The sequence below is a fragment of the Penicillium lagena genome, assembly GCF_028827675.1.
Source record: "Penicillium lagena strain IBT 129212 chromosome Unknown utg000006l_segment0_segment0, whole genome shotgun sequence".
Taxonomy (NCBI): Eukaryota; Fungi; Ascomycota; class Eurotiomycetes; order Eurotiales; family Aspergillaceae; genus Penicillium; species Penicillium lagena.
Window position 1 is genome coordinate 90,824 of NW_026623227.1, and position 234,349 is coordinate 325,172.

Here is a 234,349-nt window from a genome sequence, read left to right on the forward strand (position 1 = left end):
ATCACATTGAGCAGAGTTTTCCCGCTTCTCTGCTCCTATAAATATGGACATGATAGCTAGACCTGAATATTATCGTTTTCAATCATTATCACATGACACTATCTAGTAAATTTACTAGTGGATACGCGAATTCCAGACTCCGACATATTAGTCCACAATTTGATTATTATTTTGTGGGGGGTTTATGACGGCAAAACAAGGTGGCAGAAAATAGCGGTGTAGGGGTGGTCACAGACTTTGCGGTGCCACCGTACACGGGACTCGACACCAGAGTTCCCTGGAGGAAGCTCGTATGGAGACCACGTGGAGCGCATATGGGTGCAACAGTCCCGAAACAATATGGAGAATAAGAGCAATAGTAATACTGTAGCAATAATAATAAGCAATGTTATAGGGGAGAGCATGGTCCAGCTACACTCAGTGACATCTCACATCTCTCTGCGCCATAGCCAGCCCTAAGGCTGCCTCAATCTGACCACGAATCTATGTGGTTGCAAGGCCGGTCGAATCCCTCTGGAATAGAGACATAGTCTATCAGACTGATTCATATTGATTCAATCGCCAAAAGAGGGTCACTACAAGGTTACACTGATCGCAGCCAAAGTGACATCTACTTAGGTCTAGGCGGGTGTAACACTCACGGCTGAGGGAGCCCAAGGAAAGGCTGGGTAATCCTCGAATCATGTCTCACCAATCAGCCAATAATATGTTGCATGGCGTTTGCTCTGCGACCCGGTTCGCCCCAGATAACGCTAGGACGACAGTAACCCCGCACGCTAATCCCACAATCTCGGGCAGTTAGGGCGAATCGACTTGGACTAGCTGAGGCTTACTAGGAGAGTAACCATAACAGCCACTGGCCAGCAGGGAAGAAACTGTAGCAATATCACCCGCTGGCAAGGTGGCTACCTAATCTCAACTTGGCCTAGTTTGATTTCTGCTGATACACTCCCTAGCCGTTGATAAATAGGTCGTCTTCTCCTAAGAACCTTTGCCCAAGACTTGTGCCTGTCTGTAATCCACAAGCGCTCCACCTTGACCCAAGTCTCCGTCCGGCCCATCATGGCTGATGCTACGACTGACACTGGCCCGACGTCCGACAAACAGCCCGAGCCTGTTCATACCGTCGACGAGTCGGTTGGTGACGAGCCGGTTGGTGATCTCCAGCTTCCTCGAGGATGGATGTACAAGTCGTGGGGGATAGGGCGCTGGCGCACGCCCTGGTATGCGTCCCCGAGGTTCCAGCTGGGTACGGTCGCGTTCGTATGCTTCATGTGTCCCGGCATGTTCAATGCTCTCGGCGGTCTGGGCGGTGGTGGACAAGCCAGTCCGCATTTGGCAGATGAAATGGTATTGTTCACCTTCTCGGTAGGGAGGAGAAATTCGGAAGATGGGCTGATCGATCCTGCCAGAACCTCACCCTTTACAGTGTTTTCGCCTTTGTTGGTTTCTTCGCTGGCTCGATCGTCAATTGGGTCGGGATCCGACTGTCCCTCTCATTCGGCGGAATCGGATATTGCATTTATGCGATCAGTCTTCTCGTCTCTGAGCACAAATATGTTCCGGGGTTCAACATCTTCGCTGGTGCCTTATTGGGTTGCTGTGCAGGTATCCTGTGGTCGGCCCAGGGAGCGATCATGATGTCCTACCCTCACGAACACCAGAAAGGCCGGTATTTCGCGTGGTTCTGGGGTATCTTTAACATTGGCGCCTGTCTGGGCAGTCTTGTACGTATGGCGACTGCCAGTCATTGTCTCATCTAATCGACAGTTCTTAGATCGCTCTCGGCACGAATATCAACGTCAAAGTCGCTGCCAGTGTCTCCGACGGAACGTACATCGCCTTCATCGTCCTGATGTTCTTTGGCGCCTGCCTGGCTCTCATGCTCTGCGATGCGAAGAACGTCATTCGCCGCGACGGATCCCGGATTATCGTTAAGAAAAACCCAACATGGAAAACCGAGTTGTACGGGCTCTACGACACGCTTAAGAACGAACCTTTCGTCATCCTTCTTTTCCCTATGTTCTTTTCTTCCAACTGGTTTTACACATACCAAGGAAACGCAATTAACGTCGCCTACTTCAACACCCGCACGAGGGCCTTGAATTCCTTCCTATACTGGTTCGCTCAAATCTTGGCTGCGAGTGTCATCGGCCCGCTCCTCGATATGACGTACTTCCGTCGTTCAGTGCGTGCTCGCGGCGCGTGGGCCATCCTCTTCATCCTGACTATGGTTATCTGGGGTGGTGGCTGGGCCTGGCAGAAGCATTATACTCGCGCGACTGTAAACACCAAGCCCCCAACCGACTTCAAGGTTTGGGATTGGACGCATCCAGGATACGTCGGGCCCATGTTCTTGTACTTCTTCTATGGATTCTACGATGCGGTCTGGCAGGGTGTTATCTACTGGTCAGTCTTCTCTCATCTCTTGCCCCTTCCCCCGCCAGCTCCCCCATCCGTCCATTACCCCTCGTATCAAGCCGACTAAATCTAACCCCACACTTCCAGGTTAATGGGAGCTCTTTCCAACTCAGGCCGCAAAAGCGCCAACTTCGCCGGATTTTACAAAGGTATCCAATCCGCCGGTGCGGCCGTGGTGTGGAGTGTAGACTTCCACAATACGTCCTACGCGGCCGAGTTTGCCAGCAACTGGGGTCTACTTGGAGGATCACTGCTCATCGCGGCGCCAGTGATCTTCCTACGCATCAAGGACCATGTGGATATCACGGATGATCTGCAGAATACTGACGAGACGGTTGAGGATGTTCTTCCTCTCGGACATCCGGAGAAGTAGCTGAGATTCCCTAATCCTAGCCAGCTTAGACCGTTACTGTTGGTGATTAGCGTCCCTACAAGGGTTGTTAGGCAACTGCACCTTATCACTACCTAACTGACTTCCACGTTCGTGCTATCTCGCAGTCAAGCCCGATACATCAGTTTCAGTAAGGGGGCCTAGTCTCCGGTGGCGCAAATTTGTTAGTCTCGGCCTGTAACTGAGCTACGGCGGTCTCTCGTGTTTGTAAGGGGGTATTTAAGTTGATAATACTTAACGAGATTAATTAGCGTTTATTGTTGACCGTATCCCGCAATATACGTAACTGAAGACGTACTATGCTTTAGCGCCTAAGTTCTTACGCAGTTCTTAATTCGTTGTGTATTGGCCTAGGAAGAAATGGTTGGTTTCCCTAGGTTATTTAGCAATGGTGGAATGCCGTTCTAAAGATTTGTGGTTATATAAAGTCTCCTGTTCTTGATACACACCGTAAAGCTATAGTAAATTAGATTCTTTGTGATTTCATAGGTACTACCATAATGTTAGATATTGTGATAAATGGTAGATTGAATTGAATCCTCCCTTTTCAAAGTTGCCTATATGTTCCGTAGTATCCTTTATAGATGTATAGATTGCTATGACCGGGCGACTAGGAATGCATGAATGTCAGGATATTTTGCATAACTAGATTGTCTGCGATATAATTAGATCAATAAAGCGATATTCGAAATCAAATATACCTCCACACCCTCACGAAGTAATTCCCGAACCTTAATCTGTCGTTTGGAATGCTGATGCCGCGCTCACATGCTCCATCCCGATTGCGCACCCATTTGGCTAGTCGCCAGTAGGTTGGGTAGGATCCAGAAATCCGCAATTCGTGGATGCGTGCGGACGATAAACATTATATGGGTACCGTCAGTACTATCTAGAGCAATTTCTGAAGGAATTTCGCGATTTGGACTAGACGGTGACCGGAATCGGGTCACGTTGTGTCAAACAATCGCTGAGCCGAAACCATCTGCATTACTTGCGCCTATCAGCTATATAAATAAAGCGGGGTGGATAGGGATCAAGCAACCTGTAACAATAGCTGCTCGTAGGGACTCCATGCTGGCTATCATGATAATTCGGCAGCAACGTGAGTTGAACTAAGCGGTACCAGATGGTCAATATAAACAAGTTAGCAATAAAGCCGCGAACCTCAGCTGTCTGACGTTCGCAAACGGAAAAAGCCGGATGTCAAATTAATTCGCCGTCCCTGCACAGACGACTAAATTTGTCGGCCGGAAGTTAAAATATGAGGCATGAAATGGATCCCGTAATTTATTAGAGCTACCCGGAGGGGGGAACTCAGTGGCAAGCCAGATGCTGATATATGCATGACTACCCTGTGTTCTCATCCGTGGGTCATGTTCTGATATTGCACTATTGTCGAGGAACAGCAAATGGAGTATTAGGATGCCAATTCAATCGCTTCGAGGAAGATAGCAGCGTGTTGGGGTCTGACTTTAGGGGGTGCGATTAGTTATCTAGGTTACCACTTGCTAATAAGTCACATGACTGATGGTAGCTAAACCTAATCGGGTTAGGCAGTGTCAACCCTGTCTGCACACTAATACCCCCGTGGGGTTGGTGCGTAGTGAGAATATTATTCAATACCCATGAAGTGGAGTCAAGAAAGTAGCGACTTTACACGGTCTTTGGGTGTGGCTGTCATTGATTCTTGGGAATTTCGCTGTTGATTTGGTCTATTTGCCACCTATTACCTGCAATTTCCTCGCCCCACAACTCTATCACTATACGCCGTGCAGATTGATTCGCGGACGCCGTGCCAGCGGAAGAATCAATAGCCACATCTTCAGCGTCCATCTTTTCGCAACGAATTCTTGTAATCGTTCCATGGTCTAATTCGCGTTCATCTGGAATACGTAGGTGTTGTCCGTAGGCGGAGCCAATTGTATCTCTCTTCCCCTCATGATGTCCGAGGAAAGCACGGAATCTAGACTACACGCGCTGATGAGATTCAGACGCGCAGGTGGTCCAGAGGCGGGGTGTCGTGCCATAAGAAGACAAGAGACAGAATATAGGATACACATTCCGTGCTCATTCTTCAACCTTTTTCCTTCCCCCTTTAATTCTTTCCAGTATGGAGAAAACAGAGGGTCGTCACCAGCACGTTGAAGGGTCGTCAGCTCCCAGTCCACGCAGGATGGAGGCTGGCACGAACGAGGATTTCTACGCAGGAGATTCGGTGACGCATCTCTCTGAGGAGCATCGCCAGTATCTTCTCGCTCGGCATGGCACGCTAGATCTCGATCCCATCCCTGACATGAACGATGCCGACCCGTACAATTGGCCGCGATGGAGAGTAAGCCAGTTCCTTATCTGTTCCTGCATGTTTATTGTGTTCTGATGAAATTTCGCTTCAGAAAATAATTAATCTGGCCCTGGTCGCTTTCCATGCCATGATGAGTACCTTTACTGCTGCCGCAATCCTATCAGCCTTTGTCAACATCTCTACGGATCTGCACGTTAGCTTGCAGCGCACCAGTTATTTGGTCTCGCTATTCATCGCTGTTCTCGGTGGAGCGCCCTTATTCTGGCGTCCGCTGTGCAACCGATTTGGACGTCGTCCAATCTTCCTGATTTCGCTCATCTGCAGTCTGGCCGGTAACGTGGGTTGCGCGAAGAGCCCCTCATATGCCACAATGGGCCTTTGTCGTGCTATTACTGCCTTCTTCATCAGCCCTGCTGCGGCCATGGGGAGCGCTGTGGTCGCTGAGACCTTCTTCAAAAAGAATCGTGCGCATTGCATGGGTATCTGGACACTGATGGTGACCTTGGGTGTGCCGGCTGCGCCCTTCATCTTCGGATTTGTGGCGTTTCGTGTTGGATACCGTTGGATCTACTGGATCCTAGCCATTGTGAATTTTTTCTTTTCTTCTTTTGTTCAGACTCAGATGAGGGCTAACAGATATTGCCTATGATAGGTCAACGCTGTGCAGTTCATCCTCTACTTCTTCCTTGGGTCGGAGTCGCTCTACATGCGCAAAGACGATAGCGGTCAGCAGATCACTAATGTGAAACAGAGTATATTCAGATTCAGACGGATTAACCAGACTCCTTTCAAACTCTGGGACTTTTTCCAGCCCCTTAGCTACGTGATAAAGCCCTGCGTGCTAATTCCAGCGGCCGCATACGCAATGATCTTCCTCTGGGGGAGCGTGATGCTCACTATTGAGATCCCCCAGATCTATCCTAAAAAATTCGGATTAAACACGCAGGAAGTCGGCCTGAACTTTTTGGGACTGATCATCGGATCCGTCATTGGCGAACAGGTCGGGGGCTTCATATCCGATCGGTGGATGTTGCTACGCGCCAAACATACCAGCCAAACTCCGGCGCCGGAATACCGTCTGTGGCTAAGCTACATCGGCCATGCGTTAACCATTTGTGGTATTGTTGTTTTCGCGATCCAGCTACGCGATTCCGGTGATAAATGGAATGTCACCCCTATAGTGGGGTCGGCCATCGCTGCCGCAGGCAATCAAATTGTCACCACCATCAATATCACCTATGCCGTGGATTGTTACCGTGAGGATGCCGCGAGTGTTGGCGTTTTTATTACCTTCGTTCGTCAACTGTGGGGATTCATTGGTCCTTTCTGGTATGACAGCTTCCAAAGTCCTGTTTCATCGATAAAAGATAGTCACTGACCATAGTAGGTTTCCGCAGATGTTTAAGAACTGCGGCTGGGCCGGTGGTGCAGGCATTGCCGTAGCGCTGATGGTTGGTGTTAGCATCGTCCCAACCATGCTGGTGCAGTGGCACGGCGCGGCGTGGCGTTGACCCTTTCGGGAAGGACACTTGGATTAGGGGTGGTTAAACATTTTACCTTTATCTACAAATACTGATGTTTTTTTTCGTCATCAATTTACTGGTGGAAATTGTAGAGAGGATTTGTTGGTTCTTCGATCGTCGGCATTAGTGAGAATGGATTCTGAATATACTTCACACATGGCAGATTCTACTTTTCATGCAACTTTACAGAGAATTGGGGCGATGAATGACTTATCCAAAGCTAGCACTTCTCCTAGGATGTATAATCTAGTGGATTTCATGAAAAAGATACACACTCTGTACCTCTTGTGTGCCATTGCGTATCACCTTGAGTCAAGGTTATGAGAATTTGGAAGCAGTCTCAAAATTGGGTTCATTGCTTCGAGGCATTGCTGTTAATTGTCTTTTCTGGCTAATTTTGTTATTATAGTTTTTTTTTTTTTTTTTTTTTTTTCAATCTCCTCAGCTTACTATCATTCAATTCATTTGAAACATGGGTTCTCTCCAAGTCAAAGAGCGCAAATTTTGAAGGTGGCAAACTCTCAGCCTCGGTCCATCCAGCGCAGTCAGCTCCACCACCGGTAAGGAATGCGTCCACTACTTGCCTGCGCTTGAATATTATTATTACTATTAAACTAACTTTACTGCCCATCCCGAGCTCTATATTATACTTTAGAGGTAAAGCGAAGCATCTCCGTTCGAATTGAGATAATGAGCTGTAGGCATGATACTCTGTTACATCTAGCAATTCTGTTGGTCAAGTAGTAGAATTATATACAATAATGTTCGGGGTATACTATCTGGCTGATATGACAGTAGGCAGTTCGGTTTCTTCTGAGTCATCCAGAGGAATATGTTGATAAATATGCCGGTATGTCTTTATGCGCCGTTTTGTGACCATCCAATAGCCCCCGACTAGAATTGCACCGGATGAGCCCAATACCAGTATCAGAAGTAAAAGGCCACCGAGGGTATGGAAAGTGTCAATTGATTCACCCAAGACTTCCACAACCTGGTCATTGTTTTCTGTCGTGGGATCTGCCACAATGCTTGAAAGGGGACCCGATGGGTCCGCCGGGACTCCCTGGTTGGATTTATTGAATTGGAATGCCATCCAATCGGTGGGTACAGTAGTACGACCAACTGCGGAACTGCCCAAGATGTTGCCGTCGCGGTCGGTTGCGTCGGCTGATATCCAGTCTAAATAACCCTGAATGGTATGCATCGTCTCAAAGCCAGTCTTGTTCGTGGTTCCAACGAAACGACGGGGCTCTCTCTCCCCCGCCTGTGCGTAAAAGTTCCACGAAGCAACCTCTGTGGCGCCGTTCCAACTAATGTGAATGACAGTTGTCAGATTGTCTTCCGTGATTTCGGCAACAGAGACCACCAAATCCGGCGGTGCCGTCGGCCGACCAACGAATTCGAACTTATATGCTCGGTAGGTCGATAGTTGAGAGTTCACGAATTTGGCCTCCATCAAGTTGGCACCTTCGGGTGAAAATTCAGAATGATAGCCACTGTCGCTCCACCCAACAAATACATTGCCATTCGGAAGTGGCTGCACGTTGCCACGAAGTCGAGTCAGTTGGCCATCAGGGCGGTCATAACGCCGGATCACCTTCGCTGTCATCGGAGTACTGCCGGTGTTGAGCTCGACAATCAAAGCTGAAGAGACATCCTCTTCATTTTCTTCGTGATCGGCTGCATTGTTCAGGAAGGAGATGACGTGGCGGGTTCCCCCAGACTCGATAAATTTTGCATCATGCTGTTTAGAGAAGGTAAAGTCTTGATCGAAGTCGCTCTCCCGTCCCCCTAGTCGCCACAGGATTGAGCCATCCGCGCCGGAGATCAAGTAAATGGTGTTGGTGAAGCGGATGGAGATCAGATAGTTGCCGTCTGCATTCTTGTCAACCGAGTTAATATGCAGATAATCATTCCCTGGCGCCTCTTCTGGTTCTGTGTTGGCCAAAAGCTTGACCGATTCGTGCATCGCAACATTTCCGGGCGCAGAGGCATTCCACCGCATCACGACTTCGCCCGTGGCAATTTCCACCTCGTAAAACCCAACTGAGAGAAAAAATGACTGTTCCTGCGAGCGTCCGAGGTCCGCCAGGCTCAGTTGCGCGGGCTGATAACCGCAGGTGAGGGCCGTCTTGCCCCCTGGGAGGATATTGAATTCATGGAGATCGAATTGTGCCAAGTCTTCCAGTGCCTGCACCTCCGACTCGACTTCGTAGCTGTGGTTCATGACGATCCCACGTCCTTTTGAATGGCCGTCATTCTCATGTACAATGAACGAAAGGTAGGGATTGTCGTCGATGTGATGAACCGCCTTGAAATCATACACGTTGGCGTTGTTGAACAGGCGTGAGCCGACCCAGATCAGAACCTACTTTGGCATATTTGGTCAGACCATCCTGTCTCGCTGCGGGTGATAAGGAGAACGTACGCCATCTTCATCGTAGATATACGGCCCCACTTGAAACGGCTGGGGACCCGATTTCAGGTATTCGATTTTTCCATATGGTGCCACGAACCAATACCCTGGGCTCACGCGCGTGCGATCATGATATATCACCTCAAAATTCACTACCCAGACATCTGGAAGCTAGGAGCACGTTAGGAAGTGGCTTCGGAAGTTCTGGGGTCAAGGATTTTGTTACGGTGACCAAGGACATGAAGTCATCCAGATCGGATCGCGCAATAGCACCGCCGACGAATAACAGTAGGAACGGCGAGAGGGCGAGCATAACGGAGGTCATGTAGGATCGATGAAGCCATGGGAGGTGTTGAGAGGGTGTGTCGGCGCTGAAGCCTTGGAGACCAGGTGCCGCCGGGGAAAAATCAGTCTTCGACACCACACCTACGACTTCCACGTTTCACTATGAATCGTTGTTTCCAGCGATGTTCCGAGGGGCTAGGGGAGGCCAGGAGAAAGACACGGACTGAACGATGTCTGCGACGATGAGGAAGGACACAAGCCAAGCTGTGGATGCATCCCTCAGCTGAAACCAATGTCAGGCTCCCAGGCCACGATTGACCACGTGGGGCGATCAGTCTGGTTAGTTAGGTCTTTGGGTAGAATCACAGCCATACTTCTTTCCCGGTCACTACTATTAAACTACTGCGAGTTAGCACTCCGACTACTTCTATTACGAACGACGACGTCCATCTCGTCCGGCGAATGCAATGATCGACATGCCCGAGACGCAGTGCCGACACCCCCGCAGAGGCCCAGCCGAGGCAGCCTCGGAAGTATTTACTATTCGGATGACGCCTCTCCCTTCGCTGCTGCTTGCTGCCATCCTCCCTTCGTCGTAACTATGTCCTACCAAGGCCGTCCGATTCGCATCGCAGGTTGGTCCGCCGAGCTCGCGTGATGCGCCGCTGCTGACTCTCCAGGTGCTTCGGGCTCTGCCTCCGATCGCCGCCATGCCATCGCCGACTTTGCTCAACATCACCCCACCGATCCGGTCGATGTGATCATTGCCGATTTCATGAGCGAATTTAACATGGCCACCGCCGCGGGTCGGCGAGTGGACCAAGCACCTGATGCGGCGCCCGCATACGATCTGTCCTTCCTCGAGGCCCTGGCACCCGCCTTGAATGATCTCGCAACACATGGCATCAAGTTGGCCGTGAATGCCGGGGTGACAGATACAGAGGGACTCTATCACGCCGTAACCAGGTTGGTGCAATCGAAAGGGTTAGATCTGAAGGTCGGTGAGAGATCGCTCCCGCAGACCATCTCGGCTGCTGACGTCTCCCTAGGTCGCATGGGTCTCGGGTGACGAGGTCCTCCCGGCGGTCCAGGAAGCGCTGTCATCGGGACAATCCGAATTCCGAAACGTATATACGGGGGAGCGGTTAGCGGACTGGGCCTTCCAGCCCATCTACGCCCAATGCTACCTGGGGGGACTGGGGATTGCCGCTGCCCTGGCGGACGGCGCCGACATTGTCCTATGTGGCCGGGTGTCAGACGCATCGCCCGTCATTGGGGCCGCCTACTGGTACCATGGCTGGCGGCGGGACGAACTCGATAAGCTGGCCAAGGCCTTTGTAGCCGGCCATCTGATCGAGTGCAGCAACTACGTCTGTGGTGGCAACTTCACGGGATTCCAAGCGCTCGAGCATGCCGGCGGCGACGGCTGGGCCAATATCGGCTACCCCATCGCGGAGATTTCCGCCGAGGGCGACGTGGTGATCACGAAACAGGCGCACGCCACGGGAGGGGCGGTCTCGGTCGATACCTGCACCTCGCAATTGCTGTACGAAATCCAAGGCCCCTGGTATTATAACTCCGACGTCACCGCTGTGCTGGATGGTATCTCCTTCGAGCAGCGCGGCATCAACCGCGTTGCCGTGCACGGCGTCCGGTCGGGCCCGGCTCCGCCCACCACGAAAATCGGCATCACCGCGCGGGGCGGCTTCCAGGCAGAGGTATGGTGGTTTTTGACCGGGCTTGATCTCGAGGCCAAGGCCCGCATGCTGGAGGCGCAAGTACGCCGCCTGTTGGCCCCCTTTGCGGATCGCTTTACTGCGCTCAACTTTGACCTGCTGGGTGCTAGTGAACCAGATCCGCACAACCAGAACCGCGCCACGGTCCCCCTTCGCATCGTGGTGCAAGCACGGCGAGCGGAGGATCTCGCTCCCACGCGGTTCCTGAAGCCCATAACGGACAACATCATGCAAGGCTATCCCGGCGCTACCTTCCACCTTGACCTGCGGCAAGGGTTTCCGCGCCCCATCTTTGAGTACTATGTGAGTCTGCTGCCCCAGAGTGCGATCCGACACCGCGTCCATCTACCCTGGAAGCCCACGACTGCGACGCAGACGCTCGAGATTTCCCCTCCACCGCTCACGCAGAGCTACCCGGCCCGGCAGCCGTCACAAGCGCGCACCGATGTGGCCTTGAATCCGGCACGCGACTTTGGTCCCACGACCCGCGGTCCCCTGGGCTGGATCGTGCACGCACGTTCTGGGGACAAGGGCGCCGACGCGAACTGCGGCTTCTGGGTCCGGCGCCGCGACGAGTATCAGTGGCTTCGAGCCTTGCTCTCGACTGAGATGGCAAGTGACCTTCTGGGCGAGACGGGCCGGACCAATCCGCAATTGGTCATTGAGCGTTTCGAGTTGCCCGGCCTCCATGCCGTACATTTCCTGTTTCGAAACCTGCTCGACCGCGGCGTGGGCGTCACTACCACGGTTGATTTTCTGGGGAAGAATGTCGCGGAGTACCTACGGGCACGCCATGTCGACCTGCCGGTGCGATTCCTGAACCGCGGGAGGCTGTAGCGTCGGGGTGGTGAATGACGTAACTATGCTGTAGGTAGTGCGTTCGGATCGCGTTCGATCATCATAATAATCCATCACATTTTGTGTTTCAACTTGCCCACGCGGCGCTTGCTCAGATGTATATAGGTTCCAATAGTGCAAGCGCTCCGGCCTCTACCAGGGGAATCGGTGGTTGGTTGGACCAAAGAATAATGAGAGGGGACGTGGGGATGCCGAGGACGCACACCGCCAGATGTAGCTAACGTACAAGCTCACCACCAACAAACAAACCGGATCTACCAGCCCGTATTTTTATTCGTCTCGTCCCCCTTCGCTCCCTCTTCTCCCACTCACGCACTATTTATATATGGATTTAATCTTCCTTCCTATATCAGTTTATTCCATTCCTCACCATGGCTGATAGGGCTCGTGGACGTGGTTCGGGGCCGGGGCGACCGAGGCAGCGGAGCTGGCGGTCGCGGCAGAGGCCAGACGGCCTTGCCCTTGCGCTCAGGCCGGGGCGACTTTCGTGGTCGAGGAGACCGTAGCCAGGGTGACTTGCGGGGACGGGGACACTTTCGTGGTCGAGACTTTCAGGGCCGAGGCCGTGGTGGCTTTCGCTCTGGCCGGGACCAAGGCCCGCGCATTTTCGTGTATGTAGGAGCTTCGTCCCGAGGCAGACAGCGACTGACCCCCTTTCTAGCCAAGGAAACACGGTCTCCGTGCCCGATGCGAGTGTCACCAAAACCGAGGACACGCTGGCCAAGGCACTGGTCGGACAGAAGACGGCCCGCCAACGATATCCCGAACGTCCAGGGTACGGTACTTTGGGCGAGCCGGTGACTCTCTACGCCAATTACCTCCCACTCAGTCTCACGAGCAAGCCGCTGTTCCGCTATCACATCAGCATTTCGCCTGACGCCACCGGTCGTCAGCCAACAGGCAAGAAGGCACGGCAGATTGTGCATCTCCTGCTGGACGAGCATTTCTTACAGTTTCAGAACGACATTGCGACTGACTATCGATCGACCCTCATCTCTCGCGAGGAACTTCCCTATACCGAGAAATTTGACGTGCGGTACCGCGATGAGTACGAGGATGAGTACCCAGAAAACCCGCGTGTGTATCACGTTACATGCCAGTACACCGGCCAGCTCAATGCGGGTGATCTGGTAAACTATCTCACATCGACCGATGCAGATGCCATGCTAGAATCCAAGGCCGAGATTTTGCAAGCCTTGAACATCATCCTGGGGCATCGATCCAAGAGGGACCGCTCGGTGGTCTCTGTCGGTGCCAACAGGCATTATAGTCTGCGTCCAGATTCGGTCGAGAGATGTGATCTTGGCGCCGGCCTCGAAGTCGTGCGCGGTTTCTTTGTCAGTGTGCGCGCTGCGACAGCCCGTGTGCTACTCAATGTGCAGGTCAAATACCTGGCCTGCTACCAGGAAGGGCCGTTGAGCATGGTGATCAGCGAGTACCAGCGTTCCAACTCTCGGAATATTTACCGGCTGGAGGTCTTCTTGAAGCGTCTACGTGTCCGCATCACACATATTACCAGAAAAAATAGTCGCGGCCAGCTCAAACCTCGGATCAAGACGATCGCCGGTCTAGCCGCCCGCGGTGATGGAACGTCATCCCCGAACCCGCCGAAGATCCTTCGCCATGGTGCGGGCCCGAGGGATGTGCAATTCTTCCTGTCTGCTCCTGGATCGCAGCCTAGTAAACGGAGCTCCGAATCAAAGGGAAAGAAAGGCAAGAAAGCACCCAAGGAGGGACCAGCCCAGGCAGGACGTTATATTACTGTGGAAGAATACTTCAAACAAGGTCAATTCCAAATCTACTTTCAGAGTACAGGGTATTAACCGCTTGCGCAGAGTATGATCAACACCTGGATCCTGGCATGCCTGTGGTGAATGTTGGAAATCGCGAAAATCCCGTCTACCTCCCCGTGGAGGTGTGCGAAGTCGAGCCTGGTCAGCCCACCACCACCAAGCTCAGTCCCAACCAGACACAGAATATGCTTGGATTTGCGGTCATGGGCCGGAAGCCGGCGCAGAACGCTCAGTCCATCGTCACCAAAGGTGTGAGCATGCTTGGACTGGGAGAGCCATTGAATGCCACTTTGGTAGGAATTCTGTTGATATTGCGTTGTGTTCATCCTCTTAACTCTGGCACCTAGACTGCATTCGGCGTCCATCCGTCGACAAATCTGATCACCGTCCCAGGACGAGTTCTACCGGCTCCACGCATCTACTACAAAGATGTCAAATCCGGGAAGAAGGCCGTCGACACGATGGGCGGTAGTTGGAACATGCGCGCCATCAGGTTCTCCCAGCCAGTCGCTATGAGATCCTGGACCTGGCTATTCATTGACGCCGTCAAAGCCCGTCCTGTTTTCAAGTCGCCCGATGCCTTGAATAACTCTCTGCAGAGTTTTACGAATGTTCTGTGCCAAATGGGTATCGCTGCTGACACAGCCAAACCGGGAATGCGCATTGAGCTGAATGGCTCCAATGACGCAAATGAAGTCGAGTCCGCCGTGCGCGCCTTGCAAGAGAAACACCAACCGTCATTGATTCTGACGATCCTGCACTCCAAAGACACGGAGCTCTACAACTGCGTCAAACAGGTCTGCGATGTTCGATGTGGTGTTCGGAATGTCAATGTGCTCGCGGAGAAGTTCCAAGGTGCCAATGACCAATACAGCGCCAACGTGGGGCTCAAGGTCAACCTCAAGCTCGGTGGCTGCAACCAGTCGCTGCAGAAGTCAGACCTCGGCTTTTTCGCAGAAGGACGCACCATGCTCGTGGGCATCGACGTGACGCATCCATCTCCAGGCTCAGCACGATCTGCTCCCAGCATCGCCGGCATCGTGGCATCCGTTGATGCCGCGTTGGCCCAATGGCCCGCTGAAATCCGAATTCAGGCCGCGCGCCAGGAGATGGTGGCCGACCTGGATGTGCTCCTCCAGTCGCGACTCCGGCACTGGGCTCACTGCAACCGGAACGCTCTACCAGAGAATATTGTCATCTACCGCGACGGGGTCTCGGAGGGCCAGTATGACACGGTGATCGAGCAGGAACTCCCGCTGCTCAAGCGCGCCTGCGAGGCCGTCTACCCGGCTGATCAGACGAAGCAGGGCCGGCCACGGCTTGCGGTCATCGTGGTTGGGAAGCGGCACAACACCCGCTTCTATCCAACGCGCGATGCTGATGCCGACCGCGCGGCCAACCCCCTGCCTGGCACCGTGGTGGACCGCGCTGTCTCAGATCCCAGGCACTGGGACTTTTACCTGCAAGCCCACGCGGCGCTGCAGGGCACCGCTCGCCCCGCCCACTACTTCACCGTGTGGGATGAGATCTTCCACCCGCGCCACCCGGCGTCCGCAGCCGCGGCCGACGAACTGCAGACCCTCACCCACAAGATGTGCTATCTCTTCGGCCGCGCCACCAAGGCCGTGAGCGTGTGCCCGCCGGCCTACTACGCCGATCTGGTCTGCACCCGTGCCCGCTGCTACCTGAGCGACTTCTTTGATCCCGCCACTTCGGCGTCGGTCGCCAGCGTGGTTGGTAAGGAGGGTTGGCGGTGCGGTTGCTGAGGAAAGTGATATCGAGATTCATGCGAATGTGCGTGACTCGATGTTTTACATCTAAAACGTGCGATCCGGTTTCTTTTATCCTGATCGCATTGAGCTCCTTACTTTTCGGTCTCGTTAGTATTATGATCTACTTAGCTCGTAGTGTTTGTTAGCTAGTTAGTGGGAACTGTCGAGATCTAGATGTACGAGGGTCCCAATATGGAATTGCAATTCACAAAGGAATAAATCTCTGTCCAAATTCAACCTAGGGATGCCCAACAATATACAGTAGTAGGGGCGAACTAACTAATAAACTAGTACAAAATAGGAGATAGCGGTGAGAGTCCCATTCTTGATTGGAACATTTGAACCTGGAACCGAATCTATCAAGTCGTCACAGCTGTGGATGCTGAGTCAGCTCCTACACCCCGGAAGGCGCCGAAGGGCATGTCCATCCGACAGACACATCACACTCGGCCTTTCCCCTCAATCCAAGGAAGCAAATGCAAATATTTTTTCTCTCGTGCGCCATGTCGCACCTGGAATATCGTATATAGCATCCTTGAATCATGACGATCGTGTCGCGGCTCCTCCTATCTTGGCCCCGGATTCCCCGCCGATCCTGGGGTCTGCCCCCCCCGAGCCGACTGCACAGTACCACCGCAGCAGCAACATCGTCTGCCACAAATCTCCCACCCGCCCGGTCTGACAGGCTCTCTGCCCTCAAGTCTTCAAAGCCCTTCTCGGACTTCCTCACCGATACCTTTAACCGACAGCACGATTACCTTCGCATCAGCCTCACCGAGCGGTGCAACCTGCGATGTATATATTGCATGCCTGAGGAAGGCGTGGAGCTCTCACCGTCGGAGCAACTCCTGACGTCCCCAGAAATTATTTACCTGTCGTCTCTGTTCGTGTCGCAGGGTGTGACGAAGATCCGGCTGACGGGCGGGGAGCCCACCGTACGGAAAGACATTGTGCCGCTGATGCAGGAGATAGGCCGGTTGCGGCAGAATGGGCTCCAGGAACTATGCTTGACGACCAACGGCATCTCGTTACATCGCAAACTGGACCCTATGGTCGAGGCCGGGTTGACCGGGGTCAATCTGAGTCTCGACACATTGGATCCGTTCCAGTTCCAGATCATGACCCGTCGCAAGGGATTTGAGACCGTGATGAAAAGCATCGACCGCATTTTGGAAATGAACAAGGTCGGGGCGGGAATCAAGCTGAAAGTCAACTGTGTTATCATGCGGGGCCTGAACGATCGAGAGATCCTGCCTTTTGTTGAACTCGGCCGCGAGAAAAATATCGAGGTCCGCTTCATTGAGTACATGCCCTTTGGTGGGAACAAATGGAACAAGGGCAAGATGTTTTCATACCAGGAGATGCTGGCCGTGATCCAGGAGAAATACCCGTCTCTTGAGAAAGTGGCCGATCACAAGAACGACACGAGCAAGACATACCAGGTCCCCGGCTTTCAAGGCCGGGTTGGGTTTATCACGAGCATGACGCACAATTTCTGTGGCTCGTGCAATCGACTGCGGATCACCAGCGACGGCAATTTGAAAGTGTGTCTTTTTGGCAACGCCGAAGTCTCGCTCCGAGATATCATTCGCCAGGAGAATCACGGGCAGCCTATCGACGAGGATGCGATGCAGAAATTGCAGCTGCTTGAGACGGTGCAAACGGCCGCTAGAATCAGCGATGAGGGCGGGGTAGTTAATGAGCGAGAACGAGAGATTCTAGACATCATCGGGAAGGCCGTGAAGCGCAAGAAGGCGAAACATGCCGGCATGGGACAGCTGGAGAATATGAAGAACCGGCCGATGATTCTGATTGGTGGGTGATTCTTCCCATCTACGATTTCACGACGCTTTACGACTTGCTTTTATGTGTATATATCTGTGGATGGAGGTGTTGTTCGCCGCGCTTGCTCCGCTGTGTATGTGGCCTTACGTTGTTCCCTATCTCTCACTCTTCCTTTCTCTGTTCTGCCTTCTTCAGACATTCCCGAAAGACTGCTCAATACCATGCACTACAGATTTCGTATATTCATTGAAATCCGTCGAGGAAATCACGCTAATAGTGGCCCTAGATAATACATCAGGCATGACCCCGAGACCGATGACCCGAGGCCCGTCCTGGCTGCGCATACCTTCACACATTCTTCCCCGGTCACTGGGGACCTTGCACGCTCGCCTCTATCATAGCGGACGTTCGTCTCCAGCACCTGAGTTCTCACTGGTCTCTGATAAAGTCATCAATCGCAAGACTCTCTCACTCCCTACGGCGTCCGACCCAGACCTTCCGCATTTGACGCCATCCCAAACCGTACACATGACGCAGATAACAGAGAAGCCAGAAACAAAGCGACTAGCCACTTCCGCGTGCCATATCCTTTTCTCCAATTCCCGGCCTTGGGAACTTCTCCGGAAAGGCCAGGGCACGCATAAGGGTGATGTGTTCAGCGTTGCACGGATCGCAGGTATCATGGCCGCTAAACGAACTCCGGACCTCATTCCCCTCTGCCATCCCAGCATCGGCATTACAGGGATTGAAGTCTCTGTTGAGCTTGTGGGGCCGGAACAATCAGCCGATGATCATGGCATGATGCAGATTGTCGCGACAGTCAGCTGTCTCGGTCGAACTGGAGTCGAGATGGAGGCTATGACGGCGACCATGGGTGCTGCATTGACAGTCTACGATATGCTTAAGGCTGTAGATAAAGGTATGGTGATCAGCGGGGTACGCTTGCTAGAGAAGCAAGGCGGCAAGAGTGGACACTGGGTGCGACAAGAAGAGTCACAGAAGTAATTGCAGAGGCAAATGAATTAACGTGTCAACCCTTTGTTGTTGAACATATGTTGGGGCAGAAACAATGGACCGATAGTATGGTGCAGAATGACGACATGGGGGCGCCGCACGAGTTTATCAATACATAATCTTTTATGATTTGTTGGCTAATAGTAAATCATTGTTTGACATTAATAGGTCCGGAGCTTTGTGTGATTAGTCGGCTGTAAAGGCGAGACGCCTCAGCTACGTGGTAATCGTTGCAAATAGTAACTAAACCAAAAAGGGACGTGGACAGGTATCCACTGGACAGGGAACTTTCACTCTGGTAAGCGGTGAGATTTGTTTCCAGTGGCTGCAGGACAGGCTGCTCGCTTGTCACCAAGGCCTCAGCTTTCCCGCCTACCCACAATTTGAACGAACGTTCACGACCAGCTGCTCCGGTATTCTCTCAAAAGGATTTTCCAACACTATTTTCAGGAGAAGGAGAACCTAACCGCCTTAAGCTTTCTACTGTGACACACAACGTCATTACACCTGAAGATAACATATCTATATTTGTACTCGACTGGAGGAGCATGGATGATCATGGTAGAGGCTTGCGGTGAGAACAGAATAAGCTGTACCGAACAGGAGAGTGGGCTTTTGGGCGAAGGTGTCAGCGATCACCAGAGCTATGAGCCTCGAGTGCAGTCTGACGAGTGCTGAGACCTTCGCTAAGATATCTTATTCGTCAATAAGGCTGACATGAAATTCTAGTGCTTCCCTGACATCCGATGAAGCAATAAAATACCTGCATCATTTTTGTATAACACATCGTGGAAAACCTGGAGCCGGAAATGAGCCAGCCTATTCCTTTAAAAAAGATCCGAGTGGTCTTCTCAAGGGCACCATTCTTCTGCCGAATTGGGTGCCTTCCGAGGTCCGCAGAATCCAAGGGGCCGGCTGGTGGCGCACAGAACAGGCAGCCAAGCAGGAATTAGCTGTACTAGCATACAATTCTCTGTGGCAATTGGGAATGATGCGTGATATTCCTCAATCACCGACCAAAAAACTAGCGCTAAAATTTACTAGAGAAGGTGGATTTCCTTCTCTGGTGGAATCTTCAGAACAATATGATCCATGGGTAGACTTAGCAGAAGCCTGGTCATCGCTAGATCTCCACTGCTCTTACATCACAATTTCCAGGGACGGGAATCCTATTGAAGATCTGACCATGATGATGATCTTGCCAAAGTCAATTGTCATTCCAGAATCAATGCCGCTTTACTGGGACAGTGACCACGCACTTCACCTCAGTTTGACTTCCCCACAACCACTTTCAGGGGTCACAGCGGAAACGATCGATCACCTGAGGGAGATCACGGCTCTATATCTTCAGGCCCCATCCTCACGTCAACGTGGACCAGAAAGAGACTTTATTGCCCTCTTTGCTCCAGATATTCCACTGGAAATGCTGCCGGGTTGGTTTGATCGCTATAGCGGCAATGAACAGGCAGTAAACGTCTATTGCCGGAAGGACTCTCCGCTCTCGATGGGTATCATTCGCGATCACTCAAAGTATAGCGAGCCACGCTTGTTCAAGAAATGGATCACCCCAGATGAGACACGAACCGAAATCGAAATAGAATGCCAGGCATTACCCCGGCGGCGCAACCTCCTCCAACCCCGAAGCTTGATTAATGCCGCCGAGGAGGGGGAATTAGGCAGCCCCAAGGTGCATAGAATACCTGCAGCGGCCTGCACCATTGAAAAACTCCCAGCCACGAAAGCAATATTTGGACTTTTTATCTCAGCGATCCTTGACCGAGTAGAAGCCAGATATGTGGCCCAGAAGCTCAACGAGACCATCCTCAAGTCGATCGGGATCAACGATTTGAACCATGTTCTTACCGCCATCACCACACCAATCGCCCAGGCTAGCACAGATTACCAAAAATATGAATTCTTTGGGGATTCTGTCTTAAAATTCACCGTCTCTTGCCAGCTATTCTATCAAAATCCAGATTGGAATGAAGGATGCCTCTCCACCAACCGCGACAGCTTTATCGAGAATAACCGCCTTGCCCAGGCTGCGCTCTGCACGGGACTAGATCGTTTCATCTTGACTCGCAGATTTACTCCTCGCAAGTGGAACGCACCGCTGATATCTCAACACTCGAATGCGTTAGGCTCGACTGCCAAACGACCACTATCCGCAAAAGTTCTCGCAGATGTGGTGGAGGCTCTTATTGGCGCTGCATACAAAGACGGTGGGATCCCGAAAGCACAAGCTTGTCTCCACCATTTTCTCCCCGAAGTCGATCTCCTATCGCACAACGATTCATCTGTTCGCAATTCTACTTGTGGCAAAAGTGTCAGCAAGCCGGTGGATCATCACTGTTTGTCCCGTTTAACCGGTTACAACTTCAACAATCCGGCTATCCTGACTGAAGCTCTCGTTCATCCCTCTTGCGAACATGACACCGTAACCCAGTCCTACCAGCGAATCGAATTCCTCGGCGATGCAGTTCTAGATATGATTGTCGTGTCAACTATGTCTGCACACCCGACCCAGATCTCCGAGGGTCGAATGACGCTCATCAAACATGCTGTTGTTAATTCGAATCTCCTTGCTTTTCTTTGCATGGATTTCGCTATTCCCAATGAGGCCGATAAGATCAACACTGCGCTCGATGACAACCAGATTTCTCTCTGGCGTTTCCTCCGATTCAATGGTCCTACTATCAAGGTCTCCATGGAAGCTTGTCTAGGACGACACCAGCCTCTACGCGAAGAAATATGGAGAGCGTTGCAGGCAGCACCGGACTACCCATGGGAACTTTTCACCCGTCTACATGCCGACAAGTTCTTCTCCGACATCTTCGAGAGTGTCCTGGGTGCAATCTTCATTGACTCTGGGGGAAATATTGACATATGCCAAGCCTTTGTCGAACGCATCGGCCTGCTGCCTTACTTGCGTCGGCTCATCGCAGACAAAGTCAATGTCATCCATCCACGCAATCTCGCCCAGAATATGGTCAAGGGTGCTGGAAGCCTTGTCTTCAAGAAAAAAAGGATAGCGGCTTCAAACGGTGCCACGTATACTTGCATGTCCATCCTCAATGGGCAAGAGATTGCTGCTGTCCAAGGATGCGCTTCAGGCGAGGAGGCTGAGCTAAGGGTGGCCAAAGCCACAATTGAGTATTTGCAGGCACAATCTGATTGAGCTTTATGGTTCTAGTTTACTTGTACGAGCTCGCTGACAATTTCCTCTTGCTTGGCATCGAACAGCAGCGCGTTAAACCTACTCGTGACTTGACACATATTACCTGCCTCATGCTTTTATAAATAAGGGAGGTGATTATACAGTGGTGGTTGGGTTAGTCATTACATGCTCTTTATGGGGGGCAAGTTCTGATGGTATACAGTAGTTTGGGTATGATATGATACATTTGCATCAATGCTTTGATATATATCTTAGCAAGGCGGAGACGGAGAGAGCACAGGCCCGTCCTATATCTCTCCAACCTGTCATATTATTAAAGAAAAGGAGTTACAGCTTTGGCTTCTCGTTGAAGCGTGGAGCCTCCAGTGGATCGTAGGCACCTAGGCCAAGCGTATCGACGGGGGGGCGCCAGCATGGCCACCCGACAGGCTACGAGTATCGAGCAGACTCGGGCTCAGGTCTTCGATGCAAGTGGCGCCAATCAGACGCATGTTCATCTCCATCTCATCCTTGAGCAGCTGCATGGCGCGATCGACGCCGTCTAGGCCGTAGGCAGACATGGCGTACAGGAAAGGGCGACCGATGCCGACACCCGTGGCGCCCAAGCATAGTGCCTTGAGAATATCAGTCGCACGGCGCACGCCACCATCGACAAAAACCTCCAGCCGTTTCTCCCAGCCGCGCTCACGCAGTGCTGGCATCACCTCTGCCAGCACCTCAATGCCTGACCGTGCAGTGTCGAGCTGCCGGCCGCCATGGTTCGAGAGCACTACACCGTCCACACCGGCCTCAACGGCGCGCAGCACATCCTCGACACACTGCACCCCCTTGAGCACGATTGGCATGCGCGTGATACTCCGGAACCAGGGGATATCCTTCCACGACAGGGAAGGGTCAATGAACGATGAGATGGCGCGCGCCGCCCCCTGCGACCGGTCGACCCCGCTCTCGCCGCTTTGTACGTTGGACCCGGGGTCGGAAAATTTGGACCGCATGTCCTTTTCCCGACGACCGAGCTGCGGCGCATCTACCGTGATAAACAAGCCCTTGCACCCGCGCTTCTCGGCGTGCTGCACAATTCGTTGCGTGATCTCACGGTCTTTGTTCACGTAGAGTTGCAGCCACTGCACCTGGTCGCCCTGCCGGGCATCGACAATCTCGTCGAAGGAGCAGGATGCAAGTGTTGGGATCATCTGCACCACTTGGTGCTGCTTCGCAGCTTTCGTCAGAACCACTTCTCCCTCCGGGTGGCCAAGCTTGCCCAGCGCAGTCGCGGTGACGTAGAATGGAATCGAGACTTTACTGCCCAGCATCGTTGTTGTCATGTCCACATTCTCGACATCCACCAGCACCCGCGGTCGAAACCAGATCTTGTGGAACGCTGCGTGGTTTTCCCGCATGGTCTGAGAAACGTCTGTTAGCTCTATCTACCCCTCGGAAAAACACGAACACGCACAAGCTCATCGTCCGCTCCGCTGGAGTAATACGCCCACGCCGTATTCTTCATGACCTGGCGCGCCACCGCCTCAAAATCCATCAGGTTGTAGCATGCCGCGAGAGGTGGCATCCGCTTGATGCGTTCCAGCCGCGCTGCCTCATCAGGGTCAAAGGCTTTCTCTTCCCGTTCCACGGTCGTCATATCCACTTCACCCAGATGCTTTGACTGGTCTAGATATTTGTCCAGTGTGTCCGGTGGGTGGATGGGTTCGAATTCTTCGGTCGCATCCTTGCCGGCGTACTTGAGAATGATCTTCTGGCCGCCGGGATGCTCTGGATGTCGTTATAAGATGAAGAACGGGGGTATAGAGGAAGAGAGAGAGAAGGGGATCATACCGGGGAGGAACTCGGTGACGTCGTAGGCTTTGCCATGTACAATCACCCAGCACGAATCCTTGGAGTTGTGCTGAGCGACAGCGGCCCCCGTGAGCTTGTCTTGGCCCATGGTGGTATGTAAAGGAAAGGGATGCAGCTGGCTATCGCATTCAGGATGGGATGAGAGAGACAGGAAGAATAATGAAGGAATGGGTGGAAAGAAAGAAAAAGGGACCTCGGGCTAATGGGCAGCGAAACTGGAATTTTGCGGGGAGAGATTCTCGGCCGACTGGGGGCCAAACGATCACGTCATCCAAACCGGGATGTATGCACGACGAGATTTTGAGATATATACAAACTTCTAGACAGATTAGAATTAGGGTGAACTCTTAAGAAAGATTCAGCACCCTCGGTGGGACTGTTGCACAGTTCGGTGTGGCTAAGACGTTCTTACCCTGCCGAGACTCAACCATAACGTAGAGAGCTTTTACATCATCAAGGTCCATATATATCTCAAAGCCATAGCTGGGAGTATTAGCGAAGAATGTGACCTCCTCGATAGTGGGTTGATATCGCGGGCGCTATACATCTGCCAGTAGTCGTGCTCCATCGCCCAGTTCCAATTCATATATGTCGAGCTGCCCGTCGTGAATTCGGAGACCATTTGGATCACGATGGTGTTTTTCCACTTCGAGATTGCCTTCCAAGGATATTTGAAGAGATGGTATTATCGAGAGTGGCAAATATAACCAAATTGGTCGGTCTGTACCACCTTCCCATCTCCATCGTACTCTTTGAACTTACACATTGACCCTTACCCCATGAACATATGACCGGTCGTGTTATAGTCAAGGAGTTGGAAGCTTCCCTGTGTCCGTGCCTGGCTCGGGTCTGATGCAGCCATATTCACGCGACGAGACGTCTTGCCCTTCATATTAATGAGACCTACGTAGATAGCTATCCCCGTGGACTCGCTCTCGGACTGGCCGCCTAAGGCTCTCGCATAGTTGTCAATGTCATTACTAAACTATCGTCGGTTTCATTGTAGATGAGGGTATCCCGCGGCTCAGCGAAATTTGCGTCGTTATCAATGATGCTTCTCTGGGACCTCCGCCGAAGATTAGCGTGGTATCTCACAGGGCTGGGGACGGCAAACAATAGCTATAAGCTTGGCAGATAGCTGACCGACCGTCGTGGACATCAATCATACGAGAAGCGTTGTCTTCTTATTGGTCCCGAGTAAACGAGGCTCATGAGAACCGTTTCCCGGTATAGAACCACTATGATCAATGTCTAGGGCTTCATGCCTTACCTCTAACCAGGTACCCACTACGGAGGTCTCATATAGGTCGTTTAACCCGAACGAAGAATTCTGGTTAATTCAGGGACGTGGCGAATGACGGCCATCCATTACTATTTGGCTCCTGGATGTTCCCCGGGATGTCTCAGATCGGGCTGCCGTTGGCGTTGGGAGGCGTAGTGTACGAGTACAAGTGGGAGAGCGGTGAGGGCCTGACAATTGGAGGCGGATCTGTCCCTGTAGTCACGGTATGTCAGAGCTCAAGGTGTTGCTGCCTGAGGCCCAAGGTTACATCAGCGGATGTTGGTCACCTGATCCAGCGGATCGCCCGGGTTAATTGGCCCCCCCGGCCATCCTTTTTCAGACCTTGAACCTCATCTGTCCTTCCTCCCATCTGTCTCTTCCTAGACTGCTCCTCCATCATGGGGCTCTCAAACCGTTTCTTCCGCATCCCGCGGCCAGAGGCGAGTCCACACTTTTCTCCCCACGCTCCCTCCCCCGAAGCTAACGCGTGATCCGCAGACCTTCCTCTACGTGATGAGCCTGGAGACTGGCGCCTCTCTCATCACCCTGTCGCTACTGCTCAACAAGATCAGCGGTCTCTACGGCCTGCTCGCCCTGCTGACGGGCTACCACCTGTCGCCGGTGCAGCTGTCCATGTATCTTTACTCCCTCATCGCCCTCGGTCTCGCAACCCTGCTCTTCCCGCACATCCGCAAACAGTCGCCTCTTCAATGTCTCGCTCTGGCATGGCTCTACCTGATTGACAGCCTCATCAACGCTGCTTACACAGCTGCCTTTGGCGTGACGTGGTTTCTGGTGGTGTCTCAGCATTACGATAACGGCAAGGCTTCTGGCCCTGGGAGCGAGACGATCGCCCAGACTGCCGGTTTCACGAGCCCCAAATATGATGCGGCCTACGTTGAAATCCAGCACACCGAGGAGGGTAATCAGTTCGTGGCCCATCCCCCGCGCAGTGCCGAGCGTATCAGCAATGCCGTCCTTCAGCCCGAGAGTTTCCAAAGTATCATCTTCATTTCTCTTCTGTGGGCTGTTCGCCTCTATTTCGTCTTTGTGATGCTTGCTTTTGCGCGCCAGACCTTGCGCCTTTGGGTTGCTATCCCCCGTCATACTCAACTTCCGACGCACAGCCGCAATGTCTCGGTCGCAAGCGTGGCTGATATCGACCGCGAGCCCTTTTCGCCGTATAGCCCAGATGGCCAGGGTTGGAAAGGCAGGCTGGGGCGGGTCATGATTGGCATCGGTCATAACTACTGGCTGGGGGAAGAAGAGGATGGTAATTGGCTGAGTGGTATCAATCTTAAATTCCGCACCCGAGGCAACAACCCAAACGAGTTGCCAGGCCCCCTGGAGCGAGAGCGCAGACGTCGTTCCGGGACCGGTCCCCCTCAGCCGTCTCAATCGGTAGTGCGATCTGCTGCTCTTCAGCAACCGATCCACGAACACCCCGGAATGAACGTCAAGATGCAGGACTGGGCGGAGTCATAAGGGACAATTCTGGAATTGTTTATTGCATGCGGCAGTCACAGACTAGACTGTGTTTGATCCTCACATGGCTTGCATGGCTCAAGTGTCATTAGTGGTCATTTTCTACACTTCAAGCCTACTGAACAGACCTTGATCTGCCATGTCGCCGCTCGGGTGTCCACTGCTTGCTCCACGGATCACATGTTTAGGCTAGAAGTTGGAGGCATAAGGCCGCGCTGATTGAGCGTAGTCTTTGGTTGTTGCCGGTGTGTGTGGAGAGCATTGTTGTATTCGTATCATTGTGGGCTGGGCTCCTGGATATTGATCAACTTTTCTTCATATCTGGGTCGCCTGTTCATACCCACGGCACGCATACCGTCTCGGGTTCCGGCGTCGAGGCAATTATGGGTTTGAGCACTTACCGGCGCATTTGGAGGAAGGTCAATTATTCTACCATGGCATCTCTACCTGATTCACTTGGCAGGTATCTGGTGTCTTTGTACATCAACTCTCGCTATATACTGCCAATGCATTCTACTGGGTATCATGATAGCGGCCATTCTAGAGACCATTTGTCTTTCCTTTCGCAACCTTGCTTCAAAATGTCTTGCCCATCATCTTGGATGGTATCCATGGGCAATTATTGGGCGTCATCTAGTCATTGAGCTTTGATCTCCAATGAAGACTCCAGAATGTAGATTCTCATCTTTGCGGATTTCAAACAGGACTAGCTCTCTGAAATTCCACCAAAGTCTCTTAAGGCCCCTTTGATACGATATGTCGATTTCAGAATGTGTCCAAAATAAATCACTACAGTTCTTGGTCTGAGATCTAGTCAAGTGTGGAATGTTAGAGCATCGAGAGATTCAGCAGATGCTGTTATAGATTTATAATGCGAATTAACCCTAACCCAGCTAGCCATCGATCATTTTCAAGAGTCCATGAACCTTCCTTTGCCCTCTCTCCTTGAATTCAAGTGTGATATTCACTTCATATCAACTGCGATTCTTTAAGGTTTTCTGGGAGCACCTCCTAGCTCAGCAGCTCGGTGGGTTGCAGCTTGAACGGACTTGTCCACTATTTGTTTGAAGTCTAGCGATTCAAATGTCTGTAGCGCAGCATAGGTAGTCCCATTCGGACTGGTTACATTCTTGCGCAGCTGGGCGGGGTCATCCGACGACTCAACGAGCATCTTGCCCGCTCCAAGGCATGTTTGTGTAGCCAGTCGAGTAGCCTGCTCTTTCGGGAGTCCTAGGGCTTCGGCACTAGCGACTAGATGCTCAACCATAGCAAAAAGTATGCGGGTCCGGATCCTACTTTCTGTTAATTTTGACATGCCAACAACCATCGAGGATATTCGGACCCGGACACTCACCTGACAGACCAGTCACTACATCCAACAATTCTTCTCTGTCCACCCACTCAGTGGCTTTGCTAACACTGCCAAGAAGTTCATCCACCAGTTTCTTTTCAGCTTCTGTCACATCCGGGCTTGCAAAGAGTCCAGAAGCACCTTCGCCAACCAGCGCCGGGGTGTTCGGCATAACGCGAACGGTGTGGGCAGTTCTTCTATCGCTCGTCGTGGTCCATTCTTGCAAGCTCTTCAGGGTAATACCCGCGGCAATGCTGACAACAATAGGTAATGTCGATCTCTGTGACCAAGCAGTGGCCAGCTCTTCGCACACACTCTGCGTCACTTGAGGCTTGACTGCAAGGATCACAATATCCGCTTCTCCTCCAGCTTCAACATTCGAAGTCGTCGTGCGAACTCCCAGGGCCGCGATCTTTTCGCGATTGACATCCCACGGCTCCGAGACAGTGACGTTTCCACCCGTGATTCCCTGCTTCAGAAGGCCTTGGATGATGGCAGAAGCCATATTTCCACCGCCAATGAAGGCTAGCTTGCTGTGTTGAAGGGTTGGCATTGTAAGACTGGCGGCGTTGTTGTTCGGATGCAAGAAATCGTGCTAGTAAGCTAGATGCGTTCGGTGTCGAAAACCCTTGGAGCGGACCGGGTGGTGACCGGGAAGGAATTCCGGTTGGGTGGATGTGGCCGGATGTGGGGTAGTGAACGGGAAGCGAAAGTGGGATGAAAGATCCGCCGATGTCGGGGTAGCATAGAAATAAGATCATTATCAGGAATAATACCAGGGTTTTATCATAATCCCCAAGGCGTTGTACACGAGATGCTAAAATTGAATAACAAAAAGTCCTTTTATTGCCCCATCGGTGTCTTGTCCAATGTAGGGTTGTCAACGCAGGCTTCATACTAGAACGTCCGCGAAGCATAAATGCAAATCATCCAAAGAGTTTAAAATAAATGTTCCTCATCACGATTCATGTGTTATTTCAAATTGAAATGTAGTGATACCTCACTCATATCCAAACATATATCTTTTGTGAAACGCTGGGGTTTTACGCCGATATATAATTGCATCTCCAAGTGAGACTGGAGCCTAAGTGAGAATAATTCCACGCCAAGAAGATTGGGACTTCTTCTTGGAATAACCCGCCTTGAAATGCTTCTTCGATCGGCCCCCTACTTCCTGCTCGCTGATTTGGGACGTCTGTTGAATACATGACCCGTGTCCCGTGAATCAATGTCCAGTCACTGTTGAAAATCCAGGAATTGATAGCAGGATTGCCACTTCACTGACAGAACGCTTCACGGCTCTCCCCAGATTTCATCTGCAATTTGCCTAATCAGGCCCAGCTTCTGTTTCTCATCCTCCACACTCAGCGGATACCCCGTTTCGTGTGTACTGAATCCACATTGGGGACTGAGGCAGACCCTTTTGAGGGCCTCCTCGCGTGTCTCTCCGCTCCCTGCCGCAACAAATTCTGCAGCCTTGTAGATCCGTTCCTTGATCGCCTCCTTGTTCTCCAGCTCCCGGAGCTTCGTGCTGATCGCGCCAACAACGACGTTCTTATTCTTCGGCAGGAATTTGAGAGGCTCAAATCCGCCAGCCCGCTCTGTGTCGTACTCCAGGTAGAACGTGTTGACGTCGAGGTTCTCAAATAGCTTCTTCGCAATGATATCGTACGAGCCTTCGGCAAAATGTCTCCCACCAATGAAGTTGCCTCGGCACAGGTGAATGCCGGTGTGCATGTCCTCCGGAAGGCCACTGAGGCAGTCGTTGTACAGCTGAATGTACGCATCCAGCAAGTCCTCCACCGTGCCAATATTGTCCTTGTCCTCCTCCCAGCCCTGGCGGAATGATTTGGAGCAAAAGTACGCCATTCCTGGATCGTCAAACTGGACGTTTCTCAAACCGGCTTTGTACAGGGACTCCAGCTCCGCCTTGTACACCTTGGCAACGTCCTTGAAGTATTCCGCATCGTTGGCATACGCTTCTGGCGTGTATGCCTTTCCTTGCTTGTAACGCATGTGGAACCAAGCCGGGGTGATCATGGTCAGTTTGATGTTGCCCCATTCACTCTCGGGCAGCGACTGCTGGACCAACTGGAGCTCGTGCAGATTCGAAAGCGACTTGCTTGTGCTGTGCGATAGTTTGGACCCGGCAATCACCGAGTCTCCGGGCATCACTTTCCGGTCCGTCTCAATCAGACTCACGACATCCGGGTGGTACAGTCTGAACATCGAGGCCTCTGCGTCTTGCAAACGGATGGTTCCTGCATTGTCGGGTCAGTCGATGTCTTGGACCGGGACCTCCCCGAAACACCTACCCTGGAACTCGTCCCACATCAGCCCCCAGAAACGCGTGCGGTTGTACTCTCCGGAGGAAACCGCCTTGAACCCAAGGTCCCGCTGCAGCTTGACCACGTCCCCAACTGCCTGTTTCTCAACTGCCGGCAGCCCGGCCGCCTCGGCTGACACGCCCGTATCGCGGATCTTGGCGCGCACGTCGAGTAAACTCTCCGGACGCAACAACGAACCCATATGTTCCGCCCGGAAGGGCGGTGCGCTGTGCAGCTTGGAAACCATTTTGGATCGGGAGACTCAGTAGGGTGGAAAAAGTAACGATGGATCGAGTCGTAGCCGCAGATTTTGGAGGCCGGCGTGGGGTTGTCTGTATGTATAGTCCTTTCTTGCGGGGACCGGTGGGTTCGGATGTGGGGTTTTTTTTTCAACTAGAATGTGGTGCTACGTCCAGCGGGAGAGGAAGCATTCGAAGGACAGGCATTCCATATGATTGAAATCAGAACGTCGGGAGTAGGCTCCCTCGCGGTGGCGAAGTTCCATAGTTCGACGGGCTTCGTGACGTGAGGGGTTCGATGCTTGACTCGTTCGGTATTCACGCGGAGGGCAGCGACCGGTGGCCCCACTGGTGAGGTGTTGCCCACGTGGGGCAAGAAGAATCTGAGGTATTAGCCGTGGAGGGTGGTTAGTAGACACGGAGTATATGATTGTATGGAGCCCTGCTGCACTGTGCGATATGCAAACCACCCAAACCGGACCCTGCATCCTGATGCTTGAAGAGAATCGATCGTGGCGTTGATCCACCGGAGAATTGCCACTTTAGGGGGGATGGAAGGAGTCTAGAAGATGATTCTGATCGGTCCATCATCATCATCACCATCACCACTATCATCACCACCATCAATCAGATTATCAGCCTGATGTTCGTATTCTTCGCTTTATCTGGTGGTGGTCCGTCCGGATGATCGAACAGGAATTTAACCGAGAGCCGACCGTGTCGGACTCGGCCCGGCGGACACGCCTTCCCTGTTGGGCGCCGCGCGGGCAGTTTCAACCCGGATAAATCTGGGGATCGGGTGACTGGCTTCCTGGGACACTGTTGCTCGAGTTGTGGTTAAAACCCGCCGGTCTCTCTTCCTTCTTCTTCCTCTCTTTCTTTCCCCTTCCTTCCCTCCCTCCCTTCCTTCTCTCCCTCTCTCAGCAATGTCCTCCGCAACCACCGTCACCAAGACCAACATTGGTGTTTACACCAACCCCAACCATGACCTGTGGATCGCCGAGTCGACCCCCAAGGTCGAGGATGTGCAGGCCGGCCGCGGGCTGAAGCCCGGCGAGGTCACGGTGGAGGTGCGCAGCACGGGCATCTGCGGGTAAGCATGCCTCCTCCAGAAAGGACCCCGCCAACCAAACTGACGTCGCACCACCTAGCTCCGATGTGCATTTCTGGCATGCGGGCTGCATTGGCCCTATGATTGTCACGGGCGACCATGTTCTCGGCCACGAATCCGCCGGTCAGGTTATTGCGGTCGCGGACGACGTCAAGACGCTCCAGGTGGGCGACCGCGTCGCTATCGAGCCCAATATCATCTGCAATGCCTGCGAACCCTGCCTAACGGGCCGCTACAATGGATGTGAGAACGTGGCCTTCCTGTCCACCCCGCCCGTCGATGGCCTGTTGCGCCGCTACGTCAACCACCCGGCCATCTGGTGCCATAAGATCGGCGACATGAGCTACGAGGACGGTGCTCTCCTGGAGCCGCTCAGCGTGACCCTGGCGGCCGTGGAGCGCAGTGGACTCCGCCTCGGGGACCCGTTGCTGATCACCGGCGCTGGTCCGATTGGTCTGATCAGTCTGCTCAGCGCCCGGGCGGCCGGCGCATGCCCCATCGTGATCACAGATATTGACGAGGGTCGGTTGGCGTTCGCCAAGTCGCTCGTGCCGGACGTGCGCACGTACAAGGTGACGATCGGACAGTCGGCCGAGGATTGTGCGGCAGGCATCATCGACGCCATGAACGACGGCAAGGGCTCTGGGTCGGACGCGCTGCGCCCGAAGCTCGCCATCGAGTGCACTGGTGTGGAGAGCAGCGTCAACGCCGCCATCTGGAGTGTCAAGTTCGGCGGCAAGGTGTTTGTGATTGGCGTGGGCAAGAACGAGATGACCATTCCTTTCATGCGGCTGAGCACCCAGGAGATCGACCTGCAGTACCAGTACCGCTACTCCAACACCTGGCCGCGCGCCATCCGCCTCGTGCAGAACGGTGTCATCGAGCTGCGCAAGCTCGTCACCCACCGCTACACCCTGGAAGATGCGCTGAAGGCCTTCGAGACGGCTGCCAACCCGCGCACGGGCGCCATCAAGGTGCAGATTATGAGCTCGGAGGAGGATGTCCGGGCTGCCTCGGCGGGTCAGTCGATCTGATCATGTTCACCGTGTGGGAGGCAGAGGGCTTTCCGGAGACGTATGGACAACTTTTTGATGATGAATGACATCTAGAAATGCTTCTTAGGCACCATAGAAACTATGAAATGACGTTTGACTTCCTTTGTTGGACTGCGGATTAGATTCTAATTCTTTTGTTCTCTTTCCAAGACCTGATGGCCCGGGCGTTCCCCCGGGTACGTGAGGATGACATCGAGATGCAATGCTCGGGATCGTCCTCCACCGTTTCACCATCAAGTACTGCCTACATTTTTCTGCAAATGACACCGAAAAGAAATTGCAGTTTCATTTTGCGACGTTTACCAAGTCAGTAATTGTAGAGTTTCTAACGCCATGTGACTAGTCCGGATTCATGCGGATCCTCCTCGAGCCAGAACTCACGCCCAAGAAAGCCGCCGGATCCCTTCAGGAACCCGCCAACCGTGTCTCAAGCACGCTCTTTGGTAGGCCTCAATAGCTTCACCGACCTTGTAATCCTGCTGCGGACTTGGAGCTAAACGTGCCGGGAAGGGCTCCAGATTGGTCATCGCCATTCGTACCTGCAGTAGTACGCTTTCAATGGACGCCGTTGGCAGCCAGCCAGAATCAGTTAGTAGCTCCATACACATGGCTCCCCCGGCCGTAACATGGCCCCCGCCTCCCGCAGCAAATCCTCGAAAGCGTGGGCGGATCACCCGGGCAAATGGAGGGGCCATGGGGAATTGGGGAGGGAATCGAAGTTCCAGGACAATGCTTTTTAAGCCCAGGGCCTTCAGGTCCTCTGCCAGGGGAAGGGCGGGATCAAATGAGTGTAGTTCCACTATCCATTGATACACCGTGGAGATCAGATTGGGATCGACGTACCATCCGAGCTCGTGGAGAGGCTCTCGCTGTTGGACCTTCAAAGTGGCCTGGAAGTGCTGTTGCAGGACCTTGGTAGCGGAGGAAGTGGCATATTCGGGCATTGAAAGAAGCGACAAAGATTCGCCCTTGAGCGTGCCTGGAACAAAGTCTGTCTTGAGAGATTGATCCTGTGCAGGGTGAACATCCAGATTCGAGCCAGTCCTCGGATCGCTTTCAGTTGTGCAGTCCTCGATCTCGGAAAGGAAAATGCGCTCGTCATCAGATGCGGTTGCGACGCTAGTATCATCGTCCAATCTACCGTCCACGTTCAGCGTAGAGGACTGGTTTGACGAAGAGGGTTTACGCCTTTTTCTTCCTGTACGATCCGGTGAGCTTCTTTTTGTCTTTGCATTCTTTGCAAGACTCGCAAGATGGCTTGGCTGGCCTCGTTTTCCCAGAATGGAAAGAGGGATAACAACTGCCCGGCGGGCGGGATCCATCGCCTGGTACTTTGGGTCCTGCTTATACACCTGGGTGGGTGCAGCTTGAAGGCCCGATTCGGCTCTACATTTGACAAAGAGGTATCTGGGTTGGATCCAGTCCAGAAAATTCACCACGTAATGGGGGTTGGTACACCTGAATTTCTGAGGAGCGTTGACCACTTCGTTAAGTGAGATGGCCGCATGGATCTTCAGTTTGCTCCCAGGCCACATGCCGCCCGGGCCATGCCGCTGACAGTAACCTATCGAGGTATTGAAATCTCGGGATAGGTAAACGCCATCGCCACAAGCCCGACCGTTCGCAACGGTGTCAAAATTCAGTCCCTCACGCAAGATGCTGTGCCAGTTGAACAGAGGACTGCCATGCCACGCGAAAAGGGTAGGGTATTGGGGGTTAGCAGTTAGAGAAACCGTGTCGACAGCATCGATGAAGCGTTGCTCCTTGTCTGGGGCACCTTGGGCAAGTCGAAACTGAACAAACCCATCCATGCCCGACACGAGATGCTCAGGACGGTCATTGTCTTGCATGATGTATGACCGGTTGGATGCGACGATCCAACGCAAGAGCCCCAATGCGGCCGGGGATATCACTCCTGTCCATGACGAGAGCAGCCGACCATTGCTGTATGGACCCAGGAAGGCTTTCATCTGGTCGACATCAGGAAGGGTGTCAAGAACGATCTGCATTGTCTTTTGCTTTTCACAAGGGTTCAAGTCATCAAAGTTCTGGTCGTAGACGAAGAAGAACACCGACTCTCCAGCTGATCGGTGCGAGAGTTCCTTGGGCGACAGTTGTACTCCGGGCGAACTGGGGGATGATAGATAGATGTGAGGGGAAGATTCACCAAGGCGTTCAACCCGACCATGCCAAATGGCTGCGGCATCGCCTTCGGTTTTCGCTGCCGGAAATATCACAGCAATCCAATCGCCGATTCTGAGAGGGACCTTTTTATCCGGAAGAAGCTCCATTTGAGCGGCGTGAAAGCGAGCGGTGTATTGGCCGGCTGGAGGCGATTGGTTTTCCAAGGTGGCAATAAGATTCGAAAACTGGATTCTGATGCAGTCTGACACGGGCACACGAAGCCCAAGACCAGTTGGGAAATCTCTAAGCCTGCCCGACGATGCTCTAGCGTAGGTCAAACTGACAAGCATATCAACGACGTACGGTTGGGAGCGAACCTCGTGCTCTAGGTTTGGTCCCATGCCCAGCGTCATGTACTGGTAGAGACAGAGACCATTTGAGCAGACATAGGGCTTGAGGGCTTCAAAGTTATCTCTTGTCTTGCAGTGGCAAACAAGGCAGAACTCTGTGCACTTGACAAAGTGACGAAGTGCAAACTGCATTGCGAGCAGTGGTAATGAGAGTCTTGAGCCATCAGGATCGGCATCGACCATATGGTCAGCGGCAAGAAAGGTGGGAGCGGAAGCTGCCCACGTTTCTTCCTCATAGTCTTCGTCTGATGCCGTGTTGGTGTCGTCGAGGATCTTGCCTTGACTCCGTTGGAAGGATACTTCGGCTCCGGTCCAAGAATAGCCATACTTCAAACGAAGCCGTACGATATCCAGAAATCGATCATTGAGAAGACTATTGAGTGCTCCGCCAATGAAAAGGCTCCGGATGCCATGGCTCACCTTTTTGCTGTTTGTTTGCGGCCCTTCGTGACCAGTAGTTGTCGTGGCCTGACAGGCCTTCCTCGCATGCTCGAGAGATGGTTTGTAGGAGTTGCAAAGCCCGACATGGATTTGAACAACATAGCTCTTGGCATTGGCTCCATCATCGAGGATTCTTTTCAGATTCATGTATCGCGATGGATAACGGATGAGCATGACCAAATACTCGGAGGGGTGGACATCCCAGGTCTGCATGACCTCCTCCGAGAGGCCGAGATGAGCAATGCGGCAAGACACGGAGACGATCACGCAGCCGGTGATATCATCGAGGCATCCGACCCTGAATCCAGCGGCTTTTGCGGCCTGAAGATCTCGGCGCAGCGTGGTTCGCAGTTCCGTCTTGTCATGGACCGGAAGAGAAAAGCTCGGGTCGAAATCAGCGTCGGACTCATATTCGTCGGACTCATATTCGTCGTCCTCCTCGAACGCTTCCTCAGCACTATCCTGGCGGTCGGGATCATCTGGCATCGCCGTGGCCGGCGGATCACGATCGTGGATCACATGGTTAACAATGTCATCGATACGGCGCAGCATATGGTGGACCGACGAGCCCGTAAAGTTAGTGCGAGCCAAGGAGTCCATCACCGCTTCACTGACATTATCGGATGTCGAGAAGATGAAATAGCTGTGGTCGCGCGGATAATCGTGGGAGTCTGTTAGTCCTGGTCAGATATACGTGGCGCTCAGCCCCGGGGATTGGCTTACCGGATATGATGACTTGAAAATCGACTTGCATGTGGGAAGAAGTGAAAGTGAAAAGGATGGACTCATCATCATCGCCGGCTCTAACACGGCTCAAGTGAGGGAAAAGTTGAGGAGGCGTGGCTTGGTTGAGGTCATTTCGGAAATCTTTTCGAGGCATGGTGGTGATATTCTCGATATCAGTCGCTGGGTGTGACAAGACAAGCAGTGAAATGGGCGGCCTGACGAGGAAGAGATAAGATGCTGATGGGGGAACGATTGATGAAGCAAGCCGGGAAGTCGAGGATGTCAACAAGACGACAGCGGTCAGGTAGACACCAACGCGACGGTATCTACCGTCCAACCCGCTGCCTCATTTAGCGCTCGCCAGATTTCAGCACGGGGGAAGTACCGGCGGAAGTTGGAGCTGTTGTGTTCTTGATGGACGACGGAGAAAGGTCGCCCGTTCAGGTCCAGCATCGTGGGGAGAAAGCCTTGGGGGTCCACGTGATGAGGCTCTTTCCCAGGCATGGCAGTACCTATGCAGGATGGACGATGCTTCATATAGGTCGGTACCTATAAGATTAAATACATTTAATTATGGCAGTGATTATCATCGACATCTGGTCGTCTCCCTACAGTGGATCCGGACTCCCGCCGTGGAGTAAACCCTAAGCTGATAGAGAGAGCCAATCTGCCTCGCGTACCTGGAGACTAAGTTACGGACTTGCGTACTCTTAATAATAACACGGAGCCTCACTTGATCCCACCCACCACTGGCACCCCACATTTTCTTGTCCGCTCCAGCGATTCCGTCATCCGGTCCACAGATCCCGCCATTGACCAGCCCAGGCCGACCGCCCGCTCAGTGCTGCCGACCACCCGGGTCTACACGCCTCCCTCATCCATGCTTCCAAGATTGCACCATCTCAACGAATTAATAACAGAATATCTGATCCCCATGGGCCTGGATAATCCAAAGCCATCCCGCTCACGATTTGGTGAGTGGCTCACTGGGTCGCGATCGGCCATCTCCAGGCTAACATGTGTTGATAGGCTGTCGCACCTGTCGTGCCCGTAAAGTAAGATTCCAGCACCTCCTCCTGCCCAGATCTGGGGTCCTAAGGCATGGAATTTGTTACCGCAGGTTAAATGTGATGAGCGACCGGGCGAATGTGGGAATTGTGTCAGACTGCGCTTGGTCTGCTCGGGCTACCCGACCTCGCTGCCGACGGCGCGAGTACTGGGGGAGATGACGGACCGAATCGACAAGTCGAAACGAAAACGAACCTATCGTTCTTGTACGGCTTGTCGCTCGTCAAAAACAAAATGTTCCGGCGAACGGCCAATGTGCCGTCGCTGTCAGGACAAGGAGCTACAGTGCAACTACGCCGAGTCCTCGCAGCCCACCTGGGTCCAGCGGATAGAGGAAATTGAAAAGGCCAATAACGAGTCTCCCCCTATACCCACTTCAGTCCACGGGGTTTCGCCGGGAAACCCAGTCTCGATTGCTGCATCGCAGCCGGTTGACCAACACCCTCACGATTCGCGCAATCCGCCTTCACGCGAATCCATCGCGGTGAAAAGCGTTCAACCATCATTGTCGTCCCTCGAATGGTACGGCTCATGGAGTTGTCGATATGACATTCTGCTGATACAGAACAGGCTGACCGCTCGACATCTGCCCACTTCATGGAAAATAGGCCTTTTGGTAGAGGAATATTTTAACAATATCCACCCTCTACGCTGTTTTGCTTTTATTCATAAACCATCCTTCCTTCGGCGCTTAGACGGGGAGCTCTCCATCAACTATCAGACCCACGCCTTGTTGCACATCATCTGTGCCCTGGGTGCTCAGTAAGACCATGAGTGACTTGGTTGGAAGGGTACAGTCGCTGACAATATTTGCAACAGGTTCTATGCACTTGCCTACAGTGAAACGGTGGCACATCTCCCGTCAAAGTTCGTCCTGCTTGCAGGCGGCGAATGGGCTAGGATCTCACAGCGACTGATCCTGGAGGCTATAGACACGGTCACTATCGAGAACCTAATGGTCAGTACATTTCAGAACATTTTATCCCGGGGTGTTGTCTAAATAATTGCTAGGCTGCGGTTCTGGTTCATGACTATGCAATCCGGATGGGCAACTTTGCCAACGCATTCATGCTGAGTGGGCTCATCACTCGCATGACGCAAGCCCTTCAAATCAACCTGGAATATAATACAGACCTGCTTTGTCAGGATGCTGAAACCGGTCTATCGGTTACAGACAAAGAGTCTCGTCGACGATTGATGTGGAGTTGCTACGTGATGGACGCTCTCGTGGGGAGTGGGGTTGACCAGCTTACGCTGGTGGAAGAACGAGATATGAAAATCCAGCTGCCCTGCAACGAACGAAATTTTCTCCAGCAACGGCCATGTCTTACGGAAACATTAGAGCCTGGAAATTGGTTGAAATTCATTCCTGGGGAATTGGACACGGACACCATTCTGCCTAACATGGGCATTATGGCCTATTTTATTCGGCACATATCCATTCGCAAAAGAGTTTTGAGGTATGTCATGCTCCTTTCAAGTTACTTGATGATCTGCAATATTCATAACTGTTATTTAGGTACATCAAACACCTCGGCGACGCCAAGGTTCCGTGGGACCCGGACTCGGAATTCGCGATGCTAGATGCGGATTGCCGCGCATGGTACGAGTCTCTTCCAGCCAGTCTACGATTTATGCCAGATGCAATCTATATTAGAAAAGACTCCTCTCAGCTGGGGGCTCTCTGCGTTCTACATTGTGCCCATTACCAAACAATGTGCGATCTGTATCGCCTAGGAGCTCCCGCCCTTTACAAACTTCGGGCTGCTTTTGATTTCCCACCAGAGCAACGGGAATTCCTCCGTCATTTGCAGCAAGTTCTTTTTGACGCAGCAAGGACGCTGGCGTCAATCATTGGCGAGACCATGCGTCACGACTCCCGGATGCTGGCGGATTCGTGGCTGCCAACTATTGCTTACGACAGTTGTCGGATCATGGTCTACCACTTGACTCAAATCCTGGATCCTCGAATCGAGAGTACCAGAGTAATGATGAGAGAAACAGTCCCATTACTGCAAAGCAACATAACAGCTCTGAAAGTGATGGGAAACGTGAGCGGTATCGCGGACTCGCTGGTATGTTCTCACGTTGCATTTGCAATCTCTACTTTGTTTAAGCTTGGGGTTGTGGGAGATATAATTTAACATCAGATTATCTGTCACGATAGTGTTCAGCAGCAGAAATGATGCTCAACAGATCCAGGATTGAATCCGAAGCGATCACACAGAATATCGTTCCCGATGACCCATACCCGGCCCAAGAGGGAGATGAACCAAGGTACGAGGACATATGACATGTTGAGAAATATCTGAGCACTTGCTGAGTGTTGAATCTAGCGAAAGCCTCCCCGGCACTCCAGTTCAAAGTGCTCCAGACTACGTGCTCAATCCGTTATCAATATTTCGGATGGCACGCAAGTCTATCCCGGAGCGACATGCGCCTGAAAAGGCAGCCACTTCATCCGCACCCAACAGTGCGCTCCCGGAGTCTAATGCTGATCCGGATCATCCACTCGAAGGTTCCATCGCAGGCGGATGTCGGCGAAGCATCTCGAATGAGCCTGAATTTGGTCAAGCAAGTCTTGAAGAGCTCCAGACTCTCTTCATGTCGGATCTGGGATGGGCATGGCAGCCTGCTGAAACTGCAGTTGGATCGGGCATCGAGGCAGCTGGTCTGCTTCCGTGGGCGGGAGGATATCAGGTCACCCAGGGGGAGCCATGGCTACCGGTATTCCCATTTGCACAGCAGGACTAAATATATTGCAGTTTGCGAAGCCCAACCATGGTGTTCGATGGAGTCCAGGCATGGCCATGACCGTTTGGATGCGGGAACTTTTCGAGCTACTGGTGTGGATTCTACATTATATTGAAGTTTTATGATGGTATTATTTGTTTAATAAAATTTGCCCGGCAGATTGGCCATATTCAACTCGTACATTTGTCATGCCATTATTGGAGGCCTTACTCGGCATCCAAAGGACACACAGGCGGCGTGTCATTGACCTGGATGCCACCACGCTTCTTCTCCAGGCTGTCGCTGTATGGCAGCTTCCAGCCACCTTCGGACTCTGGCGCAGACAGCCAGAGTCTCATCAGATGTCGGCGTCGGGCCGGTCGGCCATTCTCATCTACGGCACCCGGGGGTGATCTGTGTACGCCGTTCGGGCATGAAATACCTGAGAGTTGCTCAAGAATTGGATGTCGCCAGGTGCAAGGATCATGTGGAGGGCCAATTCACCACAGGTCTTCTCAAAAACCTCCATAGCATACTTCTGCTTCTCGGACAAGGGCGGGATGCATGCATTAGGCCCAGAGTTGAAGCGGGCAAGTGATGTCACGTTCATAGGGTCAAAACGTGCATAGACACGAGGGTTCGAGCTTCGATCATTCTCGAGATAGAAGATACTGCCTCGAATCCAGCCTTCTTCGCCCTCGCTCACCTCGCCCTTGCGATCGAAGTACCAGTTGGGCTCACACAATGTTTGAACGACGTCAGGATGTCTTTCCTGCAGCACGTTGAAAAGGTGGTGCGTGGACGCAATATCTGATTCGCCTCCCGACATGGATTTCGCAATGCAGAGAAGGCCAACAATGTCCGACCCGTCTGTGTGGAAGTATTGCCTGGTTGCTGTTCAGCATCAAGGTTTCTGTTAAACTCAAGTCTTTACATACCGAGCATTTGTACGGTAGATGCGCACTCTGTCCGACTTGGTCGGATCCTCTCCCAAATCTTTGACATGGCCAAGAACATGGCCCTTCCCATTTTGGCTCACAAAGTACCCGAGATAGGTACCCAGGCCCATGTATGCAGTGGCGCTTTTTTGAAGGTCCCATTCCACGACGGGAAGACCACGGAACAACCAGAAGCCTTTTCCGTCTAGCAGATCCTTTCGCAGCTCTTCTAGCCGGTTCGAGAATTTGGGAAGCGGAAAGTTACTCTGCGGGATTCTCATTTAGTGTTTCAATCCCAAATCACAAGGCGCAAGAGGGCCCAGGAATCATACCTTGGTGATCCCAGTCAGAGGCGTGCCATTATTGATGAAAGTATCAGCCGCTACACTGATTTCTGCAATTTCGTCGGCGCTGAATTCATGAGTCCAGAGCTCGGGGTTGTTGCGATAGTCTTCGGCTTTCCACACCGTAGGTCCCGTCTGCACCTTGGGAAATTCGGAGTACGGGCGAACTTGAGAATACACGGGGGCTGTTGTCCTGTGGTCTTGAGACCATCTGGGAAGATGGACCGCTTGACACCAGTCGAGGAAGGCTGCGGGGCATCCGTATCGATTAGTCCGGGCGCCATATTTGCAGTATGCGCAATGAGCAACTTGAAATAACCCTGGGTGTCTTTATATAAAGGCGTTAAGATCGCTTGTAGAATGAACTGGAAAGCAAACACACGAGGGGCTATGGCCTTGATATAGGTGTCTTAATTCTCGATCAAGAGTGTTTTGCCCCGCATCGGGTTGTCGGATCGATCGGGTGCGGACTGTCGGGCCATGAGGGGATCAACATGACACGCAACTGGGAGCTAAAATGATGAATTCTGGGGCCAAGTTCAAGGCTTAGCGCTATATGGCTGGTCGAAATGGATGACAGACCGAACCTAGCTATGCCATGTCGCCTACTGGACGCGCACTTAGCTGCTCAGGTCCGTTGGCTTGTTCTCGGTCCCTTGTGAAAAATACGCCTGAGCTCAGGAGTGGAAAGGGCACTCATCACACAGATAGTGTGATACTGTCACCAACAACGGTAACTCGCAGCGTGTTCTCTTACTGGAATCTCTGGTATAACTACAACGCGGTGCCCTGGTCTTCGGTTGTCAGCCGCGCGCCTCCGATTGCCACGAGAGGGTAATCCAGATGCCGACAAGATCAGTTCTAGGCAGTTGATTGGTCTCTAAGTAGATTGGTAGATGAATTGCTATCCCAGCTCTGGCTGAGAGATCACCAGGGAAATAAATGACGTCAGGCCCAAAACGGGCACCACAATCGATCGGTTCTTGCCAGTACTCCTGAAGGTCAACACGCGCTGTGGAATCCGATCATCGCAGAAGACAAAGACACGGTCATCCGGCGCGTTTCATGGGATTTGATTTAAACAGGACATCGACTAATCAAGACCAGGGAGTTCAATTATCCCGTTAAAATGACCCCGGTCAGCGGTTTCTGGGTTTCGATATATATCTTCAAGGTCACCCTGGGCTAATCAACCCACCACTGGCACTAGAAGGCCCCAACTACTTATGATATGCCCTGGATTATAGGCTCGTTTTGTTTTTGGTCGGAGATACTGTCAACCGTGACCACGAATAGTACAACCCCTTTTTACAGAAACCTTCATTGCGACTTAGTCACGAACCTCTAGCTTCCAACCTTAATTCCTTCCCCCACGCCCATGATCAGTCTCGGTTTCCCTCGGCGGTTGCCTCTGACGATGATGGACACTGCAATTACGCGATCAGGAATGAGACCCGGGGGTGCACCAAACCCGGTCCGGCTAGATTCGTGGGGGAAATGCGGAGGCGGAAGCCGTGGGGGAGGGGCGTCGTGGGGGTCGTCTGTGATGCCTACATTAAAGCTGCTGTGCTTCCCGCGGCTCCCTTCTTCTTCCAACCGGACGCCCGCCATGTTCAAACCAGACGTTGTTCACGACGAAACCCCGAATCTGCCCAAAGATGTGCCCGTCGAGCCGGGCGTCCAGCGGGTCCCCTTGACGGACGAGGACAGCAAGCGCATTCGGCGCAAGACGGATCAGACCATTCTGGTCGTGTTGATTTGGGTCTATTTCCTGCAAATTTTGGACAAGTCCGTGCTGGGCTACGGTGCGACCTTTGGCTTGCAGGAGGACACGGGGCTCACGGGCAACCAATACTCGTTAGTCGGGTCTATCGCCCCCATCGCCCAGTTGGCCTGGCAGCCCTTCTCCTCGTTTCTGATCGTCAAGGTACCGCACAAGATCTTGATGCCCGTGCTATGCCTTGGATGGGGTATTGCTCAGACGTGCATGGCCGTGTGCCACAACTTTGGCTCTCTGATGGCTACACGTTTCTTCCTAGGGCTGTTCGAGGCAGGATGCTTGCCTTTATTTAGCATCATCACCAGCCAGTGGTACCGCCGTGCAGAACAACCTTTGCGAATTGCCGCCTGGTACAGCACTAATGGACTGGCAACGATCATCGCGGCCGCTCTATCCTACGGCCTGGGACACATCCATTCCGACCTGTTGAGGCCCTGGCAAATGTACGTGCTGCATTCTGGAAAGGTGGAAGATTATCTCACGCGACTATAGCATCTTTCTTTTTGTGGGCTTGGTGACCGTTGTGTCCGCCCCATTTGTCTACTGGCGCCTGGATAATGATATCATGTCGGCCCGGTTCTTCACGGAAGAGGAGAAAAGCCAGGCCAGGGAGCGTCTGCGAGCCAACCAGACCGGAACCGGAAACCGCGAGTTCAAACCCAGCCATATCTTGGAGGCGGTATTGGAACCCAAGACCTATCTCTGGATTGGGATGGCGATGCTCCTTAACATCGGTGCCAGCGTCACGAATACCTTCGGCCCGCTTATCCTGGACGGGTTGGGATACGATGCGTACACCACCAGTTTATTGAACATGCCATTTGGGGCATTACAGTTCATCATCATCTTGCTGGCGAGTTATCTGGCACAGGCTGCCCGGCTGAAGGGGGTCATTCTGGCCGCTTTTATGCTGCCTGTAGTGGCCGGCCTGGCCATCTTGTACGCGATTTCCCGGACCAAGTCGGTGCAGGGCGCCTTGCTGGCGGGTTACTACCTGCTGGCGTTCCTCTTCGGAGGTAACCCGCTGATCGTGACGTGGATCGTCGGAAACACGGCTGGAAGCACGAAGACATCCGTTGCCATGAGTTTGTACAATGCTGCTTCTTCGGCAGGAAATATCGTTGGCCCGCTACTGTTCAGCAAGAAGGACGCGCCTACGTACCACCCGGGCCTGCGTGCCTGCCTGGGCATTTTCTGCGCGCTGGCCGCCATCGTCCTCATCCAATGGGCTAACCTGGTCTTTTTGAATCAACAGCAGGCCCGCCGCCGCGTCCGGAATGGCAAGAAAGCAGTGATGGTGGACCATTCCATGCAAAACCATTATCACGAAATCGAGGAGGGTAATATGGAGGACGACGAGACTGGGCACGAGACCGCCAATGTAGGCAATAACGCGTTCCTGGATCTTACCGACCGACAGAATGATGAATTTGTGTATATCTATTGAGCAGCTACTTACCAGAAATGAACTTAACGACGAGCGTGGCATTGACACGGCAAGTGGTGCATTTTTTTTTTTTCCATCTTAGTCTCTCGAGTCCCACTGCCCTACCGTTTTCTTTTTTGGGCTGTGCAACATTCGACCAAGTGGCATATGTTTATGAGATCTCGTGGACTCCTGCAACCATGGGAGAACAACCATCACACTATGCACCTTATCTCGGAGACAATCCGTGGCTTTTGCCTTTCGAAACTCGAAAATAAGAAACCAGAACAAAACACGTCTCCAACAACAACATCCTTGTCCGCGCAAATAGTCCTGTAGGGCCGTCTGAACCAAAACCTGCAGACGGACCGGAGGCCAGGATCAAGGATTATTGCCAAGCGAGGGTGCTGAAGCGAACACCCCCATAAACGCCGCTAGACGCCTCTTCGTGATTGGCATGCCCATCTTCAGCGGCGCATGTTTTTTATTTTGCTGGCTGACGCACATCGCGGGCCGTGCGCCACCCCCGAGCAGCCAGCCGCCATAGGGGCCTGAGGGTAAAGTGATCATGTCAAGCTCTATGAACCTTCTAGGAAAGGAGAATGGAGCGATATAGCCATGGTAACTGAGCCGCGAACTAATGGTGAACAGAGATATTTTTGATTCAAATTGGCATGTCAAGACCGTATTCCCAAACGTCCTAGAGCTGGGACTTCATACTCTCGACACGACTTGCGTTCGGAGTCGGACTCCGTCGTCTGGGACTGGTCTAGTTCTAACAGAAACCGTCTCAGCCTATGACCCTTAGATGGGTCTCGTGGCGATCGATCTGGACCGCAAAAAAACGGCAGATGTTGTGGCAAGTAAAGCAGGAACCGTCTTGACTCACATGGCGGGTTTCTGGTTTGACTGAGTGCTTAAATTGTGATTCGTCTGGTTTCGCATCATCTGTCAGGGGAAATCCGTCGGAGTCGGATTAAACTGAGCGCAATGGCTAGCTGACAAGAAACTCAATGTCCGAACGACTGCAAACAGAGAACTTAATCGGTATCTTGATAAGTACCTCGCAACCTCGCACCGAAAATTGCAGAGCGGTTTCTCGTGCTTTTATCTAGAATTGATACCCTTAAGATTTCATTTACGTACTCAAACTTTTTTGTTGATTGCACCGAGCCGCGTGAAACTTCAAAAGTCTCTATGATGGTTGTAACCGAGCCCATCGCCATCGTGGGAAGCGCCTGCCGGTTTCCTGGCGAGGCGACCTCACCCTCCAAGCTGTGGGATTTGCTCAAGAACCCGCGAGATGTCCTGACTGAAATTCCCGAAAGTCGCTTCAATACGAAAGCCTTCTACCACCCCGACGGCCTTCACCATGGCACCACCAATGTCCGGCACTCCTATGTGTTGACTGAGGATCACCGCTTGTTCGACGCGCGTTTCTTTGGGACCAAACCAGTTGAGGCACATTCGATTGATCCTCAGCAGCGTCTGCTACTGGAGACTGTCTATGAATGCTTAGAATCGGCTGGCATCCCAATGGAGCACTTACAAGGCTCCGACACGGGAGTTTATGTTGGCTTGATGACGAACGACTATGCGGATCTTCTGGGACGAGACGTCCAAAATCTTCCTACGTACTTCGCATCAGGAACAGCGCGGAGTATTCTCTCGAATCGGATCTCCTATTTCTTTGACTGGCATGGGCCCTCGATGACCATCGACACAGCCTGCTCATCCAGCTTGGTTGCACTACACCAAGCAGTCCAGAGCCTACGGAGTGGTGAAAGCAGCGTGGCAGTTGCAGCAGGTACAAACCTCCTATTAGGCCCCGAGCAGTACGTTGCGGAGAGCAAATTGAAGATGCTTTCGCCCAATGGCCGCTCCCGCATGTGGGACAAGGACGCGGATGGCTATGCACGTGGTGACGGGATTGCGGCCGTGATTGTCAAGACATTGAGTGCAGCGCTAGCAGATGGCGATCACATCGAGTGTATCATCCGAGAGACCGGCACAAACCAGGACGGAAGAACAAAAGGAATCACTATGCCCAATCCTGTGGCCCAAGCAGACCTTATTCGAACGACATATGCCAGAGCGGGCCTCGATCTGTCGAAGCCCAGCGACCGTCCACAGTATTTTGAAGCTCATGGAACCGGTGAGTGACAAGGGAACACAATAGTGCCCTAAATATCAGGTTTAAATTTGCTGACAGTAACAGGAACGCCGGCGGGCGATCCCGTTGAGGCAGAAGCGATCAGCACTGCATTTTTTGGTCCATCTGCAAAGTACTACCGACGGCCAGGAGAGGAACACCCATTATATGTTGGCTCAGTTAAGACCGTTATCGGGCATACTGAAGGCACGGCTGGCCTCGCGGCTGTTCTGAAGGCATCGCTGGCCTTGCAATGCGGAATCATCCCACCGAATCTCCTGTTGAACGAGCTGAGCTCGACTGTCCGGCCGTTTTATACCGACCTTGAAATCCTCAAATCCGCCCAAGATTGGCCTCAACTTCCAATCGGAGTACCTCGGCGTGCCAGTGTGAACAGCTTTGGATTTGGTGGAGCCAATGCTCACGCGATTCTTGAGACATTCGAATCCCATATGTCAATGGATGTGCTACCACGCCGTGAGACTGTGAATATGTTGCCGTTTAACTTCTCTGCAGCCTCGGAAAAATCGCTTCTAACAATCATGGCATCCTACTCAGAATACCTTAAGATGGATCAGGATGTGAATCTGCGAGATCTGTCATGGACACTGAACTGTCGCCGGTCAACACTGCCTGTCCGCTTTTCTGTCTCAGCATCGAGCGTGGAGGATTTGGCCGCAAAGCTTCACAAAGCTACGCAATCATCGTCTGAAACCTCGACTATTACTCAAAACCCAAGTGTTCGCAAGCAGAAGCTACTAGGCATTTTTACCGGACAGGGTGCACAATGGGTTCGAATGGGTGCAGAGCTGCTGGCCAGCTCTCCTTTGGCTATTGATTGTGTCTCGCGGTTGGAAAAGTCCTTGCAAAAGCTCCCAGAAGAGCATCGCCCCTCTTGGTCCCTGAAAGAAGAGCTTCTCAAGGATGCCGCCTCATCTCAAATTGGAAAAGGTGAATTTTCTCAGCCCTTATGCACTGCGATTCAAATTGTGCTAGTGGAACTTCTTCGCGCAGCGCATGTTCAATTTCACACTGTTGTGGGCCATTCGTCGGGAGAGATTGCCGCAGCTTTTGCAGCAAAGTACATCAGTGCCGAGGATGCTATTCGAATTGCATACTATCGTGGCTGGTCATTACAGTATTCCGGTGCCCATAATGGCGTCCAGGGTGCTATGATGGTTGCTGGAACTTCTTTCGAGGATGCCAAAGAGCTCTGCGAAATGCCGACACTCGATAAACGGATCTGCGTTGCTTGCAGCAACTCTTCTACCAATGTCACGCTTTCCGGGGATGCAGACGCTATCGATGAGGCGATAGAGATCTTCCAAGACGAGAAGAAGTTCAATCGTCGGCTCAAAGTGGACAAGGCATACCACTCTCCCCATATGATGCCTTGTAGTGACCCTTATATCGAGGCCATTCGGAAGTGCGGCGTGCGTATTCAATCTCGTCCAAGTGGCAGCGCCACTTGGATATCCAGCGTCTACGTCGATGACGTTGAAAACGTCAGGGAGAACCTCATTGACACATACTGGATCAGCAACATGCTGAGCCCAGTGCTGTTCTCCGAGGCAATTTCTTACGCGGTTGGCGCAGCTGGTCCTTTTGATATGGCGTTGGAGATCGGGCCTCATCCAGCGCTACAGGGACCTGTAAAGGAAACAGTTCAAGAGATCTCTGGCAACACAATACCTTACTCAGGTACGTTGAGTCGGAATAAGAACGACTGTGAGATGTTTGCCTCTTCTCTTGGATCCTTGTGGGTGTCACTTGGAGAGAGTGCAGTGGATTTTTCAAGCTTTGACCGCAAAGCGGGTGACACTGGTGATGCCCCTAAGCTGATCAAGGGGCTTCCTTCTTATTGCTGGGACCACGACCGCGTCTACTGGCACGAATCTCGCCTATCAACCACGTTTCGAGCGGGGCAAGAGGAATTCCATCACCTGCTAGGCATGAGATGTCCTGATGGGACGATTGATCAACTGCGTTGGCGCAACTATCTCAATCCTCGAGAGATTCAATGGCTCGCAGACCATCAAGTTCAGGGACAGATGGTCTTCCCCGCGGCAGGCTATATATCTGCGGCGATTGAATGTATTCTCCGGCAATATGCCCTGGAATCGGTCCAGTTGATCGATTTCCACGACGTGATTATTGGCCAAGCTTTGGTGCTCGAGGAGAACACCGGGGTTGAGACTGTTTTTGATCTCAAGATCACCGAGCGCAGAAGCGACCGCGTCAAAGCAATATTCTCATGTCATTCCGCTGTGAACAGGGCATCTTCTTCTCTGGCACTTCATGCGTCTGCACAAGTACAGATTGTCCTTGGCAACCCAAAGCAAGATGTGCTCCCTCCTCGAAAGGGCACATATGATGGCTTTCTGGACCTAGAATCCAACCGATTCTACCAGTCAGTATCAAAACTGGGGTTCGGTTATACAGGTCCTTTCCAATCTCTCTCTGACTTGAGCAGAAAAATGGATGAAGCGACCGGGTTGGTCGCTGTCCCGACAGACCAAAACGAACGTCCTTTGCTCGTTCACCCGGCATCACTGGATGGTGCCATTCAGTCCATTATGCTAGCCTATTGCTTTCCTGGTGACGGAAGATTGCGCACTATTTACCTGCCCACCAAGATTGACTGTGTGCGCATTAATCCCTCTGGTTGGGTGGAACTTGGGGGCCCCGGAGCAAGTCTTCCATTCCACTCCTTGGTAGGATCTGCAAAATTCTCTGAGTTGTCGGGTGATGTAAACCTATTTTCTGCGGATGGAGACACCATTCTTCAGCTTCAAGGTCTTCATACCACGCCACTCAGCCCTCTCACGGCTGCCAGTGATGTTCAGCTTTTCACAGAGATCACCTGGGGATATGAAATCCCGAGGACAAGTGCTTTTGATCCGGGCAGGGACTGGTTAGAAGAAAGCCACACACTGGCCCTGGACTTGGAGCGATTGGCACACTTCTATTTGAAGAATCTTGCCCTCTCTACCACACCAACAGAACGTGCTGGAGCCACATGGCATAATACTCATATGCTTTCAAATGCTGAGCATTGTCTGTCCTTGGTTAAATCAGGAAAGCATCCTTTTGCTAAATCGCAGTGGGCGGATGATACAAAGGAGGAAGCCTATCGGATTCTGAGCCGGTAAGAATTGCCCGCTCCTCAAAACATTGCGCTCTGAGTTCTGACCATAGCAGATATCCCGACTCTATTGATGTCAAAATTATTCACGCAGTTGGCGAAAACTTTCCTTCAGTTATTCGCGGAGAGAAGAATATTTTGGACGTACTAACAGAGGAGAACAGGCTGAAAGAATTCTACGCCAACACACTTGGGGTCCAACATTGTCGCAAGGAAATGGCTCAAATGGCTGGTCAAATCAGCTATCGCTACCCGCATATGAACGTCCTAGAAATAAGTCAGTAAACCGATACACTAAATGCGCATCTATACTGACCGAAATTTTAGGAGCTGGCGCTGGCGAAACAGCCAATCTCATTCTGCACGAAATGAACACTGCTTTCGCTTCCTACACATATACTGATATTTCAACTGGATTCTTCGATGACGCCAAGGAGAGATTCAGTGACCGTTTGTCGAAAATGACTTTCAAAGTGCTTAACATTGAGAACGATATCATCGATCAGGGCTATGCAGAGAAATCATTCGATCTGATAATAGCTTCCCTGGCGCTTTATGCCACCAAACGGCTTGAAGCCGCTTTTTCCAACATTCGCCGCCTTCTTAAACCCGGCGGATATTTGCTCCTACTAGAGCCGACTAACCCGGATGTTATGCATTTTGGTCTCGTCCTCGGGGGCCTCCCTGACTGGTGGTTGGGCTATGACGAAGGTCGTAAGAAGTCACCATTAGTTTCAGTTGAAACATGGGAGGAATTGATGAGAAAATCCAATTTCTCTGGAATTGATGCGATATATCCACATCACCCAAAATTTCCGCTACCATTTTCGGTGATGGCTACTCAAGCCGTCGACAATCGGGTCCATTTTTTGCGAGAACCATTGGCGCTGGAACACCAGGCTCTGGGTTTGGAAACATTGACCATTATCGGGGGCAAGTCCAGCCAAACCTCTGTCATCGTCAAGGACATCTCAGCAGCAGTAGCTCGGCACTATAACCACATCCACAATGTTCCCTCAGTCATTGAATTGATTCCTTCCGATCTGCCTTTCATGGGAACTGTGGTTAGTTTGGTCGAACTAGATGAACCAATGTTCAAGGACATGTCATCGGAGAAGGTGAAGTCCTTCCAAGAGCTGTTCAAGCAGAGCAAGAACATCGTTTGGGTCACATATGGCGCACAGGGCGACAATCCGTATGCCAACATGTTTACTGGTGTCCAGAGAACGCTGGTCTCAGAAATGGATCACCTCCACATCCAACGCATCAACTTTCATACGCTGATGGAGGCTAATGGACGGCTCATAGCTCAGAAACTTTTGCTGCTTGAGATTGCGGACATCTGGAACCAGAATGGTGAGCGAGGTAGGCTTTTGTGGTATGATGAACCGGAGCTTTCCTTCAAAAATGGAAACTTCCTTGTTCCACGATTCCGCTTGGACCAGAGAAGGAACGACAGGTATAATTCCTCCAGGCGTTCTATGGTCAAGCAGATTGATCGTGACGCCTCGTCCGTCTCTATTGGATGGTCCAGACTAGGATACCGAATTGATGAAAACAACATCCGGAGTACAGTTTCGCACCCAGACCGCACAGATATAACTGTGACACACTCCCTTCTACGTGCTGTCAAGATTGCGGACGGCACCAGTCTATTTCTTGTCTGTGGGACAAATTCTCAAACAGGCGAGCATGTTATAGGAGCATCGGAATCTCTGAGTTCTCGCGTACATACCCCACGTACCTGGGTTGTTCTTTGCGGGGAATCTGTGGAACATGGAATTCAGTCGACAATTAACCTGTATATCTATTTCCTGGCTACAGCCATGCTTGACCAAGTCCTCCCAGGAAAGTCGCTGGTGGTTTTGGATCCGGACTTCTCATTTGCATCCATTTTGACTCAACGGGCCTCCGAGAAAGGCGTCCAGCTCGTATTGCTAACAACAGCAGACGATGCCTGCGTATGGCCATGGGTTCACATTCATCCATGTGCCACAAAACGCGAGATACTGGAGAATTTACCTCACAATATTGCTCGTTTTGTCAATATTGGTGGCGACCAGGAGTCAACGTCCATCATTAAGCAGTGTTTACCGGCCAATTGTGACGTGCAAACTGAGCAGTCGCTCACAAGTGAAGTGTCGCACTCAGAATCTTACGATGCCACTAGCAAAGTTGCTACCCAGATCCAGGCGGCTTGGATGAGAATACAAAACGAACAGGCACCGGTCAATCCTCTCCGATTTGGAAGGCTTTGTTTGAAAGAGCTCATACAGAATGTTAACCCACGAACTTCACAATTTGTCATCGAATGGGGTAAGAGCAAACTTCTAGCCCAACTTCAGCCCGCCAGTGTGCAGGTCCAGTTTGCAAAAGACAAGACATATTGGCTTGTTGGATTAACCGGTGGACTTGGTCTGTCGCTGTGCCAATGGATGGCAGGCCAAGGTGCACGATACATTGCACTCTCAAGCCGAAACCCCAAGGTTGACGAAGTGTGGCTGCGTCAAATGGCTGCTAGTGGTTGCACAATCCGAGTTTTCTCCAGGTATGTGTGACCATTCTCACTGACCCATACGCAATTACTGACCGACGATTTTGAAAAAGTGATATTACAGATCGCGAGTCTGTACGTGCTACACACCGCCATATTTGTAGGACAATGCCTCCAATTGCAGGTGTCGCCCAAGGTGCTATGGTACTCCAAGACACAATGTTCCCAGACCTTGATCTCGCCCGGCTTGAGGGAGTGCTTCGACCCAAAGTTGATGGCAGCATTATACTTGATGAACTCTTCTCGGATAACACACTCGAATTTATGATATTCTTCTCGTCCATGGCTGCGGTGACGGGTAACCCTGGCCAAGCCGCATACAACGCAGGTAACATGTTCATGACCAGTCTTGCTGCTCACCGGATAAAGCGCGGATTGGCAACTTATGCGATCAATATTGGTGCTGTTGTAGGCAATGGATACGTAACTAGGGAGCTCAACATGAGCCAGCAGAATTACCTTTACCGGGTCGGCCATTCCTGGATGTCTGAACAAGACTTCCATGAAGTTTTCGCCGAAGGAGTCCTGTCTTGCATGGACCAATCCGGCATCGCAGAACTGTTCAGTGGACTGAGAATTGATGACGATGAGTCCAAAAGCTGGGTATCCAACCCTATGTTCCAACATCTGGTATTCAGATCAAGCAATTTGCTTGCCGGAGGCAACAAGGGTAAGGCTGGCGGCATCATCAAGGCCCAGCTATTGGAAGCTATTTCTCGTCAGGAAGTTATCGAAATTCTAGAAGGTGATACTGATATCAACCAGATTAAATGAGACTGTCAGCTGACTATTGCAGGTGGCTTTGTGCTAAAGCTCCAATCTGCGTTGCAAGCCGATCCCGACAAGCCAATGTTGGATATGAGCCCTGACGAGCTAGGCATCGACTCTTTGGTCGCAGTTGATCTTCGTTCGTGGTTTTTGAAGGAACTGGGAGTGGACATGCCCGTGTTGAAAATCTTCAACGTTGTGTCAATCCGGGAATTACTTGCTTCGGCTGCAGAGCTTCTCTCTTATGCCTTGATTCCCAACGTTAACGATGATGCGAGGCTCTCAGAAAATTCTCAATTGGACAATTCACACGCTTTGAATGTCCAGAATAAAGGTTCAGGCGCCTCAAATGAAACGTCAGCAGATGAAACAGGCTCCTTCACCGTTGATATGATAGAGTCTCTGAAGTCACGGCACCTGGACTTGGCAAACGCCCACAGCAGTAGCTCCACTGCTTCTCTGCGGGCAGAGGACTCCAATTCAGAGGATACCGAGGACCCGGCATCGTCTATATACACAGATGATTATGGTCCGGTAGTCCCCAATCGTACTGTTCAAAAGATTCTTCCTATGTCATTTGGTCAGTCGCGCTTCTGGTTCCTAAAGTTCTTCGTGGAAGACAAATCTGCATTTAACAGCACAACGACAATTGGCTTATATGGGCGTCTTCAGATTGATGCCTTCGCTAAAGCCATTGAATTGGTGGGCGAGCACCACGAGGCGCTGAGAACATTCTTTTTCACTGATGGCGAGAAGCGGCATATGCAGGGTATTTGGACCACCCCAATTTTGCGTCTGGAACACATCAAAATCATCGACGTAAACGAGGTCGACAAAGCTGCAAAAAAAATGAAGGCCCATGTTTTCCACCTTGAACAGGGAGAAATTCTTCGCGTCCAACTCCTTTCCTTGTCACTAGAGCAGCATTGGATAATCTTCGGATGTCATCATATTAATATGGACGGAATTAGTTTTGAGAATTTCTGGTCTGATGTTGAAAAGGCCTACCAAGGTGTCCCTCTATCCTCAACTGTGTTACAATACCCCGACTTTACTCTTCGGCAGTTGCGCGAGTATGAGTCTGGCGCATGGACATCTGATTTGGACTTTTGGCGCCAAGAATTTGTTGAACTGCCGCTTCCAATCCCTCTTCTCCCATTTTCTCAGCTTAATGTTCGTCCCAGCGTCTCGCAGTTCGGGTCCCATACTGCCCTGATCAGGCTGGAGATAGGCCTTTGCGCAAAGGTTGAACAGTGTTGTCGGGTGTTCAAAACGACACCATTCCATTTTTACCTTGTCATTTGGGAGATTCTGGTTCTCAGATATTTTGATATAGACAGTGTCTGTATTGGAGTCGGCGATGGTAACCGGACTGACAGCGACGTGCTCAACAGTGTTGGACTTTTCCTCAATCTTCTTCCGATCCGGTTTATGCGAAAGCCAGATCAGTCCTTTGGGGAAGCCCTGAAGGAAATCCGGTACGTGACACAAAACGCATTCGCACACTCACGCGTGCCATTCGACGTCATTTTAAAGGAGTTATATGTCACGCGCTCCGCCTCCTACACTCCATTATTCCAAATATTTTTCAACTATCGACGAAAGATTCAAGAATCCAGAACATTCTGTGGATGTCGTGCTGAGGGCGAACTGTTAGGCGCTGGCGAGACAGCGTATGACCTCAGCTTAGACGTTGTTGACATCAGCAACGGGGAGACCATGTTATGTCTTTCTGTACAGAAGGATCTGTACAAAATGGAGCATGCAGATATTCTTGTCCAGAGTTATTGCACCCTTTTACGGTCTTTTGTTTGCAATCCAGCAACCCGAGTGAACTGGCCTTCTTTGTATTCAAAAAAGGATGTGGAATTGGCAGTGTCGCTTGGGAGAGGCAAGTCAACCGTGCTTTTTCTTGCGGGAGGTAGTTTGCGCTAAACTTGGACAGGTGTGGAAATGAGAAATCGATGGCCAGCAACTATCGTGCACCGTGTTGATGAAATTGCTCGTCTTTATGGAAGCCGCGTGGCCTTGAAAGATCAACAGAACCATGTCCTCACGTACTCTCAGATGCAAAATCGGGTGACCTGTATTGCAAATGAACTTCTCATCAATGGGGTCAGGCCAGGAACGGCAGTGGGAATCTTCCAATCTCCAAGTATAGACTGGATTTGCTCCTTGATGGCCATTCTTCGGGTTGGCGGGGCCTATGTTCCACTGGACAAAAAGGTGGGTATGAATCGATTGAGAGTGATCACCAACGACTCACGCCTACCGGTGATCCTGATTGATTCCTCTACACACTCAGAATTTTCACTTCTCAAATCTGATGCAGACACAATTGATGTCTCCAACCTGCGTGATGCGACCACAAGTCCTGTGTCTGTCAGAGCTGAGCCCAAGGGAACCGCTGTCATCATGTACACCAGTGGGTCCACGAGCACTGCAAAGGCAATCAAGATCCATCACTTGGCCTGGGTACATAAAATTCAAGGTGCAATCGGTGAATGGAGGCTTGCCGAAGGAGAGGAAATAATACTGCAACAGTCGTCCTATTCTTTTGATATGTCTCTTGCCCAAATATTCCTTTCACTGTGTACAGCAGGGACCCTTGTTATTGCATCAAGCTTGACTCGCAGTGATCCGATTGCTATTTCCGCTTTGATCGCAGCTGAAAATGTGACTCTTACGGTTGGGACACCAGCAGAATACCTCGGGTGGCTTCAACATGAACGCTTGGCGTTGAGACACTCTCAGCTGCGAACAACCATATCTGGGGGGAGGCTTTGTCGAATGGGCTGATTCAACAATTTAAGCTGCTGGACAAATCGAACTTGCGGCTAATCAATGCCTACGGGCCTACGGAAGCCACGTTGGCCTGCAGCAGCACTGAGGTTCCATATGCCCAGCTCGACGCAACCTCGGCCATAAACAACTTGCCTCTCTCCACATCGCCCAATTACTCCACCTACATTGTTGACAGTAGTCTTAACCCTGTTCCCATTGGAATACCTGGCGAAGTGGTAATTGGAGGTGCTTGTGTCAGCCAGGGTTACCTCAACGAAATCGACACAAAAGCTCGCTTCTTGCAAGATCAACATGCCAGTACATTCTTCCATGAACATGGGTGGACAACAATTCATCGAACTGGGGACCGGGGGAGACTTTGCAAAGATGGGACCTTGGTTCTCATGGGTCGCATTGAAGGTGACACTCAAGTCAAGCTCGGTGGCATTCGAATGGATCTGGAGGATATCGAGGCCACGATTGTGCGCGCCGCCGGTGGGAAGATTGTTCAGGCTGTTGTTTCAGTTCGCACTCAACAAGACGTGGAGCAGAGCAAGATGTTTCAGGTCGCATTTGTGGTCCTCCGCGATGACAACCCACCTTCTCAACCGACTCAGTTCCTGCAAAATCTTGTGGCAGAACTACCGGTGCCTCAATACATGCGACCAGCAGCACTCATTCAAGTTGACTACATACCGCTAACGCCTTCTGGAAAGATCAATCGACCTGCAATCGATGAGCTTCCTATCCCTCGGGCTGCACAACACCAAACGCATGATATAGATCTTACGGCGTCAGAGCTTTCCCTGCGTCACCTGTGGCACGAAGCGCTACCACAAGGGCTTGCTGAGCACTATTCTATCAGCGCGACATCAGATTTCTTTCATGTCGGAGGATCATCATTAGCATTGGTTAATTTACAAAGCTTGCTCAAACACCGACTAGGAGTTTCTGTGCCTTTGTACCAATTGTTTGAGGCAAGCACCCTCCACGCCATGGCCTTGCGAATAGGAAATCTGTCGTCCTCCATCTCTAATCCGACGGTGGACTGGGAACATGAGTTACAGATTGCACCTGACCTAGATCAAACCACGCTGAGCTTTGGGGCTACGATTTTTCCTCCGCAGGGTGTTAATGTCGTGGTACTCACTGGTTCCACGGGCTTCCTCGGCAAGGAAATTCTTCAGCAACTTATCAGCGATGACCGAGTTATGCAGATACACTGCATTGCTGTTCGAAAGGAGCAGTCTCAATTACCCGAGATGTTCTCTCATGGCAAAGTGATTTTGCATCGAGGAGATCTGGGTGCATCACAGCTTGGTCTTACCAATCCTGAAGCAATATCCATTTTTTCTCACGCCGACATAATCATTCACAACGGTGCCGATGTCTCTTTCATGAAAAGCTATCATACACTCAAACTCATCAATGTTGCCTCAACCAAGAAGCTCGTCAAGCTGGCCTTGCCGCGACGTGTCCCATTCCACTTCATATCATCAGCAAGCGTCGCACGCCTTGCACACAAGGACAGTTTTGGTGAAATATCGGTTGCTCAGTATCCTCCACCTCAAGTGCCCGATGACGGATATGTCGCTGCCAAATGGGTCAGTGAGGTGTATCTAGAACGCGTCAGCCACCAGTTCAACCTTCCAGTTTGGATCCATCGCCCATCTAGCGTGACAGGTCCAGATGCTCCGGAACTCGACCTGATGAGCAATCTCATGCGATACATCCAGGAGACAAAGGCTATACCGGACACGGGATCTTGGTCTGGCATGTTCGACTTCATATCCGTACAGTCGGCGGCGAGTCAGATAATAAAGTCGGCGGAATCATCTACAGCCATTCAGCCATTTTTCGGGAACGTCAAGTATATCTACGAGTCTGGGGAGATCCAAATCAGTCAGGAAGACGTGCAGTCGTTAATGGAGCTCGGGAAAGGTGCTTCATCTGAAGTGATACCTGTTGACAGCTGGGCTGAACGCGCGGAGAAAGCGGGAATGAATGTGCTACTCGGGGTATATTTACGTAGAATCTCGGGCGGACAGGTCTTGCTGCCGCGGTTGATCAAATACAGGGAGGAGACCGGATGAAGAAGTCGAGTGTACTCTCCGCAAATGCCATGGAATCAAGTACGTGTGATTACTTTGTCAATGAAATTTAAGATTAATCCATACTCTGCCGTATCTACCAACACTTTAATTATTACTCACTGCATATCACAAGTGAAGCAGATATAATATGATCAGTGTTCGTTAATGTTAGTATGTTCAGCCAGGATTGTGAGCTTCACTTCGTCAATTCAAGCCAGATTCGCTTACACGGAATATTCTGATCGCTTCCAACGTCGTTGTCCTGGGATTCACGAAACTAAATTAGTTTCAAACCCTCTATATACACCACAGGATGGTCCTAGCCCTGAATAGGAGAGCCCGTCTAGGCTGAAACGGGCAGCATCGAGTTTATCTCCGCTTCTGCAACTTTGACGTATGGGATCTTTAGGGTTCAGTAGGTCGTCAAATTCTGCTACATATTTCAAAAGTGACTGTGAATGGAGTATACTGTGAAATTTCCAGGGGACGACCTTACACATGGCTTCACGCCCGGACCGAAGACCTGTGGCAGAGTCCTGTTTTAGCCATGTTGTCTATTCGTTCTGGACGGAATATTCCACTGATATGCCTCTATCGAGACATTTTTGGCCGTGGCTGGTCAGACATACTAATTTCTTACTTGAATCGTTCAATGTTTGATTTCTTCAAGACTTGATTGAGTTGTAAACTGTCCAAGTGGACAGCGCATTGTCATCTATGCTGATTTCTATCCCGCCTTTTTGTAAACTGGTAACTTTTCAAATCGGACGGGATTGGTATCTCATCTTATTCAAGTTTGAAATAAGTCACATCGGTTGAAATGAGTTGAAATCGCTAATAGCGCGGCGCCACATGCCGTTTCTTAAGAAGTCCGCTTCGCAAGGAACAACAAAACCTAACCAATTCATTTCCCTGCACCTCGGGTTCCTATTGTCGCATTAAATTCTATCGACATCTCACAATGAAGCCTCACTCCAAGCTTCCTGAACATCAAATCGCAATTATCCAATATGAAGGCGGTAACATCCGAGCCACTCCCGGACTGAAGATTCCCGATATTGAAACACATCAGATGTTAGTGAAAACTGTCGCTGTGGGTTTGAATCCCTGTGATTATAAAATGCCGGCTCGCTTCCCCACGCCTGGTCTCTGGGATGGTTGCGACTTCGCCGGGATAGTTGTCGCTCTAGGTAGTGAAGCCGTAAAACAGGGACGATTCCGTCTCGGTGACCACGTTTTCGGTGCTGTTCAAGGCTCAAATCAGGCAAACCCAGAGTCAGGCGCCTACTGTGAATATATAAAGGCGGAACCCGACTTTTTATTTCACGTTCCAAAGGGGATGTCCATCACCACAGCCGCTGCCATTTCGGGTACGGCCATCGCAACACTTGGAGTAGCGTTGTTCTGGTCTCTTGAGCTCCCGGGAAATTTAGACCAGCCCGTGGCTAAAGGGGAAGATGTTTTGATCTACGGGGGCAGCAGTACTCTTGGACTTCTCGCCATTCAAATGGTAAAGCTGTAAGCCATATTTGACTTTCGATCGCTGGAAACTAAACTGACTGGCCACTAAGATGCGGACACCGGGTCATCACTACCTGCTCACCTCACAACATTGATCTGGTTAGATCCTATGGTGCAGACTTGGTTTTTGACTACAATTCGCCAAAGTGCGCCGATGACATCCGCGCGGCTACCAAAAATACTCTACGCTTCGCTCTGGACCCTTTTGCTGAGGCCAAGACCTTGAGACTTTGCTACTCTGCAATTTCTAGAACCGGTGGCCGATACTGTGCATTGGAGCAGTATCAGGAACAGCTTTGCACCCGCCGAAGGGTTAAACATGAGCTCGTTATGGGAGGCGCCATCGCTGGCCGCGGTGTCAATCTCCCGGAACCTTACGGTATTCCACCAAATCCCAAGATTGGGAAATGGGCTCAGACATGGTACCTTACTGTGCAGCAGTTGGTGGAAGATGGAAAACTAAGACCTTGTCCATTTCAAATAATCCCCGGCCGCTTCGATGGGATTATGACCGGACTGGAGCTCCTTCGGAAAGGAAAGGTCTCCGGGCGGAAGCTCATTGTAAAGCTGGCAGAAGACGAAAATTGCGACATTTAGACCAGTAACAAGCTACATACATGAGAATTAACGCATCCAAGCCATAACATATGAATCAATTGATGGCTGCTCTCATAGTCTTCACCATTAAATCAGAAAGAGAAGATGCGACGCTCAAATTGGTTTACGCCTCTAGTGAGCGAAGATAGAGTTACCTTTGCTGCGTCAGGTAATCATAAACAAATCTAGCATCAACAGTATCCCCACCCTTGGTCGTTCTAGTGTTTCTAGTGAGACGACGTTTGCCATCGATCAGCTCGAAGCCCCAAATTACCCGAGCCTCCCAACCTTTGACAGCATTGATTGCAAATTCATCAATTATCCGTGAGTCTCCGGACTCTTTATAGCTTCCACGAAAGGTGTTATCTGCAACTTCCGCGACGTCGCTATATTGGAATTGCATGCTGACATCTCCGAAAATTGGAAGCGAGGCATCATGGGGTTTGCCGTCGACGGGATAATCACCCTCGCTATCGAAGCCTCCTGGATGAACGGTTTGCTTGACATGTATAACCGTCGTTTTTTCTCCAGATACCCCATCCGTAGCTTCGCTTGTAGTCTCTGACTGGGTCATTGTCAAGGATAGGCTGCCGTATCGGAGGGCGTGACGAACAAGCCAGGGAACTCCTTGCTGTTTGTGCTCAGTATTGTATTGGCCTAAAGCAAAAATTGTTGCATACCAAGGCAAATACTTTGTCAGGATCATCCGACAACTTTTTGTTCTAGTTTGGTTTTAGTGTGACTACATGGTGGGTGGAGGATGAGACATACCAGAGCCCAAGTCCCTGTCAAATCATGTACGTATGCCGAATCCGGGGCAGCCATTGAGGTTCAGTTTTGACTTGAAACAAGTATGTACGGAAAGTAGGTGTGCATTTCTATCTTTCTGAAGGCTCTGAGTCCTTTTTAGACCGCGTAAGCCGCGAACAGCTTAGGTGACGAGAAGGCCAAGCTGTCACTATTTTTCGGACTCGGAGTCCGATCAGAGTAAGTGAGTCTGGTTCAAGTTACAATTATGGGCATATTTCAGTTGCGGAATTTGTAAACCACATGAGCTTGCCAGCCCAGTTGAAACGGGCTTTCCTGTACGAATGCATAATCAACAAATAAAATCATTCTCGGGTATTTCTGCATGGGTGTCGTTTTCTTCTTCCAAGGCAACCGAATTGTCTTCATACAGTCTAGAATGCCGAAAGAACTTTTGGAAAAGTGTTAGAATTATGTTTACTACCAGAAAGTCTGGGTAGCTTTAGATCCGTATCACTAAAAAAATGGGCCCACGTGGAAGTTTTGTAGATATTAATGTAAATATACAAACAACGGAAGATAACAATCAAGCACATTATTGTGTTTTCAAAGAGGTGAACCCTTTTCCTGGATAAGAAAGTTGGTTAATGATAGGTTCAAACCCCAGCAGGCTCCTTCACTAGTTGACCTAGACGGCTCATTGTGTCTCTCAACGACATATTGTAGGACGAACTTTCCTGATCCAAAATAAAATCACGTATCGAAATCCAGAAGCTATCCCCCAAGATGGGTACTGTGTGAACAAAGTCTCCATCCTTCTCTCGAGCTGAATCTGAAACCAGTCCAAGAGAACGTTCGATCTTATCCAACTTGTTTGAACTGAGCTCAGTGATAACTTGAATTTGGACAGACAAGTTTGGATCCATGTGAAATTGTCCAAGTTGTAGGCTCGGGAGCATGAGAAAGTCTCCGACATTTGACGGAGGAATGATGAGGATCAGTTGGTACAGTCGGGTAAACACAGCACGATAAACTCGAACAAGATATACATAACAGGTCATAATGCTTAAAGAACTTGTTATGTCCCACGTGGAAGTGGTCTTAGTTGGCTCCTGCGGTGATCGTGTCGCTGTCCGGTATCCCGAGTCATACGACGATGCCGTTGTCACCGCTTCTTCAGTTCTATCCTCAGATGGTCCTTGTATTCTTATCGACTGATCAATTATTTTGGGTGTCTGATTGAGTAAATCAGAGGAGTCATGGCTTGATTCTGGAGGTGTCTGGCAGAGAGAGATGTCCGACGCGCCAATTAAGCATGAAAGCAAATCCAAAAATCGTGTAGAGTGGCTGAGCATTCGAAAGATAGGCAAGTTTAAGTTTCCCGCAGAAGATTTCAGCTGCTTTTTCACGAGTGATGATGAATCGAGAAGCACCGACCCACTTTCCAAAATATTCAAGTCTTCTGTAAGCTCCACGCTTAACTTCATCATTTCGTTGCGAACATCCAAAGTAGAGTCAGCACTACCACCCATTCCTGTTGTGGAGGATAATATTTCTGATTCTGACTTGAGACCAATTTCACTGTCCCATGAGGAATACAGAGCACCGTCTCCAAGTGTAAAGTTTTCACCCATGCCTTGAGCACGTAGCATAGACGTTGAGTTAGCAATAAGCGTGTTATCTTCAAGGCTTAGATGAGTATCAATCTCATGGATTGTGGAAAGCCCTGACTGCTCTTCCTGTCGATATGGAATTTCTTCAAGACAATAATTTGCGGATTGCTAGAATAATCACCGTTAGCGAATGCCTAATTAACATTTCAATGTACAATGGAAGTAACACACTAGATTATGGTATTTCTCAGAAGGCCATATGGCCTGTTGCTCTCCATAATGCTCATAAGAGAACGGCAAAGGACAGTCTGGAGGCATTTGCTGGAAAAAAAACTTTTCTTCAGTTGTAGGCAAAGATACCACAGGAGAGAAATTCGGTTCATTTAGTTCTTTCCAGCAATCCGACGGTTGTCTTTCTGGTCGTCGATGTGCCGCGACGTATGCAGGTTTTGTTATCTTCAAGCTTGATGACCGGTGCAGAAGAGGGAAAGTAGCTTGGTCGTTGTCCATGCAGTGGCCCTCTCTGACGTGATGTATAGAGTCGGTAGTATGTACAGAGCGCGGGAAGACTTGCAACGGCTGGTTGACATTTGTCGTGCATCTCACTTGAGCCTTTATGCAACGTTCGCATGACATGCCATTCAAGTGATCCCGTTCGCAGCGCAACTTGAACCCACGGCAGCGATCGCAAGCTGATCGTCGTGAATGGCGGTAGTTGGCAGCCGGATGCATTGCTGGTTCCAGAATGAGTATCAGGTCTGTGGATCAAAAGGGTTAGCTGGAACGTATGTTTCTAAAAGAGAAATATTTACCTCCATGTCACTGTTGACATATCATTTGTAGAAATCTGCGTCCCCGCGCAACAAAAAACTGACTTGATGGAGGATTTAAATGTCAGCTATCATCATAGTGGACCGAGTCCAAGTTTCAAAAACAAAGCAGGCCCATTGAAAACGGGTGCCCAAGACAGCGGTCTAAGGCTACCCATCTGCTCGGAACAAGTATTGTTATCTGCCACTCTATGCAAAAATATGCGAGCAATTAAAAATAATCAGTGCTGTATTGTTTCCGATTTGAAACGGGCGCCTTAGTCGACACTTGTATTCAAAGTCAATGTACGGTGTTCAATGCAAAGCATATCGCTGCATTGCTTGTGGCCCAAATGCCATAGTATCTATTTCAAAGACTAGTTTTGAGGACCCTGGACTGACATGCGTCAAACTTAGTAGGAACGTTACACTGCTGAGCCGACTGGGTGGGAGTGGGCGCAGCTCAACAACAAGCCCTTGTTATACGACGTGTGTTGCATTGCTCCCCAGTCTGCAACTATGACAGAAGCAATAGAAAATTTGGAAACCATGGTCTTCAGATCGAAGAATCAAGGTTAGTGGAGACAGAGGTCAAAAAATCAGAGCAAATCAGGGTTTCGTCTTTGTCGGTTGAGACATCAAGCTTTGCAATTAATTTACTTGTACACTTCACCAGCCAACTTCCGCAAGTCTAAAACCTTAAACAACAGACTGCATTGAGCATGGTTTCGCTTCTGCCCACATATCAGCTACATGGAGAAAAGGGATCAACACACAGAGCCCAAATAGGGGTCTGCTAGGTACAGGCCCGGCTGTTTGGGATGGACACAGGGATCTGGGTGTGTTTTTACCGGCTTGGTTGTAGGTTTCGGGGAATTTAGTTCCATTACCTGCAGTGGGTCCCGGCTCTAAATTCTCCGGGGTCGTTGCGTTGGGTGAAGCCCACCACTTTGTTAGCCTCGATTGCGAATAAAGCTGACTCTGGCTGGCCAACGGCCTGATTTAGAACAAGCCAGGAGCTTAATCCAGAAGTGCCATTATCGGAAGCTGGCTATCTCACCCTCGGCATTTCAGTCCACGACATTGCCAGTGTTAGAGAAAGACTGGTGAAGTGGTTGTTGCATAAACTTGAGAAATAATTAGATCTACCAGTCTTCAACCTACTCTGACGGTTAACAACATAGTGAATACGAAAACGTCTTCACTTATTTTCCGAATGTCCATTATTTTGTATCGGTACATAGTCATATAACAGAGAATAGTAATATCGTAAGTATTTTTCTGATGTTGTAAACTACAGCTATGGGTTTTTGTCTATACTCATCAGTGAACTAAATAAGCTCCCAGGATCGTGCCAGGGACAAGCGTTGAGGAAGCGACCATGAAAAATCCCTAATCTTTTGGCACTCTATTCCTTATTCGCACTCACTTATATTGAGTCGCTCTCTTGTATTTTGTTGAAGCTGTTGCATATATGCTTCAGACTGCGCAGCATACTTGCAGCGTTCTCGGATCGACTTTCCGTACCGATAAAACAGAAAGGGGAACGGCATACACACCAGTGCCAAGAACGCAGGGATAGACGAAGCCCAATGGATACCTAACCCCTTGTACATATATGTTGTAAACAATGGGAAAGCTGCTCCAAATAGCGATCGAAGCACTGAATTGGCAGCTAAGACAGACGCAGCAAAGATGGTATAGGAATCGATCAGATAGCTAGTTGTCCCAAGATATATGAGGATAATTCCGAACCCGAACGGCACGCCAGCAGCAATGCTCGCCATCCAGTGAATAGATGGATCGTTTGTCCAGGCAAACCAAAACAGGCCCACGGGGATACAGATTGCTGCCAGCATTACCGGGGGCAAGCGCGCTTCTGGAGGAGCAAAGCCTGCGTGTCGATCCGTGGATTTCAGATATCGCTTGTTGTCTGGAATAGTGTAAATGATAGCAATGATCATACCAACCATAATCCCCATGAATGAAAGTCCCCCTAGACCCTCGTTCCAGCCTCGGTTCTGTTGATAGACAATAGGGAAAGCACCGAACATCATAAACAAGGCTCCATAGATGATAGCGATGTAGATAGAAAGGATAAGCACGATCGGTTCTTGGAATAACAGGATCCACGGCCGAGATAGGAACCTAGATACCATATCCCTCAGTGAGGTCCTTCCTTCTTGTTCAACGTCGAGTTTTGTTCGATAAACTTGCCCAGTCATCAATGATAACCTTTCAGCTCGTCGACGGAGTAGAACAGGTGCATAGGTCTCGGGCACAAGAACAGCCATGATAACCCATAGTAACCCAGCGAAAGCAGACAGGAGTCCTTCTACCCAGCGCCAGCCAGCATTAATTGCCAGAAACCCACCGATTACAGGACCAAGCGCAGGTCCCATAAACGGAGCGGCTGCAAACAGACTAAGGGCCAAGCCACGGTGTCGGGCAGTAAACATGTCACTGATCACACCACCAGCGTTTGTCAAGGGAGAAGACCCAAACGCCCCCGCAAGGAATCGAAGGATTAAGAGCGTCCAGATGTTCTGTGCAGCAGCACATCCAGCGAGTAGGGCTGCCATAGCGCCGAAAGAGATAAAAAATGGTATCTGCCGCCCCAAGAGCTCGCTCAGAGGAGCCCAGATCAGTGGCCCGAGAGCAAACCCCAGAACGAAAAGGGAAAGACCCAGAGTAGCCACCTCTGTTCCAATGCGGAAATATTCCATCACTTGCTGGGTGGACCCAGTATATCCTGACGAGCCAACCGCCACAGCTAAGGTAGCGGTAGAAACAACGAGGGTGATTCCAATCTTCCTTCGCAACGAGAATTCCATCGGATTCCGGGGGTCGTCGGGGATCCAGGAGATGACAAAGGGATCCTGTTCAGTACCCTGTCCAGGGTACGGATGGTCTAAGACATCCTGTGTGATTACACCTTGATCTGTGATCAAACGCCAGAAGGGTATTGATCGTGCAAACATAGCCTTATTCACTCGACTGTTCCCTATACGCTTGTCTGCCATCCTGGGGAGCTAATTAGCAACCGCATTAGATGTTTAATCACGGTAGACATACCCGAAAGCAAAGCACAAGCCTCCAACATCAAGAAGCTACTTTGGATACGAAGTGTTAAATACCATCTGCCGGAAAAAACATGTGTGGTCTGCAAAATATTAACCTTGGCGGGATTAGAAGATCCGATTAACAAACAGGTAACCAGGTTTCCTCCCCCCAAGTCCCGGTTCGGACGGCATAATCAACCACGGCTGGCCCGGGCTTTACACTAAAACCCGCGATGACTGACCAATGAGGTTCACCAGAGGACAGGTCTGTGCGTCCACTGGAGTCTCATAGATAGAAGGGGGAGAAGTGATTTAAGACTTGAAGGAAATGCGTACACGGGAAACCAAACGGCTTACAAACTGGCTGGGATAATTTCACATTTACCGGCTAGCCCCAGTTGACCGCGGCCGCTTCATGAGCGTTGAGACAATCTGCCAACCCCTTTTACTCTTTAACATTCCCCGCTCCCGATAAGCGGAGAACACGGTATGCCATGCTCGATCGGCCGACAGACACGGGAGGCCGTACACAGAGTTCGGTCAGAACAAAGATCAATATATACCGCCGGGTTGCCCTCTGTCGAAAATATCATGTCGACTTTGCCGTAAAGGCTTGCGTTAGCGTGAGGAACATAGCGCAGGTATTCCATAATCTGGCTTGGGGCGTAGCAGATAATAAAAGGGATTTCTGTAGCCGTCAACTGTGAGGTTGGAGAGGAAGTACTTTGGTTCTGAGGGAATAATGTCTTGGTAAATGTTAGTCTCAATCGCCGAGTGTTAAGGAACATTGACTTGCTATTTCGGTGAAAACTTGCCTCACCTGCTGCAGATGTAGGCTTTCTCCTCTTCCCTGAGTAGTTAATTATACGAGCGTATCGCACCGCCACAGCTGTGGCAGTTGAAGCTGTGATTTGATCCCCAACTTTTATTGAATATTGTTCTTTGCTTCGGTCGAGTTCACATGAGCAAAGACCGTCTAAAATTTCTCCTCTACGTGCAGAAACATTCTCTGTGCCCTCTTATTCCAACGCCGAGTGATTTATTCTACTCCCGTCCAGCCGAGGTCCGAACGCGGGGAAATGATGTACAAAAACTCGCAAGCAGCACAACGCATCTCCAGAGAGACCAGGTTTCATCATGAACTTTGATCTGCCTCTGGAGCTCACGTCGCATTTAGAGTCACTTGACTCCTTCATCCAATCGACTATCTTGCCGCTCCAACATTCCGGTGACAATAATCGATTCTTCGACCATCGCCGAGAACATGCCCGCACTGACTGGGATCATGATGGGAACCCACGTCAGGAGTGGGAAGAGCTGCTAAGTTCGTCTCCATCGGAGGGACGTTAGAGGTAAGACTGACAATATCGCAGAACAGGGCCGCAATCTCGCCGATGCAGCCGGATTCTACCGTTTCGCTCTTCCCAGAAAGTATGGTGGACAAGAGCATCCAGACACAAATGTGTGGATGGCCGCGATTCGCTATCACTTGTCGTCCCATCCGGTATATGGAGGCGGGCTGGGTCTCGCAAATGACCTGCAGAATGAGCACAGTGTCGTCGGCAATTTTCCAGATCTCCTGATGCTCCATCATTTTGGCAGCGAAGAGCAGCGACGGACTCTGATTCCCGCACGACTGCGCGGGGAGTTCCGAACAACCTTCGGCCTGACTGAGCCCGATCATGGGAGTGATGCTACATTCATGTCTACTATGGCCCGTCCTGAACGCGGTGGCTTCGAGATTAGCGGAGCGAAGAAGTGGCAAACGGGCGCGCATAATTGCACCCACTTTCTCGTCTTTGCACGGACATCTGGCCACCCTGGCTCAACGCGTGGTATCACGGCCTTTTTCGTGCCCCGGGACACCCCAGGGGTGCAAATCGCCAGCTATGAGTGGACATTGAACATGCCAACAGATCACGCCACGGTGAATCTGGATCGCGTCTGGGTACCAGAATCCGCCATCTTGGGCTCTTTAGATCAAGGACTTGCCATCGCACAAACATTTGTCCACGAAAATCGAATTCGGCAAGCAGCAAGCTCCTGTGGCGCCGCCCGATACTGTCTGGATCGCAGCATCGAACGAGCACGGACACGAAAGATCTGGGGTGAGGGCCGAACGCTGGCCGATAACCAGGCCATCCAATTCCCTGTCGTGGAACTGATGACCCAGGTCGAGATGCTGCGACTACTAATTCTGAGAACCAGTTGGGAAATGGATCGGATTGTTGCGGAATGTCGTTCGACCGACGTGAAATACCCGCCATGGGTGGAGATTGAAAGGCGCCTAAGTGACAAGGTTGCCATGTGCAATTTTTGGGCTAATCGATTGTGCTGCCAGGCAGCAGACCGTGCCATTCAGGTTCGTGCCCTGTATGAGTACACTCTTTCTCCTAGACTGACAATAATCAACGGAATAGATCCACGGGGGAGATGGATACTCTCGTCATTATCCTTTCGAACACATGTAAGATTGGACTGGGCAGTTAAGCGTATTTCATGATACATTCGCTAACTGGCAAATCAGCTACCGACACTTCCGGCGATATCGCATTACCGAGGGCGCAGAAGAGATCCAAATGCGCAAAATAGCAGCGTATATATTCGGATTTGCGGGTCCAAAGAAGGAGGTGAAGGCTGCGGAGCGGGCTAAAGCCAAATTTTAATAGCTATATCTCATGTGTGATGTGCGTTTACACACATCGACAGTCTTCCTAATGCCAATTCGATTTCTCCGATACCCTGGAAATCAGTGCCTTGTGCCTTGTAGCATTCCTGCATAGTATAGCACCTTACTAACAAGATAACAACAATAATAACTAGTCGCAGAATAACGTGCCATATCTAGTAGTCATTGAACTCTCTTAAGCAGAATTATCTACCAACTCCGCATCGTCGATCTCTTAAATCGGCAGGTCCATGAGCGCTTTGCCTGATTAGCCACCTCTAGGCGGATACCATCTTCCCACAACTAATTAACTAGGTATGTGGACCGAGATCCCGCAAGCGACGAACCAGGCCCATGGCATTTGTCAAGGTCAGTCGCGATGAGCTGCCAGTTTTCCGAAAACTCACGTGGTGGGATCGGCGGGTGCGTGGCCTACGGTAGCATTACTTACTTTTTGGCACAAGGGCCCAGTTTTGTCTTCCCATTTGGTTAATATACTGTCGGGCTAGTCCGAATCATCGCTTGATCCACCTAGCCCAGTTTTCTAGGCGGCAGCCTTAAGTCCAGCTTTTGGGGGCGGGGAACTCCATCTCTAAACGCGAGGTTTTCGGAACTTCAATAATAATAATGCTCGCGTGAGGTATTGCTATTCTAAGTTTTGGCTGAGGTCCGCGGCTCTTCCCCAACGTCCCGATGACGGCATGTGTGGAAGTCAATCAGGGACAGGGGAGAGTAAGAACGCCAATCACAGCCTCGCGACCGCTGGAAGTTCAGACCTCCACCCCTAGAGCAGTTAATGATCGACAGGGCTCGATCTTCACGAGGCAGATTTACGTAGTAATAATGTTCCGATTGCGCAGATGCTGTGGATGCGACTCCACGCACGATGTGACCCCGACGGCGGAGACAGACTATCATATAAGGGTTAAAGATAATGATGCCCATCGTTCGACACATCCACCATTTGCACATACCAGCCATCATGGCACTCCCGCTCACCTTGCTTGCCTTCGGGCTCGGCGCCGCTGCGCACTCCGGCATGAGCAACATCAAGAATGTGGTCGTGTTGGTGCAAGAGAACCGCTCCTTCGACACCCTTGCCGGTGGCTTAACCTACAACCCCAACATTGACGGTCTGGTTAACAGATCATACTGCAATCCGGCCAATGTGTCCGTGGCGAATTCCCACCCGGTTTGCGCGGCTGGCACCGCCAAGAATATCGCCAAAGATGACCCCGATCACAGCATCACGGGCGGGAACATGCAGGTTTTTGGTAACTACCATCCTGCTCCTAATGCCGAGTCCTCCATGAACGGCTTTGTCACCGAACAGAGTGCCTACTACGACCTGGAGGGCAAAATGATGGAGGCTGCCGAGGTGATCAACTACTACCAGCCCGACATGGTGCCCGTCACCAATGCAATGGCGGAGAACTTTGTGCTGTTCGACCGCTGGTTCGCCTCGATTCCCGGACCGACAGACCCCAACCGTGCGTATTTGACGTCAGGTACTTCACATGGACACGGCACCAACGACGAGGATTTCTATGATTCCAAGCTACCCCAGAAGTCAATCTTCCAGCAGTTGTCTGAGAACAACATCAGCTGGATCAACTACCAAAACACCACAAACTTGGGGAGCTCGAGTTTCCTACCCGATTCATTGTTCTATGAATGGACCCATAAGTCTGGCAAGGGAAAGACGAATGTCTTGCCTATTGACCGTTTCTATGAGGATGCCAAAGCAGGAAAGCTACCGCAGTTTACTTGGATCAACCCGGAGTGCTGTGACTACATGTCTATGCACCCCAAATCCCCGATCAACATGGGCGAGAACTTCATGAAGGGGATCTATGAGGCCATTCGCAACTCGCCGCAGTGGAAAGATACTCTGTTCATTGTGAGCAGTGGACCCAACCTCAGCATAAACCTTTTTCCTCCATACTAACTCCAGTATAGGTGACGTGGGACGAACACGGAGGCTTTGCAGACCATGTTCCTCCGCCGACTGGAGTGCCTCCTGGCGACAACCTGCCTTACGTCGAACAAGCCCCCGATGGCAAGAATTACACCTTCCACTTTGATCGCCTGGGCATTCGCGTGCCCACTATGTTGATTTCTCCATGGGTCGAGAAGGGCGTAGTTCAGAACAAGCCCAGCTCAGGGGAGAACGAGTTCACCCACACCTCCATTCTCAAGTTTGTTTCCGAGCTTTGGGGTCTGGAGACCCTGACTCCACGCGTGGATTGGTCGCCCTCCTTCAGCAATTTGATCACCAACACTTTCCGTCATGATGCGCCGGAAAAGCTCCCCAATGCGGCCGGCTATTAGACATTAGTTGACTGGGACCCCCTGTGAACTTAGCATATCTTCTGGCAATCTTTCCAATGATTCTTGCAGATATTGCAGCCGGGCTGGCGCTCGGCGATCACGTGATATGTTTTGGCCTTACAGATAGGGAATCGACATGGAGGACGGAACTACTGTATCCTAGATTCTACCATCATACACATGCTCAATATACAGAAGAGAATACAACGTTTGATTACTTCACCATTCTACTCAGTTGGCGCGTTCGGCTCTACGCTGACCGAATTCCACCCTGGTTCTCTGTCGGCCGGTCAGTTCTGACCTGACATGCCATTGTGCGCCCTACTCCCCCGCTCCAATATATAGTCGGTTTGTAGTGATATTTCATTACTTCTTCTCGGTCTACTGCAGACCGCACTTGAAAGTGTTGACTATAAATTGTAACAAATCTAGGAAATCTGACGGCGCATCCTCAACATGACAAGATCTTATTATCACTTGTGTGATAAACAATTCAAATTCACTTCCGCCCAAAGCCAAAAGGCCCATGCCGACGACCTTGGTTTAATCGCGACCGCTGTGTGATGGCCGAGTTGCGCGTGTTGACGTGATCAATATCGTAAGGATTGGCATCGTAGGCTGTCTCAATGCGTTCCAGGGACGAATGAGAGCTAAATGAGTCCTCATATGCAGAGTTGTAAGTCTCTGGGACGGCGCCTTGATTGGCAGCCACCTCAGCTTCAACTTCAGCCTCATTGTCGTCATCAACCTTAGGGTCACTGGCGTTCTGGGCCAGCGAGCGTATGAAGTCTTCTGCTTCGGCAGCGTACTTGCATTTACGGCGTACAACATGGCCGTATCGATAAAAGAAGAAGGGAAATGGGACACACGCGACGGCAAGGAATGCTGGAATGCATGATGCCCAATGTATCCCAAGATTCTGGAACATGTAGGTCGTGAAAAGTGGGAATACAGCCCCGAAGCATGATCGAATAATCGAATTGGCCGCGAGAACTGATGCTGCATAGATAGTGTAAGCGTCGATCAAATAGTTCATGATTCCTAAGAACACTAGAACCATGCCAAATCCAAAGGGCGCTGTCGCCAGGACGCTGACAATCCATGGGATAGACGGATAGTTGGTCCATGCAAACCAGAATAGTCCAATTGGGATCGCGAGTCCACCCCACATAGTTGGCGGAAGACGAGCTTCTGGTGGTGCGAACCCATTATGCTTCTTGTGGATACGCACATAACGCTCGTTATCATACATGTTGACTCCGACAGCTATCATCATTCCGATCATCACGGCTAGGAAAGGCAAGCTGCCAATTCCCTCGCTCCAGCCACGAATCTCCTGGAAGACAATAGGGAACGCATCAAAGAGCATATAGAGCGTTCCGTAGATAATAGCCATGTAAAGTGAAAGCAATAGGACGATGGGCTCGGCAAATAACAAAATCCATGGTCGACCAAGCGCGGCACTAAACATGTCACTAACGGGCACCTTGCCACGCTCGGCTTCTAGCTTACTGCGGTAGATTTTGCCTGTGATGGCCGAGAGGCGCTCAGCACGCTTTCTTAACAGCAGTGGTGCATAAGTTTCAGGAATAATGAGCCCTTCGACCATCCAGATTAGTCCTGTGAATACAGCGAGAAAGCCCTGCACCCATCGCCAGCCAGCATTCTCACCGAGGAAGCCACCAATAACAGGACCAAGGGATGGACCAAGAAAAGGTGCACCGGCGAAAAGGCTGGTTGCCAGACCGCGCTGGTCCGCAGGAAAGATATCGGCGATGACACCGCCAGCATTCGTAAGAGGCGACGAGCCAAAGGATGCTGCAAGGAATCGGAGAATAACCAAAGTCCAGATATTGTGTGACCCCGCTGCTCCCGCGCAGAATACAGAGAGCGAAAAGAATGTAACCAGAAACACAATCTGACGGCCGATGAGCTCGCTGAGCGGTGCCCATAGCAAGGGACCGACCGCAAATCCAAGCACGAACAGAGACACACCCAACGTTGCAACCTCCTGCCTCACATTCAGATCCGTCAGCACCTCACTAATTCCCCCTGCGTATGCGGAGGACGCCAGTGAGACAGCCAAGGTGGAGAAAGCAACTGTCACAGTATACACCCATTTCCGGTGCGTTGGGAAGTTCATCGGGTTGCGCGGATCATGGGGAATCCATTCCACTATGTAGGGGCTTTCTTCTGTGCCAGAGCCCGCGTACGGGTAGTCAATGATTTCTGGGGTGACCTTGAGAAGATATTAGCATCATTGCGGATTTCACCTGTCCAATTCAAATAATTACCACACACTGGTCAGTCATAATTTGCCAATAAGGTATGCGCGGCGGGCGCGATGCTTCCACATCTTTTTCCATCGTCATACTGGGCCACGATATTACCAAGCTGCTGCAATCTTTTTAGATGCCGACTATGGCTGAAGCGACGCTGCCGGTTTAAGGAAATGAAAATAGACTCTTCCTCGGAGGATTAAACTATAAATGCTTTGTATATGATATTTCAGCAGCTTGCCATAGGAGACGCAGCTCGATGATTGCTGGACGAAGACATCGCTGGTCCACAGAGTGGAGCATCTATATCCGTTTTTTCCGGATCCACCTCCGACAGTCGGTTGTTCGATCGGCAAGCCGAGTACTCAGGGCATGTATAATAATAGTGCCGCACTGCAAGGCTGCCTCGGACCTCGGTTTAGTTAGAAGATGAAAGACAACCCGTCTGAAGGACCTGAGATAGAATGTACATTCTCCTGGGGATCTCCTGCGCAGGTACGCCAGTGGTATTCGTCACTGGCGCATGTAAGTCTATGTACAGCAGGCTTTCAGGGATCTGGCTGCCTTTGCAGAGAACAACGAAGATTGAACCGGAAACATAAACCAGATCATTGTCGGCACTTAGGTTGAGCCATTATTGCCGGATTCGAGGCGGAACGATCCTGGCGTGGCGGTGGGGGGACTAGAGCGGCTCGATTTCAGCCCACATTCAAAGGGTTGCAACAAAAAGGGCGTTCATATAGACGAATATTGTAACTCCTCAATTATGTTAAATTAACTTGTTCGGTTTGTTACAGGATTTTATAAAGAATTTACAATATTCGGTGGGTACTGTAGCTCCAAGAAAATGATTTGTTGGACCTGGAAAAAATCCTCAAAGTTAACTTAACACTGTAAACTACAGGGTTTAAATGACAATCGTAGCAATATGTTTCTGGATTACAACCCAAACGGGCTGTGAGAAGAGGTTAAGTTGGATTTACTCAAGAAAAAGCTTTGGATGAATCTTCGCAAGATCCACTAATGGTGTCCCAAGCAATGTGTATATTTATATTTAGTGTATGTATGCTATTGAAACCTCATCACCCTATGGTAAATAGCGCCAACACGCAGAACGTAAACTGACATTGACAATATGCCATATTCTTGGATATAGACTATATCACACTATGTTTAAATCAAGAAAATTGAGCTTGAGGCTATTGGGGAGAAGCTGATGTCCCAGGCGAACAATCTAGGCTTCGAGAGGCAATTCCTTGCGCTTAGTGCATCGCCGCGTAAATGAATCAAGTAATAGATGGGATTAGATCTAAACGGAAGGAATACGGAGCCTGTCTTTCGATATGACTGCTGCATTTTGTCTCTTGGTGCTTCGTTACATCTATTCACCTGCACATCAACCTCACCAGATCTTCCGGGGAGCTTCATGGTTCTTGCACCTAAATCCTAAATAAATTCCAAATTAATAATCTCTCTGAGTTATGCTCTCCTGTGATGTGATATAGGAATAGTGCTATAATTATTGCAACAGGAAGAGGTTGTTTAAGGCTTCGCATCGGATGGCCGTTCCTACGGCGGGGACTTGAACTACCAAGAATTGTTGATTGAAGGAGTTTGGACAAAGCTCGATGGGCGATGTGGAAGCAACTCCGCCTCCAGGAATGCTAGTACATAATACATACAGGTAGCTCCCCGGCTTGACCAAGTTACCGAAGCGAAAATATATTTTTACCTCATTTGCAAATAGAAACATCAAAATACTACAATGCCAAGAAATTCAAGTAGAGCTTTGATTTTTTGCTTTCTGGGAAGTGATGGGACTTTTGTGTCGTGGGAGCCCCCACCTAAGTTGGTGTGCCTCGGACATTTGCCAGCTCCCGGTCGATCAACATACATAACGCCCGAGCTCCCCACGCAAGGGAATCCTCTTTTCACAGATCAATAACCTCTTGTCGTATCTCCTGCCAATAGGGTCCGCTGGGATGCCCCTTATCAGGCGGGGAACTCTCCGAAACCACCAGTTCGGAAATGCAGTGACTATGATCAACATTCCATTGCCCCCTTGAGTCCAGAGAGTCAAGCGTGTTGCGCGGCTGCTTGGCTGGCCAGAGACCAAATTGGCCTCGAAATTTGTCACTCGTCTCTGCCAACGCAGGCCGGCCATACCAAAATATCCATTTCTGTTCCCTACCTTCAGGCAGGTCAAGCAATGCGAGTTATAGATGCACTATCTGTTTCTACATTGACCACGCGGCTAAGAGCACGGGCCGCGGAGTAGACCATGCCGATGAATGTAGCACTACATACAGCTTCCCGACTCGTGACGGGATAAATGGCTTGATAGCAGATCTAGGGGTGAGTATCACATTACTGGGGACGAACCCACTAGGATGCCAAGTCTGTGCCCTTGTGACGGCTCAGTGGACCGCCCATAGTGATTGACATTTCATGCAGGAAAATTTATTTCGTCATCCTGTTAGCTCCTAGACAAGTACATGCTGTTTCCCTTTCCGATTCGACTTCTTTGCCAGTCCAAGCAAAGCCACTTTCTCACCCTTGTGATGGTTGCTTTATCTAAGGTTTCCTACAATACTCTATTTGCCTCGTTTCTGTTACACACTTCTTGAAATTGCTTGAGTCTCAGGCTGGGTATCATGGATCACAAAGAATATCCCACCAGCGTTACTAGTCGCAGCCTCGAGGCACAGTGCTCTGAACCCTCCGACCAACAGTCCGACAGGAAAATCAACCCTGAGCAGACAGGGTTACCTCCTATAGATGGAGGTATTCACGCATGGCTCTTTCTAACGGCCTCAGCAGTGCTTGAGGCCATTGTGTGGGGTATGCTGATGACAAAAACCACCAGATAGGAGATAGCAGAGACTAATGTTACTATAGGGTATGCTTTTGCGTTTGGAATTTTCCAAGATTACTATAGCACGCATGAACCATTTCAAGGATCAGAAAATATTGCTGTCATTGGGACCTGTGCGATGGTGAGTTTGAGTGCTCCTAAACTCAACTCGGTCGCCGACTTACGAACCTGATAGGGAATTGCGTATTTGATTGCTCCACTAGCAATAGTGATAATGATTCTCGTTCCCTGGATAGCACGATGGGTATCGACAATGGGCGTGGTTATAATGTGTCTCTCGCTAGCCCTAAGCTCGTACTCCACAAACGTCACCCATCTCATCTTGTCACAAGGCATTGCGTTTGGAACTGGTGGCTGTTTATGCTATACACCATCAATCCTATTCATGGCAGAGTGGTTTGACAAGCGAAAAGGCCTTGCGTTTGGACTTGTTTGGGTAGGCAGATTGAAGATACCCCCAGATGACTCAATTGAGAAGCTAACAAATGTTATCAGGCTGGATCTGGGTTGTCGGGTATTATTTTCCCGCTGGCCTTACAATGGCTTTTGGATCAATATGGCATCGAAACAACACTTCGTGCGTCAGCGGTAGCACTGTTTGTTCTTGCCTTGCCTTTCCTCTATTTCCACAGACCACGCCTGCCGATTACCGAGTCGGCATGTCACCATCGACTCAATTTTCATTTCCTCTACAACAAAGTCTACTTAATATACCAGCTTGGGAACACTCTAGAGGCTCTGGGCTTCTTCTTGCCTACACTCTATCTTCCTACATACGCTCGCAGTTTGGGTGCAAATGACTTCTTGTCCTCATTGACGGTGACCCTTGTCAATCTCGCTTCGGTCTTCGGCTGTGTCTTCGTGGGTTTCCTCTCCGATCGATATCATGTTACCACCTGCCTCATGCTTTCAACTTTCGGTACTGTCGTGTCTGTCTTCTTTGTCTGGGGGTTCGCCACTTCTATCCCGCCATTGTATGTGTTCTGCGTTGCCTACGGCTTACTCGCCGGCGGCTTCTCTTCCACATGGTCGGGTATTTCACAGGAGATCCAGCGCGCGAACCCGTCTGCGGATGCGACCGTCATTTTCCCATTCATGGAAACCGGTCGGGGGATAGGCAATGTGGCTAGTGGCCCACTGAGTGAGGCCCTTCTCAAGGCTGATGTTTGGAAGGGTCGCGCATGGGGAGCATATGGGAGCGGATATGGCACACTTGTGGTGTGTACAGGTGTGACGGCACTCATGGGCGGAATATGTGTTGTCGCACGACAGTTTAAATGGGTGTAAATGTGCGTCTTTTGACGGGAGATTGATAAGATGTGGAATAATCGCGGCCCTTGACATATTGGCATTGGAGTACAGAGCATTTTTTTGTGCCAAACGGTTAAAAATACATATATCAGGTCATATCTATTCATTTATACTGCAGAATGCTCATATACTGACATTTATTGAAAGGCCACTGTGGTTTGGCTACTCTTGAGAATTATTGACAGCAAAAATGTACCTGCCTCATAGAATATACACAGCATTGATTACTGTTATTTTGCCACCCAACCCCAAATTCTCAGATACCACACTTTGGGGGGCGTAAGATCCTTCTCGTAATGCAAGCGACCAGTTTGAAGATCCGCCTCGGAGGCGGAAACAAAATGGGTCCTCATGATCACCTTATGCGCGATGTAGAGAGCAACAAACACGATCGGACAGATATAGGCAAAGAAAAAATCAGAAACACGGAAGCTAGGGATGAAAGAAGTAAATCCCTGCGTCAAGGCAATGAGGATGTTGAAAAAGAGCCCATACCAAGCCAGGTATGGCTGGAACCAGGCTTTGTAGGGAAGCGTATCGCGAGAGATCCCCTGTTTGGCCAAGGCGCGCATGAATGCGATATGACAAGCGTTTATCGAAGACCATGTCACAAATCCCGCCACACTGGAAAGATTCACTAGCCAATTGAAAACCTGGCCCGCCGAGGTGGAGACGTTCATGAACCCAAGGAGACCAAAGGCTGCAGTGAGCGAGACACTCCAGTAAGGCACGCCTTTCTGCGTCACAGATGCGAAGCATCGTGGGGCAAATCCTTCACGTGCCAGTCCAGTCAAGATTCGGCTGCCACTGTACACATTGGAGTTAGCTGCCGACAGAACTACTGTCAGAAGGACTGCGTTGATCAGGCCTGGCAGTACTTTCACCCCCGCTAGGTTGGCTGCAATGACCATTGGCGAAGACGAGGCATTGGAGGTGTCGGTTGTTAGGTGTTTGTTGTCATATGGGACAACAAGTCCAATGAAGAAGATGGTCAACACAAAGAAAAGAAGAATGCGGACGAAGGTCTTGCGAATGGCGGATGGGACAGTGCGTTGGGGGTCCTCAGTTTCACCTGCCGCCACGCCGACTAGCTCGGTGCCTTGGTAGCTAAACCCGGCCTGGACAAGTACGGCCCAGAATCCCACGAATTTGCCCACCGATTCCGGGCTGGAAATTATATGCGTATTAAACGCGCCAGGGTTTTCCCATGTGCTGAACCCTAGATATCCCTGTTTGCCAACTCCACAGTCCACCGCAATGGCGAAAAGCATGAATCCAATGACAGTCGCCACTTTGATGGTTGAGAACCAAAATTCCAGCTCACCATACCATGAGACAGGCAGAAAGTTCAGAGCGGTAATAAAAACCCAAAAGACTCCAATAAAGATGGCAATATTCAGACTCGGGTCCCAATACTGGATAATAGCTCCCGATGCGGTCAGCTCCACTGCAAATGTGGATGCCCAGTTAAACCAGTAGATCCAGCCCATGGAAAATCCGAGGCTTGGGTCAATTAATCGAGCGGCGTATGATGTGAAGGCACCGGGGACTGGGATATAGGTTGCGACTTCGCCAAGGGAGGTCATGACGGAGTATACGATGGAACCCACGAAAATGTAGGCTATCAAAGCTCCTGCCGGCCCTGAGTAGGCGATTGCCGTGCCACTGGAGATGAAAAGACCTGAATTTGTTAGTACCATCGGACCGCAGCATGCGTTTGCTGAGCTTACCGGTGCCAATAGTTCCGCCTGAACAGGTTGTTAGTAGCTATTGGGAGTATTTCTTTGAAAAGCATACGAACCAATCGCGATCATTTGCAGATGTCGACTTTTCAGCTTGCGCTTCAGCTCCCCCGGAGCAGCAGAGTTGGGGGCATGATGCTGCTCCGCGTCAGTCGATTTGGTGTCCGGACAAGGATTTTTGACATCCTCGGAGACCGCTTTCACGGTATGGGCCGCAGGAGCATTCTCTTGAGTTGCCATGCCTGGCCGCGGCGTGAGATTCAGACCAACTGAGCGCTGGACTAGATCAGCAGGAGGCCAACTTTTTGTGGAGGTAAATTTGGTAAAGGTTTTTTTTTTCTTATGGCCGTTTTCGTTATTTTTTTTTTTTTTTTTTTTTTTTGGGTGGTGACCGGACATCCATCAGGCAAGGTACCCACTTGTCTGCCGCAATCGAGCCATTCTCATTAGCTAAAGCAACGACCAGAACCCTGAAAGTAAAGAGAACGCGGCTGGTGGCGACACACGAGAAACCAACGAACCGTTAGTAGGTAAGAGCAACATTTCGATTATTGATCCGTTGGCAGCAACACAAAATTAAGATTGCATCTGTTAAAAAGTCCCGTTGTCTTCATAGCTAATTTTGCCGGAAAAAAAAAGGTTAGTCAGCAAACGGGTCCTTGGCCAAATAAGCAAGCGCCAAGCCTTCATTAGGGCTGGGTTTGGAGCTACATGCTTGTACATCGTAGGTACTAAGATCTCAAAGACATTATTGTTAACTGATGGCCTTGAAGTATTGTGCGAGTTAGATGTATGGCATGGCATTCTTAGACTCGCTATGCATGCAAGAAGGTGAGGACGGTGCTGCCCTATCAGAGAAATAGACCAATCAAAACAGCGGAAACAGTGACTATTCCATGGCTAGTTTGCTTATGAAGGTCCCAAACGTGGCTCAAGAAAGCCCTAATTTCCATTGCAAATACATATATAGAGGGGCTCTAGGAGAAAGCGACGCCTGGCATTCACTCTATTCTATTGCCAAATCCCGCGTTTCCAACTGCCGAATTGGGGAGCGGGTTGCCCCCACTCAGCCACCAAGAGGGGATAATTTCCATTGGATAGAAGACATCATACATACATACTAACTACCCCACTAAAAAACGGACTTGGAAAAAAAACAATGAAAGCAGTGGTCTATTTTGTTCATAGTATGCCAGATCCCTTTCCAGGCTATGATATCGTAAGAAGATCTTCTATGAACACCTCAAGCTCATCACCCCCAATTGAATCAAAACTAGAGCTCGACAAACTCCCCGCGCAGCAACTCGTCCCCTTGCAACCTCTCCAGGTAGCCCTCTACCTTGGTCGTCAACACGTCAACTTCGTATCCGAAGAACTTGTAGGCCGCCTTGCCCGGCAGACTGTGGCCGAACCGCTTGACACAGATCCCTGCATCAGCATATCGCTCCCACCCGTTAGGTGCATAAGGCTCAATCACCACTGCAGGGATACCGCGATGGCGTCTCAAGGTGTCACGCTTGTACTCGAGCGACTGTTGCTCGAAAAGACGCTGACATGGGAAGCTAATCACGCGGGCAGTAATACCATTCTGCTCCTTCAATTGTCGGGCCACGTCGACTGCAAAGGAGAGCTCGGCCCCAACGCCGATCAAGGTCACTGCTGCCGAGTCTTCTTCTGTCAGGACGTAAGCACCGTGTGCCACACCATCCCGACGGGTTTGTGAAAGCTGAGGTAACGCATGCCGCGAAGTCGAGATGATGCTGGGGGTCTTCTTTGCACCGATCGCAGCCAGCCATGCACCGGCCGTTTCCTCGCTGTCACCAGGGCGGATATATAACAGATTTGGCATGGCCCGGTACAGGGCAGCCAGTTCAATAGGCTGGTGAGTTGGGCCGTCCTCACCCATACCGATTGAGTCGTGGGTAGCGCAGTGAATAATCTGAAGATGCTGGAGGGCTCCCATACGCACTGCGGGAGCTGCATACAGGTAAAACATAAAGAACGATGAAGTAACGGGGATAATGGTGTTGGGCGCGTAGGCGGCCAACCCATTGGAGATGGCGCACATCGCGTGTTCTCGAACACCATAATGGATATATCTGCCAGAGTAGTTCCCGTTGAGGTTGCAAGTCGTGCGCAAGTCGGGCTATAGTTCATGTTAGGAAATCGGCCCACCATAATGGTCTGCAAAAAATGGAGAGACTTACATGCTGGAAATCCACTTTGTCTGGCCAGACCATGTTCACAGAAGGTGACAAATCAGCTGTTCCGACCATAAAAGACTTGACTTCTTTTGCGATCGGGTTAAAAATGAGGCCCGACGACGCGCGTGAAGCTGTTGGTTTATTCGGGAAGCTGCTTGGGATGAGCTGCTGCCAGTTTACCGGCAATTCTCCACGAACCCGGGTCTGAAACTCGGCCCCAAGGTCAGGATACTGAGTGACATAATCGCTTAGCAGCTGGTTCCATGTCTGCACCCATTGCTCGCCCCGAGCAGGGAGGTTCTCAAAGAACTGACGCACGGTATCGCCGATCACGAAGTGCTCTTCCTGGTTGAAATCGTAGGCAATTTTCATATCGGCGACACACTTGGGACCGAAAGCAGCACCGTGCGCGGCAGCTGTGCCCTCCACATTGCTGTGCAGACCGATGACTGTTCTAACATTGATGAAGGTCGGCTTGTCGGTCGAAGCGAGGGCCTGCTCCAGAGCCCGGACAAGCCCCTCGATGTCAAAGCATCCATCCTCCACGTCGATCACATTCCAGCCGCATGCGCGCATTTTGGCATTGACATCCTCCGTGTTGGTGAGATCGACAGACCCGTCGCAAGTGATCTGGTTATTGTCGTAAATCACGGTGAGGTTGTTGAGGCGCAGGTGACCTGCCAGCGAAATGGCCTCAAGACCTACGCCTTCCTGCAAACAAGCATCTCCAATCATGCACCAAGTGTGGTTGGACACCATGTCGTATCCGGGCCGATTGTAGGTGGCGGCCAGGTTCTTGGTCGCCATCGCCAACCCTACGGCGTTGGCAACCCCCTGTCCCAGCGGTCCAGTCGTCACCTCAATCCCTTCATGTTCGATCTCTGGGTGTCCAGGGCACAGTGCGTCCACGCGGTCCGAGTGATATGACTTGAGCTGGTCGAATGTCATGGCCTTGTAGCCCGTGAGATGAAGGAAGGTATACTGGAAGAGGCAGGTATGGCCTGTGTAGTCTGTGTCAATTCCGGATCTCTCTTTTCCTCCCCATCAGTACTGACCATTGGACAGAATGAAGCGGTCCCGGTTGAAAAAGTCTGGGGTATGGGGTGCATAGCGCATCACATACTTCCACAGCGCAACGCCGATAGCGGCCATGCCAATCGCACCGCTAATACTCGATCAGCGACCCATCAAAAGGTCTTCGTGACAGACACTCACCCGGGATGACCACCATTGAACTGCTGGCACAGATCCGCGATCAGGAGGCGAACCGTCTTGAGCACCAGGTCATGGTCCTTGGACACCTGCTGGACCAGAGGCAGGGCCGACGTCGAAGGGCCGTTGCCGCGAGGCTGTTGCACGGTCATAATGTCGGTCGGGAGAAAGAAGGAAAGAAAGACGGAAGGAAGCCATTAAGTACGCCAGGTGCGACAAACACAACAGCATCAGATCAGGCAGGCACCCGATCGGGTAGGCGCAACCGCTGGGTACCCGAACGGGCAGGTGAGACCGCTCCGGGCCCGGTTGGCTACAATCAGGAACGCAGACGGAGACAAGCCATAAAGATAGAACAATCCCCCATGGTCGCAAACAATTTCCTCTACACATCGGCATGGCACCCTCTGTCCTGGTAGACCCAGTCAGCGGCCAGCAGGACATCGCGAAGTCGAGGGCCGGCGACCGCACCGTGATCCCGACCGCGTTCCCGAATCCGTGTCTCCAGGTGACAGCCGATCATAAATTGAAATCCGTGGAGGCGCCTGTCTACGCTCCACGACGGGGGAGGCTTTGGTGCACATCAAAGCCACAGGGATCTGTGGATCCGACATTCATTTCTGGAAAACCGGGCGCATCGGGTCACTCATGTTTGAAGGCGACTGCATTATCGGCCACGAGGCAGCCGGAGTGGTTCTCCAATGCGGCGAGGGCGTCACTCGTTTGAAACCGGGTGAGTGTGCTTCCATCGAGGGCTGACAGGACCATCACTAACAGGCGTAAGCTAGGCGACCGAGTAGCAGTCGAGCCCGGCGTTCCGTGCGAGCACTGCTTTCTCTGCAATGAAGGCCGCTACAATTTGTGTGAGGATGTCCAATTTGCCGGCGTCTACCCCTACGATGGTACCATTCAGCGCTACAAACTGCACCCGGCCAAGTGGCTGCACAAACTGCCGGATAATGTCAGCTTTGCCGAGGGCGCTCTCCTGGAGCCACTCTCGGTGGTGATGCATGGGATCAAGACAGCAGGGCTATCTCTGGGCCGTGGTGTGGTGGTTTGTGGTGCTGGACCCATTGGGTTGATCGCGCTGGCCGCGGCGCGGGCTTCGGGAGCTCACCCCATTGTCGTGACGGATGTAGAGCCCGGCCGGTTAGCCTTTGCTAAGGACTTGGTGCCGTCCTGTGTCACTTACCGAGTTGATGTCGCAAAAGATGCGCAGGAGAATGCCCGCGCGATCCGAGCCCTGTTTGGGGAGGATGAGTATGTTGCGCCGGAGACGGTCCTGGAGTGCACAGGGGTAGAGAGCAGCGTGTGTACGGCGGCATACACGGCACGGCGAGGCGGTACGGTGATGGTGATAGGGGTGGGCAAGACCATCATGAATAATCTGCCCTTTATGCATATTTCCCTTGCCGAGGTGAGCTCCTCCTCCGGACCATGCGTGCGGAGGATTCGTTGCTGACTCTACTAGATTGACTTGCGTTTTATCAATCGGTACCGGGACACCTGGCCGCCCGCGATTGCTTGCCTCAGCGGAGGCATTCTCGACTTGAAGAAGCTCGTCTCGCATGTTTTCCCGTTGGAGAAAGCGCAGTATGCGTTGCATCTCTGTGCCGACCCTCGCAACGGGAGTATCAAGGTGCTGGTGGTGGATGACACGGAAGTTTCTTTGTGAAGATAAGACTATAAGACACGGAGATAATAAGAACAATCTAAATCCAGTACCTGATAGAAACTACATACTCCTCCGGATCCGATGTGGGTCTCGCACGGTCCCCCGAGCCTTTTATTTCTGGGGCAAAAAACGAGGGGAAACTTCGCGGCTGCAACTCCCGGCTCGAGAATTCTCATGGCGTCAATTTCCAGTGCCTACGCTAGCCGACGCTCCAGGCGAGCCCGTGTCGCATGCGAAGTATGCCACGAGCGCAAAGTCCGTTGCGATGGCGTTGCAAATGGTTTCCCATGTACCAACTGCCGCCTCGATTCCAAAGCGTGCACGTTCCGCCCGTCGCGGAGAAAACGCCGTCCGGCGCCAACGGAGCCGGCTATCCAAGAAAGCCCACCGGATGCAGAGAGCAATCCCAGCCCGTCACCGAATGCCATGGATCCATTCTCTCTCCACGAGTTTCTGAGTGCCGGGGACATTTACCAGCTGACACCGGCAACCCTTGGCCAACTCGAAGCACAAGGATGTCTGCATGTCCCGGGTAGGGTAGCACTAGATAGTTTTGTGCGGCATTATTTTCTCTATGTTCAACCTTGCTCCCCAGTCGTGGACGAAGCCTTATTCTGGGAGATATACCAGCGCCGAAACGACACTCAAGGCCGATGGTCCCTGTTGCTCTTTCAGGCGATGCTCTTCACCAGTGCCAGCGTAAGACGATCTTCTGTATGCCAGGGTTGGAAGCTTACTGTTAGCAGTATGTTCCTGTCGAAACTGCTCGTCAGTGTGGTTATGAGTCCCTGCTTGAGGCTCGCAATGCCTTTTATCAAAAAGCCAAGGTTGGCACTAGAAGTTGCCTGAACAATTCCCAGCCGCTAACAACAGATAGGCCTTGTACGATGCCGGGGTTGAAAAAGACTCTTATGTGATTGCACAGGCATCCTTGCTGCTAACATACTACTCGTCGCCATCGACTGCCGATACAAGATGGATGACCACTGCCATCCAGAACGCAAAGGCAGAAATGGCACATCAGTATTATTACGAAGATATACAGACTCGGCGGGACAAAAATGCTTTAAAAAGGCTCTGGTGGAGCTGCTTAATGAGAGATCGCACTCTGGCGCTAGCCGTGCGACGCCCACTACAAATCCTTCCCGATGAATTTGACCTCCGCCAGCCATGCTTGGGGGAAAGTGATCTGGAAGATGAGATCCAACAGTCAGAAGTCTATCCACCGCATGTCAAGGCTGCACTCTGCCGAGTTATGGCCTCCCTGTGCCAGCTAGCCGTCGTCGTGACCGACGTGCTGTCGATCGTCTACCCAAGCACCCGGTACCAGCACAGAGATCAAGGAGACACTAATGAAACGCTTGGTGCCATCGAACAAGCCAAATTGCGTCTACTGATGTGGGAGCAAAGCTGCTCTATGGCCATGAATGTAAAAGACCGACCGCTTCATTCCTCACTGGTTCTATATGGACACTTGCTGACGATGTACTACCGGTGAGGTCCCTTCATTCGCAGTGATAAATCATCGCTAACCATTCCAAGGTCTGCTCGTATGGCACTCTGTAACCACGTCTGTCGCCTGACTGGAACTTTGAGTTTTGTGTCTCCCTCAGTGTATAGGCAATTGGAAAGATGCAAATTCGAGTTGACAGAAGCTTTGTCAAATGTTGCCGACAGCATTCGGTGCTTGATCATGAACGGGATGGCTGATCATCTCCCCATCACTGCGTATGAGTATCCTCACAACCTTTTGATATCGAGTAATGCTGACTTTCTCAGGGTTGCTCATATCGTACTCCCTTTCGTTCTGTTGAGCATAAACGCTCGGCGATCTAGTTCGATTGCCGATAGACAGAGACATGAAGGATCTCTTATTTACTTTGCCCGTATAATTCGGGTATATAGCGTTCGATACGACACCAAACATGTCTCCGCCATGGTCCAGCGTGCAGTGCGACTATCCGAACACGCCTCCAATGACCCTTGGTCTATAACCAAGCTCTGTCCTCATGAGGACCGAGGTCAGCGTCGGAAACCTTCGGCTGACATCTTCGACCTGCGCCTAAGCGATTATATCCAGGTACTACAGTATCTGGACAATTCCATGGCCACGGGGCGGTACACCGATCAATACTATCCTGAAACGAGCTCACTTTGTTCGGCATTTTCGGATTCGGAACTTGTCACTAGAGACATGACCATTGTTCCTTGGGAGCGCCCACCCACTCCCACTCCAGCGTGGATTGCATCGATGGAAAGCTTCTTTTTCGGATCACCGGGGTTGTCGGTATCGCCCAGTCCACTTCTAACACCATCACCGTTGGCCATTGAAGCGCCACCTGACCGTCAGGATGGCGGCATATTTGTGGAGCCGCCATATTCGGATATTGACGCAGAACATTTAGATCCATTTGGACAATATGGGCAGAGTGCCCGATTCTTGGAGAATAGGTAATTGTTTTAAACTTGAATGTGTACAGTGAGGGAAACATCCCACAAGAAGGAATTAGAGTTATCAATTGTATTATCTGGGTACAGGCTTTCAGACTCAATTATATATGGCTCTTCATAAAGACTTCACTCTGGTTTTGCTCACGACGAGTGGCAGTAAATGGCCTCAATAGGGACGGGATCCTTGGACGTATGGTCTCCCGGGGTGAGCAACATGTTTCGGCCGGTGCAATCTGGCCCACTGAATAGCAGAAGTTAGCAACAACACATTGAGGATAAATGTTAGGTCAACGTACGTGAAGACGCGACATCTCTTGTGGACGGATACTGTGAAGACCTCACTGGATACCGTCAGTTACGTTGTCAAGGACGAGGCAAAGAAAACGTACTCCTCCCCCACATCAGTACACTCATCCAGCACTACATTCAGTGCTCGGCTCTTTTGTTCTGTCTCAATGCCGACCTGCGACAAACGTTAGACTCGAGAGGCAAGATAAAGTTTCGCCAGGCATCGCACTTACAGTGGTTCTCTTGTCATCCTTGCTCCCGGAGACAGCCAAGAGCATGAAGCTCAAAAGATACAGCTGCTTGAGGCCGTACATGGTAAAACTAGCGTAAAACAAAACAAATAGAGCGAAGGTGCAGGAAAAGCGCTCGTCGATGTTTATTTCCCTCTGACATTTACCTGGATTAGCTAACTATCCCTGCGTGAAAATGTTTACTTGTCCTTCTTTCGGCTCCGCGGATACATCCCTTGCGTCTAGACTAGGAGGGTTTTAGACTGCTAGGGTTGGCGGCCAATGGTATTCCAGGGTGAGACAGCTCCAAGGAGTGATCGACGTTTGAAAAGTCATTGGAATGCTTACAGTATCAATCTGGCCAGGGGGCAGGGATGCATCCAGCTTGCTTTTATATTGGGTTATCAGTATCAGTGAATAGTCAATCGACGGAAAACCATTCTCATACTATGAAGTTTGAATATTCTTAGGATGATCAAATAATAAAAAGCGCTTGCTATTAAAACAGAAGGCAGATCGTACTAGTATCATATTGATAGTCTTGAAGCAGGTAAGAAAGCTGACCTTGTTTTTGTCGATCCATCTGGTAGGGAACTCACCCACCTCACTCCCATGGCACTATATGTAGTAGCATCAAGTGAATCGAGTTTTTCTCTCAGATCCCAATCTTTTGGTGAGCTTGTTCGTCATAAATGTTGATAATTGGTACTTCTTCGTCGAATATATATCTGGGGACTTGCAATCTCTGGACTCAGACTTCCTCCATATATTACACGAGGCAAGATAATCAGACTTTACGAAAGAACCCCCCCAAAACTCGAATATCACTATTTTTGGAGATGAATGCCACATCGATTGGGAAGGACTCGTCGATCACGTGAGGCTCTTCAATGTTGCGATGGCCCCACCAGAACAATATTAAGAGAGCAAGAAGCAAAGGTCAAAGAAACGGCTTTGATGATGGGCGGTGAATACGGGTTTGCGCATAATTTTCTACTATAATAATCTATATAAATATGGAATCTTCCAAGTCTGCAATCTCTACTTCTACAGCCATCCGTCTATATGGACCGAGTTGTGATCGTCGGGGCCGGTAAGCACTTTTTCCCAACTAACACGGTCAAGACTGACTTTCCAAGGGCTCTACGGCCTCATTGCCGGAAAGACCTACTTACAGGTAATGGGTGCCTATGATGGAGAAAAAACGAAAAATCAAGCGAACGAAATTGTAGATGAACTGCCCGTCTGTTTCACGACTCCGAGGCAGTCACCCATTAGAGACGCCTCAAATTGCAACCTTTTAATGATCGATGCCGCATCGGATCTTGGGGGAACATGGGCAGAAGAGCGTCTGTACCCAAATCTTCTCAGTCAGAATTCCTACGGGTTGTACGAATTCAGTGATTTACCACTCGCGGACGTGGTCCCACAAGAGGAAAACGACGATGGCCCGCGGTTCATCGCAGGCTGGAAGATAAATCACTATCTACACGCATGGGTGACGAAATGGGACTTGCAGAAACATATACGGCTGAACTGGAAGGTACAATCACCCAGATAAGTGTTTAATGGCTCCAAATTCATGTCCTCGCTAGGTAGAGAAGATTGCCCGCCTCGAAAGCAAAGAATGGACACTCGAAATCAGCATCACCACTTCATCCCCCCGACTCATCACCGTCATCTGCGACAAGCTCCTCTTGGCGACCGGGTTGACATCGATTCCAAATCTGCCAGCAACCCAGATGCATGGCGAATTCGTTGAAACGACCGCACCTGCCATCCACGCTAAGCAAGTAGGAGACTGGGCTCGCGAGAAATTGGGGTACCAACCATTACCAGATACAGCCGGAAAACCAGAGAGAACCGACAGTCAAGCACCAAGATTGAGGGCGGTTGCGATCTACGGCGGGGCAAAGTCGTCTTTTGATCTGGTGCATTTCTTCGCAACCTTGCATCACAATTCACCAGACTTGCATCTGAAATGCACACCCAAGAATCCAGTGCAAGTGCACTGGATCATTCGTGATGGGGCAACAGGACCGGCATGGATGGCCCCTCCGACATCGACTCTTCCTAATGGGGATACTGTAGCAAGCGACAAGGCGGCGAGCACGCGGCTTCTGAGCCATCTCAGCCCATGCTGTTACGAAATCCCGAAACGACTATCCATTTTACGCTCACCACAGGGATGGGGAATAAGCTTGCGAATGGAAGGTTCGTGGCTAGCCCGTATTTTCCATGGAAATCCGCTGGGACGGTGGTGGATTCGGTCTTTCTGGCGCTCGGTTGACCGGAATCTTGAAGAGCTAGCGCGGTATAGCTCCGATCCCAAAATGAGCAAGCTTCGACCAGAAAATAGGTAAGTATTGTCTGGTGCTCTGACTAGCCGGTCACTAATCTCCAAAGTGTTGTTTCGTGCGCATCAAGTGTCGGGATCGCTAACCAACCCGATCTCTGGGACACCATCCTATTGCCCCAAGTGCATATCCATCGTTCAGTCGTAACTAGCATCTCGGGAACAACAGATGAAAGTGAAGCAGGTCCAACAAAAGATGCAATCGTACACTTGGCAGATGGGACTCAGATCGATCCAGTTGACTTGGTTGTGCATGCCACAGGATATAAACCCATCGTGTCTATCGCATTCGAACCGTCCAGTTTTCGTCTCAAATTGGGCCTCTCGGGCCTGATAAACTCTAGAACGTCTGAATATGATGGGCATCTGTCGCCGGAGAGACTTTTCGATCCACTGGACTCGATCACAAAGGGTCGCGTGAAACTTTGGCAGGAGCTGGACCAGCGATCGGAGGCCGTAGTCCGAAAAACATTGGCTGAAACTGGCTGCACCATAATCAACCGCGCAGATCCATCTTGGACGGGAAGCCATAAATACCTTCCGTATCGCCTATTCCGGCAAATGGTAGCACCCGAGCTCGTTGCTGAAGGAGATCGCTCATTCGCCGCCCTCGGTATTGTTTTGACATCTACTATTGCCGTTGTCGCAGAGGTCCAGGCACTCTGGGTAGCTGCGTTCCTGACGGAAGGACTAGACTGGCTGGTCAATGTCTCACGCGAGGAAATGAACGAATCTATTTCTGAAGATGTCGTGCTTGGATCTTTGACCGGGACAAGTCTCGCGGTGGATGCTATTCAGGCAAGTCGGCTAGGAACGAGAATCAAGAAACATGCATGACTAATATAAAAGGCAGTACAATGATCTCCTGATTCGCGACCTCGGTTTGAACCCATACCGCCTTGGCGGAGGGTATCTGACGGAGTTGACTGGAGTGTATGGGCCATCTGCATATGCGGGGATTGTGGATGAATACCGAGCAATGCGGGCATTGAGTTCAAGATAGGAAGAAGATGTTGACAGGCAGAGATGGTAAAATTGACCTTCGTCTTTGTCCAAATCAAAGAATAAACACTTGCACGTTTTGTATAGTTCTAGTGCCACGTGATGGCGGTTATGCCTTCCTGTTTCGGATCGGGGTTTCTCCGCCCGGTTGCACCTGCGCCTCGACCTAGCGTTGGTAAACACTCAACAGCACACCTACCTAGGTAGGTCGTGATGGCAGGCCAGCCGACACCGAACACTTCATCGCGCCGGCTCACTCGATGTCGGACCGGGTGCATGCGTTGTCGTATTCGTCGCCGAAAATGTATCTAGCCCCCACGCTGCGAAGCTTCCTTGCTAACATACTCTGGACACAGGCGATGAAGGCAAACCGCGATGTCGCAACTGTATTGCTCGCAATTTTCAATGCCAGTATGGTCCGCAGCTCACATTTCTGACAAAAAATGCCCACACAGTCGCGCCCACGGAGGTGGGGAGTGAGGCGACCGCGAGTTACGATGCAATTCGCGTAAGAGTCGCATGGTTGGCTTCATGGAGTATGCTAACACGATACCTCAACATAGTTCATCAACGAGGGGCCGTTGAAAGAAGCTCAAGATCCTGACCAGTCGGAGCAGACATCGACTCCCGCACAAGTGAGCTCCAGTGCTAGTGCGCACACCTCAATCGTCGCAGTGCAGCCAGAGAACCTGCCTCAGAGCAATGTGATACCTGAATCGAGGAGTCTCGAGGCCTCTTCGCAGATCAGCGACTCTGGGTTCACATTTTGGTCTCCAGAAAACACATACTCGCAAACCAGGACCACCCAAACTGCTGTGCAGTACAGCGCCAAGGACGAATCCGCAGTCGCGGGCTTATTAGCACTGGGCACAGGCATGGGTGATGCCCATATAATGGGGTCCGACTTGGGTCTCTCGGAATTTGTTGCCTCACCGACCCCACAGGAAGCAATTCGTGCTACGGCGATGACGCAGTCTACGTTTTCCGGTCCACGCTCGTCGACCTTCTCACCGAGAGAAGTAGGCAACACAACCGATTCCAAGTCAACGGAAGCTTTGGAGCTACTTCGCCACTACCGCTACGAAGTAGCGCCATGGGTAAGAGTGTTGCCCCTGGATGCTCAGAGTAGAGACTGACTGCATCAGTTGGATTTGTGCGACTTGGGACAGTCGTTCGGGATCAATGCTCTGCAGTTGGCGAAGGAGTTACAGCCTGTATGGGTATCAGTTCTCTGTCTGTCCAAAACGTCATTCAGCCAACTACACCCCGAGCAAGGAAGTTTAAGAGCATTGGCAGCAGACAAACAGGGTAGCCCCAATGCCCACCTTGATTTTACCGCCCGTGCACTTCTCAATGCTTTGGATGGGGCGAAAAACTGTATCAAGAGCATCTGCAATGCGTGGACCCATCACAGAGAGGATGATAAGGAGCTTCTCGATGCCATTTGCCTACGTGCAGTAGGTAGGGATCTAGCATCCGCGATCTACTGGCTGCTTGCAAGATTAGGTATGTGCCGGAGCAACTGAATGTTGCCATGCCTCTGACTGTTATCCAGATATCGGAGCCGCTCTAGTTAATGACACGGATATCCACATTCCGCTCCCTCCTTCACTCCCATACCTGGCCGATGTCGACTCGATGGCCGATCCATTTGGGACTGTCTTCCATTTTGCCCACCGCCCGCTCTGGTTGTGTGCGCGCGCGCTCCGGTTCATCCACGACGAAGAACCCCCACTGGGTTGTTCGCCATTGCAGACGTGGATGCAGCTCGTGGATGAGCTCGAACACTGGTACCACGAGCGACCGCAGGAATTCCAGCCGATGTTGGAGTTGGAGATGCATGACCAGTTAGCCGGGCCAGAGCGCAGTTTTCCGGTTATTTTGTTCTCCAATGGAGCAGGTGCATTCGGCAGCCAGCTCTATCATACAGCCATGCTGGTGCTGCTGCAAAGTCGGCCGCGCACTGCACCCATCACCGATTTCAAACCTACTGCGATGTCATCGCTTTGGCATGCGCAGCGCATCTGCGGCATCGCCTTGAATAACGATCGGCAGGAATGCTGGGATCCGTGCCTGTTGGCATCATTTCTGATGGCCGCGCGCCGGATGACGCATGAATCGCAGCAGCAGGAAATACTGCGCGCATTTGAGCGCATTCGGGAGATGACGGGGTTTGATATTAGCGAGCGCTTGCAGGAATTGCGGCAAATATGGTGTCTTCTCGATGAAACGTAAGAAGCCCAGTTTCTATCTCCGACTCTGGACAACCCTCCACCAGATGATGATTGTGGAGAGGGACAGCACGAGAATCGACAGATCAACGAGATACCTGGTACCCCCAAGCCAGCTCTAGGTCACGAATCCGCCAGCAAGCGCCCCATCCGGTATCGGCCTCGATGTTTCGGATGATATCGACAATAATGGTATGCTCTGAGACATGGCTGAAGAGACGCCCGGCTATCCATAACGGCTGAATGGCATTGTTCAAACAGCCGTGGTGGGAATTAGCCAGCGAAATCCCACAGATACGGCGTGCGTGCCAGAGCGCCGACACAGAAGGTGCAGGTTGCAACTTGACCGACTTGGGCATGAGATTCAGAAGCAAGATGCTGGCAGTATGGTACAGCTGATTTGAGGAAATAGCTGCCCAATGAATAAAAAGGATGTATGGGAATGGTTTATTCGGGGCCGTGTACACTGGAAGTAGCTCGCGTGGCCGCTTGTCCACCCACTGCTGTAAATCGTCCCAGAGCTGGATCCAACGACGGTTGAAGACTTCACCAGTGCAGCCGTTCTTAGAACCAAGTTCGATGCACTGCGTCCGGTCAGAGACTAGCTCACAGGTCTTTGCACAGAGATAAACGGCATAATTGGCGTGCATATCAGGGGATTGGGTGGCCTGAAATAGCCGCGACGCATCATCCTCGTGGCAGCCGGGTGCTAGCCACTTGCTCGGTCGAAGAAGAGTGCTCTGGGTCCCATCCGAAATAAGAGCACCACATACATCTAGGTCTAATCGTCAGCGTAGTCTTTTGGTTTTCACCAGGGCAATCTTTACCCATGCGCGCGTAGCACCAGAACAAAGCCTGAAGCAGGCCACCACTGAAACCATGCATCCCAAAAGCATCAAACAACGCAGCACATCCCTCTAGATGACGGCGCCAATCCTGGGCACGAGCCGACATCATCTCAAGACAACATAGCAGCACGCAGGCGGCGACGACCTTGGGGTCACGCACCTGCAATAATGGGCTTAGCAAGCGAATAGCCTCCTGGTAGAGCTCAATGCTATCGAAGGAGTCTTGGATGCCTTCCCTCCTCTCCATTTGCCGGGCAGAGATAGCCAGAACAGCATTGAGAAGCGCGGGGAATGTGCGGGCGAGAGCAGGGATCTGAACACGGAAAGCACATTGCGAGTCGAACATATCAAGCTAAACAGAATCAGAGACCTTTTGCAACCAATTCCGGAGATACATCATCCCACAGGTACCCGAGTGTACCTACCCATGGAGCCACTTGTCCAACGTAGTTCTTCAAATACTCGATGCGGCGCGTATCCGACAGTACCGGGCGCATCAGCGCGCGCTCCCGCTCCCGAGACTGAACACCGGCATCGGCTCGGCCCTCTGGGCTGGGCACGCGAGTCGGTGCTGCCGACTGCGCGATGGTAAAAAGCATGCATCGCAGTTCCTCCTGCGAGGCCAGAAATCCCGGGTCATGCGAGAACCCATCCGGGCCCCAGCTGGCGGTGCCGAGGGGAGAGGCGAACGCCGGGCCATCAGGCGAGTCGGACGCGGTGTGGGAATGCAAGTGTGGCTCAGTTGTCCAGTCGGTCATGGTGGCTATGTGAGCAGACAGGACCAAGTCTCCTTCCAGCTCGTTTACGTGCAGGCGATATCCATTCTTAGGGCGGTTGCGGGAAAGACGAAGTTGGGAGGAGAGAACATGGCGGGGAAGAAGCTCCGTGGGGCTGATCTAAAAACTATGAGTTAATACCTCAATAACCAGGACTCGCATTGCATATACATTAGTATTAGATAATGAAGTTGATGCTTGATGAGACTGGCATTTAATTTACGCATTGGGTAGCTACTTTAGAGTCGAGAGACTTGATAAAAACATCGTGTCGAGTATACTTGATTAACTAGCCAATGTCATTGACTGCGGGGTTGTATAAAATATCAGCTAAATGTGCAGAATCGATGAAGAAAATAGAATCAAGTAACAACACCGAAGCATGCAAGGTGGTGGGCACCTAGTCTCGGTGCACGTGGATAACGGGCGCCTGATACGTCTTCCGGCCATGGACCAAGTAAGTCCCAATCGCGAAAAGCATTGTAAACCCAAACACCAAGATCGACCAATTCATTGTCACAGGGGTCGGCCCGTATGCGGTCGGAAAGAAGGTGAAGGTGATGGCGAAGATGAGATACCCGACAGACAACACATTGAGTGGCAGTCCAAATTTCCCGAGAGAGAAGCGGGATGGCGGAATACCACCGGGCTGGAAACGTGCTCGGATCAGGGCACCGATGGAGAGAATATACGTGGTGAAAAGAGCAGCTACCATCACCGAGGCAATGGCATTAAAGGCAGCAGTGGATCCGATGTTGATCAAGCTCAGCAGCATGGTGACGACCGTCGTAACCAGCACGGCTAGTACGGGGATCCTACTTCCGGCCAGCCGATTGACGCGAGATAGCGCTTTTGAAAAAGGAAGGGCGTTGTCGCGTGCGAAAGCAAATGTCTGCCGTGAAGAGGTGGCTAAAATGCTGATGGCACTGCAGACCTCCATCACGAGGATAATGGCAGCCACGCCGTTTGTGGCGGCAATAGAGCCAGTGGCGTGATGAACAGCTGGGATGAAGGAGAAGCCGCTGGCGGGACTGAGGACAGCCTGAATTGGGCCCATGTTGTATAGCAATGAGACCAAAATCACAAATCCCAGGGCACCGTTGATGATCGCCGTCGACACCATACACCATGGAACAACCAAAGCGGCATTTTGAACCTCCTCGGCTGGAAACTTGTCAGTCGCAAAAATATCCAATTCTTGGAGCATAGACTTACACATATGCGTTGCAGCATCAGGACCTGTCAAGACGGTGGTCGTCAGCTCGCTAAACCATACTCTGCAGAGCACAACATACCTGTCCATGAGAAGATGGGAGTCAGCTGGCCTACCAGACATGCCAGACCCACGCTCGACCAATTTCCCCCATTCGTAAACTGCGTCCAAACCTCATGGGAAGAGACCGTCGACGGAGACATCGCCCAGATCGGAACCAGGACGGCGACAAATCCGCCCAAGTGGAGGAACAAAATGACACCTTCCAATGGTGGCAAGAACTTGGCGCCGAAGGTGTTGACCAATGTGCCTACGACGGCGATGGCCATGGTCAAGAGTGTGCCATGCCAGCGCTCAAAGCCATAAACCCAGCCCGACGGGTCCGAATAGTTGAAGACGAGCAGACCCTGGATCAATGTGCCGCAGAGGAAGCAAATGCTGGCGAATGCGGTCTGCCAGCCGACCACCGACAGCCATCCTAGTTGCGATCAGCTGGCTGATGCTAAAAGATTTCCGGAATAATAACATCTTACCGGTAATGTAGCTCAGGAAGCGTTGGAACCGCGGACCGGCAAATTCACTGACCCAGTGATACTGCCCAGCCGAGGTCGGGGCGCTTCGTCTCCCGGTTAGCTTCGGACGGGATGCGCGGCAGGAGGAACGTACATGGATGCAATCTCAGCCATGGAGATGACTGCCGCAAAAAACCCGATGAAGGAGGCCAGGTACACATAGAGCATGCCGGCCCGGCCGCCATCGGTCAAGCCGTAGGTACTTGTGCTACACGAGGTTAGCGAACCTCTCCACGTACGAGAGAAAGAGCGACACACAGCAAAATCGACTCCCATGTGGCCATCAGCGTGGTGGTGAAGCCCAAGATAGAGTAGAAACGGAAGTTCCTCTGGTTCCGGTCAGCGCCACCCGTCCCTCTCCACACGGTTGCCGCCGCACCTTAAACTGCTGGGCCTGACCCAGACGCTGCATGTCCAGATCATCCTGCGCGATCACCTCCGTCTCCTTGTCGAACATGGCGGATCAAGCTCCAGAGCTTCTTCAGGATCTCGAGAGGTGTGGAGAAAGATCGAAGAAGCGGGGACCGACCGAGGGATGAAGGAGGGCCAGGGGTCGCTGGGAACCCCCAGCAACCGCCCGTGGAGAGCGTGGTGTATTCTTCATCAGCAGCTACGTGTGTTCCACGGGCTGTTATTGGCGGGTGGTGTTGGTACCTGCCCGAATGGGTCTGGTGTTCCCGAACTAGCAGGACGATCTCTTCCCCGCCGGGCCTGATTATTCATGGCCTCGTGGTGGATTCGTCGGAGCGAATTGGAGGAGGAAGGGAATGACGCGACATGGAGGCCCAGATGGAGAGCGCAGTGGGTGAATTCACGGACGCACTGGGACTGCCCAGCTCACCAACGGGGGGTCGGACGACGCCCACGCAGAGCTATATCCTGGTCCGCGAGGACTCGGCATCGTACAGTCCATGTCGCCGTCTGCGATCGAGTATGTGCCCTGTCCATCATCGCCGTGCACGAACCCTAATGCATCACGTGCCCTTATGCGGCCATCTTATCTCGGGTGGATTCATACCGGATGCCAAGAACAGCTTGAATCCTGTTTAGGCCCGTGTCAGGGCGCCACCCCATCATGCAGCCGGATGGTATCACATTGCGCGTTCTATCTGCCTGTCTTAGGTCGTGCGGACGTATTCCACCACGCATGGGGCAAGGGGGAGAGCAATGGTTCTGCCACCGCCGCCCTGAAACCCGCCCCTCGTTCTCGTTTCGCATTCCCATTGTGGTTGACGATCGCGCTCTCTTCGCATTGGGCGATGCTTATTCCTCCACGCCACCAAAAGAGGTGCAACGGATATCGGCACCTGGCCTGCGGCGCCGCCTATGCAGTGATTGGGCCAAGTGGGAAACCAAGTCCCACTTCGAGGTATCGACGCCACGCCCGCCACACTAGCGCAGGACGCGCGGACGGTGTTAGCGAGATTGTGCCGCAGCTGCCCCCCGAACCAGGGCGCGGAAGGAGTCAAAGCGATGAAACGCACAGCTGTTAGGGAAAGCCGTCGCATCGCATGCCATTTCCGTTGGGCTTGACGCGCATCCTCCTGATCCACTTGGACCTTGGCAGATGTGGCGAACCTTGTCTGGAATGCCGGCTGGCGGCCGAATCAACGTCCAGCCAAGAGTCCCCGCCGGTAAGGAGTGACGCGAGCGGAGACTCAGAGATTATTAGATATTGCACTCGCGGGGGATGGATGGGGCCAGTTTATAATTGTGGCATTGGCACTTCCTCCCTTTTTCTTCTTTCGTCCCTTCCACTCTGCCTTCCGCCACATTCCCTTCCCCCACGCTACTACCCCGACCCCCTTCTCCATTCCGCAATGCGCCCATGTCCTGGCGGACTTCTTCCGGCCTTGCTCGCCTAAGCTCCTGGCGTTGGCCGCAGCATCGCGCCGGTCGCCCCCAGAAGCGCGCTCTATACCGCTGGGTTCTCGCAATCCTCGCGGCCCTGGGCGGGCTCATTCTGTTATATCTTTTCGTGGTCCCGCAGATCCTCCGCTTTCGCTTTCGGACGGATCTGAGCTGGTACGATCTGGGGGTTCACGGGTTTGGTCCGTCCCAAAGCTACGCCTCGTTTGATGAAGACTCGCCGGTCGTCCAGATCTCACCTCCAGGCGCACAATGTGATGGCCGGTATACGTTCATGGCGCCCCGAGGCGATTCCGTCGCGTACCCGGGCCCGATGATCTTGGATGCTCGGGGAGAATTGGTGTGGACCAGACATCAATGGGGGACCACTCAGGACTTTCGGGTCCAACGGTATCGAGGCGAGGACTTTTTGACATATTGGCAAGGAGACGAAGAGGATGCTCATGGTCGTGGTTCATGGTATATGGTAAGGTGCCCAGTCGGCGGCCGGAGTTCTGGAGCGGTTGGCTAACTTCTGTACAGCTGGACTCGACCTACACACAACGATACGTCGTGTCTCCTGTCGGTAACTTGGACGGTGACTTGCACGAGTTCCAAATCACGCCGGACGGGACTGCTCTGATCATCATCTACGAACCGATTCCGGCCGACCTGACCTCCGTTGGAGGACCCGAGCTCGGGTGGCTCTACGACGGAATCCTTCAGGAACTTGACATTGCAACCGGAGAGCTACTCTTTGAGTGGCGTTCATCCAGTTTCTTCCCGCCAAACAGCAGCTACGAGCCACTCGGAGACCGCGGGCACGAACACACGGCTGGCTACGACTATATCCACTTCAACAGCGTAGACAAAGATGACCAGGGCCGCTACCTGGTTTCGGGTCGGCATACCCATTCCATTACCTGCATCGATGGAAACACAGGAGACGTTCTTTGGAACCTCGGTGGGAGACAAAATGAATTCTCTGATGCATCCCAAGACGCGAAAGTCGAATTCCACTGGCAACATGACGCTCGCTGGCGAGGTCCCAACACGATATCTCTGTTTGACAATGAGGTTAAGGACGACTCTGACCCGACTCCAGTCAGTCGTGGCATGATGATTGAGGTCGATGCCCCAGCACGGCAAGTCCAGTTGCTCAGGACATACGACCACCCGCAGGCCTTGATGACGCCGTCGCAAGGCAACCTTCAGGTACTGGATACTGGGAATGTGCTTGTCGGATGGGGTCACAGCGCCGCCTACACCGAGTTTACCAGCACGGGAGATGTTGTCTGTGACGTTCACTTCGGTGCATCGGCATTCTTCTCCTTTGGCCGCATCGTCTCCTACCGGGTGACCAAGAGCGACTGGGTTGGCATGCCAAATACCATCCCAGACGTTGCGGTTGCCGGCGACAGCGTCTTTGTGAGCTGGAACGGTGCGACGGAGGTGGCCACCTGGCGTCTTGAAGCATGGGATGGCCTGGATCTATCCAATATGACATTCCAAACCGCTAACCAAGTCCCTCGCACCACCTTTGAGACCGAGATCCCCCTGGTGACCCCAGAACTCGACACATACTTGCGCGTGTGCGCTGTCAATAGCAACGGCGAAGTGATTGGCATGACGGATGTGGTTTCACGCGCCTCGGCCAAACCGCGCGGGATCTTCGCCTCAGTTCGGAACTGGGGCGCGGTTCTAATCGGCATCTTCGCGCTGTGTTGTCTTCTCTTTGGTGTCTACTGCGCCGTCTCCCGCCGTCTGCGACGCCGTCTATCCAACTCTGGCGGCTCTTATCAGCCTGTCAGGCCGCAGGACGACGACGACAGTGAATCTGAGCTTGATCGACTCCCAATATAGGGCAGACGCTGGCGTCTCTGGGTGGGGATGTGAATATCCCCTTTTGTGGCTCGTATAGAATTATGCGCCTCGCAGGCTATGAGTTGACGACCTTGTACATATGTATATCTTGCGGGCGTTTTGGAATAGGTTTCGTGGAGTTTTTATTTTACTTGGGTGCATATGAAATTTACTTGTTGGAAATTATAAACAACGTCACTTGGGTGTTTCCCGAAACGGCAACTCTCCTTCTCGCTCGCTTCTCTGCCTACCAAACACCTTTCCTTCTTTCCTTCTTCCTCTTGTTTCTGTTTCCCTTTCCACCTTCCTTTTCTACCGCCACTCACCCTCTCCTTCCCACTCTTCTTCACCTTCATATTCTGTGTTTCTGTAGCTCTTTCCTGTCCTTCATCACATGATGGCTAAGGAGAAGATAGTGAAGGATGAGTCTTCCTCGCCCTCGCTCCCCAAGAACGGAGCAACGGACGGCGAGGAGCATGGTAAGTCTGCTTTGTTGTTCCCAAAGTTCCTCGCTTATATATTTGCCATAAGTCGTAGACGCGCCGTCCATCTCGGATACTCTCCTGGCCCAGCTTAAATCCAAGATCGCCTCCGGTACGCTCAGGCTGCCGGACAAAGGCTGGGTCCGTCCTTTGGAGTACCGAAAGTCTGACCTCAAAGGCAAACCGCATGAGCTGAAAGCCTCCTATATGACTCGCGCTGCTTGGGGCCAGGCCACTGGTGTTGAAGTCCCCAAGGCGTCGTGGTGCCGTACTTGTGCATCGGGCGCCGGACCTTTCATTTCCTGCGTGATTGCAGACGATGGCAAGAAGCTGTTGAGCCGGGGCGCCTGCATGAGCTGCGCCTACTACGGACACATGGACAAGTGTTCGTTCGGTACGTAATCTCTTTGCGATATTCTGGCTCTTATGCCTCAGCTAATGTCGGCCAGTCGATGAAAATGGCAGCACCCCGCGCTTTATCCTCAACCACGCCATGCAGCTCGGCGGAAACAACAGCGCAGCCACTCCGAAGGATGCTACTGAGTCCTCCCCGTCCCAGAAGCGCAAGGTTGCATCGGTAACGTATCCTCTTGGCCAGGTGAACATATCCATTTGCTAACGCCTGTGTCTTCTAGGTTCCTGCGACCCCCAGCAAGGCTCACAAGTCGTCCAAGACCACCACCCCCAAGTCAGCTAGCAAGGCTGCTGTTGTGAGCAAGGACATGGACAACTACGACGATATTGATGACCTCGCTGTTTTGCTTTCGGCTCTGGGTGAGCTGGAAGATGATATGGCTGCCCTCAAGCTGCGTATCAAGAAGCTCCAGCTGGAGAAGAATGTAGAGGAGGTGTGAAGCCCTGCTTGGTCCCCCTCAAGGCACCTGAGCCTACAGAGGTGTGTGGTTGGTTTTGAATGCTTCTTGATATGTGATGGACTTGGTTTTGTCATGGTGTTTCATAGTTTTGATATGCAGATGCAATATCCACAGAGTTGATGCCCTTTCAGCCAGTGTAGTCATATCTTATAGCAATATCCTGTAGGAGAAGATGTGGACGTTGGTCTTATTCTCTGTACCAACGTCAGTCTGCTTTGTGTATAGATCCCGAGCGATATCGCTCCCTCTGTTTCGGTTATTCCGTTTCCCCTCTTCATCTTCCCAGCCTCCTTGACCATCACAACCCACGCCATTCACTCATCCACTATGTCGCAGGACAACCAAGGTAACTCTTACTCCTGCAAGGGCTCCGGCACCAATAGCCAGGTACGTGATAATTGACTCCCCTACTCGGAGTAGAACTTAAGCCCCTCCGTTATGGCAACCACTAGTGCGCTCGGGGCCGCGGTTTCAATGCGTCGAACTCGAACTCATACCACTTCCCTAACTCGCTCGTTTCTCTAGGCTGCTAATTTGGCTGACTGCGCTGACATGACTGGACTAGGAATGGCTCGTACTACTACTCCAATCTAACGGAAGCACATACTCCAACAACGGCCAGGGCGGCACTACATACACCGCCCCTTCCTCGAAGAAGTGAATCACGCGGTCTGTACATGGACCGCCGCCAACCTGTGTAGAAATGCCTTCTTGAAGATGGATTGGATTGGGTGGAGCTGAACATTCCGTTGTATCCAGGGTAGATAGTGTCTAGGGACAATGAACTTTCGAGCTTGACTTCCTTATATTGTGCGAGTACACAATGAGGAAAGGTCCATCTGGACCTGTGGAATCCTGCCGATTAACATGCAGGACGAGGACAAAAGGGTGTAAAAGTGAAATTCAATAAAGCAGAGGCATGGCTGCGCGTACAAATAAAGAGCACATAAACCCCTAAACCCTCCTGTAAAGCCGCGAAAGCTTCAGTTCAAGCAGACTGTCAGGGCCTATTCAAGGCTGGATCGACAAACAGTCGCACTGTCAATCATTTGATCTTAGGGCTCGGGTTGAGGATCATTGTGTATTATCCGACCTGCAGCCGTGAAAAACCAGTGAAATTCAAATTCACAGGCTTTTTCCGAAGCAGGGTCCGGTTCCTGCAAATCGTAATTTGGCAGACGAAACATGATTGGATAAAGGCATACGTAGCGCAGCGATTAGCCAAATCAGTCTAGCGGCACGCTGAGCGAATCATCCGAGCACCCCAATCATGTACTGTTTTTGCAAATCAGATGAGAAGCCAACCGACTTAAGCTGCACGCTAGGTGATTCAGGCCCCCCGGCACGGGTTTAGCGAGCTCCGACACGCCAAAGCTTCGTGACATTAAAAGAAAACTTGTTCCCCCTGCCCCGGACTTGACAACAAGCAACGGAGTTTTTTTTTGGCTCCACATTTAACATCTCATGGGGTGCCGAAATCGCCAGCTACAATGTCGCCTGCAAATGCCCGCGATTTCTAGGTTCGGGGTTTATCTACTTGTCGGCGTTTTGAACTTCGTCTCCGTCTCCGCTTCTTGCTTCTATCGCGATGGATCAAGAGCCAGCGGCGACGTCTCATGCCCAAATTCGAATTTCTGCTGTCCGTCAGCGGACACATGCATGGATAATGGGTTGTGTCGCGACAAAAACAATCATGCAAACGGCTCACTGACTACCTTCTCCGACGGGGCGACATATAACTACACGGGCCTTTATTACACCTCCTCGTGCCAGGATTCAAGCTACCAGGATTGTTTTACCCATTGTAGTACCAGTATGTGTCAATGCGCTCCCTGCGAGTCAATCTCTGAAAACTAAATAAATGTCTGTGAAAGGCACATCCTCGAGCGCTGACTATATTTGGTCCTGCGATCTCGGCTTAACCACGTTTTGCTGCCACGATTCTGCCGAGAGCTTGGGCCAGTTTGACTGTTGTTCGGATGGTACATTTTCGCTCCCGTCACCGAGAATCCTGGGTGGTCAAGTCAGTCAAACCGCTGGCTCGAGTATACCTACCTCTACGCCATCCGATTCAAGTACAAGCACAAGCACAAGCACAAGCACAAGCACAAGCACTAGCACTGGCACAGGCGTAAGCACTACTTCCCAATCTACAACATCCACGGCTCCATCAAGCCAAGAGAGCTCACCATTACCACCATCCGCCGGTTCCGCAGCCTCGAAATCTAGTGGCCTATCGACTGGTGCAAAAGCAGGAATCGGTGTCGGAGTAGCCGTCGGCGCGATTCTTATAATTATTTTTGGGATCTTCTTTTTACGGGCGCGTTCTAAGAAACAGCCAAGAGCTGAATTGAGCGCTGCAACTCCGTCAGAACAGCCAACGTCGGAGATTGATGGTAGAAGTGTTCTCGCCCGGCAGACGATTCCTCAGCAGATAGCCGGCAAGCCTATGTCTGAACTGAGCTCTGGGAGGACCGAGACTACGAGACCTGCGTATGAATTGGGGTCATAAGGCGAATTTGGGGAGAGGGATCGAATTGTTCAAAAGAATTACGTTAATACATATTGGGTAAAGTCCCGGGAACTTGTGCATGGACTACTAGTAACTAGTATCGAGGAGTTAACAAGCATTTGAGCAGTTGCGTGTCGTTTATCTCTGTTGTACTCAAGAATCCGCTTTCTATCACTTTAACAAGGGGCGGCAAAATTGCTCCAAGGGTACCACAAGCACCTTTCGTTGCATTTGAGACTGGTATATAAATGTTATATCTCTTTAATTTCAAGATTGTTTGGCAAAGACTCCGGGGTGTCCCACGGGTTTACTGCAATCTAATGTACAAAATTCGGTTGGATAGTATATCTCGAATCCGAGGGGTATATGCCAGTATGTTCCCAGATCACATGCTCAAAAGACGATATCAACCGCCAAAGAGTAAATCATGAATAAAACGCCATTCCAAACTCCAATGATATGCCGGCCGCCGAGAATCAGAAAATTCGGGTTATACTTGGTTTCACCCAATGTGGCCGTGGGCACTGATGCGAAGCTGTCCAGCTGTTGATCTTTTCATTATCCCAGCCTGCCGACAGCCGGACCTCTGGGGAGATCAGCTTCTTCAGGCCGAGGCGCATGGATGGCACAAAAATACAGTGCCCTGTGGAATCGTATGTGAAGGACAGACAGCGATCATGGTCATGACAGGCTGACCGACAGGCTTCGAAGGACCGGTGAGCTGGTGACTCTAATGGGTCCTGGAATCCACCCCATTCGCCATTGTCCCAATCCTCCTTGTCGGCCAGTTCGCCCAACCGAGTGTATTCAAACAGATCTGAGTAGAGAAGTGGGTCCTAAAAGGCACAGTTAGACATATAGCAGAGAGTACAAGTGATCGGCGACATACTGTACGGTCCCGATTATTCTCCCACTTCGTCAACCCAGCCATATCGGTCAATGACGTTTTATGCAAACTGATGACTGGCTGACACCAGTAGGAATCATGGAAAGGAATGCCGTGTAGGGGATGCGGGTTGAACATCGGGAATAAGCCAGAGAGCTTGATCCCTTTTTGAAACAATGTCCATCCGAGAACGGAATCTCCACAGCATTCATCCATAACCAGTTGTTCATCTTGCAGTGTCAAGGATGGCAGCTTGAATTCCCCGTTCGGCCCAACTGGCCGATGCACTAGCTTATCAACCGCGGCAGCGGATAAAACAAAACCGACCCCTCCGTAGGCGAACCAAGTGACATCCCCGTTTTTAGCGCGATGGCCCGGGGAGGGAGAACCGAAGTACAAAGGCACGGCAGGGTCGAACTGGTCCAGCAGTCGGAATAGATTGTCCCAGAAAAAATAGGTATCTGATTCGAGGAAGACAAACCATTGCGCAGACGGATTTGACAGCTTTGCATACTCGACCATTGGTAGAAACTTATAGCGGTCAAGCCTCCAACCTGCGGCCTTCTCGAAATTTGGATCGTCCCTCTGGAGGGCCTCATATTGGTCGAAATCAGGAGCCCTGGCTCGGAACGACGGCGGTAGGTCGGCGAGCACATCGTGGACCCGGTGGCCGTTGAGCACGTCTTCTCGATCCGAGACAATGAGCAGATTGGTGATGCAGCGGGTGACCGTGGAGGTGAGTACGTCAAGTCGCTCGGTATCTTCGGATCCGCCGATTTTCAAAACGACCTGGACGCTGGCCAGCCGGTCTGTAGGGAAGGAGTCGCAAATATCGACATCGGCGATTTGTGAGTGCTTGGCATGCGGCGTGCGAAACCTCGTGCTGGTATCCCAGTCCCAAAAATCGGGCTTTGAGGGGCTCTTCGAGTTGGGAAACCAGGTGTGTGGTGGCCCCGAATTGAACGTGGAGACGAGAAAGATGAAGACTAGAATGCTGATTAGAGCGAAGACCGCTCTGCGGGTCAGCGACCGCATTCTCACGGTCGGGCCCTCAACTTTGCAGCGAAGAGAGTGGGAGAGTGTGGGAGAGAGCGGGAGCAAGAGAAGGGGAAAGAAAGTTGCGTAGAGACCAAAAAAAAGTGGGCGGGCCCCACGAGACAGCTGGAAAACGAGGGAACTGGGAGATGATTAATTTCAGATGTTGGGGCCGAGACCCACGCTTAAGCTTTTTAGTTCGGTGGTTAATTTGGTCGGACTGCTAGAGGTCGGGCGTAGAGGTAATGCGTGGCCATTGGAGTGATGGTGGGCGGCTATGATGGAAAGTCAGGGTTCCCCAGTTGTGGAGATTTTATTTCATACTCCGTAGAGGAGAAGAAGAATGGCTAATGAGCTCCAAAAAGAACTGAGTAACGTCAAATCAGCGACTGCTGATATCATCGCCAGGTTGGGACTACCTGGCCCACAGTGGCGGTCATCCCACCAATCACACGGAGCTGAAGCTCTCACGTAGATGGCGTGCTCTACGCCGGTTAATGGTTATCGACCGCGATATGCATAGTAGCAGGGAATCCCCTGAAAATATAAATATCTACAAACGCCAGGATCGCAAATGATCTCGGCCTCACAAAGGTGCAAGTCGTCATACGCAGGTGCCGGAATTGCATCGCTTGACATGAGAAGCAAAGTTCGGCTGACACCCCCGTGGGACTGTATTGACTGCCCACTAAATAGAGAGTCATCAATATCCGAGACCTTCAGTTTTCTTTCTACACCTCGAATCACTAAAGTTCAACTGTCTCTCCGTCCTTGTGAAGAAGACGTGTCTTTGACTAAAAAGTCCACCGGGCCGCCGGTGAGGAGTGCACCCAAGCGCGCTACCCAGCTAGGCCCAAAAGACCACTAGGACGAAGTTCTCTGACTGTCATGCTTGGGCCCACCATGTATAGTAGTATCGCGACCGCAGCCCTGACACCGCCCCATACAACGTTGTTATCCTTATCAAACCTCGAGCTACCCGTGAGCTCGGAATATCCAATCCTACCTGATTCCCATCCTGATAAGCAGCCAGAGAGGTTACATGTATTTTTGTATAGTCTGAGTTCATTATACTCGTTTATAAAACTAAAATCATATACCTTCTGAGTTTCGTAGTCGAAGGAATATATATTTCGAGCTGAAGAGCTGCCCTTCTCTACTTGTCTACTGGAACGGCAGTGTAAAAATCAACCCAAGGGAATCATAGAAAAGCAACTTTTTTTGCGTACAAAAAAAGTTATAGAACTAGTATAATAAACCAAGACGCTCCCTTGTGAGGGCCTGACATTTGGAGATGGGTCTTCCGCCCAAATCTATTTTTGTTACAATTTTCTACCCACCAAGGTAGAATCTCATTATCTAAGAGAATATTCTCCGATAGTAATTGGTTGGGTGGTGTAGTTGGTTATCACGTGTCGCTCACACCGACAAGGTCCTGGGATCGAACCCCAGCCTAATCAATCTTTTTACATTTTTTTTACATTTCGGGCAATCTTCATATTTTTGAACATATACTGCTTTTTTTGTCTTTCTGCAGTAATTGAATGGTGACTGCTTAGAGAAACCGAGATCGATAGGTGGTTGTTTCACTGTCTTAAATTTCGTTTCGACCTGTCGTCTCTCTAGAATCAATCGCAATGAAATAGCAACAAGACCAAATTCGCTTCTCAAGAGGAGCATGGCATTCAAGGAGAATCTCCTTCGAACATTGCGGATTGACGTCTTTGATGCATAGCATAATAGTTTGTGTTCCGGACCGTACAATTAGTACTGAAGTGAAAAGAGCTCCACAGTGGTTGCTGAAACCCCATATTATAATAGTGTGGGTCTCAACTAAAGCTGTGATAGAACTCCTTGTTTCTAACATGGCCCAGAACTTGGTTTGTTGTGATACATGACTCGTATCCTGCCACTTGCATATGACAACGTCCTCGCCGTGCGATGGGGTCATACAACCCTAGTTACCAGAGGGGCTGTCCCTGACCGAAGGCTCCCTGCCCTATCGGGAAAATTCAAAGACAAATCCCATGATATTGTGCTCCCTCAAACCATGCTGCATAGTGTGTGGGAGAGATCCTTAAAATGTATGAAACACGAGTTTCCATGCGATCTGACACAGGTAATAATGGGCTATTGTCATAAAGTCATTCATTTGTTAGTTAAAACGCTCTAGTACTGACATGTTTTATGGGACCTCGCTAGACTGGAGTCTCATTGGTCACACAACGCTGCAGTATTCATTCAACCCTGGTTTAAGATCGGGTCCACCGAAGTTGACCTCGACATTAAGCCCAAGAAATTCAACAGGGATCTTAATCTCTAATTTTCAGTGTTGATAAGTCCCTGGTCACCGACGCTTCAGTCGGTCCCGGTGACAACTCACACATTGTCGTGCGGGTTTTCATTATTTCTTCATTTGTGGGTTTGCGAGCCCAGATTCTTCGTCTGTATACTGTCAGCTGGGTAAAATAAGCCACGTATGCCAGCACCTACAAGTAGTGGTAGATGTGGTGCTTGGGATTCGCTATGTCGGCTCGAGTCTTAGCCACGTAAACATGGACTTGCTCCGTAGTCCATGGCTTTGGGTTTCCGAATTTTGTGAGCAGCCACATGGCCCATCCTTCCAGCCCGGTTTTCCACATTTGGTGATTTAGACGACCCGCCTCCTTGAGAATGGGATCCTTGGGCCACATCCCAATCGGCCACTTATACACTTTCTCATGGATATCAACAAATCCGGCGTTCTCAATAGCGGATCGCATTGTATGCACGGTTTCTACGGGGCGACCGGATCTTGCTGCGGACCCGACGATGTTCTCTCCCCAAGAGTGTAGCATGCTATCCTCAGGAATCGAATTGTCGTCGGTTAAGATATTACAATCACCTTCCATCTGTTCCAGCCAACCACCTGGAGTGAGGTTGCTATGAGTTTATTTAGTTTCAAATACGAAGTTTGGGTCAGCTTTCTTACTCGTAGCACTGTTTGTAAACAGAATCCCATTCAGCGGGCGTAAATGCGCCTAGCATGAACCGCATATGAATGAGATCAAACGGCTCTTTCCAAGTCCATTCCTCAAGTACGTCATCTAACTCAAAGAGACAGTTTGGGGGCACCCACTCTACAGGTGGCGGGTAGAGATCAACGCCGCGAATAGTGGCTGCGGGAGAGATCAGCGTATCCAGCGCAAGCCACGGGAAGAAAGACCAACCATCGGGAAACCTATCAGCTGCATCACTGAGCGGATCCTGGTGCATTAGTTCAAAAGCCTCTTTTTGAGGCGAAAATCCATCGACTCACACAGCCCAGCTTCCGCGTCCTGTTCCGATGTCGAGGATATGCTTTTATTACCGTTTGTTAGATCGAGACATGGTCGTGCCGATTGGGAAAGGGCCAGATACCTTTGGATGTTCGACCGGTGCTTGCAACAGCGGATTGGGTGCTTCTGAGTCCACGACGAGCGCCACCAAGTGACTGTTGCGGTCAGCGTGGACCATTGTAGATATTTTGGAACTTATCACCCTGCTTCATATGTCTCGAATTGTAAATCGTCGGATGGACCCCTGGGTTGGATAAGCATTGCGGACACCTCTTGCCATTGAGGGTATGTACCAATATTTTCCCTCACGCATCGTCTGATATCTAGTTCGGAGTATAAGCGATTCTGGTGTCTGTATCTGATGGTGGGAAAGCTCACCGTCTGCCATTTTCCATGACCCCGTGATAGATGCTCGAGACCAGACTGCATGTCTCACTGTGTAACAAAAGGTAAGAAAGTGATTTGGGCAACTGAGGAACTGGGGAACGCACGAGCGGAAGTCGCTCGGTTCGTAGGAATCTACGACTTCATGGAAGTCGGGGTCCTTAATATACGTATTGGTCACAATTAGTGATGCTCCACAACCGGAGAGCACACACTTACCACCGCAATCTCGTCCTCGTCCATGACTCTGGGAGGTGAGAACATTGCCAGTGATTTGGCGGGGTGTATCCATTTAAGTAGGGCGACCGGGGCTGTCACACTACGGAGACCCGACAGTCTGGTTCTGGGCTCAACTGGCCGAGCTGGCCAAGGGCTGACTTTTTGTTCACCGCATGGAAATCACCTGACTAATGCTATCATCGCTCATCCCGGGACTGGATAATGGGATAAGGAGTGGGTTGGCGGTGAGGCTGAAGGATTCAAACGGCCTGTTATTTTTGCAATGAGTACCTAGAGCTAGAACCACGGAGGGGAAGCATATTGGCATCACTCCGGAGCGTTAATTGTCTAAAACCGAAAATAATGAAGCTATCGTCAATTTACTACTGGCAATCACCTGACCATGACCACTGCATCGGGATTTCCAATCTGATCATATTGATTAATCGGAGGCTTATTATCCCGAAACTGGAAGATTCGGAGTTTGTACCACCCAGAGGAAGGGCCATCATCTCTCAAAAAACAGCCGCGTTGACCTGTAAAGAGCTGGGCGGGCAACCCCACTCCGTCCCCGCCCCGTGTATAACCTGAACATCATAAGAACAGCAACACGCTCGACACAACGGGCTCACAGCAATTCTACACTGTTCTGTCAACCACAGTACAAGCACGCCACTAATAGCGAAATGACGGGGATTCCTTGGATGCAGCTGGGAGAGATTGCGGAACCATCATTGACTGCTCCACCCGCCCCATTCCCGCAAACGAATGCCCCAGCAGAAAACGCTCGCCTGAGGTTCACTGTATCCGGAAATGCTATTTGTAAGTGTGGCCTTCAATTCAAGAGCTCGAACTCATATTAGCCTTCGCAGTTACCGGGGGCGCGGGGGTGCTCGCTCTCGCTTCAGCACGTGCTTTACTAGAGCATGGACTTAGTGGACTCGCGTTGCTAGATCTCCCTGCGGCACTGCAGAAGCAATCGCTGCATATCACGGCTCTTCGCCGAGACTTCCCGCAGGCACACCTAGTGATCTCGGAATGCGACGTAACTAACGAAGAGAATGTACAGCGTGCTGTGAAGAGTGCGCGAGATGCTCTGGGCCCGCTGCGGATACTGTGCTGTTTTGCTGGTCTCCCACTTTGCGTTTCTGCAGAAGACATGACATTTGACGAGTGGCGCAGGGTTACCGATGTCAACATGACTGGGTCCTGGTTGACTGCGCAGGCTGTTGGACGGTATGCTTCATAGAGTCAAGACAGTTTCAACAGAGACTAATATTTTGACTCGCAGACACATGATTGCAGATAGCACAGGCGGCCGCATTGTCTTTATCTCGTCTATTAGTGCCCACCGGGTGAATTATCCCCAACCGCAGATGGCTTATAACGTATCCAAGGCGGGCATACTGCAGATGCGAAACTCGCTCGCTGCCGAATGGACTCGCTACGGCATCCGTGTCAACTCCATCTCTCCAGGGTACATGGACACCGTAATGAACGAAGGCGATCAACTTGCAGGTCATCGCGCTGTGTGGGCAGATCGCAATCCCATGCAGCGTATGGGCTCACCAGATGAACTGACAGGACCTGTAGTGCTTTTGTGCAGTGATTTCGGGGGCAATTATCTGAATGGAATGGATCTGGTTGTCGATGGTAAGGATTCTTTTGGGTTAACTTGCGTTTGAATCGAGTTAACGTTTAAAATAGGCGGCGGGATGGTTTTTTAGATTGCCACCAAATCAACCTATGCGACGCACATATATCCACAGCAGGACTTTTCATATTGTTAGAAACAAATCCATAGGACAAGCGTAGGCTTGTTTCCATTGTACAGAGGTTTGGCTTCGCTGCAGTAACATCTTCCTGAAATAGACTCAATTATCAAGCCTGTTCAACGAGTAAGAAAAGCAGTGAGACCGGTACAATTGAGTGGATAGGGCAGCACATGGCAGGATCAGAAAAAATTCCAGCCATAATACGTTATAGAAGTGAGCGTAAAGAGCAAAACACGACCACGAGGGGATGTTGGTGAAGTTTTGCAACCTAGGAAGAAAGACAGATCCATTTCCATAAGGTGTTGATATTCCGACACCTCAGGCAATTATCAGGCTACAAGGTATCCGTTCAACCGAACCAACCTTGGTCAGTTATGATTATTAATTGGTCCAGCGGGCGAGAAGGGGGGGTCTGAACCGCCCGGTTTACACGGAGTTCCCCTATCTTGAGAGCCCCTTCGATGTAGCTATGTCAAGGAGCATCATTTCAATCCTTCAATTGGTCACCAATGCCATTTGTAAGATGCATGGGTAGAGCTGTAAAGTTACTTTGCCGTGGCCGTTGTCCAGGGTCGACAATTCCCGGCCGGGTCCGCATCGATTCAACCATACAACCAACGTCAATGGGCGTCCCCGGATTCGCACTGCCCCGGATCTTTGCAGCATCGCAATTCGCCAGTGATCAGTGCGCACATGTCTGGATGGAATGTGCACGCTAAGGGTGCATGGCGTCTGGGGTTAGGTTTGGGCAGAACATGGGTGCAGATCCCCTGGCGGAAGCCCCGGAATTTCATAGGCTGGCCCTCCGATTGCCGAGGTCGCCAACTTGGTTGATCAACGGCAGACGGCGATGCCCGCCCCAGACCAGCACTGGACTTGCCCTCTGCGGAGTGAGATCAGGATCGCTTAGGCAATGGCCATAAATCCCCATATAGGACCACGATCCTCACTTAATTATTTTCGCTTGTTCTCACCACATTCGGTATTCTTCAGTGCTGGATTCATGATCCCTGTTGTTACGTCGTCCAACCACCATCATGGCCATCAAACCCTACCTGGGCTTCCGGGGTAATGCCCTTCTCCGAGCGGCCGTCATGCTGGTCGTGTGTCCGACCTTCACCTGTTATGGCTACAATATGAGCGTCGCTGGAGGGTTGTTGACCCTCAATTCCTTCAATACACAATTCCCACAAATGGACACGATTCATAGCACCGAGGCCAACCAGCTGGAACGATCGCAAGTCCAAGGTTCGTGGCGGATGGGCTAAAATCACGCGCGTTATACTAACGAATCGGAACCTCACCAGGCACCGTTATTGCGCTTTACACTGTCGGAGGTATTTTTGGCGCATTGTCATGCATATACCTGGGCGATCTCTTGGGGCGGCGAAAGGTTATTTTCTTCACTAATTTGGTGGCGATCATTGGCGCCGTGCTCATGGCCACATCCTTCGATTTCGCCCAATTCATCGTAGCGCGACTGGTTCTTGGTCTGGGCACCGGAGGTTACGTTGCGACCGTGCCCATCTGGCAGGCGAGTCTACATCCGGATAATATACTTCTGACCGGCTAATTGTCTAGTAGGCCGAGATCTCTCCATCACACAAGCGCGGGTCAAACGTTGTGACTGACGGCATATTTGTCGGAGTCGGCGTCACCCTCGCCCTGTGGATTGACCTTGGATGCTACTTTGTGAAGGATAATTCGGTTTCTTGGAGATTCCCTCTAGTCTTCCAAGTAGTCCTTTCGCTTACTGCGATGGTCTTTATTTCATTCCTCCCCGAATCTCCGCGGTGGCTCCTCAAGCACGGTCGACAGGAAGAAACCCGAGAGGTCCTAGCGGCACTATTAGACGTTGAACCTGACTCCGATGAGATCAACGGCAGCATTCAAGATATGGAAGCCTCTCTCGCCAAAGCTGGATCGGGCACCTGGCGCGACATGTTTACAATGGGTGAACAGCGACTCTTTCACCGCGCATACCTTGCCGCCACCGGTCAGATGTTCCAGCAAATGTGCGGCGTGAACCTGATCACCTATTATGCGACTACTATTTTCCAGTCTTACCTAGGCCTTGACCCAGTCAAAGCGCGCATCCTGGCTGCTGCAATGGGGCTGATGCAGCCATTTGGTGGCTTTCTGGCCTTCTACACGATCGATCGTCTCGGCCGTCGCCCTCTAATGTTGTGGAGTGCTGGAGCAATGGCTATCTGCATGGCTATTCTTGCCGGCACAACTTCCCAGCACAACAACACCGGAGCTTTAGTTGTGGCTGTGATCTTCCTTTACATCTTCCAGTTTATCTTTACTGTTGGCTATTCGGGTCTCACCTTCCTCTACGCAGCTGAGATGGCTCCCTTGCAGATTCGCGCTGCCGTCAGCGCCGTGTCCACAGCTACTGTATGGACGTTTAATTTCCTACTGGCGCAAATCACGCCGGTTGGATTCTCCACGATCGAGAACCGTTACTATATTATTTTCGCCGTCATCAACGCTGCCATCGTGCCGTCCGTATATTTCTTCTTCCCTGAGACCAAGGGCCGCACGTTGGAGGAAATTGATGAAATCTTCGCTCAATCGAAAAGCATCTTCGATCCTCCTCGTGTGGCACGCGCCATGCTTAGGGTGGAAGGCCAAGCGCAGTTTGAGCGCGGCGCGGACACTACATCCACCGACGAGCCTGTCGAGAAGTCAAAGGCATAAGGAAAGTGCACAATATTGACCGGAACCATTTGATATGTTGAGATACATACACCATGGTGCTTATCCGAAACTCAGCGAGCGATTCAAGTTATTTGTTTTATTATCTGGGCAAGCCGGTCTGCTCAGTAACACTGCCATGCAACGAAGAGAAGAAGCTATCAACTTAAAGAGACCGGTGAAAACTACCGGTGCTGTACAGGTTGTGCGTCCACTTCTTTGATATATTAGCCAGGTATAGAATACCCGAGTAGATTTAAGAATGAATAGCCCTGATTTTGAATTCAGGAGACACCTGTCCCGTAATCGCACCGACAGTATTCATGACTTCGGGACGATGGAACTTATCAAGAGCTCCGCGCATAAACTCGTTCCCAATCTGCAGTTGATCCAATATCTCCGCGACGGCAGAATATAGAATATTGACATTTCCATCCTCGATCTTCACCGCGATTCCAATTGCGCCATGTGCTCCGAGCTGTTTTGTCTGCCCACATTCCCGAATGCCAATCCCGTAGCATCCATCCGCACCCAATTTCCCAAAAAGGGTTCCCTCAAAGGCTCCCATAAGAACAGTGCAGAATCTCCCTTCGCCAGCGACGAGCTCGGGATATGTTGTCATGGCGTTGAAGATCCGAGTCATATAATTCATTCTTTCAGGCGGATCGCAATCTGCAGCAGTATGCATCGCCTGATTATTCCCCGCATCTGCAAATTTCGCGTACATGCGGGCTAGGTAGTGCAACGGAAATGCAGGGGCAGGCAGATTGCATCCATCCAAGCCCCATGCCGCCTCGTCCGGCCCGGCCCCGATCACTTCATCCACAACTCGCCTCACATGCACCTGGAGAGGATGAGTGGGCTTATCATAATCTTTTGTATCTGCACCAAGCGCCTTTGCACCAGCAAGCATGCCGGCATGTTTACCAGAGCAGTTGCTACACACCGCGGTCGGTGTGAAGTCACTCTTGATCCAGGCGCGGTTGACGGCATTTGACAGGGGAGTATGCCCACCGCAGCGAAGATCACTTTCCGAGACGCCCGCCTTGGACAACATTTGGCGTGCACGAGCGATGTGCCGTTCTTCGCTGCTGTTAGAAGCACACATCAACGCCAGATCAGGTTGATCGAAATCGAACTGGTCAAATGCACCAGTTTCCATAATGGCGAGCGCTTGTGCCGGTTTGGCAGCGGAGCGAGCTAGTGTCATTCGCGAGGAATCCCCCACGGTATATAGGAGCTTGCCCGCGGCGTCGACAATAGCGGCGTGGACAGCATGTCGGTTTTCGACGATGCTGCCGCGGTAGGTGGCGACGAAGTCGGTTGAAATAGGGCGGCGCATTGCGATTAGTCTGTAAGAGGGAGCTTTGACTCTATTGCCATCCCCCGCGTGTGGCTCTAAGATACACGTAGTTTTAAGCTTTCTCTTTGCTTGGAAATTTTGTCTGTGCCTGAGACTGAATGCTGGATCCACCGACCCTATCCCTTTCGGGAATGTTGGGGACCCACCACTTAACACCCCTTTTCGATAACATTGGACATCTCTACAGCACTAAAATTGTAACTGACATCATAATAGGCCAACTCTAGATTCACAAATGAAGAATTTGGGCGCGACTCTGTTACTTGGGATCTAGTCCAGGTCAAATTGCGTATCAATTTCAGATAATTATTGATGAGTTCTTGATTCTTTGTCTGGTGTGACGTTTCGGCAGAAATAATAGCCATATTTGCTTGTCGATGCATCAATGATTCGGGCGCAAGTTTGCACTTTTGGAAGCAGTACCTCAGTAGAAAGAAACCGGCCCACGTATTCTGTGTAGCTGCTGAGAAACATATTTCGACGAGATGTATCAGTGTGCTAATAATGAGGCAGATTCCTTTGCAACCTTCCCAAATGACCCTAGAGCTCCCCTACCGTGAATGATTAATGGGCTAGTAAACGGTAGAAGTTAGCCATGTGCAAAATGGGGCGCCAAAGAAGGTAGACGAACCAGCAGTGCAGCAGGAATAACAGACAGCTAACATAGCTAGGAGTTGTGCCTTTGATGGTCATGGGCAGAGGAAACCCTTGCGGGCCATTAAGATATCATTGCAGTTTCTAATTAACAACTTCAAGTTCTCAGTTGTTACTTCATTCAAGTATCATTATTGTTTGATCTATTTGTATTATGTAACTTGTAGGGACTCGATATTGGTCGGCGCAAGGAATACGCCACTCAGTCATAATTTTCGCTAGAATAACAAACGCTCGATCTTCTAAATCTAACAAATGCATGTCAAGTCATATGCTTCAAAAATGCAGAAAAACGCTGCTCCAGAAACCGATAATAAAAAACAAAATGATTCAATCACATGCATGAGATATGTGTGTAAATGGTAGTATGTCGGATGCAAAAATTAGAAGCTGAACAAACCAGTGCGCTTCTTTCCATACGGATAAACAATGAGAGCGGCAATAAACAGGCCGACCGTAATGCCGATCGCCACCTGGATCATGCCGAATCCGAGACTTGCCACCGACGATTCGGAGAGGCTGCTCGTGTTTGAACTGTTGCCAGAGGCGTGCAGGTTGTTTTTCACCGCGTCGGCGTATTGAAGACCGGCAAGAAGGGAGCCACTGGATGCAAGACCGGATGGAACGAGGACGAAGATACCGGGCAAGATGGCAGTGGCGGCGTGGCCATGCCAAAGGCGGCTGTACAGATTTCCCAAAACGCCAATTGTAAATGCCCCGACTGTATTCGCCACCTCAGACGACGAGCCGAGCTTCTTGGTGCTGAAATAGTTCGTGATATATCCCGATATCGCAATGAAAACCATGACCGGCATTTGCTTCCATTTGCCTTGGTTGATGATCGCAAGGAACACAGCGTAGATGGCAACAAATGGAAAATGCTGCGTGAACTCCGATCCATAGACGCCTTGATTGCTGCATGTCCGCTGAGAGGTCGGGTTATTATCCATCAGGCCGTAGATAGTGGTGCCAACCGTGATACCATAGCCCAGGAATAGCGAGTAGATGATGGCGTACACCATGCGAATAGAGCCGGCGATCATCTGATGTGATTGCAGTTCCAGACTGCTACAAAGCACCATGAAACCAGGAAGAATTAGGGCGATCGAGGACTGTGCAAGGGCCGAGAAACAGAACAGACGCTCTGGGGCGCCATTCCGGGTAACTTCAATGCTCCCAATGGCACGAGCAATGAAGGATGTGAGGATGGCGGCGGTGACTTCGAAGACATTGGAGTACAAGACGGAAACCGGTGCCAGGACGTGCTGCATTAATCCAACCAACGAGCCAAGACAGAAAATGACCGGCATATCAATGGGCCTCGCCCCAAAGGCGAAGGGGCCGACGGCGGAACTGGCCAGTCCGTACATGAGAACCAGCACCCACTTGTTGAACCGCGGCTTGCGTTGCATAATTTCGTCCAGCTCCTGGGTGGCCTCTTCGACACCGATCAAATCATGCACCACGTTCTTGTAGACATTGTGGGTGTCACCGAGCCGTCCGAGGTCCACACCCTGCACCATCCGCACGAGCTTGACCTCAGCGGTGCGCGTCGCCAAGTCATCGAAAGACATGATCATACAGCCGGGTAGATACAGGAATTGACCCGACACCTCCAGCACGCGGGCTGTCATCTGCATGTACTCCTCGAGACGGTGGGTCGGTGCACCGTAACGCATAAGGGCACGGCACAGCTGCATAATGTAACGCTGACGGGCCAAGATCTCGGCGATATGCACTGTAACACGGATTTCATCCTCCAGGCGAGTCTTGCGTTTGTTCTTTTTGTTCCGTTTACCGGGAGGCATCACGTCTATCGCGGCCGGCAGGCTAGCACTGCTCAAGTTCATGGATGCATTGACGAGCGACGAGGTGTGTTTATGGTTCGGCTTCTTGTACCATTTGATTTTTTCTTTGCGGGGAGTTGCAGAACCAGAGGTCGGCATGGATGGGGGCATGGATGGGGAGAGGGAGCCCTTTTTCGGGGTGGTCGCTCCAGAAGAAACCTGCGTCTCGCTGTCCGAATCATCCGTCAAGGCGAAGCTATCCGGACGGGAGCCGCCTGCCTGGGTGGCTTGTAGCTTGAGAAGCTGCGACAGAATGCCGCTACCGCCGCTGAAGCCACTGGATCGACGGCGGGCAGCGAAGTCTTGCAGAAAACCCTGGGGAGTGGTTTGGCCAGAACGTTGGTATGCGCCACGGGGTTTGCGCTGCCGTAGCTGGTCTTGGGCTCTGGTCATGCTGCGAACCAGACGATGGGCCTCGGCGCTGGCGGCAGGCTGGTGTGGCTCATCGCTGTTCTCGAGCGCCCGCAGCCGGTCCGCATCTTGTCGAGCGCGCTGTGCCTGCAGCTCCTCGAGCGGAATGCCCCCATCGATATCGTCCGGGACGAAAGAGGAATACAGAGCTTCTCCATCGTCCGTTGGCGAGCGACCAAGCCGCTCCGTCAGACGGACGGTCTTCTGCCGGAGGAGCTGACCCGCAGCCCGGAACCGGTCTCGTGTTGAGGTCGTTCGGTCCATTTTTTCGTGCTCAGAAGGCAGGGCGTGCACTGCATTGGCAGTGTCGGCAAACGCCGAGCCGTGGCGGGAGTGAGCCGCTGCGGGCGGGGTGATGGTTCCAGAGAGCGGCACTTCCGTCAGGTCGGCGGAGGGTAGGAGACGGCGTTTCGAATCCGGGGTGGCTCGATCGGGTGATGCAGGGGCCTGTTGACCGTGTCCCGGTCGAATGGTATCGTTGATCGAGTGGAAGCGCACTCGATGTGATCCACGGCCATTCGTCGGTGGCAATGGCGGGCTGGGGGGAGTCACCCCCATCTCATACTGGATGGCATCGGCCGTGGCCTCGCGCTCGAGACTCTGCCGACTGCTGGGTTGAGGGGGAGGTCGAATGGCTGGTCGTCAACGGGACTCGGGTGCGGATCGTAGCGGATGGGATCCGACATGAGTGTGGTCACGTCGAAGCACAAGGGAAAGAGGGAAAAGATGCAATTAGAAAGAATGGGAGGTGGACGAAGAAAAAGAAGAAGAAAAATAGGAAAAGAAACCAAAACAATGGACCAACAGCTGTGCAGAGGCGAGCCAAAGGAATCGTGGGTCCGGAGGGGACAATCGAATTTTTGGCAGTCTAGATCCGCGATGTTATCATCGATAAGAACCAAAGCAAGAGTTCTGTGGCCCAGGCCTAGCCAACCGCTGGGCACCGGAGAGTAATGGTGGGCACCTCACAGTGGGTCGTAGTGGCGAGGGCGTTTGTTGCACACCCCGAGAGCCCATGGATCCTGCACGAGCATGGAAGATGCAAGAAAGAAAATTTGCCGAGATAGCCCGGACGCCAGTCAGGGTGGTGGATGCCATCGTGTGCGGTTAGCATCGTCACCCTTTCCTTCCCGAACTGCATGCGGCTTGCCCGAAGCGACGATCCCGTGGTGGATCGTAGCTCAGGTTGAGGCCAGCTCATGTTTCTCTCGGCGGGTTCTCCACGGGCGCGAGGGATGGAAGGCGGTGGATTAAAGATAGAAGCCGGGCCCACCGAGAGGGACGGAAAGGAGAAGGAGGGACGAACGAGCTTGCCACTCGGGTGGATCCGAGCCTGATCCATCACCACTGTTCAACTATAAATAACAAGCATATGACCCTCGCTTCGCTCAGTGGATTGAAGCTAGGGGAGCACCGCGAGGGACCTCTGCGTGAACTGGTACGCCTATAGTGGTAATGCAAAAGTGTGAAGCCCGTGGAGAATCATCGGGACACGGTACCAGAGGGGTGAAATACGAATATGCCGGGAAGTACCCGGCCAACTATTCTGCCGGCAGTCAGTGGTTCCACCACTCACATGGCCCTAACCGGGGGCGGTGCGTCTGAAATAGGAAGGCGGTACGAAACGGTACTTAGGAGAGAAACCAATGAGAAGTGGTACAAATCCTGACCGGAAACGATTGCACACACAAAGGACGAATATTCCTTGCAGTTACCTACTACGTATAGTGTTCTGAATCCCTTGCGTTATTCTAGTTCGAACTGCCCTGATCACTTTCGGTTTGGCAACACCCAGCCATTCAAGTACCCCACGCCCGCATTCAGGTACGCCGCGTACCCGAGCCACGCGTAGTACGGCGTCATCAACCAGAATGCCGTGCGGTCAGCCGTCCACCAGTTCACCAGCAGCAGCGAGACATTGCCAGCCAGGAGCGCCATATCGCCCAAGGCCACGGCTGGTCGCCCTAGCCCGAAAAACAGGGGCATCCAGAGGTTGTTGAGCACCAGCTGCGCGGTGTACAGCGTCTGCGCCGAGTCGTTGGCCTCGCGGGCGGCCAGTGAGAAGGATCGCGACGCGGTCATCGTGGCGTGATGCGCGGCGTAGCCCATCATGCCGTACAACACCGTCCACACGGGCGCAAAGAGCCAATTGGGCGGGCTGAATGGCGGCTGTCGGAGCTGGTGGTAGGTATTCTTGGTTCGAACGCCTGCACGAACCAACATATCACTGGTTATGACTTGATCATCGAGTGTAGTGTGTGGGTGTCTACTCACGGTTCGTTAGAAGCGCGACGCCGGTTCCCGTGAGGATGGGCGTGGCGACCGAGAGCACCGGCGAGGTGAGAATGGCCTGGGGGAGCGCAAAGGACCACGGCATGATGATGGAGTGGGTTGGGAGTAGATATGATGGGAGTAGCTATGGCAGAGGAAATTCTGTTGATGCATTCCATGCCCAGTTATTTGATCGGAGCCGATCCCGATCTGGGAACGGCCACATTCTCTACGTCATCGACTTGTAGGTGCGATGGGGAAAACAAGCATAGCTCGATGTGGGATCGGGACTGGCTCATCGAAAGGACTGCAGGCGCCTGTTCCATGAGCTAGCTGCCAAAAGGTCGTGTGGGAGCTGAGCAGGGCGCCCGATCTATATCAGTGCGCATATCCCCGAGGTTACACCGTCAGCGCTGGCCGCCTTAGGTAGAGAAGACTTTCCCTTTTTGGAAGACAATGAAAGAGAGGAAACGAGAGAAGCGAGTTATATTATTGACTAAGTGATCTCGCTCTTTCTCCGGTTTCCGCCGTCTCTCTGATCTCCCCGGCGCTCCTCATCCGATTGCCCATCTACCTCTAAAAAAGGTAGAGTTCTGGGTCGACTAACTGAGCGCATGGCAGAGATCCAAGAGTGATGGGACAAGGCAATGTATACCGAGACTGAGGGAGGTAAAGGTAATATCATCTTTTGGATCCTGGCAGCCGGTACAAGTCTTAAACGACGAAACGGTTCAATCCACCGGAAAAGTGAGGCATTTTAGGATCTGGGAGCAATTTTGTTTCGTTTAATTTTCATTTCGGTGTGTTGATGCGGGCACAGCTCTGTCGGGAGAATATTGTTGTACGAGCGATTTGTGAGCCACCGGAAAGTGGGCATTTCGGCATTGGGGCCAAGCCGCCGTTGCTAATTTTTCACCCAAAAGGGAAGCCGAATCGAAAATTTTCATCGCCCGTGTCGGCTGCAGCCAGCAGTAACGCCAAGTGCAGTAACAGTCTCAATGCGAGGGCGGAGCCAGGCTAATTGAAATTACTAAATGCGTTCGAAAAGAGCGATTTATATGAGCGAATGATATCGTTGCGCGGACATTGAAATTGTTTTCTCCCAGTCAACACATCAGAATGACCGAAGTATACGGACGCAAAGGAAACGAATCCTATTTGGACAATTAATTTGTTTCTTCTTGATGTGTCTCAAATGTTGACTGACTACCTGCTGTGTCTGTTGAACGCATGGACGGACCCTCGCACGTGTTAAAGTGCGGGCCGTGCGTGCCAACCCCGGTCTAAAGAACCCCGGAGTGGAATGTCATTGGTTGTAGCCAAATATCTCACGGCGGCCAACAGAAACGGGCCATGGTAAAGAAATCCCGCAGCAGAGATGCGGAAGGTAATTGCAAACAGATCAGGGAGCTCCTGACGAGGGAATGGAAAAAGAAAAATAGAAGTAATATAAAACCCCCCTGTTGCTGCAGGGCATGGACCTTTTCCTTCTGTTCTGCACTGTTCCTAGACTCCGTCTCAAGTTCGTACGACCGGTCCCTTCCGCTCACGCTTCTCTCCAAAATGCCTCCGTTGGGATTATCCCTGCGCTGGAAGGCCAGCGATGAGGAAACAGGCGATCGCGTGACCCCAACGTCGCGCAGTTCGACGCCGAAGGACAGTGGCCGAGATGATCTGAGACTGCAGCGACGCGGGAGCCAGAGAAAGATTGAACCGGCCTCTGCTATCCCCATTGAGTATCGAAGCGTGTACGTTACCCTGTGGCTCTCCTGATTTTCCCCCTTTGTAACGTGAGTAATAGGTCAATGGATATCGAGGATGGGGAGAGACAACAGCGGTCCAAACGTGAGGGGGAGAGGGACAAGTTGGCCGAGGGCAAGAAATCCATCAACTATTGGAGACCGAAACGCTAACACCCCCGGACAGAATGGCAAAATACGGATTGGCACACGATTTCCGTCGAAGAAGTGCAGAAGCGTCTCGACGTGGACATGTCCTGCGGCTTGGCTGGAAGCACGGCCAGCCAGCGCCTCCGGGAAAATGGCCCAAACAAGATCTCGCCTCTGCCGAACCCTTGGTTCTGGAAAGTTTTCGGGTATCTTTTCAAAGGATTCGGATCCATCCTCCTCGTCGGCGGCATTCTGGTTTTCCTCTCATGGAAACCACTAGGAGAACCTCCGGCGGTGGCCAACCTTGCCCTGGGTGTTGTTCTAATTGCCGTGTTCCTGCTCCAAGCCTCATTCAATGCGTGGCAAGATTGGTCTTCGTCTCGTGTTATGGCTTCTATCACTGCAATGCTGCCGGAATCCTGTCTGTTGATCCGTGATGGGTCTCGAGTAGAGGTCCTTGCCACGGAGCTTGTCCCGGGAGACACAGTATACCTGAAATCCGGAGCGAAAATCCCAGCGGACATGAGATTCGTTGAAGTATCTCAGGACTTGACTGTGGATAGATCGATCGTCACCGGTGAGTCCATTTCCAACCTCCTATAACCTAGACTAACCATGCGTGAAGGTGAATCCAACTCGGTCAAGGGTAGTGTGGACTCCACATCTGACAACTACCTGGAGACACGGTGTATCGGTCTTCAAGGGACTCACTGTGTGTCTGGTAATGCCACTGGAATTGTCGTGGCAACTGGTGACTCGACAGTTTTCGGACGAATTGCTAAACTGGCGGGTGAACCGAAGACTGGCCTGACTACCATTGAAAAGGAAGTCTTGCGCTTTGTGGTCTTGATCTTCGTCATCATGGTAACCTGGATTGTGATTCTGGCCTCTGTTTGGTACGTGCCTTTGGTGTTCTCATTCTTCAGAGAGAAGAACTGACACTTCCCAGGGGCGGCTGGCTCCACAAGAAGCATCCTGACTATATCAACGTGGCCACTCTGATCGTTGATTGTGTTAGTGTTGCCATCGCATACATTCCAGAGGGTCTTCCCATCGCGGTTGCGAGTAGTTTGACTATCACAGCCAACCTGATGAAGAAGAACAACGTTCTTTGCAAGTCTTTGAAGACGGTCGAGACCCTAGGCTCGGTGACGGTTATATGTACTGACAAAACTGGCACACTTACCCGGGTAAGCAGAGGGACCTTTGAACGACCATCCCTCATATCCTGAATTCTAATTCTTCTTTTAGAACCGCATGGCTGTCACAGACTTCGCTGTTGAAAACACCACATCAACTGTGGAAGGAGAAGTCACGAACACGAGCCTGGCTCCTTCTGTTGTCCAGCAACTCGTGGCTATTGGTAGTCTCTGCAATGCTGGTGAATTCGACAACGCAGCATCGGAAGCTCCCCTCAGTGAGCGACGCATCTACGGTGACGCAACCGATCAAGCTATTTTGAGATTCTCAGAGAGCCAAGGCTCTGTTGCAGAAATTCGAAAGGGATGGAAAAAGTTCTTCAGTCTGGACTTCGACAGCAAGAACAAGTTCATGGTCAAAGCGTTTACTCCAGTCCTCCCCGAAGGCCCGAAGACTTGGCTCTCAACGGCCGAATCCAGCAATTTCAACGCTGAAGACATGTATGTTCGCTGTTTTCTGTGGACGAGATGAGTGCTAACATATTGGAAGTCTTGTAACCGTCAAGGGAGCTCCGGATATTTTGATCGAGCGTTGCGCCAACGTTCTTGGTGCAGACGGTGAATTGAAGCCATTGAATGAGGTCATTCTCGCAGAAATCAAACATCTGAAAGACAAGTGGTCTGCGGAGGGCAAACGGACTATTCTGCTTGCTCGTAAGGTTCTGGCAAGGGACAGTATTCTGGCCGATCCCACATCGGCGGAATGCGAGTCCCAGATGCTCGCTGAAGCCAAGGCGGGTCTTACACTGGTTGGGCTTGTGGGCATTATCGATCCAACAAGATCAGAAATCCCTGAAGTCATGCGAATTTTGCGTCAGGCGCACATCAGAGTCTTCATGGTTTGTCCTCTATCCACCTCAATGGTGAACTGTTGCTAATCAGAAAATCAGGTCACTGGTGACTTCGGACTTACAGCGCTGGCCATTGCCCGTCAATGTGGCATTGTTACTACCGACTCCGTTCATGATTCATCGGCACTAGAGCGTTTCGCGGGCACAGGAGAAAAAAAGACGGACCCTTCTCAGTCTGCCCTACTTCTCAGTGGCCCCGATCTGATGGCTCTCAACGAATACCAGTGGGAACAACTCTGTCAATATCGCGAGATTGTATTCTCCCGTACTACTCCCCATCAAAAATTGCGAATTGTGCGCGAGCTGCGGGCCCGGGACCAAATTGTCGGTATGACTGGCGATGGAGTCAATGACGCACCGGCCCTCAAAGCTGCCGATATTGGAATCAGTCTTGCCAGCGGCTCGGACATCGCTATCGAAGCTGCTGACATGGTCTTGCTGGATTCATTTGCCGCGATTGTCGAAGCCGTCCGTTACGGACGAGTCGTGTTCGACAACCTCAAGAAAACGGTCGCCTACCTTCTTCCTGCTGGCTCGTGGTCCGAGTTCTGGCCTGTGTTCACCAATTTGATCTTCGGCATTCCTCAAATCTTGTCGTCCTTCCTGATGATCATCATTTGGTAAGTCCTTCTCCAGAATTGAAGACGATTTTATTCTAATAGTTATGTCAGTTGTTTTACCGACTGTGCTGCGGCCATCGCTCTTGCCTACGAAACTCCCGAGGCAGATGTACTCTTCCGTCCGCCCCGCCATCCCACAAAGACTCGCCTTGTCGACTGGAAGCTTATGTTCCACGCATACGCCGTTATTGGAATGATCGAAACTGCCTGTTCGTTTACCATGGCATACTGGTATCTTCAAAGAAGCGGCATTTTCTTCTCGGATCTCTGGTTCAAGTTCGGGGAGATTCCAGCCGGCATGGACCCTGACTACTACAGCGCTAAGGTGAACGAGGCGAGCTCTATCTACTTTATGAACCTCGTTATCATGTTTGTAACCCCAGAAATTCTTTTGACTTCGAGTATCCAATGCTGACACATTCCCAGGCAATGGTTCAACCTCATGGCAGTGCGCACTCGGCACCTCTCCATCTTCCAGCACCCCCCTGCTTTCAACAAGAAGACCCAAAATCTCTATTTGTTTCCCGCAATTGTATTTGCGCTGGGTATTGCAGTGATTTGGTTGTACATCCCTAGCCTGCAGACAGTTCTCAGCACTTCGGGGATTCCTGTGGAGCACTATTTCCTTCCCGCGGCGCTGGGTATGGCTCTCCTCTGCATGGATGAATGCAGAAAAGCAGCAGTCCGTCGCTGGCCTGAAGGATTGCTGGCCAAGATGGCTTGGTAAGCACTTTCTGATGTGTAAAAATGGTGGGCGGAGGATTTGGTGAAAATATTTTTGGTGTCCAATTTGATTGATAGACAGCGGACATGCTGCAGGACGTATGTAGTATTTGGTGGTGACTGTGAAAATTTTGTATTTAATAAGATCTGACTTAAAATTCATTCATTTTGCTTTTTTCCCCCTTTTTCTTATACTCGTCCACTGATTAACATAGCTCTGAATAAGGTGGTAGCAATGAGCGAATTCGAAATCTTGCTAAATTTGGGAAGCGATAACCGTTTCAAGTTGATTTGGATGCAATGAGCTTTTTATATCGGCCAAAAATTCCAGGCTGACTGTAGAAGCTACTAGGACAGTAGCTGGATTATTCTCCACTCTGTCACCGTTCCCTTTTGTAGATAACTTGATCTTCTCGGGTATAATAAACCAACATACTCTCTCTGCGGACCTGTAATACACTCGCTGCAAAGATATCTATTGAATGACTCTTAGACCTTCATATTTCATACTTGGTTTGTTGTGAAGATAATCTCCCTGCAGGTGTTCACGATATATGTGAGCTCGACCAGTCCGGTATATATCCCTTCTAGTACGCCAAATGAGAAGTATGAAGACCATAATATAGCACCAAGCGATGAAATGTAATAAGAAAAAGAATTGTATCACGGGGGATTTTATCTATTACCATCGCGACACAGAGCGACATCAGTTGCACTCGCCATGGAATAACCCGATCTACTCCATCCAACGGTGCTGGCCTCTGGCCTCGTTATCTTTGGGAAGGGGATACACTCTAGACCTGATACGTATATAAAAGGCGCGTGGAAACATGACATACTCAACAGCAAATACGGCCATTTCCTCTCGTCTCGCCAGCCGTCGGTGACTTTTCCATTCTTGTTTCAGAGCACTACCCTCGCGAGACACGCCAAGATGCCCCTGCGCCTGCTGTGTCTCCATGGCTGGGGAACCAACCAGAAGGTAAGCCAAAGTGCTGAACTGCTGCCAAGAAGTAAAACACTAAACCATAAACAGATTCTACGATCACAGCTGAGTATGATTGTCGTTTTGTATAATAGGGAATTCCTGACGCATTATGACCACGCAGGCGGGCTCATAAATGATCTGGAGAGAGACAACACGGCCACATTCCATTTTCTGGAAGGGGATATTGACTCAGACCCTGGGCCAGGCATCGGTGGCTTTTATGAGGGGCCGTACTACAGCTACTATCGCTTCCCACGGACATTTTCTCCCGAGGACAGCGACGAGTCTGACATCCACGAAGCCTATGACATGTTGTACGAGACTATTGCCCTGGAAGGCCCTTTTGATGGCATATTAGGTTTTTCGCATGGCGGTACTTTGGCTGCAGGGTTCTTAATTCATCATGCCAAGGTGTATCCGACCGAGCCTGCGCTGTTTCGGTGTGCAATCTTCGTGAACTCTTTGCCGCCATTTCGGATGGATCCTGGAGAGCGCCCAGTGGTAGAAGATGGACTTGACGGGTACATCACAATTCCTAGCGTGACGATCGGGGGCACCAAGGATCCATTGTTTGATTATTCATTAGCTTTGCATCAAATTTGTGATCGACGGCGATCCATATTTGCCGTGCATAGCAAAGGCCATGATATTCCCAACGACCGAAAAAATGTTGCCGTGATGGCGGCCGCAATTCGAAAACTATCCATGCAGGCGTTGGGAATCTGGTAAGATGGCAAGGGATTGCGGGAATCAAAGCCAGTGACAAAATAATTGGACTGCGCCGGTAGAATAGCCTTTTGAACTAGTGAATTCGGTCTTGAAGACCAATAACCGCGTGCTTGGTGTTAATTTGTGTTCCACCGTTTCTGGTATTATCCGGAGCTTTTTGACTCATAATAGGATGCCCGTTCTTATATAAAGATAAAATAAACCGAGAAACAGACCCCATCACCCTTAACGACACGCAATAACTGTCTCCTCGGGAAAATAACATCACTCAAGCGACTGCCTTCATGATAGCACTACTCTCTTGAACGGGCGGCGGCCACCCAATATCGACTTTCACTAATTCCTAACTCGCATTTAGCACTGACTGCCACTCGATCAATGAACCTGGAGAAGTTATGGCAGAGCCAGTAGCTGCGGAGCAAGCCAGTAGTGATGGGCTACCAAGAGAGCCTCGCAACTCTGGCCTGCCGTACCCACATCATGATGTATATCCATCAGACGAGCTGGCTTGCCTGGCGGTGGATAAGTCCATGCCAATTGCAATTGTAGGAATAGGGTTTCGGGGCCCAGGGGAGGCGACCAATGTTGAAAAATTATCAGAAATGATACTCACAGGTCGCGAAGCATGGACCCCGATTCCGGCGGAACGATGGAACAACGCTGGATTCTACCACCCAGACCATGGTCGGCACGGGACGGTGAGTGCGGATGTTGGAAATATGAATCATGAATATATGCTGAAAGAATATAGATTAATGTAGAAGGCGGTCACTTCATGCAAGAGGACGTATCACTTTTTGATGCGCCGTTCTTCAACATGACGAGCGATGAAGCGGCGGTGGGTAGCGTGGTTTGAATTCCTCAAATCGATATGGCATTAATTTAATTAGGCCATGGACCCCCAGCAAAGACTCCTTCTGGAAGTGACCTACGAAGGTCTGGAAAGTGGTATGTCTAAATAATTACTATTACATGGTCCACGCGGCCTCTGACAGGCTCAAGCTGGCATTCCGATACCCCAGATTATGGGGAGCAAAACTTCCTGCTTTGTTGGATCTTTCTGTGCAGATTACACAGATATTCTTCTCCGTGATCCTGAATGCATGCCTATGTACCAATGCACAAATGCCGGCCAATCCCGTGCAATGACGGCGAATCGAGTCTCATATTTCTTCGATCTCAAGGGACCCAGCGTGACAGTTGACACAGCGTGCTCTGGAAGTTTAGTTGCATTACATATGGCATGCCAGAGTCTTTGTACCGGCGATGCTTCCACAGCAATAGCTGCGGGGGTCAACCTCGTTCTTAGCCACGAGTTCATGTCCACTATGAGCATGATGAAGTACAAAGCTCGGATTCCCCATAAATTGGGAATGCCACTAATCCCATAATCTTAGATTCCTTTCACCAGACGGGCGATGCTATACTTTCGATGAAAGAGCCAATGGATACGGCCGAGGAGAAGCAGTTGGATGTCTAATCCTCAAGCCGCTATCGCACGCGCTACGAGACAGCAACACCGTCCGAGCCGTGATCCGAGGTACTGGTACAAACCAAGACGGTCGAACACCCGGAATTACATTACCTAGTGGTACTGCGCAGGAGACATTGATCAGAGATGTTTATGCGCGCGCTGGGCTTAGTCCAAGCGAGACAGATTTCGTGGAGGCTCATGGTACGGGGACTCAAGCCGGAGACCCCATCGAAACTGGTGCAATATCCCGAGTCTTTGGACCGGAGCGTGCACATAATGATCCGCTGAGAATAGGTTCAATCAAGACTAACGTTGGTCATCTTGAAGGTGCCAGTGGAGTGGCCGGTGTCATTAAGGCAGTATTGATGTTGGAGAGCCGCACATTCTTTCCAAATCGCAACTTCAAGAACGTGAATCCACGCATACCACTGGAGGACTGGAAATTAAAGGTATGTGATGATACAACCAATCTATTGACCTAAAACTCAAAATGCTAGGTGCAAACTGAATCCCAACTCTGGGAGACCACGAGACCACGTCGAGTTTCCGTCAATAGTTTCGGTTATGGGGGAAGTAATGCTCATGCCATTATTGAAGATGCACAGGAATATCTCAGGGCTCATGGAATTCGAAGAATTCTCCAGAAGCGATGCAAATTTGCACATGGAACGCAAGGAAGGCATCAACAGACAGAGATCGAGCTCCAGCAAACGAACGATGCGCGCTCCCCACCCACTCGGAAGCGAATATTTATGTTATCTGCGTTTGACGAGCAATCCTGCCTCGACCAATCCCAGAATCTGCACATGTATTTGCTTAAAAAGCAGCAAGCGAGTGAACATGACTTCCTAGAGGACCTGTCGTTCACGCTCAACGAGCGTCGCTCGAGATTCATGTGGAAAACTGCAGTGGTTGCCGACTCAATTCCTAGCCTTATTGATGCACTTTCTTCAAGCACAAACCCCAACAGTTCCATTCGAACACCTACACTTGGCTTCGTGTTCACAGGCCAAGGTGCCCAATGGGCCGGCATGGGAAAAGAGTTGCTGGATGCATATCCTGTATTCAAGGAATCTATCGCAAAGATTGATGCTTATCTCCGCCACATCGGAGCCCCATTTTCTGCTCGAGGTATGTTATGCCCGAACTTATCAGATTTTCAGAATAATAATGTCAATTGTTAGAGGAGTTGATGAAGCAGACAGAGGAATTCGAGTTGAATCATCCCCTCCTTAGCCAAACACTATGCACAGCATTACAAATAGCATTGGTTGACCTTTTGAATGCTTGGAAGATATTTCCAGATTCAGTGATGGGACATTCAAGTGGAGAAATTGCTGCTGCATATGCAGCGGGTGCCCTCAGTATGGAAGATGCTATGGCCGTGGCCTACTACCGCGGCGTTTCTGCAATCCAACTTTCAGTTGAATATGGAGCAAGGGGTGCAATGATGGCAATTGCGATGGACCCAACCAAAGTTCAGCCTTATCTTGACCGCCTCATGTCCGGTAAAGTGGTGGTTGCGTGCATCAATAGCCCATCAAGCGTCACAGTATCCGGCGATATCGCTGGAATCAATGAACTGGAACAAAATTTACACGACAAACCGGTATTTAATCGAAGACTTGCGGTGGATGTTGCATATCACTCTCATCACATGGAGCTTATCGCAATGAACTATCTAGAGTTGATTTCCGATATAACGCCGCGTACCCAGGCCTCAATTCCAGACCATGGTGCTCAAGCTCGGCTACCAACTTTCTTTTCCTCAGTGACTGGCAAGGAAGCTCAGATCGAGGATCTTGGTCCACGATATTGGGTATCAAATTTGCTGGGTCAGGTTTCCTTTGCCGAAGCGGTCAAAGCCCTTTGTTTTGAGACCAACATCAAAAGAAAAGGAATAAGAAATCCGACTAACAAGCGCACGAGACGAGCTGGTTTGGCGCGGAAAGTCAATGTGGATTGTCTTTTGGAAGTTGGTCCACACTCAGCGCTGGCTGGACCTATCAAGCAAATCCTCCAAGCAGATCCAAAACTCAACGCAAGGCAAATAACGTATGCCAGTACCCTGACTCGAAAAGTCCATGCTGTCACAACTGCGTTGAAAGTGACTGCACTGCTTGCCTCTCTCAACTACCCAGTTGATTTCGGCGCGATCAATTCTTCTGTAGAGAATTCCAATACCAGAAAGCCACAGTTGTTAATCGATCTCCCCCGTATGCCTGGAACCATACACGATCATACTGGGCAGAGCCGCGATTAAGTAGAATGCTTCGAAATCGCATGCACCCTCGAACTGATTTTCTCGGCGTTCGCGACAATATGGCCTGTCCTTTTGAGCCTAGATGGCGGAACTATCTTCGACTATCAGAATTGCCGTGGCTTGCTGATCACAAAATTCAATCGAAAATTGTGTATCCAGCAGCGGGATACATAGCCATGGCCATTGAAGCATCTCTTCAGCTCGCAAAAGAGAAAAACATCGTTGGTGTTGTTTTAAGAGACATTTTGATAGAGATTGCTTTGGTGGTGAGTGAGACAGCTCCGGTCGAAATAATGTTGTCACTTCGAGAGATTGAGCAAACCACAAGTGACGAATTCGACCAGTTGCATAACTTCTACATCTACTCCGTTACAGAAGACAACAAATGGACTTTACACTGCACAGGCGTGGTTGGAGTGCAGAGCAGCAACGACGGCGATGTGATGCTTCCGACAAGCGAGGAAATGATAGAAAAAGAAATCGATGGGTTTCTTTCAATACATCCTGAGACAGAAACCCCCGGCATATCAGTGGTAGACACCAACAAGCTTTATGATCAGCTCCACACTGTTGGTATGGAATATGGACCTTGCTTCGCGAATCTGACAGAGGCTCACGTCACCCACGATGGGACTTGTTTTGGGGAAGTCACTGTTCCAGAAACCGAAAATTTGATGCCAATGGCATTTCAGTACCCATTCTTGATTCATCCCTGTACTCTCGACAGTATTTTTCACACGATATTTGCGGCTCTACCAGCCTACATGGGGCTAGAGCAGGGACCGGCAATCCCAGTTAGACTTGACGAAATGCGACTATCTTCCAGAATCACTTGCTTACCGGGGGATGTTCTCAGCGTTTGCACCCATGTTACCTTAGGACCACAGGGCGATGTTCTTGCCTCCATTGATGTAGTGGATCAAAACGCCGGACATCAAGGTTTTGATGGAAGTATATTAATCCGCAGACTGCGATGCAGGCGCCTTGACCACAGTACAAGCGAACGATACACAGAGACATCAAACTGTATTGCCCACAACATCGAGTGGAAACCAGATCCCGAATTCGTTTTCTACAGGAAGAGATCAAAAATTCCCCAGCAAGTTCAAGGAACCGGGGATATATCTATGCCACCGTTTGAAATGCTCGAAATCTGTGCCGCGAACTTTTTAAGGACAGCCATTGATGCCGTTGATGGGGCTGAGATGAAGGAGATTCTTAAGATCGATCGAAAATACCTTTCCTATCTCAAAGAGACAGTTCGAGTGTATGAGGCAAACTACCCTGAGGAAGACTGCCCAGGATCCGTCGATCTTGAGGGCATAAGAGCATCTGGGCCTCTGGGAGAAATGCTATGTATGCTTGGCGACCAGTTTGCTTCGGGCATCCAACAGCATGCCCCAACGTTACGCTCAATCCAGACACCTCAGCTCTGGGATATCTTCTCCGAGATTCCATCATACCAGCAAACGTTTGCGATGGCCACTGGATATCTGGATTTGATCGCATACAAAGCTCCGGAAATTACGATTCTTGAGATAGGTGCCGGAATGGGGGAAACAACGAAGCTATTTTTGCAAGGCATCCTCGACAGAAGAGGAATGCCTCGCTGTTTAGAATACACTTTTACTAACCCAGACAAATATGTCGTTGAGAAAGCTACAGAACAGCTGAAATGTTGGGCAGACTGGGTATCCTGCAAGCAACTGGACGTTGAGCATGATCTGGCAGAACAGGGCTTTTCAAACTCTCAATACGATGTTATTATTATACCACATGGATTATTAGACACTTTATCCACTCACCAAGCTCTTTCTACGATTAAGCATCTTCTCGCGCCATCCGGCTATCTGATATACATTGACCTGCATCAAAAACGGCATAACGCGCTAGAGGATCTTATATTCGGTCCTCTCTATAATTATCAGCTGGGAGATATGCTAGAAGATGGCAGCAGTGAATCAAACCAAGCTCAATGGGCTCAAAAATTCGACGAAGTTTCGCTTTCCGCTGCTAACATTGGCGAGGATGTTAAAGTCTCCGGTGCGGGGACTTTGACTATTTGCAAACACAAGATGAATGCATTGAAAAGACATAAAGGCGTTCTGGTTATCTGCGAACAGGGTCATTGTGAGATTGACTTAGAGTCATTGCAAAAGCAGTTAATGATGCTTTTTATCGACGTAACAGTAACTGACATCACTCACGCTCAGCCAACAGACCGGATATGTATAGTTCTCAGCAACCTGCACATGCCATTATTATCAAATTGTGACGAGCAGACATTTAAGCGGCTCAAGGATATCTTTCTCTACAGCGCAGGTGTACTTTGGGTCACTCGCGGAGGCACAATGGAGTCCACAAACCCGGAAGCCGCCTTAGCAACTGGCTTTGCACGAACAGCACGTTCAGAATCCGGCGTCAGCAGCATAATTACTTTAGATCTCGACAGTCAGAATCCTCTCTCCGGCGCTCGTATCACAGAACTGATATTTGAAATGATCAACTGCCGGTTTCTACAACCAAACATTGCCGATAATGATACGGAATATGCAGAGCGCGAGGGAAAGCTATTCATTCCCAGGGTTGTCGAAAATGCCGAAGTTAATCGGACAATACACACTATTAACGAGACAGAGACTCTGTCTGAACAGCCATTCCGACAGCGGAAGCTGCCTCTCCGCGCACCAAGACTTACCAAAGGAACTCTCTCGAATTTTTTTTTGCCTGACCGGACTACTACCGAAATCCCTGTCGGATATGTTGGGGTGGAGGTGCAATCCTTTGGAATAAGTGAAAGAGACATCCAAGAACATTATCAAACCACAGAGGCGGAAAGTACACTCGGCCTAGAATGCAGTGGAACCATTTATGCTCTCGGTGCTGGAGTACATGGCTTCTCGGTTGGAGATCGAGTCGCTTGCTTTGGTGTTGGGACTGCAAGAAGCTTATATCACGACCGAGCATCGGCATTTCAGAAGATGGATGATGAGATGCCGTTCGAATTAGCCGCAGCCGTGCCTGTGGCGTATTGTACGGCTTACTATGTTGTGCATCACTTGTCACAAATCGAGTGCAACAATGCAGTTCTCATTCTCGATGCCGCCAGCTGGTTTGGACAGGCAATTGTTGACATGTGCTGTGTACGGGGTGCAAAGATTTTTGCAACTGTTACCACCGCAGCACAAAGAACGCTCTTGACATCGAGATTTGCTATTCCACCAAACCAAATCTTTGACGCCACGGAACACTTTACCAACAATATTCTGAGATTAAATGGACGCAAAAAGGTGAACATCGCAATCAACTGTGGTGATAGTAATGACCGAAGCTTCCGACTTGCTTTGAACTGTGTTGCCTCATTTGGGCAAGTTATCCAGGTTCGGAGTCAAACTTCCAACACGAACTGCAGATTTAAAATATCTTCTTGTCCTAAAAACATATCTTACTCGACTTTCAACCTTTTCGAGCTTCGACGAGACAGAAGCGACCTAACCGATCAGATATTGTCCAAGGTATTTCAGCTTTTTCGTGCTGGAAGGCTTCACGGCCCTTCATCAATCGCGATGTACAATGTGGCCAACATTGCGGAGGCTTTGAGATCCATTCCTCTCGAAAGTCATGTTGTTGTGGGTTCTGGGCCCAAGGATACTGTCAAGGTAAAGTCTAAGTGTCGCTACGAAGAAAGATCTCTAATTCTTCAAAGGTCAAACTCCCAGCAGCCCCGCGGATTTTATTCTGTGCCGAAGCTTCCTACCTCCTCGTAGGCGGACTTGGAGGCATAGGCCGTGTAGCGGCTCTCTGGATGGCAGAACGCGGAGCAAGGAGCTTGGTATTTGTGAGCCGAAGCGGACTTTCCAATGAGTCCTCCCATCAGACGGTCAGAGAACTTGAACAAAAAGGTGTTCGGGTTACTGTACAAATCTGCGATGTAGCAAGTGAGGAAGATACCAAACAAATGATGCTCGAAATCTCCCAGCGTGTTCCCCCCATCAGAGGGCTTATCCAAGCTGCCATGGTATTAAAGGTAAGACTCGATATGCATATCAAAGAGACTGGTATATTCTAACTTCCGCCCGTAAATAGGACGTTCATATTGAAAACATGACCTTGGAGGATTACCATACTGTTTTACAACCTAAAGTTGCAGGAACATGGAATCTACATCGCAATCTCCCCCGAGACCTCGACTTTTTCGTTATGCTATCTTCAATCAGTGGGGTGATCGGAAATGCCACACAGGCAGCCTATGCAGCCGGATCAACATTTATGGACTCACTCGCAGGATATCGGAACACCCTCGGCCTTCATGCTGTGTCTCTGGATCTTGGAACTGTCACGGACGTCGGCTATCTTGCCGAGAACCGGGATCTAGCAGAGAAAATGACGAGGCAAGGCTTCCACGGGACCGATACATCAACCGTAATGTCTCTCATAGAAGCTGCCATTCTACAGCCCCGGGATGGAAGTGGAGTCTCCCAGATAGTGACCGGGCTGGGCCAATGGAAGCAAGGCGAATCACTTGGGAATTTTGATGCGCCTCTATTTTCTCATTTCCGTCACCGTTTTCGTATGCAATCGGACGTGGGGATACTTGACACATCCATTGGAACTCTGCGTGAGGGGCTAAAAACTGCGAAGACTTTAGATGAAGCCACACGATTGATTTGCGAAATGCTCATCGAGAGGGTTGCTGTTCATCTCACCATAGCTGGGGAGAGCGTCGACCCTACCAACGGGATTGCAGAGTATGGAGTCGACTCCCATGTGGCGATCGAATTGCGAGATTGGATATCAAAGACCATGGATAGCACAATCCCAATCCTGGAGATCCTGGCCAGTGGTTCATTGCTGGAGTTGGCAGGGAAGATTGCCAGCAAGTCTCAGCTTCTCAGTATCAACACCGATGATTAGGGAGAGCTGAAGACCGGGCATTCAGAATTAAAGTGAAGATATAAGCGATTGCCTTTTAGGACCTCAAGTAGTGCGCGAGAGAAGTAATAATTTCTATTTCTATTCATTAGATCTATGACTTGTCTTAATATGAGAAACAGGTGTCTAAATTACCCCAGCCAACTCCAGAGAAATGCAATCTGTGTGCTGTTAGAACCAGATCACTCTGCCTTCTTCGAGGCCTTAGTGCGAAGTTTCATCAAGATGTATACAAGAGCATACGAACTGATAGCAAAGATGACAACAATCCCTGCATCACGCCAGCCGTAGTAGTAGTCCTTGAGATTGAGCATGTGGAGGTAGTCAGCGCCCGTGCGATATTCACACACACGGCAGTCCTGGGTGGCATCGGAATTGGTTAGATTCATTCCAGTTCCGATTGTTTCCATGAAAGTGTGCAGGTATTGGCCGCAAGTAGTACCGTTAGGGGGGTCAAAAATGGCAAATTCCTTCTCTTTGCAGTGTACTTCGGTGTCGTAGACGTTGAATACCAGCATACTGCCCATCAGATAGTTGAAAGGGTTGATCCAGTACATCCAGTATCTCCAGAATGCCTGAATTTGCCCGTATGGCACCAGCACACCACAGAAAGACACCAGCATACCAATGATCAGAGGGTTGGTCAAGGCGGCAAATGTAGCGTTCGGCGCGTAGGCAGCAACGAACTGTCCGATTCCCGTGTACACGAACTCGTATACCAGCATGACAAAGAAAGTGGCACCGGCCTTGCTCGCCTCGTTGCTAAAACCGACAGTATAGTACCAGCAAACATAGTAGAGGACAGCGCAGATGCAAAGGTAAGGGAACTCAGAGACGATCAGAGCAGTGACAAAGGCCTTCCAAGAATACATCTTGGACTTCTTCTCACGAGTGTCGTAAATATCACGCCGCTCGATGAAAAGGGGCTGCAGTTGGTTGATGACACCGGGAGCGACAAAAATGAAGTTGAAAATAGTGAACAGGCGCAGTTGCATGGAGCTGACGCTATCTCCAATCATCCAGAAGGAAAAGCCATTAAACAGAGCGGACCCGATGTGGAGGGCAAATTTATTGTTCACGTAGTCGGTGTTGCGGAATAAGGCAGTACTCATCCGCTCGGTTACCAATTTCGTCTGTTCCCAGAGAGACGTGGCGAACTCACGGCCATCATCATGGGTACCGGGCGGCTTCGATGCGGCGGTTTCGATTATTCCATCCAGTTCCTTGACAACATTTCCATGTTCTGGAGATTCCAACCAGACATTGTTCCAGTCGCGACCCTGAGACAGATGGCCAGATACAACGTCAATCATGTGCTCAGCCGGGTTGGTGTTAGGGGGACACGGTGCTCCGTAGCGCTTGAAGTAATCTTTGACTGTCTGGCCATTGTCACCGATGTCGCCGAAATAAACCGTCTTTCCACCTTTGGCTAAGAGGAGCAAGGTGTCGAATTCTGCGAACAATTGGGCGCTGGGCTGATGAATGGTAACAAGCACGGCTTGACCCACGTCAGCCAGTTTGCGCAGGAAGCGCACTGTATTGAAAGCCGATTGACCATCGAGACCGGAAGTCGGTTCATCCAAGAAGATCAAGATGCTAGGCTTCGATACCAGTTCAACACCAATAGTGACACGTTTTCGCTGCTCGACGCTCAGTCCAGCACCAATACGGCCGATTAAAGTGTCTGCAATGTCATGCAGCTCGAGTAGATTGACAATGGTGTCGACATATTTCAGCTTTTCCTCACGGGAAACATCCCGCGGCTGACGAAGCAGGGCAGAGAACTCCAAGGCTTCACGGACAGTCGCAAATGGTTCGTGGACATCGAGTTGTTCGCAGTAACCAGCAGAGCGTTGGAATGAAACTGGCAACGGACGTCCGTCCACCATGATCGATCCACGGATCGTACCTTCAGTCTTGCGCTGAGCCAGAACGTCAAGCAAAGTAGTTTTGCCTGCACCAGAAGCTCCCATGAGAGCGCCTAGCATGCCAGGCTTCACCCATCCATGCACATCATCAAGCAAAACACGGTCACCGGAGGGAGTCTTGACGGTGTAGCTGAGATTCTTCCAGGTAAAAACAGAAGAATTTCGAACTAACTGCTCGTTCAGTTCGTGGTCTTTTAGAGATTCGGCATCGGGGCGCTCTTTTGTCTTTTCTTGCGTCTGAGACTCCTCATCACGCTTGACCTTCTGGGTGTGTCGACCCAGACGCTCGCGAGGAATGACGAGGCAACTACCGGACTCGGAAGGAGATTGCCATCTGGAAGTAGCGATGATCGTTACGGCGGCAAAGAGTGCCCAATAGGCCCAGATGATACCGAAGTTCCGCCAGAGGTGGGAGTGGCTATAGTCCAGCGAACTCAAGTACTGATCACCAGTGACAATGATGCTGTGGGGGGTGGCACCACCAACACCAGCACAGGACTGGTGCTGCGGGCTATCATAGCCGGGACCCTGGGGTACTAGGTTGCTACCAACGCAGGGTAAAATCTTGCCGTGGAGTTCGTTGGACAGAAGCGCTTCGAATCCATATGCTAAAGGATCGATCCAGAAAATCCATCCCAGCCATGGGTGCATCTCCGGCTTTTGAATTAGGTACCCAGTATACATGATCAGTGCCGCAATTAAGAATCCAGAGACCTTGGATGCGCCATCGAACGTAGTGAAAAGAGCACCGATTGCCCGGAACAATGCAGTCATGCACTATTATGGGTTAACGAGATTCAGCATGTGGGAGACAAATTCAGAACTTACCATCGTGGTCGCAAACACAACAATCCAGTAGGTGAAGAAACTGGCTGCGGACATGGTCAATCCCACCATGAAATAAACCACCAGCGAGAAGACGCTGATCTGGAATAGAATGACGGGGATATCGGCGGTAATCTGAGCAATGCAGAAGGCGGCCGGATAGTACAAAGCAAAGCTTTTATGTTTGACAAGAACTGGGCGCCCACTGAAAGAGTCTGTCACCTCGGACATGGCCAGCAGACTGTTATACAGCAGAGAGAAGAACAGAGCACCCGACTTGACAAAGAGACCGGCCGAATTATCGGGAGCATTGTAAAATAGGGAACCAGCAATCAATGCCTGGATCAAAGTCGCAACCTGTTTGATGATAAAGGTCGCCTTGTCTCCCCACAGAATCTGATATTGCCGCACAATGCAGGCCTTGACCTGCTCCATGAAGCTCACTGTAAGAGGGCTGCTCTTCGGCAAATTCTTAGCGGTCTCAAAAGCGACGCCTTCTTTGAACTCTGCAGTGCGGTCACGGGCAAGGTCCGAGTCCGGGTAATCGTACTCGCTGATCATTCGGGAGTGGAGAGGCGACTTCTCGTACTCGACGCGCAGCTGTTCGGCGCTGCGAGGAAATTGGTTCTCATACCCATCGCGGATACGGCGCTCGGTTGGAACGGTCACGCCAGTGAGGAAGTCGGCGACGTTGGAGCCCTCGCGACAGATGAACCCAGCTTCTTCCATGAAAGGCCGCGCCTGCTCCCGAGGTCCATAGTAAACTTGCTCGCCCTCATCCAGGACAAGGACCTTATCGAATAAATCGTAGATCCCGTTTCCGGCTTGGTAAAGGGTCACAATCGTTGAAAGACCAAGAGTATCGGTCAAAGCCCGAACGGCTTTAGTCCATTCCAGAGCAGTACTAGCATCCAGTCCACGGGTGCTATTGTCCCAACAAAAGACCGAGCCTCGGGTGGCCATGCATTCCATGATCGAAACACGTTTGCGTTCACCACCGGAAACACCGCGCACGTATTCGTTTCCGACCTTTGTATCTTCGGTATGCGGGATGTTCATTGCTTCCAGAAGAAACCTCTTCGATTCTTCATGATATGCCTTGGCGGAGTCAACACCATTTGGTAGGTGGAAAGGCACCTTCATTCGAGTTGCAAAATCCATAGTTTGGCCGACTGTTAGAGTAGGGAAAAACAGCTCCTCCTCAGTATTCATCACAATCTGGCCCCTGTACTGTTTGGCCTCGTCGGGAGTCAAGGAGCCGAACCGGACATCTCCCTCGATTGACTTGTAGCCCAGACGTCGGTTGGCGAGCATTTTGAGCAACGTGGTGCAGCCGGAACCTGGTCGGCCAAGAACCAAGAGCATCTCGCCAGGCTTGACGCAGCCATGGCTGTTGTGTAGAATGGTGCGCAGGGGAGGTTTCTGCCGAGACTCTTTCACATGCTGAGGAATATTGAACTGTGATAGGGCGTTTTCATTAACAGCAGCCTCGGAGCTGATAACATTGACGTTGAGGTTTTTCCAAGTCACCCCAAGCTTTTGTTGCTTGAATCCGGAGGCAATATCGCGTTCGTGTTGTTGTTGGAGATGCGACAGCAGGCTCCAGTCATGTTCTTGATTGGGCTCGGGGTGCTTCTTTGGAGTTTCGTCCCCCATGACCGTGGCGACGCTGTCTGTCTCATCTGCGAGTGGACCCGCGCGCGATACAGCGAGCTGGTCAGTTCCCTCCATCGTGGACAGAAAAGGAGGTTGATGATGCCCAGAATGCACATGGAAGCCACCATCCTTTTATAAATTGTAGAAAATAGAATCTCCTGAGGGCATCTTCCGGGCGGATCCACGCCCGAACATGTTGGCGGCCATCGTCAGCGCCGAGCCTCCGACATAGGTCAGCCATTAGGACTCCGACTTTCCCTTCCGGGGATCAATGTGGGTACATATTTATGGGTCATTCCCACGGAAGTCGGAAGCAAATGATAGATCATGCTGAAACAAAGGCCAGACTGATCCATGTAACGCGCCGCAACACTCACTTCTGCTCGCAAGCACATCGCGAAAGCTGAGTACAAGTGGATCCGCCTAGAAAACAAAGCGGGTCTGACGCGAGCGGCTTCCGATGAGTAAGCGGAAGCGCTCGCAGGGCTTCATCGTATCTTGACGTGTGTGATACATATAAAGTCCTGTAGTCCGGATATTCTGGGAGCATTTCGCGCGATAGATTGTTTATCTTGCTCAAATCTTAAATACTAGAGCCTGGATCTTTCGGTCGGAGCTATCTAGAGCCGATCGCCCCTAACTTCTCGGAGTCTGAAAGTTCCGCTGAATCAGCGGAGTCGGCCTTAAAATACAAAAGTTAACAATTGATCGCATGGCTCCATGTGGCTCTAGCCAAGCACCTTGGTGGATCGGTCGGCGCTTGAATCGTCCCGTCGGTCCATTAACTGGAGTGCGTACTTGGATATAAGGGACACACTAAAGTTCGGTGCTACTTGTGCTAATATATATTTCGAAGGCACATGCATAATTGGTCTTAGATGCAAGGCTCCTCGAACTATACTTTTCCGATTTCTACTTTCGATAATGGACATGTAATTAACAAACCTTGAATTTCTAGTTTTCCAGGAAGATATGTTTGGTTAAAAATATGTAAAACTGATGAAATCTCCTTTAACCTTATTAGACAGGGCAAGGTAATTAATTTTCTTACATATTCTGGATAAAATAGATGCGCATTCCATGTACGCATGTACCGTTCACTAATTCACATACTTCTTTATTCAATGCACTCGAATTTACTTCTATGACAGAATTTATATGGGATCAAGGCTTATATACTGCTAGGCAGCTCAGGGTGTCACCGAACCATTGGGTCGGCGTGCAATTTGGAACATGTTCCTCCGAACTGCAGTTTCACTTGTCCAAGGGCGGAAATGTTTTTGGAAGCCAACAACAAAGCAAAGCGCTAAGTACATGCATATGCCTAGAAGAAAAGAAAAATAAAAATAAAATGGCAATTCTTAGCAGAGCGGTCATGAGGAGCTCCAGATGGGATTGCGGCCAGTGGTTAAGTAAAGCTGTTCATAGAATTTGAGTCCTGTCAAGGCGATCAGCATTAGGATCAAACTGTTCAGTGGAGGTCCATTTTTGGCATCAGTTACCTTTTAATCTGCCCCGATGATCTGGAAACAGATAACCCGAGCCATCTCTCCTTTTCTGTTCACCTGTTCCAGCTCCCATAGGGCCTGGCGAAGAGATTGCTTATCCCACTCAGTAGAAGAGGAAGGCTGAGAGTCATAATCATAGACTGCTGGCGTAGAATAGCCGTTCCTGGACGGTTTGAGGAGGCTTTGAACAGGGTATTTATTTTCAAATATGTCCAGCCTGTGTTGCAAATCGTCATGCACAGCATCCGCTGCCATGTGCTGCAACGACGAGCATCCAATTACGCGACGTAGATCAGGCTCCGCAGACCGGGCTTCTTTTTTGATCTTTTTAAAAGAAATTTGGTACAGCCGATATGGAAGAAGGTCGGAACCCCCGCCTTGAGTGGACTTTGGCAGTGGACTCGGGCTGTGTGACTGTTGAACAGGTTGGATCTTGGGATGTTGTCGGACCTTTGATGGAAGGATCAAAGTCATTTTCCTAGTGTGCCGCATTTTTAAAAGGTAAAAGAACAAAGGAAGATGATGTTGGAAAGGTAGAGATGTCTTGTAGTAGTAGCATGGGTCAATGCCGGCCGAGTAGGCACTGATATACTAGAAGAGCGCATGAGGCTCGGCCGGAATTCGAGGTGACCTCATCTTAGAAGCATTTTCATCACCCCAGGAGCAGGGGAAGAAACCGGAGCCCCATTATGGGCCAGAAGCAGCCGAGTGTGGTGCCACTGATCGGGTGTTGCCGGCAGATCATGCCACCCAAACGGATCTCGCCAACCAGAGATAAATATATTTGAAGATACAAGACACGGCACTCCAGAACAAAATTGACTTCTAGAAATTCGATTCTAGACTTTTATAATCTCGGTACAGACAGTTCGTCCAATCTGTGTAGTTTTAGGTGTTTGAAAATCATGGCGTTTTGAGACCGAAGTCACAACCACCAGACCGACTGCCACTAAATGGAAGAATTTCGACACAAAGAAGAAGAAGTTGAGATAACAGTGAGTCAGAGAGGTGTTACAGAGTATTATTCAAACAGACTAAAGAATAACTGGCTACAGGCATTTTGTGATTTGAACATCGCTCGGTTCATAGGATTTGCCACCGTGCCGAGCACAGCCGGTCCAGAGAGTCAACTACGCAACCAAGGACCTTCAGTGGAGACACGAATCATAACAGAGAACCGTAGAATTTCAGAACTACAAATACCAATGAATTTAATCCCTTGCTCTGTACGGCCTATCAGGTGATGCTATGAGTTCATCAACGTCGATGTGATCAGTCATGCAATAGGCTATAAAGAAGCAAGGACTGAACGTTAGAGGCATGACTTCAGACAATTAAAACCTCAAACAATCAGACTCGAAATATTCCAGAAATGTCTTCATTCGCCAATTTCCAAACAATGCTTGACGAACAAGTCGGGAGACTACCAAGGCGACCATGGCCACCAACTACCGGTAGGCTTAGTCCGCACTCCCAAGGAGAAGGCTAGAAGGTTGTAACTCAAACGAACTGTTGCAGACAAACCGAAGCAGCAGAGACCTATTCCTCTAAGCTCTCTGCGATTCCAAGGAGCCGCCTGGGCCGCTGCAGGTGGGAGCATGTATGCGACACTACACGGTACCTACCGGATCTTTCGCAACTTCCGCGGGCTGAGATATATCTAAAAATTTCCAACACTCGTTGCATTAATATCATGGTAGCAAACTATTGTCGCTCTCAAGAAGCATCACCCTATTGCAATGAAAAAATCATTCCTTTCTCAAATCCTCGAGGGTAGTCTCCATAAGTGCCGGTGGATAATCCTGGCCAGCTCATATTGGGTTCAATTAGTTATGATCCGTGAGCCAGATCACCGTGGAGTCGACGAGATTATGCTCTTCTCAAGGGTCCTACAAGTCTGCAATTGAGTGCCAAACGGCGTCAGCAGTTCGAGAGCATTTTCTTCTGTCGTTCAATAGCTGGAATCTCCGGTGCTCACTGATCACGGTGACTCGTGGGGAAGAATGAAGCAATATTGGCATATCGCGAGTTCTTTCCACATAGAATATATTACTGTGCTTCATCCTCACTACTTGTTACACTTCACCCAGACCCGAGAGGTGATCTGCTTTCTATGGAGAAACTCCCATCCTCATCAACACAACTCTTCGTTATTCTCTTGCTCTCTTGCTCTCTTGCTCTCTTGCTCACTCTGCCATCCAACTCCACGCGCTGTCTCTCCCCACTTTTGAGTATAGCCTCATCTACAACTCTATTGCACTCCAGCCTCTTCCATCACCCCGATCTCTCAGTTTCTATGCTCTGGGGACATTTCTGCTGCCTCATCGTCTCTTTTCTTCCTACAATTGATCGGTTGGTGCGTTGGGTTCTGGTTGTTCCTCTCGAGAGATCGCTTCAATGGCACCACGAACATTGCTTGCTTTCCAGTCTAGCAGCAGGGCTTCACAATGAACTTTTCTTGACACGTGCTCCCTCCAACACGGTAGCTATCATGCTGAGTAGAACCACTGCAGTGCAAACTATCTAAGTGTCATCCAACAGATGTGCTGAGGTGACAAGCATTACTAACACGTCTATCGTGGCGTTGACCAACCCAAACAGCGAAGAGGTTCAGTCGCAGCACTAATGCAATCCCCACATCGGCTTACCGCCGTGACTCACAACACGAAGAGAGTTCATTTCATCCCGCTCTGCTAGGTGCTTCGTTTGTTCCAATATTCCCCTGGGTCATCACCATGGAGATAGAGAACATGGCGCCCAACATGGACCTCCCTGAGCAAAAATGGCCATCAGCAAGCTCCCGAATAGTGCTGGACGGACCGTCGACAATCCCCGATAGCCCGCACGATGAAGAAGCTCCGCTATCAGCCTTCTCGATCGTTGAGCCCCCAGCAGATCTGACCATCATCACCACCACCGCCAGCACAGCAGCGAACCCCCATTTGCACCCCAACCCAGGCGACACATTTCCAGACGGTGGAACGCGCTCATGGCTAGTGATCTTCGGGTCATTCTGCCTACTAATGGCATCATACGGATTAATGAATTCCGTCGGCGTGCTGCAGAACTACTTTGCCTCGCACCAGCTGTCCGCCTACTCCGCCAGTGCCGTCGGGTGGATCCCAGGCCTCTTCACGTTCTTCGGACTGGGGCTCGGGGTGCAGGTGGGCCCGATGTTCGATCGATACGGGCCCACGGGGATTCTCATCGCCGGCACAACGTGCTATGTGGCTGGGCTGATGCTTCTGGCGGAATGCCGTCTGTACTGGCACTTCGTATTAACACTGGGGATTCTCAGCGGGACGGGCGCTGCGCTGCTCAGCACGGCGGCGATGGCGACGGTGCCTCAGTGGTTTGAGCGGCGGGTTGGTCTGGCGATGGGGGTTGCGATGGCGGGCTCTGGGCTAGGAGGTGTGACGTTTCCGCTGGTGCTGCGGGCGGCGATTGCACGGGTTGGGTATCGATGGGCGATCCGGCTGCTGGCCCTGCTTGTTTTGGTGATGTGTGCGCTGGGAATCGCACTGGTCAAGTCTCGGTTGCCCAGAGGCAGGAGTAAATCCGCCATTAACCTACGCTATTTTCAAGATAGCAGGTTTACATGGTTGACATTGGGAATTTTTAGTAAGTTTGAAGAACACTTTTGAGGTTCGTGGCGTCTGGCCCAGCTGACTCGGTCACAGGTCTCGAGCTTGAAGTCTTCGCCGGGCTGGGGCTGTACCCGACCTATGTCGTGATGCAGGGGTTCAGCACCAGCACCAGTGTCATCCTGCTGTCCATCTTGAACGTGTAGGGATCTCACGTCTAATGTGGTTATCACTAACTGACACCGGACAGAGCCTCGACCCTGGGCCGATTGATCGCAGGCGCCGTGGGCGATCGATATGGACGAATCAACACCCAGACAGGACTAATCGCTCTGGGCGCAGTCGCCATCTTCACCATCTGGCTGCCCTTTGGAAACACGCTCCCGGGATTGTACGCATTCAGCGTGCTCTTCGGTCTAGCCTCAGGTTCCTTCCTGAGCCTGGCACCCGCGTGCATCGGGCAGATTTCCAAGGCCAGCGAGGCAGGCGGCCGATTTGGAATTTGTTATTCAACTGTCAGCCTGGCGTATGTGCTTTTCTCGCCATTAGTTTCTTCGAGTGATGTGCAAGTCGCTAACATCTCCGACAGGACCCTAATCTGTGTCCCCATCGGCGGAGAGATGCTTGAGAAAGTCGGCAAGCGAGCCATGGTGGCTTATCTGGGTAGCGTGTTGATCCTGGCGCTGGGCATGTTTGTGATGGCGCGATGGGCTTGTCTGAGCTATCGGTGGCGGTGGCAGGCGAAGGTCTAATATGTGGACGCATTGAGAACAAAATGGGATTTGATTCAAATAATCATGGATATGAATGGTATCGCACAGGACATTATAGATATTTTGGTATTTCCTTCCACGCAACACTGTGCAATACAATTGTAGAATGGAATGGTCACCCACCACTTAATTCTGCTCGCCGCCTTGGCCCTTGGTGAACTCCTCACTGCGCATCGTCAGCATCGAGGCAGTCAGGCACTGCACTGCCGCGAAACACTCAACCCGGCCACTTACATGTGCTTATCCAGCTCATTGAGATGCTTCTGCTGCTCCTTCATCTTCTTCCGAAGTGTGTCGAGTCTGCAAGCATCAGCATTGCGCAACATAGTCGACGCTTGAAAGACATTCTTACTTTTCCACCTCTTGCTTCCGAATGTACATAGCCTCTTCAGCGGCCTCGCGGCGTGTAAACTGATCCTTCCTGTGGGGAGAGTTAGATGTGATGACGTCACACTGGGAGTCTCGCACGGACTCAGCTAGGAATCCCCGCGGCTTGGGAGCTCCGGTGTCGCCGGCCCCCATGAGGGTAGGAGCTGCTGAGAATGAGCGCAGAAGTATTGAGGAGGTCACGGGTCGGAGAACGGGGCGAATGAGGGCTGACTGCATGGCTACTTGGGTTTGGGCAGAAAGGAAGAGAGACAGAGAAGGAAGTGAAGAAGAGTGTCGATCTGGGGAAAGTGGAGGGAGTGGATCAGGTGACAACATCGATTAATCCGGTCGGGGATAGTCCAGGAATAGTTGGGTTAGGATTTACACGAGACGGTTGTACTGAAGGCATCGCTATCCATGTATTACCACACACAACTTGCATCCTACAGGGAATGAACAATAAGAACTACATCATACGAAATCTAATTCTAGACTCAAGACGGCAAGACTCATCACGTCGTTCGAATGGTATTTCTTCAAGTCAACAGTACAATTACAGCACGTAGCGGAACCCCTTCTGCAGTCGCCGTGCAGCAGCAAGGTCAATCCCCTCCACCTCGGCCGTGGTCTGCAGCCGCTGCAGCTCCTTGGGCGTGAGCTGCAGATCTTCGTTCTCCAACCGCTCCTGGCGCTTATTGAGCATGTTCAAATTGAAGTACATGAACAGAGCCATGAGGAAGCCCAGAGCTTGCAACCCGATGCACACGCCCAGCGCGATGTGGTAGTGTCCCTTGGCCGTCTTAGTGTAAGTGTAAGGAGTCCAGATACTGGCGGAGTTGCCCACGGAGTTGATGAATGCATAGGCAGCGGCACGCTTTGCCGGCGGGCGCGGCAGCGAATTCGCGATCCACGAGTAGAGTGTCCCGTTCTGGGCGAAGACGAAATTCATCAGGAAAAGGGAGAAGTAGCGCGGGCCGAACGAGTCAGTGGTCATGAAGATGATAAACCCAATGAACGTGATGGGAATCGGGTACACGAAGAACCAAAACCGAATGCTCAGTTTGTCCGAGACCCACGAGTGCGCCAGACTGTAGACCACCATAAAGATGTACGGAGGCGCCACCAGCAACAGCGAGATCGTATCATTATATCCCAGCGTCTCTGTCAGAGTCGGGAAGAAGTTCTGGAAGCCGGCAGCTCCTGTGATGCTCATGTACGCGATCGCAAGGGCGTAGGTTTTGATATCCGTCATGGCAAGCTTGAGACCATAGAACTGGCTGCCGCTCCCCTTTTCGTCGATATCGGCCTCGGCCGCTTCGATTGCGAGACGTCGGTTGGCGACAGCGCGCATCTCCGGCGACAGCAGGCGCCAGGTCTCCGGGAAGTCGGGAAGGATAAAGCAGATGACCACTCCGATGAAGCAAGTGAGGCTCTAGATTGGGTAGCATTAGTCTCTCTCCATTCGATTCCAGTTTTTGATACCACTCACTCCCTCTATAACGTAGAGCCACTGCCACGCAGCCATTCCACGTTGCCCAGCCAGTCCACTCAGAATGCCGGCCGCAATCAGGTTGCCAAAAGCACCGCTAAGAAGCGAGCCCGAGTAGAAGATACTCATGCGGAAGGCCAGTTCTCTCCTAGTGTACCATTTCGAGAGGTAGAAGAGGACACCGGCAAAGAAAGGCGCCTCTACGAGTCCCAAGATGAAACGACACGCAACGATACCTCCATAGCTTGTGACTTGACTGGTCAATGCAGATACGAGACCCCAGGCACAAACGAAGAAACCCAAGTAAAGGGACGGTCGGCCCATATAGTTGAGCAGGAGGTTCGATGGAACTTGCATCAAAATGTAGCCGACAAACAGGATTGAGAGACCGGTCTCATATTGCTGGGAGGTCAGGCTGAGATCTTCAATGAGACCCTGGAGCTTGGCGGCTGCGTAATTGTTCCTACCCACGGGAGTAAGCATCGGAATATCCACAGAATAATGCGGGCGGGTCCTTTAGTTACCGATCGATGTAATTCATCAGATAGACTAGGATGACCAGAGGCATGATCAAGGTATCGATGCGCCGTCGCAATTTGCGCTCGATCTCTTTCTCTTCCGCGGACAACTCGGCCAGATGGACCACCTCTTCGTGCGTCATCTCAGCCTTTGCGCCCATCGCCTCCGAATCGGTGATGGCATGGTCCGCCATGATTTATAGATGAGATTCAGATTCACAGAAGCACAGAAGAGCTGGGGAGGATAGTTATGGAGAAAAACTGGATGAGCCCGGCTTTATACTCGCGGCCGTGCGTACCTCTATTTCGCGGTCTTCTAGCTTCTCGGGGAAGGGCAATCGCATTCTTTGCGCTTTGGGTCCGGGGAAACGTGGGGGGGGGGGTTTACGGAGACTCCACGAATGAAAAGTGAATCAATGCGGGGAAACGGGGCATCATCGCTGCAAAAGGATGATGATCGAACCCCCACGCTGAAGCAGACAGTTGCATCAGTGGAGAAGGTGAGTTACCGATGAAGAAAGTCGAGGTCGCTCAGATGCCGTGCTTAGTATCATTCTCGAGGAATATCTAGATGCCTCGCTAGCTTGTGTGATAACACCTAGGATGTTGTTTTCACGGCTGTTTACTATTGTGATGATGAAGGTGGCTGCCATTCTTTCGCGGCTCGGAGTAAATCCGCGATCGGCCGTGGAACCTGCTTGCATTTGACTTTGTGCCGTTTTGTCTGTGCTGGCCCGGCGACACACTCTGGATCCGGCAGGTGCCCAGTCAGTTGGTCTGTGTCGCCGGGTGATGCTTGGCCTGACCCGTTTTGTTCGGGTATTTTGCGCAGAGCCCAAAGAAGGTGCAGCTCTCTGCCAGGGTGGAATGCCATCCCACGGCGCCCCAGCGCCTGTGCGCAAGGAAACCTTACACCGTGACACCCCTTTATCCGGGAAGAAACAGAGAGTTTCGACCCCAAATCAACACAGAGTTTCGACTCCAAATCGCACTTTCTCCGTGTTCCTCGGTCCTCTACTGTGCGATTCAGCGGCTCAGCATGTCTTGTTCTGGGTACTGTCCTCGGCATGGATGAGAAAATATGACTTGTAATTCTACGGAGACTCGATATCCCATTATTTCGTGATGGTACGGTATCACTGTGGACTCGAAGCCCACCAGCGCCATTCTTGCCATTGGTTACGTAGTTCTCCTGTAGTGGAGTTCTGCACGAATTCATAATGTATTGTTGCTGACCAACATCCTTGGCAGCATAATAAGCATCATAGTGATAGATGACCCACTTTTGGGTTAGTGCCATCTTCGCAACTCCTAGACGCGAACATGATGGACAGCAGCGTCTACGCCTAAACCTTGGATCTAATCTAGGGCAACCCCTTTAGCAGTATGTCTACAATTACCGATTCTTACTCGATGGCGTACTTGGTTATTCAGTTCTATCGTCCCCGGATCTTGGCTGATTGTCGCACTGTGATGCTATTCCCATCCCAAGTTCTCCCCTCCCATTTTCCCAGGAATGCCCAGTGTATATAGGATGACCATTGTATACTCTGTAGCTATCTCGTCCTCTTTTATTTCCGTCCGGACTGGATGTCCTGCGCAGCCCCCCCTTGCACTGACCCGTAGTGGACCCTCTACCACTCCTCTGACTGGCCGAACGTCCTAGCAGATCTCGGACCATTCGCACGGCAATCTGGCGCCCTTAATCCCCGCCGTTCTGTTGGCCCGCGTGATGCTTCCCCTTCTTCGCACCCTCCACTTCCTTCCCCCATGGTCGGCGAACAAGTTGCCCCCGACTCGCGTGTGAGGAAGGTCCCTAACCGCCAGTCCCGCTCCTGCACCGTCTGCCGACTGCGCAAGGTCAAGGTTCGTCCCGTGCTCGGATCCCCTGCCCAGCCCACCCCCTAAAGAAGCACCCACCCTCGGTTTCTCGCCCAGCGGCCATGGAGCTAACGTCGATCCCGCTGTCAGTGTGACCGTGTCAAGCCCTGTCATGCATGCTGCGCCCATGGCTACCCCTCGAAATGCGTGTACGAAACAGTACCAGGCGAGGAGGCCCGCCCTATCAGTCAGGCCGATGAGATTCGCAACCTGCGAGCGGAGATTCGAGATCTTCGCGCGAGAATAGAGGATAAGAATGATGGTATGTTTTGGGTCTCACCGATCGAAACTTGATTTGATTAACCTGACCATCGCCCAGCTTACAAGGAGCAGGACCTCCAGCGGCTGGATCAGCTGGAGAGCCTGTTCGAGTCAATTCGCTCCGCGCCCCTGCACATTGTGGACCGCCTGGTCCAGGACATACGTGCTGCACACGGTGGCCTAAAACAGGATTTGACCCCAGTGGGACCATGGGAGGGCCGAGAAGGTATGCATGGTTCCTGACGATCCTACTCCACGTGCTAACGGCCCTAGCTTATGAGCCGACGTCGTCGACGCTGCCGATTCGCCGGCGGCTGTTGACGAACAGTGGAAGCTCTAGTGACGACGCTGAGGAAGACGAGGTCGATGATGACTGGCAACGTATGTCGCCAGATGGCACGTCAGACTCATCATCAGCGTCGAGTACCATCTCGATCATCAACACGCAACGGCCGGCAGTCGACGTTTTCGTCGAGCGCTTCCTCGACGCCTTTAGCCCGGAAGTAGATAGCAAGCATGGTCGCGCAGGCGCTATTCGAGCGGCAGCGGAGATCCGAATGTTTTCTCCCCTTATCTCGGATGCTTTCGAGGCAGTCTCGGTCGCCTTCTTTGGAAGGTCAATCCAGGACAAGCGCATCGAGGCATCGGGGTTTCGACTGTATCCCCGGGTCTTGCGCGGACTGCAAGACGCCCTAATAGACCCGGAGAAGTCCAAGGCCGAGTCAACACTGGTGACGGTCATTCTACTACTTGCTTTTGAGGTTTGTCATGTCCCTAATACTGTAAAATTTCTCGAGCTGACCGGTACAGAGTGTGGAACGCACCGCCCTCACCGGAGTACCTGCCCACGTCCGCGGCGCAGTGCGCCTGATTGAACATCGTGGGCCTGAAAATCACATGTATGGTGTTGAACACCTTTTGTTTACTGAACTCCGTCCATACTGGGTATGTCCCTCGCTTCCACCAGTTGAATCAACACTGACTATTTAGATTGGCGGGGCTTTGGCTGCCCGGGCGCCTTCATTTTTGGCTCGGGAGGAGTGGAAGACGGTTCCGTGGTCCGCTGGGACGACCGAAAAGAACATCCTACACCATTTACTGGATCTCGCTGTCGATATCCCGGGTCTGCTGGCGCAATCAGATCTGTTCGAGAAAGAGCATCGGTCCTCGGTGATGGGTGCGCATGAGGTGACCGTCAAACAAGCGGCCCTGTGGAATGGCATAGCGGAACTCACCGCGAAATTTCATCAATGGTATATCGACTGTGTCGAAAATTCTCCCGATGGACCACCACGGGAGGAGGAGCAGACGGCTGAGCAAAGTTTTCCTGTCTTCAATCGACGGAACCTCCGCACCGGCGCCGAGATCCCCGCGATCAAGTTTGTCTATCCAAACTTACTGATTGCTCAAACCATGTGCGTGTATTACTCGATGCGGCTCATCTTGTCATCGATCGACACGCGCCCGGAGGACCGCGTCACGCCTATGGAGCAGTACGAGTTAGCATGTGGCATTTGCCAGTCACTGCAGTGGTATATTCAGACTGCGCCGGGGAACATGATTAATCGGCTGGCTTTTCCCGTCCGGGTGGCGTGGGAAGCCTTCCCCGATGGGGGACCCGAGCGCAGATTCATGATGGAGGTGCTGCAGCTGGTCGAAAAGCGGCACTCGCTCGGTCTCTGGGGTAGTGCGATGCCCGAGTTATCGACGCGCGCCAAATCGCCGCTGAATACCAGGTAAAGCAGGAGTCTTGAATACTTTTGGTCTGGCTACGAAGTCACTATGATACGGGTTATGTCATTTCCTTTCCGGCGAGATCACATTTTGAGCGATTTTGCGTGATTGTTATTGGTAGAGCGCTGAATAAAAGCGAGCCATCACATTTCTCGAGATGGACCTAGACCTCATTCAGAATAAGCCCTGACCAGGATCCACCACCGCCCACCAGTCATGACCGACATCCCAATCGATAGTTCCATGCACGGATGGATCCGAGGCCAATCAAAATGTGTAATTAAGTCAGGGCCAAAAAACATAATACCTAAAAGCAAAGTCTCCCTCGGCCGCTTGTTTCTCTTCCATCCTCCACGCACGATGCTCTACTCCGCCCTGGTCGCAACCCTCGTGGCCGCCGCGTCCGTCGCCGCGACCGGCATTAACGACTTCTCCTGCCAAAGCGACTCGAACCCCGTCGTCCTGCTGCACGGCCTGGGCGCGACATTCTACGAAGATCTCAATTTCTTGCAAGACTGGCTGCAGCTCCAGGGCTACTGCACCTACTCGCTCACCTACGGAGCCTACGACGGGTTCCCCTTCGTCGGTGGCCTGCAGGCCATTAGTGAATCCGCGCCCCAGATTGCATCGTATATCAAGGAGGTGGTCCAGAAGACCGGCAAAAGCAAGGTCAACCTGGTCGGTCACTCCGAAGGCGCATTCCAGTCGCTGTATGTGCCCAAGTTCGAGGGCGTGGCCGGCCTCATCGACAAAATTGCGGCGATCGCGCCGCCAACACACGGTACTTCGTTCGGCGGGCTGTATAACCTCGCCTATGCTTTCGGGAACGCCTCGCGCGAGGCTATTGGCGATGTGCTGCAAGACCTTGGCTGCGCGGCCTGCAACGATCTGGGTCCCGATGGCCCGGCAGTTGAGCTCTTGAACAACGGACAGCCCATTGTCCAGCCCGGCAATCAAGTGACGATCATTGCGTCCAAGTTGGATGAAATGGTCACTCCACCCGAGACCGCCTTTGTTCAGGAAGCCGGTGTCCGTAATGTCTGGATCCAGACTACTTGCCCGTTCGACCCCGTCGGCCACATTGGCGAAGCATATGACTTGAATGTATGGAACTTGGTGAAGAATGCGCTTGATGATACTCCGAACCGCTCGTTTTTCTGTCTGGCTGGGTCGCCCGGGAAATAGTTCATGATTACATAGCACTGGGGTTATTGTTTACTTGTGTTCCGGGTATATAGTCAGTCCCGTTGCGTCCGTGACTGGATCTTCCATAATACACCACAAATATGCCTATTTCTAAGATCTACCTTATTCTCGATCGTATTTGACGAGAACAATTAGTTTGACACCCCCTGGGGAGATAATCGCATTTGGCCTACGCCATTTGCTCCAGAGGACCGGCCGTCACCGGCGTCGCCAAACACCAATCCAAAAACAGGTCAGTAAAAACATCTACAAACCCCCCGGTATGACCACATCAAGTCTTCTCACCACGCCAGGGGTGAGTCTCGACAATGCCACGCGGGAATGCCTGAGGGCCGCTCAACTCGACGACCGACCCGTCTCGGAGTTTGCTCTCTGGATGCAGGGTCTGGAGTCGTATGTGCCGCGACTTGCAAATGGGAAGGAACGCATGAAGGGCATCTATGACCGTATCTTACCTGTTGTTCGAAAAAAGCTTGAAAAGAAACTTCAATAAGTTCGAGGATTACCACGAGTTTATCTCCTACATGCAGGACGTGGAGAACTCGATGCCTGAACGGCCCACATAGATTGCTTCCCATAAAGGGCAGGGCAAAAAGAGCCGGCGCAATAGTCGGTGAGTCTAACATCATACAGGTAGGTGGTAGATCAGATAGTCGAACGTTGTGGTAAGAGCATTTGTTACATGTTAGAAAAACTTCCAATGTCATAGCATATCATGTTGGGTATGGCGCAGGATACTAAATGAAAACAAAACATCACAGAACAGATCATCATAAGGTCATCATACGGTCAGCCGAACACACCGCTATAAATATACAGCTCCCCATATACGAGGGTGGCTTATAAAGGAAGCCCAGCCCAGTGACCTCGGGTCACCTCCGCCATAAGCGCAGCAAAGAGGTCGCGATCGGCGGGCTCAAGACCATCGCTGAATGCACTGGCCTGATCGGGTTCGCCCATAGGCTTCAAGTCAGCCTGACACAGCGTTTCTGGCTCGGGTAATATTCCGGTTTGGAAGTAATTGCGAATCCCCTTCGCGACGCATAGTGATGGCGCGGCGAGAGTGGTATGCTGGAGGATCGTCAGCGCGGGATTCAACGGGACACAAGAATTACTGACCCCTTCTGAATCTTGCTGCAGCACAACAGAGCCGGGGAATTGCTGAGACATGTGATGTGCACTGCGAATGTTAGCTTCTGGGATTGTTTGGGGGTCAACATAAAACACTGACCTGCGAAGCGATGTCACTGGATCCAGAGTATTCGACACAAATAGGATTGGATGTGCGGTATGTCCGCCCCAAGGACCTAATTCAATGAGCAATAACCCATAGAGTCTAGTGGTTTAATCTCACCTAAAAACCTCTGTTTTGCCCTGGTCTGCCATCCAACACAGGACAAGTGAATCGTGGCCCAATAGTCTCCCAGGACCGCACTGTCAGCCCTCAGTCCGTTCCAAGTAACCTCGAAATCGTCCTGATTCTGCTGGGTTAGGAATTCTCCATCCGAGCAGAGGATTGCCGCACTCGCATACGGCCCATTGTTTTCTCCGCGGGCACACGCCGGCGACCACGGTCCGGCGCGAATACAGTCCTCTGACGGACACACTCCAAAGTGCTTGCTGTGCTTAAAGTCCGCCAGCGGCGCTGCATTGCCTCTTGCAAGTTCACTCATGTGGTGGGCAAAGACGGAGAATGCCAGTAGCGGCTGGTAAACCGCAACCCGCAGTAGGGCTTTCATGTCGGTCCATGTTACAACTTCTGGCCCACGCGTTCCCGATGCTGGCACGGGCATTGACAGATTGAGGACACTCGCCTCGAGCGACTGGTACTTTTGCTTGATGGTTTCAGGCCCGCCGGGGACATACATCGGGCACCGCTCCCAACCGACGGTATTGCAGTACTCGGCGAAGCGGTCGAAGATGGCATCGGCGTCGACCACGGCATTCGGCCCCCGGCCCTCGTAGTAAGTGTCCATATTCACAACTCCGTCGAGAACGGCCCGAGAGACCCGCTCCGGGAAGAGGGCAGCGAAGGTCGTGCCCAGCACCGTGCCGTACGACCGCCCCCAGTACAGCAGCTGCTCCTGGCCTTGGTGCCACTGAGTTCGGCGTTCAATTTCGCGCATTTCGTCGTATCCATGGCATTGGTCATGGATCTGCTGCGCTTTTTGGCCTTGCAGCCCACGCCACTCACCATGGCGCTCGATGATCGTCGCCATATCCTGGGCGACCAAGGGTGTGTTGAGGTGGGCCATCATCGCCTCCTCGCCGTCCTCGCCGAACAGGTCGGTGGTAGAACATCCTGTGTTCAGTGCCATAGTTCGTTGCCAATTCCGGTGAAGAGCATCCGCGGAGCTCCCCAACATGCCCTCTGCCTCGAGCTGCAGCTCCCAATTCCGCTGAGAGACGGCATCAGGGAAACACACTACTGCGGGTGTAGTGGCACCCACTCCACGTGGGTCGAACCCAATTATGTCAAAGTACTTGTCTGCGGTGCCACCGGACGGCGGAAACACGGTCGGGTCATTCTCCGCATCTACAATCTTCTGGAGATCGCGACCGGACACAAATGCTTGCAGAGTGCCAGGACCACCGGGACCGCCTGCAAAACAATTTAGCATATTTGCATACCAAAAGGAGGGCAGGCTCACCTGGATTGATCAAAATAGCCCCGCCGTACCTGGGATCTGTCACTGGAACCCGTGCTGGCAGTCGCGCAACCGCCAGTGCGAATTTGCGACTCTTTCCGTCTGTACGATTGTAGTCCATTGGCACCTCAAGCCGGGCACATTGAAACCCATCGCCGCAGCTATAATAGTCCAGCGACGAGGAGGGAATGAGCTGGTCCCAGCTGAACGGAAGAGTTGAAACTGGCGCAGCTCTTGGCAAAGGCAACGGGACTGGCCAGAGCATAAAGGTCATAGTCGCCGCTAAGAGAGGCAGAGCCCATCGGACACCATATCGGCGACGAGGGGGCACTATCTGAGGACAGAGGGGAGGGTTTCCTCTCCCTCGTCGCTCAGTGCTCTTGGCGTCGTCCATGGCACGCGACAACCCGTGGTGAGTAGACAGAGTGCGGAATCCCTAGATTCATGCGAGGTCGTACAGCTTCTTCTCAAGGACCCAAGAAACAATAAAGTCGGCCTTGCACAGCGCGTAGACTCTGCGCCGGCGTTGACCACAGCCTCTCTTCCTCAGGGACATGGAGAAACAGAATAGATAAAGCGAAAGTCCGGATGAGCCGGACCAGAGCCACTCACGGCTGCCGATCGCAAGGCCCCACGGTGGAGCGGACAGGGGATTGACGCCTATCAGTGTGCCGAGTATGGCGGTCGGGCGTGATCCGATCGAGGACGCGTTGCGTTGTGGGTTATGATTGGGAAACACACCGGCGGTGAGCTGGTGCATAAGGGATTTTATGCAGGAGGCGCTGAGCAGTGGCGGGATGCTGAGGGGCAGAGAGGATGTGAGGGGTGTTTTGTCTGCCATCCACGATGTATACAGATCTCCTGTCCCATTCTCCACCGTCTGCTTCTCGAATGGCCGATTTGAGTTCTTCTGCGATCATCTTTGCCCGGCAGATGTTGGCCATGGTCCTGTTGTCTGCCGTATAGGAGGGAGGGGAGGAATCGGCAAATGAGCCCCGGCTAAGTTTGTAGAGCGCTTAGGATTATACTCCAATGCCTCGATGACCAGGAGCAAGGTAGATTTTCGCATAAAGGTGATATATTCAGAAGGTGATTGTCCTGGAACAATTCCGCCAGATGCGGAAGCGGTGGCTATCGCCTCGTTTTGATTCGATGGATGCCAATCCAAGGGCGTTAAGGCTAAAGGGGGGTAATAATGTGGAGAAAGGTGTAACCTCGGCACTGCCACCTCCATCTCTGACGTGCTCTATCGGTAGTCGAGAACAACATTTAACTATCACCCGCAACGTTCTTATCCATTCAAACTTCACCCTTCTATCAATTATTCACATCACTATGGCTCCCCCAACCGCCACCGAAACTGTCGCCAATACTGTGACAATGCAGGCACCAGAGTCATCGCAGGCTGCTGGTGTCGAGACGGCCAAGGTGAAAATGCAGATGCCGTCGTCACCCGTCTTTAAGGATAAGATGGAGGAGCGTGAGTTCCTCAAGGGCCGCCTGGCGGCCGCATTTCGCATCTTTGGGAAGTATGGGTATGATGAGGGTGTGTCTTCCGTTCATTTCGTCGCCGGATTAGAGAGTTGATCAGTGCCAGGTGTTGCCGGGCATATTACCTTGCGTGACCCCGTGGATCCAACTACTTTCTGGGTCAATCCGTTTGGAACTGCTGTGAGTATTGGGCGGAATGGGGTATGGATCTGGGCGCACACTAACTATAATCAGTTCTCTCATATCAAAGCCTCGGATCTGATCCAGGTAGACCACCACGGAAAGGTCATCGACGGCGGTCCGAACCGGATGCTCAACGCCGCGGCATTTATGATCCACTCTGCAATTCATGCCGCACGCCCGGATGTGCTGTGCGCCGCTCATAGCCATAGTATCCATGGACGGGCGTTCTGCTCGCTGGGACGGCCACTGGATATCATAACTCAGGACGCCTGTGCGTTCTACAACGTAGGTCTTGCATCCGATGATACACTGGGTCGAATTATCGCTAATCTTGTTCCAAACCAAAGGATCACGTGGTGTACAAGCAGTTCAACGGCGTCGTCCTCGCCGAAGAAGAAGGCAAGAACATCGCGGAAGTGCTAGGAAATAAGAAAGCTGCCCTTCTGCAGAACCACGGCCTCCTTACTGTAGGGCGTTCAATTGAGGAGACCGTATTCTGGTTCGTCAGCCTGGAGAAATGCTGCTATGCGCAGCTGCTGGCCGATGCGGCCGCCGCAGGCCGTGGTGGAGAGACGATCAAAATCAACGACGCCGATGCTGCATTTACTTACAAGACGGTCGGCACACACAAGGCTGGATGGTTCAGTGCTAAACCGCTGTTTGATGTGATCCACCGAGAGACCAGCGGAGAGTACCTGCACTAAAGGGCTGGGAACACTTCGAGATTGGCAGAATGCGACCCTCATAATAGCTATACACTGGCTATGTCTTTCGTTATGACACTTGTGGATATATTTCAGATCCAGAAAATCCTCAATTTCTTTTTCCGCCTCTAGAGATACTAGTTCAGGGAAGAGCTGCAAGTCCACGCTGTCACAATGCAGCCACAATATTCTTGGAAGAAGGGTATCCGTACAAGCACAAATCATGCGTAAAACATGTGTCGATTCCGATAATGCAGTTGCAAATCGTCGGGACATCGAGTACACGTCATAGGCACATTGTCTTTGTGTTGGTAAGGCTCTCCATTTCCTTCCCGTTCCCCTCTTCAGTACCCTAATGGACAGTGCAAGTGTCTCTCCAGGAGCTCGGACCACTCGTTGCGGCCCCCAACGGTTCTATGGAGCAATCTAAATCTTTCCATGTCTAAAATCAGACCCTACTGGAGTCCTGCCTACGGTTCTTCTACACTTCTACTGAAAGGAATACCTGAAACGCTTCGGGTGTTCCTTCTGAGCCTGACTCCTTTCACGGAGCAAATGGAGTACATGCCTAGGCACTCCGTACTTACCAGTAAATGTTTCACATTGGAAGCTCGTGAAGAATACTATTTGTGGATAATATGAGAGCCCTCTTTTCCCAAGAACGATTTATTTTATCAATTTCCAAGCAGTGCTGATTTGCCAGTGGTGAAGCGCTCAATGGGGCCAAGGAGTGGAGATTTTTGGCCCATCCCTTCCTTCATGTGGAAATCATTGATAGGCCAAAGGAACTTGACATAATTACCAGATAAAAAGTAAGCAGAATAACGGGGAACCTCGGAATACTGCCTAGGGAGCTGTATTGTAAATTGTTATTTAACATGACTCTCTATCATCGACTATTCGCACTTCAAGTTAGCCCTCCCACGTCAGCTAAATATTTTCCCTTGCCATTTTATTCCCCTCCCCTCTCTTGACCAACATCAATTACAAACTCAAAGCAGCTATCGTTTCTCAATCGATGCATGTACATTTGAGCAGATCTTTTCTCACTAAACATTGCCAATTGATCTACCTCTTTCAAGCTTGACAACTGGAGCTATACCTCATGATTCATCCCGATCTCTTAGTATGGCAAATTCCTAAAAGCAGCCTCCTTTCTCCAGATTTCTGATTCCTTTCGTTGATTAAAAGTCTGAATTAAAGGATCAGCGATAGGGTGAATAACCTGGTCTATCACAATTAATGACAAATTTCATGAAAGGATTTTAGTACTAGTGTGGTCAGATGCATAGACAGAGCATTGAAAAGCAAAACTTCATACCTCCCGATCCGTAATAGCCATATACGCTAAGCACAATTATTTTACGGACCCTAAAAAACAAGCGTAAAGAAAATGAATAAGACAACAAAGAAAAAGGCCGATGTACATTTTGTCACTTCATTACTCAAAGAGCCCGGACTGAAATTTAATCAAAGAGCCTGACTCTGAGCACCATCACTGAAGCGGCGGCCCGTAAAATAGGAAAGTCCCACCCGGCAGAGAAAATCCCCTGCCTACAGGTACACCTACATAGGGCTGGGCTCGGGCAGCAGTGGCAAGGTGTGGACCATCGAGACAATCAGTATCCCCACTATGTGATAGTGCACTTGAAGTGGACATGCTCAAGTTGAGTAAAGAGCGAAGCAGTGATGCCAGTTAACATGGATTAAAATTGAAAATAGTGCAGAGAATATATACAGCAAAACATAATCATCGCTGGTAATCAATATGCGCAACTAAACGCACCGGTCCAGGCCCAGTAGCACCGCCGATGCCATTGCGATGGCGCTTGGAATCTGTATACGCATTGATGACTGTATTCGCGTTCGGCCCAACAATCGAGCACCCCGTCCCATCAGCCTTGCAGATCCGCATGCCCTGCACATGCTGACCAGCGAGCTGGGCCTGGATAGCCGAAACATCCCAGCCCGACCACCCGCCATTCTCGACGTCGCCAAAGGCGAACTCGCCCCAGGTAGTCGTGTACCCGCCCCAGGTGTCAGTGGGGAGACCGTCCTCACCGGGTCCTGCAGCCCAGCCTCCTTCGGAATCTTCGTCAAACGCGACATAGCGCACCTCGTGCGGGTGAAGCACGAATGTCAACGCTGCGTGCCCGTACCACCCGTCCATCTTGCCGGTTGGGCCGACTTTGTTCCACACTGTGACGGTCCAAGGTTCAGTTTCGGGACCGGTGAACTGCACAACGTATTTGTACAAGTGAGCCTCCTTTGGGCTGACCTCTATGATATTTGATCCCCAGGGTCTGCCGATGTTCCCGCGGTATTGGATATTGGTGTCTTGAGGGGGTGTGCGCCCTCCGAATCCTTTTCTTGAAAATTTCCCTTGGGCAGGGATTGAAGCCCAGTCCAAATGCTTTGGGGGGTTCGGCTTACTGGGCGGATCAATTGGTATGTCGGGGAGTAGCTGCGGCAATTTGGGCAGTTCCGGCAGCTGTGGGAGGGCGGGGTCTATGTGCTTGACCAGGTTCAGCACGTCATCTGGCTTGTACACGGTGCGGTCTTCCGGCAAAGACTCGGTCGTGTGGGTAGGCTCAGCAGTGACCCTGACAAAATCTGTGGCGGTTTTGGTCACAGTAGTCGTCAATAGTACGGTGGTAGTCTCCTCTGCTTCCGGATGATGAGCTGTTGCGAGTGGCAGATCCCCAAAAACAGTGGTCGCGGTGCGGATGGTGCGAGTTGCAGCGCAGTTTTCGAACAGCGTCGTGGTGACGGTGCGGGACTCGACCAGAGTGACTGCTGGCAGCACCATCATGTTTGCGTGACGCTTTTGGTGCACGTGGGCTCGATGGTCATGCCTCCCAGCCAGAGCAGACCTAGTGCCGAGCACCAGAAGCAATAATCCAGATGGGTTCAGCATCGTGAACAATTGGCGTGAAACACAGAGGGTCAGGGTTCCGACAAGGGGGGACTAGTATTAGAGTATGAAACAAAATACGAGATTAGTCGTGCATAGTGTCAGTGATCGCGGTCGTGGATTATTGTTGTCGTCGTATTGCAAGTAGACAAACACGCGAGACTGCGCCGACGCGGCATGGCTTTATATGGGACACGCGCGGTCTGGACCTTATCACCTCTGGAATGTTCAGTCGCGCCAGTCCCTCCCAGGGGACATCGAGGGGCAGGAGTCGCCCTGAATTCCACTCCACTGGAGCAATCATTCTTCCGCCTTGAGTATTTTCTGAGGAACAGAAGTCGAGTGCAAGTAGAAGGAACATCCTCGTAGGTGAACGATGTTCCGTCGGCACTGGGCCTAGAACAGGAACAACCTTGAATTGTGGGCTTCTTCCGCGCTAAACCCAATTTCGCCAAAGATGCGCCCAGATCCATCCAGCGCCAATCAACGGCCTCGCTCGGCTGCCTCCACTGGCGCAAGTTTTGCTGGAAAAGGAATATCTCACGCCGAGCCCAGCTGAGAAATAGATAAAGGCTTCACCATCGCTCGCACGGTGCGGTCTCTCATCCCCCGTTTGACCACCCCCATAATGGCCAGCCTTCACCCCCTTGACCCCATCACCCCCGGTGAGATCCAGTTGGCCGTGCGTATCCTGGAGTCGGCCTTTCCGGGAGTCAAACTGCGTTACAAGCGCATTGATCTCCAGGAACCCGCCAAGAATGAAGTAGTTCCGTACCTAGAGGCCGAGCGCCGGGGGAGGTTCGCCCGCGCAAACCCGCCCGCCTGCTGGCGGCCATGTTCCACCGCCTGGATAATGGTTCGTTCTATAAGGCACTGCTGAATGCAGACACCAAATCGGTGGTGTCCGCTAAGGAATTGCCCAAGGGCGTCCAGGTAAGTCGCTCTGGTATCCAAAAAGGATCCCCGCTCACATATCTCCCAGGGCCCGGTCGATGTGGATGAAATGATTGAGATGGAACAGGTGTGCCTGAATCATCCGGCCGTCAAAGCCGAGATCGAGAAGCTCAAGCTTCCAGCGGGCATGACGGTCTGCATGGACCCATGGATCTACGGAACGGACGATCCCAATGAAACCCGTCGACTGGTTCAGTGCTACATGTACATTGTAGCACAGGATCACCCGCAGAACAACCACTATTCGCTGCCTTGCAAATTCTCCCCAGTGTTTGATGGGATCACGCATCAGCTGGTGCGCATGGACTACCTCCCTGGTGGCGGGGACTCTCAAACCACGGACACGCAGCCCTGGAAGCAAGTCGCCACCGTCCAGTATGCCCACGATCTGCTGGACGAGCCGCTACGTACGGATCTCAAGCCATATATTGTTCAGCAGCCCGAAGGGGCATCATTCACTGTCATCGGGAATGCCGTACAATGGCAGAAGTGGCGATTCCGGGTCGGCTTCAATAATCGCGAGGGCTTGGTGTTGCACAATGTGACATATGATGGGCGCAACACGTTCTACCGTCTGTCTGTATCAGAAATGACCGTTCCCTACGGAGGTATGTCGGAAATTCAATCTCAAATGAACTCTGTCTCTAACCAGCCATGCAGATCCTCGTGCTCCTTATCACCGTAAGCAGGCGTTCGACGTATGTCTTATTCAACCCCATCCAAGTTTCCACTGCTGACGATTTATAATCCAGGTTGGCGATGTCGGTTTTGGTATCACTGCCAACCAGCTGAGCCTGGGCTGTGATTGCCTCGGTCACATCAAGTACTTTAATGGATATCGCTGCGATGCCCAGGGTGCTCCCATTCAACTTAATAACATCATTTGCATGCACGAGCAGGACAATGGCTTGCAACACAAGCATACCAACTACCGCACTGACGCGGCTACCGTCGTTCGCAACCGCCAGCTTGTGGTTCAAATGATTTGCACTGTCGCCAACTACGAATACATTTTCGCGTTCATCCTCGACCAGGCCGCTAACATTGAGCTAGAGGTGCGTGCCACGGGCATCCTGTCAACCGTGGCATTTGACAATGAGAACGGCCAGACAGTGCCATGGGGCACCAACGTTGGACCGGGCGTAATGGCCCCATACCACCAACACATGTTTTCGTTCCGGATTGATCCTGCAATTGACGGGTTCAAAAATACGGTCTATTATGAAGACAGTGTGCCGATGCCCGAGGATGACCAGAACCCGTGGTTGGTCGGATACACGACGGAACAGAACGTTATTAAGACCAGCGGCAGCGCCTCAACGAGCGTGGAGCGCCACCGCGTGTTCAAGTTCCGCAACGACAGTATTACAAACCCTGTCACCTATAAGCCTGTTGCATACAAGTTGCATGCCATGCCGAGCCAGATGTTGCTTGCACACCCGAAATCATTCGGAAGCCGACGAGCTCGATTTGCGACGCGGCCTATCTGGGTGACCAAATACCAGGACGGCGAGCTGTATGCCGGCGGCGAATTCACGAACCAGTCCAAAGACTCGAATGGGGTGGAGGTGTGGGCTGGTCGAAACGACGCTGTGGAGAATGAAGATGTCGTAGTCTGGCATAGTGAGTCTCGCCCCTTCCGGTGATTTGGGTCACAGTGTACTAATGTCTTCAAAGCATTCGGTCTTACCCATAACCCTCGCATCGAAGATTTCCCCGTCATGCCGATGGAGCGTGTTAGTGTAATGCTCAGGCCGGATGGCTTCTTCACCAAAAACCCGGCATTGGATGTCCCGCCCTCGACGCAGTCTTTCAACAAGTCGACTCTGCATCCTGAGCCAGCTTGCTGTGCAGGATCTCAGGACAAGCATCAGGTCAAGCTGTAAAGCCTGCAGCTGAAATTGTGGCTTTGTTTATATGTGAATATGTCTAGCATGAGTTGTAAATATCCAGATGTGCCCTTTTTGAGCAAAACATATGATTTTTTGACGACTGTCCTAACTCTAATTCATCCTGCGATATAATAAATCCTGATACAAAGAGCTATTCGGTCAGACCGACCATGACGCTCGGACGCTCGGATTGTTAGAAATCCAAGGATGCAGGTGGGGTTTCCATGCTTTTATTGCTTTTGGATAAGTTATTCTGCGAGGACTTTCGATGTACAAGAATGCCTTCTATTTCTCTTGCTAGAGACATATCCCGCTAGCCAGCTCTTCTCGACAACGTGTAGGATCAAGTCAAGCACTGCTCGCCAGACTATCCACCCATTCTTTTGCGGATATGACATCAGCCTTACGCGCAAAGACCTTATCCATGAGCACGCGGTGCACTTCGTCGTCACGGTCCATGCACAGGTCACGAAGGACCGTAACGCGATAATCCATATCCGACGCCTGACGAACGGTCGAGAGCACAGCACCACTAGTAATCAGACCAGCGACAACAATGTGATCGGTGCCAGAGGATCGGAGAATTAAATCGAGTTCGGTCGCGTGGAAGGCAGACACGCGACGTTTGATGATGATCGGTTCCTCTGAAGTCCGGGCGGCGGCCGGGTGGACTTGCACGGAGTCGCTGCCTTCTAGAAAATTACCACTGGCTGCAACGGCGGGCGTACTCGAGCTCAGCGGATTATTCTCTGGGTATCCTGGCCGGAACGCAGTCACGACGTGGATGACCTTGATGGAGTGTTGGCGGGCAGCCGCGGCGGTGGGGCCCACGAGCTCGACATATGAGGCTGGGCTGCCGACGAGATCGACTATGCCGTTTTGGATGTCGAGGAGGAGGAGGACGGTGTTGCCCATGTTTGATTGACTGAGAAGGGTAGTAGAGAGATGGCAGAATACAAGAGACGAAATATTGGTCTTATAATGTGCCGTGATGCCGATTCCGCTTAGAATGCCGGGAGCGGGATGCTCAATCCTTAAATTGGGATTTCCCTAGCAAACCACATTCATAAGGAAATCTGTTTGATCTATAACGTACCTTAACAGCTACCTTCTGTTCATAATGATGGGTGCGGCATCGCCACAAGTAAAACGCCAATTGACTGTATTTCCGAATGTCCTATGTCACGCACAGGAAAATGTCCAGGCAGCAAGAGCTCCAGAGAACGATCATTAAGAAAAAATAATTAAAGCATAAAAATATAGAAGCATAACGACGGGCCAGGATATTATAGGCCCGGTCCAGTTTCAAAGGGGGAGCCCACTTGAAGTTCAAGATCCTCAACGTTGCCGCTTGAAGTTCCTCAGCATGTCCGCTCGCAAACTCTTGTGGTAGAACATCAAATCCAATTTCTGACCCAGACTTTGTAGTTTTCGATTTGTCCGTTTCCGCTTCTCCCCAGGTGCGGCTTGACGTAATGGTCAACGCACCTTTCAAACTCCGCTAAGCCTGGATGACCGCCCGAATACGATTGGACAGGGACGCTGGCTTGACCGGGGAAGGCAAGGCGGGGGTTTCAATCACTTGAGCAGATCACTCATCCTTATTTTTTGCTGTCCCTCTCCTTCGTGGTCTGCTCCTTCCTCCTACGGATCCCTCTGGTGGGAGGCTGACCGGGGATAGCTGAAGGCCAGATGAGGAACGGGAAAAGCGGGAGAGAGCTTGCAGAATTTGAGAGAGACATGACTGGCATGAACTAGGACTGTGGCACTGTTTGTCCCCTCAGTATTATCATTTGAGGTGTATTAGGCACTGTCTCCATTTCGCCGTGGAGCTGCTTTTCTAAACAGACCATATCGCCTTCCAAACTCGTTAAGCCACCCATCGGACCAACCAGGGGTAGGGCTACGCTGTTCTAGAGGCATTGTCTACCATAGTTCCTGTGCCTGTTCAATAATCTTTGTACCCGAAGGGCAGGCAATCGTTAACCGTTCATAACTGTACCGATCCAGAAGCTCTGCTTCCAGGCTTGGCCAGTTTACTGTCTTTCAAACCAGCGCTAGCATTGCACGTGGCTAGTGTTGGGGGCTTCCGTCTGGAAATGCATGCGCAGTGTATATTTCTCGGTGTCTGGGATGCCTTATCGAGCAATACCAGAGCACGGTTCTAATATCTCCGTCGTGATGATTGGTGGTAGGGAATACGGTTGCAATCAGATAGTGATATTATTGGTCACAGGTGCTTACCTAACGAGGTCGATTACGTCGATGCCACAGGCAGCACTTGGTCTTTCTCGACACCACGCATCATGGCCGACCGTGACCTCGCCACGGCTTGTCCCAGATAAAAGCATGCGCATATATCTATCTTTACTAGTATGACCTAATTTCACAACAACCATGGAACAAACAGTCACAATCACTCACGGTAAAGACGGTAAGTGGTGTAGTCCTTGTTTGACCGCTGGGGACGGATACTGATAAGAACAACAGAGCTCCTGGATGCCGTCGCTAGCTTGAACGGTCGCGTCTTTGACACTGACCCCGTCATCGCGTACATGCTGCTGGGCATGTCTCAGGAAGAGCGACTCGAATACCTGCCGATTTACTGGACCAAGTTGATCAAATCGGCCCTGCTCAACGATGCGCTGATTACTGAAGCCGACGGGTGGAAGGCCGCGTCCGTCCTAGTACCACCGGGAAGATACGTTGATAACACGTGGTCATTAATCTGGGCTGGCTTCCTCTCCGTGCTCTGGCGGATCGGGTTTACGGGCACCAAGGTTGGTCGGACTCGTGCTGTAGTCGTAACAGAGCTAACTGGCATGGGTACAACAGCGAGTCTGGACGGAGTTCTCCGGAATGACCGATAATGCGAAACGCAAAGGTCTCCGAGGGCAGAAAAAGTACTACTATATCTTCAGCATCGGTACCGAGCGCGAGCATCGAGGCAAGGGTGAGCAACCTGGTCGTGTCCAACACCTTGTCGACATATCACTGATATACCTCAACACAGGGCTCGCGAGTGCTATCATCCGAAATCACCAGCAGACCGCACAGGCTGAGAATCTTCCCATCTGGCTCGAGGCTACTACATCTGGCTCCCGCCAACTTTATCTCTCGATGGGGTTTGAGGATGTGGAAAAGATTGTTCTCGGGCAGGGCAAGGTCGCTGCAGATGCCAGCATTCAGCCAGGTGGCCCCGGAGTTTCCTTATGGGCCATGGTATGGTGGCCGAATTCATCCCGAGTGCCGCCTGCTTCGTAGCGCCTACTCTCTCTTCACCCTACAGTGTATATCTCTTGACTTTTGACATATTGTTATCGCAATGATTCACGCTGAAATATACTTCATTTGGCTGATACCGTGAAGAGCGTTTTCTGAGAAACTAGGGAATATCTGACAGTTCGCCCACCAGTTCATCAAGAACAATGACCACATGGTGTACAAGACCCAACGAGCGAAAACTCGAACTGTCCACCTTTATGGATATGCGCAAGTCCAAACAACTGTACATAGGAGACCCCCTCGTTCAAACACACGGATCTTGAAGAGAGTTCAGATCTTTGGGAATCACACCCGCCTTCACAGCATCTGTGGACACTATCAGCCTCTGTCTGATGTTGATCTATACTATTCTAAAGAGGGAGTGACTTACCCTGATATGTCCAGCGATAATCATTCAACTGAGACTTCCACGCCCAAAACACCCAACCCTGCTGCTTCTCATATGCATGGACTTGCGCTGCAAACCACTTGGAGTAAAATTTCATGTTGGAAGATGGATCCCAGTTCGGCGAAGACTGCACTTTGTCCGGCACGGCCAAGCTCCACTCTCCCACAATGGTCGGCCAGTTACTGTTGCGCTCGTCACTGCAGGAGGTGTTGAGATAGCTACTGTGCGTGGCAGGAACACTGGTATCCCACTTTAGGTATCTGTGGTCGTCATATGCTAGGAAATGGAGATTGCTGAGGTACTGATTCGGGTCCCCCGATCCCCAAAGTTCATCCATCATTTGAATGTGGAGATGGTCGTTGTTGCTTATTGTTAGATTGCTTTCTGCGCCTCGAATACGCTAGGTGGTGTTGTCAGTGACCATTTCTCTTATTGTAAAGTCTGGACTCACGTTGACCGCGCTAGGATAGTAGTTCTTGCGCATGGATGTGGCGTCGTCGCTGTCTGAGACAGGCTCGTTGACAATCTCCAGCATGCCAACATTGCGGAACTCGTTTGTCGAATGGATTAGCTTGGTCATCCACTCGAGAAACCGCAGGGCCCTTTGGTAGTTGTATGTGTTGTAGAAGCCCGGTGTCTCGACCAGTTGGCCAGTGAAGGCATTTTCGGAGACCTTTTTCTAGTTAGTTATTTACGTCTCTCCTCATCGGATTACAAGCCTCACCTGCGCCCCTGGGGCTCCATGTAGACCCATGATGATGTATAGACCAGCATCGCTGGCCCATCCACAAAGATTCCTCAAATACCGAAGACCTCCTTGGGGAAAGTACTCGGAGTTGCGGTTGACGAGGTCCTCGCGCATCCAGTAACCGACAGGAACCCGGATAGTGTTGATGCCGTAGCTGACCATTTCGGTAATATCGTCATGTGTGATCCACGACCCCCAGTGGTTCTGGAAAGCCTTGTCCGCAGCCTCTTGTCCAAGAGACTTCACGCAGTCGAACTCGCAACCAGTATTGCCGCAACCCATATCACTCCAAGCACTCTCGCCAAGCCATGGCTCGAAGATAAACTGCGATCCAAGATTCACGCCGCGGATCTTGCCATTCGACGACGAGAACAGGTTCGTGCCATTGCTGGAAGTGATCTGCTTGTTGGTCTGAGGGAGCCAGCAGGAGACTAAGGGAAGCAATGCAGTGAGTACAGAAAGTCTACTAATAGCGCCCATTGTTGTATTCTTTTGCTCGGCGGGTTGGTGAAATATGTGAAGAGGCACATGGCTGGGCAGCAGGATGCCTCAATAAATAACTTGAAGAGATAACGCGATCTTCCAGCGATTTAGTCATGATCTAGTTGGGAAGAGCAGATCATTGCTTTGAAGATGTCAAATTCGAGGTACCGATGCAACTGTTGACGAAAATCCCGGCCCCCAGGATTATGGGAACAGTAAGGATGTGCGCTAACGCTGCTCCGCAGCTGGGCAAATTCCTAATCGGGGAACTGGCAAGTCCTATCCTGTGTGGCTATGATAGTCAATTTAGTCAGTTTGGTTTTGTGTGAAACAATTCTGCAAACCTTAAAGGAAACGTGCCACTGTCAAATTCATTAATCCGAAAAGAATATCACCGTCCCTTCCCCACACAGAGGAGTATGGCTGCGTTTGTGAACTTCCCACGAAATAGTATCAATGCTTTAGATTTGACTATAATACTAGGTATAAAGGATATGGGCTATGCAGTGGCAAACATCTCAAGAAGCTCATGGGATTCCTTGGCAAGGCGTATTTACACTGGAACTGATATTCAGCCAAGATGGGGGCCGAGCAAAATCAAGGGTGATCGGCAGCTAAATCACCATTCAGACTAGTTGTACACATAAGGATAATTTCCAATATCTTTTGAATTTAGAGATTCGGGAATAGATTTTCATAGGTAGAAAAGAAGCCGTATCAGCCCGGTACGCTCGATTTCTGATATAACTAGTTTAAGCAATGCCATTTTAATCAGAAATTTCTCAAAATATACATTTCGTGACAGCACTCTGCATCCACGTCGAATTGAAAAAATGCCTCAACAATTGGTTCCGTGAGCAAAGAGACCTTTCTTACTCTTCGAAGATATGACTACGGACAAATCACAAACGTCTGAGCGGAAACGGAAGTCCAAGTGCCACAATGTAGAGACTGCACGTTATTACTCCAAGGTTTTGTTAAAGCAGTGGGACCGATTACCAAAAGAGCATTATCACCGTCTAAATCGCAAAATCAAGCTTGGCTTTTCTCCTCTGGGAATACATAATGACTGTTGAATGTGGGACCTGATTTGCGGGACGGTCCCTCAAGGGCCTGCGGGGCCCCGGATTCCTGAAGATCGCAGCACTCTTTGAATCTCTTTCTTTTAAAAATAACTTGACTGTTCATTCTTTCATATTGATATTTGCTTATAGCTTTTTCATTCACGCCTCATTTCTTCCTTGAGGCTCATCCTTGGTATCAATGTCTGCAGGCGTAAGGCATACCTCTCATCTTCCCTAGGCTATTGTTATAACACAATAGCGGATACAAAGCACTTACTATTCAGTTCAAAATTTCTCTCATCTCTTCTCAATATGGCCGAGCTCCATGGCCCTCCCGGCACGGAACTGGTAGGCGACATGCAGTATGGGCAACACACAGTCAATTCTGGAAAAAGAATCGTGTAAGCACACAGTCTCATTCGATCAGATTATGAGGACTTACAAACATAAAATTTGGAGTCTTCTACCTCAACCATCATGCAGTTCGAGTGACCCATTGAACTGGTCAAAGTCATGGAAATGTGCGTCTCAAATGTCGGGAAACTCCCTGGATGATATGCAAGTTAATGTGATAAACATGCAGATTTGGTCATTGCAATCCAGTTTCTTTTTCTGTTTGTTTCAGTCGAGTCAGCTCTTTCAATGGGTCCTATGTTCCCGCTGTTTGAGGCCGAGTTTCACTTGGACAATACGCAACTAAGTTTGTTGACCGGGGCGTGTGTAATGGCCCTTGGGTTCTCAAACTTTATCATCGTCCCATGCTCCAATATCCTCGGAAGACGCTTTACCAGCCTTTTATTTTGTCTTCTTGGTATCGCATCGTGTATCTGGCAAGCCCTTGCCATCTCACATTCTAGTCTACTCGCTGCTAGAGTAGTCAACGGCATTGCTACAGCCACGAGTGAGACCCTGATGGTACAAGTGATTGCAGACATATTTTTCCTTCATCAAAGAGGCTTTTGGACTGGTGTATACTTGTGAGTAGCGCTAAGCTATCAGACCATTGGTGGCTGGTATTTACGAAATTCTTTCAGCATGGGCTATTTTCTTGGCTTGTTTATAGGGCCAATCATTTCAGGAAGTATCGGACAAAAGTAAGCAAAACGAAGCCCTTTGTCTTTGGAAAATTAAATCACTGCTAAAACGATTTGTTCCCTCAGGTATGGCTGGCGCAGCTTTTTTTTGGCTCTCGCTAGCAATGAGTATTTTCAACTTCCTCACGCTTCTCTTCTGTTTCCCCGAAACAAAATTTAACCGAGACTCAGTCATTCAGACAGGTGTCTCTGAAGAGGCTACCGACAATACTTCGCAGGATATGGACTCCAACAGCGCGAAGGCAGAGTCTCATCAGCTGGAGAATATCGGCGGAGAAGTTCATAATGCCGTCGGAACGGGCCGGCCTTCCTGGGATCAGTTCAAGTTGTGGCATGCGCCAGATGCAAATTGGAAACGGTTCCTGCTTCGCGATTTGTTTTCACCATGCCGTCTATTCTTCTTCCCAATCATTTTATGGGCTGCACTGAATGTGGCCGGGCCGGCGAACGTCCTCCTGTTCTGGAATCTAACAGAGTCCGCTGTCTTGGGGGCCCCTCCTTATAGTTTCAGTCCGGCATCAGTGGGATACTCCAACTTCGCCTTTGTAGTTGGGGGTCTGATTGGTCTTGCCACTGCAGGTCCGTTTTCGGACTACATCGCCATAAGATTGACAGCTCACAATCGTGGTGTTCGTGAGGCAGAGATGCGACTACTCGCTCTGATACCATATTTTGTGACAACAGTTATCGGAATCACCATCGGCGGCGTTGGATACGCGCGATTGTGGGAATGGCCTATCATTCTCGTCATTGGGTATGGTTTCAGTGGCTTGTGTGTTACTGCCGTCCCTACCGTCGCAGTGGCATATGCTGTTGAATGCTACAAGTCCGTCGCGGGGGAAATTATGGTCGTTGCAACAGTGATCAAAAACACCTGTGGATTTGCGATGAGTTTCTGGGTGCCATCATTGGCAGAACGGAATGGGTATCTGGCTCCCGCCATGGTTGAGTTAGCATTGACTATCGGCCCGCTAGTCATGGGACTGCCGATCTATCTTTATGGCAAGAAATTACGCAAGCTTACACAGGGTTCGAGTGTACATCTCTATGAGTCATGATACCCATATTACATTTTGATGCCACTATTCCTATGGGTCTTAACACCGAATTTGCTCCATGGTACTGATATAGATTGGAATACTGATAACAAATCATATATCCACTTCTGCTCCAGTCTGAACTTTGACCTCATTAGAAATTGTATTCGCCCGGCCTGCTCTCTGATGTCAGCTGCCCGGCTCAAATTCTCGAGCTGAGTAACCTGCTCTTGAGCCTTTGTAACTTCTTTCTGGGTTGGGACGTTGACTATCATCAGGTATAGAACATCCTTCGTTATACTTTCTTGAAAATCGCCGGACTTATCACGAGTGGTTCGTGACTAGTAGTGACCCAACTGGGTTCGGTAGGTTCGAATAAAAATAGAATGCTTTAACGCCCAATTGATTCAAAAATTGCACATCGGTGGCTTCAGTCGCTGGCCAGGTTTGTACATTACATAGCGGTGTTAATGTGACCACTATAGGGATAGAACGGGAATATTTGTTGATATCATTCAAGACTTGGCTTCTTACTCCTGAGACGAATCATCATCTTTAATGCCACATTTTCGAATGAGCTCACGCCCTCTATCTACCAGCGAAGGAAACGCTCCCGCCAAAGCCTGTATATCCCTCCAGAACTCCCGCCCAGCAGAGTGGTCGGGCATGTAGCTCCTGAGAAAGTCTTTCCATTCCTTGTCATCATCGCTATAAGAAATGCTTGCACGAGCAAACTCCCACCAGACAGGAAAGTAGCCAGCATTTTCCCAATCGATGATTGCCGTGAGCGAGTGAGTGTCTGGATCAACCATGATATTGCAAGTGGTCAAATCTCCATGGGTAAACGTGTATGGCTGCGCAGAGGGCATTTTCTCCCGTAGGTTCGCACGAGCTACATCGGGTAAGTTCTTCAAGGCTGGCGTCATCTCATTCCAGAGTTGCTCGTCGGACGAGAGAGGTCCATGAGGCACTTCATAGCCTTTAGGCCCATAACCGGGAAACAAAAAATTATCATACACTGGCTGACCATGCACGCTCTGGATTTTGGGTGAGTGAAGCTGGCGAAGCTGTTTGAGATACCCGGTGGTTTGTTGAGCAAGACGTTCTTTCGCTGGGGTAGACATCTTTGGCCAGATTTTCTCCAGTATTTCTCCTGGTACTCTCTCAGCTATGAGAAAATATCGTTCATCCTCATCATTCCAGCCCTTCAAGACCGAGGGTATGGGTATGGTGGTGTTCTCCTTCACGAAGCGGGTATTGACAGACTCGTAGCTGGGCGACTTGCAGGACCGCTCTTTCAGGATATATTTTGACCCGATGGACCAGACACCGCGGTCACCTGCTTCATAGAATATGTGTACATGACTTTTGTAGCTGCAGTAGCTCTGGCGATCAGGACTCCAGGTGCAGGCTGAACAAGGGGTTTCGTCTGCCATGGGGGAAGTAGTATAACCTGAAAGTATTCAAGAACATTTGGACAACAAAGTGGCGGTCAGCGGATTATAGCTTCCAAATCTGCCCAGGGATGTGACACAGAATAGCCAATCTTTATCGCAGTGAAATGTTGATGTGGCTTGCATGAAAGGTCGGAGCTTCTCCCATCTGACTCCCTTCTTGATCCTAAATACGATGCAAGGTTGCCAAGCTTTGATGTTAAACACACTGGTATTTTGTGTGCGTACTGACGCATTATGAATACTCTTCCAGAGCCCAATAGATCGCCACGGCTTTGGGTTGGGCGGCACCGCATGGGAGGGGGGAAGCATGGCTCTTGCATTTGCTTATCGCAGAAATAGCGTGAAAGCAATGCGAAGACCAGAGACATATTCATAGTGCCTATTGGAGGCATTTTAAGCCCCCTACGTTCGCATGTTCAGGGACATGTCGAGTAAGAAAATCAGCGATGATAAATTGATTTTTGTTGGTGTGTAGTGCAGGCGAATTGCGGATCGTGTAGATACCTCTGCGGCGTACCTAAATATTATATTTAGTGAGTACAGGCTTCTTATTGTGGTATTTTTCTGAAGCCCAGAATCTACTAGCAGGAGGAAGTGTTGGTCGTTCGGTATTTCCCCGATTCGGAGATGAGATGCCGAAGGCGGGGTGTTGAGATGATGTCAGGGAACAAGTCCCGATTGCTGATGATTTATAGGAGAAAGGAGCCCATAAGAGCGTTTCCGTCCCCAAGACACTGCACAGACCTTGATCTTGACTTTGATCTCCTTAAGCTAGATTCAGGCCAGTTACGTTGGCGATATTTACAATGGCGCCCACCACCATGAAGGCGGTACAGATCCAGCGGTTCAACGAGCCCTACCACGTCTCCGATGTCCCAGTTCCCAAGCCCAAGCCGCATCAGGTTCTGATGCGTATCAAAGCTGCCGGCTTTTGCCACACTGATCTCATGGTGCTGAACCATGAGTTCGATACAACCCTGCCATTAATTGGATCACATGAACCAGCGGGGATCATCGAAGAGATTGGCTCTGAAGTTACAGGGTTCCAGAAAGGCGATCGTGTTGGCTGCATTAATTTTGATAGTGTGTGTGGTGAGTATTGTGATCTCATTTGATATGTCCATGTTAACATAGAGTGTTTGAAGGAAAATGTGCCGACTGCAAGGCTGGATTGCCAATCTATTGTGAATCCCCACTGATGAAAGGTCTGACTACCGATGGAGCCTGGGCGGAATACATGGTTACGTGAGTAGACATACGAATCAAATCTAGATGACGGTCATGGCTGATCTTCGAGATTAGGGATGCTCGCTTCATAGTTAAATTACCAGATGACATGGACTTCAAGGTTGCAGCACCTCTAATGTGCGCTGGTATCAGCATCTATGGGGGTATTGTACGAGCGGGTGTGCCCAAAGGGGGCTCAATTGGAATTGTCGGGATCGGCGGACTAGGGCATATTGGAACCCAAATTGCGAAGTGTATGGTAAGCTATGAATCTTTTTAATTGGATGCTTCTAGACTATGCTGACTCCTCTGGCAGGGCTACACCGTCGCAGCAATTGACATCAAGCAATCAGCACTCGACGCAGTCGCATCGTACAAGCACGCCCCAGACGCTCTGATTCTAGCGTCCGACCCAATTGAAAAATCACTTGAGAAGATTGACAAGATAGTGCAATCGAACTACGGTGGACTTGACGCAACCGTTCTCGCGACGGACCAACAGCCAGCCTTCGACCTTGCCGCGGCTCTCACTAGAAAACACGGGACGATGGTGCTGCTAGGTCAGCCGCAGGAGGGGATCAGGCTCTCGTTCCACACGTTAATTTTCAAAGATATCAAGCTTTTGGGGTCTCTTATTGGCGATATGACCATAGCCCAGGAACTATTAAATTTGTTCCATGAGAATGAGCTCCACGTCGATGTTAAGGAGTGGAAGATGGAGCAGGCTGAGGAGATGAGGCAGGAGTATCTTTCAGGGATTGGGACCGGGAAGAATGTCATCGTAATAGATTAAACTCGTTTTGAACCATGGATAGATATATCGAATGGAAATGCTCGAGATCCATGACCGGATTGGGATTCATCTTGCAACCTGAGTTGTAGTCCAGTACATGCAAGTCGGGAACCCCTCGTCGGATAGAATGGACGCATTTGCAATATATTAAGTAGACAAAGCACTCCAATCATTGAAAATTTGGTAGAAAAAAAACATATGTACTAGCTCGTTGCAAACAAGGGTCCGATTACCCAGCACGAGACCGTTACGATCTAGGATTCCTGTCTGGGATGGAATCTGACTTTCTCGGAGCCGAAGTTCGGAGACTTCTCGGCCGGCCGAACGAACCCCCCAAGCCCCACATCACCAACTGCGGAAGTCAACGCGGTCAGTATGATGTGGGATTGTTTGACACCCGGGTCGTCCGGAACGATATGATAGTGTTACAGTTTATATTAGAGAGCGTGCTTGAAGGGAGAGGTCTTGAAAATTGTCAAAAACTCGACTTTATCCCGAGAGAAAACAGCAAACTATCAACCAGATATACAGATTTTGTTTCACATCACGGCGTATATATACTCGTCTGCAGCAGGACACGCAGTAATGCGATCAAAATAACCATATCTATTTATAATTATTCCCAGCACCAAACACCAATACGAACGAACCTCCGAATGTCCCCAACGCCCTATACAGTATGCACACCACAATCGAATTGACAGGCTGATCAAGCAGCTGGACCGGCCCCGCCCATGCTGGGGAACAGCATAGCATCGGGGACCCGTCCCAAGATGTCAAGCATATTCCAATCTTCCATCGGCAACGGAACAGGGCCTACTGGAGCAGACGGCGGCGGCATATCCGGCGCAGCATCTACAGACGGAGGAGACGGGAAACCCATCGGTGAGGAGCTCGGAGCATCTGCTGGTAGTGCCAATTTAGTACCACGGAATGCGGTGCGAATTTCACGCAGAGCACGAAGTGATGAAGCCAGATGCTTCACAGAGTCTGTGCGCCTATTATAGTCTTCGTGGCCATCGGCATATACATGGTCGGCCAGGACCGTCTCGAGGCGATCGATAAGGCCCCATGTTTGTGGACTATCATCATTGGCGAGGAGAAGGAATGCTGACGCGATGCTTCTCTGTAGACTGATCCATGATCGAGAGCAACGCGAGTTAATCTCGTGGAGCTCGACGAAGGCGTCAATCGTGTCCATCAAACTGCGGATACAATCCTCACGAATGATCCGCCGCCGCTGGTCATCAAGATGAGCATGGGGATCCAAAGATACTCGGCACAGTACTGAAAGGAGATACGAGGAGTGGAGTCGCAACTCGGTTCGCTCGATATGCCCACGTAATGTACGACATTGCTCTCGATACTGCAGGTGCGGCGATGCTTCGGCAAGCATCATCTGAATACGTTGCTTGTACTCACGAATGTCGTGAAACCGTGGGTGCGACGATTCCGGATACATACGGGACCGCAAGATTTCCAATGCCAGGGACACGACTTGACAGAGCGTTTCGAAGTACGTCCGATGTCCCGGCATCGATTTGCGATCGAACGGGATCTCAGGCTGGCTGACCATCGTGATAGATGGCCGGTCATATGCTAGAGAGAAGTGGCTGTTTTGGAACGCCATCGCCCACCTGGAGAATATTAGCCGGGCTACAAAAGCAGTAGCAGAAGTCTTACCAGACACGTCTTCGAACCGCTTGTTCAGCGAACGAATACCCAGTTGATTCAACGTGCAGCCCCAGGACCATACACAGGCGCTCCGTCATACCTGGAAGCATGTTAAAGAGAGACTGACAACGGGCGGAAATCCCATACCGAGCATGGTATACGCAGCCCCTGCATTCATGTTGTACGACAGTACGTTGCCAATAATGAGCAGAATCTGGATGACCTCTACTGACGGCTGCGAGACATAGTTCAACATGCGCAGACATTGGTATGCACAGGAAACTGCACGATCATCAGCATTTGGGGAGCGCCCATCGCAAAAGGGGTACGAACCATATACCCACGAGGTCAATTCACGTTCACGATCCGAAAGGTCCGACAGCTGGCATCCTGCAGCGAGCACGGCGAACAGCAGGCTGAGGAAAGGAGGCTCGTGCCAAACGGCTTGACCAGGCGCTCATTGTCGGGGCGATATACACCTCCCTCCCTCCGCCGACCCTCGAGCAGGCGATTCGTGTTACGCTCCAGTTCAGACAGGTCAGGCAACACGGGATACAACACGGCGCTGATGTCTTTGTAGAACCCGAGGAATCTACCGATCATTATCAGCTGTCGGAACTTCTGCGGAAAACATCCCTTTCAGACTACTCACCGACGACACTGTTCATCGTCTGGAAGGACGGCACAAACCCCAGCAATATTAAAAGTGAACGGGTCCGACGACCACAGATCCAGAAACGGGTATGCAGCGGACTCATTCCCAAGCACGAGCTCGGCCAGCAATTCATCCTGCGGCAGCGCCTGCGCTATATCCGCCGAGAGCTTCGATTTATCCAAGATATCAACGAGCGCGGAGCGAGACCCGAGATGAACAGGGCCGCTTTTCAGCGAGCCGGAACCGTAATTGCCTTCGGAGCGAGTGGATTCGCAGGTCCCCGCCTCTGATGCCCGGTTGCTGTGCTTCGCGGGGTGTGCATTAAACAGCGACTGCAGGCTGCCGAGGAGCTGTTCCATGGCGACCATCTTGTTATTGATCTCGTCCCACTCTGTCTGCGAGATATCCACGACTTCGCCGTCGTCGCTGGCGACCGGTCCGGCGGAGCGCTCCGTGTATTCATAGCGATGTGGTGCTGGTGCTGGTCGGGGCTGCTCTCGGGATGACTGATAGGGAGCGCTGAAGGAGAAAGACTGTGAGGGCGTGGAGGACTCGGTGGACGCCAAGGCGTAAGATGCGGCGGGTTTGGTGGGCGGCGGGCGACTGTAAGAGCAGGTGAAATTGCGCTTGACGCAATTGCTGCAGGGGACGTTGCGATCGCAGCGGACTTTGCTCGCACGACAGGCCAAGCAGGTTTTGCACTCGCGTGGGCGGCGGCGGATGGGATAAATGGGCATGGCAGTGGTGTTGGTGCTGACGGTGACGTTTGAGATGTGATCCGGGGAATCTACCGCGCACTGGCCGACAGCGAGATCAGGGCGAGCCGCATTCGAGGTAGAACAATCGTTCGTCACAAAACACCCAAAATAAGTCGGAGGAAGGATGCACGAGGTAAGTACAGGGAAGTAAGTCGAGTAAGCTCCAAAGTTAATGAGATGCGATCGGCAGTCCGAGCGCCAACGGTCGATGATTTCATCGTCCTAATGCGGAAACTACCTTAGAGTACACTCCGGACACTCAGATTATGGTGGAATGATATTATTATGGCTATTCATGCTTCTACGTCCTCTTCTTCTCGCTCACCTGTGGCACCACCCACCAGTCATGCCATTGGGCCTTGGAGCCTGCGTCGGGGATAGTCACTTCCAGCGTTGCCATCTCGGTCTGGCCCGCCAGCGCCTTCTTGATCGTCTCAATAGCCAGACTAGCCCCGATACACGCGCGCATGGTATCCTTGACGTCGCGTTTCCAGTCCTCTTCAATGGCCATCGAAGGCATCGGAGTCCGGGACGAAGGATCCTCAATAAATGCGCCGTTGGCGAGGGTGGCTTCCCACGCCCGACGGGCCTCCGCGATGGCATTGGAGGCACGCTCCAGAACAGTCACGTCAGAATCACCCTCCAGGTTGGCTTCCTTCTTGAATTCTTGGTAGGGGACCAGCTCCGGGAGAGACACCGGGATGAAAGGCTTCATGCGAAGCTCGTAGCGTAGTTTCTCGCTCGAGTATGCTTGCGGAGATGAAGCAAGCGGTAAAAGCCGGTGGCGGGTCAGGAGCACATATAGAGCATGCAGAGCGATAGAAAATGCATCAATGGCAATCAGATGAGTAGTCAGTCTCTCGAGACTGCGGAATGATTGGTGGAAGGCAGAAGATGGTTGAGAGGAGGTGCCCGAGCGGCTACTGGTGGCCATCAGATCGCGTTTGCGGGCGGCGACGGTGAATGTGCGAATTCGGTCGAGATGACCCAGGTGGGTAGTACAGATATGGGACAGGTACCAGTACATGCCAGGAAGCTCCTCGGGGGAGTAGATGGACAGCTCAAACCCCATTTGGAGGACGAGCCGAAGCTGTATCAGTTTCTGGTGATACGCCCAGCTGCTGAGCGGGTAAGAGAAGGTCGGTTCGCCGCTTGGGAGCGGGATGGGCCGTTCAGAGGTCAGGGTGCGGAGCTGAACGTCGAGCTCTTCGGCCTCCATTTGCAGGTTGTCCCAATCCACCATGGTGTGGCATAATGTCCTTCGAATGCGACACCGGTTGAGACAGGCACATTGTACGGTGTCCACGAATGGCCGAGAAAATCGCTTCACAAATCCTTCCATGTGCTGGGCGATTTGAAACCGAGGATGGGAGGGCAGCTCAACTTCGTCCGTGCTGGCCTGCAGCAGGATACTGGATGGCAAGACAAGCTCTGCAATGTCATCATACAGGAACTGCTTGACAGAGACCGCTCCTAGGATTGTCATGTCACTGACAATCAGGGCCTGAAGTAAACAGCGGATATAAACCGATGGTTGTGGTTTGCGTGATAATAGTGTCCACACAGCAGTCTAGGCAAGGGGTTAGCCGGAATCAAATCTGGAGTACTGGGGTCATTTACCTTGAAGTTACTGGGACCGCGGTAGTCGAGCATATGCTGCATATCAATAGCATCCTGACAGATTCGTTTCAAGTGAGCCAGCGCAGCTTCGTGGCTGATGTGCACGATGGGTCGAGGAGGCACGGTGCTGGCGAGCTTCCGCTGGATCTTCAGGCTGAACGCCTCTGGTACTGACTTCCCCAGAGACACCGATTCGGTTAGAAGTTCCAATTGCGAGACACACGACACAAAGTTCACAGTCGAGCGGCTCTCTAGGACATCCAAATCGCGGTCTAGTGCCAACAGAAACTCGCGACGGAACACTAATCGGCACCGAATCGCATCTCGGAGCTTCTCCTCCATCTCAGTTTCTTTATCAATCCAATCAATTGCCCGATCCAACAGTCGTTCAAAATGTGACGGGTCAAATACGCTCAAGAGGTTCCGGCTGTAGAGCTGGGTAACAAAGTCTTCTTCCTAGAGCACGGAACCCATTAGCTGCGAGCCCGTACGCATCAAGAGCACTGAACTTACCTCAAAGAAGTATTCGGCCGCCACTCGAGAATGGACAAAGTCGCAAGCCTTGACCAGCGCCAAACAATAAGCCCGGAGGACAAGGTTCACCAGCGGTAGATCGGTCGCGGGCCGGGTGCGATCGAATCGGGCATCTTCGACGGTCCTGGGCACCGGCCACAGGAGCTTATCGAGGTAGATGGATGTGAAGAGCGTCTGCGACAACGGATGACCCATATGCCATGCCATCTACACAGTGTCAGATTCATTTTGGCAGGATCGTGGAAGACACGCACCTCATGGCAGAGCAATTCATCCATCAACCCCACGACCTCCGCGGGTGTCAGCTCGCGCCGCACATCGTAGTCATCTTCCAGCGCCTGCGCTTGGTTTTCTCCGGGGGCGATGTAACCGCTGTCCATTTTCGAGTCCATAATCTGTTATCGGCGCACACCAACTATCAGCTTCAACTGCGCGGCGGGACAGGACGAACGGACGCACCTCCAAGGCCCCGACGGCCTCAAAAAGCGTAAAGAGCTCATCCTTGACGAGCTTCCCGGGTTTTATCTCTGCGGAAAAGAAGTGTTAGGCCCGAGATGACAAGCTGGAGCAGAACCCGGAATCATCTTACTCGCGGCGGCCACAGTAAACTCGGCGGTGATGTCCCGGGCGGGCTGCGCAACCCGCGCCCGAGGAACGCGGACCTCGTTGTTGGGCAGCATCGGCGGTGCAAAGGAGCTGCCGGCCACCGTCAATGAGTGTGAGGGCAACTGGTGAGCAGGGCCGGTCACGAAGGAGGAACAATCGAGGGGGAGGGCGGGGAGACGAGGAGTCGGGCGGATGAAGAAAACTTCGGAGCGGCAGAGATGCATCACTCACACACCCCCTTCATGGCGACGCAGGTCAGACCCCGGCCATTGACTACAATTGAATTGGACAAGAAACGACTGCCAAAAGCAGTGGAATATAAAGGCAAGGTGCAATTTCTAAGCACTGGCCTTCACGATGGGGCCAGTGGTGCTACACATGTACAGGAACCAAAATCCAGAACCCGCGGTCGGGTCCATTCTTTCGTGGGCTGGACCATCTCCTTCGACTAGTATCAGACACGCGCGCGGGCGTCTATTTCTCGGCCTGCTGGGCGATGGCAGCGTCGTTGGCCTGGGCGAGCGATTGAGCGTCTCCCTGCTTGCCGTTCTGCATTCAAACACCTCGAATCAGTCCAATGTCCAGGGCCGTTGCGATTGACGGAATATACGAACCTGCCACTTGGCGAAGCGCAGATCCATCTGGCCTCGGCGCTCAGCCTGGAGACGGGGGCCTTCCTTGAGCGACCGGCGCAGGGTGCGGCCGGCAATCGCCAGGTAGCGGTTGTAGCTGAAACGAGGTCAGCAATGGCATCGAGTTCAGGGGGGAAAGGTATGCATACGTCAAGCCAGCGGCTTTCCAGGCAGCAGTCATCTTGGATGGATGGAGGGAAGGAGGGAATGGGGGTGGAAGGGAACGATGATGGTGATTCGGGTGAGTTTGAACGGATGCCGGAGACTCGAGAGGATGGTCACGTGCCACAGCACGTGACTCGATCGGTATACAGTGAGGCCCCGAAAGAACAGGAGAACAGGAGAACAGGAGAACAGGAATGCATTAGCTGGCAAGTCTCCGGGTGAAATAAGGGGAAGAGTAGGTCTAATGTGTATCTACGTCTTTCCAATCCGAAGAAATCTATTATCTGTCTCTGTTGTCTTCGGCTGACAAGCATCACTACCTCCCACCAACACTAGACAAAGCTAGTATAGAGAAGTTGTGAATTGGAGAACAGAAAGACTCGAGCAAGTATTCGCCAAGCGGTTGGTCTCATTTGAGCAGCCAGGTTGTGCTCCAAAAAGTACAGGCTGCAAACTGAGCAGCTTGATATCTCGCACTATCCCTCTTCCTCTTCTTCCTCTTCTTCCTCTTCTTCCTCTTCTTTCTCTTCTTTCTCTTCTCCTTCTCCTTCTCCTTCTCCTCCTCCTCCTTCTTCTTCCTCGTCCTTTTCTTCCTCGTCCTTTTCTTCCTCCTTTCACCCACCCCCGATCCCTTTCATCCAACCACTTTCTTCCAAACACCTCACAGACGCCAAGTCCATCCAAAGAAGGTAAGCTGCCCAAGAAATATGACGGGTATTTCTCTCATTTCCGTCATGTAATGAGTGTGTTGAAAGATGACTATATCCTCGACTTGGCTCGAAGCGACCAACTTGGTTGCCCTTACTTTACTCGCACTTCCTCTGGTTACCAAAGTCTCCTTGGAAGCTGATACTGCTTGTCAAAACAGATATCCACTACAAAGACAGCGCCTTCAACCGGCATCATGGGCGGAGGAACTCTCGAAGATAACTCTGACCAAGGCCAACCCGGCAAGGAGGGCATGAGGGCCAAGCGGCAGCTGAAGCGCTGGACCGGTAAGTGCTTGAACATTTTCCTCGCGAGATCATAATGATCTGGAGACGGAGGAACTCTGTCTCAGACGCAGGATGGTGTGATCCATCTGGGCAAGAGTCGACTCCTTGCCCTTGGCTTCGGTGCCTATCTCCTCTTCTTGCAACCCTTTCTTGCTCAGCATTGATAGATAGTTCTGTACTGACATTTTCGCAGAGGATGATAGCACCATACTCCTGTTATGTCTGCAATTTAAGTGCAATCAAGAGAATATCAAACTGCCGTGGACGGAGGTCGCCAAGCTCATCCCTGGCCCTGTCACTGAGAGCTCAATCATCCAGCACCTAGCCAAGCTCCGGACCCGTCGTACTGCTGAGGAAAAGTGGATTCCACCACCTCTCAAGCGCTCGGCAGCCGCTGGGGAGAGCAGAAAGACGGGGACTCGCAAGAGAGCCGCTGCAAAGAACCCCAAGGCCAAGCAGAACGGCGCGGTTGAAGACAGTGAGGATGATTTCAACTATGAATTCATAACGGATAAGAAGGCCAAAGACACAGTCACCAAGTCCCTGAGTCAGTCCGGTCGCAAGCAGACCAAGGACACCGCCCGCAAGTCTCGTGGTCAAAAGCGCCGCAATGATTCTCGCAATGACTCCGATCCCGAGTTCGAGCCCACCTCATCCCGTCGTCGTCGCTCAGCCCCGGCGAGCAAGGACACATCTGCCAAAGACAAAAAGATGAAGGAGGGTGCCATGGCTAAGACAGACGATTCTAAGGATGACAATGAGTCGGGTGAGGAGTGCGAGAAGCGTCTGCTGTGCGTGGGAGCCCCGTTCCTTCGCTTTGAAGACTCTTGCACTCCAAATAATGAGTCGATTTACTCCACTGACTCCATTGTTTCCAGAGAATCTGCTGGGTTCAGCCCAGTAAACGAGGAGACATCCAGCAAGATCCTTCGCCTGAAGGTCCCTCGAATCTCCGATCTGCTCAACCCCGCGGATCCTGCGTCAACCAACAATTCCTCCGTGATCGATATCCCGGCCACCACGGCCGAGCAGTCTAAGATACAGGACGAGCCCTGGCTGTATCAGCCCCCGGTTCCTGGTCGCACGACACGGTATGTGCGCCACGATATCAACCCCTATGTTCCGCACCCGAGTCTGTCCGCTGGCAATATGCCCATGATTGCCTCGTCCTGGAGCAATCTGAGCACTCAATACCTACAGGACCCGCTGTACTCTTCGGTTGGCGCGGACATATCTTCCCTCACTCTGCCGCCCATTACCAGCACCAATCACCACTGGCTTCACAGACTGCCGAATGGGTTCACCAACCATGATGACAATACAGGCCAGGGTCAGCAGGATCCTCCGGACAATAGCTTCTCGTCATCTGACTTCAATGCTGATTTCGGTACTCCGGATTTCTGGGCATAGCCTGGGCGAGCTCTGACCTCGACTGGGGATTCTCGCGTCTTTATGATCAATTTGCAATGACTGGTCTTCTTCATGCTGCTTTTTTCAACTGATCTCTCTTCGACTCTTTTCATACCGGATTTGGTTTTCAGGGAATTATTCATGGGGATAGCGAGGTTGCATCCCATATGCTTTTAGGTAGTTTCACACGGTTCCCCCGAAGGGCTGGATTTACGGACATTTCAGCGAGGCTGTATCCAATTTGCTGCTTTATTCAGACCTTATTTGGTTCCTTGGTTAGTTTTCACAATGCCTAGGAAGGGCCAGTATCAAATGAGACGGTGGGATTTAGTTAGCATGAGTTCTTCGTAATCTAAACGGCAGGGAGGTATAGAGAGAGAGCCCTCGGATCGGAAGAATATTCCTCCAGTGTATACCTCTCACGGTCTACACTTGTCACTGCATAGATGGGTTATGATTTCTGGGTGGAATATGTAGTTGATTAATTAAAATTGTAAATCATTTATGTTTCTACTATTAGTGAGGTTTCTGCTTCGGGAATGCTACGGCGCTGCATATGGGTTCACCCGATGCCCGAACGACATATGTATAGATTGAACATATATTGTACATAGGTATGACTTTATAAAACACGAGGGAGCGCTTCCATCTGCTCTTGAAATTGAAAATGAAAACCCTGGACTCTAATTACTCTCCCAAATAATGCTTATTCTCTGCTGCATCATCCGCTGCTCCGATACCCTCGGTTGGTCTCACGTGACTCTTCTAGCGCTTTCTGTCCGGGGGAAGCAGAAAGAAGTGGAAAATTTTCGAGATCTTTGGCTTCATCTCCCCCGGACTCTCCATCTCCTCTTCTTTTCATCCTCCCCTAATTCCTCTCTTCATCGGGTGGACCTCTCCCCTTCCTCTTCCTGTCATTTTCTCTTTCCCTCCCTCCCTCCCCTATTCCATCGCCATGCAGCGCGCTCTGTCTAACCGGGCTTCGGTCCTGTCGGCCGCTTCCAAGCGCGCCCCTTTCTATCGCTCTGGACTGAACCTCCAGCAGCAGCGTTTTGCTCACAAGGTGCGTCAATACACATTATCCAGCCATTCGCCCTGTCTTTCCGCCCATTCCGAAGCTCCCCCGTGTTTCCCCTTGCTCACGGCTAGTTACTAGGAGCTCAAGTTCGGCGTCGAGGCTCGCGCCAACCTCCTCAAGGGTGTGGACACCCTGGCCAAGGCCGTTACTTCGACTCTCGGTCCCAAGGGTCGCAATGTGCTGATTGAGTCGCCGTACGGCTCTCCGAAGATCACCAAGGGTAGGGACGCTCCCGAGTGACGAAGTGTTGACGAACGAGGCTAACCATTGTAGATGGTGTGACGGTCGCCCGGGCCATCCAGCTTCAGGACAAGTTCGAGAACCTCGGTGCCCGCCTCCTCCAGGATGTCGCCTCCAAGACCAACGAGGTCGCCGGTGATGGTACCACCACCGCTACCGTCCTCGCCCGTGCCATCTTCTCCGAGACCGTCAAGAACGTCGCGGCTGGCTGCAACCCTATGGACCTGCGCCGTGGTATCCAAGCTGCCGTCGATGCCGTTGTTGACTACCTCCAACAGAACAAGCGTCCCATCACCACCGGAGAGGAGATCGCCCAGGTGGCCACCATCTCCGCCAACGGCGACACCCACGTCGGTAAGCTCATCTCCACCGCCATGGAGAAGGTCGGCAAGGAGGGTGTCATTACTGTGAAGGAGGGCAAGACTCTGGAGGACGAGCTGGAGGTTACTGAGGGCATGCGTTTCGACCGCGGCTACACCTCCCCCTACTTCATCACCGACCCCAAGTCCCAGAAGGTCGAGTTCGAGAAGCCCCTGATCCTGCTTTCCGAGAAGAAGATCTCCGCCGTTCAGGACATCCTTCCCGCCCTGGAGGCCTCGACCACCCTGCGCCGCCCTCTGGTCATCATCGCCGAGGACATTGAGGGTGAAGCTCTGGCTGTCTGCATCCTGAACAAGCTGCGTGGCCAGCTCCAGGTCGCCGCCGTCAAGGCCCCCGGCTTCGGTGACAACCGCAAGAGCATCCTGGGTGACCTGGGTGTTCTCACCAACGGTACCGTCTTCACCGACGAGCTGGACATCAAGCTCGAGAAGCTCACCCCCGACATGCTCGGCTCCACCGGTTCCATCACCATCACCAAGGAGGACACCATTGTGCTCAACGGTGAGGGCAGCAAGGACTCGATTGCCCAGCGCTGCGAACAGATCCGCGGTGTCATGGCCGACCCTACCACCTCCGAGTACGAGAAGGAGAAGCTGCAGGAGCGCCTGGCCAAGCTCTCCGGTGGTGTGGCCGTCATCAAGGTCGGCGGTGCCTCCGAGGTTGAGGTTGGCGAGAAGAAGGACCGCGTGGTGGACGCCCTGAACGCCACCCGCGCTGCTGTCGAGGAGGGTATCCTGCCCGGTGGTGGTACCGCTCTCCTCAAGGCCTCTGCCAACGGGCTAGGGAACGTCAAGCCCGACAACTTTGACCAGCAGCTGGGTGTCAACATCATCAAGAGCGCCATCACCCGGCCGGCCCGCACCATTGTCGAAAACGCTGGTCTGGAGGGCAGCGTCATTGTCGGCAAGCTGACCGACGAGTTCGGCAAGGACTTCAACCGCGGCTACGATAGCTCCAAGAGCGAGTACGTCGACATGATCGCCAGCGGTATTGTCGACCCGCTCAAGGTGGTGCGCACCGCCCTGGTGGACGCCAGCGGTGTTGCTTCGCTGCTTGGCACTACTGAGGTCGCCATCGTCGAGGCTCCCGAGGAGAAGGGCCCTGCCCCCGCCGGTGGCATGGGTGGCATGGGTGGTATGGGCGGTATGGGCGGCATGGGCGGCGGCATGTTCTAAGCGCGCCTCTTGACCCTCCGCCCGTCCGTTTCTCTCTGTTGGAGCGTCTCCTTGCATTGCTTGAGCCCTGTTTGGATCCCGTGGTGATTTTTCTCCCCTTCTATACCTGTATTCTGTCGACTCTTCCCCTCCCTCTCCACTCTCCACTCTGCTATCGGGGGCTTAGAAAAAGGTTCCGGCGCATCGTGTACCATATCTTGTTGTATTTCTGCCTATCTACTCAATGAACGTTGATCTCTGTTAATGGGGGCCGGGAAAGGGCTCGTCAGCCTTGTAGTATGAACTTGCCGTCTAACCAGTCGCAACGATCGGCAATCATCCGCGGTTCATCCCAGGTGTCGATCATGGATCCGGTGGAGTCGTCTTCTCTCCGCATTTTACCTTGACTATTTGAATCCTCCAATCATCACCCCCTCCTGAATGTAATGCCTCCTGCACCGTGAGTTGAGCCAACATTCCCGAAGAGGCGTAGTCTAGACTGGCCGTTGTGTGGGGCGCCCTCTGGCACGCGGTAATTCTTGCCTGTCGGCCTGCTATCCTTGCCGTCTGCTGCCCTTCTCCCGTGCTCACTCTTTTGCCTTTCTTTCCCTTCGTTCCCTTCTTCTCTCTCCCCCATCACTCCTCCCTGTCCTGCAGTGTCATCTCCTCATTGTAGCCAGGGCTTGTTTTGGATCAGGTTGCCCTTCCTGACTGGATTTGCACCGCCACCTCAGCAACAACTCCAACGTACAACCCCCGAGGATCTGATCTCACCCCGGGTCCCCCGTGCTGATCACCGCGCCGTTCATCCTCCCCAGAGACCCACCATCCGAATTCGCTTTCTTGGCTTCCATCGACAGTCTGATCCGACAGGCCATATATACAAATCTGCACCCTCATTGCCCAGTGGACGGTCGAAGAAGATTATTGCCACTCCTCGAGCGACCGGTTATGCGCACGACCTGCCTGGGACCTCTGACCGCGTTGGTCCCACGCCTGCACCGAGTGTAGTTGCTACCAGTTGAGGAATACCCAACCCGGTGAGCATGACGTGGCCTTGACGATGCAAAGCGTGTTCGCTGACACTGTTTCTAGTCCGCCAGCTCAAACCGCGGAACGACGCGACCCAACATCGTTGGGGTAAGCGACTGACTCCCGCGACATTCCTGATGGCCGCGCTGGTGGATACCGCTCGCCCGGCATGGGTCAGCGATGCCGATCTTCTTCAAGCCCGCGCAGCGCTGCAGCATCAACAGAATCCCGAGATCTCGGCGCCGCGCGAGTTCATCTCCCTGATCGTCGAGGAGCTCATCCACCGCCGTGAATCCCAGTCCTCCCTGGCCGACATTGAAATGGAATGTTCACAGCTGCGCAAGGAACTCCGCAAGCACACCCACGTCAATGAAGCCTTCCAGAAGGAACTGGGCGAGATTGGAGAGATCATCACCCAGGTCGCCCATGGAGATCTCTCCCAGCGCGCGCGGCTGCATCCCCTGGAGATCTCCCCCGACATTGCAACGTTCAAACAGACGATCAACACCATGATGGATCAATTACAAATATTCAGCCAGGAAGTCTCCAAGGTCGCTCGCGAGGTCGGTACAGAGGGAATTCTGGGCGGCCAAGCCAACATCACTGGCGTCAATGGAATTTGGCGGGAGTTGACCGAGAACGTGAATGTCATGGCTAGCAACCTCACTGACCAAGTCCGCGAAATTGCTGCCGTGACCACCGCGGTCGCCCATGGTGATCTCAGCCAGAAGATCGAGCGGCAGGCCAAGGGTGAAATTTACCAACTCCAAAAGACGATCAACTCCATGGTGGATCAGCTGCGTGAATTCGCACAGGAAGTCACGAAGATCGCCAAGGATGTGGGATTCTATGGCAAGCTGGGTGGACAAGCGGTTGTGCATGGGGTTGAAGGCATCTGGGAGGACCTGACCAAGAATGTCAACACTATGGCAAATCGGCTCACGACCCAAGTCCGAGAGATCGCGGATGTGACGACCGCTGTGGCTAAAGGTGATCTGACCAAAAAAGTGACGGCGGATGTGAATGGGGAGATCCTGGACTTGAAACTGACTATCAATGCCATGGTCGATCGTCTCAACCAATTTGCGTTCGAAGTCAGCCGGGTGGCGCGTGAAGTCGGCACAGACGGAACTCTCGGTGGTCAGGCCCAGGTCGAAAATGTGGAGGGTCTCTGGCGAGACTTGACAGACAATGTGAACACCATGGCCCAGAACCTGACCGAGCAGGTCCGCCAGATCTCCAACGTGACCCAAGCGATTGCACGAGGTGACCTAAGTACCAAAATCGAGGTCCACGCTCAAGGTGAAATCCTTACACTCAAAGAGACGATCAACAGCATGCTTGATGGTCTGGAGCGATTTGCCAAGGAAAACAAGGCCGTCGCCAGGGACGTCGGCGTGGAGGGCAAAATGGGCGGCCAAGCCGATGTTGCAGGGATGCATGGTCTGTGGCGTGATATCACCACCGATGTGAATATCATGGCCGAGAACCTCACGTCTCAGGTCCGAGCCTTTGGCGAAATCACAGACGCCGCGACCAGTGGTGATTTCAGCAAATTGATCACCGTCTCTGCGTCGGGCGAGATGGATGAGTTGAAGCAGAAGATTAATAAAATGATCTCCAACTTGCGTGACAGCATCCAACGCAATACAGCGGCTCGAGAAGCTGCCGAGCTGGCTAATCGCACCAAGACCGAGTTCCTCGCCAATATGAGCCACGAGATTCGAACACCCATGAATGGAATTATTGGGATGACTGAGCTCGCCCTCGACACTGATGACCTGCAGCAGCCTGTGCGCGAAACTCTGAACTTGGTCCACAATCTTGCGATCAGTCTCTTGACTATTATTGATGATATCCTCGATATTTCCAAGATTGAAACTAACCACATGATTATTGAGCGAGCCCCGTTCAGTATTGGGGCCACGGTCTTTGGCGTCTTGAAAGCCTTGACTGTAGAGACGAACGAGAAAGCGTTGAATCTTTCTTACACTGTTGATGGGAACGTTCCGGACTTTGTGATTGGAGATGCATTCCGGCTGCGACAGGTGATGCTGAATCTCGTTGGGAACGCGGTCAAGTTTACCGAGAACGGAGAGATTCGTGTCGCCATCAGGCGCGTGGAGGGAAAGTACAAGCCAGGTGAATGTGCCTTCGCGTTCTCAGTGAACGACCCAGGGATTGGAATCGAACAAAGCAAGCTTGGGCTCATCTTTGACAAATTCCAACAGGCGGATGGGTCGATGACTCGACGCTTTGGGGGTACGGGTCTTGGGCTCGCGATATCCAAACGCCTGGTCAACCTGATGGGCGGCAGTATCTGGGTTACTTCCAAGGTGGGCCAGGGCAGCACGTTTACATTCACCTGTTGCACGAAGGAAGCCCAGCCACCGGTGGGATTCAGCGAGCAACTCCTCCCATACCGAAACAGTCGGGTTTTATTCATGGACAACGGCCAAGCACCTGAAATGCCGATTGGACAGATGCTGGTCGAACTGGGACTTGATCCCGTGATCGTGACCAACAATGGCGAACTCACCCCAGATCATTTCCAAGACGAACGGGGATGCGCCTTCGACGCCATTCTGGCTGACAGCGTCGAGACGGCAGCAAATATACGAGACTGTCCTGGCTTCCGGTTCATTCCATTGGTGCTTGTAGCTCCGGTTGTGTCAGTAACGGCCAAGTTAGCTGGCGACCTCGGCATAACCTCCTACGTCACAACGCCCTGCCGGCTAATCGACCTTTGGAATGGAGTCTTCCCCGCCCTGGGAAATCGGCCCAGACGCACACCCTCCGGGTACGGACGCGCCCTCGCGATCCTCCTCGCAGAAGATAACGACGTGAATCAGAAGGTCGCCGTGCGCATCCTGGAGAAGTACAAGCACAACGTGACCGTCGTAGCAGATGGCCAGCAAGCCGTCAAAGAAATCAAGCGCAACCGGTACGATGTGATTCTCATGGACATCCAGATGCCGGTGATGGGCGGTTTCGAGGCAACTGCGCGGATCAGACAGCATGAGAAGATCAACGATTTACCGCGCACACCGATCGTGGCGCTCACGGCGCATGCTATGATGGGTGATCGCGAAAGATGTATCGAGGCTGGCATGGATGATTACCTCCCTAAGCCTTTGGATCAGGACCGTATGATGCAGACCATTCTGAGGTGCTCAACGATGAACAATTCGTTTGTGGTGGCTGCTTAGCTTGGAAGAGTCATAGATGCGACACAGTTACTTTCGCAGACGCAGCAGCTCGAAAATCGGAATGAACTCGGCACTGAACAATCTCCAAGGCCATTTCTCACCATGCTCCTCACCTTTGACACCGGATTTTGCCGCATGCAATGAGCCAAACTCTTCCAGATTTGCGACGAAGAAGTCAAGGATCATTTGAACGGTCAATCCCGGCCTACGAGAGAAAGAGAGACTATACTCCAACGAGTCGCCCTGAAATGACACACTGAATCTTCAAGTGATCCTCAGCCGCAGGTCGAATGATCACCCTATCAGATGAGCAGCTCCACCACTTGAAGTACCCCCACTACCCAAATTTGCGGGAGACGTCGCCGCGGTTTCTTTTTCTTCTCGGAATCAATAAGAGGGTGCCCTTTGTCAATGACCCTGCGTGTACACGCAGAGCATGGCCGTTGAAGGATGATAATGAAGGAACGATGCTGTAGGACTTTCTTATCTTATGTGTTATGTATTGAATTAGGCGAATGTATATGCTTCGAATATAATTCTTCAATTCTTTTATATGGCGAGGGAAGATCTATCGATTCCGCTTGAATCTGTTACAATGGAGTCAATACTTGATGATCTTGGGGTATCGAAATTCAAATATATATATCTCCAGAAGTTACACCCTCGACTCGCTCCTCCGCCTCACCTTCTCCGACAAAGATTCCATCCGCTCGCCCACCCGTTCCCCAATCGGCTTCAGTTTCGCCTTCTGGCTATACAACGCCGAAAGGACATCCTTGTCCGCGTGCCAATTTTCCCAAATATCCTCATCAAACTTCGTATTATGATTCTCGTAGCCGAGATATTGATCAAGGCGCCTGCGCATGGCCGAGTCCTCGGGTACCACGACTGAGGGCGCACGATTCTTCAGCTGGTCCCAGCGAAGAAATATGCGGATGGGATGGAAAAGAAACTCTCTCAGGAACCCGGTGCCTATCTTATGGGATTTTGAGACGGCCTCGCGCAGGTTCTCGCTGAAGGCCATCAAGAGGGTGAATGCGATGAGCGCTACCGAGGCGGGTGCTGATGTTGTGAATTAGAAGTGAAGGCATTAATGACACGAGATGATTAGGCGTACCGGCTATTTCGAACATCAAGTTCAGAGACAGGTTCTCTTTTATCCCGCTCCATTCGCGTGCATTGATCCCAAACAGCGAAGTGAAGAAGGACAGCGGGAGGAAGCTAGGTATGTCAGAGAAAATTGGAGTACTTATAGCAAGGAAGGAAGCTCTACATGACCGTAAAGATGGTGAAAACCATCACAGCCCGCGACTGATTCTGCGTAACCTCTGCCTGCCATCGAGTCATTTTGGATTCGTCAACATTGGCTTGTTTCTGCTTGAGATCGAGGAGTGTTTCCACCTGCAAGACAATATAATCAGAATAAAAGGCCGTGCACCAAAGGGGGTATGTATACCGCTTTCTGCGCTTCATGTGAGTTTTCCTTCATCTCCCCGATCTGCGATCGATACTCCCCGAGCCTTGACATTGCCGTATCGAGGAACATCTTCCCGTACCCCTTGGCCTCGAAGTACTCAACCATCCTCTTGATCACGGTCTCTTGTTGGTCAAGTAGTCTCAACAGCGTAGACAGCTCATCCTCGATATCGCGCAGCTCTAAGAGAACAGATAGGTCCTCGCGGTTCCGCTGTGCAACTTTACGATCGCGCTGATCCCGCTGCGTGGCGCTCATCATCTTACCACTGGGGAGGCGGTTGTGGTCTGCTGGACGATTGGTGAAGCCGCGATTGCGGAAGCGTTTAAAGGATTTCGTGACAGATTCCGTCTGCCGTGGCCAGTTAGTAGAGACTGATAACTCTAAATAAGAAGAACATACTAGGATGCTGATCGACTCTTCGAAGATACGAAGGACCTGCAGGTCATGGTGCAACGTCTTATCTAACAAAACGGTGACGGCATGCAACACAATCAACGCAGCGAGATCCCCGGCCGTATCGAACCGGCGGGCCAAGTCCCCGTTTAGCTCATTGTAGATACTACTGTGCAGATTAGACTGTTCGTATAGTTTGCCCTCGGAGGTGGTAGCTTCCTGGTTTGGAAAAAAAGTCACAATAGTCTTCTCGTCGACGATCCAGAGCCAGAGCTGATCCACCATCAGCACCTTGCCATCCATGAACTCATCCGCATCCGAATCATCGAGTTCGCCCTGTTGTGGTTCTAGGTACTCGCGCAGCTGGTCATCCACACGTACAGGTTTTCTGGTGCGTTTCCAGAGCATCTGGTCATCATCGCGGGCGACGGTAGACCGTAGGTTCGGATACCCGAATTGATCGAGCGTACGCCGGAAATGGACGGGGGGTTCGCAGCCGAGATATTTCCAGATCAGTTGCGCCTCCTGACTAGATTGTGAGATCCTGCTTGGCACGGGGATTGTTCGTCCCTGGGCTATTCTTTGCTCGACGACTTTGCGGCGTTGGATCAGATTTCGATATGTATCCCAATGGAGCTTTCTTCTCGTTAGTGAGATTACAAATTGACGTAGCTTGGACTCACGTAAGGGACCTATATCAACAAAAATCAGTCTGATATTAGGCAACTAAAGGACGTGAAGCTTACGTATAATGCTAACTGGTGATCGTCTGTCTCCTCCGCTTTGGTACCTTTTGGACCGTCCATGTGTCGCGAATGAATACATTTCGGCCGGACAAAGCGGGCGTGAGGTTCTGAATGGCGAGCTCTGTTAAGATTCGAGTACCAGTTTTCCTCATTGACAAATTTCCGGAGACTATATGAATTAGACGAGCTGAAGCTGCAAGAAATGAAGCAGAAACATACAAATTGGGCTCATGGCGATCATGGCAGGCTCGTCGAATCACCTGTGATACCCAACCGGTATGTGTGTAGGGAACGTGGATCCAAAGTAGCTTTTCGGTATCTGGCTCCGGCCGATCAAATCGTGGCACTGATCTAGGGATATCTGACGATTCGACATCTTGGTTCATGCGATCTCGGGTGGATATCGGGGGGGACAAAAGTTCGGACTGTCTCGATGGAGAGGCAGAACTTCTGCAAGTGATAATTAGCAGATAGTCGAAATGTACAAAATACAGACTTACGACGGAGGGCGTGAACTCGACTCTCCAGTCTGGGAGCTACTGTCTGATGTTGTCCGATTGTGAGACTTGAACAGAAGTGGGTTTAAAGCTCTGGTAATAGAATTCCGTCGCTTTCGAGTCGCCGGTGGTGGAGGACTTTCACTCGTCTCCCTCTCGAAAGGTCCGGTTATGTGGATTTCAGGAGACTGCGGGCCCGATCCAGCGAAACTGCGGCTTTGTCGTATGAGAGATGGTCGTGATGTCCTCTCCTCATGGTGAGGCTCATTTATATGCTTTATTTCTGGAGCAGGAACAGGAACATGCGACACCGAGTGTCGGCTACCAAAACTGCTCAGCGACGAATCATCGTAGCCACCAGACTGGCGCTTGCTCGCACGTTTCAGTCTAGTCCGCAAACACGCCGACGGACCATCGGTCAGGTACTCCTCCAGGGAGACGGTCGTAGACCACAATTTCAAAGGTGTTTCATCACTGACGCCCAAAGAGGGATCCTCGAAGAAACCATTTACCTGCACCATGACCTCTTTCTCAACCTCCAGCGGTGTGTCTTTCTCCCTCGACAGCATAACCGCAGTAGTCACGGCCAACCCAAGCTTAGTCAGAAAGTTTTCCAAAGCAGACTCCTGTCCCTGGAAACTAGCCGTTCCGGCATGGTCAGTGGCCATGGGCACTTCCTTCTCATGCTCGATATCCAGCAAACCGGATCGAATCGAGGTGATCGGAGCATGGAAGTCTGTAGAATTTGCTGTTTCGGTGTCAACGACATGCAGAGTCGAGTCGATAGTCTCCAGGAAAGTCCAAACTTTCATATCCGCCGACAGGGCCTTGAACTGGTTGGAGAGGTGCCATAGCCCCTGCTGTCGGGGCCGAAGCTGATCTCTGACAGAATGCGGAATGGCCTGTCTGAGATGTAACAGACGGCCAATGCTAGCCTCATACTCATCCGCAGAGAGATAGGTCGATCCCTGATGAGGAGTGGCCAGAAAGGCAATACCATGGCAGCTAGTCAGAACGGCTGGGTGCGACTCGGGCCGGGCCGCCTGTGCCAGCGCTTGTTTTACCACCAGGCCGCCGGTGCTGTGGCAGATGAAGAAGATGGGTCTGCGCGGGTTCTATTTGAGAATAGATTAATAATAGCACGTCCAATAATATAGTCCGAACATACGCTGTGTTTCCGCTCGTGAAGCAACTGGTGCAGAAACCGGCGCCCGAGCACGTCCAGCTTGTCGCTCTCGTGCAGCTCGCCGTGGTCGTACAGCAGCACGCGCGCTCGGGGCATGTGCTGGAACAAGGCGGTCTCCAGCCAGCAGCGCGAGTGGTGCGGTGTCCATGCTTTTCGATGGTCGGCTCCGATGGCGGGCACGGCCACGATACTGGTTGTTGTCTGGTCAGTCAGAACAAGCGGGGAAGTAGATGTTCCACACACTCTACGTTCGTGTCGGGCGCGACCTGGATCACCTCGAAGAAGGGCCCGCGCGACGATAGGGGCTCCGGACCCATAACGGCAATCACTACACTGTGTAGTTTGTGATTAGAAAGAACAAAAACCCTTTGGGGCCATGCCCTTCATAAATCAGGGGCCATCATCAGCTGAGCCTCAAGCGCGCTCCCGGGTGATCGCGCCCGGGTCAGCCTCGGTGCAGATCTACGAGTCAGTGCGCAAATGATAAAAGAGAGAGAGATTTTGGGATTATATACAATGTTTTCGAGACATGAGTAGGGTCGACTTTTGGAAAGCAAACCACCCGCTCCAGATAGATAGCCCAAGAATGCAGAGACTCTATACACACGCAGCTCATGCGGTATCATCAGAACACGAACGCCAAGACAAGTACAAGAAAGGAGATTTGGGAGGAGGGAGGATTGGTCGCCGAACAGCGGCCCTATGCAGTAAAGTACAGGGGAGAAACAAGCTAAACAGAGTCGGAATCACTGTGTCGCCGCTCGTTGACTTCCCGGGCCATGCGTTTGCCAAGCTCATAGGTCGAGATCATGATGGCGCAGGCCGGCGCGACTTTGAGGCATCGCGCGAACCAACCCCGGAAGAGGCCGGCGGTGCCTTCTTCGCGGAAGATATGCAGCAAAAATCTCGGGAGAGAAAGTTGCTCCGGGATCAGCGTGCGTGGAGGCGCGGGAGTGCTATTGACAACTCCGGGAGGGACATGGTCGTCCATGTGGCGATACACTTGCTGCCGCGTCTTGCCCACGTCGAATGGAGTGGTCACAAAAGCAGCAATCGACCCGGACACAGCACCGGAGACAAAACTGTTGAGGAAATCCGAGGTGGCCGAATAAGGCTCTGGGTCTGATCCCGGCAGATGCGGAGTGTATGGTCGCGTTGCCACGAGAGTCTCCTTCATCTTTTCATATCCCCACCAGTACAGACCAGAGAAGGGAACATCCCGCCACATGGTGAGCGTCAGGCCGCGCCAAAGAGAGCTGTAGCCCTTGGCCAGCGTCATCTGGTGGAGACCCTGCAAGGTAGCCCTGAAATGGCCAGCGCCATGGCCGGGCGTTGCCTGCAGCCGGGTCCGAAACATCTCGATGGGACTGATAGCCGAAGCGGCCCCGACTCGGGCTATTGAGCCGGCCACCAACGGAGCGTAGACATCGGAGATGTGCTGCTTTATGGGACTCCGGTCGTCCGCGCGCAACCAGTCATACCCTGCAAAGTAAATGACGTTGGCTGGAATGCCCATCATCAGCGTAGCACTGAGCCCGCGCCAGAGCGCCCGGGCACCCTCGTTCCGCGCGATCTTGCGTAATCCATCAAAAGTAGACGTGAATGTCTTGCGCTGTGTTTCCTCCACTGCGCAGTCAATCGCCGGGTGTGTATGGCTGCCAACTGCGCCGGCTTGGGGGCCTAGCATGCAGATCGATGCATTATCTCCGATCCAAAACACCTCCCGACAGCAAGCGGTTATTCCAAGGTTTGGAGGCAGATTTTTGAGAGTCTGGGTGGTGTGGGACGTGTATGGCGAGGTGTTGTAAACCTGGGATTGGGACTGCAGCCGGACTCGGACGACGTCTAGGGGGGTGACTGTATAGCACGGCGGTTAGCAGTCTATTTTGGGCATGCGGGAAGTTCACACCAACGCACCTAGTAGTCCCGTCAAAATATTGCCGCATGATGCAGAAACCATCCGCTGGCTTATCGAGATATTGTCGCGCGACGGGCTCGCAGCTGGCGGTCCTGCTGAGGGCGCCATCGTAGTAGAATTGTCAACAGCCGCAGCCCATGACGGCCCGGATGAGGGATCAGATGTGTCTCCGAAGCTGATGCGCGCAGAGGTGCCTGAAGGGCCCGAAGGTGCATACAGCTCGGTCGGCATTCACGGACACGGAGATGAAGAGGAGAGAAAATGCGTCACACGTTCGGGAAGGAAGATTTTCGGGTTGAGCCGGTGGCGCCGATAACGATAAGCCGACTTGTTTCTTGCACTAATCGTCTTGCACACTCACTCGCTCACTCCATGAGTTGACGGTCCCGATGGTGTGCGGATATTGAACTACCTAGATCATCCCTCTGTCTCGGTGATTTTGGACGGGTGCTGATCAATCAGTCCATCTTGCATCTCCGACCTCGGCGCTTCCAACCACCCCCACTACCACCACCAACCATGGAGGACAACGCCGAGCTCGAGTCCTTTCGCCGACAGTGGCGGGAGGAAGTCGCTCGTCGGTCAAAGCCCAGAGATGGAACTCGGACTACCTCAGGAGAAGTGCCTGCACCGCCACCGACACGATTCCCGCCTACGCGCCATGAGGCATCAGACCGGAAGGAGGTGGAGGAAGAGGGACCACCCCCGGCCTCGTTTGACCCGGATGCACTGGCCCAGCAGGTCGAGCAGCTGAGCGTGGAGGAAGAAGATGGCGATGATTTTACCCGTCGCAATATCAAAGAGCCCAGCTCGGCCCTGGAGCACTTCGAACGGGCAGTGGAGAAAGAGGCCGAAGGGAGTCTCGGCGATAGTCTTCAGCACTACCGAAAAGCATATCGGGTGAGTTGGCGCCCTGAAACAGGAATTAAAGATGCTAATTGGTCTCGTTTAGCTGGATTCCAGTGTCGATAAGACGTATCGCAACAAGCATTTCGCCCACGTATGGAAGAAGCCCGCACAGCCCGCCCCAACAACCCCGGCAGCACCGGCACCAACGCAAGCCTCCGCAGAGGAAGAGGAAAAACTGTCGACGCCAGACCTAATAGCGTCATTTGCCCATTCCCCCATTCCACGGGCGGATCCAATTATTGAAAACACACCACCGCCGCCTTGTCCGATCGCCAATGTTCCGTCCGAAGTCATAGTCGAGATTTTGAGACACGTCGCAGTGAGAGATCCGGCCAGTTTTGGTCGGATGGCGCTTGCGTGCAAGCGGCTGGCGTTTCATTTTGTCCATGAACAACATGTCTGGAAACGGGTTTGCCAATCCCTTCAGTTCGGCTTCCAGGGAATGCATTACTCCTTCGCATGCGACTTGCACGGCCATCCCACTTACACCCTGGGTCCACGTTATACTCCGTTTCCTGAAAATGCACCATTGGAGATTCCTAAACCAATGTCCTCGTGGAGCCAGGTGTTCCAGTCGTTCCCCCGGATACGGTTCACTGGCATCTACATCAGTACTGTCAATTACACCCGACCCGGTGCTGCATCTTTCTACCAAAACGTGTCATGGAACAGTCCAATTCACATTGTGACCTACTACCGGTACCTGCGGTTCTACCCCGATGGATCAGTCGTTTCGCTCCTTTCCACCACCGAGCCCGTCGATGTGGTGCCGCACATCAGCAAGGAAAACATGATGGCCGCGCGTGCGACTTTTCAGAAATATCACCAGCGCCAGGTCTCAACAGACCACGGGCAATCGATCTCGGGTGCAACCGACCCTGTTCCCCCGGTAGCCATGGCGGCACTGAAGTACGGTCTTCGCGGGCGGTGGCACTTGGCCTCGCCAGTCCCGTCTCCCGAAACCTCAAGTGACGACCAGAAGCCTGCATTTGGAGCACAACCGCTCTCTGATCCGCGCGACCTTCTTATCGAAACCGAAGGCGTCGATCCCAAGTATATATACACGATGCAACTGTCCCTCCGCTCTCCGACGGCGTCACGGGCTGCCCCGAGCGGTGCGTCGCCGCCCAATCAATCCAAGAACACCAAGCTGGTATGGAAAGGGTTCTGGAGCTACAACAAGCTCACAGATGATTGGGCCGAGTTTGGTCTGCGCAATGACCGGGCATTTGTCTTCCGCCGGGTGCGCGGCTGGGGACTTGATTAAGTTGATGAATTATGACCCGTTTATTTGTGATTTATTCTACACATACGAATAGAGATGATTACGGTGAGGGCGCGTATACCTCTCTCAATATAATGAATGTACTTTGTCGCAACGGTGGTTATCGTTCTTATCGATAAGATAAGCGCGAAAAAAACTTCCAGCAACACCGCTTCATCTTGCGACCACCCGAGTCAAAATGCCCGAGAAGGTCCATACCGTCTTTGCTGATTCAGACAATGAAGAGGCACCAAAGGCGGTTGTCCCAGTGTCTACAAATGCAGACAGCGGTCGCAAGAAGAAGCGAAGCAAGAAGCGGAAACGCGACGAACCGGCCGAAGCCTCTCCTCCGGCAGGCGAGCCGGCAGTGAAACCTCCCCCCGAGCCCATTGCAGCGAAATTGCCTAGTCCTGAAGATTTGGCTACACCGAACAATGAAGTCATCGTCAAACCACGACCCCAATGGAGACCCCAAGCCAAATCCAACCACCTGAACGACGCCAAACACAATTTCACGAACCTACGAGAAAAAGCCAATGCATTGTACGAGCTCCGACGCAAACTGCCCATCTTCAGGCATGCCGATGAGATCCGTCGAAATCTGCGAGAGCAAGACGTGATGCTGCTGGTGGGTGAGACAGGTAGCGGAAAAAGTACACAGATTCCCCAGTTTCTCGTCAATGAGTTCTGGTGTCGACCGACCACTACCGCAGTCACACAAGAAGACGGCAGAACGAAGGAGATAACGGTCGGAGGGTGCATTGCCATCACGCAGCCCCGTCGAGTCGCGGCCATCTCGCTTGCGCGGCGCGTGGCGGAGGAGATGGGCACGCCGCTTGGGTCATCATCGCCTGCCAGCAAGGTTGGGTACTCGGTGCGGTTTGACACGTCGACCTCGCCGAGTACGCGGATTAAATTCTTGACGGAGGGAATGCTGCTCCAGGAGATGCTACATGACCCAGCTCTCACTCGGTACAGCGCGATTGTGGTCGATGAAGTCCACGAGAGGGGCATCAATGTTGATTTGGTACTTGGATTCCTGCGCAATCTTGTGTCCGGCAATCTGGAGGGTCGGGGCGGGGTGCCATTGAAAGTCGCGGTTATGAGTGCTACGGCCGATATGGAAAGCTTACAGGGCTTCTTCCAGGAAGGATATAAACTGCAGGCTGGGGAACAGAAGGATACGGAAAAGGACATATCGGTCTGCCACATCAAGGGCCGGCAGTTCCCCGTCAAGATGATCTACTCGCCCGAGCCAGTGCATGATTTCGTCGACGCGGCGCTCAAGGTGATCTTCCAGATTCACTACAAAGAGCCGATCCCCGGTGATATTTTGGTTTTCTTGACAGGCCAGGAAACCGTGGAGGCTTTGGAGCATCTCATCAATGAATACGCCATCGGGATGGACCCTTCACTCCCACGGGTTCAAGTCTTGCCGCTCTTCGCCGCGCTGCCTCAAGCTGCACAGCAACGGGTCTTCCTGCCCACGCCGCCACGCACGCGCAAGATTGTCCTGTCGACGAACATCGCCGAAACTTCCGTCACGGTGTCGGGGGTGCGGTATGTGGTGGACTGCGGCAAAGCCAAAATCAAGCAGTTCCGGACGCGCCTGGGCTTGGATTCTCTGCTGGTCAAGCCTATCTCCAAGTCGGCTGCTATCCAGCGGAAAGGTCGTGCTGGCCGCGAAGCGCCGGGACAGTGTTTCCGCCTCTACACCGAAAAGGATTACCTGGCACTAGAGGAGACGAACCCACCGGAGATTCTGCGCTGCGATCTCAGCCAGGCGCTGCTGAACATGAAAGCGCGCGGCGTCGACGACATCGTGCGGTTCCCCTTCCTCACTCGCCCGCCCCGCGAAGCACTCGAGAAAGCGCTGTTACAACTACTCAATATCGACGCCCTCGAAGAGTCCGGCTCGATCAGCGCGATCGGCCTGCACATCGCCAAACTACCCCTCACTCCAACCCTGGGCCGGGTACTGCTGGCGGCAGCGGACAATGGGGCCGACTGCCTGACGGACGTCATCGACATTATCTCGTGCTTGAGCGTCGAAAATATCTTCCTCAATACGACCTCTGAAGAAAAGAAGGAGGCGGCCGAAGCGGCGCGGCGCGACCTCTACCGGCGCGAGGGCGACCACCTCACGATGCTGGCGACGGTCCGAGCCTACGCGGCAGAGAACGCCGACCGCAAGGCGTGGGCGGAGCGACATTTGGTCTCGCACCGGGCGATGCAATCGGTGATGGTGAGTCGCAATATATGCGTGGACTGACGTCTTTATTTCTTTACTGACAACACATCATATCAGGACGTCCGCAAGCAACTCCGGATGCAATGCCGCCAAGCCAAACTACTCCCCAGCGACGCCATCGACGACTCGCCGTCGCGCGACCCATCGCCCGTTTTGATCCTCCAGAGCTTCCTGTGCGGGTTCGCAGCCAACACTGCCCGGCTGGTGCCCGATGGCAGCTACCGCACGGTGGTGGGGAACCAGACGGTAGCAATCCACCCGTCCAGCGTGCTGTTTGGCAAGAAGGTCGAGGCGATCATGTACAACGAGTTTGTGTTTACGAACCGAAGCTATGCGCGAGGGGTGAGTGCGGTGCAGATGGACTGGGTTGGAGAGGCGCTGGCGGGGAAGTAGTTATATAGAGATGATGATCGACTAGATCCTAGATACCCCTTTGATGTTATTTTTCTTTTTCCAGAATCATCTCAGTCCATACCGTACCTCCCGTACCGGTGTCTGTTCCGGGGTTAGGGTTCATGTACAGTCGATCAGGAGGGACATTGTCGGGAGTAAGTGACTGGTCAGTTATCACCCGCGACCGGTCAGATCCTCAGCTGATACCTAGAATAAATGAAACCAATAGTCCGAGTGGATTCATTCCCGAATACCTGTTCCTCGATAGTCCCTCATAACACTCCCGGTGGAGGTCCGACCAACCAAACCACATCCGCTTGCATCATCACATCACCACTTGGCTCCACCCGTTATCATCCATCACCTTATCTGGTCTGACTGGACGCTTCTGTCCTCCTTGTTCTTGTTTCTCGTCTCTTTTTTTTTTAACTGTGTTGTCTCTCCTATTCTTTTGACACAGTGCCTCCCTGACCGGATCCTCTGAAGCCAGGGAGCCCGCCATCTCCCTGCGGTCACCCTCGATCGCCCACCATGGCCTTCCGCGTCCCAACCCAACTGCCTCGTCGCAGGACCTCCTACTCGACTCCCCAACCTCCTCCAACCCTCGAGATCCCTTCAACCTCTGCGGAACAGCCTGACGACGAAACAACCCAATGGGTGCTGTTCTCCCCGACCGCTCGCACCCATACGACCTCAACGGATCACACGCGCACTGCGGGGGGCTCACGGCTGAGCGATTTTGGCTCCTTCGACACAGCCACACGCTCTGCACCTGGGAACGACGAGCCAGAAAATGCCCTGGACGAACCACTTGACGAGGATGGTACCGAACTCGACAGCCTGGACGATGGTCTGCCGGCCTTTCGGGCCCCCTCGCTGCCCCCGTCTTCCCCCAACCGCTTCGACCAAGGGCCACCGGCGATGCTTCCAGCCCATGATGGGCTGGGCAGTTTCCAGGCATCCAGCCAGCAGGTCCAGGACCAGCTGTGGCAGCATGAGATGCACAATCCCCAACGAAGGTCACATGACCAACTACATCATCGCCGTCATTCCAGCGTGCAGCGACATCTGGACACCGTCGACGAGGGCGAGGCTGATGTCGAGCGGCAGCGATGGCAGCGGATTGAGCAATGGCGCATGGATCAGAGCCGGGCTCTGATGCAGGAGATCGAACGTGAGACTCATCGTCGGCAGAGTAGCCGGACCAGTGGGTCGAGTATGCGTCGCTCGCAAGGCAGTGTGTCTGAATCCCCCTCCGCGGTGGTTGCCTCTCCAGGGCTTGTGGCTGAAACCGATGAGTCGTTCTGGCGGCGCATCACCCGGAAAGTCATTCGTGATCTTATCGGGATTGACGATTCACTACTTTCTGTCATCTTTGGTGAATCATTACCTGAGGAAGACCAGACTCATGGTGGTGGCATCCCGGGCCAGACTCGGCAGGAACGGCTGGATATGGAGACGGTGCTCGCTTGTGAAACGGGCCCCGAACACGAGGATCCGCCGCTGTGGCAGAGCCGTGTGCTTCAACGCATTGCTCACGAGCTGGGAGTGCTGGTACACCAGCTCTGCGACCACCCAGGGGCATTTACAACGTACCTTAACATGACGAGGGATATCCGCGCTGAATACGCTGGCATGCCTCTCAATCGATTGGCAGATAGCACCACCACCCAGACTGCAAGTGAATCCATGGCTCCAACTTCAACAAACACCGCGGCCGGCGACTCCATGCCCTCCCCACACTTCATGCCCACGCTCCATGATCCAAACCGCGAACACGCCGCCGAGTGGGGCATTGAAGAAGACGACCCCACAACGACCGACCCACTCTCCGAGTCCACACGCGTGCATCAGGAACAAGAGTACTGGGAGCGTGGTCTCGATGTCATGATGGTCTTCCGATATCTTCGAAACCGCTTCAGTCGGCGTGGCTACATGTCCGACGCGCATTCATCCTCCGCAGCCCGTCACCCTTCTCTACAAGACGCGTCCCGCCGCGCTGCTATCATCCGCCAGCATCATCCGCTCGTCGCTCGCGCACACACTCGGTCTCAGACACAAACCCGTCGCACTCATCTATCCGGCGCCGTTGGCGTCTCATCACCTCTACTGCGGCCACATCTGCGTAGACCCAGTTCCAGCTGCGCCAGCCAGAGCAAAATATCAGCTATCTCCAGTCGACGGACCTTGACTGGGTCCAGCCGCAATTACTGGGACATCGGTGGCAGTGTTGATAGCGGCAGTGCCATCGGTGTCGGTGCAGGCTTGGGAGCGTGGGGCGAGGCATAGATTTCTTTGTGGATATGCATATGGAATCACCGGAGTTGACGAGTTGGTGGGGAGGCATCGTCAGTCATATATACGGTCTCGCGACGTGACATGAGAATAGGTGATATAGGTGTGGCATTTACGATCTGTTCTGGCTAATGGGTCCAGCGACTTTTACGACTTGGGTGATATTTGCGTTTCTGGAGTCTGTGGTTATGTCTCTTTTTGGTTTATTTGCTCTTGATATATATCTCACACAGCCTGACCACTATACTACATACAAGCATATAGCCATACATACTACATATCAGGAAAGCCATACCTAGCGTGATTGCTTGTTACCACTGTGCATTGTCACCCTATACTAACCCAGCCTAGAATCGATGTCTATTCCTGCCCAAGATCCCTTGACCGCAGCTTTTTCCTCGGCACAGCACATCCCTTCTCCGGCTCCGGTCCCCTTCCCCGCCTATCTCCATCGGTCCTACTCTTCAATTCACTGACAGAAGTAGTAGCTACTCAGGACAAGTCGTGCATTCACCTGATTCCACGAAAGACGGATTATTTCAAGGTTGTCGAAACTAAATAGACCAGCAATAATGTAGAGTCCTCTGTCTGCTAATTACCTACTACAAAGAAATGTTCACTCAAGATACAATACTTCGCATTTCATTAATATTGCCATTGTCCTCTTATTGTTGATACGATGGATATATAAATATACTTTAGGTATGAATAGCAAAATCATTTGTGCATATATAAACTCTCTTTTTCTTCGGTATGTACATTCCATCTTGCAAACTTGGTCGACTGTATAAGTGGCCATGCTGTACTATTTGCGATTCAATATCAAGACGTTGGTCCTCCAATAGTGATAGTCAGAAGAGTAGGATTCGGATCATTGAGCAGACCAGAAGCATTTGGCGCGCCATCAGGGGTCACGTCATCATAAGCGAATGCATATCCCTTCCCGTCCGCCTCATACTGGTGCACAATCTTGCTGTAGTAGTTGGTCGGTGTTGTCGTGTAGTAAGAACTCGAGTCGCTCGGTTGGATATTTCCCCCGCTAACTAAAAATGATGACCTGTCAAATGCGGCGCAGAGACGAGGAACAACAGCGGCGTGCACGGCATTGTCACCTGACTCAATTGCAAATGGCCCACTGTTGCAACCAAAGATATCGCTGGCGGCTGGCTGTGCATAGCCTCGATTGTCCCCGTCGCAGTTCAATGTACCGCTTGACACTGTACAATTTACTAGGCCCGCTGCAGCCTGAGTATCAATTGTCAGGGGTGTAGTCTCGTATTGAGACCAGACTTCAGAGATGTAGCTCGTCCAGTAGGAATCAAAAGCGTCCGGTTCTAGACTTATATAGTCGTAGGGAGCAATAACGCGAAGGATGTTGCCGCTACTATCAGTCATGCAGAGCTCGTTCCAGGGCTGACCATCTGAAGATGCCTGTGCAGTTAAGGCGCTGCAGATGGATGATAATGCATCTGCTGTTACACCCAGAGCTGTTTGGGTGCCATCACTACCCTCAACCTCGATACCGAGCGGGAAACCAACGAAGTCGACATAGCTTATATTGACCGTAACGCCGTCCTCATCCGTCGTGAGCTCGACGAAGCCCCAGTTGACGTTTGCACTAGGATCATCCGGGTTGACTGCAGATGGCTCAACCAGAGATAGAACACCAGTGGCAGCTATCACAGTCCAGAATGTCAGGTCACCATCTGCGACCCAGACGCGACCTGATGAGAAATAGCTCGGAAGGGTAAACGAAGTAGTTGTTCCATAAGCACCAATAGGGATGGCAATGTCTTCCGTGATTTCTTGGGGAGTTGTGGAGCTACCATCTGCTGATGGAGTATACCAACTTCCACTAGATGTAAGGCAGACAATGTCCCCATTGGAATCGAGTCCAGTGACATAGACGTTGATGGTATCACTTTGAAAATTGTTGTACACAGAGACTGACAGCTGCTCAGCATCTCCAGCTGACAGAACCTTATTAGGTCCGTTGGTGGAAATTGTCTCGTTAAGCGTATCTTGCGACGTGATAACAACATCATTCGCACCACCGGGGTGGACAACGATAGGAATGGCCAAAGTATGACCTATAAGTGCGGCAATTGTTGCGACCCCAAGTCTTTTGAAGATACCCATTGTAATTGATGGTTGGGGCAATGCACCACAGACCAAAGAATTGGAAAGCAGAAGAGAGTGGTAATGTTGGTAAAAACCAAGTCTGCATGCATGTAGACTTCAAGTTTGCTAGATCATGGGGTTTTATATAGGGATTCATTGAGCGGTCGAACCTTGCCTTCTTCATTCCACGTTGCACTTAAAATCTTGCTAATTCCTGTGGCGTTCAGTTTCTAGGGTTTAAGTTCGAAATCACACGCATATAATGCCACCTAGGGAGCGATTGCGACTATATGGGATCGGAGATGACGCTAGATCAAGCACGGAGAAGCGGACCATTGGTATATTTACACAAGCATTTCAGAAGCTATCTTCATCGCCACTTTCGTCGCCGCTTGGCATGAACTCTGGATGGCCACGCTTCGCATTTGACACCTCCGGGGGGGCTGCGGAGCAACATTCCTGGGGAGAATTGTTAACGGGAGCAACATACCCGCCCCAAAGTCAGACCGCCAATAGCTGCGACTGTTTGGGGTTTTGCGCTGTTTGGGGTCTTACTCGGGGGTGCGACTTGGGGGCGAGTATACTATGAAATACCATTAGCGTTAGGTACGCATCAAGTAGATGTGACTCAAGCCGTGATCAACTGAAATGACAATCCTTCAGAATTGCCTGAGTTCTGCACAGAGAAAGTATGTTTGCATGCGGCATTTTCGTGCGGGAAGAAAATTGTTGCCAGGCCTCCCTCTAGTGCCTGTTTGACGTTAATTATTGAAAGAAGCTAAAAGACTGCTATGAGGCTGAGATCCACAATACCGCCCATAAGGTAGAAATTGAATACCGATTTGCTTACGCCGATCTCATCGGCACATCATAATCAGACCTAGGAAGCGGGGGAGTAAATCCGGACCAAGTCCTTTTCTAGACCGTTTCTTCATCCAGGGCTAGTCAGCCAAGGAAACAGCAGGTTGTTTTGAACCGGCATCGCGGGATTTAGGAAACTGAACCCTAAGTGCGATTTGTCTTGTCCGCGCCTAGATTGTTGATTTCTCCGTGCATAGTCGCATTGTTGACTTTTCCATGCATAGGCCTAGGCTGATCACTTCTTCGCGCATAGGTCTAGACTTTTATTTCTCCGTGCATAGTCGCATTGTCCCATAGCGTGGGAAATTGGTGGGGAAGGTGGAGACACTGCCGGCCATTTATTCTTCCCCCTGACGAATGCGCTTGTAGCTGCAGGAACAAGTTGTAACCAAGCATCGGTAGCCTGTCAGCACTAACATGTGCAGTCCTGATGTATTATCAACTCCCTAGCGGTTGTTTTCGGGACTACGCGTTAGCGCCAACATTGAAGGTGAGGTTCTAGCAAATCAAGGCATTTTGGTTTAAGGGTTTCAGAGGTTTCCAAAATCAGCCATGCTCCCGGCTTTCACAAAATTAGCGATCCTCGGAGCCATGCGGGTTTACTATTAACTAGTAACTAAGTTATTGCTAACAAGAAGGATCTTGCTGACTACTCTCTCTATACTTAACTTAAGTTAGTTACGTTAACTTACTGACTAACTTAGCTAATTACATAACTGTTTACTTCCTAGTCAAGTGTGGCGTGTGAATTTGTTTGGGGGCGAGAGGCGCAGACAGGCCCCCCTCCCCAAAAAAGACGCCACGGGCGCTTTTGTGCACATTTTCATCGATAGTGATCTGCTCACTGAGCATCACCTTCTGCTTATCTGAGCAGCCTGATCTAGTTAGCGGCCAGAACTTCCTGACTCGGTGTGGATCATTCGGAGGGACACTGCTGACGATCCGACCTTTGCTTATTCAGTACCTTGACTGAACGCCCCCAGCCCACAATGACACGCAAGACGGCAAAGACCAACTCAAAGAATGGCTGCGTTACTTGCAAGTAAGCAATCCTCGAAAAATATTGGTTTGTTATCTAAAATTCCCAAAGGATTCGACACGTTAAATGCGGGGAGGAAAGGCCAACCTGTGTGCAATGCACGAGCACCGGACGAAAGTGCGATGGCTATGTGGATGCATCGCAGAGACAGCTACGTCGACGCCGTGAAGGACCTAGTCTCCCACTTAAGGTGTCTCCTGAGTCTCGGCTAGTTCTCGTACCTGGCACACGACAGGAGCGTGACTTTCTCAACATGTTCTCTACTGAGACCTGCCACTCTCTATCCGGGCTCTTCCACTCCGATTTATGGCTTTATTATATCCCCCAGCTCAGCCAGACTCAACCGGCTATTCGTCATGCGGTTGCGGCTGTCAGCGCCGCCCACAAGTGCCTCTTGGCGCCTGTGACCGAAACCGAAAAGACTTCCAACTTCGCACTGGAACAATATAACAAGGCGATCCGTGCCCTGTTGGACAGCAGTCACCCACGTTTCAGTAATTTGGATCTTACATTGATCACTTGCGCTCTGTTCGTCTGTCTTGAAACTGTTACCGGCAATAATCCTCAAGCGATGGATCATGCCCAAGCAGGACTCCGCATCCTGGCTCGACGGCAAGGCACACCTGGCGCTCCAGACCCTGAATTCCCAATAAGCGACGGTATCAATAGAGAGCTATCCGACCTTTTTTCTTTGTTGAATATCGAGTGCAGTACCCGCGGTCGAAAGATGATTCCCTACAAAGCTCATATGGAGCAACCAACTCAGTCGGACAAAATCAAGTTCACCACCATACTACAAGCAAGAAGAGCTCTGGTACACATAACGACTCCATCCTTCCAGCTTGTTCAGCGCATAACGTCCTTACCACAAAACGTCTCGGGGCTCGAGCAGCAAGAGCGCTTCCAAGAACAACAAAGGCTGAGGAAAGAACACAATGAATGGTGGATAGCATTCCAACAACTCCAAAAACGCCGACCAAAATCCCGAGCAGGAGCATCAACAGACCCGCGTGCACCTCTGGTCCTTATAGTCCAACACCATGCCACAGCTATCTTGAATGAAACTCTCCTACGCCAGGACGAGATGATCTATGACAATTTTGTTTCCGAGTTCGAAGAAATGGTCGAAGCAGCGGAGAAAATCTCAGAGCTTTCCCCAAAGAACGGCTACAGGCAGACATATAACCTGGAGCCTTACGTTGGTCTTTCCCTATACTGGGCAGCCAGAAAATGCCGCCATCCTTTAATAAGGCGGAGAGCTGCAGCAGTCATCAGAGCATCTCCACAGTTGGATTCTATGCATGACTTAGAGGTGCTTTACCATACCGCGATATATAACATCGAAAGGGAAGAAGCTTCTGTGGCACATCTTCCTGTGGAACACAGAGTTCCCGAATGTCAAGATCGGTTCTGGGAGACCTTCATGCCCAATGAAAAGCATTCCAACCCTTGCCAGATAATTTTCGTTCGCAAAGAGGGCGCGGAGAGTGATTATAAGATGGAGGAAGATTATGTACATTGGTAAATCATAATCAGTCACTTGCACGCTGTATATTTTGTTAGGGGTTTGGATATTGTAGGACACTTCTTTTGGGCTAAAAAATGTTTGTAAAGGTAAGAATGGGAGCTGTTCCGGAAAAATTATAGACATGTGCTCTCATATCTGAAGCTTGTGCCGAAAAATACCACTATTCTAAGAACAGTTCTATTGAGTACACGAGCGATGATCCTTTATCCCCACTGATGAGATTCTCAAAATCAACTAACATGTTATACCAATAAAAGGAGTGCTGTCTAGACACAAAAATACGATCAGAGAATAAATGTCAAAACTCCAAGGACGCTAGGGCAAGATTTCACGTTTTATTCACTAAGACGAATCTAATTTCACACTACAATCACTGTGCCTTGAATGATGCTATGCGAACTATCATTTAACCAATTCAGGACAAGTTATATCCCCCAAATTCCCAACGGATTGACATCAGAGTCATTCTGTGTTCGCTGTAGCTTCTTCACCCTTTTGACAAGAGCTCCAACAGAGATCGGCCCAATGAGTGTACAAATTGAGATCGCCCAGAGTATCACCAAGTAAATCTCGCCGAAGTCTTCGGAGGATTCGCTGGAGAATATCCCCTTACTCTGACCGAGTGAAGCAATGAGATATCCAACCTCCCCTCGGGCAACCATTGCAAGCCCTAGAATGGAAGGTGGATATAACGATTTTGGCTTGGGAGGGAGAGAGGCAGAAGGACCCTCATTCGGGGCATAATTTTCAGATGCGGAAGGTAATTCAAATTGACCAGGGGACCCAGCTGGCGACATTATTATCGCGCCCCTATCCTGCTGATCGGCATTGTTATTTTGTGGGTCGGTTGTGTGGCCCCTGAACGATTGACGTTGCTTTGCTGGATGCGTTGTTTTTCTCTTCTGTTTCCTTTTGGTAGATATGCGGGAGGCGCAGAAGAAATAAACATAGGAAAATGGTTTCGTGGCCCTCGACATCAGGTTCAAGGTTGGACGTAGTGAGAAGCGAACAAGCCATAACCCAGTGACCAGCTTGCCGAATACCATTAGAATAGCGTAGATAATGCCACGCCATACAACTCTGCCTTGGAACATTTGAGTGATGGGAATAGCGAATCCAATTGATGCCTGATTAATGTATTAGTATGAGCAGCGAAACAGTGAGAAGTAAGACTCACAAAAAAGAAAGGAACAAGAATTCGGTTAACGGGCTCCCTGTAGTATTTCTGATACACCATTTCCCCTGTTGGTCCCTTGCCCTGATCCGGAATGTGCTGGAACGCGGTCGATGCAGTGGAGGGCATATGGGCACATTGCTCTGCACGGTTTCTCGTGGAGGCTCCTCGAGATATAGAAGGTTTGGGATGTTGATGACTTGGGGTTCTTGAGCTTGGCTGGGTAGAACTGGGAACCGGAGAGATATTTTGCGTGTTTGAGTCTACAACCAGCTCATCGAACCAGGAGACGATAACCCCGACCAGATAAGCAGCAAAGAGGCTCGAGGTTCCCGCATATGTGGCACCAGCGACAGTTCCAATTAGAAGACATGTCTGCGCAAAGAAGGCAAACTGCACGGTTCCCGTAAAACCAGGCAGTTGGTTTTTGGCGGCAAGCACTTTCTTGAAAACCGGCTTCAGACAGAAAGAACACAAAAGGAAGAGACCAAGGGCAAATCCAACAGAGACAAGTATAGGCCGAATGACAGTGAGAGGGCCAAATGACGAAACGCCCCCACCAAAATTCGAGACGATCTGGACCATTACGAGCCCAACAACGTCGTCTAACATGGCAGCGCTAGTAGTGACAGTACCCAGACGTGTGGCGATCAAATCTGTTGATGACAGAATTGTGAACGTAGTTCCAAGACTGGTAGCACTGAGAGCTGCACCAGCAGCGAAGGACTGGAGAGAGCTCGCCGATACAAGATCCTTCAGGACGAAGGATAAAGCCATCGGGGTGCCGATCCCCGTGATTGCGACACATATAGAAAGAGAAAGGTTTGCTCTCACAGACTTAATTGATGTTGAAAGGCCACCTGTCGAGATCGGATCAGAAATCAGTATATTGACTTGGGAATGCTAAACTCACCTTCATACACCAGCATGATTAGCCCGAGGTAACCCAGCTGTTGGACGATGGTCTCTGTCGGACTATCCAGCCACTTCGCTCCAGGCGATCCCCAGAGAATACCGACGAACAGCTGACCAACAAGGCCACAGTAGATGAACTTGTTGAGGCAGACATTGATAAGGTTCAAGGCGAGGAGGAACCCCGTTAGATTGAGTACAGTGGCAATAGCTGGTTCGTGGTAAGCAAAAGCGGAACCCGATGGGCCGCTAACCATTGTGCGTCTTTGGTTGAACGTGAGGGACGAGCTATCTATTCGAATAAGCTATCCAATAATAAAGCAAGGTGTAAGTGCGAGGATAGGAATGGCGGTTTGTCAAAAAAAGAACGTCACTGGTATAACTAAGCGGCGGATGTGTGATGAGTAAAAAAACAAACCAATCAAACCTCGACAAACGATCTTGGCGCTCTTTGCAAAGCGTCGAGATATTTTACCAAGACAACAGTAGGTCCATTTTGAATGGAGCAGTCCGAATCATGACATGATTTTAAGCCCAAATTAAAGCACGTCAATGGGTATCGTTCTAGGATTGGCTCTCAAGACGCAACTGGAGATATTTGGAAGATGATCCCGACGAAGGATTTGATTTTTTTTTCTCAAATAATGTATCGGTGTGGTTGAAAAGACCTCTCCACTGCCCAGGCATCTTCTATTGAGCTTTTTCCCAAGGCGTATGAGATAAAAGATATGTGGGTTTTCTATGTCATACTTAAGCCAGGGCTCGACAAACTTTCGAGGTCAAACTCCTCGTGTTTAACAAAGCCCCCGAAGCCTCCCGTGTAATCAGAAGGCGTTCCAATATCGGCCATCTAAGGCAAGTATGTGTTAATGCCAGGGAAGTGACGGCTCTGATACGATGGGTCCACGAGAGAAGGGCTGTAGGATTCGTGTATCAATCCAAGGCGACCGCAATAATTCTTGAAATTAAGCAAAGAATTTCTGTCAAGCCTACTATTTACCAAGCGTTAAAACATTTTCACCATGTGTATCTCACTCTCTCCTAAAGAAGGATCACCTATTAAGCTACTTCAGGTCATCCTGAAGTCTAAGCCTCATGAGCTGATAGGAGATTTGTATAGCGAGATCGGGCTGAAAGGGAAATATCTCAATAACTAAACAAAACACGATAGTTCAATTACACCACAACGCTAGGTGACGGTAAATCGGGCGCCGAAAATGGCTACCTTGGACGCCATTTTTGGCGCCCTTTTTACCGGATTCTTAGTCAAACTCATTAGTCATGTGATACGATGGAACTGGGTGCTCAGTGATTTGCTCAGCCTTTGCTCAGGGTGCTCAGAGCAGACGATCAGAGATGACGTGTGTTCTTTCTATCTCTGATCCGCTTGTAGCCGCTCTCAGTAAGAAAAAAGAACTGTCATTTTTTTGCGCACAGGTCTTGCGAAAGTCACTTCCTGTAGTACTTAAGGGCCTCTCACCCCCCGTCAACAATAGACTTTGCGCAAAATAGCTCGCCTGCAACCGCTATTACCAAATTACTTCTGCAGAGTCTTTCCGGGTGACTGTCCTTACCGTGTCTTATTCCATCCAATCTCGTTTCCTTGATCTGTCCTTCTTTTCTCCTTGGTTTCTGTACCCAGTTGCTTCCCAAGCTTATGATTGCCTTAAATCATTACGTTTCCACAAAGCCGAAGAAGCAAGCGCCTAGCCCGGATTATTATCGCCGTCGCCGCCAGCGATTAGAGCAAGGCATTATTCAAAAAAGACATGCTGTCTCGACTAAAAACAACATCGACCTCATCAAGACAAAATGGACCAGGTAGATGATTATCACACATTCATTTCTAACCTTGTATTAACAAAATCTCAGGCATTGCGTCTATCTAGGAGAATATCCTTTAAAATTTCTTGCAGCAGCGCGTAAGGAGGACGTCATGATATTTCTGGAGTGGATATTGGATAATTTCAGAATAAAGAAGTTCAGCAGCTTGCACCAAAATTGGAGGCTATGGTGTCAGCTCTATCGCAAAGCTGTGGGACGTAGCCTTAATGTGAAGAGCTGCCAGGATATCAATGATGTGGGTTACTCTTGCTTTCTTATGTCTTAGAAATTCTAACAAAAAGGCGGAAGTATATGAAAGCAAACTTGGTCCCACGTTATGAACTCGACTTGTCTGTCGGAGAGAAACCCGTCATGAACGTCGATGATCTATATATTGTTCTTCACCACCACTAGACGAAAAATAGAACACCTTACCCCGATAGCCGGCAAATTATCTAGCTGGCCTTCCTTCTACTCGTGTCTGCTTATACCGGAAGTCGACCAGGAGCGCTGGTTTACGTCGACAAGAACGAGCGAACTAATGTATAGCACTTCTTTAACAATGCTATCGATGGTGAGGAAGGTCATCATGAAGAAGATTGGGATCTCAGGGCGGACGATCTCAAAGCTCTATGCTATGGCCAGATCAGCTTGATTCTGCTGCCCAATCCTGGTGGTGCCCATGATCATCTTCTGATGGAAGTCGATTTGAAACATACTAAGGGCCACAATAAAAAAACCTAAAAGGTAACGAACTCATTGCTCGCTTGAGCTTCCCTAAGCTGACAGTAGCTGAAGAATAATATTTTTGATGTCGGAGGTAAAGCAACCGATGTTCGATGTCATAATTCTTGTGCTTGCAATGGCACTTCTTGACCACGCATTTTCATCAAACATTCGTTCTGTCGAAGATATTTTCAGTAATCGTGTGACCCCACCGCGCCGCTCAGTGGAACTGAAATTCAAACAAGAGATGCTCAACGTACCTATTTGTCGTCAGCCTGTTTCGACCGCTGCCGGGATGAGTACTCACAGCATGAAGCCTCTCAAGTACCATACCTATCTTTATTTTCTTGAGCGGCTAAGCTTAGCTGTTGGGATGATTCGGGCTCTAAGTTCGGTTAAGAAGTGACAAAAGACACATGTACGTACATTGATATATAGTTGTTGTATGCTGCATATCGTTCGCGAGGGGTCAGCGTAAATGAATTATACATACATACAACCGGACTGTATTTTCCGAAAGCACTGTATCTATTTGCAAATGTGTGAAGGGTTGAATCTATTTGAGATGCCGACTGGAGAGGCCAATTGCCATTTACTAACAGCGTGGAGAGGAGAGATATCTAGGTGCGCGAAGTCGATAAATAATAAGTGTGATTCGCGTGCTTACACAGTATCAGACAGCGGCCCTGGCCCGTTACAAGACGGCAGCAAATCGGGCGTTAAAAATGGTTGGCTGCCTTGAACGCCATACCGATGCCCTTTTTTGAGGATCTTACCAATCCACAAGTGATGTGGTACGGTTGGAGTATGTGCTTCTCTCCTACGTATATTTACGTACTTAGCGATCTAGAGTAGGTAAATTGGGTAAAGGTAGGGGCCCGAAATCTTAGGGGCCGAAATCTATGGTAGAAGGAAGGGGCCGAAACCTTAGGAGCAGGAATTTGTGGTAGAAAGGAAGGGGCTAGGCAGAAAACGAGCGGCCCCTTAACGGAACGATGATTTATAATTGGTGTACAACCCCGCAAGACCCATTCGAAGGAAGAAGGCTAAAACTTCCTAAATCCTTCAATGATCGAATCAAGTAGTAACCAGATTAGAGCTCCCCTATTAATAGCTCAACTAATTTTGAGCCTTATTCAACGAAAACCAAAGAACGGATATATTATGTATATAAAGGTGTAAAGCCCCTCAAGACGAGAATTACAACATTATCAATAATACTCTTCATCCACCGCAATATCACTACGTACCGGCACACCTCTAAACTACCAAAATGCAGCTCCAGACCTCTGCAAACCTCGCAATCTTTCTAGCTACTATAGCCTACGCCGCACCCCCCACCGGGCCGCCAAAATCACTGCAAGAGATTCAATCAACGACTGCGGCGCATCCACCTTTGTCGACCAGACTACTGGTGGTTCTCCCACCGTCTCCGACTGCCAACAAATGATAGACAATATCGCCGACGGCGGATCATGGGAAGTCCCCGATACGGCCCAAAGACAGCTAGTCCAATACGGCACCTGTGCGTTCGGCGCCCAGCAGGATTCGGATGGAGGGATTATATATGTCGGTAATTCGGATATCATTGACCTAGTCACCACTGCTATCGATCTTTTCCAGTGGGAGGGACTGGTAGGTGCCACGGGTGATATGCCCTGTAATATTGTAGGGGCTAGCACTTCGAACACTACGTGGGGTCTTTACTACAATAATTAGGTAGTGAGGCCGGTCACTGTCTATGTTATTCTGTTTGTGCGTTACAGACAAGGCATCAGCCTGACTGATTGTCAGGACTCCTGTATTTATTCAACTATATATCAAGAAAGGCTGGACTCAGCAAAGAACCCATCCTGACCCCGGCGTACCTAGGTATTGGAGTGAACGATGAAGCATTCTCTGCCCGTCGGCTATACTGTACTGTATCATGGATTAACATTCAACTTTAAGCTAAATTTTATAGAATATTGTAATAAAAAAACTGTTTAAAATGAAGATTCTTCTTACCCTGAAAGTGACATGATGAGTTCTATTCTGCTCATAATAGTAATTGGCTCCCTCCGATGAGAGTATCATCATCGAAATGATTAATAGCTCTCACTCGTTTAGTCGAACTATTAAAGTATCAAAGCGACCCTGCAAAGTAAAGAATTTTCCAGTTAATCGTCTACGGAAAAAAATTGTGTCACATTTTCATATCTCTGGCCACGCGTACAGTTTGAACAGCTGAGCCAGGTTCACGATGACATAAATAATGCACAGTCAATTTATAGAAACGACTTAATTTTTATGGCAGACGAAAAACTCAATAAGAACAAGATACTGTTGAAAGAGGTACAGCTTCAACCAAGAAAATGCAAGGGGTAATATCGCCAGCGATTTAGTCCCGTATGTCAATCTGGAAATCATAATGTTCTTTTAGTCCACCTCTTTGAACTTTATTCACTAAAATCTCTTCGCGGTAAACATGGTAATGTGCAAGAGCCTTGGCTTCCATGGCTATCTTGCCTTGACCGCTGAGTTTATCCCAGCCTTTGCGTTTAAACAGATCTTCGAGATACTTGGACCGGCTGAATGTAGACTGTTCATCTGTGTCTTGTCCATTTGCAGAAACCTCGTTACTTGATCGTTGTTAATCACCAGAATCCTGCTTCACAAAGAGCTGTGCGTCGCTATCATCGTCCTCCTGTTTTGTCTGCACCTGTGGAGGTGAGCTTGCATCATCGAATCTGACATTCTTTGATGTCGAGTTGGACTTTCTAGGATTTAAAGAGTGGCCCTGCGTAGATCTTCCGAAATCAGGAATGCGAGTAGAGTTTTGGGGATCCCGCACCCTGTCAACACTTCTTCCGACATTTCTCTCTCCGTCGTACAAATCGAGTGGAGATGTTGACGGTTCACGGTCGGGACTATCTCTTCCGACTTTGCTCTGCCAAAGAATGTATCGCTGCTCTTGCATTTTCCAAGCTTCGTTGAAGAAAAAGTTTGCCGTTTTCTTACCAATAAGAGTGGCAAGGTCGGAAAATGGAATCCAGGAGGTACTTTTGGAGTACTCACTCTCAGACACCATATGCATGTGCTCTTTGTCAATCCTTTCCACTTCACTTTCACGTACGAGATAGGAGCCGTCAGGTTTTTTGCTAATTGCTCGAAATCATCGCTAAAAAGTCTTTTATATATGTAGTTCACCGCTTTAGTGTACCATTTGACCTTACCGCTGTGTCGTTAACTGAAATTTTCTTGGGAAGGGCAGAGGAACTAGACAAGCTTTGGCAATAGTTACAGCCGACATGATCCCAGTCCTGGAAGGTTGCGATCCTTCATGGAATTGGAGGGATACGAAAGACGCAGCTAGCGATCCGCTTCGCACGAGACCACAAACACGATTGGTCAGCCAGTAATTGATTAGTATCAGCAGTGTGAAATTTGCTTATCTAGCGAAGTACACCACACCTGTAAACCACATGGAGAATCTTCTATGTCTGACAGGCTCGGTGTGACTGCCGATCTCTTTCTAGCGCTGATATATCCAAGAGAAGCCATTTGAAACTCTTGAACAGAGTAAGGTGAGGCCCACTGAGGAAAATCTTTCCAGCGGTTCTACATTTCAGACGGTGGCTAAGAAGAATCTTCCTCTGGGGCTGCCTGGTCCTGTAATTCAGTCGGGGATGTCACAATCACTCGCTAGTCTTCATGAACACCATTTTCGGCAAGGTGTTTTACGGCTTCATCTAGAGTCGGGAAAGATTTATGTTCATTGTCCAGATAGCCTTTGATCAAGCGTTCGACTTCGCTCCTATGCTCAATTAGTCAAGGAACCGTAGAATCGTCTCATCCATATCAATTATTAGGACAGAAATATTCCGGGAGCGGAGGACGTCCTCATGAGATTGCATAGTATTTTTAACAGGCCATGACTGATTTCAGGAGAATCTAGTGTAGAGCTTTCAAGTTGAGAAGAACGTGGAGACAATGTATATTTTGTCGAAGTAAAATATTAGTAGTGAACTCGGTGGCTTATCATACAACAGATGTATCTCTGGCTCACTTATAAAGGCACTAGGTAAATCCCTCATAAGAACTTGTACATATGAACTAGACAAGATAATACCTTTACAGTTTTAGGCTCCACGGATCCTGTGTTTCTGTGACCCTCAGCTTTCAGAACTAGGCTGATAAAGTCTATCTACCCTGGCCCCCACAACTGAAATTCCCGACACAGCCAATCACGGTCTCTAGCCCATTGTGGATCACTATACACAAGGCTGCCATTTAGTGTTTACTCGTAGTCCGCCTTGTTTTCTTATTTTAGGTAACCATATCGGTTACTTCTCTTTTTGCTTTCTTTCCATTGGTTCTATCGCGAATTTCCATCATGAGTCTAATCAACAGTAGGCTTCCTCAAAGATGAGCTGGTATAGCTATTAATAAGAGGGATTGTTGGGATGTTATATAAAATGTCCGCTGTTCGTTCAAACATTTTCAATTTCCTTTGCTTCAGTCTGTTGAACATTATTCTTTCTTTCCTTCTGTCACGATGCAAAAAACCTTCGCGGTTTTATCGGCTCTTTTGCCGTTTGGTCTCGCGGCTTCGTCTAAACTCAACTACTGTTCTTTGTTGGGCCCTGTCTTCCCACCTCCCATCCACCTCTCTGACAGTCCGTACTTTACTGCTGCAACCAAGGATCTCTCGGGTATACTTCAGGATGCCATCTATGGCAACTCGAGCCTGAGCCCTATATTCAAGCCCAACCAAACCTCCTTCACAGTGCAAATCTTTTCTTCCAAAGACGAGTCACCTCTTTTTGAATCCTACTATACTAGTCAGGCAGTCCAGGCGTACAAAGCCGGTGTCAAAAACATAGACGAGAACACTGTATTCCGAATTGGCAGCGCCTCGAAGTTGGTCACCGTTCTGCTGCTTCTGATCGAGAAGGGAGAGTCCGTGTTCAATGAGCCCATAGCCAAATATGTTCCTGAGATACGGGAGGCCATTGCTGCTATGCGTTCTAATACTACACAACAGCAAGACGCAATTGACTTTCTAAGATGGGAGCAGGTGACTATTGGCGAACTTGCAAGCCAGATGTCGGGTGTTCTTCGCGACTGTAAGTTGCTCAGTGGAATACTTTTTGAACTACTATTAACTGAGAATGGGTAGATGGCTTTCTGGACCTTGCGCTTTCAATTCCCAACCCAGCAAGTTCGGGCCTTCCAATTCTCCCCAAGTCAGAAATTCCTCCATGTGGTGCCACTATCGCGTGCAACAGAACCGGTCTGTATATAAAAAGCATCAACACTAATGGTCATGACTGACTTTAGCAGAGTTCTTCCACGGTTTGATGGCTGGGCATCCTGTCGTGCCGGCTGGTTCCACGCCTATTTATTCGAACGCTGCATACCAGATTCTTGCCTATGCATTGGAAACCATGACCGGCCAAAGCTATCAGTCTATACTTTCCAAAGATCTCTTACACCCACTTGGTCTTGAGGGCTTCAGCTATAGTGCACCAAATGCATCGGAGGGCATTATTCCGGATCCAATATATTGGGCACTTAGTGCCGGCGACGAAACACCGTAAGTCAATATTCTAATCCTCTACGTCACACAAAACTGACGACAAACAGAGCTGGTGGTCTCTACTCCTCTGTCAAGGACATGTCAAGCATTGGGCGTGCTATCCTCAACAACACATTGCTCCCAGAAAATATCAAGAGACGGTGGATGAAGCCTGATACGCACACGAGCTCCTTGGAGTTTAGTGTGGGTGCACCGTGGGAGATCTACTCATACATGGAGGACTCGAGAGTGATTGATCTGTACACCAAAGCCGGCGATCTGGGAGGCTACTCATCAATACTTGCTCTTTCTCCTGATCACAACGTCGGCTTCACTATTCTAGCTGCCGGTGTAGGAACTACGGAGGCTGTCGCAGGTCTTTCAGACCTTGTGGCTAACACGCTCCTTCCAGCTTTGGAGGATGTCGGAAAGACAGAAGCCAAAACCAATTTTGGGGGTGTTTACGAGTCGAGCCAGACGAACAGTACTATTTCAATCAGCACCGACAACGGGCCCGGTCTGAAAGTGGACTCTTGGGTCCGGGGTGGTGACAATATGTTAACCGTGCTCTCAGCTATCGAGGAGAGTTCAGTCAATAGTGTCCGTCTCTACCCGACAGGCTTGAACGCCCCAGGCGAGATGTCATTCCGCGCGATTATTCAGGATTTATCAGCTTCGCAAGGCGTCGGTCCTATAACCCGGTCGTGCAACAGCTGGGAGTTGGCAGATGGCAAGGTCTATGGAAACATTGGTATAGACGAGTTCGTCTTCACTGTGGATTCTTGTGGCAAGGGAACGGGACTGTCGCCTCGCGCCTGGCGGGACTACCTCATCCGCATGCATTGAGAGGAATTTGTCCTGCCGGTGATCAAATCTGACACAGTTTATTTATCTCATACTGGGGGAACAATAGCTTAATATGGGATTTGATTATATCTGAGTACTGTTTAGTTCATATCTAACCTAATTCCGAAGTTTAAAAAAAATATGTGATCTTTACAGGGTCAATGGTATCTATTTATAGCTTGTGTAGCTGCAGTTTTTGGTAATGCAATCTGCTGCAACGCATTCGACTGCAGCCACCGTTTTCTGCCATTGCTTCTGTTGGTAAGTTCTTGTACGATCTTCATGACGATCTGCAACGCGCTGAGCTTTTCCCTGACCTAGTTGGAAGCCAGCTTCACCAAAATTGTAGATATTCTTTGGCGCAAATTGGTACTGCTGTAGCACCACATCTAGGCGATGGAAAAAAATCCTCAATATAGGTAATCACTCTGCATCTATGCGCTCTGCATTCATGATTTTCTGAGTGGTAGGGACATCGTCATTGGGGTGGCGTTTTAGGAATCTGTAGGCCCAATTTTTGCTAACGCGTTGTGTAGAATCACTCCGTACCAGTACCTCACTTGCTGTACCCTCAACCTCTGCTGGGGTTGGTGGAAGGATTGCACGGGGTTTATTGAGGCATTTACTAGGCCCCTGGCTCGCCGAACGAGATGTGCGACCGTGAACGCGTCGTAGGAGTCGCTAGTAATCAACAAGAAATTCCCGCGATCATAATAGGCTTGTAATGCCACCTGGATGCGGTCCCCACTTTCGTCGGATGTTTTAGGCATTGTAATGGTGGATAATAAGAGGAAAATTTGGTGGATGGAAGAAAACTATCTCCACAGCTTATCATACTACTAATACAGCCCGGCAGGCACTCAATCTGAGCCGGATCTGTCACGATGCTCGTTCATTGGCATTTCCTCAATGAACTAATCGGACGAAAGAAACACAATGTATCATAATAATGTCATCTTGACACATGAGCATTATATGCCCAGCGTTTCGCTGGCCAACTCCACGCCCTTAATTCTGTTAGCAATTTTCTGGAACGCAATTTCGCGTGCGAAATCAGGGCTGCCGTGCTTAGGCTTGATGTCGATAGAGAAAGGGGAAAAACCGCAGTCATCGGTGGCGCCGAGCTGGTCTATGGCAATGTACTTGGATGCTGTGACCAGATCATCTCGAATCTGCTCGGGGGTCTCAATCTTCGGGTCTAGTGGGTTGACGACACCAATAAATGCAACCTGCTTGACACCATTGGCGTCCTTGCGGATAGTCTGTCCAATTTCCTTATATACCTTCTCTTTATCCTTTTCACTCGCCAGCTGAATCAGGAAATAGCCCGCGTTGATTTTAAACAAGCTCGGCAAGAGCTCATGGTAATCCACGTCGTATGAATGTACGCTGTCGCAGTCTCCACCGGGACAGGTATGAACGCCGATATCTTTTCGCTGCTCGGCGCTAAAGTTGGCGAGAACCTTGTTGTTAAGGTCGATAAACGTCTCGAGCAGCTGTGCACCGGTCCAAGGGTTTCGTGTATCGTTTTTGGCCGCGAGTCGTCCTTCGGTGAAGTCAATGCTTACGCGCCTGGCGCCCGCGGCGAAGCAGCCGCGGATGTCTTTGACGCATTCGGATACCAAATCCTTGACGAATTGGTTCTTTGGGTAGCCTTCAATTTCGCCGGTTAGGGGGTAGGTTAGGTACATCATGGATGGGGCGATGACAGCCTGCTTCATGGGTTTGGTAGCGTATAGCCGGGAAAGCTTGAAGTTGTCGTAGGCGAATGTCTTGTATCTAAAGGGGCCTTTGACAAGACGTGGGAGCTGTCGGTGATGGCCGTCGTCGAAGATGGCAAAGTATTGGCCGTCAGCTTTCATGTTGGCTACGAGACCAGTTCCGCCGAGTGTGCTACTGAAATCAGCCACTTTGGTCATACGAGTATATAAGGAAATGACATAGCTTTAAGGCACTTACTCCGTGATGGGATACGTTGCAAAGCTGCTAGATCTCTGCTCTCCATCTGTAACGAGCTCCTGACCTGTCTGTTCCATGCGCGAGATGCTATCTTTAGCCGCCGCATCTTGGGCCCTAACAAGGTCCGTCAGAGTGATTTTGCCAACTTCATAGTCGGCATAGGCCTGTTGAAGGACTAAAATTGTTAGTACTAAGACAACTCGTCATAAAATTGGGTCACGTCTTAAATATGTACTCACCTTGAGGCCGTGGAAGCGATCCTGCAAGCTAGCATTAGCGGGGAGCTAATTTGATCGTGTCCGTCTTCATAGCCAACAGCACATACCGACATTCTCAGTTGGGATAGGCATGACTCAGTTGTATCGTAGAGCGGCAATAAGGACACCAAATAGAGTCTCTGTATGTAACACTCTCGAGGCGAAGGCCTGGGGAAGTGGTCGGGACACCGGTACCAATAACGTCGGTGCGTCCTGGGGGTACAGTAGATTCCTATGCGCAGGGCGAACTACCTTTCAGGCAGATCAGCCGGCTATTAGGGCTCCGCCAGGGTGTAGTAATCGAATTTGAAATCTCGCAGTAGGGTTGGGTGCGCAGCTCGGGCGGGAATGACGTTAAGAACACGCAGCTTCTGGCTGACGAAGCAACCCAATCAGGTTAGCGTAAGAGAGTTCTGCCTCACCATTGGCTGTGATTTGAAGCACCGAGGTAAGGGGAGGATTGTCTAACGACAGCTTAAGCTTGCGTACCCATGAATTATCATAATATCCTCTAATTAAATTCGTTATTCGCCAGGTGCCGAGTGGTTTCTCAAAATTTGCTTCTTGTTCAATGTGCCATGGCATCCATTGACACCTCATCGCTTGCAGACCTGCGTCGGCAGTACGATTACATTGTCGTCGGAGGTGGCACATCTGGCTTGGTGGTCGCCAGTCGCTTGACCGAGAAACCTGCCATCAGTGTGCTTGTTCTTGAGGCTGGAAGCAATCGTGTAAATGATCCACGGATTGCGGCTCCTGGTCTCGCGGCAAGTACCTACTTCGACCCGGAGTTCGATTGGTGCATCACCAGTCCGCCTCAGGTACATAGACCTTGTTTATCGAGCCTCCATACAGGATACATTCTCTATGAGCTAGTTCCAGTCAATTGATTGTCGGGCGTATATAGGAAGGCTTAAATGGACGATGCCTCGCTGAGCCTCGCGGGCGAACACTTGGTGGTTCTTCTGCCATCAGTCGAGGGATGGTGATCTATCCCAGCCGAACCAATTTCAACTCGTGGGAACAGCTAGGTAATGAGGGGTGGAACTGGGATTCGCTTTCGCCGTACCTGAAAAAGTCTCAGACATTTAATCCGCCTTCTGCGCAGATCGCGGAGGAATTGTCTCTGCAATATATCGACCCGTTTGCCCATGGCACCTCCGGCCCACTTCAGGTCTCATTTGGCGACGGTCCGTTTCCACCTTTCGTTGGCGCTTGGCCAAAGGTGTTCGAGAACCTCGACTTACATATCACGGGCGATCCCATGTCCGGTGTCGCAAAAGGAGCCTTTTGTGGCCCGGGGAGTGCTCATCCCACTGCCAGGACAAGCAGCCATGCTGGTGTGACATACTACAACGAGGATGTGGCCAAGCGTCCAAACCTCCGTGTCATCACGGAAGCCTTGGTGGAGATTGTTGGTCTTGAAAAAAACAGTCATGAGGATGTTGTGGCCACTGAGGTTCAGTTCATTGGCAAGGATGGCATCCAGCGGACGATAGCAGCCAGGCGTGAGGTTATTCTAGCCGCAGGTGCAATTAAGACACCCCACTTGCTGGAACTGTCCGGTATTGGTAACAGCTCCATTCTCCAGTCCCATGGCATTGAGCCGATTGTGGAAAATGAGAACGTTGGAGAGAATCTCCAGGAACACGGCTTTGTCCCGTTCAGCTGGGAAGTCGCTGATGGGCAGCCTACCGGCGAGGCATTACGAACCCCTGAGGTTGCAGCCGCCGCCATGGCAGCTTGGCAAGGATCGGGTGCAGGTCCATTTGGCCTCTGCCCTCTGCCATCCTCGTATGCCAGCCTCGAGTTCCTCAAAGAAGGTGAATTGAAATCCCTCATTGATCAATTTTTGCAAGAGAAAGATCTTTCGCCAAGTCTAACGGCACAGTACGAAGTGCTTCGTCAAATGCTCGAAGACGAGGATGAACCTACAGGTCAATACACCTTGGCACCATCCCAGATCTTACCGGACAAAGGACCGAGCCCCAAGGGGGTCTTGGGGATGCTCGAACCGGAGCCAGAGAATTTTATAAGCATCATTTCAGTTCTAAACCGCCCTTTCTCGCGTGGTAGTGTTCATCTCACCTCCGATCCCAAGTCAAATCCGACATTTGATCCGCGCTTCTTCTCTCATCCGCTGGACCTGGAGCTTCATGCGCGTCACGTTCGCTGGCTGGAAACTCTTGCGTGGACTGAGCCGATGGCCTCCCTTCTCAAGGCAGATGGCCGGCGCTTACAGAACTCCTCGCAGGATATCACTCTTGACACAGCTCGAGAATTGGCTCGGGATCGAATTCTTGCCCACTACCATGTTTGCGGTACCGCTGCAATGATGCCGCGTGAGAAGGGTGGTGTTGTTGATTCCCGCCTCAAGGTGTATGGCACAAAGAATCTGCGGGTGGTCGATGCTAGTATCTTCCCTCTGATCCCCCGTGGAAATATTCAGACCACAGTGTATGCTGTTGCAGAGAAGGCCGCAGACATCATCGCTGCCAATTTTTGAGCCATAACTCAGCATCAAATGTTTGCGTCTAGATTTAATGCATGGACGAAAAGAGCGGAGTAATAGAGATCCTGAGTAATATTAAAGAGCCGTCTAACTCTGGTACTAGTTGCTCAGGAACATGGTATATTGCGCGTGAGAGTATTTATAAGAATCATAATATCAGAGCGCCGTCACGTCACTGACACTTTCAATGAATTATTTCCACTCATGAAACGAGACGATTTGCTAGATGGCCTCAATTTTCCTTCTCGGCCTTTACACATTATGCTTTCTCAGTACCATTCACCACTCCTGAGAGGAGTCATTTCTGGTTAAGGAATAACGTAACGGATGTCGTCGGCAGGATTCATCTCAGACCAGGGTTCCGTCGTTTGCTGGCACCAGTGGAAGACGGTCGCAACACATTGCGTCAAGCATCATGGCACTGGACTTAGAACCGCCACAACTCGAGCTTATCCACCATATGATCCAGAGTAACTCGCTAACAGAAGGCCGATGCCGCTGATTGTAGCTAACAAACAATCCATACTACACATCCGTTCCAACCTGCAAGTGTTTGGGAACGTGAGAGCCCCCCCCGAAATGGGTCCTAATCATACCTCCGATCTTCCTCCGTCACCGAATTGGAGCAATGGAATGCTATTCCTTTGCGAAGCAGTTTTTTGCGGAGAGGCGTAATCGGTGGGGAATATCGGGTCGATGTTATTCAAGCTTCTATCAGATGGGGTGGAGGGGTAACGTTGGAAGTTGCAGGGGTTGGCGCGCATTGCGGTATCGTCCCATCTGTGAAACGCTTCACTTTGTTGAACACCGTAATCATCATGGCTAACGAAAGAGTTGGCTCTCATATTTCTGGGCCTGCTGTAAAGACAGACGGTTAGTGACTTTTGGTTGAGGCCTACGCCATCGGCTTTTGTTCGCCAGCAAACAACAGAAACCTAGTCGAGACAGACGTTTGCCTAGGATATCATTCGTTATCATGTTTCCCAAGGCCAAAGAGACGCTTCTCAGGTCTGCCCTACAAACTCTTCGTACTTCCTTATTATAACTCTCAATACCGACTTTATCCGACTTTGTTAGATCCGAAGCGCCTGGTAAACAGTATTTGAAACGGGCTCATACCCAGCTCCGAATAGCGTCATGCACAGCCCTGGCTAGTCTCCAGGGTAGGAAAACCAACCCCATTGTACTTAGCCCTTTTTGGATAAGGCAACTTGGCATTTTGTAGACCTCCTTATCTACGGAGAACGAAAGTGAAAGTGATTCGTTGGCGGAGTGCAATTTTCTACCCAGGCATGTAGGCCTCAAGTCCCCGTAGACCCACTTTTTCTATACGCGTATACATGCGTTTAGACCTGGATTCAAGTCCGAAAATAGAGCAATATTGCCTTGTGGCATCATATATAATTTCGGAATGTCGCTGAGTTGGCTATAATTTTTTTTCTCGGCTCAGCAATCAAATACGGGACGTTCCGGAATTCTACCTCTTGTGTGAGAGCTGCAGATAAAGTCCCCAGCATGGCCAAACTCAAGCCTTACAAAGGCGGCTACTATCTTTGGAAATATGTTCCCTCTCTCGCCGCCGCAGTTATTTTTCTCCTTCTCTTCCTCGTCGCAACAGTTTTTCACTGTTGGAAACTCCACAAGACTCAAGCACGCTTCTGTATTGCATTCGTTCTTGGTGGCTTATGTATTGTTTACATCCCCACAACGTCACATGGATTCAGAATTGATCGTTTTCGTTTAGTTGAGATTATCGGATACGCTGGTAGAACCGCTTCACACATCAAGACTGGCTCAATAATGCCCTACTCCATTCAAAGCGTCTTCCTCCTTCTCGGTCCTACTCTTTTCGCTGCATCCGTTTACATGGTGCTCGGGCGTATCATTCGCAGCGTACGCGCTGAGAAATACTCTCTCGTCCCAATCAATTGGCTCACCAAGGTCTTCGTCATGGGAGATGTTCTCTCTTTCATGGTGCAGGGTGGGGCTGCTGGATTGATGGTCACTGGAAACAATGCAAGCCTTGGGTCGAAAATTGTTGTCGTTGGCCTTGTTATCCAGCTGATTACATTCTGCTTCTTTATTGCCATATCAGTGGTGTTTCAGGTTCGCATGCATCGATTGCCCCCTAGAGAGGCTTTTGAGGACAGCATCAAGTGGAAGAGACACCTCCATGTCCTCTATGCTTCCAGTTTGTTGATCTTGATCCGGAGCATTTTCCGGGTTGTTGAGTATACGCAAGGTATTGATGGATATTCATTGACCCATGAGTGGACGCTTTATATTTTTGACTCGATTTTGATGTTTGCAGTCATGGTGATTTGGGGGATCTGGCATCCTGGGGAGTTGAAAAAGTTTCTTGTTTCAGACAGGGTTCCAATGAGTCTGGAAAGTATGGACTAAGGGACGGACATATTGTGGCAGAATCATCTTGCAGCTTTTTACCTGACCTTCTTTTGGGCCCTTCGTTCATCCTGTCTACTCATTTCTTCTGTTTCCTTTAGTAGTATTGATAGAGTTTAGAGCTCTCGAATGTAAAATACCGATTCTACTAGATGTGTCCAAGCCTGGAATCATTAGAATTCCTCGTCTACATACAAAGCGAGCTGACATAGCCACACAAATCTACGATGCCTCAGGATTGGAACGGGCAGGATAGTTGTAACCACCGCTGAAATCGGCTCTACCCGACTGAAACCTTCAAATTCTCCGCAACAGAACCCCAATAGTTACCCCTATCTCCGATTGTCAACACCAAAAAATGCACGCACCGAGTTTGTTTCGGCGATTCCTGGCCCGCGATGAGGATATTAATGGGCATCAAAGCGGGTATCCACTGGTCCGTGCATACGCGTATGGGCCCACTCAGACATTAAAGGACCATCCAATCCGGGGATCGGAGTCAACGTTGAAGGGATGAGAGAAATTCAGGATAGGATAGGCTGCAGTTTTCACCTTCAAAGATATCGGGCTTCTGATGCATTGCTAGCCCCTTACAACAGCAATTTGGCTACCCTGCTCATAACGCCGGGTATCCGCGTATTGCCGAATATGTCTCGCAGGACACATAAGAAATCTCGCAATGGTTGTATTGAATGTAAGCGTCGGCACATCAAGGTATGATCACTCATATTCAACTGCCGAACACCGTTACTGATATTAGCTAGTGTGACGAGCGATGGCCCGTCTGCTCCAATTGCCTCTCGTCCGAACGGCAATGCGACTTCGTGGGCCTTCCACTCCCTGAAGGATCCTCACCAAGTACCAGCCACGAATTTACTTCACCTTCTCCTGCTACGAATTCCCCCGCGCAAAATTCAACACCGCATCTGACTGGCTTCTCTGATGATGCTCCAGTCAATATGCTCCATGTGGAACTCTTCTACCATATCGTGTTGGAAAGCACCAATTGGATCGATACTCCAGACCTCATCTCTGAAGTCTCATTCCCAGACCTGCTTAGAGGAGGGATGAATGCGCCTTATCTCATGAATGCACTTCTAGCCTTTAGTGCTTTGCATCTCAGTATCGTCAAGCCAGAGCGTCGGGATTTCTATCGGCATCATGCTTCCCAGCTTCAGACTTATGCACTGAACAGCTTCAACAGACTTCCCCCTCAGATTGATGAGGACACATGCATTCCAGCCTTTTTATTCGCCGCAGTTTTGGGACTATATCTCCTTTGTGATACGTTGGTATTCCGTGAAGGAAATTTTGAGGTATTTCTCGATCGCTTCGTGCAATATGTGTCGCTACATCAGGGGGTCCGAACAATCGCTGCAGACGGGAGATGGGACATACTGCAACAGACAGCGTTGAAACCATTCTTAAAGTTGAACATGCAGATTCTTCTGATGCATGTAGATTTCGGACCTATTTGCAAGACGTTGATTGAACGTATCCAAGCTTCAGAAACGAACGAAGCCAGACTACAAATTTATCGGGAGGCTGTCCATGCGCTACAGTCTGTGATGACAGCTATTGATACGGGAAGTTCACGGAACGGGGGTATTGGTGCACTTGTCGCGTGGCCGGTTCTTGTCCCGCGAGAATATGTTAAATTGGTGGCAGCTCGGCAAGGCGAAGCACTTGTGATCCTGGCGCACTACGGCGCACTGATCCATCCTTCCCGTGAGAAGTGGATGTTTCAAGACGGAGGAGAGTTTCTGATCAAATCTGTTCGGCAGTACCTTGGGCCTTCCTGGCAAGAATGGCTAGGTTGGCCACTCGGAATGTTGGCCGAGACGAATTCCCTGTGAAAAGCAAATGATAGTAACTCAGCAAATGGAATTTCTCATTTCGGTCTCAAACTTGGTAACCGTCATATCTAGCACGCGTTCCTAATCCTCTTATCAGTCACTTTGAATGCTATTAACCGCATTAAGCCCCATTTTCTAACGAGTCTAACGATTTAGTTGGCTAACTGGATTACGATTTCCAACGCCGACTTACTCCCGGCTTACAATACTTTTCTAATGCCAGCACACGAGGTTAAAAAGGATTCAGAAACTCATTTAAGTCTTAGCTAAGTACAAGACCATCACATCTTCGGTTTAAAACATCAATTTGGTAACATGGACAGAGCGCAGTGCGTATCTTTTAAGTGGCAAATCACAAACTTCACAGACGAGCGCGGCCCGAGCCAGCCGAGGAAGTCAGGTCGAAGCGATCAAGGTTCATGACCTTGTCCCAAGCAGCGACAAAGTCCTTGACGAACTTCTCCTGTCCATCGGAGCTACCGTACACCTCAGCAATGGCGCGCAGCTCCGCGTGTGAGCCAAAGACCAGATCGGAGCGAGTAGCGGTCCACTTCTTCTGGCCCGTCTTGCGGTCTACGCCCTCGAAGAGCTCGGAGTCGGGGGTGGCGGCCTTCCAGACGGTGTTCATATCCAACAGGTTAGTGAAGAAGTCGTTGGACAGCTGGCCAGGGCGCTGGGTGAAGACACCGTGCGCGGAGCCGTCGTAGTTGAGGTTCAGGGTACGCAGACCACCGATCAGAGCGGTCAGCTCCGGAGCGGAGAGGGTGAGCAGGTGAGCACGGTCGATGAGGAACTGCTCGGTACGGACGCGGGGAGTGGATTTTCCGTAGTTGCGGAAGCCATCGGCGTACGGCTTCAGGTACTGCACCGAGTCCACGTCGGTCTGCTCCTGCGAGGCATCCGTGCGGCCCGGGGTGAAGGGGACGGGGTGGCCGGAAGCCTTCTCGAGGCCGGCGCATCCGGCTAGCACGATGAGATCGGCCAGGGAGACCTTCTTGTTTCCACTCTGGGAGCTGTTGAAGCGGCGCTGGACATCCTCCAGTACGGCCAGGACCTCGCGGAGCTGGGCCGGATTGTTGATGTCCCAGTCCTTCTGGGGAGCCAGGCGGATGCGGGCACCATTGGCACCGCCGCGTTTGTCGCTGCCGCGGAAAGTAGAGGCAGAGGCCCACGCGGTCGAGATGAACTTGGTGGGGGCGAGGCCGGAGGCGAGAATCTCCTTCTTCAGCGCAGCAATATCCGACTCGTCGACGAGCGGGTGGTCCACGGCGGGGACCGGGTCTTCCCAGATCAGCGTCTCCTGGGGGATCTCGGGACCGAGCCAGCGCGAGCGGGGGCCCATGTCACGGTGAAGCAGCTTGAACCAAGCACGAACAAAGGCTTCGTGAAGCTGTTGTGGGTTCTCCAGGAAGCGACGGGAGATCTTCTCATAGGCAGGGTCGAAACGCAGAGAAAGATCGGTGGTCAGCATGCGAGGCTTGTGCTTGACGTTGGGGTCGTGGGCATCAGGGATGAAAGCATCCGCATCCTTGGCCACCCACTGGTTGGCACCAGCGGGACTCTTGGTCAACTCCCACTCATACTTGAAGAGGTACTCGAGGAAGTCGTTGCTCCACTTGGTGGGGGTCTTGGTCCAGATCACCTCCAGGCCGCTGGTGATGGTGTCCTTGCCCTTGCCAGAGGCGTGGCTGTTGTTCCAGCCGAAACCTTGCGCTTCAAGGCCAGAACCCTCGGGCTCCTTGCCGACATGATCAGCGGAAGCGGCACCGTGCGTCTTGCCAAAGGTGTGGCCACCGGCAATCAGCGCAACGGTCTCCTCGTCATTCATGGCCATGCGGCCAAAGGTTATGCGGATATCCCGCGCGGCCGCAACGGGATCGGGAACGCTATTGGGGCCCTCAGGGTTGACGTAGATCAGACCCATGACGACGGCGGCCAGAGGGCCTTCGGGATCACGGGTGTTGATATCGCTCTGGCGGTCCTTGTCGGATTCCGACTCGGGGTGGTAGCGCTCGGCATTGGCGAACCACTCCGTCTCGGCACCCCAGTAGACGGACTCGTCGGCCTCCCACTTGTCCTCACGACCGCCAGCGAACCCGAAAGTCTTCACGCCCATGGATTCCAGGGCGACGTTGCCAGTGAGCAGGAGCAGATCCGCCCACGAGATCTTGTTGCCGTACTTCTGCTTGATCGGCCAGAGCAGACGACGAGCCTTATCCAGACTGACATTATCCGGCCAGCTGTTGAGGGGTGCAAAGCGCTGCTGGCCCTCTCCACCGCCACCCCGGCCATCGAAGACACGGTAGGTTCCGGCGCTGTGCCAGGCCATCCGGATGAACAGACCGCCATAGTGGCCAAAGTCGGCGGGCCACCAGTCCTGGGAATCGGTCATCAGCGCATGCAAGTCCTTCTTGACGGCCCAGTAGTCCAGTTTCTTGAAAGCCGCGGGATAGTCGAACTCCTTGGTCATGGGATTGGTGACATCGGTGTGCTGGCGCAGGATGTTCAGCTTGAGCTGTTCGGGCCACCAGTCACGATTCCTGGTGCCGCTGCCAGCGACATTGGCGCTGGTATTCTTGCGGACGGGACATTCACTCATGGTTGTAGATGGGGGAGAGGAGGAGGTGGGATGGATGGAGAAAAGACAGAGGAAGGGGAAGACGAAGAAGGACGAAGCAGGGGGCGAGCCCCTCTTAAGAGGTTGGACAAGCGTAAGGCACGATTAAAGCGTGTCTCATTGGGCACAACGCCGCGTGCGGGGAGGCGGGGTTTCGTTGGCGGGCTTGACCGATCAATCACGGCTGTTGATCGATGGCGG

General features: G+C 51.2%; 90 protein-coding genes across 90 annotated transcripts; 52 read left to right on the forward strand and 38 right to left on the reverse strand.

The window, feature by feature from the left end:
- Nucleotides 1-1,062: 1,062 nt before the first annotated feature.
- On the forward strand, nucleotides 1,063-2,794 carry N7510_008184 (uncharacterized protein; the record flags this gene model as incomplete). Its single annotated transcript, XM_056980109.1, has 4 exons — nucleotides 1,063-1,368; nucleotides 1,413-1,727; nucleotides 1,778-2,409; nucleotides 2,509-2,794. 4 exons carry the CDS (start codon nucleotides 1,063-1,065, stop codon nucleotides 2,792-2,794), a joined length of 1,539 nt encoding a protein of 512 aa, XP_056830318.1.
- A 2,128-nt stretch (nucleotides 2,795-4,922) lies between these two features.
- Nucleotides 4,923-6,625, forward strand: N7510_008185 (uncharacterized protein; the record flags this gene model as incomplete). The annotated part of the gene is made up of 4 exons (XM_056980110.1): nucleotides 4,923-5,144; nucleotides 5,206-5,700; nucleotides 5,767-6,443; nucleotides 6,502-6,625. The coding sequence occupies 4 exons, from the start codon at nucleotides 4,923-4,925 to the stop codon at nucleotides 6,623-6,625; spliced, it is 1,518 nt and encodes a 505-aa protein (XP_056830319.1).
- A 787-nt stretch (nucleotides 6,626-7,412) lies between these two features.
- Nucleotides 7,413-9,378, reverse strand: N7510_008186 (uncharacterized protein; the record flags this gene model as incomplete). The annotated part of the gene is made up of 3 exons (XM_056980111.1): nucleotides 7,413-9,005; nucleotides 9,066-9,224; nucleotides 9,280-9,378. The coding sequence occupies 3 exons, from the start codon at nucleotides 9,376-9,378 to the stop codon at nucleotides 7,413-7,415; spliced, it is 1,851 nt and encodes a 616-aa protein (XP_056830320.1).
- Nucleotides 9,379-9,939: 561 nt separating this feature from the next.
- On the forward strand, nucleotides 9,940-11,911 carry N7510_008187 (acyclic terpene utilization AtuA family protein; the record flags this gene model as incomplete). The annotated part of the gene is made up of 3 exons (XM_056980112.1): nucleotides 9,940-9,973; nucleotides 10,019-10,335; nucleotides 10,388-11,911. 3 exons carry the CDS (start codon nucleotides 9,940-9,942, stop codon nucleotides 11,909-11,911), a joined length of 1,875 nt encoding a protein of 624 aa, XP_056830321.1.
- Nucleotides 11,912-12,027: 116 nt separating this feature from the next.
- N7510_008188 (putative RNA interference and gene silencing protein (Qde2)) lies at nucleotides 12,028-15,491 on the forward strand (the record flags this gene model as incomplete). The annotated part of the gene is made up of 5 exons (XM_056980113.1): nucleotides 12,028-12,082; nucleotides 12,162-12,543; nucleotides 12,594-13,717; nucleotides 13,768-14,018; nucleotides 14,073-15,491. 5 exons carry the CDS (start codon nucleotides 12,028-12,030, stop codon nucleotides 15,489-15,491), a joined length of 3,231 nt encoding a protein of 1,076 aa, XP_056830322.1.
- A 548-nt stretch (nucleotides 15,492-16,039) lies between these two features.
- N7510_008189 (molybdopterin cofactor biosynthetic protein) lies at nucleotides 16,040-18,287 on the forward strand (the record flags this gene model as incomplete). Its single annotated transcript, XM_056980114.1, has 2 exons — nucleotides 16,040-17,312; nucleotides 17,515-18,287. The coding sequence occupies 2 exons, from the start codon at nucleotides 16,040-16,042 to the stop codon at nucleotides 18,285-18,287; spliced, it is 2,046 nt and encodes a 681-aa protein (XP_056830323.1).
- A 1,195-nt stretch (nucleotides 18,288-19,482) lies between these two features.
- On the forward strand, nucleotides 19,483-21,474 carry N7510_008190 (putative RNA helicase/RNAse III; the record flags this gene model as incomplete). The annotated part of the gene is made up of 1 exon (XM_056980115.1): nucleotides 19,483-21,474. The coding sequence occupies one exon, from the start codon at nucleotides 19,483-19,485 to the stop codon at nucleotides 21,472-21,474; it is 1,992 nt and encodes a 663-aa protein (XP_056830324.1).
- Nucleotides 21,475-21,854: 380 nt separating this feature from the next.
- N7510_008191 (L-lactate dehydrogenase (cytochrome)) lies at nucleotides 21,855-23,416 on the reverse strand (the record flags this gene model as incomplete). Its single annotated transcript, XM_056980116.1, has 3 exons — nucleotides 21,855-22,877; nucleotides 22,931-23,244; nucleotides 23,308-23,416. 3 exons carry the CDS (start codon nucleotides 23,414-23,416, stop codon nucleotides 21,855-21,857), a joined length of 1,446 nt encoding a protein of 481 aa, XP_056830325.1.
- A 1,707-nt stretch (nucleotides 23,417-25,123) lies between these two features.
- N7510_008192 (inositol phosphorylceramide synthase regulatory subunit KEI1) lies at nucleotides 25,124-26,095 on the forward strand (the record flags this gene model as incomplete). Its single annotated transcript, XM_056980117.1, has 1 exon — nucleotides 25,124-26,095. The coding sequence occupies one exon, from the start codon at nucleotides 25,124-25,126 to the stop codon at nucleotides 26,093-26,095; it is 972 nt and encodes a 323-aa protein (XP_056830326.1).
- A 988-nt stretch (nucleotides 26,096-27,083) lies between these two features.
- N7510_008193 (pyrroline-5-carboxylate reductase family protein) lies at nucleotides 27,084-27,999 on the reverse strand (the record flags this gene model as incomplete). Its single annotated transcript, XM_056980118.1, has 2 exons — nucleotides 27,084-27,346; nucleotides 27,450-27,999. 2 exons carry the CDS (start codon nucleotides 27,997-27,999, stop codon nucleotides 27,084-27,086), a joined length of 813 nt encoding a protein of 270 aa, XP_056830327.1.
- Nucleotides 28,000-28,739: 740 nt separating this feature from the next.
- Nucleotides 28,740-30,020, reverse strand: N7510_008194 (cobalamin-independent methionine synthase II family protein; the record flags this gene model as incomplete). Its single annotated transcript, XM_056980119.1, has 2 exons — nucleotides 28,740-29,707; nucleotides 29,762-30,020. The coding sequence occupies 2 exons, from the start codon at nucleotides 30,018-30,020 to the stop codon at nucleotides 28,740-28,742; spliced, it is 1,227 nt and encodes a 408-aa protein (XP_056830328.1).
- A 918-nt stretch (nucleotides 30,021-30,938) lies between these two features.
- On the forward strand, nucleotides 30,939-32,157 carry N7510_008195 (NAD(P)-dependent alcohol dehydrogenase; the record flags this gene model as incomplete). The annotated part of the gene is made up of 2 exons (XM_056980120.1): nucleotides 30,939-31,105; nucleotides 31,164-32,157. The coding sequence occupies 2 exons, from the start codon at nucleotides 30,939-30,941 to the stop codon at nucleotides 32,155-32,157; spliced, it is 1,161 nt and encodes a 386-aa protein (XP_056830329.1).
- Nucleotides 32,158-32,555: 398 nt separating this feature from the next.
- N7510_008196 (putative ubiquitin conjugating enzyme) lies at nucleotides 32,556-36,383 on the reverse strand (the record flags this gene model as incomplete). The annotated part of the gene is made up of 3 exons (XM_056980121.1): nucleotides 32,556-35,824; nucleotides 35,877-36,220; nucleotides 36,265-36,383. The coding sequence occupies 3 exons, from the start codon at nucleotides 36,381-36,383 to the stop codon at nucleotides 32,556-32,558; spliced, it is 3,732 nt and encodes a 1,243-aa protein (XP_056830330.1).
- Nucleotides 36,384-37,200: 817 nt separating this feature from the next.
- On the forward strand, nucleotides 37,201-39,701 carry N7510_008197 (fungal specific transcription factor domain-containing protein; the record flags this gene model as incomplete). Its single annotated transcript, XM_056980122.1, has 7 exons — nucleotides 37,201-37,469; nucleotides 37,518-37,709; nucleotides 37,767-37,905; nucleotides 37,959-38,407; nucleotides 38,467-39,022; nucleotides 39,115-39,224; nucleotides 39,284-39,701. The coding sequence occupies 7 exons, from the start codon at nucleotides 37,201-37,203 to the stop codon at nucleotides 39,699-39,701; spliced, it is 2,133 nt and encodes a 710-aa protein (XP_056830331.1).
- A 206-nt stretch (nucleotides 39,702-39,907) lies between these two features.
- Nucleotides 39,908-41,246, reverse strand: N7510_008198 (TauD/TfdA family dioxygenase; the record flags this gene model as incomplete). The annotated part of the gene is made up of 5 exons (XM_056980123.1): nucleotides 39,908-40,012; nucleotides 40,123-40,567; nucleotides 40,619-40,884; nucleotides 40,951-41,075; nucleotides 41,141-41,246. 5 exons carry the CDS (start codon nucleotides 41,244-41,246, stop codon nucleotides 39,908-39,910), a joined length of 1,047 nt encoding a protein of 348 aa, XP_056830332.1.
- A 1,325-nt stretch (nucleotides 41,247-42,571) lies between these two features.
- On the forward strand, nucleotides 42,572-44,189 carry N7510_008199 (putative MFS transporter; the record flags this gene model as incomplete). Its single annotated transcript, XM_056980124.1, has 2 exons — nucleotides 42,572-43,185; nucleotides 43,235-44,189. 2 exons carry the CDS (start codon nucleotides 42,572-42,574, stop codon nucleotides 44,187-44,189), a joined length of 1,569 nt encoding a protein of 522 aa, XP_056830333.1.
- A 1,176-nt stretch (nucleotides 44,190-45,365) lies between these two features.
- N7510_008200 (uncharacterized protein) lies at nucleotides 45,366-57,664 on the forward strand (the record flags this gene model as incomplete). Its single annotated transcript, XM_056980125.1, has 8 exons — nucleotides 45,366-46,323; nucleotides 46,387-49,468; nucleotides 49,522-49,742; nucleotides 49,793-52,013; nucleotides 52,124-52,764; nucleotides 52,816-54,570; nucleotides 54,733-55,475; nucleotides 55,532-57,664. 8 exons carry the CDS (start codon nucleotides 45,366-45,368, stop codon nucleotides 57,662-57,664), a joined length of 11,754 nt encoding a protein of 3,917 aa, XP_056830334.1.
- A 961-nt stretch (nucleotides 57,665-58,625) lies between these two features.
- Nucleotides 58,626-59,782, forward strand: N7510_008201 (zinc-binding alcohol dehydrogenase family protein; the record flags this gene model as incomplete). Its single annotated transcript, XM_056980126.1, has 2 exons — nucleotides 58,626-59,182; nucleotides 59,236-59,782. The coding sequence occupies 2 exons, from the start codon at nucleotides 58,626-58,628 to the stop codon at nucleotides 59,780-59,782; spliced, it is 1,104 nt and encodes a 367-aa protein (XP_056830335.1).
- Nucleotides 59,783-59,933: 151 nt separating this feature from the next.
- On the reverse strand, nucleotides 59,934-60,607 carry N7510_008202 (uncharacterized protein; the record flags this gene model as incomplete). Its single annotated transcript, XM_056980127.1, has 3 exons — nucleotides 59,934-60,413; nucleotides 60,463-60,504; nucleotides 60,554-60,607. The coding sequence occupies 3 exons, from the start codon at nucleotides 60,605-60,607 to the stop codon at nucleotides 59,934-59,936; spliced, it is 576 nt and encodes a 191-aa protein (XP_056830336.1).
- Nucleotides 60,608-64,366: 3,759 nt separating this feature from the next.
- On the reverse strand, nucleotides 64,367-65,974 carry N7510_008203 (MFS transporter; the record flags this gene model as incomplete). Its single annotated transcript, XM_056980128.1, has 1 exon — nucleotides 64,367-65,974. One exon carries the CDS (start codon nucleotides 65,972-65,974, stop codon nucleotides 64,367-64,369), a length of 1,608 nt encoding a protein of 535 aa, XP_056830337.1.
- Nucleotides 65,975-67,150: 1,176 nt separating this feature from the next.
- Nucleotides 67,151-68,679, forward strand: N7510_008204 (acyl-CoA dehydrogenase family protein; the record flags this gene model as incomplete). Its single annotated transcript, XM_056980129.1, has 4 exons — nucleotides 67,151-67,337; nucleotides 67,387-68,375; nucleotides 68,434-68,480; nucleotides 68,541-68,679. The coding sequence occupies 4 exons, from the start codon at nucleotides 67,151-67,153 to the stop codon at nucleotides 68,677-68,679; spliced, it is 1,362 nt and encodes a 453-aa protein (XP_056830338.1).
- A 984-nt stretch (nucleotides 68,680-69,663) lies between these two features.
- On the forward strand, nucleotides 69,664-71,012 carry N7510_008205 (putative phosphatidylglycerol specific phospholipase; the record flags this gene model as incomplete). The annotated part of the gene is made up of 2 exons (XM_056980130.1): nucleotides 69,664-70,581; nucleotides 70,641-71,012. The coding sequence occupies 2 exons, from the start codon at nucleotides 69,664-69,666 to the stop codon at nucleotides 71,010-71,012; spliced, it is 1,290 nt and encodes a 429-aa protein (XP_056830339.1).
- A 499-nt stretch (nucleotides 71,013-71,511) lies between these two features.
- On the reverse strand, nucleotides 71,512-73,324 carry N7510_008206 (MFS transporter; the record flags this gene model as incomplete). Its single annotated transcript, XM_056980131.1, has 2 exons — nucleotides 71,512-73,251; nucleotides 73,307-73,324. The coding sequence occupies 2 exons, from the start codon at nucleotides 73,322-73,324 to the stop codon at nucleotides 71,512-71,514; spliced, it is 1,758 nt and encodes a 585-aa protein (XP_056830340.1).
- A 2,621-nt stretch (nucleotides 73,325-75,945) lies between these two features.
- N7510_008207 (Major facilitator superfamily domain general substrate transporter) lies at nucleotides 75,946-77,453 on the forward strand (the record flags this gene model as incomplete). Its single annotated transcript, XM_056980132.1, has 4 exons — nucleotides 75,946-76,132; nucleotides 76,190-76,287; nucleotides 76,342-76,602; nucleotides 76,662-77,453. The coding sequence occupies 4 exons, from the start codon at nucleotides 75,946-75,948 to the stop codon at nucleotides 77,451-77,453; spliced, it is 1,338 nt and encodes a 445-aa protein (XP_056830341.1).
- Nucleotides 77,454-77,707: 254 nt separating this feature from the next.
- Nucleotides 77,708-79,459, reverse strand: N7510_008208 (putative amino acid permease (Can1); the record flags this gene model as incomplete). Its single annotated transcript, XM_056980133.1, has 3 exons — nucleotides 77,708-79,158; nucleotides 79,208-79,225; nucleotides 79,279-79,459. The coding sequence occupies 3 exons, from the start codon at nucleotides 79,457-79,459 to the stop codon at nucleotides 77,708-77,710; spliced, it is 1,650 nt and encodes a 549-aa protein (XP_056830342.1).
- A 1,033-nt stretch (nucleotides 79,460-80,492) lies between these two features.
- N7510_008209 (transketolase family protein) lies at nucleotides 80,493-82,787 on the reverse strand (the record flags this gene model as incomplete). The annotated part of the gene is made up of 4 exons (XM_056980134.1): nucleotides 80,493-81,365; nucleotides 81,427-82,424; nucleotides 82,479-82,588; nucleotides 82,639-82,787. 4 exons carry the CDS (start codon nucleotides 82,785-82,787, stop codon nucleotides 80,493-80,495), a joined length of 2,130 nt encoding a protein of 709 aa, XP_056830343.1.
- Nucleotides 82,788-83,032: 245 nt separating this feature from the next.
- N7510_008210 (NAD(P)-dependent alcohol dehydrogenase) lies at nucleotides 83,033-84,310 on the forward strand (the record flags this gene model as incomplete). The annotated part of the gene is made up of 4 exons (XM_056980135.1): nucleotides 83,033-83,143; nucleotides 83,206-83,368; nucleotides 83,424-84,052; nucleotides 84,107-84,310. The coding sequence occupies 4 exons, from the start codon at nucleotides 83,033-83,035 to the stop codon at nucleotides 84,308-84,310; spliced, it is 1,107 nt and encodes a 368-aa protein (XP_056830344.1).
- A 174-nt stretch (nucleotides 84,311-84,484) lies between these two features.
- On the forward strand, nucleotides 84,485-85,808 carry N7510_008211 (Zn(II)2Cys6 transcription factor; the record flags this gene model as incomplete). The annotated part of the gene is made up of 2 exons (XM_056980136.1): nucleotides 84,485-85,084; nucleotides 85,188-85,808. The coding sequence occupies 2 exons, from the start codon at nucleotides 84,485-84,487 to the stop codon at nucleotides 85,806-85,808; spliced, it is 1,221 nt and encodes a 406-aa protein (XP_056830345.1).
- Nucleotides 85,809-86,246: 438 nt separating this feature from the next.
- On the forward strand, nucleotides 86,247-86,765 carry N7510_008212 (uncharacterized protein; the record flags this gene model as incomplete). The annotated part of the gene is made up of 1 exon (XM_056980137.1): nucleotides 86,247-86,765. The coding sequence occupies one exon, from the start codon at nucleotides 86,247-86,249 to the stop codon at nucleotides 86,763-86,765; it is 519 nt and encodes a 172-aa protein (XP_056830346.1).
- A 137-nt stretch (nucleotides 86,766-86,902) lies between these two features.
- On the reverse strand, nucleotides 86,903-87,363 carry N7510_008213 (uncharacterized protein; the record flags this gene model as incomplete). The annotated part of the gene is made up of 4 exons (XM_056980138.1): nucleotides 86,903-87,002; nucleotides 87,058-87,102; nucleotides 87,151-87,224; nucleotides 87,283-87,363. 4 exons carry the CDS (start codon nucleotides 87,361-87,363, stop codon nucleotides 86,903-86,905), a joined length of 300 nt encoding a protein of 99 aa, XP_056830347.1.
- A 981-nt stretch (nucleotides 87,364-88,344) lies between these two features.
- On the forward strand, nucleotides 88,345-90,472 carry N7510_008214 (uncharacterized protein; the record flags this gene model as incomplete). The annotated part of the gene is made up of 4 exons (XM_056980139.1): nucleotides 88,345-88,372; nucleotides 88,419-88,822; nucleotides 88,875-89,638; nucleotides 89,686-90,472. The coding sequence occupies 4 exons, from the start codon at nucleotides 88,345-88,347 to the stop codon at nucleotides 90,470-90,472; spliced, it is 1,983 nt and encodes a 660-aa protein (XP_056830348.1).
- Nucleotides 90,473-91,080: 608 nt separating this feature from the next.
- N7510_008215 (uncharacterized protein) lies at nucleotides 91,081-91,773 on the forward strand (the record flags this gene model as incomplete). The annotated part of the gene is made up of 2 exons (XM_056980140.1): nucleotides 91,081-91,113; nucleotides 91,201-91,773. The coding sequence occupies 2 exons, from the start codon at nucleotides 91,081-91,083 to the stop codon at nucleotides 91,771-91,773; spliced, it is 606 nt and encodes a 201-aa protein (XP_056830349.1).
- Nucleotides 91,774-92,275: 502 nt separating this feature from the next.
- On the forward strand, nucleotides 92,276-92,872 carry N7510_008216 (uncharacterized protein; the record flags this gene model as incomplete). Its single annotated transcript, XM_056980141.1, has 1 exon — nucleotides 92,276-92,872. One exon carries the CDS (start codon nucleotides 92,276-92,278, stop codon nucleotides 92,870-92,872), a length of 597 nt encoding a protein of 198 aa, XP_056830350.1.
- An 82-nt stretch (nucleotides 92,873-92,954) lies between these two features.
- Nucleotides 92,955-94,474, reverse strand: N7510_008217 (uncharacterized protein; the record flags this gene model as incomplete). The annotated part of the gene is made up of 3 exons (XM_056980142.1): nucleotides 92,955-93,643; nucleotides 93,696-94,068; nucleotides 94,142-94,474. 3 exons carry the CDS (start codon nucleotides 94,472-94,474, stop codon nucleotides 92,955-92,957), a joined length of 1,395 nt encoding a protein of 464 aa, XP_056830351.1.
- Nucleotides 94,475-94,892: 418 nt separating this feature from the next.
- N7510_008218 (uncharacterized protein) lies at nucleotides 94,893-96,734 on the reverse strand (the record flags this gene model as incomplete). Its single annotated transcript, XM_056980143.1, has 7 exons — nucleotides 94,893-95,656; nucleotides 95,708-95,731; nucleotides 95,788-96,183; nucleotides 96,239-96,321; nucleotides 96,372-96,485; nucleotides 96,536-96,606; nucleotides 96,657-96,734. 7 exons carry the CDS (start codon nucleotides 96,732-96,734, stop codon nucleotides 94,893-94,895), a joined length of 1,530 nt encoding a protein of 509 aa, XP_056830352.1.
- A 320-nt stretch (nucleotides 96,735-97,054) lies between these two features.
- Nucleotides 97,055-97,770, forward strand: N7510_008219 (uncharacterized protein; the record flags this gene model as incomplete). The annotated part of the gene is made up of 2 exons (XM_056980144.1): nucleotides 97,055-97,208; nucleotides 97,400-97,770. The coding sequence occupies 2 exons, from the start codon at nucleotides 97,055-97,057 to the stop codon at nucleotides 97,768-97,770; spliced, it is 525 nt and encodes a 174-aa protein (XP_056830353.1).
- Nucleotides 97,771-98,105: 335 nt separating this feature from the next.
- Nucleotides 98,106-99,988, forward strand: N7510_008220 (arylsulfotransferase family protein; the record flags this gene model as incomplete). Its single annotated transcript, XM_056980145.1, has 2 exons — nucleotides 98,106-98,612; nucleotides 98,669-99,988. 2 exons carry the CDS (start codon nucleotides 98,106-98,108, stop codon nucleotides 99,986-99,988), a joined length of 1,827 nt encoding a protein of 608 aa, XP_056830354.1.
- Nucleotides 99,989-100,385: 397 nt separating this feature from the next.
- Nucleotides 100,386-102,006, forward strand: N7510_008221 (uncharacterized protein; the record flags this gene model as incomplete). The annotated part of the gene is made up of 6 exons (XM_056980146.1): nucleotides 100,386-100,492; nucleotides 100,593-100,864; nucleotides 100,920-101,047; nucleotides 101,106-101,318; nucleotides 101,571-101,732; nucleotides 101,911-102,006. The coding sequence occupies 6 exons, from the start codon at nucleotides 100,386-100,388 to the stop codon at nucleotides 102,004-102,006; spliced, it is 978 nt and encodes a 325-aa protein (XP_056830355.1).
- Nucleotides 102,007-103,206: 1,200 nt separating this feature from the next.
- On the forward strand, nucleotides 103,207-103,857 carry N7510_008222 (uncharacterized protein; the record flags this gene model as incomplete). Its single annotated transcript, XM_056980147.1, has 1 exon — nucleotides 103,207-103,857. One exon carries the CDS (start codon nucleotides 103,207-103,209, stop codon nucleotides 103,855-103,857), a length of 651 nt encoding a protein of 216 aa, XP_056830356.1.
- A 476-nt stretch (nucleotides 103,858-104,333) lies between these two features.
- On the reverse strand, nucleotides 104,334-105,796 carry N7510_008223 (glycosyltransferase family 31 protein; the record flags this gene model as incomplete). Its single annotated transcript, XM_056980148.1, has 2 exons — nucleotides 104,334-104,693; nucleotides 104,747-105,796. Coding segments are annotated over 2 exons (1,410 nt in total), but the record flags the coding sequence as incomplete, so codon positions are not given.
- A 556-nt stretch (nucleotides 105,797-106,352) lies between these two features.
- N7510_008224 (uncharacterized protein) lies at nucleotides 106,353-106,646 on the forward strand (the record flags this gene model as incomplete). Its single annotated transcript, XM_056980149.1, has 1 exon — nucleotides 106,353-106,646. One exon carries the CDS (start codon nucleotides 106,353-106,355, stop codon nucleotides 106,644-106,646), a length of 294 nt encoding a protein of 97 aa, XP_056830358.1.
- Nucleotides 106,647-108,162: 1,516 nt separating this feature from the next.
- N7510_008225 (class I SAM-dependent methyltransferase) lies at nucleotides 108,163-109,743 on the reverse strand (the record flags this gene model as incomplete). Its single annotated transcript, XM_056980150.1, has 8 exons — nucleotides 108,163-108,223; nucleotides 108,272-108,700; nucleotides 108,750-109,013; nucleotides 109,077-109,117; nucleotides 109,178-109,250; nucleotides 109,298-109,418; nucleotides 109,474-109,639; nucleotides 109,699-109,743. Coding segments are annotated over 8 exons (1,200 nt in total), but the record flags the coding sequence as incomplete, so codon positions are not given.
- Nucleotides 109,744-110,384: 641 nt separating this feature from the next.
- On the forward strand, nucleotides 110,385-111,425 carry N7510_008226 (oxidoreductase, short chain dehydrogenase/reductase family; the record flags this gene model as incomplete). The annotated part of the gene is made up of 4 exons (XM_056980151.1): nucleotides 110,385-110,520; nucleotides 110,571-110,934; nucleotides 110,990-111,351; nucleotides 111,406-111,425. The coding sequence occupies 4 exons, from the start codon at nucleotides 110,385-110,387 to the stop codon at nucleotides 111,423-111,425; spliced, it is 882 nt and encodes a 293-aa protein (XP_056830360.1).
- Nucleotides 111,426-114,429: 3,004 nt separating this feature from the next.
- N7510_008227 (asparaginase) lies at nucleotides 114,430-115,515 on the reverse strand (the record flags this gene model as incomplete). Its single annotated transcript, XM_056980152.1, has 1 exon — nucleotides 114,430-115,515. One exon carries the CDS (start codon nucleotides 115,513-115,515, stop codon nucleotides 114,430-114,432), a length of 1,086 nt encoding a protein of 361 aa, XP_056830361.1.
- A 1,058-nt stretch (nucleotides 115,516-116,573) lies between these two features.
- Nucleotides 116,574-119,006, reverse strand: N7510_008228 (threonine/serine exporter family protein; the record flags this gene model as incomplete). Its single annotated transcript, XM_056980153.1, has 1 exon — nucleotides 116,574-119,006. The coding sequence occupies one exon, from the start codon at nucleotides 119,004-119,006 to the stop codon at nucleotides 116,574-116,576; it is 2,433 nt and encodes an 810-aa protein (XP_056830362.1).
- Nucleotides 119,007-120,218: 1,212 nt separating this feature from the next.
- Nucleotides 120,219-120,825, reverse strand: N7510_008229 (TspO/MBR family protein; the record flags this gene model as incomplete). The annotated part of the gene is made up of 2 exons (XM_056980154.1): nucleotides 120,219-120,655; nucleotides 120,723-120,825. The coding sequence occupies 2 exons, from the start codon at nucleotides 120,823-120,825 to the stop codon at nucleotides 120,219-120,221; spliced, it is 540 nt and encodes a 179-aa protein (XP_056830363.1).
- Nucleotides 120,826-122,282: 1,457 nt separating this feature from the next.
- Nucleotides 122,283-126,005, forward strand: N7510_008230 (cation-translocating P-type ATPase; the record flags this gene model as incomplete). Its single annotated transcript, XM_056980155.1, has 10 exons — nucleotides 122,283-122,467; nucleotides 122,521-122,564; nucleotides 122,646-123,185; nucleotides 123,234-123,504; nucleotides 123,558-123,798; nucleotides 123,860-124,248; nucleotides 124,298-124,646; nucleotides 124,698-125,278; nucleotides 125,330-125,647; nucleotides 125,705-126,005. 10 exons carry the CDS (start codon nucleotides 122,283-122,285, stop codon nucleotides 126,003-126,005), a joined length of 3,219 nt encoding a protein of 1,072 aa, XP_056830364.1.
- A 930-nt stretch (nucleotides 126,006-126,935) lies between these two features.
- Nucleotides 126,936-127,718, forward strand: N7510_008231 (putative DUF341 family oxidoreductase; the record flags this gene model as incomplete). Its single annotated transcript, XM_056980156.1, has 2 exons — nucleotides 126,936-126,983; nucleotides 127,038-127,718. The coding sequence occupies 2 exons, from the start codon at nucleotides 126,936-126,938 to the stop codon at nucleotides 127,716-127,718; spliced, it is 729 nt and encodes a 242-aa protein (XP_056830365.1).
- A 359-nt stretch (nucleotides 127,719-128,077) lies between these two features.
- On the forward strand, nucleotides 128,078-136,369 carry N7510_008232 (putative polyketide synthase; the record flags this gene model as incomplete). Its single annotated transcript, XM_056980157.1, has 10 exons — nucleotides 128,078-128,416; nucleotides 128,470-128,556; nucleotides 128,609-128,666; nucleotides 128,787-129,060; nucleotides 129,116-129,641; nucleotides 129,690-130,371; nucleotides 130,545-131,408; nucleotides 131,564-135,114; nucleotides 135,162-135,482; nucleotides 135,542-136,369. Coding segments are annotated over 10 exons (7,530 nt in total), but the record flags the coding sequence as incomplete, so codon positions are not given.
- Nucleotides 136,370-136,569: 200 nt separating this feature from the next.
- On the reverse strand, nucleotides 136,570-140,871 carry N7510_008233 (putative ABC multidrug transporter; the record flags this gene model as incomplete). Its single annotated transcript, XM_056980158.1, has 2 exons — nucleotides 136,570-139,092; nucleotides 139,144-140,871. 2 exons carry the CDS (start codon nucleotides 140,869-140,871, stop codon nucleotides 136,570-136,572), a joined length of 4,251 nt encoding a protein of 1,416 aa, XP_056830367.1.
- A 4,168-nt stretch (nucleotides 140,872-145,039) lies between these two features.
- Nucleotides 145,040-146,640, forward strand: N7510_008234 (MCT family MFS transporter; the record flags this gene model as incomplete). Its single annotated transcript, XM_056980159.1, has 3 exons — nucleotides 145,040-145,925; nucleotides 145,985-146,090; nucleotides 146,139-146,640. 3 exons carry the CDS (start codon nucleotides 145,040-145,042, stop codon nucleotides 146,638-146,640), a joined length of 1,494 nt encoding a protein of 497 aa, XP_056830368.1.
- A 147-nt stretch (nucleotides 146,641-146,787) lies between these two features.
- N7510_008235 (uncharacterized protein) lies at nucleotides 146,788-147,267 on the reverse strand (the record flags this gene model as incomplete). Its single annotated transcript, XM_056980160.1, has 3 exons — nucleotides 146,788-146,827; nucleotides 146,896-146,961; nucleotides 147,014-147,267. 3 exons carry the CDS (start codon nucleotides 147,265-147,267, stop codon nucleotides 146,788-146,790), a joined length of 360 nt encoding a protein of 119 aa, XP_056830369.1.
- A 316-nt stretch (nucleotides 147,268-147,583) lies between these two features.
- N7510_008236 (putative MFS transporter) lies at nucleotides 147,584-149,231 on the reverse strand (the record flags this gene model as incomplete). Its single annotated transcript, XM_056980161.1, has 3 exons — nucleotides 147,584-148,462; nucleotides 148,520-148,982; nucleotides 149,044-149,231. 3 exons carry the CDS (start codon nucleotides 149,229-149,231, stop codon nucleotides 147,584-147,586), a joined length of 1,530 nt encoding a protein of 509 aa, XP_056830370.1.
- A 431-nt stretch (nucleotides 149,232-149,662) lies between these two features.
- Nucleotides 149,663-150,337, reverse strand: N7510_008237 (uncharacterized protein; the record flags this gene model as incomplete). The annotated part of the gene is made up of 1 exon (XM_056980162.1): nucleotides 149,663-150,337. The coding sequence occupies one exon, from the start codon at nucleotides 150,335-150,337 to the stop codon at nucleotides 149,663-149,665; it is 675 nt and encodes a 224-aa protein (XP_056830371.1).
- A 470-nt stretch (nucleotides 150,338-150,807) lies between these two features.
- On the forward strand, nucleotides 150,808-152,054 carry N7510_008238 (Zn(II)2Cys6 transcription factor domain-containing protein; the record flags this gene model as incomplete). The annotated part of the gene is made up of 4 exons (XM_056980163.1): nucleotides 150,808-150,903; nucleotides 151,009-151,180; nucleotides 151,238-151,380; nucleotides 151,461-152,054. The coding sequence occupies 4 exons, from the start codon at nucleotides 150,808-150,810 to the stop codon at nucleotides 152,052-152,054; spliced, it is 1,005 nt and encodes a 334-aa protein (XP_056830372.1).
- A 26-nt stretch (nucleotides 152,055-152,080) lies between these two features.
- On the forward strand, nucleotides 152,081-152,919 carry N7510_008239 (uncharacterized protein; the record flags this gene model as incomplete). The annotated part of the gene is made up of 2 exons (XM_056980164.1): nucleotides 152,081-152,113; nucleotides 152,170-152,919. 2 exons carry the CDS (start codon nucleotides 152,081-152,083, stop codon nucleotides 152,917-152,919), a joined length of 783 nt encoding a protein of 260 aa, XP_056830373.1.
- Nucleotides 152,920-153,273: 354 nt separating this feature from the next.
- Nucleotides 153,274-154,098, forward strand: N7510_008240 (esterase/lipase family protein; the record flags this gene model as incomplete). Its single annotated transcript, XM_056980165.1, has 1 exon — nucleotides 153,274-154,098. One exon carries the CDS (start codon nucleotides 153,274-153,276, stop codon nucleotides 154,096-154,098), a length of 825 nt encoding a protein of 274 aa, XP_056830374.1.
- Nucleotides 154,099-154,381: 283 nt separating this feature from the next.
- On the forward strand, nucleotides 154,382-154,612 carry N7510_008241 (uncharacterized protein; the record flags this gene model as incomplete). The annotated part of the gene is made up of 1 exon (XM_056980166.1): nucleotides 154,382-154,612. The coding sequence occupies one exon, from the start codon at nucleotides 154,382-154,384 to the stop codon at nucleotides 154,610-154,612; it is 231 nt and encodes a 76-aa protein (XP_056830375.1).
- A 347-nt stretch (nucleotides 154,613-154,959) lies between these two features.
- N7510_008242 (alpha/beta hydrolase) lies at nucleotides 154,960-157,161 on the reverse strand (the record flags this gene model as incomplete). Its single annotated transcript, XM_056980167.1, has 5 exons — nucleotides 154,960-155,190; nucleotides 155,239-155,299; nucleotides 155,351-155,426; nucleotides 155,474-156,721; nucleotides 156,771-157,161. The coding sequence occupies 5 exons, from the start codon at nucleotides 157,159-157,161 to the stop codon at nucleotides 154,960-154,962; spliced, it is 2,007 nt and encodes a 668-aa protein (XP_056830376.1).
- Nucleotides 157,162-157,209: 48 nt separating this feature from the next.
- On the reverse strand, nucleotides 157,210-157,608 carry N7510_008243 (uncharacterized protein; the record flags this gene model as incomplete). Its single annotated transcript, XM_056980168.1, has 1 exon — nucleotides 157,210-157,608. The coding sequence occupies one exon, from the start codon at nucleotides 157,606-157,608 to the stop codon at nucleotides 157,210-157,212; it is 399 nt and encodes a 132-aa protein (XP_056830377.1).
- Nucleotides 157,609-158,102: 494 nt separating this feature from the next.
- On the forward strand, nucleotides 158,103-159,145 carry N7510_008244 (class II aldolase/adducin family protein; the record flags this gene model as incomplete). Its single annotated transcript, XM_056980169.1, has 4 exons — nucleotides 158,103-158,313; nucleotides 158,365-158,438; nucleotides 158,493-158,726; nucleotides 158,789-159,145. The coding sequence occupies 4 exons, from the start codon at nucleotides 158,103-158,105 to the stop codon at nucleotides 159,143-159,145; spliced, it is 876 nt and encodes a 291-aa protein (XP_056830378.1).
- A 1,750-nt stretch (nucleotides 159,146-160,895) lies between these two features.
- On the reverse strand, nucleotides 160,896-162,062 carry N7510_008245 (uncharacterized protein; the record flags this gene model as incomplete). Its single annotated transcript, XM_056980170.1, has 1 exon — nucleotides 160,896-162,062. One exon carries the CDS (start codon nucleotides 162,060-162,062, stop codon nucleotides 160,896-160,898), a length of 1,167 nt encoding a protein of 388 aa, XP_056830379.1.
- Nucleotides 162,063-162,687: 625 nt separating this feature from the next.
- Nucleotides 162,688-164,899, forward strand: N7510_008246 (uncharacterized protein; the record flags this gene model as incomplete). Its single annotated transcript, XM_056980171.1, is given in 6 exon segments — nucleotides 162,688-162,915; nucleotides 162,930-162,992; nucleotides 163,042-163,621; nucleotides 163,674-163,711; nucleotides 163,766-164,636; nucleotides 164,691-164,899. The coding sequence occupies 6 exon segments, from the start codon at nucleotides 162,688-162,690 to the stop codon at nucleotides 164,897-164,899; spliced, it is 1,989 nt and encodes a 662-aa protein (XP_056830380.1).
- A 354-nt stretch (nucleotides 164,900-165,253) lies between these two features.
- Nucleotides 165,254-165,820, reverse strand: N7510_008247 (cysteine hydrolase family protein; the record flags this gene model as incomplete). The annotated part of the gene is made up of 1 exon (XM_056980172.1): nucleotides 165,254-165,820. The coding sequence occupies one exon, from the start codon at nucleotides 165,818-165,820 to the stop codon at nucleotides 165,254-165,256; it is 567 nt and encodes a 188-aa protein (XP_056830381.1).
- Nucleotides 165,821-167,302: 1,482 nt separating this feature from the next.
- On the forward strand, nucleotides 167,303-168,169 carry N7510_008248 (Acyl-CoA N-acyltransferase; the record flags this gene model as incomplete). The annotated part of the gene is made up of 3 exons (XM_056980173.1): nucleotides 167,303-167,339; nucleotides 167,396-167,685; nucleotides 167,741-168,169. The coding sequence occupies 3 exons, from the start codon at nucleotides 167,303-167,305 to the stop codon at nucleotides 168,167-168,169; spliced, it is 756 nt and encodes a 251-aa protein (XP_056830382.1).
- A 265-nt stretch (nucleotides 168,170-168,434) lies between these two features.
- N7510_008249 (glycoside hydrolase family 5 protein) lies at nucleotides 168,435-169,806 on the reverse strand (the record flags this gene model as incomplete). Its single annotated transcript, XM_056980174.1, has 4 exons — nucleotides 168,435-168,496; nucleotides 168,561-168,978; nucleotides 169,030-169,251; nucleotides 169,303-169,806. The coding sequence occupies 4 exons, from the start codon at nucleotides 169,804-169,806 to the stop codon at nucleotides 168,435-168,437; spliced, it is 1,206 nt and encodes a 401-aa protein (XP_056830383.1).
- Nucleotides 169,807-171,185: 1,379 nt separating this feature from the next.
- Nucleotides 171,186-173,025, forward strand: N7510_008250 (uncharacterized protein; the record flags this gene model as incomplete). Its single annotated transcript, XM_056980175.1, has 4 exons — nucleotides 171,186-171,221; nucleotides 171,301-171,435; nucleotides 171,477-171,842; nucleotides 171,937-173,025. 4 exons carry the CDS (start codon nucleotides 171,186-171,188, stop codon nucleotides 173,023-173,025), a joined length of 1,626 nt encoding a protein of 541 aa, XP_056830384.1.
- A 509-nt stretch (nucleotides 173,026-173,534) lies between these two features.
- On the reverse strand, nucleotides 173,535-174,440 carry N7510_008251 (aminoglycoside phosphotransferase family protein; the record flags this gene model as incomplete). The annotated part of the gene is made up of 1 exon (XM_056980176.1): nucleotides 173,535-174,440. The coding sequence occupies one exon, from the start codon at nucleotides 174,438-174,440 to the stop codon at nucleotides 173,535-173,537; it is 906 nt and encodes a 301-aa protein (XP_056830385.1).
- Nucleotides 174,441-175,282: 842 nt separating this feature from the next.
- Nucleotides 175,283-176,481, forward strand: N7510_008252 (zinc-dependent alcohol dehydrogenase; the record flags this gene model as incomplete). The annotated part of the gene is made up of 4 exons (XM_056980177.1): nucleotides 175,283-175,553; nucleotides 175,607-175,706; nucleotides 175,764-175,947; nucleotides 176,005-176,481. The coding sequence occupies 4 exons, from the start codon at nucleotides 175,283-175,285 to the stop codon at nucleotides 176,479-176,481; spliced, it is 1,032 nt and encodes a 343-aa protein (XP_056830386.1).
- Nucleotides 176,482-177,190: 709 nt separating this feature from the next.
- On the reverse strand, nucleotides 177,191-182,402 carry N7510_008253 (Mak10-domain-containing protein; the record flags this gene model as incomplete). Its single annotated transcript, XM_056980178.1, has 12 exons — nucleotides 177,191-178,118; nucleotides 178,165-178,255; nucleotides 178,303-178,437; nucleotides 178,489-178,599; nucleotides 178,653-178,747; nucleotides 178,808-179,790; nucleotides 179,894-181,138; nucleotides 181,189-181,644; nucleotides 181,702-181,929; nucleotides 181,977-182,117; nucleotides 182,182-182,249; nucleotides 182,312-182,402. 12 exons carry the CDS (start codon nucleotides 182,400-182,402, stop codon nucleotides 177,191-177,193), a joined length of 4,572 nt encoding a protein of 1,523 aa, XP_056830387.1.
- A 400-nt stretch (nucleotides 182,403-182,802) lies between these two features.
- Nucleotides 182,803-183,141, reverse strand: N7510_008254 (ATP synthase subunit epsilon family protein; the record flags this gene model as incomplete). The annotated part of the gene is made up of 3 exons (XM_056980179.1): nucleotides 182,803-182,877; nucleotides 182,943-183,057; nucleotides 183,110-183,141. The coding sequence occupies 3 exons, from the start codon at nucleotides 183,139-183,141 to the stop codon at nucleotides 182,803-182,805; spliced, it is 222 nt and encodes a 73-aa protein (XP_056830388.1).
- An 888-nt stretch (nucleotides 183,142-184,029) lies between these two features.
- N7510_008255 (uncharacterized protein) lies at nucleotides 184,030-185,530 on the forward strand (the record flags this gene model as incomplete). Its single annotated transcript, XM_056980180.1, has 2 exons — nucleotides 184,030-184,120; nucleotides 184,314-185,530. The coding sequence occupies 2 exons, from the start codon at nucleotides 184,030-184,032 to the stop codon at nucleotides 185,528-185,530; spliced, it is 1,308 nt and encodes a 435-aa protein (XP_056830389.1).
- Nucleotides 185,531-186,485: 955 nt separating this feature from the next.
- hsp60 (chaperone ATPase HSP60) lies at nucleotides 186,486-188,404 on the forward strand (the record flags this gene model as incomplete). The annotated part of the gene is made up of 3 exons (XM_056980181.1): nucleotides 186,486-186,593; nucleotides 186,687-186,828; nucleotides 186,882-188,404. 3 exons carry the CDS (start codon nucleotides 186,486-186,488, stop codon nucleotides 188,402-188,404), a joined length of 1,773 nt encoding a protein of 590 aa, XP_056830390.1.
- Nucleotides 188,405-189,552: 1,148 nt separating this feature from the next.
- On the forward strand, nucleotides 189,553-192,624 carry N7510_008257 (CheY-like superfamily; the record flags this gene model as incomplete). The annotated part of the gene is made up of 1 exon (XM_056980182.1): nucleotides 189,553-192,624. One exon carries the CDS (start codon nucleotides 189,553-189,555, stop codon nucleotides 192,622-192,624), a length of 3,072 nt encoding a protein of 1,023 aa, XP_056830391.1.
- Nucleotides 192,625-193,279: 655 nt separating this feature from the next.
- On the reverse strand, nucleotides 193,280-197,250 carry N7510_008258 (uncharacterized protein; the record flags this gene model as incomplete). The annotated part of the gene is made up of 9 exons (XM_056980183.1): nucleotides 193,280-193,686; nucleotides 193,742-193,845; nucleotides 193,898-194,025; nucleotides 194,081-194,449; nucleotides 194,501-195,186; nucleotides 195,285-195,409; nucleotides 195,460-195,690; nucleotides 195,741-196,852; nucleotides 196,906-197,250. Coding segments are annotated over 9 exons (3,507 nt in total), but the record flags the coding sequence as incomplete, so codon positions are not given.
- Nucleotides 197,251-197,653: 403 nt separating this feature from the next.
- Nucleotides 197,654-199,072, reverse strand: N7510_008259 (putative mitochondrial carrier protein; the record flags this gene model as incomplete). Its single annotated transcript, XM_056980184.1, has 2 exons — nucleotides 197,654-198,780; nucleotides 198,841-199,072. The coding sequence occupies 2 exons, from the start codon at nucleotides 199,070-199,072 to the stop codon at nucleotides 197,654-197,656; spliced, it is 1,359 nt and encodes a 452-aa protein (XP_056830393.1).
- A 288-nt stretch (nucleotides 199,073-199,360) lies between these two features.
- On the forward strand, nucleotides 199,361-201,017 carry N7510_008260 (putative F-box protein (Pof7); the record flags this gene model as incomplete). The annotated part of the gene is made up of 2 exons (XM_056980185.1): nucleotides 199,361-199,741; nucleotides 199,794-201,017. The coding sequence occupies 2 exons, from the start codon at nucleotides 199,361-199,363 to the stop codon at nucleotides 201,015-201,017; spliced, it is 1,605 nt and encodes a 534-aa protein (XP_056830394.1).
- Nucleotides 201,018-201,213: 196 nt separating this feature from the next.
- N7510_008261 (putative ATP-dependent RNA helicase (Hrh1)) lies at nucleotides 201,214-203,658 on the forward strand (the record flags this gene model as incomplete). Its single annotated transcript, XM_056980186.1, has 2 exons — nucleotides 201,214-203,259; nucleotides 203,323-203,658. 2 exons carry the CDS (start codon nucleotides 201,214-201,216, stop codon nucleotides 203,656-203,658), a joined length of 2,382 nt encoding a protein of 793 aa, XP_056830395.1.
- Nucleotides 203,659-204,189: 531 nt separating this feature from the next.
- On the forward strand, nucleotides 204,190-205,947 carry N7510_008262 (uncharacterized protein; the record flags this gene model as incomplete). Its single annotated transcript, XM_056980187.1, has 1 exon — nucleotides 204,190-205,947. The coding sequence occupies one exon, from the start codon at nucleotides 204,190-204,192 to the stop codon at nucleotides 205,945-205,947; it is 1,758 nt and encodes a 585-aa protein (XP_056830396.1).
- Nucleotides 205,948-206,775: 828 nt separating this feature from the next.
- On the reverse strand, nucleotides 206,776-208,092 carry N7510_008263 (glycoside hydrolase family 64 protein; the record flags this gene model as incomplete). The annotated part of the gene is made up of 1 exon (XM_056980188.1): nucleotides 206,776-208,092. The coding sequence occupies one exon, from the start codon at nucleotides 208,090-208,092 to the stop codon at nucleotides 206,776-206,778; it is 1,317 nt and encodes a 438-aa protein (XP_056830397.1).
- Nucleotides 208,093-209,924: 1,832 nt separating this feature from the next.
- On the forward strand, nucleotides 209,925-211,499 carry N7510_008264 (Zn(II)2Cys6 transcription factor domain-containing protein; the record flags this gene model as incomplete). The annotated part of the gene is made up of 2 exons (XM_056980189.1): nucleotides 209,925-209,977; nucleotides 210,026-211,499. The coding sequence occupies 2 exons, from the start codon at nucleotides 209,925-209,927 to the stop codon at nucleotides 211,497-211,499; spliced, it is 1,527 nt and encodes a 508-aa protein (XP_056830398.1).
- A 428-nt stretch (nucleotides 211,500-211,927) lies between these two features.
- On the reverse strand, nucleotides 211,928-213,845 carry N7510_008265 (cation:proton antiporter; the record flags this gene model as incomplete). The annotated part of the gene is made up of 3 exons (XM_056980190.1): nucleotides 211,928-212,629; nucleotides 212,680-213,536; nucleotides 213,590-213,845. The coding sequence occupies 3 exons, from the start codon at nucleotides 213,843-213,845 to the stop codon at nucleotides 211,928-211,930; spliced, it is 1,815 nt and encodes a 604-aa protein (XP_056830399.1).
- A 2,429-nt stretch (nucleotides 213,846-216,274) lies between these two features.
- Nucleotides 216,275-217,857, forward strand: N7510_008266 (uncharacterized protein; the record flags this gene model as incomplete). The annotated part of the gene is made up of 2 exons (XM_056980191.1): nucleotides 216,275-216,437; nucleotides 217,418-217,857. 2 exons carry the CDS (start codon nucleotides 216,275-216,277, stop codon nucleotides 217,855-217,857), a joined length of 603 nt encoding a protein of 200 aa, XP_056830400.1.
- A 661-nt stretch (nucleotides 217,858-218,518) lies between these two features.
- Nucleotides 218,519-219,208, reverse strand: N7510_008267 (uncharacterized protein; the record flags this gene model as incomplete). The annotated part of the gene is made up of 2 exons (XM_056980192.1): nucleotides 218,519-218,727; nucleotides 218,779-219,208. 2 exons carry the CDS (start codon nucleotides 219,206-219,208, stop codon nucleotides 218,519-218,521), a joined length of 639 nt encoding a protein of 212 aa, XP_056830401.1.
- Nucleotides 219,209-220,675: 1,467 nt separating this feature from the next.
- N7510_008268 (serine hydrolase domain-containing protein) lies at nucleotides 220,676-222,544 on the forward strand (the record flags this gene model as incomplete). The annotated part of the gene is made up of 4 exons (XM_056980193.1): nucleotides 220,676-221,246; nucleotides 221,300-221,413; nucleotides 221,464-221,716; nucleotides 221,767-222,544. The coding sequence occupies 4 exons, from the start codon at nucleotides 220,676-220,678 to the stop codon at nucleotides 222,542-222,544; spliced, it is 1,716 nt and encodes a 571-aa protein (XP_056830402.1).
- Nucleotides 222,545-223,515: 971 nt separating this feature from the next.
- N7510_008269 (uncharacterized protein) lies at nucleotides 223,516-224,853 on the reverse strand (the record flags this gene model as incomplete). The annotated part of the gene is made up of 4 exons (XM_056980194.1): nucleotides 223,516-224,437; nucleotides 224,504-224,678; nucleotides 224,743-224,763; nucleotides 224,829-224,853. 4 exons carry the CDS (start codon nucleotides 224,851-224,853, stop codon nucleotides 223,516-223,518), a joined length of 1,143 nt encoding a protein of 380 aa, XP_056830403.1.
- Nucleotides 224,854-225,338: 485 nt separating this feature from the next.
- N7510_008270 (GMC family oxidoreductase) lies at nucleotides 225,339-227,266 on the forward strand (the record flags this gene model as incomplete). Its single annotated transcript, XM_056980195.1, has 2 exons — nucleotides 225,339-225,581; nucleotides 225,668-227,266. The coding sequence occupies 2 exons, from the start codon at nucleotides 225,339-225,341 to the stop codon at nucleotides 227,264-227,266; spliced, it is 1,842 nt and encodes a 613-aa protein (XP_056830404.1).
- Nucleotides 227,267-229,072: 1,806 nt separating this feature from the next.
- N7510_008271 (RTA1 domain-containing protein) lies at nucleotides 229,073-229,675 on the forward strand (the record flags this gene model as incomplete). The annotated part of the gene is made up of 1 exon (XM_056980196.1): nucleotides 229,073-229,675. The coding sequence occupies one exon, from the start codon at nucleotides 229,073-229,075 to the stop codon at nucleotides 229,673-229,675; it is 603 nt and encodes a 200-aa protein (XP_056830405.1).
- Nucleotides 229,676-230,323: 648 nt separating this feature from the next.
- Nucleotides 230,324-231,531, forward strand: N7510_008272 (Zn(II)2Cys6 transcription factor domain-containing protein; the record flags this gene model as incomplete). Its single annotated transcript, XM_056980197.1, has 2 exons — nucleotides 230,324-230,389; nucleotides 230,440-231,531. 2 exons carry the CDS (start codon nucleotides 230,324-230,326, stop codon nucleotides 231,529-231,531), a joined length of 1,158 nt encoding a protein of 385 aa, XP_056830406.1.
- A 361-nt stretch (nucleotides 231,532-231,892) lies between these two features.
- Nucleotides 231,893-234,130, reverse strand: N7510_008273 (catalase-peroxidase; the record flags this gene model as incomplete). The annotated part of the gene is made up of 1 exon (XM_056980198.1): nucleotides 231,893-234,130. The coding sequence occupies one exon, from the start codon at nucleotides 234,128-234,130 to the stop codon at nucleotides 231,893-231,895; it is 2,238 nt and encodes a 745-aa protein (XP_056830407.1).
- Between the last annotated feature and the right edge of the window lie 219 nt (nucleotides 234,131-234,349).